Genomic DNA, 288,358 nt, shown 5'->3' on the forward strand with positions numbered 1-288,358 from the left:
TTGACTTTTTCACTTTTCACCGTAGATGGAAAACTGTCACTATTTGTTCTAAATGGAATATAACCAAAAATATAAATGCAATGAAACACTCAACATTTTTAAAAAGTATTTTTAATTAAGGTATGTACATTTTCAAAAGTTCTATTTATTTATTTCTTGGTTGTGCTGGTTCTTCCTTGCTTTTGTGCAGGCTTTCTCTAGGTGCAGAGAGTGGGAGTATTCTTTTTTGCCTTGTGTGGGCTTCTCATTGAGGTGGCTTCACTTGTTGTGGACCACAGGCTCTAGGCACATAATTGCAGTAGTTGTGGCATGTGGCTTCTAGACTGAGGGCTCAGTTGTTGTGGCAGGTGGCCCTAGTTGCTCCTTCAGCATGTGGAATCTTCCTGGACTGGGGATCAAACCCATGTCCCATGCATTAATAGGTGGATACTTGAGCCACCAGGGAAGTCCCGGGCCACGTGCATGCTAAATAACTTCAGTCCAGCTTTTTGCGAACCTCTGGTCTGTAGCCCACCAGGCTCCTCTGTTCATGGAATTCTCCAGGTAAGTATACTGGAGTGGGTTGCCATGCCCTCCTCCAGGGGATCTTCTCATCCCAGGGATTGAACCCTCATCTTACATCTCCTGCACTGGCAGCCTGGTTCATTACCACTAGCACCACATGGGAAGCCCAGAGAAGTCCCTCAGATTTTTAAAAATACACCTCTGTGTGTATGGCCACTTGTGGAAATCACAGATTTATTTGAAAGCAAAATTTCCCACCTGTAAATAACAAGGAAGTTGTAATAACAATACAACCAGCTATGAAGTCTACATACCAAAGAAGTAGAAATGTAAAATGTAAAAACCAAAATCATGCCACCCCAAACCCTGGCATTGGGAATAATTTCTTATGAGGGTCCCAGTCTGTAAAGTAAGTTTCCTTCCATTTCTCTGTCAGCAAAGGCATCAAGTCCACACGGAAAACAGTTTTGACTACAAAGATAATTACTTACAACTTGTACTTATGATGCAAAAAGTGCCCGTTTCCCAGATCAATGGCCCATTTTATGCGCTGCTGTGGGCCAAGGATGTCTTCATGTCAGTCCCTGAAAATATGCAGATGCACAAATCGGGTCTGTTCACTTCAGTTTTTCATGTGTCTGCCATTCTTTAAAAGCTCACAAAATGAAAGAAAAATTTGATTCCCGTCCTGATGAGGACATAAATCCAACATCCTCTTTGATGGGTACTGCTATTTGTCTTCATTTCAAACAACAAATCTGCAGATCTGGGAAGACAAGAAGGCCCTGTCTGGTTTATTTATCATGTTCAAGTTTATTTAGGTGAAGTTTGCACCTCTCCTAATGATCATTAGGATCGTTTGAAGACAGGGCTCTTAGCAAAGAGAAAACATAAGACTGGAGGGATCAGCTAGATGTATAAAAATCAATATTGTTATTATATAAAAATCTATCATATAGAACCCGTGCTTGATTAAGAATTGTATGCCTAAGACATGCAGAAAACAAGATGCTTTGCACACATACTTTCTGGTGCAGAGTCAAAATGTACCAGCTAAGAAAACAAAGTGATTAGGATTCTATAACAGCAAAAAGAACTCTATATCATGTATTGGAATCTATAACATTTGTGACATGTTTTTAAAACCAGTTGTAGAAAGTGAACCTCCATCAATAAACCTATCACTCCCTAAATTTCCCCCCAAATCTTCTAATAGTTGAAATATTCCTGCCACCATTCCTCTGGAATGAGGATGAAATGATCACACCAGATTCAGTGGTCTGATGCCAATTCTAATGCACCAGCTTAATCAGGAAAGTGCTGATATATTTGTTCTCTCATCACATTATCTGCTTGCAGCTCTCTTCAAGGCATCACTGACTCCGTAAAATATTATATCCTGCATTGCCCACAGACAGCTTTCTGCTATTTGGATCAAGGGAGAGATGAATTTCAGCAAATCAAATATAGTATCTGATACAGACAATGTCTGCACATGTCTGGCTACACCTGAACCAGGGATGAAGGTCTTCACTTGCGAAGGAAGCATCTGACACAAGCTCAACAATGAGAATCTAGCGAGGGTCAAAATTCACTTATTCACCCAAAATGTTTTGAGTGTCAATCTGTCACTCATGGGGTCATAAAGAGTCAGACAATGAGTGACTGAACAACTGAACAACTATGTCACTCACTACTAGTGAGGAGCAGAATATAATACCAATATTGGGGATGGAATGGATTGATGCTAAGGTCGAAGTCCAATATTTTTGTTACCTAATGTGAACAGCCAACTCATTGGAAAAGACCCTGATGCTAGGAAAGATTGAGGGTAGGAGAAGAGGGTGGCAGAGGGTGAGATGGTTGGATAGCATCATTGACTCAATGAACATGAGTTTGAGCAAGCTCCGGAGGATAGTGAAGGACAGGAAAGCTGGTGCACTGCAGTCCATGGGGTCACAGTTGGACATGACTTGGCAACTGAACAGCAACAAACAATAAGTATTATTATTAGATTAATATAAAGATTTACTGATAGCTATGTGCCGGCTGCTTTACTAAAAACTTTGCATGTGTCATTGAATCCTCAAAATAACCCCAGACAGCTGTACTGTTATTTTGCTCACTTATTGATGAGAAAACAAAGGCACAGAGAAATTAAGTAACTTACCCAAGACCTTAAACAATGAGTGACAGAATCAAAATGATGAGCCAGGCAGCCTGAACTCCAGAGCCACACTCAGTGCAGACATGTCCTGATGGGTAAGGGAAGGACTCTGTCTTCAAGCCACTTGCACCCTAGTGGGGACTGGTGGGGGGAGACAGATTCAAAGACTTTGGCAAAAGTCCTCATAGTGAGACCCTCACTTCTGATAGATAAAACAAAAGACAGGATTTAACTCTCTGGTGAAGCTGTTAACACAAATTGGACAATAGATGTAATACACTGCACTTCAGACAATGAAGGATTTTGGTCCCAGAGAAATGGGAAATGAACAAGGTGAGCCCTATGATTGTCTGAGTGCTACATGTGCTCTGGAGCCTGGCAGACTTCTTGGGTGAAGTGACAGGGCTGAGAATCCAGGGAGACAAACGCAGCCAGCATTTGCAACACAGAGTTCCAGATAGGAGAGAAATATAGAGGAATCTAGGGATTTGAAGAAGCCCTAGCATTCAGCCAAGTACTAATGAGTGCACAGGTAGGGGGAAACCACCCAGGGCCAGGGACTAAAATGACCCAAAACGATTAAAGCAAACAGCATGCTGTGCTCACACAAGGCCAGGTATAATGTCTGTTCCCACCAGCCAAGAATCTTTCAGACTCAAGAAGAATTGAGTAGACTACTTGAGAAGGATGTGCCCTCATGGTGGGGAATAATTAACACTAGTGTGAGGATTGCTTCTGTCCCTCCAAACAAATCTTAACAGTAAGATCCTAAATCATCACACTCTTTGAAAATAATTAATTGCAGGGACTTAACCTCATGATTCAGTGGTTAAGAATCTGCCTGCCAATGCAGGGCACACAGGTTTGATTCCTTGTCTGTAAAGATCCCACATGCCATGAAACAACTAAGCCTGTAAGCCACAACTACTGAGCTCACGCACAGTAACTACTGAAGCCCACACTCCCTAGAGCTCATGTTCCACAACAAGAAAATGCCATCATAATGAGAAGCCCATGAACCACAACTAGAGAGTAGGCCCCAGTAGTTGCAACTAGGGAAAACCAGAACACAGCAAAGAAGAGCCAGCACAGCCACACAAAAAAATAAAATTAAAAAATAATTAACTGCATCCCAGACCAAAGTTCAATAATGTTTGTAGGAAAATAACAATATCTCGTAACCAAGACTAAAGCCACAATGTCCAGCATTCAATCAAAGCAAACAAAAAGGAAAACACAACCATGATGACGATAACATTGATCAATTGATCACACTAACACTATCACAAATGTTCAAATTGGCAGATGTGGATGTTTAAAAAGCTACTATAACTCTGTAGGAGTGGCGACAGGGGGGAATAAAAAAATTATTTAAAGAAATGATGGTTGAAAATTTTCTAAATTCAGGGAAGACTATAGACCCAAAGATCCAAGAAGTTCAACAAAGCCCAAGCACATGTTAAAGAAATCTCATCTAGACATATCATAATCAAATTGCTGAAAACCAGAGATAAAGAGAAAATCTTAAAAACACAGCCAGAGAAAAAGGATACCTTATGCACAGAAAAATAAAGACTGAGATGACCACTGATTACTCACCAGAAATGATGCAAATGAGAAGACAGAGAAGCAACATCTCTAAAATACTGAGACCAAAAACCCTGACAACCTAGACTTCTACACCTAGCAAAAATGTCTTTCAAAAATTACAAAATAAAGATCTTCTCAGATGTACAAAATCTGAAAGAATCCATCACTAGCAGAACTGGAAATGTTTAAACTATAGGAAATGTTTAAGGATCTCCTTCAGGAAAAAGGAAAATGATTCCAGATGGAAATCTAGATCTGAAAAAAGGAATTAACAGTCCTGGAAATGGTAACTATATGGACAAATATATGAGATTATCTTATTATTATTTACATCTCCTTGTAATATATTTGACTATTTAAACAAAAATAATAATATATTGTGGGATTTATAACATATGTAAAAGTGAACTGTATAACAGCTACAGCATGAAGGGCAGAAATGGAGAAATGGAGATAGAGTAGTGTAAGGTCTTCATACTAAATAGAAAGAACTATTATAGGACTTGTAGGCAGCCTGTGATGTTAAATGTATACAGTATAAAGCCCAAAGTAACCATTAAAATAACAAACAAAAAGTTGAAGCTAGTAATCCAAGAAAGTAGATTAAAAGGAGTCATAATAAATATCTGATTAATTCATAGAAAGGCAGTTAAGGTAGGAAAAAAGAGAATAAAGAGGGAAATGACACAAATAGCAAAATAGCTTAAAATCTAATCATTAAAACAATCATTAAGCATAAATGATCTAAATATACCCAATTAAAATCAGAGATAGAGAGACTGAATTAAAAAGAAAGATTCAAATTTATGCTGTCTACAAGAAATGTATTTTAATATAAAGACAGACTAAAGGATGGAGAAAATGATATAACATGTTACCAGTAATGAAAATAAAGCAGGGATGGTTATGTTAATATTAGAAAACATTGATTTCAGCATAAAGAATATTAACAGGAATGAAGAAGGTCATTTCATCATGATAAAAGGGCAATTTACCAAGCTGACAAAACAATTCTAAATGCTTATATATCTAAAAACTAAGTTTCAAAATCCATTAAGCAAAATTCAAAGATTTGCAAGGAGAAATTCACAGATTTATAGTCAGAGATGTCAATGTCTCCATCTCAAAACAATTGTAGAAATTATATAAATAGAAAAACAGCAAGAATGTAGACTTTGAATGGCACTGTCACCCAACTTGACTTGACATTTATAAAATATTCTACCCAAAACAGCAGAAGCTCTTTCTTTGCAAGTATACAAGAGACATGTGGCAAGAGATAAGTAATTCTATGGGTTATAAAACAATACCAACGAATCTGAAATGATTAAAGATACACAATGTATGTCCTTTCTCCCAAATAGAATTAAATATAAATAAATTACAGATCTATCACATAAAATTCCAAAGTGCTTGCAAACTAAATAGCACATTCCTAAGTAACCCATTGGTAAAGTAAGGCATGAAAAAGAGGAATTAGAAAGTATTTGGAATGAAAGGAACACGAAAATATTATATGTAAAATTGTAGAGATTCTGCTAAATAGTACTTATGGGGAAATTGTAGCACTAAACACCTGTATGAGAAAAGAAGTCTCAAATTAATGACTTCAGCTTTCACCGATTTAAGAAATATATGGATGGTAGTGTCTGCAACTGAAATCGAGAACACAGAAAAAGGAGAGGGTTTATCAATGAGACACTCTGAGTTACTCATAGAGAATCTATGTGATTACTGGAATTTAATGGTATATGATTCTCAAATGAAGAATAACTGCAGACTGGATGTGTAGATTTGGAATCATTAGGATACAGAAGACAATTGAACCACAAGTGTAAGTTAAATTACCCATGGAGAATATGTAATGTGAAAAAAGTAAATAGATGAGGACTGAGCTCCAGGGGACTCAATATTTGAGAGTTGGAAGGAAAATCAGAAATATGATAAATTTAACAAAGAAGAAAGAATCAGAGAGCAGGGAAAACAGAAAGAGGGCATAGAGAGGTTTTCAGGAAAAACTGATAGTGTCAAATACAACAGGAAGATCCACGGAGGAAAAGATCACAAGATCCACTTCACCTGACTTTAAGAAGCACTTTGCAACTTCATCAAGTGTGCTTCAGTAGAGTACTGAGAACTCCAAGGCAACCAAAGTTGCTAATGGGAAGCCAGGAAGTTGAAATAGTCAATGGAGTGTTCTTTTGAGAAGCTTAGATAAATAAACAGGGGGGAGAGAAATTGTTAACTCAAATGGCAAATGTGAGCAGGAGAAGGTTTCCAAAATGGGAAATGCTTGAGCGTGTCTATAGGGAAAGTAGCAGAAGACACTCAAGTTACAGAGGTTGAGAATAAGGGAGGGTGAGTGAGGGACAGTAGCATTCCAAAAAAAAACATTGTACCTGCTATTCATTGAAGAGCATGGTCGAATCAGTGGACTTTGGCCAGGAAGAACAATATGTTGATCACTGAGATGGAAAATAGGAATGACTTGGGATTTCAGGCTAGGGAAAATTCTCTACCCTTAACACTAAATTTTGTTGGGTAAAAAACTGTGAAGGGGGAAAACTACAAAACTAAATTTTAAGTAATGTGCTATTAAAGGAAATTGAATACTATACCCCCCCCCACCTTATCTGTAGGGAATACATTCTAAGACCATGAATGGATACCTGAAACCGTGCAGAGCCAAACCGCGCACAGCCAAACCACATATTGTTGTTGAGTCACTCAGTCATGTCCAGCTCTTTGCCACCTCATGGACTGCAGCACGCCAGGCTTCCCGCTCCTTTACTATCTCCCAGAGTTTGTTCAAACTCATGTTTATTGAGTCCGTGATGGTATCCAACAATCTCACCCTCTGTCGCCCCTTTCTCTTCCTATTCATACACACTTATGATAAAATTTAATTTATAAATTAGGTGCAGTAAGAGATTAATAACAAATAGAACAATTATAACAATATGCTGTAAAAAAGGTATATAAATGTGGTGTCTCTCTCAAAATATCTTATATTGTACCTACTTTCTTCTTGTGATGAGGTGAAATTCACATCCTAGGTGGGACAGGAAGGGACATAACGAGATTTCCTCATGCTACTCAAAATGGCATGTGGTTCAAAACTTAGGAATTATCTATTTCTACAATTTCCCATTTAATATTCTCTGACCCTCAGTTGACCATATCCAGCCACTGATGCCACAGGAAGTGAAACTATAGATAAAAGGGAACAACTTATACAGAAAAAAGGTTCTCAGCTGTGACTTTGGATAATTTTACATTTCTAAAATATCTTTGGTAAACATGTTTGGATTAGTTCAACATGCCTTGCACATGGTAAGCCCCATTCTTTACTTAGTTCAATATAACAATTGATGGCTGCTTCCAGAGTGTACACGGTTTGGAAAGGTGGGGGCGGGTACCAAGGAATTGTGTCATTTGTTGGAGGTAAAGCAAGTTGGTGTTAATAGGTCGCTCAGAAGTCTGCAAAGAACAGATGAAAGGAATTTGTATGCTCACTAATAATCAAAAGAATAGAATTAAAACCCACAGTGAAACACTCTTCCCTTTTCTAATTGGCAGAGATTCAACAAAGATAGTTTATAGTAGAGCAGATAGGATCTGTTCATGGTGTCAGACTCCTTGGTCTTCTTCACTTCTTGAAATTGTGTACCTTCATTCTCCAAGTCTCAGTTTCCTTGTGTATCAAAGGAGAATATGAATAATATCTTCCTCATCCAGGGATGAGATAATGCTTGCAAGGCTCTTAGCACACAGTAAGCCTACAAAAGAATTCCACAAAAACATCTACTTCTTATTCATTGACTACTCTAAAGCCTTTGACTGTGTGGATCACAACAAACTGTGGAAACTTCTTAAAGAGATGGGAATACCAGACCATCTTACCTGCCTCCTGAGAAATCTGTGTGCAGGTCAAGAAGCAACATTTAGAACCAGACATGGAACAATGGACTGGTTGCAAATTGGGAAAGGAGTACATCAAGGCTGTATATTGTCACTGTGCTTGTTTAACGTCTATGCAGAGCACATCATGCGAAATGCCAGGCTGGATGAAGCACAATCTGGAATCAAGATTGCCCAGAGAAATATCAAAACCTCAGATATGGAGATGATATCACCCTTATGGTAGAAAGTGAAGAGTGACTAAAAAGCCTCTTGATCAAGGTGAAAGAGGAGAGTGAAAAAGCTGGCTTAAAACTCAACATTCAAAAAACAAAGATCATGGCATCTGGTCTCATCACTTCATGGCAAATAGATGGGGAAACAGTGGAAACAGTAACAAACTTTATTTTCCTGGGCTCCAAAATCATGGCAGATCATGACTGCAGCCATGAAATTAAAGGACACTTGCTCCTTGGAAGAAAAGCTATGACAAACCTAGGCAACATATTAAAAAGCAGAGACATTACTCTGCCTACTAAAGAACTGATGCTTTTGAACTGTGGTGTTGGGGAAGAAGACTCTTGAAAGTCCCTTGGACTGCAAGGAGATCAAACCAGTCAATCCTAAAGGAAATCAATCCTGAATATTCATCAGAGGGACTGATACTGAGGCTGAAGGTTCACCTGATATGAAGAGCTGACTCATTGGGGGAAAAAAAAAAAAAAAACCCTGGTGCTGGGAAAGATTGAAGGCAGGAGGAGAAGGGGATGACAGAGGACGAGATGGTTGGATGGCATCACTGACTGGAAGTTTGAACAAATTTGAATGAGTTTGAACAAGCTCCGGGAGATGGTGAAGGACAGGGAAGCCTGGTGTGCTGCAGTCCATGGGTTCACAAAGAGTCAGACATGACTGAGTGACTGAACAAAAATTCTACAATGAAAGTTAGCTATGTGTGCTATAGGGAATTATAAATTATGCACAACTTGTTTGGTGATAAGTTTTAAGGCAGTAGGTATTAAGAGGCTTTAAAAAGCAATTGAAACATGTATATTATCTAGGGTGAAACAGATCACCAGCCCAGGTTGGGTGCATGAGACAAGTGCTCCGGCCTGGTGCACTGGGAAGACCCAGAGGGATCGGGTGGAGAGGGAGGTGGGAGGGGGGACTGGGATGGGGAATACATGTAAATCCATGGCTAATTCATTTCAATGTATGACAAAAACTACTGTAATGATGTAAAGTAATTAGCCTCCAACTAATAAAAATAAATGGAAAAAAAAAAAAAAAGCAATTCCCCATATAGGTTTCTATCCTAATGGAGTGATGAAAAAATTACTCACCAAAGAAGTCATGTCTGCCATCTTATCTGCTATTTCTTTAGTGATTTTAATTACATTAATATATGTGCTCTGCTGCTGCAGCTGCTAAATTGCTTCAGTTGTGTCCGATTCTGTGCAATCCCATAGACTGCAGCCCACCAGGCTCCCCCATCCCTGGGATTCTCCAGGCAAGAACACTGGAGTGGGTTGCCATTTCCTTCTCCAATGCGTGAAGGTGAAAGGTGAAAGTGAAGTTGCTCAGTCGTGTCTGACTCTTCACAACCTCATAGACTGTAGCCTACCAGGCTCCTCCGTCCATGGGAGTTTCCAGGCAAGAGTATTAGAGTGCATTTCCATTTCCTTCCAACTCTTTGCAGCCCCATGGAATCTACCCTGCCAGGTTCCTCTGCCCATGGAATTTTCAGGCAAGAATACTGGAGCAGGGTGCCACTTCTTACTCCAGGGAATCTTCCTGATCCAGGGATCAAACCCACATCTCTTGCATTATTAGAAAGCAGATTCTTTACCGCTTGCACCTCCTGGGAAGCCCATACCACAGAACCAAGTTCAGAGTAAATATAGTCTAATGCATAAACAAAGATTTACGTTAAGGAGATGTTTATGGTAGTATTATTAACAAGGGGAACCTGAAGAATGGCTTCACAAATTAAGGAAATCTGCATGATGGAATATTATATAACTATTAAATGACTTTTTAAGCATATTTAATAAAAGTGCAAATCATTCATAGTACAATGTTAAGTTTAAAAAAAGCAATAACTAGAATGCAGTATTTTACATGAAGTGCCATCCAACTTTTGTGACACATATATATGTACATAGATACAGAAAGAAAGAAAACATCAGCTAGATTTAACTCTGAGTGGCTGGATATAGGGAACTTATTTTTGTCCTTTATGTGTGTGTCTGTCTCTAGATTTCCTACAACGAGCATACATTATATTTACAATCAGAGGAAAACTTAATTTAAAAAACATACAATTGGAAACAATTCATTATGGATGTTGAAAACAAATAGTATTCTGGATTTAATAAAGAGATACTTCTGAATTGTTAAACAATAACCCACAAATGACAAGTTTTAAATCCCTCAGGGTTTAAAAAATGAATGCAGATTTCAAGTACATCCATGGGATACGGCGTGAGGAGACAGCAACCCAAACACACTGCAGCAGCATCTCCAAATGTGAGTCGTCGGTTAATATAAAAATGTGTGAGACCGAAGGGTTCCTGTTCAAGATGGCGGCTTGCCCCATTCCCAGGATGCACTGGGTCTGCAGATACCTACGGAAGAGTTCCCTCTTTACAAACCTCAGAGCTGGCTGAGAGGTGACTGCACATGGCGGGAAAGAAGAGGAAATCAGGTTGAAGGAGAGGTTGGGCCACGACCTTATCATAAACCCCAACCTTTCATGGTGACCTGAAACCAGGAGAAAACTCAAAACCTGGAGCTTCTCTCTGAGGAGCAAAGGGTTCAAACCTTCATCGGACACTTCAGCTTTTAGGACCTGCAATAAAAAGACGTGTTCCCAAACATTCAGATTAGAAAACCAACGAACTTGCATGCTGAGACTTGTAAGACTGTGGTGATCTAGAGACAGCTCATAAAGGTCCATGTCCTGGGACCACCCCAGGGCCTGGTGCAGAGGCAGTTGATTGCACTCAGGCTTAAAATTAAAGAATCTTAAATTAAAGCATCTACAGAAGAGGCAGGTATCTAATTTAACACACACACCTAAGAACCTTCTGGACCACTCTCTGGGGACAGTGACTGGTAGGCACCGTCTTCACACTTTCACTTCCCAGAAGGCAAATTTATTATGAGTCTGGTGCCCTGATCTACTGACCATGGGATGATATTTTTTTAAATTATAGTTTATGTACAGTGTGTGTTAATTTCTGCTCTAAAGCAAAGTAAAGCAGGTATATTTGTATACAGTTATAGATTGCTGTTGTTTAGTCACTCAGTCATGTCTGACTCTTCGCAACCCCATGGACTGCAGCCTACCAGGCTCCTCTGTCCCTGGGATTTCCCAGGCAAGAATACTGGAGTGGGTTGTCATTTCCTTCTCCAGGAGATCTTCCCTACCCATGGATCGAACCTGCGTCTCCTGCATTGGCAGGCAGATTCTTTACCACTGAGCCCCCAGGGAAGCCTTATAGACAGGGATATATTCCTCTTTTTCATACTCTTTTCCATTATGGTTTATCACAGGATATTGAATATAGTTCCCTGGGTTATATTGCTGTAGCTATGCTGAGTAGCTGATAGTCTTTCTTCACAGAGAGACCATGTTCCTAGGTTGTTGCCTTTCTGTGCCCTGGGGTTAGAGTGAAGTGTTAGTCACTCAATCGTTTATTGCTTACCCATCCTGTATATGCTAGTTTGCATCTGCTGACCCCAATCTCCTACTCCGTTCCTCTCCCAAACCCCTCCTTCTTGGCAACCACGAGTCTCTTCTCTGTATCTGTGCATCTGTTTCTGTTTCGTCAACATGCTCATCTGTCTCGTAGTTTACCTGACAGAGGTTTAAAAGGAATAGTCATAAAGACATTCAGCAAACTGGGCAAAAGGGTGGATGAACACAGTGAGAACTTCAGCAAAGAGATGAAACATAGCATGGATGGACCTAAGTGAAGTAAGTTAGGCAGAGAAAGACAAATGTTATATGATATCACCTATATGTGGGATCTAAAAATAATTCAAATTAATTTATTAGCAAAACAGACTCAGGGAAATTGAAAAAAAACAACAGACTTATGGTTACCAAAGAGGAAAGGAGGGAAGGAGAGTGGATAAGTTCGGAGTATGCGAACCTATATACATACATACACACACACACACACATAACATAAATAAATATATATATATATACATATATATATACATACAATGCATGTATATATGTATATATGGGCTTCCCATGTGTGCTAATGGCAAAGAACCTGCCTGACAATGTAGGAGACATTAGAGATGCGGGTTTGATCCCTGGGTCAGGAAGATCCCCTGGAGGACGGCATGGCAACCCACTCCAGTATTTGTGCCTGGAAAATTCCATGGACAGAGGAGCCTGGCAGGCTACAGTTCATGGAGTCCCGCAGAATCAAACACCACTGAAATCACTTATCATGTATGCATCACACACACACATATATATATATAAAGCATTATAATATATTGGAAACATTATAACTAAAATGTCAAAAGTTAAAGACAAGTAGAGAATATTGATAGTGGCAAGAGAAAAACAACTTGTTACATACAAAGGAATTCTCATAGGACTATGAGCAGAAATTCAGCAGAAACTTTGCAGACCAGAAGGAAGTGCCTTTGAAATATTCAAAATTCCTAAAGAAAAAACTTCCAACCAAGAATATTCTACCTGGTGAACTTATAATTCAGAATTGAAAGAAGGAGAGATGAATTTTCTGGATAAGCAAGGGCTAAAGGATTTCATCACCACTAAACTGATTTTAAAATAAATGCTAAAGGAACATCCTTAACCTTAAAAAAAAAAAAAAAGGTGCAAATTAGTAACAAGAAAGCATGTGAAAGAATGAATCTCATTGGATAGGTAAATATAAAGTAAAGGAAACAGATATATCACTTGTAAAGCTCAAATAAAGGCTAAAGACAAGGTAATAACAATAACTTTTTTTAATTCAAGGTAAAGCATTGTATTTCCACCCTGTGATTCAGGAGACCCAGGTTTGATCCTTGGGTCATAAAGATCCCCTGGAGAAGAAAATGGCTACCCAAACCAGTATTCTGTATTCCAGTGTTGTCTCCAATGAAGGCGTCAGTCCTCAGCTATGTCAACCTCAGAAAACTCAGTGCTACTAAATGTTAAGTTAGTCTTGTTTGAAACTTCTTTAGTTGTTGCTTAGTCGCTAACTCTTTGCAACCCCATAGACTGTAGCCTGCCAGGCTCCTCTGTCCATGGGATTTATCAGGCAAGAATACTGGATGGGTTGCGAATTCCTTTTCCAAACAGTAACTTTCTTGCAATAGTAAGTTAAGGGGCACGAAGTATGGAGAAGTAGAATATACAGTAAATAAATTATTCTTCTTGTGTTCTGGTATCTTCTGAGATTGCATATCAAAAGGGAAATATATACTTGCACAATCACCTTATATGTGAATCTAAAATCTATTAAAATATGTACCAGGCAATAACAGATTAATATACTGAGGTGTCAGATAAATTGCTAAATATTGATGGATGTATCTTGCCTTTTGAAGTAAACTACTTTTATAAAAACAGAATATTTTTACAATTCTCAGAAAAAGGGACAACAGTTCATATTCTAATTCCATTTTTTCCAATAGAAGTATGTTTTGAATTTAGAAAAATTTTCCCTTAAAAGAGATAATAACAAAGAGACAAATTACACTTCTGCTATTGCCAATGCTTCTGCCATCAGTATGTGATGAGGACTCTGTGGCCCAGAATCCATGGGGGCAGTGGTCCATGGATCTGACCAGCTTGGTCTCAAGTACACATCTGTTCTTCTCTGAACCAAATACTAATTAGTTTGTACTGTTCTCACAGCAGTGACAAATTTTATTTTCTTGGGCTCCAAAATGACTATGGACAGTGACTGCAGTCATGAAATTAAAAGACACTTGCTCCTTGGAAGGAAAGCTCTAGACAGTGTGTTAAAAAGCAGAGATATCACATTGTTAACAAAGGTTCATATAATCAGAGCCATGGTTTTTCCAGTAGTCATGCACGGATATGAGAGTTGCACCATAAAGAAGGCTGAGCACCAAAGAATTGATGCTTTCAAACTGTGGTGCTGGAGAAGACTCTTGAGAGTCTCTTGGTCAGCAAGGAGATCAAACCAGTCAATCCTAAAGGAAATCAACCCTGAATATTCATTGGAAGGACTGAGGCTGAAGCTGAAGCTCCAAAACTTTGGCCACCTGATGTGAGCTGACTCGCTGGAAAAGAACCTGATGCTGGGAAAGATTGAAAGCAAAAGGTAATGGGGGTGGCAGAGGATGAGATGGTTGGATGCATCACCGACTCAATGGACATGAATCTGGGCAAACTCCTGGAGATATTAGAGAACAGAGGAGCATGAGGTTGCAGAGAGTTGGACACAACTTAGCAGTTGAACAACATAGATTTTATCAAACTCCTCCTTGTCTTATCTGAGGACTAGAATCTAAGCTTATGATGTTTCCCACCAATTCTATATTCCATTCATTTATCTAACAAATATATATCCAGTAGGTCTAGATTATGGTGTATAAGGTACAAGGTTGGAGCGCCAAGACTAAAATATCATTATTTTTTTTTTAAGAAGCAGCCAAGAAACTGGGTAAGATCAGCAAGGAGATGAGTTACTGAGGTCAAAAGTGGTCCAAGAACTACATTTTGGATCAAAACTAATGCTGAGAGGCTTGGGAGAAAAATAGAAATCAGTAATGGAGACAGAAAAGGAAAGACCAGTGAAGAAAAAACAAAATACATGAAACAACAAGCCATAAAATGATTAGAATTTACTGAACTGAAAGCTAAGCATTGGATGCATTTCAAGGAGGAGGGGCTGACTTTGTCAAATGTAGCCAACACAGTCAAGATTGCAGGCCCCCGTGCAGAGATGGATGGAATTGTTTTAAAGTGGAATCATGATGGTTACGAAACTCTGCACATTTACAGAAAAATCAAGGAATCGTATATTTAAATGAATGACTTTATGGCAGTAAATTATACCTCAAGAAAACCATTTCAAAATAAAGAAAGAATTGAGCATATATCTACCTAGCATTTCTACCCCCAGGTATTCTCTGCCCAGGGTAAATGAAAATACATGCTTCTAAGAAAGACAGGTGAGTTAATATTCACAATATCTTTATTCATAACACCTCACACTTGAACTAACCCAAATGTAGATTATTAAGTGAATGGAAAAGTGTTTTGTGATGTGTTCATACAAGGTTAAATTACTCAGCCTTAAAAAGAGAAAAACTGCTTATTCAAATCAAAATATGTGATCTCAAAAACATTAGTTTGAGCAAAAGAGACAGACATCAAAGTGTACAATGTGATTTATTTCATTTTTATGAAGCTCTGCCACTCTGAAAATCAGAGAAGTGAGATTTTATTCCGAAAAAAATTGCTCCTGTGAATCATTGATTGTATACTGGACTTCTTGCATGAATTAGGGAGTTTGCAACCTAATTTTAATTTCTCGTGTGCCTGGTGCTTATCCTCCGTTATTTTCTCTCTTTAAAACCCATCAGCATAGACGAAGGAATCAGCTTCTATTTTATGTACCTAGTTTTATATTATTTTTGTGCATCTATAACTGGCCTCTGGAGTTCAGTCTCCTTAATGATATAGCTGTGCAAGATGTTAGACCAGTTTATTACAAGGAAGATGGGAAACAGACTGTGCATATTAAATGTGAAGATTTTTCTACTGCCTGCTCAACAATCAGGAAGAAGCGTGACTCTTACCTTGAACCAGATGCTGCTCTCAGAAGGGATCTCCACTGGTTGGCATCTGGCTCATTAATTCCCAAACCAGACTGAGTCCTATAAGATCTTTGGACAGCCTGTGTCTGATAACTGATTCTTAACATTTATCTTTTTGAACAATGCGATTGAATTGGGACTGCCACAGAAGGCTCTACTGAGATACACAAGCACACTCAAGTCTCTCCAAGCTCCAAAATAGCACACTATTCATGAAGTCCTGAAACTTTGTACTCAGGTGGTGCTCAGTCGTTCAGTTGTGCCTGACTCTTTTTGGCCCCATAGACTGTAGTCCGACAGGCTCCTCTGTCCATGGGATTTTCCTGACAAGAATACTGGAGTGGGTTGCCATTATCTTCTCTAGAGGGTCTTCCTGACCCAGAGATTGAACTCGCGTTTCTTGCATCTTCTCCATTGGCAGGTGGATTCTTTACTAGAACCCCCTGGGAAGCCTTGGATTCAGGTGCTGTGTGCTGTGCTGAGTCATATCTGACTGTTTTGACCCCATAGACTGTAGCCCTCCACATTCCTCTGACCATGGGGATTCAGGTGAGGGCTCCACAAATCATTCCAATGCATTCAAAGCCCCTGTCTATTTAGTCAACAAGGCTCTTAAATGCCAGGAGCTTACTAGATGTGCTATTTTTTAGAAACCGGGGGTGAAGTGCCAAAGATACTAATTTTCCAGGTCTACCTCCCCCTAGACATTACCCGTCCCCTGCATGCCTTCCCCCACACTCTGACACATACACCAAGATGCTCACGTGGAGAGTACTCACATCAGACTGGCCTGGAAAGAGACCATGGATGTGGGAGCATCATTTCTCATCCATTTCTTTTGGTGCCTTTGGGAGACCTGTCGATCACAGAGCCCCATTCCTGCCTTCTGCATCAGAGAAGTGGGTGGGTAAATCAGGTCAGCCAATGAGAATATTCCATTCACTCAACCACAGTGATAGGGTCAAGGGTGGTCATGTGATGCCAGCAGATCCAATTAGAGACTCCAGTGTCATTGAAACTTGGAAGAGAGCTTTTCTTCTCCAGTGGTTGGGAGCTAGAGAGATACAGTCCAGGCAGGCAGGTTGGAGGTTGGGGCACAGGTGTTGTGGGCAGACCCCCTGGGTTCTGGTGGTGCTTCTGCTATTCCTTGGTTTCCTCACCTGTAAGATAGGGCAGATAACTGCACCCTCCCTCAGAGGAGCAACCTGAGGAAGAAATACATGATCTAGTGTGTAATGCTTAGTTAGCATCTGCTATGGGAAGGAACTGCCCTAGTCTTTGCTAATAATATTGTCTGGTTATCCTGCCTGCTACCTGCAGAGAGCTTCCAGGGAACCCCATTGACCAGAGACAAGCAGAGCTTGAGGGATGAAGGTGACATAAGTCACACACATCATCGGATCTCTGAATCCAGTGTACCTTGAGGTCTGTCTACCCCTACATCTCCCAAGTATGTGAGTTAAAATTCCTCCTTTACTTAAACCAGTGTGAGATGAGTGATTATTACTTGCAACACATTCTGATTATTATAAATTCATCCATAACCCAATCTTATGAAAACTAAAAATGTCTTTGTTTCATGTTATAAAATGCCTTTTTCTGCCTCAAAACATGGTCCCTTCTTGAAAAAATTCTGGGAGAAAAACACTAGAGTTTAATTTCCTTTGCAATTCAAGTCCCAAAACTCAACCACTCTGAGTCAACTGCAAGTTATGGAGCTGGTCATCTGGTGATTTTTCTCTCTTTCTGGAATATATTGTTCTTTTAACGGCAAGTACTATTTGTATTTGCTGCAAGTAGAATTTTCAATTACTCTTCTGACATCCAGATCGGTCATTGCTTTTTATTATGCTCTGGATTTAGGAAGAAATATGCTCCTGACAGCAACTTTATTTGAATTCTCCTGCTTAGGTTAATAGTAAATAAAGGCCAGGATCACCACCAGGCCCAAACCAACAGAACTGCTTCTGTTCTGAAAAAGGCAACCATTCAAGACACTCTTCTTTCACCTGTGCTGTGCTTGCAGTCTTTAAGGTTGCATATTATTAGCCTTTCAGAAGTTGCTTGCCTGGGTAAGCACCTAAAGTGGACTCTTTGAAAGGACTCCTTTATCCCATTTTAAACTAGGAACTGTTCTTTGAAGCAGACACTGGGCTAAGCCCTGCTCCTGCATCATTTTATTAATACTATTAGCACCTGGAGATGCAAGTAATGCCTCCCTATTTACACATGAGCAAACAACCACACCTGAGGCCGGGCGAACAGCAAAGTGGCAGACAGGGGATTCAGACCCACACTTGTTTGAGCCAGAAGGTACTTCAAGAGCCTCCAGTACCATTAAATTGCTCAGAGACATGAAAGTCCCCGTACAGGTGCATTTTACATGAAAACCTACTAATACACCATCTGCTAGCAGGCTATCACACCTCGGTTCTCAGCCCTGCTCCTGCATTTTGACTCAACGTCAGGCACAAAGTAGTGTGCACACAGAAAAGGTGGCTTGGAGAATCACTTGCAGGGCATCTGTAAGCCTGAGGGGTCTTTGTGTGGGGTGAAGGTGAAGTTGAAGGGCTTTACAGCTGATGAGAATGTAAACGTCCAGCGTCATGGCTCACTGGGTCTCTGGAGCTGTCACTGCCCCCTCCAGGTGCTCAGATGTGGCTGCATATAAACTGTTCTTTCCGAACAACAGATTCTCCTTTCTCTCCTCCTCCTCTTCCTCCACCTCCTGCACCTCCTCCTCATCCTCATCACATGTTTCTCTCTCCCTAGCTAACACAAGATTTTCACCATCTACTACACCCTAGAAAGTAGCATGACACATTTAAAGATTTATGTGGGTGTTTGGTATGCCCTTGGAACAAACCAAGAAAGGGATGGAAATAAAGCACATAGGCCAGCCCCTGCCCCCTGTGACCCAGGCCAACTCTCTCTCAGTAAAATTTGGATTTCCTCATTGAGGCTCTAGGAGAAATCCAGCAACAGCCCTGAGAAGTCCACAGGTATCATGACTCTTACAGAAGCATGGAGGTGAGTGTGTCCATCTCTGTTGCTGATGGCTCTATAGCATTCAGTTTGAGTCATTCTTTAAACTCAGCTATGCTCCGAGTTCTGAGCCATCACCTAAAACCCTGCAGGTGGTTGAACCAAGGTTTTCCTTAGATCAAAAAGGTGAACAACTGAAGCAAAGATAATTGCTATCTATAGCTCTTCATGGAAAAATAAATACCCAGCCACATCCAACACATGCTAAATAAGTCCAAATATCAAACAAGATAGCCAGAGAGGGTGCCAGGCCTCAGATATGGAGAATAGGAAATAGGACTTTGGAAAACACAGGTGATTGTCAGAGTTAGCCAAGCAGCAGACTTGGGCTCACAATCTTCCACAAGAACTCCCTGATTTCTGATGCCAACTGCACATCAGAGGGTCTTCAAACTACTCTCAGGCTTGATAATTCTCTAGAAAGACACAGAATTCAGTGAAAGTGGTTCCACTCATGAGTACTGTTTATTAAAAAAAAAAAAAAAGGCTATGAAATAAAATAAGCCGAAGGAAGAAGCATCTAAGGCAGAGCCTAGAAGGGTTCAGAGATGAAGTTTCCACTGTTTTTTCCCTCCAGAGTCTAGACATGTGTCTTTCGTACATCATTGTGATATGTGTGATGTATTACCAACCAGAGAAGCTCACTCTAGCTTCACTCTCCACAGTTTTTACTGGAGTCTCATTGCATAAATATTGGTTGCTTAGTTGGGTCCAACTCTTTGCGACCCCATGGACTATAGCCCACCAGGCTCCTCTATCCATGGGATTCCCCAGGCAAGAATACTTGAGTGGGTAGCCATTCCCTTCTCCAAGGGATCTTCCTGACCCAGGGGTAAAACACAGGTCTCCCACATTGCAGGCAGACTTTTGACCATCTGAGTCAGTGGGAAGCATGGTTGAGAGAGGGTTGCCCATGCCACTGGACTGTTTCCAGTCTGACCGACGCCAATGGCCAACCTGCCCCTCGGAAGCCAGAGTCTAGCCAAGCTAAACAAAGATGTCCCTTTCAGGTATGATTTTAGAAATTACTTCTCAGAACCTGAAGTCAAGGTCAAATCCCTCTTTGGGCAAAGTCCAAATTCTTTTACTCTGTAGGCATCCAGAAAAGAGACTGCTGACCTGATGTTGGGGTGGTGTCAGAAGGCTATAGTCAGCAAGGTCATGAGTGTATGAACCCAGGAGTTCCATTTAAGACAAATTATATTTGATTCCAAAAGCATATCAACAAAGGCAGCCACTCAAATTCAAGGACAAGTTTGATGGAGACCACAGGAAGTTGTCACAAGGCTGAGGTGTACTGCTATAGTAGAAGAGGACCATGGGGAAGACTTGGAATCTCGGGATGGAGCAGGTCAGCAGGCAGAAATTAGCCATTGTTATTCTGGGACTGTTAACTGCAGCCTCTTTTCCTCTTCTCTACCCCAGGTGAGCTCCCCACAAGTGAGGTCCACCCCTGCCCATGGTTCCCTCTTCCCTCCCTGCAATCTGAGCTAATGTGTTGTTATACACAGCCCTGCAAAGACCAACTAATTATAATGCAGTTTCTTGCCCTTATTTTATACTGTGTATTTCCCTGCTTGTTGAATTGAGGATTGTAACCCTATTATTAATTCATTAAGAAACATAATTTCATGCAAAGTAATGTGTTTACCCTCTTCTATTAAGTTAAGGTATGTGATTATGAGAGCCCTGTCAGGCAAAGAGGTTCTGCTCCCCAGGGCACGGAAGGAGCCGCCAATTTCTCTTCCACCAGATACAAGGAGCCGAGAAGAGTTAACCGTGATTCTGATTTTTCAGCACATCTACTCGGATCTAAGCCAGATAACTGGTGGAAGATATTAAATGGGAGTGAGATGCTTGGGAAAATATTGTTTAATCATATTTTTATCTGGTTGGTATGAGATGATCTTCATTTGCATCTGGGTTCAGTGTGGCCTGAAAGGTTCATTTATACCCCGTAAGCTTTTGGAGAGCCAACTCATTGGAAAAAGACCCTGATGCTGGGAAAGATGAGGGCAGGAGGAGAAGGGGATGACAGAGGATGAGATGGTTGGATGGCATAACTGACTCGAAGGACATGAGTTTGAGCAAACTCTGGGAGATGGTGAAGGACAGGGAAGCCTGGGGTGCTGCAGACCATGGGGTGGAAAAGAGTTGGACACGACTGAGCAACTGAACAATAACAACAAAGCTCTTGGGGAAAAGGAGAACCAGTGATGTAGTTTTTAGTTTAAAAAGCGGAGATTATGTCTCAGCTTCCCTCGTAGCTCAGTTGGTAAAGAATCTGCCTGCAATGCAGGAGACCCTGGATTGATTCCTGGATCAGGAAGATCCCCTGGAGAAGGAAATGGCAACCCACTCCAGTATTCTTGCCTGGAGAATCCCATGGACAGAGGAGCCTGGCAGGCTACAGTCCATGGGGTCGTTAAGAGTCGGACACAGCTTAGCGATTAAACCACCACTTGTCTCAGATAAATGAGTAGCTGGGAAGGGACCCAGTAAGGAAACAGGTCCAGGAAGAGTGTTCTGTGAGACCCTTAGTTTTCCAAATGGATGACCACAGATCCTCTCCGCCAAGCGCCTCATTGCCCCCTCACCAACGACATCTTGCTAAGACACCCTCCTACATCCTCCTGGTCCCCAAATGCTTGGAGGCAAATTAAGAACCTCAGGGCCTCCTACATACTAACCCTCTGGCAGCCCTGGCCATGTTGCCATTTCAGGACTTAAATTAAAATCTCGAGGCTGAGGACAGTAGGAGGCAAAATTTCATTTTGCAATTTTTCTTCTCAAAAACTTTCACTAGATCTTTGTGATTCTTGACCCCTGGAGCTGGATGTAAGTTCCCTTAAAGAAAAAGGAAGACTAATGGATGTGGGGAAGTAGCAGAAACACTCCCGAAAACCAAATGGGCAGCAAGAGAGGAATGGCTCTTCCTGTGCGTGAGCATAGACCGAATGAGTAACGGGGGCGGGGGAGGAGAGTGGGCAGGGGAAGGGGGATGGCAACTTTACAAATTGTACCAAAATGGAAAATATAGCAGTGCAGGCTGGCGGTTCAGGACTGTCCAGGGGAATTATTTTCTGTCCTCTATTAATGTTTTCTGTTCTTTCTCCCTCAAATGACTAATCTTGTTTTTCGCAAGGATGCTTCTCGCGATTCACTCTGCTTTTGTTTGCTTTCTCTGTACGTATCTGTAACTCCTCTGCTTTTCATGGGCTGCCTGTCCCAGGAGGGCCTGGGCTTTCCGGGTGGGATTCATGATGTGAATGTAGGCAGCTGCTAGACCTGCACCAAGGCACCAGCCCCTGGGCTCTGCATTTGGCTCCAAGCAAGCAGCCATGTGACCCTGATGGCTCAGCTGGTTAAGAATCCTCCTGCAAGGTGGGAGACCCCAGTTCAATTCCTAGGTTGGGAAGATCCCCTGGAGAAGGAAACAGCTACCCACTCCAGTATTCTGGCCTGGAGAATTCCATGGACTGTACAGTGCATGGAGTCACAAAGAGTCAGACAAGATTGAGTGACTTTTACTTTCACTTTCAGCCATGTGACCCTAGGGCATCTTTGCCCAGCTGTGCCCGACACTGTAGCCCCATGAACTACAGCCTGCCAGGCTCCTCTGTCCATGGGATTATCCCAGCAAGAATACTGGAGTTGGTTGCCATTTCTTTCTCCAGGGATCTTCCCAAGCCAGGGATCAAACCTGAGTCTCCAGCGTCTCCTGCATTGTAGGCGGAGTCTTCACCACTGAGTCACCTGGGAAGCCACGTGACCCTAGGGAGCAGCTCAGTTTGCCTCTGAGTCTGTTTACTTGGCGCAAAATGAGAGCAAGAAGGGCCCGGGAGCTGACCTATTTTGTAAGCTCATCTGGGAAATCTATTTGAAAAGCCAGCTTTGTTACCCAAATTGCAATAGTGTGCTTTTGTAAGTAAAATCTGTGTTTGTTTTTTCCTAAGAAGGCAACTTGGTCCTTCTATCTCGGGGGTTTAGAGGCACGCCCTAACTAGTACTTAGGGGTGAGTTTTGTTCCTTGAGGGATGCTGTGTGGAACAGACTGTGCTTGATGCCTGGCAGGACCTCTCAGAAATCCCGAGCTGTAGTTGTTTAGTCACATCAGCCTTGTCTGACTCTAAGACCCCATGGACTAGAGTCCACCAGGCTTCTCTGTCCATGGGATTCTCCAGGCAGGAATACAGGAGTGGGTTGCCATACTCTCCTCCAGGGGATCTTCCCAACTCAGGGATTGAACCTGTATCTCCTTTGTCTCCTGCATTGGCAGGCAGGTTCTTTATCACTAGCACCCCCTGCATACAAAGCTTTCTTCCTTCTCCCCTTAGACTCATGTCTATTTGAAGCCGCAAAGAATGTCTGTTCACTCCTAAATTCCCTAAGTTAGTGACCAATAAGAAGAGAATGTCAATCAAGCTGCCAGTCCTGAGCCAGTCAGACCGAACTGTCCATCCATTCATCAGTAAACACACTGGGACCCCCACCTACAAGTCCTGCTCCAGACCAACTAACTGTCAGGAGGCATGAGGGGTCAGGGAAAATAAAGCAGTGGGGCTGTAACTAAGACCCCAAGACACCATGGGCTGGAATGCCAGGGAGTCTTAGCATCCCCAAGAGAGAGCCAGAGGCAAAGGGTTTGGGGGCAGGGGGTTGATTTGTGGGCAGATTCCAGGGGGCAGGCAGAGTGAGAGCCTTCAGAGGAGGAGGAAAGCCTGGCTGAAGTGTGCCCTGGTGGTATGTCTGTGGGGGAGCAGTGCTGTTGACCACGAAGACCATCTGAAGGCCAGGAAGAGGGTCACCCATTGTCTTTACCACCTTCAGCATGACCTCAGGGCCCTGTAGGCCTTACCAGTGCTCCAGCTGAGAATCCCAGGGCAATGTGGAAATGCTGGAGGCAGGGCTGGGGCCAGGGGCTCAGGGAGACCCTAGGACAGAAGAAGTCAGCTGGGCAGGCTCACGGGGAAAAGCAGGTTGTTTGATGAGGGCAGAGGCCCAGGTGGATGGCGTGGATGCCCTCCTCGTGGCTCCTGACCATTCTTGCCCAGGGAATGGTCAGCAGCCAGGTCTCCAGCCCCAACCCGGCTCCCTAAATGCCAACATAAGTGGTGCCTGGCCCTCCTGCTCCGGCACGTGTGTCAGCAGGGCTGGCCTCTCTGCTGATCTCTGCTGCAGAGGCCAGAAGTGGTCCCTCCCAGGACCACCGGGTTTTCCCCGGAAGAAGACCAGCATATACCGCTTTAGGCTCAGACGGCCTTTCTTCATCCCTCCACACAGTCGTCACAGACTTTAATTATTCTCACCACGCAACTCTTCAGTTAACCCCCCTGGGCCTTCTGACGCTCTGCAACAGCCCCCCTCCCCAAGCTCCAGCCCACACCTCTTGATCGCTATTTCATGCAAACACAAATAACTCTGAAAATGAACAGAAAGGGAGAGGGTGCTGGTGTGAGTGGGTTGCTTCTGAGCCCGGGCAGAGCCGCTGGCGAGACGGTGATGAGCCGGTGGGTGGTGGAGACGCAGGGAACACAGAAACAAGGCCAAGGCAGCTCGGGAGAAGAAGGGAGAGAGAGAAATTGTTTCCATAGGGACAAGCAGGGCATCAGCAGGAAGCTAGGAGGAGCTGGCCAGCACGCAGGCCCAGCAGGGAGGCCCAAGAATGGCCAGCTCAGGAGCCAGGCCCCAGGCGTCTGCCCCAGAGGTAAAGGACCCTGGACTCGACTCCGCTCTCCCTGCATGTGAGATGCTCCTCCTGCCATTCAGGGTCTGTTATTTGTCTGACTCCCATCGTAAAGAGCAGACAGGAGCCATCCCTATGGAAAACCCCCAAGGTTCCCACACCCCATGGCAGCCATTCTGAGGCACAGAGATTCTCAACCCCAGCAGCCAGTGGGAAAACAGAAAGCAAGTCCTGGCCTCAGAGGCCCAAATCCCTTTTTGATCCTAACTCCAACTCTGTCCAGCTATGCAACCCAAGGCAACTCACACACCCTCTCTGGGCTGTGGATCAGCCTACATGAAGTCATATCCTAGCGCATCCCATCTCACAGGACTGTATCGAGGACCCAAGACCACAGGAGGGACTGGGTGACTGTCAGCCACTGTGAGAACCTTCTATTTCCCTCCACAGCTCACAACTGCTGCAACCACTGTGTCTCTCCGGGGCACCAGCAAGGTTACCAGATTCTACATGGCCCTACTTGGAACCCACATTCTGAGAGCATCCCAAAGTTGGAAAAATTTCTCCATGGAGCCAGTGTTCCTACCTCCCTATTTGCTGTCCAGGAATGTCTTGGTCAGACACTGGCCTGTCTTGAACTTGCTCCCAGTCACAGCAGGGACCCCACCAAGGGCAGCCTGGGTGGGGAGTCTCAGGGCCAGGCTGAGGTCCAATGGCTGGTGACTTAGTGGGCCCTGGGGCTGCCCCTCCCTTTATCTGGCCACTCAGACCACAGCTAGCCTCAGAATTCCAACTGCCCTGGACACCCTCCTGCTCTGTAAGGACACCCAAAGCTAAGATGCTCAGGCATGCTTTCAGCTGGACCCTGGCTCGTGCCTGCACCCATCAGCCTGGTCTTAACTCAGCACAACAGCTTCCTCAAGCAAAGGCAGGAGGTCACGATGCATTCTCCTGTGCCCTCTGAGACTACTCAGAGCTGCCTTCTCCACGAAGCAGTCCCATATGATTGATTTCCCCATATGGATGTAATCTCTCTCTGAACTCTCGCAGGACATTATATGTTTCTCTTTAATAGCATCAGTAACTTCCTACTGTCTGGCTACTTTGCAGTGCCCAGGACCAAGTTAAAGTGTTGGGTCTTTGTTCAAAAGCAGCAAGAAAGTGCTCTTAGAGTTTTTGTTTTGTTTAGTCACTAAGTTGTGTCTGACTTTTGTGACCCCATGGACTGTAGCCCACCAGGCTCTTCTGTCCATGGAATTCTCCAGGTAAGAATACTGGAGTGGGTTGCCATTTTCTTCTCCAGGGGATCTTCCTAATCCAGGGATCAAACCCACATCTACTGCATTGCAGGCAGATTCTTTACCACTGAGCCACCAAGGAAGACCCATATATGACATAGTGCTTATAATTTAATTTATTAATACTTTTCCTGTAAGTAACTATTTAGAAAAATTGGGGAATAGTTTCTCCACAATTCACAATAGCCTGGTATTTTTTGGTCAATAGCTACTGTGGAATGTGATCATTCACTGGTCCATAAAGCTTTACAAGAAGGTCTCTCATCAGTATAAAAACTAGAATCATATTGTAATATATAATCTTATGATATTAAATTGTACAAGGAGTTAGAAAATATTCAGTAGTTTTATAAACTACTTTGACCTTGGAATTCTCCTTCATATGAATATGGTTACTAACTGTTGAAGCTTCCAACCACTGCCATTAGACTTATTAAAACATAAAGTTTTCCCCTTTCTTCCACAATTTCTCTTGATTGTCACTTTTTAAGAAAATTTTTCCATTTGGTGTTTTTTTAAGTAAAGAAACATTAAAGTTTTAAATTATTAGTTTGCATTTTATCATTCCTCTTTATATGGCACAATGCCTGTTATAAAGGCAAAGCTAAACTTGTACGTGGATTCACCAGAACTATTGCTATTCAGTTGCTCAGTCATGTCCGACTCTGTGCAACGCCATGGATTGCAGCATGCCAGGCTTCCCTGTCCTTCACTGCCTCCTGAAGTTTGCTCAAACTCATGTCATTGAGTCAGTGACAGCATCCAACCATCTGAGCCTCTGTCACCTCCTTCTCCTGTCGTCAACCTTTCCCAGCATCAGGGTCTTCTCCAGTGAGTCAGTTGTTCATATCAGGTGGCCAAAGTATTGGAGCTTCAGCTTCAACATCGGTCCTTCCAATGAATATTTAGGACTGACTTCCTTTAGGATTGACTGTTGACCTCCTTGCTGTCCAAGGGACTTTCGGGAGTCTTCTAACAGCACCACAGTTTGAAAGTATCAATTCTTCGGCACTCATTCTTCTTTACGGTCCAACTCTCACATCTGTAAATGACTGCTGAAAAAACCATAGTTTTGACTATATGGACCTTTGTCAGGAAAGTGATGTCTCTGCTTTTTAATATGCTGCCATTCAAATTTTGTAGCTCATGCACACATGTGTCAGGAAGGCCAGCTTTGTGGAGGTGGGATCCACGTGGCCTTGAGAATACTAAATGCAAACAGGCAGCAGGAACTATGGTTGTTACACATTTGGCATGTATTAATACGTGTTTCCTCTGCTCTGCATGTGCTCCTCTATGCCAGCGACTTCACTTACAAAATGCAAGATCAAAGGGAAAATCATCAGTAATTTCAGATATGATGACAGCAGGGCATTAAAGCCACTCTGGCTCTTCTGAGCGCAAGCCTTGTGTGGCTGAGCAGGTCACCCGCCCGGGAAGCCGATTGGCTTCCTGCTTTGTTTTATTGTTGGTTGAAATGAGCCTCCCATCTGGCTCTGAAATAACCCAGAGCTCATTAAAGAAGGAACCTGGGCATGCTCCCATGCCCTGCACCTGGTGAATGAAAGAGTGAATGAATGACCAGTCAGTACATGTGTGTAAGGACAGGATTGACACTTCATCCTTGCTCCACGTCAAATGTCTGTGTTCCCTCAAATTCATGTGTTAAACCCTAACCCCCAGAGGGGAGGCTTTGGGGGAGGGATTAGGTCATGAGAATGGAGCCCTCAGGAATGGGACTAGTGCCCCAGTTAAGAAGACCCCAAAGAGACCCCTCACCCTCTTCCCACCCTGTCCCCACCATGTGAGGACACAGCAGAAGACAGCCATCTGCAAACTAGGAAGTGGACCCTCTTCAGACACCCAACTGGCCAGCGCCTTGACTCTGGACATCCAGCCCCTAGAACTACGAGAGATAACTGTCTGTTGTGTAAGCTGCCTGGGCTCTGGTGCTTTTATGACAGCACCACAAACTGACACAAGACGACACTCAAGCCCAACTTCAGCCCCCGCTTTGAACTGCTTAAAAAAAGCATAGGATGTCACTGATTCCACTTACATGTGGGATCTAAAAAAATGATACAAATGATACATTTCTGTTTCTGATACAAATCAGAAACAAACCTACAGACATAGGAAACAAATTTATGGTGATCAAAGGGGGAGGAGGGAGGGATAAATAAGGAGTTTGGGATTAAAATATACACACTATTATATATAAAATAAATAAATAACAAGGCCCTACTGTATAGTACAGAGAATTATATTCAATAACCTACATTGAAAAATAATCTGAAAATACATATATATTAATACATATATGAATCACTTTGCTGCACACATAAAACTAACACAACATGGTAAATTAATTATACTTTAAAAAATTGTAAAAAAAAAAAAAAAGTGCTTAAGTTACAATAGGCCACAATTCCCCTACAGGGAACATGAGAATCTATGCAAAAAGTCTTGATTTTTCAATTTGGTGCATGAAAGGAAAAGATCCCTCATCTCGGTAGAGATGAGCACTGCTCTCAGAACTGTGTTAGGAACAGAAATGAATGATCCAGACATAGCTGACCCAACATATCTGAATGTCTTTAGCTGTGATTCATTCATTTATCCATTTACTCAACAAATAGATATTTATAAAGTGACCGCTCTGTGGGATATATCAGTGAAGAAAACAGGCTTGCTGAAAATTTTTCCAGTGGAGAGATAAACATTAGACAAAACTCAAAAATAAGAAGATAATTACTGCCGTGAAGAAATCTGAAACAGAGAGGACCGCAGGGTTCAGGCTTGGCCGGGCTGTTCTTCTAGTCCGGTAGATGAACCTCGGTCTCTGTGCCCCTGGGCCAGATGGAAACATGAAGACAGAGTCTGGGGCGGAGTAGAAAAGGGGAGCTTTCTTGCTTTGCCAGGCAAATGGGGCCACAGAGGGCTAATGCCCTCAAAACTGTGTATCCCCACTGGAGTGGGGTGGTGAGGAGTTTTACTGTGTTCAAGGAGCAGGGCGTGGTCAGCTCATGGACACTCTTCTGATTGGTGGGTGGTGAGGTAATGGGGAGTCAGCATCATCAACCTACAGGTTCCAATCCTCTGGTGTCTATAGGCTTGTGAGCAGCATAGAGTTAACTTCTCCCACCTGATGGGGGATTCAGTGTGTGCAAAACAGCTCCAAGGGCATAGCTCCAACTATTATCTATAGTCCTTGAGGAGAAACTAAAAATACTTGACTTTGTTTAATGGCTAAAGTATTATTATTTTTCTTGCTTGACTATTTTCTTTTCTTTCTGTATTTTTCATTTCTCTGATTAAACTTATTCTTTGGCTAAAGGTTTTCTACAGACAAAAGGCAGGCAGAGGACATGGGTGGGGGTCTATTTTGGGAAGGCCTCAAAGAGTCCTGCTCGCTTACACTTGGAGAAGACCTCTCAGAAGAGGTGACCTTTGAGCAAGGATTTGAACCAGATGGGCTGAGCCATGTGGTAAACTCAAGGCTCATGTGGCATCCGGCAGGAATTACACACACTCCTGAGAAGGGAGGCCAGATGGGGTTCTGCCCACAGACGCTCTGCCAGCCCCCAGGCTTCCGGCTGCCTCTTGTCTGAACACCATCCATGCCCTCCCTGGCTCCACATGTTATAGGGTGGACACCTTCCATGCACAGAGCTGTAAGACTGCACTGCAGCTTTGGGATTTCTTTGGGATTTCTGGCTGTGACCCTACTTTCACGTGGCCTCCATAAATAAGTACCACAAACTGGCAGGTTCAGACCAGAGTAATTTATTCTCTCTCTCAGTTCTGGAGCCCAGAAGTCTGAAATCAAGAAGTCAGCAGGGTTGGGGTCTCTCCGAAGCCCCTTGAGAGGACCCCCACTCCACAACCACCTGCTTCTTTCATCTTCCAGTCACTCCAGGCATCCCTTGATCTGTAGCTACATCACTCCCATTTCTGCCTTCATCTTCACATCATCTTCTCCTTGTATCTCTGATTCTTCTTTGAAAAACACCAGTCATCGTGGATCAGGGTTATCCTAATGACCTCATCTTAACTTGATTGCATCTGCAAGATCCCATTTCCAAATAAGTTCACATTGACTGGCACCCGGGATTAGGACCTCAATATGTGCTTGTTGTTGTTCAGTCACTCAGCCGTGTCTGACTCTTTGCAACTGTATAGACTGCAGCATGCCAGGCTCCCCTGTCCTTCACTGTTTCCCAGAGTTTGCTCAAATTCAAGTCCATTGTGTCAGTGATGCCATCCAACCATCTCATCCTCCGTTACCCACTTCAGCATATATTTGGGAGAAACACAATTCAACAAGGCAGTAGTTCAATTCAGTTCAGATGCTCAGTCATGTCCGACTCTTTGTTACCCCATGGACTGCAGCAAGCCAGGCTTCCCTGTCCATCACCAACTCCCAGAGCTTGCTCAAACTCATGTCCGTCAAGTCGGTGATGCCATCCAACCATCTAGTCCTCTGTCATCCCTTTCTCCTCCTGCCATCAATCCTGCCCAACATCAGGGTCTTTTCCAATGAGTTAGTTCTTCACATCAGGTGGCCAAAGTATTGGAGCTTCATCTTCAGCATCAGTCCTTCCAATGAATATTCAGGAATGATTTCTTTTAGGATTGACTGGTTTGATCTCCTTGCAGTCCAAGGGACTCTCAAGAGTCTTCTCCAATACCACAGTTCAAAAGCATTAATTCTTCAGTGCTCAGCTTTCTTTATGGTTCAACTCTCACATCCATAACATGACTACTGGAAAAACCACAGCTTTGTCTAGATGGAACTTTGTCAGCAAAGTAATGTCTCTGCTTTCTAATATGCAGTCTATGTTAGTCATAGCTTTTCTTCCAAGGAGTAAGCGTCTTTTAATTTCATGGTTGCAGTCACCATCTGCAGTGATTTTGGAACCCATGAAAATAAAGTCTCTCACTGTTTCCATTGTTTCCCCATCAATCCGCCATGAAGTGATGGGACTGGCTACCATGATCTTAGTTTTTTGAATGCTGAGTTTTAAGCCAGCTTTTTCACTCTCCTCTTTCACTTTCATCAAGAGGCTCTTTAGTTCCTCTTCATTTTGTGCCATAAGGGTGATGTCTTCTGCGTATCTGAGGCTATTGATATTTCTCCTGACAATCTTGATTCTAGCTTGTGTTTTATCCAGACTGGCATTTCACATGATGTACTCTGCATAGAAGTTAAATAAGCATGGTGACAAGATACAGCCTTGATGTACTCCTTTCCCAGGAGGCAGGAGGCAGGTAAGGTTGTCTGGTATTCCATCGCTTTAAGAATGTTCCACAGTTTGTTGTGATCCACACAGTCAAAGGCTTTGGTGTAGTCAGCAAAGCAGAAGTAGATGTTTTTCAGGCAATAGAGGGAAGGCAATTATTTCATTGACCCCCTACAGATATTTCATTGTCCTGAGTGGCTCATTCGTCTGACTAAAGACAGGTTACTTCTCTGTGCCAGTGGAAGGTGAGACTTTCAAAGCATCTTTCCTCTCAATTCTGGGCTCTGTAGACATGGGTGTTCAGGTTGGGAGCAACATTGACGGTTCATTACCAGTTGCTGTTATTACTGTAGGGAGATAATCATGTGGTTTTGTTCACTCAAAACCAGGCAGAATGTGCTACTGTCCAAGCTGAGCACCTCCACCATCTCCTAGGTCACCCAACATGTCTCATGGCTTCTGGTCTCTCATTTCTGATTTCTGATTTTCTAATGCTTCTGGTCAGCCATTCCTTGTGATTGATCCCACCTGGCTGCGTCCTTAGCGAAGTCCTTAGATGTTGAATTTAATCTCATTTTGGTATTCATGGGAACATATTCAGAGTCTTGCTTGGTTTTGTTTTTCCAAAAGACTAAGAAAATTAACTCATGTGAACCAAGGTCCCATACTCTTTTCTCATTTTGAATTCCTTCTAAACCTGTGCACAGAAGCCTCTAGGTTTTGTGTTTTTGAAACAATAACCAAAGAACAATAACTCGTCACTTGGGGTTACCACCTTCGATAGCTGGCTCCACAATTTCTCATTATGTAGCAAAAGAACAATGAACATAGGATTTTTTTTTTTTTTTTTTTTTGCTACCAAAGCTTGCTGTCTCTATTTTTAATTAACTATTCTGCTTTTAGTCAGTAAATCAAGCAACAAATTCCCTGGTCCTTTAAGCTGAACACAAGGACCTGTAGGTAAAACTGTATGCTTCAAAGTTCTCTAAACTGTTAAGTGCAAATTTAGGTTTAATGAAAAGAACAAAGACCAGGAATCAGGAGGCCTGAGTTGTCATGCTGACTCTGCCATTTAATCGCTGAGTGACCTTGGGGGAGTCCGGTAACCTCTCTGGGCTCTCAGGTTTCTCCTGTAAATGTGAGATCTTGCTACCTGCTCTCTCCTTAATTCACAGGGATGTTGGAAGAAGGCAGTGAGGAAATTAATGTAAAGCCACTTTGGAACAGATAAGGAGCTCTCCCAGAATGAGTATTTTATTTTAGCCCTATACATCTCCACTGAACTCATTAGCTGTGAGTCAAGGGCACAAATGCCAAACCCGATCAGAAATTATTTGGTGACGACTAAAGAAGAACATGAAACACATATCTTTGTGTCTTTGGCATGACCTTCAAAAGTGTTCCCCTTAACTAAGGGCCATGGCAAGATGGTCTCAAGGCAGTTACTATGCTTTTATTTTATGTATATATATATATATATATATATATATATATATATATATATATATATATATACTTAATTGCTCAGTCATGTTTGACTCTTTTGTGTATGTGTGTATGTGTGTGTCTGACTCTTTGTGACCCTGTGGAGTGTAGCCCACCAGACTCCTCTGTCCATGGGAGTATCTCCAGGAAAGAATACTGGAGTGGGTTGCCATTCCCTTCTCCAGGATATGTATGCACGTATGTATCTGGCAGCGACAGTGTTAGCTGAAGCATCTGGGACCTTCAATGTGTCACATTGGCTTCTCTCAAGTTGTGGCACACGTGCTTAGTTGCCCCATGGCATGTGGGATCTTAGTTCCCTGACCAGGGATTGAACTCAAGTCCCTTGCATTGGAAGGTGAATTCTTAACCAGTGGAGCACCAGGGAAAGTCCCTACCATGCCTTTAAAAGACAATGCCTCCTGGTCAGAATGGAGTCTTCCAAATGTCAAGATTCTCAAGATGGAATGAATGCAAGCAGGGACTGGGTCAAAGATGCCAAGATGATAGGGGATCCTACGCCCAATGCTGTGAAGTAACTTGGATGAAATACATGTCTCTGGACTGTGTCTCTTCGTCTTCTCGACTGAGAAGCTGACCCACTTGTTCCCCATGGTAAGCACTGCATTTTCAGAAAACCCTGGGTTCGCCCTGTGCTGTTTTCATCTCATCTGACACGATGCCTGGGACCTTGGGGTCTGGAAGGCATGCGAACAATGGTTTTCCCTCACTGGAAGGGGACTGGAATATTTGCTATCAAGCCCAGCAGCTGGCTGCAGTGTTTACAGATCAGAGGGGAGAGCAAGGCATCCCGTCCCAGTATCCTAGAGGTTTGGAGCTGGATGGCACCTGAGGGGGTATCTGGGGGGGGGGGGGGGCGGTGGTTGCAGTATCATCTGCAGAGCTGAGCTACTCACAACTGTTTGCTTGTCCAGTGGGGCCCTGAGTTTCTGTTGGTCCTCTTTTCCCCTCAGATGAACTCATATGCAGAATCCTATGTGTGAGATCAAGTTCAGTGGTCCAGGTGGAGGACAGGAGGGCCGTCTCAATACCCAACACCACCCCCCCACCATGGCTGGACATGTCTCAGAATCTACTCTACACTCTCATTGTGTAGATGTGGGAGCAAAGGCTTGGGGTGGGATGCATCTTTCCCAGGCTCACAGGGCCAGCGGAAACTAGCCCCACCCAGGTACCTGCACCCTGCAGCCAGGGCTCTTTGAGTCCCCATGGCGGGTGTGTGCAATGCGCCTGGTGCACCCTAGAACCATCACCAGCTATGCCTCTCTTCTGAGCTCTGTGAGTGTGTAAATGTGAGTACAGAGCACCCAGGAGTGACAAGACAAATGTCCTTAAGCCAAGAAGGATAATCTGATGGCTTATGTACCTGATCTCTCCATCCCAGGGCCTCGAATGACTATCTCAGTCTCTCTCTTCCTCCTTCCTTTGTTCTTCACCTCTTTTTTTTTCTTCTTCATCTCCTCCTCTTGCCCCTCCCCCCATATCTCTCTCCATCTCTCTTCTCCACTCTCTTTTATTTTGCTCCCAGACAGATTCCCACCTCATGGTGACAGAATGGCTGCCAGCAACTCCAGGTTTCCGTCTTCATAGCTCCAGAAAAAGAGGTCTATCCTCCCAACTATTCCTATAGAAATCCTATCCCATGCCTGGGCACACATCAGGCCACTTGCCCATCCCTGAGCCGATCTCCATGGCCAAGGAGACTCGATCTTCTGGCTGGCTTAGCCCATTCACACCCCACCCCCAACTCTGGAATGAGTCTAACTCCAGTCAGAGCATGTGGAAGCCAAGTAGAAGGAGGACAGTCCCCGAGGACTGTGGCTTCACTGTTACAAGGAAATGCAAAGGGGAAGTCAAACAGGCAAACAAAAAGTCCTATATATTACAATCAATCTTCAGTTCCAAATTCTTAGGAAAATGTCAGGATGTTGGAGAGATCATTTACTTAAAGAAAGTGAAAATGCAATGTTTAATTTTAAATGTAATCTTTCAAAGAATTAAATAAGAATCAAAAAACCAAATTCCAGAGATGTTCATAATCACGCTATTTAAATAGTGAAACAACTGTTCTGCTACAGCTAGACATTTAGTTAAGTAAATCACGGGGCATCCTCCTAATGCAACATTATGCAGCTTTCAAAGTGATAATTTTGAAGGCTGTAGCAACACGGCAAATGCCTCTGAGAGGAAGTAAGTGAAGGCATAAAACAAACTGTGTCTGTGCTGTGTTTATACAACCACCAAAAAATTCAGTGCTTGGGGCAAAGATTGGAGGGGGATGTCGAGAAATGAGAGGACTTTCATTTATTGGCACGGCAAGCTGGTAGGTGATTTTGTGTGTGTTATAAGTAACTGAGAAAAGGAAAAAATCAGGAATATATTGGAATGAGTTCAGTCTCACGGAGCCCTGCCTTGGCTGTGAGCTCCTGGCAGCACTCTGCCAGGCTCCCTCCAGACTCCACATTCTGCAGCTCGCCTCTCACCACCGGAGAGACCAGTCACGACCCAGCGCCTCTCAGTTTTAATGTGTGAAGGCAGGTGGGATTAGAGGCTGGGAATAAAATAATGAGATGTTCTTATAAGTGCATGAGACACGACTGTGGGACATGTGCTGGATGAGATAGTGTCCCACCAAAATCCATTTCTTTCCCAGAACCTCATATTATGACTGTATTTGGGATTAGGGTCATTGCACATGGAATTGCAGTGAGATCACTTTGGAGTATGATGGACCTTTTGTTATAATTTAAAAACTTTTTATTTTATATTGGCATATAGCTTATTAACAATGCTGTGATAGTTTCACACAGACAACAAAGGGGTTCAGCCATGCATATACATGTACTCATTCTCCCCCAAACTCTCCTCCCATCCAGACTGTTATCTAACACTAAGCAGAGTTCCACGTGCTATACAGTAGGTTATATAGCAACATGTATACATGTCCATCCAAACTCCCTATCTCTTCCCACAATTCCTTTCCCCCTGGCAACCAGAAGTTTGTTCTCTAAGTCTGTGAGCATATTTCTGCTTTGTAATTAAGTTCATTTGTATCATTTCTTTTTAGATTGAGCATATAAAGGACATTATATGATATTTCTCTTTTTCTGACTTACTTCACTTTAGTATAACAATCTCTAGGTCAGTCCATCTTCCTGTAAATGGCGCTATTTCATTCTTTTTAATGTCTGACTGATTTAATCCTATTCTACTGGATCCTTATGAGAAAAGGAGACAAAGACACATGGGAAAGAAGTTCATATGACTATAGAGGCAGAGACTGGGATAATGCACTTATAAACCAAGGATGCTAGCAGCCACTGTACGCTAGGAGAGGAAAGGATGGATTCTACCCTGGAGCCTTGTTTTAAGACACTCCTCCCCACTTTGTGGTACTTTGTTGTGGCAGCTTCAGGGAGTTTATCCAGGATGCAATGCCCAAGGAATCCAGACAGAAGGGCTGGGGAGGGATTCCAGGTTGGACCATGGAAGGAAACTATGGTGGCAGAGCCTGGTTCAGGGGAAGCTAGGCCACTTGGCACCTGACCACATCAACAACCAAGCGGAGGGTGTGTTTTCAGACCACAGCGCTCTAGGTTGGCTCTTCCTGCAGGTCTCAGCCCAAATTCCCACCTTCAGAACTTTTCCTTCAGTAACGCCACAGTAACGCCAGTGGTGTTGTCAATTCAGCCCCTCCTGATCTTTACCAGCCACCAAAAGCCACTCCCTCAATACATACATCAGTCTCAATAAAAATTGCAAGCTGGTCCTGCAAATGTAGTTCAGGATGAGTTCCAGAGCTTTGCTTCAACCAGAAATCCAACCCAAAGCCTCTGTGCCAGAGTACCTGTTTTATCTCACCTCCACACTCCGCATCCTGCACCAGTCCATCCACCAAGGTGGCAAGGAGCCTGAAAGTTCAAAGTCCCCATCCCCATACCAGCCAACCCTCAGTTCAGTCCTCCAAGGAGGAGCCCTGGCGGGAGGTGGGAGGGAGGTGAGGAGGAACAAGGCTTTTTGGGTTTGGGGCTGCAGCAGGAGCAGGAGCTGGTGCAAGAATTGCTTTAGGTTTCAGCTCAAGAATCTCAGTCCCAGTAGCAGCCGAATGCATGGTGGAACAATTGTGTGTGGTTCTGAGGATCACTGCCTCATTTAACTCCTCCAGCCCTATAAGTAGAAGCAGCTTCTGAAAGCTAAGTCGCTCAGTCCTGTTGGACTCTGTGAGACCCCATAAACTGTAGCCCACAGGCTCCTCTGTCCACAGGATTCTCCAGGCAAGAATACTGGAGTGGGTTGCCATGCCCTCCTCCAGGGGATCTTCCTGACCCAGGATCAAACCTGAGGTTCTTATGTCTCCTGCATAGGCAGGTGGGTTCTTTACCACTAGTGCCACCTGGGAACCTAAATACCTGTAACCAATACCTTCCTCTGTTTGCACTACCGGCCCTTCCAATGCCTTTGCAGCCAATTCCTGTATTAAATCCTCTCTGTTCGATAACACACCAGTGACTCATTTTTCTCTTTGGACACTGGCCAACCCACAGTAATATGTAGACCTTCCAGAATCCTAATCATTCAGCCTTCTCACCCTTAGTGTGACTATAGTCATCTTATCTACTTCTGTACTTATTTATTTTGCATCTTCCCCATTGAAATGTAAAAAACCAAGGAACTCTTTGGCTTGTTCTCCGCCATATCCCCAGATTCATGCAGAGACTGCACAGATACTTCTTTGAATGGAGAAGCCCATTCACCAGAGAGAATAAGAGCAGTGTTATCAGAGGGACTAATCTGAGTCTCAGAGTGGAGGGTGGGTGGCCTTGAATTGCTTTGGTCTACTGTTGGAACAGATTCTCCCCAACGGATGGAGTTGAGGCAGGAGATGGCCTCTCTCTCTCTTCCCTGGGATGTTCCATCCTCTCCTTCACTCATCCACCCCATCATCTCTGCCTCCTGGCTCCCCAGGGGCCTGAGCACCCCTTCTGTGCCCCGTAGCACCTGGCTCCATGCAGGCAGGTATAGATGTGGCCCTTCCAGTGCTGCCTTCCTGTCCACATGCCCAGTTGGCCAGAGAGCTTCTTCATGGCCTGGCCCATGTCTCGTGAGAGTTGGGAATCCTTAGACCTCATAAGGGGCCCAACACAGCTACTGTCCTTGATGCGTGAAGGAACTGGATGGATTATCAGAGTGAGGAAGGAAAGACTGGGGGCAAGTGCCAAGGCAAGCTTCTATCAGCCCTCCCCAAATTAAGGAACCAACTCAATGAATAATAAGCATTTGCCACATTCCAGGCCATTCTCCTCCCTCCCCTCATTGTCTCCCCAGTGACACCTGGAGGTTGTTCTTGATATCTTCCCATCAGAAAGATGGTGAGGCTGGTTGCTTGTCTGCAGCCAAGCCTAGTGTCCTCAGACCCAGATGTGATGCCCACAGCACCAGCCTCCAGGTCTCCTCTTGTTCCTCTGCCTCTTGATGCTGGTCAGGTCGTCAGGATAGTTGGTCCTTCTCATCCTAGCTCTCACTGATGTGTTCAGCTGAGCCCGCAGGTGTGGAACCAGGCTGCCTGGACTCACGCCCTGCCTTGTCCACGCCCAGGACTCGGAGCACCGGACACTTTACTAGGCCTCTCCAAACTCACTTTCTTCATCCATAAGATGGGATTCGAATGGCATCTGCTTGTGGAATTGCATGAGGATTAAGTAACTCAACATAAGGAAGGTGCCTGGTGTGGGTACGTGATCAACTTCAGCTCTTACATCATTAAAGCAACATCACAAAGCACATTGCCCATCATCAGCACCCCCTACACCCTCCAAGATCTGGTTCAAGTGAGGATGGAGAAGCGAGGATAAAGCAGGTGCTGCAGCTTCTTTCCTTATGGTCCAGGACTTCCCTGAGTCTGTTCTAAGCACAGTTCTGGAAACCCTGAGCTTTTTCCCCAGCCACTCTGCTGCCCTTGAAGTATAACAGGAACTGCATGTGTAATTTTATATCTTATAGCAGCCAGGTTAAAAATTGTCAAAGAAAAGCAGATAAATTTATCTCTATGTTATTTTATATTACATTACACTATTTAACCCAATATATCAAAAATATGATCATTGCAGCACATAATCAATATAAAAATTATTCATGAAACACTTAAATCCTTGTTGTGTGTACTAAGTCTTTGAAACTCAGTGAGTATCTGATGAAGCCCATCTCAACAAGGGTGAGCCACATTCTAAATGTTCAGTAGCCACATGTGGCTCACAGCTACCATATTGGAAAACATCACTCTAGAGACATAATCAATATATTTTCAACTGAGCTGGAAAGAACTGGGATTCTGAGGGTTCCTGAGAACTAGAAGGTGGGTATCTCATTGTGTATAACAGGAAAATGGAACAGCATGGTCCATACAAACCAGTTCCAGCACTGCACACACAGCATCCTCTCCTCCAGGGGTGGAGGCTCTGAGAGGCTGACGACCAGCTGTGAATCCTTTCAGACAGTAGGGACAGCCTGCCTGTGATGTCACTTCTTTAAGGTTGAAGTGGAGCCAACTGCTCCATCTTTCACCATAGCTGCAGGCAACTGTGGAAGCATGAAACTTCTCAGAAGCTCAGTTCTGATCTTCCAGTCAGAAATAACTCCATGTCAAGCTCTGCTTTGATGGAGAAGACTTTGTCTGAAGCAAGAGTCCCTCAGAAAACTCCACAAAAGCCAGGAAAAGAAGGCTCTGGATTCAGACAGGTTTAGGTGGTAGGAGCCACATTCCTGAGAACAGGGGTGAGTTCTTGCCCCCTCAGGGTCCAGTCTGCTACATGCACACTATAGAACCATGGTCCCTGGGGACACAGGTTCCATGAGAGCTTGTGTGTGTGTATGTGTGTTTGTGTGCTTAGTCATGTCTGACTCTTTGCGATTCCATGGACTATAGTCTGCCAGGCTTCACTGTCCATGGGATTTTTCAGGCAAGAATACTGGAGTGGGCTCCTCCAGTATTTCCTCCTCTAGGGGATCTTCCTTACCCAGGGATCGAACCCATGTCTCCTGGGTCTCCTGCATTGCATGCAGATTCTTTACCTGCTTAGCCATGAGACTTTGGCTGGCTGATTCTCTAGGGCCCAGACTGGGCAGCTGAATGGGATAGCCACAGCAGGTCAACACCAGCCCAGACATAATTCTGCCTTCTGTGCTGATGGAGGGAGGTATAACACAGAAAAAAATCTCTTGGTTTACCACCAAGCAGCCCTGGATTTGAGTCCTGGGCCTCCCACTGGACGATGAAGCCTGGTGTTAAGATCATGCACCCCAAGATCAGACTAGGTGCAAATCCACATTGCACCACTCACAGCTGTGACCCTTGGGACAAATCACTTGTCCTCCCTGAGTCTCTGTGTCCCTGTCTGTGAAATAGGGATAACAGAGGCATGTTCCTTGAAGGGGATGAGTTACCATTTAGAATCATGCTCACAACTGCCAGCTGCCTAACAAGGATCCCATGTCAGATGCTGTTGCTGTGTCATCATTGCCGTGGTTATGACATAGACTGCAACTCATGGGGGCCTGGTCTCTATCCGGACAATAGGTACTAACATTTAGAGACATCAAGTGGTGTCACAGCTAGTTCGTGTGTGTCACAGCTAGTTCGTGTGTGTCACAGCTAGTCCAAATCTGGGTCCCATTTTGTGACGTTTGAATGAAGACCATCTTCATAGTGGCCAATGAACTCCAAGTCTCCGTGTGTTAGTGACAGCGTAAGGTGCCGGAACCTCTGTAGCCACAGACCCTGGGGATACATGCAGAGATCCTCAGCACCCTGGACAGGTCCCCCTCCACTCCTGTTAACTCCCCAGTCCCCTAATTAGCCTACACATAGTTCCCTTTCCCTCCTTGGAAGGATAGATTGTGATCATTTTATTGTAAGACAGAACTAAGCAAGGGCTTCCCAGGTGGCTCAGTGGGTAAAGAATCCATCTGCAGTGAGACAGATACAGGAGACATGGGTTTGATTCCTGGGTTGGGAAGATCCCCAGGAGGAGGGCATGGCAGTATTCTTGCCTGGAGAATCCCATGGACAGAGGAGCCTGGAAGGCTGCAGCCCATGGGGTCACAAAAGAGTCAGATTTGACTGAAACGACTGAGCATGCACACATGAATTAAGTAAAATTCCATTAAGATGTCAATTTCCTTTCCCCCATCAATGTTCTTCAACTATGCTGGGCTGGAGCTCCCTGGCCCAACCCTGAACTGTCACTTGGGTGCAAAAGTCTGATCCCCAGGCTTTTCTAGGCATTTTCAGGTACTCGATAGTCAGGGCCACCTGCTAGTATATACTGGCTTTAATGCAGAATTTTAAAAAGTCCCTTATGGGTAGATGAATTAGACAAAGGGTGTCTCTTCCTCTGAGTTTATGCCATGCCCTCACTGGAATGTAAAACTTGGCAAGTGTAGCTCAGCAGGGTTTAAACACCTACTGGTCCATTTGGATAGAAACCCTTGTGCAGTGCACAACTTGTACAACTGTACCTGATGACCCTAAGAGCAGTCTCACTCCAGGGAGTAAAACGTTCAACCCAATTTAACTCAAAACTGTGGTTTTTCTCATCCACTTTGATGCTATTTCTGCCCCTAGTTTTGAACCAGATCATGAATTCAGTGGATCACAATGAAGTACCGAGCATGGTCTGTGATTTTTCTCAATAGCTACTGCTCTGGCTCCTCTAGGGCTGGCTGGAGGGGGTTGAAGATAATATAGGATAAAGTCCTCTTTGATTGGGGCCTCTACAAGGTGGCCATGACTGGAGAGTTTCTGTGAGTATAACACAACCAGGGCTGGCCTGACTAATTCTGTCTCCTGATTGAATTCTTAATATCTCTGCTCCCAAGCTCCTCATAGTCACAGCCCTCCGGGGTTGGCTCAGCTAGGTGGGCAGCTCTTTTGAACTGATTCTTCTTGAGAGATTTCGAGTCTGGGTATTTACCACAAGCCCTAATAAACTCAGGAAGTAACTATATAACTTGACTCTTCCCTACACCCCGGAAGAAGTAGAGATGCATCACTGTGATGGGCACTCCAGTTAGTGTCTCCCCTCTATACTTCAAGGTGAGATTCATCTCCAATCCTGGGCTCTACAAAATCCAGGACTCAGGTCAGATCATCCCCAATACATCAGTATCTGTGACTGTACTGTGGGCAGCACAGGGTGCCATGAAGCTCTGAGGCATCAGTAATGGGATTCTTACAGACAGGCATGTAGTATTCCTGAAGCTTCCCATACCTGGGCGTGGTGGAACTTCACTCTAGTCCTGGCCCAGCAAGGGATGGAGTCTGGAGGACCCTTATCTCCGATCAATCCCCTTTGGCTTTCTCATCTTCTCTTATGTAGGCTGGAGGCAGGTGGCAAGGTCACAGAACCAGTCCCACTGTCTCTTAGAAAGTTCTGCATGTGCAGACTAGCCTGCTTGTCCTTTGAAACTGAGGACAGGCATTACCTATTGATCTCAGTTCTGGGGCTCCACTCTGACTCCGAGACCAAGGGGAAAATCCTGCCAGACCAGTGTCCTATGACCTATTACACCGCTGCTTGTACTCTCTGTGTTAGAATGTGAACTACTAATACCATGTTCTACACAGGAGGAACCAAGGCTTTTTCCCAATTTAATTTAGCCAGAGAGACAAGAAGTGATGTCACCTCCACTTAACTGATAATCACCGTTATTATGTGTACAACATGAACCTGACAGTATTTTCAAGAGTCGTGAGCTTCCACTTGTTAAAATAAAGGTGCCAGATGGAACCTGCTGCTTCGATCAAAGCCAAGATCAGGGTCTTGCTGCCTCAGGTCTCCATGTACTGACATCTATTCTGCTGTGTTTCTCCATCATTTTCCAAACACTCTCATGTATATACTTCTGACTCTTGGTACATCTCCTTGGTAAATCTATCTTCTTTCTTTGATCAGCTTTCCTTCACTGAATTTCTCTGCCCCTCTGTGTGTGTGTGTGTGTGTGTGTGTGTTTGTGTGCGCGCGCGCGCGCTCATGTATGTTGTAGCTATGCCTGGATTTTTTTCTTAGAAGGTGAAAAAAAGGAATGTTTCTAAAAATACTTAAATGTTTTTTAAAAAAACAACCTAAACCATGAGGTGATAATGAATAGGTGATGAAGTGATGATGATGGCAATGGTGATGGTGGTGATGATGAGGATGATAATGGGGTAATGATGGTGATGATGAGGATGGTGGGGATCACACAGATGAAGGTGATGGTGATGACAGTGGTGATGATGGTGGTAATGATGGTGGGTGGTGATGGTGGTGATTATGGTGATGAAGGTGATGGTGGAGATGATGATGGTGATGATCATGAAGATGAAGGTGACAGTGGTGGTGATGATGGTGATGATGATGGGATGATGGTGATGGTGGTAGAGACAATGAAGGTAGCTAACATCTGTGCAGGGCTTGCTATTTGTCTTGCTGCTGAACTCTTTCCAAGCATCATCTCCTCCACCCCATGATACAGACACCACAACTGGCCTCACTAAAGAGCTGAGGCACAGAGTGATTAGAAAACATTCCCAAGGGTCAGGTAGCAATGTTGAGAGTTGAAACATTCTAAAATGCTTTGGCTTTACGGAAGAAAGTAATAAAAAATCCTGAGTGCCCTTTAAGAATCCTTGGGACTTAGATAAGAACATCTGCCTGGGCTGTGTTGGGCAGCATTAGCAGGAAGTTTCTGCTGAGATCACAGGTGGGAAAAGACAAGCAGGGTGACAAGGGAACAGCAAGAGAGATAAGAACCACAAGACATTGGTGCAGAGGTGGAAGAGACGGAGGCCAGCTGCAGGGGGAGCAGAAGGAGGCTTTGACCTTTTTCAGACACTAACTGAAAACTTTTCCTGCTCAGGTACCATCCAGCTGGCAGGGTAGGCTACTAAAAGTGGCAGCAGCCTCACAGAGGGGTCCTCTGAGAAGTCATATGAGTAGTAACTTCATTCTATGCCATTAGCCCCCAGACTTCATTGGATCAAGAACACCCAGACTGGGATGGGGAATACATGTAAATCCATGGCTAATTCATTTCAATGTATGACAAAAACTACTGTAATGATGTAAAGTAATTAGCCTCCAACTAATAAAAATATATGGGAAGAAAAAAAAAAAAGAGAAAAAAAAAAAGAACACCCAGAATAGCCCATAACTTTACACTCTGGCTGGAAATTTTTTCATACCTAGAAGTAATAGACAAAAAGCTGTGACATGCACTCTGGTCAGAGTGGCTTTCCACACCCCTAGTTGAGGGGGGCCCAGTCCCCAGCATCCCTAAGTGGATTTAAGCACTTGACAATAGACTGTTGGCCCATCGCTAAAAGATCATACCCTTCACTGTCAGGAGTCACACTGCGATCCAATAAAACCACAGCCTCAAAATCAGCAAGATCGTAATTTGGGAACCATCCCCCTCCCCACATTCAGCCAGTTTCACAGGCTTCAAATTGACCTGTCTAATCTCTTATCTGTAGCTATGAAATTGTATTTCCCCCTTAATAGACCCACAAATGTTATAGATGACTAGTTGAGGAGCCGGCAGAGCAGAAGCAGCAGGCATACAAAAAGGGCCATCAGGTCCTCAAGCTCGCAGCCAGGGCTGCTAGGCCCACTCTGTGCTCAGAATCTCAATCAGCTCTGGCCCCCATCTGGCCAAAGGGCCAGAGACATGCAGCCCACCTACTCCAGAGACGGAGATATATGTGTGTGTGTGTGTGTGTGTGTGTGTCTTTGGGGAGGCAAGGGAGGTTCAAATAGGGAGGGAGGGGTATTGTCCCCCGGCTCCTTCCCATGGGGGCACACCCACCAGTGGTCAGCTCCCCCCTTTCCCTTTCTGCTCTAACACAACTGGGCTCATCTCCCTCTGCCTTACGTCTTCCCTGGCTCCCCACTAATGTTAACATAGCCCCAATTCCTGAATTCTGTATCGTATTCAAAGACTCATTATTTTTGTTCTGCTTCCCACCCCTAACCCACCTCCTTCTGTACCTCAAACTCCTTCACTGTGGCTCTCTGTCTCTGTCCTTCTATCTCCCACTGCTCGGAATAAACCTCTCTCTTCCTTTCTTTACCTAGATGACTCCTCTTTACTTGCAAGCCTTCCTCCAGGAAGTCTTCCAAAACTGCAGGCACCTGTGCCTCCTGTATTGGGTTGAGGGATATCACCCAAAATATACATCTAAGTCCTCATGTCCAGAACCTGTGAATGTGACCTTGTAAGGAAAAGGGGATTTTGGAGATGCAATTAAGAGTCTCAAAATGAGACCATCTTGAAGAAGGCCTCTAAATCCAATGACAGCTGTCCTAAGAAAAAGGTACTAGGAGATTCAAGATATAGAGATACATGGAATGGGCCATGTGAAGATGAGGCGGAGATTAGAGAGATGAGTCTTCAAGGCAAGGAGTGCCAAGGCTTGTCCTCACCACCGGAAGCTGGAGGAGGCTGAATGATCCTCCACCAGAGCATCAGAGGGCGGGTCCTCCTGCCAGTACCTTAGTTTATACCTTCTGGCCTCCAGAACTATGAGAGAATAAATATCTCTTATTCTAAGCCCCCTCCAGATTGTCCTAAATTGTTCCAGCTGCCCCAGGAAAGTCCTATATCTCCTAGATTGTACACCCAGCATCCTAGACCCAGTCTCACCTCTTCCATGCATCCGCATTGACATCATCCACCTCCATCCCTTCTTCATTGAACTGGGAGCCCCTAGCTGAGGATCCCTTGTCACTTCTGTCTGTCTTAACTCACCCTCTGTGCCTGGGGCTCACTGGGCACACAACATATGTCTACTGTGTCATAGTAGATTTTCCCAGGCAACGCAGTGGTAAAGGATCTGCCTGCAATGGAAGAGATGCGGGTCTGATCCCTGTGTTGAAAAGATCCCCTGGAGGAGGAAATGGCAACCACTCCAGTGTTCTTGTCTGGGAAATCCCATGGACAGAGAAGCCTGGTGGGCTAGAGTCCATGAGGCTGCGAAGAGTGGCCCATGACAGCACACACAACTCCGGCTCTGTGTCATGAAACAAAACAGAGGAGGCTGGAATCTCCTTCAGATTTTAGATGAAAGGGTACTCTTGCCTCCCTTGACCCCCTCCTCTCATGAGTCAGGAGCCCAAGTCTTCCAAGGTCACTGGGGAGGTCAGCTTCCTCTTTGACAAACCCTCAGCATGCAGCTCCCACCCCCAGACCCCTATTACTGGCAGCGACTTCACATCTATATTCCCAAACAAGAAGTCTCTGTCCCTGGCAGAATCTTTCCTTCATCATGACTTCCTAGGAGTGGTCCTCTCACTCCCCAGGCCTGCAGGGACATTCCAGGCTCCATTCTGGAAGCTAACAGACTTGCTGGCACAGGTAACAAACGGAAAGAATAACAAGAGTCCTAAAAATAGAGAAAACAAACACTTATCAAGCTTCTATTAATACCATATAGGAGGAGACATGAACCCCTCCCCCTTCTCGGGAGAGGCAGTGCAGCTTGTTGATGACCACAGGGCTTACTGGTGACACCTCGGCATCATTACAGAGGCACCTGCTGGCACTGAAATTGCTGGAGCCCCAGAGTCCTGACTGTCAAGTTGCCATCATTTACTGGCTGGTCGCCTTTCATCATGCTCTGCTCTGATTTGTCCCCAGTGGGCATCCCTGATGCTGGGAAGGTGTGACCTGCCAGCCAAGATGGCAGAGTGCTTCTGAGGTGCCTCCCTCTCCCCAGAGCTTGTAACTCACCCACTTAGGTCATGAGCTTCCAAGGTCATTATCCAGGGCCCAGGGCTCCTGCAGGCCCTTGGCATCATTGTCACCCACCTGCTCTGTGCCAGGCACTCTGCCAGGCCACGGGCAGCCAGCAGAGGCAACTGAGATGTTAGTCGAACCCTCAAGAGCTCACACACTGGTGAGAAAGTGAGAAAGACGCCAGAGCACAAACTCCCAAAACTGTGAAGAGAGAAATTGTATCGGAATCTACAGAGCTTGAAACTAATTGGTTAGCTGAGAGGAGAGAGGAAGATATAGGTGAGTCCAGCTTTTGTTCCTGAGAGATGGGAAACTGGGGCACTGTCAGGAGGAAGGAGAAAATGAGGCAGAGAACAAGGAAATCTAAGAATGAGGGGGGGCTTCCGGGGTAGCTCAAACTATAAAGAATCTACCTGCAATGCGGGAGACCTGGATTCAATCCCTGGGTCCAGAAGATCCCCTGGAGAAGGGCATGACAACCCACTCCAGTATTCTTGCCTGGAGAATGCCATGGACAGAGAAGCCCAGTGGGCTACAGTCCTTGGACTCGCGAAGAGTCAGACACGACTGAGTCACGAACACACACACCCAGGAATGAGGAAAGGTGGGAAGTTCAGTTTTTGACATGTTGAATTTGAACTTGGCAGGACATGTGCTTGGGCATCTTTCCAGAAAACTGGAGGACAGGAACTCGAGAAAGAGCCAGGATTGCAGACCCAGGTTTCAAAGTCACTCTCATCTAGCAGAGACATAGGAAGTTGAGTAATCCTCAGGATTCTTACTTAAAATGTGTGGAACAAAAATTATATGTCAGGAATATTTTTGGCTGCAAGTAGTGGAAAAATCAACCAGAAAATTAGGTGCTATTTTCTTACATAGAATGAGAAGTTGGAGGTGGAAGCTGCTGGTATTGATTGAGCAGCTCAGTGAGGGCAAGCTTGGTTTCTCGTGATGCTCTTGGTCTTTCTTTCCTGGTCCCAAGGTGAGTGCCACTGCTCCAGATCTGCACCCAGAACAAGAGACACATAGCAGTGCTTCTCTCTGCTCTATCAGAAAAGTCTCCAGAGAACATCATTTATGCTCACTGGTCAGCCCTCTGTCACCAGGCCACTATCTATAGAATTAAGGAAGCCTGGAGAATGAGATAATCTCTTCGTTACAAGGCCATGAACAAAAGAGCAAGGGGATGGTTAGTGCTGACTTAGTTATAGCCAATGTCACCTATAAGGAAAGTAAGCAAGAAGGGAGGCTGAAAATAGAGTGTTTTGGAAACCAAGGAAGGAAGATGTTTTGAAATAGGCAGAGAGATCATGTGTGCTAATGTCTTCACATACAAAAAATTTGGTGATTATGTGAAGACACACCTGTTCTCATGAAGTTCAAGGAAAGAAGAGGATCATGGATGGGGGAGAGGGTGGTGAAGACATTTGGGGAGAAAGAACATCCCCTTTTGCCTTCCATCTTTCCTCACATCAGGGTCTTTTCCAATGAGTTGGCTCTTCATATCAGATGGCCAAAATATTGGAGCTTTAGCTTCAGCCTCAGTCCTTTTAATAAATATTCAAGGTTGATTTCCTTTAGGATTGACAGGTTTAATCTCCTTGGTTGCTGAAGAGAAAGCAAAGTTCTCCTGCCAGAAGACCTTTTTACATCACAACCTGGAGTGGACCATATATCTGCACACAATTTAAAGAATATCTTTAACTTTAAAAATGTTTGAGTGAGTGAGTGATACCACTCAGTCATGTCCAACTCTTTGCAACCCTATGGACTATAGCCTGCCAGGCTCCTCCACCCATGGGATTTTCCAGGCAAGGATACTGGAGTGGATTGCCATTTCCTTCTCCAGGGTAGGATTTTGGAAAGCCCTGTAACTTTAAAAATGTTTGGAAAATATAAGCGTCATCCAACTCTCTTGGGTAACAGATGTGATATTTAGCAAGATCCAGACTAGAATTCAGCCCATTGTCAAGGAGTATATCTTTCTGATGATACTCTAACTGAAGCTCCAATACTTTGGCCACCTGATGTGAAGAGCCAACTCATTGGAAAAGACCCTGGTGCTGGGAAAGATTGAAGGCAGGAGGAGAAGCGGACAGCAGAGGATGAGGTGGTTGGATGGCATCATCAGCTCAATGCACATGAGTTTAAGCAAACTTCAGGAGACAGTGAAGGACAGGGGAGCCTGGTGTGCTGCCGTCCATGGGGTCACAAAGAGTCGGTCATGACTGAGTGACTGAACAAAAACAATACCTATATTACCTTCACCACCACCCTCACCCCTACTGCAACCAACACCACCATAATGACCACCCAACATAAGACCTACTTGTCAGGCACCCACAGTGGGAGAGGTATCTATCAGTTACTTGTGTGAATTGTCTCATACTAGTTTCACAACAGGTATTAGGGTTTAGGCATCTAACATCTAAATAAGTCACTCAGTCCTGTCCAACTCTTTGCAGCCCCTCAAACTGTTGCCCTCCAGGCTCCTCTGTCCATGGGATTCTCTAGGCAAAAACACTAGAGTGGGTTGCCATTCCTTTCTCCAGGGGAACTCCCTGACCAAGGGATCGAATCCAGGTCTCCCACATTGCAGGTAGATACTTTACCATTTGAGCTACCAGCGAAGTCCATTTTATTCATACCCATTTTTACAGATGAGGAAACCAAGCTTCAGAAGGCTTCCCTGGAGGCTCAGGCAGTAAAGAATTTGCTTGCAATGTGGAAGATCTGGGTTCAATCTGTGGACTGGGAAGATCCCCCGGAGAAAGGAATGGCAACCCACTTCAGCATTCATGCCTGGAGAATCCCATGGACAGAGGAACATTGTGGGGTACAGTCCATGAGGTTGCAAAAAGTCAGACATGACTGAGCGACTAACACACACACACAAACACAAACCAAGCTTCAGAGGATCTACCGAACCTTCTCAAAGAGTGAATGCAAGATCCTTGCATCCAGGACTATCTAGCCCTCTGGTGTGCACACTTGCTCTCTGTCTTACAGTCAGACTTGGTCTCCAGTGACACTTTACTGTTCACCTGCTTGGGGTCCCTGGGATGTTGCAGCTGAGCCACCATCCCTCCTGTCTGGATCCCTACCTTTGGTCAACTCATCTCTTCAGCTCTTGGTTTTGAAAAACGAATGGAAGCCAAGAGCGACCTCTGATATAAAAATATAAAATATCAACTTTTGGCAGCCATGACAGTATTGCCATACAGCGCGCTCAGGCTCCAGGGGACAGAGACATGGGTGACCCCAAGTGGAAGCAACTGGCCCTTGGGCTCACCTTGGCACACAGGGCTGGCAGGGATCCCTTCCAGAGGCCACAGGGCCATTGTGCAGAACAAGGCACTCAGGTAGGAATATGGAGATCCATCACTTTCAGGGGAAAATCGGAGAAACCCATTAGCATGCCACCCATGCTATCTGAATGTACAAAGCAGGAACACCAGAGAGATTAAAGATGCCAGCATGCCATAACGAGGACCAAGGCTGTCTCTATTTGTTTCCCTCTTATCTGCAGTTGGGGGAAAGGAGGAGAAATATCCCTAGAATTGCTCAGGGATGTGCATTATTTCAAAGACTTGGAGACAAAAGGATATCAGAGACTGAGTGAGTTGAACGTGCAGGGATCTGACAGCCCTTGTCGGATGCCTAATGAGGTTTGCACTTTATCTATGGTTCAATAGCCCAGTTTGCCAGAAAACATCAGCCCACTCGGGCAGACGGAAGTTTGCATTCAGTTCTGCCACTCACTCACCCTGTGGCCTCGAGTCAGTCCCTCCCCACCCTCTCTGGACTCCTTTGTCCTCATGTGCGATAAGCCTTTTGCAAAGGGCCATTGAGGACAAAGCCACAATGTGCCTACCGATGACTCTATAAACTGATCGTGTCATTGGTAACAACTGAAGGAAAGCCTTGGCCAGGTGATAGGGGGGAGGGTCTGCCTCCAGGAAGCCTGCAGTGGGCAAGATTCCAAACAAGAGGGGAGATGTCTTTAGGGCAGCTCATTTCTCTGTCTCCTGGGCATCTGGTCAAGAGTCTAGCCCAGAGTCATCACTGAGCCAGTCTCAGTTGAACCACAGGTCACACCCAACCTCACACCTGACAGAGACCATGCCAGGTGACCAAGCAAACATCATCCATCACTGCTCAGATCCTGTCGCCTCTGATCAAGGAGACGTGCGCCAATAGGGAACTCAGGCGGCTGTTTTCATTTCCATAATCAAATGTTTATGTACCATCTCCTCCTGCCCTTTCTGCTCCCTGTTCCCCTCTTATTTCTATTTGAGCAAAATGTGTTCAAACATCCCCTTTCACCCCATTGGGGACAAAAAGTGCCTGTCATGTTGGTGTAACATTTTGGAGAATGAATGCAACATTTGTGTCTATTTGCTAATCGGAATATCGATTTGTTCTTGAAATGAAATGTCATGTCCATGAAATTCACGGATATAGAGGAGGAAAAAAAACTCCAGCCTTGACTCATGCATCTTCAGGAAGCTCTTACAATGGCTTAGCCAGGCTGCCTCCCCTCCGGTGTGGGGGCCAATCTCAAACATTGGACTCAGGAAAAGATAGATCACCCAGGTATCCTGTCCCTGCTCTCACCCTCTGCTGGTTGTCCCGGGCCATTTGGATTTTCTAAAAGAACATACAACAGGAGTGTTTGTCATGCCTTATTTGGTGAGTCAAGTTGCAGTGGCTATGTGCCATTGTGACTGGATAAATGGTGTAGGCTACAAAACAGGATGAAACAAGACAGATGAAAGGCAACAGCCCCAGGTCATCTCAGAGATAAAAACCCTGTTCCTTTCACAGACAGGAGAATCTGTGACCATGAACTGACAGGTATCAAGTGGTCCATATTAAGATGCCACAGACTGCTTCAGAATGTGGGCTTCCCAGGTGGCGCTAGTGGTAAAGAACCCACCTGCCAGTGCAGGTAGATGTAAGAGATGCGGGTTAGATCCCTGAGTCAGGAAGATCTCCTGGAGGAGGGCATGGTAACCCACTCCAGTATTCTTGTCTGGAGAATCCCATGGACAGAGAAATCTGGCAGGCTGCAGTCCGTAAAGTCACACAGAGTCAGACACAACTGAAGCAACTTAGCACACAAGCATGCACACACACTTCAGAATGAAGCTGAACTTTGCTTTCTGGGCACAGGTGAGAAGGTCGATCAAAAGCAAATATAGAGCGGGTGTCTCTTCAACTAGGCTGCTTCTTAAGCAGTGACCAGAGTCATATGTTATGTTCCTGGCAAGCAGGACTCACAAAGATGTGGCAGTAAGTTTTCCCAAGCCCAGCCTGGTTCACCCAGGAACCCAGGTTCACAGTAATTAACCCTAACTCTTACCCTAGACAGAACACAGCCCTTCTCATGTGCAATGACCTGAGGATGCCCCATCCCTGCTTCTATCTCTCAAAGCAGCTGTGATCTGATGCAACATGTGTGCTAACTTTGCCAGCCTGTGGATGTCCATATGGCAAAGACTGCTAGGAAAAGACCCACTCAGTTTTTCATTCATCCACAGGCATTTCCTGAGCACCTATTGCATTGTAGTTGTTCAGTCTGTAACTCATGTCTGACTCTTTGTTACTCCATGGACTGTAGCACACCAGGCTTCCCTGTCCTTCACTATCTCCCAGAGTTTGCTCAAACTCATGTCCATTGAGTCAATGATGTTATCTAACCATCTCGTCCTCTGCTACCCCCTTCTCCTTTTGCCTTCAGTATTTCCTAGCATCAGGATATTTTCCAATGAGTCGGCTGTTTGCATCAGGTGGCCAAAGAATTGGAGCTTCAGCTTAAGCATCAGTCCTTCCAATGAATATTTGGGTTGATTTCCTTTACAATTGACTGGTTTGATCTCCTTGCTGTCCAAGGGACTCTCCAGAGTCTTCTCCAACACCACAGTTGAAAAGCATCAATTCTTTGGTGCTCAGCCTTCCTGATGGTCCAATTCTCATATCTGTACATGACTACTGGAAAAACCATAACTTCGACCATACAAAACTTTGTAAGCAAAGTGACCTCTGACTTTTAATATGCTGTCTAGGTTTGTCATGGCTTTTTTCCCCAAGAAACAATTGTCTTTCAATTTCAATATTCTAACTAAACACAGGCAATGTAAGAGTGAACTGAATTGAATAGTCCCTGCCCTTCTGGGGTGGGGGGTTGTGATGGAAGCCTCATCAAGCAACTAAAAAGACAAGATTATAAAATAACTGCCAGCTACTTATAACATCAAGTGTTATTAAGGAAATGAACACAGGACTGAGATGAGAAAGAAGCCTTGAACCAGAATCCCATTCCAAATAGGAATTAATGGAAGATTTATGGCCATAAACTGAGCCCTGGGATATTGGGAAATGAGAGAAAAACTGCAGAAGAAAAAAAAAAAAAATGAAGACTAGGATCTCTCAGGCCTGAGCTAAGTCACAGACGCTGACATCCACCTCCTGTCCCATTGGTTCCTTCTGTTACTAAGTGCAAGTTAACTCTGCTGACAGAGAAGATGGCAGACTAATGTCCCAAAATAACCTTCTTATCAGGGTCTGGATGCCAGGTTCTTTTATAGAACAGGGACTGGGGGGAGGTGAGGAAGTAGAGTAAAAAGGTCCAAAGTCTTACAAATATCTCTTGAAATGGTCAGCCTTGGGGAGGGGATGTGTTAATTTCTTCTTTCCTGTAGTGATCCACAGGTGGAGAGGATCCTGAACAAAGGCATTTTGGCTTAACATTCAGGCAGAGGGACAGGGTTCTCTGAGGTAGGCCTTTATGTATCATTATAATAACCAAAGCAATGAAAAGCAAAGGTTAAAATCAAAGATGTTGTTTTGTTGTTGTTTACTCACTAAGTCATGTCTGACTCTTTGCAACCCCATGGTCTGTAGCCCATCAGGCTCTCCTGTCCACGAGATTTCCCAGGCAGGAATACTGGAGTGGGTTTCCATTTCCTTCTCCAAGTGATCTTCCCAACCCAGGGATTGAACCCATGTCTCCTGCATTGCAAGTGCATTCTTTACCACCAAGTCACCAGGGAAGTCCCCCACAAAAAAGACAAAGAAACATGGAGTCAAAATTGACTTTTCCCTGTAACACTTCAGCCAAGGCCTCTCCTGGAGTGCTCCCATATCCCAACCTAGAGAGGTTCACTGTGGCTTGGCAACCACAATAGATAAGTTCCCAGCTCTTCATAGTCCTGTTCCTTTCTGCTAAGATTAGAGACCATGACAAGTGCTGGTCACCCCTTACACTCTGTGGAAACACCCTATCCAGGGTATTGTGTGTGTTCTAAACTGGAGGAGGTGCAGAGTGATGGGGATGCTCCTGAGTTACAGCTCTTCCTACGGCCCACCCTGGGAATTGTGAAGATTTACTCCTACTAAGCAATTTCAGGTTTTAAAGATGCCCCCTGAGAGCTTACTTAAAATACCAAAAGCAATAATAATATAATCCTAATAATAATAGTTATTTGTTCTTCAATCCTCTGTTTTTCTACTCTTACCCCAGACAACCTCTCGAAAAGCTTTCCATCAATTCCTGCTTGCTGTTTGTTCTGCTGTTTAAGAAAATGCAGGAAGGAATAAAAGCAGCCCTGGTGGGAAATAGGATTTGTGACTCTACAGAGAACCCTAAAGGTCTTCGGAGAGAAGGGGAAAGGAATTTCAAAATCAGCCTCCTCCCTCCCTTTTCAGTGGTTGGCATGAGACTTTTCTTGGTCACAAAGACCAGGTGCTAATTCCAATAAGCTCCAGAAAGAACAAGAGCTCCGGTGACCCATGTAACTACAAAGTCAGCAGCAGGGAGGTTCCTGCTTTAGCTGTGGATGGATCCAGGGTTGATACAGTTTCTGGTCTGTTCTCCTCTCTCAATTCTACTTGCTTTGTTCTCCAGAAGATCCATCCACAGGACATCCTGTAGGTCACCAGCAGGTTCTCGTTTGCTGCCCCAAATTCCAATACCAAACACCCTTGGGATTTCCTAGCCCAGCACATTGTCTCAGAGATGAATTTTACATTACACTTCGTAATACCTACAGAAGGCTAGTCTCTGTATGGAGAGCATTCATTAGAGGAATAGAGTATACACCTTACAGGACCCCAGGTTTTTCCTCCATGCTTATAGAGCTGCCCGGGAGAGTCCATTAGGTTTTTGTACTAAAATTTTGGGAGAAGCTTGATTTGTCAACAGTGCATTTCCAGGCAGATTGCCATTTGGGATGCACTGCTTCCTGAGATCCATCAGAAAGTCTCTGCCTCCAGCATCACAATGGGACGAGGCACGGTCATATATGAACTTCATTTAAACATTTCATGTTTCAACAGAATGGGGTAGAATGGAGCCATTTCTGGCTGCTGCTCTCTGCTTTGGTTTGAATTGGAAAGTCAGCCTGGGCTGCTCTGTTAATGTGGTCCTCTGCCCTAACTGGGGCCTCAGTCTTCCTCTCAGCACAGAGAAGGATGGAGAAGGAGATACAGGTGATTGCAAGATGCGCTATGACACCTCTGTCAGCAGGTTCCCGTGCAGAGCTCCAGAGCTGCCATTTATCATATTAGAGCCTCAAGGCTGATGAAGCCCTTCCTCTAGGGACTCCTGTTGGATGGGAGATTGGGCCCAGCTTCCCTTTCCCTCCAGCCTCAGTCAGGCTGTCAATCATCAACTTTGACAGCTGGGCCCCACACCAGACAACAGGGTTCATTGACTGAGGCTCAGAGCAAATAGGCACTGGTATTCTGTTAAGATCTGAAGTTGCCTTTCCAAGAGATGGTGTGATTATCTTTGAGAGACTGAACAGGTTAGTAGGCAATGGCAAGATGATAAAGAAAAAAATAAAACTCTGACCCACACCTTGCAGCAAGCAGCCCAGAAAACCAATACAGGTCAGGGAGGAAGAAAACTTTTCTCTGCCCTTCTAGGTTCTTCTGGCTGATCTAGAAATTAACTTGACATGAGGCAGATCAATAGGAGAAAATCAAATTTCATTCCATACCTACAGGGGGTTTCCCAGATGGTGCTAGTGATAAAGAACCCACCTGCCAATTCAGGAGACATAAGAGACATGGGTTTGATCCCTGGGTTGGGAAGATCCCCTGGAGGAGGGCATGACAACCCAATGAAGTATTCTTTCCTGGAGAATCCCATGGAGAGAGGAGCCTGGTGGGCTATGTCCACGGGGTAGCAAAGAATCAGACACTACTGAAGCAACTAAGCATAGCACAGCATAGCATAAAACATGAAGGATACAAAGGAAATCAATAATATTAAAACATAGTTATCAAGACTGAAGGCAGGAAGAGATGGGGGTGACAAAGGACGAGATGGTTGGATGGCATCACTGACTCAATGCACATGAGTTTGAGCAAGCTCTGGGAGATGGAGAAGGACAGGGAAGCCTGGCGTGCTGCAGTCCATGGGGTCACAAAGAGTCGGACACTACTGAATCAGGTTAGCACACGTGCACTTAAAGGAATTCACACACACGAGAGGGTCAGAGACCCCACAGACCTGAGACATTCGGAGACGGAAAGGTAAGATGAGACAAATGCTTCTTCCTGAGAGAAGGAATCGGGTGAGCCTGGAGGGTCATTCACAGGACAATAGGAGGAGAGTGGGTGCTTAGTAATTAGACGCTTGCCCTGCCACCTAGATAAAATTTATCTCTGGTAATAAGTGTTTTCCTGGAGGAAAATAAAATTTCCAATTTAAATTCCTTTCAGTGGTTAGCGGAAAGGCAGTTGTTTATCTTGAGCTGCAGGATCTCCACTGCCTTTAGCTCAAAATAATCCAAATGCCAAAGAAACACATGTGGAGGAGGCCTGTTCTAAACCTCTCTACCCTTATCTGCAGTAGGCAGCTGGCCAGGGAAACAGGCTGCTGCGAGTCAGACTTGTAGGAAGTCAGATTATTATCTCTGGTAACTGATTCCAAAAGCCAAACGATAACCCTTGTCAGCTGAAAAAAAATATGCACAATGTGAGAGATGAGAGTTAAGTTTTATTTCGGGGCAAAATAAGAACTATAGCCTGGGAGACAGTATTTCGATAGCTCTGAGAAACTGCTCCAAAAAAGCGGTGGCGGTGGGGAGAAGTCAGTCCTAAGTGGGGCGAGTGGTAAAGAATCACCTGCCAATGCAGAAGACATAAGAGATGCAGGTTCAATCCCCGGGTTGGAAAGATCCCCTGGAAGAGGGCATAGCAACCCACTCCAGTATTTTTGCCTGGAGAATCCCTTGGACAGAGGAACCTGGCAGGCTGTGGTCCATAGGGTTGCAGCGAGTCAGACATGACTGTGGTAGCATGCACACCTGCAAGGTCAGTGTTATATGTGATTTAGTGAAGGGGAGGTGGGTGCAGTCAAGTACACGTTTTGCAGAGGCTTATTGCTAGTCATGAGGAACAGATCTCACTGTTAATGATTTTAATGCTTTTCTAGATATAAAAAGATGCAAGAATTGGGCTCATAAAATCTCCTGAAAATACCTAACAGTTTGTTCCACCAGTTTTTCCCAGAGTACAGAGCACGCTATCCCTGATCTCCACCCTGAACTCCTTTTGAGGGGTGTTGAAGGCCAGCAGCTGTAGTGGCCAGTGATTTTATCCTTACAGAGGCAGATGGCAAGTTTTTGTTGACATTCCTGCAATAATCAGCCCCAAAGGCCAGGACCTGATTAAGAACTGCCAGCTTCTCTAGGTTTTGTCCCTATTTCCAATGCAGGACCAATCACAGAAACCCAAATGTGCCCCCTACCCCAACTAATCACATGTAGCACCTTGATCTAGTCACCACCCCCCAGCTTCTTGACCACCAGCCCCATCAGGGCACACCTGAAACTCCCCCTTTTCTTCTCTGATGCTCCCCATCTCCTCTGCCTGCCTTTGTGTTTCCACCAAAATACAGGTGTGTGGCTGACCCCCTGGGACAGACGCTGTGAATGAATGGTCTTTGCCTGCTCCCGCTCTCTTTGTTCTTCTCCACACCTTTAAACAGGGATTCACTGCTTTTCACAAATGGGGTAAAATGTGAATGGAACCCACTTAGGCACAACCACTCCAACATCCCTTCTGTTCTGTCTCCCACGCTTTTTGGCAGCATGTTACTGATTTTTTTTTCATGAGTTTCTTTTTTTATTGAAGTATAATTTATTTACAATATTGTGTTAGTTTCTGGTATACAGCACATTGACTCAGTTACATATGACTGATATATAGTGAACTGATATATATAACTTATTCAGTTTTATATATATATTCTTATATATATGCATATATATACATACACATATATATATATATATTTAGATTTTTTTCACTTTTAGGTTATTGCAAAATATTGAGAATAGTTCCCTGTGCTATACAGTAGGTCCTTGCTGCTTATCTATTATGCATATAGTAGTGTGTACATGTTAATCCCAACCTCCTAATTTATCCCTCCCCAGATTCCCCTTCTGTAGCCATGAATTTGTCCTTGAGATGAGCTCTGCAGATCACCAGCCACGAAGCCAGTCACTCTACCGCCTCTAAAGGGTGTAACACAAAGAACTGGGCATGAAATTAGTAAACCTCATAGCTGGGGTGAGCAAGGTGGCCAAGGCTTCTTGGCTGGCTTCCTCAAGAGGCAGTCAGTGTCATCAACCCATTTTGAAAACTGTTCCTGTCCTTGCTCTTTTTCTGTTGTCTTTCTAGGTAAGAGACCTGTATCCCAGGCTGCCTGGAGCATCCGTCTTCTAAGGAAGCTGCCAGGATTAGCTTCAAAGGATTGCATCAAAGAATGAGGTGTTACTCAGCTTTGGACATGCAAAGAGAACTGTAGGGCCAGAGGAAAGCAATTAGCACACGAAAAAGGAGCAAATTCCTTTATAGAGGCTGAGCCTGGGACTCCCCAGAGGTTTACCTGCCCTGGCCAAAGACGCTCTATAATTATTCCCACTTCAGGGAAGCAAGGAAGGCAAGAGGCAATGTCCAGGAAGTAAGTGAAAGGCGAGCAGGCAATCAATATGCTGGTGGTCCAGGAAAGGCCAAAAGGAGGGGGTGGATAAGATCCAGGTTGTTGGAAATCGTGTCCCATTCCTCTCCTCGTCCAGCCCAGAGAAAGTCAAGCAAATTGTAGGAGCAGGACTAATACCAAGAGTGGTGGGGCTCTGTCTCTGTTCGCCAGGTGAGACCCTGGAAAGGGCCCAAGTCTCAGCCTCCCCTCCAGCACCCCCTGGGTAGGCTGAAACCACTGGATGGCCAGGGTGGCCTGACAATGTCACCCTTGTTCTCAAGTGGTAGAGACAAATGGAGAATGTGGGAGTTTGTTCATCCCCCACAGCAAGCTGGAGGGCTAGGCACAGGACGTGAGAGGCAGAGAGGAGGGCAGGAGAGTGAGCCAAGGACCAGCCCAGATGCCACCAGACCACAGCCTCCCATAGACGGGTCTGCACTGGCACCTGGAGCCCAGATGAGGCCAAATAGCCAGAAGGGGCCAGCAGGAGAGACCCTGAGGTCCCCAGGCAGGCTCGAGCCCTGGGGTCAGCAGAGTGCCCATCAGCCAGGCAGATGGGGGCAGAAATGGATGCCCTGCCCATGCGGAGCATGGCACCATCTACCACGGGTCTTTGGAAGCCTCACTCTCCCCTGGACCACATGCCATGAGGGAAAGCAGGCAAGATGGGGGTGTGGCAGATGCCCAGTCACGCTAAAGGCTCTAAGCTCATGCAGACAGTCCCCACCTCCCTCACGCCCATGCATGCTGGGAGCCAGGGAGACGTCCCCCACCCAGGCTCTGCAAAGGAGCCGCCTGGTCCCTGTACTTCTCAGCTATGAGCTCCATCTCACCATGAGTGCCCTCGGGCCATCCTCCCAAGTAGAGGCTGGGCGTCGGGAAACACAGGTCATGGTTGTTCATTCAGCAAGACTTATGAGAGGCTGTGTTGCTCCAGCCCCGGGAACACGGCAGTGACCCCGCTTGCAGAGGGGCTGTGTTCTAGAGCAAGGGAGGGGAACAGCAGCTTATGCACGATTCCATGAACACAGCTGAGTGTAGAGGGCCAGACCCTTCCAAGCCACATGAAAGTGACTTCCCCAGGGGCCAGTGGCTAAGACTGCACTCTCAGTGCCAGGGGCCCAGGTTTGATCCTTGGTCAGGGAACTAAGATCCTGCACGCCACAACTAGGGATCCTGTGTGCCTCAACAAAGACAGAAGATCCTGCGTGCCACAAGTAAGACCTGTTGCAGTCCAATCAATCAATCAATCAATCAATCAATAAAAATATTTTTTAAAGAGCTAAAAGAGAAGAGTAGAAAAGCAATCATCAGAGCCTAATATTTATGAAGTTTTCACTACATGATCAGAAATGTCAGCCAATGGAATGTCCAGAGATGCATGAATTCGAACCACTTCCCTAAAAACCCTAGTAGTCTCAGGGGGAACTATGTTGTACATGTGCACCCACACATACATTCAGGCACACTCATATACACACAATGCACACATACATACAATATTCACACATGTAATACAATGTATGATGTATGTACACATTTGTATACACATGTATATGCAATGGGCTTCCCTGGTCATTACAGGCTTCCCCGGTGGCTCAGTGGTAAAGAACCCACCTGCAATGCATAAGACCTAGGTTTGACCCCTGGGTCAGGAAGATCCCTTGGAGGAGAGCATTGCAACCCACTACAGTATTCTTGCCTGAAGAATCTCCATGGACAGAGGATTCTGGTGAACTACAATCCATAGGGTTGCAAAGAGTTGGACATGACTGAAGTGACATGGTACACACACAAGCATGTATATGCAACTACATATTTACTTGTATGCATGTGTACACATATTATGCACATGCACTTGCATGCATGTATAGACACACCCAAGTCCATGTACATTTACACATGTAAGTATATACACACTCAGATGCATACAGACCTACTTGCACACACATACAAAAACGCAGATAGGCACACACAAACTCACTATACACACACACACATGCATATTCACATGCATGCACATGCATGCACATGTGTGAGCTGCACACACACTATACACACACATATTCACATGAATTCACATGCATGCACATGTGTGAGCTGCACACACATACATGCATGCACTCATATGCACAATACACACATACATATATGCCCACACATATATCATTTTAATTGCAAATAAAAGTGGGGAAAATGTATTTCTAGCTCATGTATTGTGGTGCTAGTGGTAAAGAATCCACCTGACAATGCAGGAGATGTGGGTTCAATCCTTGGGTCGGGAAGATCCCCTAGAGGAGGGCATGGCAACCCACTCTAGCAAGCTTGCCTAGAGAATCCCATGGGCAGAGGAGCCTGGTAGGCTACCCATGGGGTCACAAACAGTCGGATATGACTGAAGCGACTTAGCATGCACAGCTGATGAATAGTAGTCCATATGCTCCAATATCTCCTGCACCTCCACCCCCTTGGTTTTACCTCCCACCATCACCAAGCTCCTGTCTGGAAGAACGTCCTCTGGCTTTTCCCTGATGAGTTTTCCTGGCATCTGAGCATCAACTCCAAGCTGACATGGGCTGACAGCCACAGACAATGGGAGTTGGGCAGCCGGCATGTCTGGATGCCTTGTGGATCCCAAGTCAACCACCGATCAGAACTCATCAGAGAGAGAGAGAGAGACAGGTATGTTACATGGGACAGACTGGCCCCGGCCCCAATTCCAAGTGCACTTTATAAATCCCTGCTTCATAAACTGCCCTCTGACTGACAGCGTTGTACTGAGTAACTGTGTGGAGATAACTTGCCAAAATATTATCCTTGGCTCTGTCCCCCAGGGAGATGGATGCACCACGTGCCGGCCTGACTGCTGACACAGCGTTTGCTCCAGAGTGGAAGTTGCTTTTTATTTATTAATCTAAAAAATTGCATCTTGCATCAGGAGGTATCGAAGCGAGCCTGGCCAATTATAAGTGGGTGTCATTCATTTGTCCGTCCATCCACCCCTGAATTTATTCAGTGTTGGTGGTGAGATCGTAAATAAATGTCTACATACTTACAAAAGCACAGAAAGAAGGGAAGAGGTGTGCATGTGAAGTGTATTCAGGAGGTCCTTTGATAACCACCAAGCTAATGTACAGATTGCATCAGGTATGTGATGCTAAAAAGTGGGACATGACCATTGGAAACCCAGGTGGCATGGGGAGCAGTCCCTGAAGGCATATGCCTTCCCACGGGTCACGGCTCACCTCGCTCGAAGAACCATCCAATCAGAACTTCACAGAAGTTTGTCAAAACTTCAGGGACACCAGGAAGGCAAGATCCTACACAGCACATGAACACCAAGGTTCTTTAAAAAGTCCATTGAATGAGTGAATGAGGATGAATGAGAAAGTCCCACCACCACTGAATAGGAGTGAATAAGGAGAAATCTCCCTGGAGGAGAAAATGGCAACCCACTCCAGTATTCTTGACTGGAGGATTTCATGGACAGAGGAACCTAGCAGACTACAATCCATGGGGTCATCAAAGAGTCAGACGTGACTGAGCACACACACCCACTCGCCTTGCCTTCCCTCTCAAGGGCCTGCCCACCTCCACCACCTGGGACCCCACTCCAGGCCCCTCACATCCAATCAGCTATCCGTATCTGCAGGTTGCTCATCCTCAGATTCAACACACTTCTGATCCATCTGCACTTGGTTGACCCTGTGGGTTCAAATCCCTGACTGTAAGAGACTTGAGCATCCTCGGAGCTTGGTGTCCATGTGAGGGAGGGGCAGTCCTAGCACCAGTTCCCCCGAGTACTGAGGGGTGAGTGTCCTTTTGGCATCTGCTACCACTTGCTTCCTCTCCAGGACCTCCACTTCCTCCTTTCCTTTCTTGGCAGGTACCAAAAAAAGCTTTAGGCTTGAGGTTCAAGCTCAGGGCCCTCTCTTCCATGTCCTAGTGAAAGGAGCTGAACCAAAATTCACATTTTCTCAGCATTCTGGACAATGCAGTTTGGGTCATATTTCAGAGACACTGTGGATTATTCACCAATGAATTCAGTTCATCCAAAGGATGGACGAAGGTGGTCTTTATTTCTTATTTTGGGGACTCACCCTGTATTACTTGGCTTACACACTCTTCTTATTTACCAGTCTTAGCTCTGAAAACACTCTAACTTTTGAAAAGAGCAGAGGAAAAAGGTCACCTCCCTTAATTTATACAAAAACCCTCATCTAGTCGATATCCATTCATTCAACAAATATTTATTGAGTGAACGGTTCTTCCCTAAGAGGAGTTGCAAAGTGGCCTTAAGTAATGGAGCCCACAAGATTCCTCTGTCCATGGAATTTCCCAGGCAAGAATACTGGAGTGGGTTGCCATTTCCTTCTCCAGGAAATCTTCACAGCCCAGGGGTTGAACCCTCATCTCTTGCATTAGCAGAGAGATTCTAAACCACTGGTGCCACCTCGGAAGCCCAAGTAACAGCGCAGCATCTAATAACAAATGTCTCATCAACAGGTCAAATTGTTTAAAAGAAAGCATCTGTTTACTTTCACAGCTGCTGAAAAAGCTTGATAAACTCCAACACTCATTCCAGGTAAAACTCTTGGTAAACTAAAAATGGAAGAATCTTTATGCCCTTAAATGATCACAAATACACATCTCAAGCCAACCAGCCTTGTATTTAACGTTCAGTTTTTGAAAGTAATGTCTTCAATTAAATATGCAGAATCATCCAATCTTATGGAAGTGGATCTTATGAACATATACACATTAAAAATGGGTGGAGAAAACAGCATTCACTTGATTTCTGGGTTTGGTGATAATAAGCAATTTTGGTCTTGCTGTTGTTCAGTTGCTCAGTCATGTCTGACTGTTTGCAACCCCACAGACTGTAGCACGCCAGGCTTCCCTGCCCTTCACCATCTCCCAGAGCTTGCTCAAACTCATGTCCATAGAGTCAGTGATGCCATCCAATCATCTTGTCCTCTGTCATCCCCTTCTCCTCCTGCCTTCAGTCTTTCCCAGCATCAGGATCTTTTCCAGTGAGTCAGCTCTTTGCATCAGGTAGCCAGTGAACTGGAGCTTCAGCTTCAGAATCAGTCCCTTCAATGAATATTCAAGACTGATTTCCTTTAGGATTGACTGATTTGATCTCTTTGCAGTCCAAGGGACTCTCAAGAGTCTTTTTCAACACCACAATTCAAAAGCATCAATTCTTTGGTGCTCAATCTTCTTTTTCTTTGTGCTTGTGTCTATTTTCTATATTCTCTTCATTTGTCTTTTTAAACAGCTCTAGATTATTAAAGGGGCACTTAGAACAGGATGGGTTAACATTTTCACCATATGAGTCTGGAGCTAAGAACAGCCCAGCACCAAGGCCAGCCTGGCCAGGCAGGAGCCAGATGGCCCACTGCTGCTCCTGGACAGAATGGGGGCCAGGATCACACAGGTTGCTAAATATTTGGGTCCTTTTGCACTTCTGAGTGGCCTTGGGACACAACATTGTAAAGCAACAATACTCCATTAAAAATTCACTTTTAAAAAGCAAAACATTGAAGTTAATGTCCAAATGAACCTTTCCTGTGAAACAAGTATCCTCATCTGTTTCTGGAATCACAGGGGTGTGAGGAGGTTCTATGTGTGAGGAGTGACATGCATGAGAACCAGAGGCAACAGAGTTAATGTAGCTGGATTTTCATCTCCACGAAGTCTGCAGACACTCACTCAGACTGCTTTCACCATACATCTCAGCCACCCATCTTGTTACAATTACATGTCATCTGGGTACCAAGGTGAGCAAACCTGCCATACAACCATGCAGTTCCCTAGGACACTGTATCAGCAAGTCAGATAAGCAGAGAAATGCCAGGATGAGGTCCACACCTGTTTGTAAAACTGAAGGGCCCCTGCTGAAAACCTGTAGCCCACACACATCCATGACACCAAGGGGTAAGGAGGGACTGGAGTCCAGGGGTTGGGGGTCAGGAGCTACATGATGAAGCTTAAAGTGGGCAGCACTTCCTCTGAGACAGCACCCCAAGCTGTGGTCACAACCAGCACCATGTCACACTGGCAGATTTGCCAGAATTCTTTGCTTTTGGTCAGCTTGCCCTCCCCCAGAAGCTCAGAAACAGAAAATGTCTAAAATTACACCATTTTCTCTCTTCCTGCATAATAAGAAAATATTTCTCTTGAAGGCTAAGTGGGAAACTGAAAATTGAACAAATCCTTCAAGGAGTAGAGAGAGGAGGGAGAAACACCTGGACTTTATCTTCCTTCAACCCCGTGATCTCCCACCAGGGCCTCCATTGAACCGTCAGCAACCAGGTGACAAGGACATCTGGGAAGCAGTGTGCACGAGGCAGGTCCCTGGATACAGAGCAGGTGCAGGAAGGACAGAGGGGACCAGAGGACTTGTGACCTACACACAAAGCCCAGAAAGAGAACCACTGGATTATAAACAGCATTGTGCCAACTGCGGACATCCAGAGGAAGACAGAGAATGTTCTGCAATATTCTCCTGAAGAAGGAAAGGCTAGAAGGTCAAGTCCTGATGCCAACCAACAAGAAGAAAGAACAGGGAGGGGTATCCCCTGGCATATGTGTGCATGCTGCCTGTCCAGTCATGTTGGACTCTTCGCATACCTGTGGACTGTAGCCCGCCAGGCCTCTCTGTCCACAGAATTCTCCAGGCAGTAATACTGAAGTGAGTTGCCAAGCCCTGCACCAGGAGATCTTCCCAACCCAGGGATCGAACCTGCATCTCTTGCATCTCCTGCATTGGCAGGTAGATTCTTTACCACAGTACCAGCCCCTGTCAAGTGCCCCCTAAACCGGTCTATCCATTGCATCCCAGTCCCGGTCTGGCACCTACGGGCTCTTGGCCACTTTAGTTTTGGAATCACAAGTGCAAATTCTCCCCTTAGAGTCTGCACTGTGCACAAGATTTTGACATGTGTAAAACGAGGAAAGTAGCAGTGTTGTCAGAATGACTGCATACTTCCCCACAGCTCTAGGGGTTTCATTCCTGAGACTCTCCCCATGTCCTGAGGGGAGAGTCTCTGAGAAGACAGCCCAGCCCCCCACCAGAGCCTTGCAGCCCACTTTGCCCTGGGACAGACCTGGGAACCTGGCAGAGAGATGACCTCCCCCAAATACCACTACACGAGCCATCCCCAAATCACGACCTGGGATGGACCCAGAGTGCTTACTAACTAGAACCACAAGCTCAAGGCAGACAGACTGACCTGAAAGAGCTCAGAAGCCTGGACACCCATGTCTCACCTTCCTGCCCACCACCCCCCAACCAGAGCTCAAAGATCCACCAGGTGTGCTGGAAAAGGGCAACGGCTGTTTCCCCAATATTCTGGAAAATTTATGAAATGCAACTATTTTAGGAACCCAAAAGAAATACTGAGAAACGAGAGAACAGAATGGTCCCCTGGCATCCTCTTGGACACCTCCGGATGACCCAATGGCCATCTTCATTATTATCCACGCGAAGGGACATCTCCCTCCGGCATCACCCATGGCTCTGCTCACTTTACTCAGCTCATCTGACTCAGGAATTTTTCTCCCTGGAGTCCAACCCTGCTCAGATCCAAGAGGGAGATACATTGTGAAGACAGACAACTCAGACATTACTGTCTGCATGGAAAACAACTCCCAGTGGGGTTAAAATCCAATTACCGCCTGAATGTAACTCTGCTTCTCCATTCTGGATTAATTACCAAGCACTCCCATTTTGCACCTCTTCTTTCTTCCCCTCACATTTTTCTCAGAAGATGAAAATTGCTGTACAAATCATCTTAGTTGAGAAAATGAAGTGAGAGAACCTGGTCATTTTCAGGAGAGGGAGGCCAGATTCACAGCCCATTGGAGTGGGAGGGAGACGGTGTGATTCCACAGAGGACAAGGAGAGGATGGGAGGACAGGACAGCCCTGGAGGTGAACAGGCACAGATTCAGGTTTTCAAGTCTTTGTGTCAACGGACTTGGGACTTTGAGGACAAGCACAGAGAAGGGAGCAGCAGAGGATGAGCTAGTTGGATGGTATCACTGACTCAATGGACATGAATTTCAGCAAACTCTGGGAAATAGTAGAGGACAGAGAAGCTTGGCATGCTGCGGTCCATGGGGTCGCTAAGAGTTGCATACAACTTAGCAATTGAACAATATCAGCAACTGTTGTTCCAGAAAGCAGTGAAGTGTTGGTGTGAGGAAGTGAATTGTGGGCTCTGCCTGCCAAGTTCTCACTCGGTTTGGGCACAGCGTTCAGCCGTCCTCCTGCAGACTCACCTCCTAATTGCTCTTTGCTCAAACTAAGGTTCTGTTCCCTAGCCCACACTAGCTGGCATGTCCACGCAGGCCACCTAGTAGAAGACCATACCCAAGTTGAAGAGTGTGCCAAGGATAGCTTGTCAAGAGCAGGCATCTCTTAGAAGCTCAACAAGCCACGGGCCTCAATTGCCCTCTTGCTGAGTAGAGAGGAGAATGGAGAGTGAGGTCACACAGGACACAGAAAGGAGGGGGCTTGGGGCAGGTGAGGACACCATCCTGAGACAGCAAGCCTGCACCAGTGAAAACAGACGGTCCTGTAGGGGGGACTGATGCCCTGCACATCTTCATCATGCTGTCAGGCAGTCAGCAAATTCTCCCTTGATACCAGGTCTTTGTCACATTTCGGCATAGGAGCCACAGAGCACATGTATGCAGGGGGTGTAGATGGCTTATATTCTGAGCCAGTGTCTAAGGGCACAGCCCGGAGCTCCCACCCGCACCCTGAGCCTGCCTGCCGGGAGCTCTTGGCCCATTGATGGGATCCAGGGCAACTGCCCCACGGATGTCCAGGCCACCCTTGGTTTTTACCGCTATGTTCTCACCTGCAAACTTCAGACCAGAAGAGAGAAATATCTACTGAGTGTTTACTCTGTGTTCGGGCTTTATCCATTCTTTTGTTCAATCCTCCTGACAACACTATGGCATAAGTATTATATTCTTCTTAATTATTATTTTCTATTATATTTCTATTTTCATTTTACTTTTGAGGAAACTGAGACACAGAGGTATCAAACTAATAAATAATGGGGCAAGCTGTGAAATCCAGGTGTCTCTTATTTAAAATCCATGTCCCTGACCACATGGCCAAAATTAAGTACTATGCAAGTGCCTTAAATGTATATTTTAGATAACATATATATATATATATACACACACACATACACACATTTTGTGCACATATATATGTACATTTTGTATGTAAATCACATTAAAAATATATACATACAAAGAAATAAAATATACACATAGAAAAAATATATAATAAACAATTTTATATATACATATAATTTTTCATTTATTGACACACATCTGCATTATTTCTATTGACATTCAGTTTAGACTCCAGAATGATATCATGTTGTATAGGCAGCTTGAATAGCTTAACTCAAATTATTTTTATAATGAAGTTACTTAAATAAGCCTAAATAGAAAAATAGGTAGAAACTGCTTGTTGTTATAGCTCCCATGCAACTATAGAAACAAAATGAATTTACAATTCAAATTCAAACAAAACTAAAAAACCAATAAATTTCAGATTAACCTCACTGAGGTGACTGATGATGCTGTTTCCTGATACCACGTAGCCTGGATTGGGCAAGAAGGATGTATTTGCATGTTCTGGGCTTGATAAATCAACTCAGGTCTTCTGTTCTGGTGCATGATGAACCATGATTAATTCATCATCATCATTGTCTTTAACTTTCTTTTTTAACAATGAACTCATTTTTAACCAATGATCCATTATTTTAGTGGACCGATCCATTTAAACACAGTAACACAAAATGTATTACTAAAGAACAACTAGTGAGTACGGTCTAACTTGAAATTCTTCATGGAACATTGCCTTGCTTGGCTGCCTCAGGCAGGGCAGGGAAGAACTGATTTTAGTTTTAGTGTCTTGTCCTGAGTAAGGGGGCAGCTCTTTCCAGCACACAGGGCTCTGAGGTGTCTCAACCTCCCCAACCATCCTCTCTCTTCCTTGTTCTTTGAGTGACCTCCACTGGGCATCATCACCAGGGAAAATGAAGGCAAGTGCAGAGCAAACGTCCTTCAATGCAAGGCAGTCATCCCCACCAGACAAACACTATTCAACCCTGTTCTAGGTAGTGATTCACGGAAAACATATACTTTATGAAAGAAACTCCAGAGGCCCCTGGGAGCACATCACAGACCACCTCCTGCACCCTGGAGTCTGAGAAGCACTACTCTGTGATTCTCAGAGAAGCACATAATTCAAAACAAATTATGAATCCCCCAAAACCTTGCTCCACAACCTCAAACCAGTGCCCCTGGATGGAGAGCTATCTCACTGGAGCATTTGTCACCACTGTTTCACTTTTCAGCCATATGACTCCAGTTAAAAACAGAAGACATGCTTCAGCCATGCCCAATCCCAGTTGGCTATGGTCCTGCCATCTGCCATGGTGTCATGCCAGGACATCAGGTAGAAATCACACAGGTCTGGTGAAGGGACCCTGGGCTTCATTATCCAGTCCAAGGAAACAGTCAACCTCTGTCACCTCTCCAATCAGTCAGATAGTGGGTGTCCTAGTCAGCTCGGGTTGTTATTACAAGAACAACAGACAGAGAGTTTTAAACAACAGAAATGTATCCATCTCCCAGTTCTGAAGGCTGGAATCCAAGATCAAGATATCAGCAAGGCTGGTTCCTCCTGAGGTCTCTCTCCTTCACTATAGATGGCTATCTTCTCCCTATGTCTTTATGTGGTCATCCCCCCCATGTGTGTCTATGTGCTAATCTCTTCTTGTGAGGACACTGGTCAGATTGACTTACAGCCCACTTTAATGACCTCATTTTACCTTAAGTTTCTTTAAAGACTCAACCTCCAGATATAGTTGTTACCAAGTTGGGCTCATACTGCTCACTATACGACAGGCCAATAAATTGAGATATGAACTGTTGAGGCAAAGAATAGCAGCTTGATTCAGAAAGCCAACAGACCAAGAAGATGGTGGACTTGTGTCCCAAAGAACCATCTTTTGCAAGTCAGAATTCAGACTTATTTTATAAATATTAAAAGAAGAGGAAATGGGATTGGTTGTTGCAAACTTCTTAATGTCAGAATCCTTTGTTCTTACAGCTGAACACTCAGGTCTGGCCAAAATGTTCTATAAACCTCCAACAAGACAAATGTTATTTGTCCAAGACAAATGAAACTTTTTCAATTCATTTCTGTTCACTCGCTCAGTTGTGTCTGACTCCTTGCAACCCCAAGGACTGCAGCATTCCAGGCTTCTCTGTCCATCACCAACTACCAGAGCTTGCTCAAACTCATATCCATTGAGCCGATGATGCCATCCAACCATCTCATCGTTTGTCATCCCCTTCTCTTCCTGCCTTCAATCTTTCCCAGCATCAGGGTCTTTTCCAATGAGTCAGTTGTTCACATGAGGCAGCCAATGTATTGGAGCTTCAGCTTCAGCATCAGTCCTTCCAATGAATATTCAGGACTGATTTCCTTTACTATCTTTCCTGGTAACTCAGTTGGTAAAGAATTTGCCTGCAATGCAGGAGACCCTGGTTTGACTCCTGGGTCAGAATGATCTGATGGAAAGGGATAGGTTACCCACTCCAGTATTCTTGGGCTTTCCTATGGCTCGGCTGATAAAGAATCCACCTGCAATGCGGAAGACCTAGGTTCAATCCCTGGGTTGGGAAGATGCCCTGGAGAAGGAACAGCTACCCACTGCAGTATTCTGGCCTGGAGAATTCCCTGGACTATATAGTCCATGGGGTAGCCAAGAGTTGGATTTCCTTTAGGATTGACTGGTTTGATCTCCTTGCTGTCCAAGGGACTCTCAAGAGTCTTCTCCAGCACCACAGTTCAAATGCATCAGTTCTTTGGCACTCAGCTTTCTTCATGGTCCAACTCTCACATCCATACATGACTACTGGAAAACGTATAGCTCTAACTATAAGGACTCTGCTGGTAAAATAATGTCTCTGCTTTTTAATATGCTGTCTAGGTTGGTCATAGCTTCTTTCCCAAGGAGCAAGCATCTTTTAATTTCATGGCTGCAGTCACCATCTGCAGAGATTTTGGAGCCCAAGAAAATAAAGTCTGTCACTGTTCCCATTGTTTCCCCATCTTTTTACCAAGGAATGATGGGACTAGATGTCATGATTTTCCTTTTCTAAATGTTGAGTTTTAAGCCATCTTTTTCACTCTCCTCTTTCACCTTGATCAAGAGGCTCTTTTGTTCCTCTTCACTCTTTGCCATAAGGGTAGTGTCATCTGCATATCTGAGGTTATTGATATTTCTCCTGGCAATCCTTGTGCTTCATTCAGTCTGGCATTTCACATGATGTATTCTGCATATAAGTTAAATAAGCAGGGTGACAATATACAGCCTTGACCACTCCTTTCCTGATTTGGAACCAGTCTGTTGTTCCATGTTCAGTTCTAACTGTTGCTTCCTGACCTGCATACAGATTTCTCAGGAGGCAGGTAAGGAGGTCTGGTATTCCCATTTCTTGAAGAATTTTCCACAGTTTGTTGAGATCCATGCAACCAAAGGCTTTGGAATAGTCAATAAAACAGAAATAGATGTTTTTCTGGAATTCTCTTGCTTTTCTATGATCCAACAGATGTTGACAATTTGATCTCTGGTTCCTCTGCCTTTTCTAAATCCAGCTTGAACATCTGCAAGTTCTCAGTTTATGTACTTGAAGTCTGGCTTGGAGAATTTTGAGCATTACTTTGCTATTGTCTGAGATGAGTGCAACTGTGAGGTAGTTTGAACATTTTTGGCCTTGCCTTTCTTTGGGATTGGAATGAAAACTGGCCAGTCCTGTGGCCACTGCTGAGTTTTCCAAATTTGCTGGCATATTGAGTGCAGCACTTTCACAGCATCAACTCTTCAGATTTGAAATAGCTCAACTGGAATTCCATCACATCCACTAGCTTTGTTCATAGTGATGATTCCTCAGGCTCACTTGACTTCTCACTCCAGATGTCTGGCTCTAGGTGAGTGATCACACCATCATGGTTATCTGAGTCATGAAGATCTTTTTTGTATAATTCTTCTGTGTATTCTTGCCACCTCTTTTTATCCCTATATAAGGGAAAACCTGTTATATACCTTTAAGGGTCAGGGTCTTGAGAATGGGCTCTCCTGCATAGTTCAGGCTGTAGGCAACATTTTTTATAAAAGGTGCTGAACCAGCATGACTCAGCACAGTCAACAGAGCACAGGGTTAGAGCTAAAGGAATAGATTCCACATGAAGTCAGCTTTGTTCTTCTCTGTTACAACCACATTCTGAGGTCTTGAAGGTTAGGACCACAACAACTGAATGTGTGACGGGACACAATGACAGTGGGTGACCAGCCTCATGGCATATGCCTGACACCTGCTGGACAAATGCTCCCAAAGACCTGCAACATGGGTTCTCCCCTTGGAGAGGACAGTTGGTTATACCAAAGTGTGAATGAAATGTCTCTGAGTTTGAGGAGGAGTTAGGATATGCCTGAGAGGGTCAGAGTCGTCAGAGTGACTCAGAACATTTTTGCAGTGGCCATTAGCAGTTTCAGCATACCAAAAGGAAATCTAAACACATCTCTAATTACTGCAGGTTAATTAGTTCTCCTAGACATTTTAGGAAAGAAGAGTGCCTGGAGGATCATATAAATCAATGAAATCCACTCCCTGTCTGGCACAGACTGTGGAAAAAAGTCTCTGGAAAAGTCAGGCATGGCCGGTGTGACCTGTATGGCCAGCGTGACTGGGGCCCTTGGTCTTCTGCTGCTCACCTAAATGTTATGGGAAGTCCAGACTTTTAGCCTGGGCTCAGATGATACAGAAGATGACACCATGGAGGATGTCATCTCCTCCATGGATGGATGCAGCCATGACACCAGAGGATAGGGTGCAGGGTCTACACACATTTTCCAAAGCAGATTCCCAAAGCCAAGGTCAGGATTCCCAAGAACTCAGGCACAAGTTTATTGCTGTTTCTACTCACACTTTTTCCTCCTCTCACCCCAAAAATGAGGAGCAGGGCAGTCACCCCATCAGACCTGTCTCTATGTTCCTATTCATGAGGAAACACAATCTGATAATACCATCTCAGTCTATGGCTGGTTCCCAACACTGACTTACACGGGACCTGACTGATTTCATTGACCTGGAAGAATGTTGGGACTTTTTAGATGCCCTCCAAGTTGAAAGATACTGGCCTACAGGAAGCAACAGAAACATCCATGGTTTATTCGTCCGGTAGGACCACCATACCAAAGTTCTATACACAGGGGGCTTAAACAAGAGAAATTTATTTTCTCCCAGTCCTGAAGGCTTGAAGTCTGAGATCAAGGTGTGGGCAGGGCTGGTTTCTCCTGAGGCCTCTCTCCTCCACATGTAGATGTCTGTCTTCTCTCAGATGACCACATGTAGATGACCATATCCTAACATGTCATCCCTCTGCATGTGTCTGTGTCCTAATCCCTTCTTCTTATAAAGACACCAGTCCTATTTCATTAGGACACACCTTTAAGATCTCACTTTACCCTTATTACCTCTTTAAAGACCCTATCACCGAATGCAGTTGAGTCCTGGGGGTTAAGACTTCAACATAGGAATTTGGGGAAGGGGGCCTTAATTCAGCTCATAACACACGGCTTTGGAAATCTTATTAATCTTTATCCTGGGCTGCATGTTCTCGGGAGCAGCACTTTGATCTTTGGAGCCTGATGATTCTTTTTTATGGGTCTGTCCTGTGCATTGTAGGAGGTTTTCCAGCATCCCTGGCCTCCACCCTCTGCTTGCCAGCAGTACCTACACCTGAATCTAGACAACTGTGTCTCCAGACACAGTCAAGTGTCGCTAAGGGAAAGGACAGAGTCACCTGGTGAAGAACCACTGCTGGGACTTCTCTGATGGTCCAGGGGTTAAGGCTTCACCTTTCAATGCAAGGGTATGGGTTCAGTCCCTGGTTAAGGGGCTAACACCCCAAATGCCCTTGTGGCCCAAAATCCAGAGCATAAATAACAGAAGTAATATTATAGCAAATTCAATTAAGACTTTAAAAAAATGGTCTGCATCAAAAAAAAAAATCATTAAAAAAAAAAAAAAAAGTGCCACTTCTCTCTTCAAGTGCTTTCCAAGGGGCAGTGCATGCAACGTTGATCGCAGAGGAGTGAATCTGCAGAAGACTCAAGGAATACTTGTTCAACCTTCTCTGCGCTGGGAAGTATGGATGTGACAGGCATCATCACAGACAAAGCCTCTAACTCCAGGCAGCTTCCAGTCTAGACTCTAGACCAAAACAGGCAGACACAATGCAAGAAGTCCCTGTAGCAAAAATAGTCATCACAGGAAAAGCACAGACTCAGATTGTAATACCTTTGTAAAGGTAGATCACACCTTTTTAATAACAGCTTTGTAAAAATGTAATTCATATGTCTACAGTTCACTCATTTAAACTGTGCAATTCTATGATTTTTAGTACATTCATTGAGCTGGGAAACCATCACCATGATCAGTTTTAGAACATTTTCATCACCTCAAAAATCATGCCATACCCATTATCAGTGATCCCTCATTTTCCCCCAACCCACGCTTCAGCTCCAGGCAACTACTAGTCTTCTTCTGTCTCCAAAGATTTGCCTATCCTGAGCATTTTGTGCAAATGGAATCTTAGATGACTTTCTGTGACTGGCTTCTTTCACTTAGCATGTTTTCTAGATTTATTCATGTTATAGCATGTATTGATACTTAATTTGTTTTTATTGCTAAATAATATTCCATTGTGGGCTTCCTTGATGGCTCAGACAGTAAAGAATCTGCCTGTAATGTGAGAGACCCTGGTTCTATCCTTGGGTCAGAAAGATCCCCTAGAGAAGGGAATGATTACCCACTCCAGTATTTTTGCCTGGAGAATTCCATGGAGAGAGGAGCCTGGCAAAGATAGACATGACTAAGTGACTCACACACACACACACAATGTTCCATTATATGGATGTAGCAAGTTTTACATATCCTTTAATCAGTTGATGGGCGTCTTGGATGTTTCCACTTTTTGGTTATCATGAACACTGACACTATAAACATTCATGTTCAAGATTGCCTGTGGGCATGTTTTATTTCTCTTGGTTTTACACAGGAGTAGAATTGCTAGATCACATGGAAACTCTAAGAATTTGAGGAAATTACAGTTCTACACCATTTTAGCTGCTTTGTACATTCCCACCAGCAATGCATGAGGGTTATAATTTCTCCACTCCCTCCCTACTTGTTGCCTGACTTTTTGCTTCTATATACCCTAGTGGGTGTGATGAGTTTCTCATTATGGATTTGACTTGCATTTCCTTTATGGCTAATGATGTTGAGCATCTTCTCATGTGCTTATGGGCCATTTGTGTATCTTCTTTGGAGAAATGTCTATTCAGCTCTTTTAGCCATTTTAACTAGGTTGCCTTTTTATTACTGAATTATAAGAGTTCTTTATTAGAAACATAATTTACAAAAACTTTCTCCTACTCTGTTACCTTTTTCACTTTCTGGATGGTGCTCTTAAAGCACAAGTTTTCCATCCTGATGATTTACAACCTATCTATTTCTTCTTTTGTTGCTAGTGTTAGCCTCTGGTTTTCCAGGTTTGCCTCCCCAGACATAGATCCTCCACCCTATAAACAAGCTGAGTGTGGATGACCAAGTCCCCATCATTCTGAGCTGCCTCTGGAGTAGAGTCTCTGCACATGAGCAGAGGCTGATGGAAGAAGAAACTGCTGACCTCTCTGCGTCCCTCACTAGGAGCTTAGCTTCTCAAGATTGAGTTAAAAGGGATGAGAACTGCTGGCAGCCTGCTCCTTATGGTGAGATGCCTCATCCCATAACACTGAGGGCAGAGGGAGCCCCATCTTCCTGACTAACCCCCACACAGCAAGGAAGGAAGAGGAGGGAATGGTCATGGCCCAAGTGCTGCAGAATCACTGTTCTTACCAATTCTTAATATATATTCTTCAACAAAAGTTTCTTCCTTTGCTGTGTGCCCTTAGGACAATTTACAGAGACCTTAAATGGTTATTTCCTTTTTTTAGCTTTATTTGCTTATTTCATAGAAAATCAGGTACAAGGGACTCTTCACACTGCTATTCTGGATGCTGAACTCTTAACAGCCACCTTTTTGAAAGGGAAGGTCTGTGGGCTCCTCTATCAGTATCACAATCACGCTGAAGGATGGAAAAAAAGATAGACATGCAAAGAGTGAGGGTATGACCACCTGCAACTGGACCACAAAGTAGAACAGAATTTGTGCAACAAAAGACAGAAAGCCAGTGTGATGATCCCAGCTAAGTGTGATGGATTGAACATAACTATTTATCTCTGCTTCCTCTCAAAACCCCACCAAAATATCAATAAAGGAATAAAAGAAGCACAGACATGCAAGAACAATGAAATCCAGGGAGGATAAGAGAGAGAAATGAGTTGACAACATTTTGGAAGCAGAGCACCAGATGATCAAATAGCAATGGATTTAGCCGACTCAGAAAGCTGAAATCTAAGCCTGCAGGGGAAGAGGTTGAGGCAATTTGTATCAAAGACCATCAGAAAAGCTCCAGGCTTGCATGTACCAGGTGATTCTGAGGAAGACATGAAAATAAGAAGTAGACCGAAAATAGGGGGATGGGTTTTCACAGAAGCAGTTCAACCCCAAGACTCCCTTAATCCCAGTGCAGTCAAGGGTGAGCCCTTCTTCCAGCCCAGCTGAAATAGACATCAAGGTATGGAGAGTTTTGCACATCTGAGAATAAGGATAAAACACTGACCTAAAAAGTGTGCAGGCTGAATAGGAAAAGCCCACACCACACCACTCTCTTTTCCCTGAATGCTGGAGCTCAAGTTTCAATTCCAAACATGAGATACATTAGAGAAGCTGCAAGTCTCACCAATATTTTCTATTGATCAGTCCACTGATCAGTAGGGGCGGGATCTGGTGGGGTGGGATCAGTCCACCCCACCAGACATGGCCCCTCCATGCATGCAGATCTTCTAGGGACCTGTGGAGTCCCTTTACTTTTTTATTATTATTTTTGCACCTCACTCTGAAATATAAGCACACAACTATTTTGGAAAGCCTAAACCTTAAAAGTCAAGAGACCTAAACAAGAAAACACAAGTGAGGAACTCCAAGGAGTCAGAAATAATGCAAGAAACAAGAGAGAACTTCACATATACAAAATTCATGGCATTCCAGATATAAAAGAATATATCAAATCCTTGAAAAAAGAGCATAATGTTCCTTTTAAAACAGAACATATTCAGGGAACTAGGAAAAGCTTTCAGAAATTAAAAATATGCTTGTAGAAATTAAAATTTGAATATAAGGAGAGGAAAATGAAGTTGAGGAAATTTCCTAGAAAGTAGAACAGCAATACAAAGAGATGGAAAGTGACAGAGAGAAGAAAATTAAGGGATAAATTTGGGAGGCTTAATGTCTTATTGGTAGAAATTCCAGGAAGGGAACATCAAAAATAGAAGCAAAGAACATCTTCCAAAAAGGAAGAACTTGGGTTTCTAAGCCAAAGAGGCCTATTGAGTAGCCAGCAAAATGATGAACAAGACCTGCCCAAGACACATGATTGTAACATTTCAGGACCCTGGGGATTAAGAGATAATACAAAAAGCCTCCAGAAGACAAAAGACCAGGAATCAAAATGGCATTGTATTTTATGCAACAGTTTGGGAAGAACACCTTCCAAGTTCAGAAGGAAAATCTCCAGCCTAGACATTTATAACCAGCTAAACTATGAGTCACATGTGAGGGTGGAATTCAGATATTTCAGATTCGAGAGATCTCAAAAAATGTATCTCTCTTGCCACACTTTTCATGAACCTGTGAGAAGATAAGATCCATCAGAATTAGGAGTGAATGAAGAGAGAGAAGGGGTTATGAGGGTATTCACAGGGTGCTAGCAGGTCTGAGGGCAGGGTGCCCATTGTAGAGGGTGATGCCATGAGTGACATTGCCCAGAAAGGAGAAAGTGGAACTGGCAGACTATCTGGGATTGTGGGTCATCACGTGAATGGTCTTATAACTTTGGTTGACTGTATAGGGACACATGTGTGACAGGTGCACGCAGACCCAGAAAATGGAAACACTGGTAGTTATTCATTCTAGGGAAAACTGAGAGTCAATCAGGAAAGGAAATGCAGTCTTAAAACTACTCTGTGGCTCAGCTGTGAATAATAATTACATAATTATGTAAATGCTGAATATTGATCTAGCCACAAATTATGCTATTGGGAACATGGGGGCAGGAGCCGTGTGTGTATTTTCTGTTGTTCTTTGGCAGGGTGCAGTTTGCTTAGTAAAATCCTTATCCTCTCAGTGGGAAATAGATGGAGAAGCAACTTAAATAAAAAAGAAAAAGTCAGATAAGCATTTATTTACTAATATCAAGGTCAGGGTAGAAGCAAGAGTATAAATAAAGGGGTTGACACTGGGAAGTGGACAACAGAAAATCTCTTGCTAATTCTGTCCTAATCTGTGCAGAACTGTTAGGCTTTTAAAGATGGAATATGACAGCTGGGGTGGGCATAATGTGGTCAGTCACCAGGAGGAGGGAAGTTGGGAACCAAGAGCCACAGCACACTCTGATGAGAGACTGCATGCAAAGGGTGGGAGGGGAAGCTGGGAGCATGTGGGAATTTGCTCTTCAGGAGAGTGGTGCTGGGACTTGAACAAGATGCAGTAGAGATGGAGAGTTGGGGCAGCTTCTGCTGCATTTGGGGAGGGCCTCCAGGCCCTGCTGGTGAGCTGTAGGCTGGAGGGTGATGGGAAAGGAGAAATCATGTTGACTCTGAGATTTTGGAGCCAGATTCAACAGTGATCAGAAGACGGGGACAAATGAGTGTAGATGTAGAAAAGCAAAAATTCTGCTCTGTTCATTGTGTAAGATTCCTCAGGCCACCATAACAAAGTCACCATGATTTGGGTGCCTTAAAACCAGGGAAATGTATCCTCTCCCAGTCCAGGAGACTAAGAGTCTGAAAGTAATGTGTCAGCAGGGCCACGGTTCCTCCAGAGGCTCCAGGGGGAAACATTTCCTTCCTTCTTCCAGCTTCATGGGGTGACTGTCCATCTTTGATTTGTAGCTTCACCGCAGTCTCTGCCTCCACTGCTATCTGGGCTTTTCCTCATGTCACTTGTTTCAAAACTCCCCTCTTCCTATAAGGACTCTAGTCACAGTGGATGAGAGCCCACCCTAATGACCTCATCTTAACTTGATCATATCGACAAAGACCCTGTTTACAAAGAAGATCACATTCACAGGTGCCTGGTTTAGGACTTGAACACATACTTGTAGGGTACACAGTTCAACCATAACAAACACAAACCATGATGATGTGGGTTTGGTTCTTAAAAAGCTACAAATCTCACTGGGCTCTGAGGACCCCTGCAGTCATTTTCCACTTTTCTTGCTCCTGGGATCCCCAAGTGTATCTGATCATTGAGTTCGTCTTCCTATAATACTCCTTGCTAACTCCTGGGAGGAGGGGTCATGTCATGGTCTGTGCTTTGCTGTTAAACGGCTTCTGGAATTATGGAACACGAGGAAGAGGAGTTCTCCAGAGGATGCTGGGTGCATGGGGACAGTGGCAGACAAGTAATGTGGAAGCCAGCATGGCTAGAGAGACCACATAGGATCCACATCATGGCTCCCTCCTCAGCCATGAGCCTTGTACCTTTGTTTTACAGGCCACTCTCTTTTTTCCAGAGAAGATCTGTGGTTTAATGCAACAATATACATGGTCTTCATCCTTGGTTCTTGGCATGAAGCTCCTAAAACCTTTAGGATTTCCTGGATGATAAGAGGGTCTGCTCTTTTTATTTGTGCCTTTATTTATTTACTTTTTTTTTACTGAAGTATAGTTGATTTGCAATGTTGTGCTGATTTCTGCTGTATAGCGAAGTGATCCAGTTATGTGTGTTTATACATTCTTATGTTCATTTCCAACATGGTTTATTATAGTTCCCTGTGCTATACAGTAAGACCTTATTGTTTATCCATTCTACTGAGATATTCTATTGACATATATACTAGTTTGCAGCTACTAATCCCAAACTTCCTGTCTACCTCTCCCTCCCCTTTGGCAGCTAGAAAGTATTTTCTCTGTACCTCAATTTCTGCTTTGTAAATAAGTTCATTTGTGTCATATTTTTGATTCCACATGTAAGTGATATCAGATGGTATTTGTCTTTCTCTTTCTGACTTACATCAGTGAGTATGACCATCTCTAGTTCCATCCATGCTGCTGCAAATGGCATGATTTCTTTCTCATTTATGGCTGAGTAATATTCCATTGTATACGTGTACCACAGCTTTATTGATTCATCTGTGGATGGACATTTAGGTTACTTCCTGTCTTGCCTATTGTAAATAGTGTTGCTATAAACATAGGGGTTGCTGATATCTTTTTGAATTATGGTTTTGTCTGGATATATGCTGAATCATATAGTAGCTGTATTTTTAATTTCTTCAGGAACCGCCACATCATTCTCTAAAGGGGCTAATTCTGTCCTAACCTGTGTAGAACTGTTAGGCTTTTAAAGATGGAATATGACAGCTGGGGTGGGCAGAGTGTGGTAAGTCAGCAGGGGGGGTGAGGATGGGAACAAAGAGCCACAGTGCAGTCTAATGAGAGAGTGTGTGCAGAGGGCGGGAGGGGAAGCTGGGAGCAGAGCTCTCCTAAGGCACATGGATCACTAGAAGGACCAACACCTCCTGCAAAGGCCTTGACTCTGTGAAATTTACTGGAGGTTCCAGGGAAGAACCATCAGGCCAGGGAACCAGCCATTTAGCTAATGAGATGGCTTTTTAAAGTGAAGGGTCTGGTGCCTCATCCCTGAGTGCATCCCCTGCCATCACTGTAGAAAAGGACATGTTTCATAGGGATGTGACAGGTTCCCAGGCAGACACACCAAGGGGAGGGGAGCACGCTGCTCTCTTCTCCTGGTCCTCCATCCGCACAGCCCACTGGGACACCAGGTGTCCTTCTGCAGCCGCAGAGAGCCCAGAGAACAGGATGTAAAAGGCAGGGTGAGAGAAAGAACAACGCACTACACAGTCACTTAAATCACTCTGCAAGCCTCCCAAGGCAATTTTTTTTAAAAATGGTGTAAAATTTCAGTAGAGCAGCACCCCTCCCTGAATATCTGTCTCCCCAAATGTCTCCCAAGAACTTCCAAGATATTACCCGAGCTGATATATTTTAGCCTAGAGTCTCTCAGTAGAGCTGTTTCTTCACTACGTGCTATTTCAGATATTTTTACATTCTCTTTCCTTTGCTTCAATGACAGGAAATGTTTGGTTTTTTTACCCCTCTTTTCACAATGCAGCTTTCATCCATGACTCATAGCTTGTGCCCGAAAAGGTAGGTAAATGAACAAACAGTACTTCTTTTCAAAGAAAAGGAAATTAAAATAAGCTACAGACTGGAAGATCAGTGTGTCCCGTCCTGAGTGCCCAGCCCTAGAGGAGGAGGACATGATGGCATTTCCAGCTGGCATGAGCATGAAACCCTCACTGTGTTCTGACCACTGGGGACCAATGACTAAGAAGCTGGAAGAGATGGTTGCCCCCATCCCTGCCCCAACACACATACATGTTCACAGAAAGCTCTGTCTCTAACTGCCACCCAGTGGGCACACATCGTGTTTAACAGCGCCTGAACTTACTGCCAATTGAATAATGACCACTATTTTAGGAAATGTCAGTATTTCTCTTAAAAAATCCATTTATTGTGAGCAGCTCTGATTTCAGGCAATCTGCCCGGCAAACTGGAACTGGGGACACATGCAGCTTGTTCTGGTGATGGCCAAGTCAGGCTCACGGGACTTCTGAGTGTGGCTGGATGAGATGCTCTGGATGCAGCATAGACGCCAGACACCCCCTTCCTCTGGCAGTGCTCAGTGGGACAATCATAGACATTTGGTAGGACTCTGGGGGTTTTTTGCTAGAATTCTGAAAGTGAAAGTGTTTGTTGCTCAGTCATGTCCAACTCTGCGACTCCATAGACTATAGCCTGCCAAACTCCTCTGTCCATGGCATTCTCCAGGCAAGAATACTGGAGCAGGTTGCCATTCCCTTCTCCAGGGGATCTTCCCAACCCTGGGATCAAACCTAGGTCTCCTGCATTGCAGATAGATTCTTTAGTGTCTGAGCTACAATCCTGGTTCTCTCTAACTGATATAGTTACCTAGTCCAAGTTCGTTCTGCTTGCCACATGACAGGTCAGTAAAATTGGAGACAGGTGTTGAGGCAAGGAATACAACTTTGTTTGAAATGACCAACCTAGACAACATATTAAAAAGCAGAGACATTACTTTGCCAACAAAGGTCTGTCTAGTCAAAGCTATGGTTTTTCCAGTAGTCATGCATGGATGTGAAAGTTGGACTATAAAGAAAGCTGAGAACTGAATAATTGATGCTTTTGAGCTTTGGTGTTGGAGAAGACTCTTGAGAGTCCCTTGGATGCAAGGAGATCAAACTAGTCAATCCTAAAGGAAATCAACTCTGAATATTCAATGGAAGGAGTGTTGCTGAAGCTGAAACTCCAACCTTTCAGCCACCTGATGCAAGGAACTGACTCACTGGAAAAGATTCTTATGCTGGGAATGATTGAAGGCAGGAGGAGAAGGGAACGACAGAGGATGAGATGGTTGGATGTTATCACTGACTCGATGGACATGAGTTTGACCAAAATCTGGGAGCTGGTGATGAACATGGAAGCCTGGCGTGCTACAGTCCATGGGGTCACAAAGAGTCAGACACGACTGAGTGAACTGAACTGACTGAAAAGATGACAGACTAATGTCTCAACCCTCTTACTGGGATCTGGAAGCCAAGTTCTTTTATAGAACAGAGATGGGCAGGGGCTGAGGAAACAAAATAAAAATGCCATTAGTCTTGTAAATATCTCCAAGAGTGGCCAGCTTCAGGAAGGAGATGTATTAATTTCTTCCTTCCTGCCATATGCAAGTGGACGGGGTTCCGAAAAAAGACACTTCAGTTTAACAGTCAGGCAGAGGAGCAGGGTCTCTGAGGCAGGCCGTTATGTTTGATTTTAATAACAGAGGCAATGGAAAGCAAGTAAAAGAAATAGTTCCAGCATGGAGTCAGAATTGCTCTTCCCTGAAACAACATGAGTGTGGCCATGGGGGGATGGGTGGGTGCTTACACTGGCCTCAAGCGGGTAGGGGTTGCCCCAGCTCACTACCCAAGTTTACAATCCCCGATTTCTGTTGGGTGGAACCACTCAGGACTGGAGACCCAGCTGGAATTCTACACTCTGACACCCTTGCAATCCCTCCATGGGGTGCAGTGAGGCCTAGTTCCTGCACCCCCAGCTGTTGGGGGGCATTCTGTCCCTTACAGACTGATTCCCCCAAACCAAGCCACGCCTCCCTCACAGTGCTCCAGTCCCCCTTCCACTGTGAGCAAAGCAAACTCATTCTACTCCCAACTCTGACACCCTTTGGAGATGGTGGGATCAGCCAGACATCACTAAGCTTGCAGGGAAAGGCAATGGTCTGAAATCAGAAAAGAATCCCAGATTTCAGAGGTGAAAACCTTTGCCAACCAGAACTACTGTGTTTACAGAAGCTTGATTTGACCAATGTTCTGCTGCTGCTTCCCAAGTCCATCAGTGATTTGGGAAGATGGATTTTAGGTGCCCAGTGGTGGATCCCCAAGTATGTGCTGATGCCTGGTGGGGGGGGGGGGGTGGGGGAGGGACACAGCGGAAGGTGTCTTTAAAGTTGGCCTTGCCCCAGAGAACTCAGGGTCTGCAGTACCCAAGCTGTGGTGATCCCACCCACTGCCCACCCACTGGTCCCTGTGGCTCATGTCTGTTCAGGGGGTTTATCCTTCTCATGCCTCACCTGCTTACACCATGAATCTGCAAGACATAGACACAAGGGGGTGATTAACTTACCCCAGACCACAGCCTGCCCAGAGAGGCTGAGAGATGGGGAAAGAAAGCTACTTGGCCTCCTCCGGCCATGGGTAATTGCTGGGCTCAGGCTTCTGTAATCAGCTGGAAGGAAACATTTCTATACCTTGGGTAGGAAAGAATCTGGAAGCCTTCTTGCAGGAAACACTGTGGCTATTTGCTGGATCTGGGCTGAACAGGGGCGGGAAGGGGTCGGCTGGACTAAGGTCTGGGGCCATTCTCCTCCTTCAAGGCAGACAGATGTACAACTGTAGATCATCCTCCAGGCTGGGAAGGCTCCAATCCAGGGCAGAGGAGGGTGTGTTTCAGAGCCAAGACCCTGTAGAGGTGTGAGGGGAGGGGCTGTGCAGGAGGCGGGGTCAGGTTCACAAAGCGCCATTCGTCAGGACGCAGGTGAGCTGCACCTGCCTGGCCGCACACAGGAAGGGCTTGGTGGATCGGCCTGGACTGGCTTCAGCCACGATGGCCGTGTCCTGCCTCTTAGGAGGAAACACCTTGCTCTGAGCTTTATTTAGCAACAGGCCACCAACATGGGGACAAGGACACAGGTGGACACGTCAGATGGTCATTTCTCCTTCACTGATCACGGAGAACCGGCCCCAATAAGCTGGCGAGTGTCCTGATGGTGACTCCTACAGGGACACCCCTTCCCCTGAGGTCAGTCACGGGTTCTCATCTTTTCCCTCCACTGGGATGTGGGGGCATATCCTTAGCTCCCCTACTGGGGAGGGATGGATGGAGCAAGGAGAGCCAGGTACACTTGGCCTCTGGGTTTGGAGGCAGTCCAGGCACCATCATGATAGATGAGTCCTCCTCACCATCAGTGAGAGCTGTGACCAGAACCCCAGGACTTGGCAGGTATTCAGAGCCTGGGAGAGTGTGGGCAGGGGGAGATGACCCCTCCATGTCGGCAGAAGGCCAGTTTCATTCTCACCATGTACATGCTCACTTGTGTGGGCACACATACCTGCATACACATGCATGCACCCACATATGTATAGAGACACGTGTATATACATCCATGCATGCACACACACTCCCGCATGTGGGCATGCACACACACCTTGTGGCATTCCTGTGTTTGGGCTCCAGACTCCAGCTCTGAGTTGACCCCTGGTTCTGTCCTGGTGCGTCTCTGGCAAGTTCCTGCGCTTGCCTGTGCTTCCGTGTCCTCATCTATAAAGTGGCATCAATCGTCAGAGGTGCCTCAAAGGATGGACCTGAGGGACCTGGAGACCTTAACCAGTGCCTGGCACAGAGCAGGTGCTCCAGAAATGCCAGGTATCACAGCGTTCCCTCAGATCTGGCATCCTCATCCCCACACACACTCTCCCATCTTTGTGAATGTGGATGTGCACAGTGGCGATGCTGGTCCCTCTGCTGTCTTGCCTTCAGCCTCATGGACTAAACTCTCTGTCCCATGCAGGGGAAGGATGCTCCCCTGAGAGGCTGAGGACTGCTGCAGACCCCAGGTCCTCCAGAGTCTGGCTTCTCATATTGTCTGAGGGGAAGACTACCCAATCACAAACCAATGCTCTTATAAAGTATGTTTTAAGTGAATCAGATCTTAGGTGTTCTTGCTGCACACACACAAAATGGTAATTATGTTTGATTGTGGCAATCATTTCACAATGTATACATATATCAAAACATCACGTTGTGTATCTTAAATGCATACAATTTTCATTTGCCAATTACACCCCAGTAAAGCTGGGGGGAGGGAAGTAAATTGGTAGGTAAATGAAAACTAGACATACGAGACATCTGTAAACTAGACATATGAGAGACAACCTCCAATTTAAAAAAAATAGTATTGTTGGATTCAAAGGAAATAAAATGACTGCCAAATTGCTGAAGTTTCTAGATGCTTCCTTCCTCTTTATTTCTGCACTCGTCTCATCCGAGGCCAGAAGTCATCAGCTCAGGGAGGGACACCGGGCTCCAGACTTCAGCAGGCGGAGCACTGCCCCAGGCTTTGTTAGTTTTCATCAGTCATTCAGGACCGGACACTTCTAGGACCTGTCACATATAGGACACTGAACTTGGGTGAGGACTGGCAGGATGAGGGAATTAGAGTTCTGGGGAAGAAACTGCCACTGTCATAGTCAAGAGCAGATGAGGCAGGCAAGTCGCTGCTTATACTTTGGGGGCTGCAGCTGCCTCAGACATTAGGCTGTAAAGGAAAGAGAAATTCAAGGCAATGAGGAATGAACTGAGGCAAAAGGGCCACTGTAGGGAAGGGAGTATTCTAGTCAAGGGGTGTGACCATTCTAATTGGGGAGGGACTATTCTTTACTAAGGGCATGGCTGTTCTATTTGGGAGAGACTATTCTAATTAGGGACATGATTATTCTACCAGAGGTGGAGAAGACTCTTGAGAGTCCCTTGGACAGCAAGGAGATCAAACAAGTCAGTTCTAAAGAAAATCAACCCTGAATATTCACTGGAAGGACTGACACTGAAGCTGAAACTTCCATACTTTGTCCACCTGATATAAGGAACTGACTCATTGGAAAAGACCCTGATGCTGGGAAAGGTTGAAGGCAGGAGGAGAAGGAGGTGACAGAGGATGAGATGGATGGATGACATCATTGATTCAATGGACATGAGTTTGAGTAAACTCAGGGAGATAATGAAAGACAAGGAATCCTGGCAATCTGCAATCCATGGGGTCGCAAAGAGTCCAACAAAACAACAACAATTCTAATTAGGGGAAGTCCTATTCTAATTAGGAGTGTAGTAATTCTATTGGAGTGATGTTCTGGTTAGGGACGCAACTATTTTAATTAGGGGAAAGGCTAGTCTAGTCACTTCAGTTGTGTCTGACTCTTTGCAACCGTATGGACTGCAGCCCACCAGGCTCCTGTGTCCATGGGATTCTCCAGGCAAGAATACTGGAGTGGGTTGCTGTGCCCTTCTCCAGGGAATCTTCCTAACCCAGGGATTGAACCCATATCTCTTACGTCTCCTGCATTGGCAGAGGGGTTCTTTACCACTAGGGCCACCTGAACTTCCCAGGTCGCTATAATAAGTATCTAATAAAGAATACAACCATAGCAAGTTCCCTGTGACCACAGGGTCTCCAAGCATCTCAAGAGTTGGGCAAAAGCATGTTTCTTTTTTGGGCTAGAAGCACCAGGTATGGGGAAGTGTTCTGAAAGGAAGGAGAGATCAGATAATAAATCAGAGAACATTTACCTCAAGGCTGGCCTATTCTCAGGAGGGGTTGCCTACTGGTTCCAGCAGAGGGTGGGCCTGGGGTGGAAAGAAGAGGAAGCCAGGGTGGATTAATAAGCACTTTGTTCCCTTGGTGGTGGGAATGAACTGTCAGCTAATTATTGACAAGTCAAGGCATGGGCCTACGGAGGGCTGAGTCTGGTCTTTTCCCATGTAAGCAAGAGGGCACGGGGGTGTCATCTAAGTCACATAGCTGGGGGAGAGTTGCTGGAGTGATTCCCAGAGCACCAAGGGCCTGACTTCTTGACCTTGGCTGTGTTCTGTGGTCACAGGGCTGGACATTGTCACTCCAGATTCCTCACAGCTGGGTTCAAATCACAGTACCACTCCCTAGGGCAACTGATCTGGTCAGGAGACAGGGCTCTCTAGTCTTAGATTCCAGGCCTGTCTGAAGGCTGTAGGGAGAGTTCCATCAGTTGGAAAATGTAAACCTGAGCTGTCGAGACTCCTCCTTAAATACTGACTTTGCTATTGTACCTCCCACCAGATAATCCAAGCACCTCAGGTGAAAACTCTGGAATAAAGCAGAAGGTCTATTTGTGAAAGGAGTGTTTACCTCTGTATTTATTTCTCATTTCCATAAGTCTTCCAGGACTTTGGGGCTGTGATGAGGTGCCCCCCCAAGACCTCCCCATAAGGGAGGTGGGTAGACCCATGGTCTGCAGGTACAGCTCAGAAGGGGTGCCTCTGAGAACAGGACAGGGCAATGGTGGGTCATCAGAGAGAGGCTGATCAGCAGGGACTTCGAGAAAGGAGCCCCAGGCATCTGGGTGCTGACAGTCTAGCATCCACCAAGGGAGGGGAACTTGGCCAGAGGCCCTCATGTGCCATTTCAGAAGACAAAGTGGAGGCACAGCTTTCCTCCCCTACACCCAAAAAGCACCCACATCCTCTAGCTGCCCTTGTATCAATTCCAGCCTCCCATGTGAAGGAGGATGGGGCTCCCTGCAGCATGAAAGTGATCCTACTTTCCAGGACCCTGGGGGTGAAGATGTGTTGAGCTTTCCAACACAAACTGCACTAGACTGGGGCTCCGTGAAATGTTGCAGTTTTAATTGTACAGTTTGGGTTGACCTGAGTTATCTGTCTCTTGGGGATGATCAATCTTCAGGCCAAGAGAGAGAGAAAGAGAAGGGAGAAGGAGAGGGAGAGAGGGGAGGGAAAAAGGAGAAAGGAAAGAGAAGGAGGGAAATGTGGATGGAGGGAGGAAAGGAGGGCTGAATAGACTGAGGAAGCAAGGGAGGGATGCAGAGGTGGAGGGAAGAAGGGAGGCAGTTTCTGCCTGAGAACTGCCCATCCCACCTGCAGACATGTCTAATTTAGTCACTTCAGTCATGTCTGACTCTTTTGTGACCCTACAGAGTATAGCCCTCCAGACTCCTTTGTCCATGGGATTCTCCAGGTAAGAATACTGGAGTGGGTTGCCACTTCTTCCTCCAGGGGACCTTTCCTATCCAGGGACTGAACTTGCATCTCCTGCATTGGCAGGTGAATTCTTTACCAGTGAGCAACCAGGGAAGTCCTCATCCCACCTGAGTGCTCCCCAGAAAATACCCATAACCCCCTGCCTCCTCTGTTGCTGGCCATGCTATCATCTGCTCTTGGTGCTCATGGCCTTCAGTTAAGAGAAAGTTCCTTGCCAATAATGAAGCAACTTTGGTACTAATAAAGAAGTAAAACTTTAAGAAGAGATGACCATCCAAGACCTGACACACAATTTGCAATGTTCTACAGGTACCCAGAATGGACTGGGAGGTACTGGGGGAGGTGGATGCTCTTGTGGCCATGATTGTACTCCAACAGCATCTCATGGAGTAGGAGATGGTCTTCTCCTGCCCCAGCTCTGCTGAACACAATTATAATGACTTAATATGAATTAACATTGAGCCATTCCTTTTTTCAAGCTAATTGAAAACTGCATATTGTCCTCATGCAAATAGCTCTTTATGTCAATTACCGAATGTGGTATCCACCATTTTTTAATTAACCCCTCTCCGTAGCTTCCTTTGAAATCTAGTTGACTGGTTCATCTTGTCACAATTACAGTCAATAAAGACCAAGATCTCTCCAAAGAATATTTCACTTTGTATTCAAAGGATTGCAGAAGGGGACCAGTGCTTTTGCTTTTTCATCCAGCAGGAATGCTTCTACACACACACACACACACACACACACACACACCCCTATGTGAAAATCCTACCCCTTCTTTACTTTTCCTCCAAACTTGTCCCAGTTCTCTGACTTTCACTTAGGGGAGATATCACTTTCTCCCCTAGTGCTCCCCTGGTTTGCACATCAAATACTGTGATTACAGTTTTCCTTCTTATTATGCTCAGTTATATACACACTGGGTCCAGCACTAAATTACAATCTACCAGAGACCAGGACCTATGTTTCCTGATGAGGTCAGGATTGAGATTTAAGCCTTCAGTGGGCGTGCAGCCAAGGGATGTGTGTCCATCAGCTATGCTGCATAACAAACCACCCCAGAGGCTGCCAGCTTAAAACAAACATTTACTGGGTTCAAGGTCTGTATGTTAGCTGGGAAGTTCTGTCAATCTGGACAGGGCTTAGTTGAGCTCAGCGAGTCTCATGCACACACTGGTGGTCGGTTGATGGATCAACTAAAGGTTGGCTGATCAAGAACGGTCCCCCGGGCCTGGCTCTTGACTAAGCGGCCTTGTAAGTTGCAGCACACGAGCCTAGGCTTGCTCTGCTGGGGGCTGGTCTGCATTTTCTCAGTGCACCTTGCAAGAGTTTGCACTGACCACTCTCAGCTGCTCTGCGGTGCTCCTCACCTCCATCTCCATGGAAAGAGCCTTGAGGGACAGAACACAGAGCCACGTGCCGCATGGGCTTTGCCCTACACACAGAGCCCACTTCACCCCAAGCTCTGCTGGCCATGACCAGACTACCCTCAGGGCTCCAGGCTGTCTGAGGCTTCTGCTTCCCTTCTGGAAGCCTTGGATCACATGCACAACACCTCCTCATAGAGGACGTGGGAGAGAGAAAATATACCGTACGTCTACATGTGTATGTATGGGTGTTCAAAGGCCCACAGAGAGGTAAACACTAATTCCCACATACAGCCACTGTGTAAGTGAAAACAATAGATTTTCTAAATGTATAGGTTGCCTGTTTTAAGTGTACAGATAATTCAAATTACGAAAGGCAGGGGTAGGAAGGGGACTGGACTACATGTGAAGCTCCTGATATTTAGGACCCCCTGCACCTCCCAAGCACCTTGTGGCTTTTGTTAAGTCCCTCAACTTTTCTGTATCTTGGTTAAGCTTTTTATTTAAGCAGTTCTCAGGATAGTCTAGCAGGGTTGCTATAGTGACCAGAGAAGAACACAAATACAGATACAAATGAAAAGGACACAATGTTGTATAACTATGGGCCATTGTTATTATTATTAGTCCTGTTGGTGCTGTAAATCAACTGAAAACACTCTTAGTCCAAATTTCCAAGCAGACTCTGATATCCTTCCCCCGCCCTGTATAAACGCTTTCTGTGTCATCCTAGTGAGTGGGCCAGAGGGTGTATTTCTGTCCATTCACACACCTTCGTTCATTCAAATCATTTTCACTAGGTGCCTGCTATGTGCCCAGCACTGTTTTAGATGCTGAAGAGACAGGCACTTGCAGAAATGACAAGGTCTTTGTACACGTGGAATTTGCATTCTAGCGGGAAAGACAAAAACAAAGTTGTGGACAGTGATTTCTGATGCTGCACAGTGTTGTGAGAGAAGCGAACTGGTGGGGGTGGGGGGAAGTAGTACCATAGGGAAAAGTTGGATGAACCTCCACCCTCTTGTGGATAGGTGTCCCAGAAGCCCTCTCTAAGGAAATGGTATTTATGTTCAGTCCCGAAGGATGAGAAGAGAGTGAAACTAATGAAAGCTCAGAGAGGCAAAGCCACCTGCCCAGGTCACACAGCTGACCCGTGACAGATATCCATCAGGTTTTGATGTTCCAGATTCCCTTCCCCTACCCCACAGCTGCTCTGCTTTTTTCTTTTTTTTCCCCCAGATATAAAGGCCTTTATTCAACAAAGTTATCTCACTCAGTAACAAAAGAACAGGATTTAACAATTCCCCTCAAGGTCTGGAGCAGTATCCAGCGCTGGCAGCAGGAAGCATGACCCGCTGACATATCAGCTGCTGCTCAGAGCCTCAGGTGACCACATGGAGGTCACAGCTGGGGTTCTTCCAAAGGATGACAAAACCTTCTAGAAGAGGGGTGACAGGAAGAAACTCCTCAATGGCCAATTCTGCCTCCTCTCAGTAAGCCCACATCTCTGGGGTTGTGTGTGCCTGGAATCCCGTGATGGTCTTAGGTTTGCCGTCCTGGCCCAAGCGGACATTCACTGGCAATGCCAAAGCTCTTCATTGAATGTGACCAGCATCTGGGGCTGCATGGCAGCCACCAGCCCATAGAAGATGTAATGTGACTTGCCTAGGGCGATGTTGCAAACTAGGAAAGAGACAAGTAGTGAGCAGTCCAGCCGTGGCCCCTTGACTCACAGTGGATAACAGCTGTGCTCACGCTGACACAGACTAGAAAGATGAAAGCCTCTCCAGTGTCCAATCCCTCCAGCCTGGAAATGAAGCTCGGTCCATTTTGTTACATGCCAGCCATCAGCCCTGTTCCTTGAAAACCACTATGACAGCTCTACCAAAACTCTTTTCCACACCCACACACATCTATCTCTCCCGCCTGGTATGACCACACAGCCGAAGGCCTCTGGGAGAAAGAGAAACAAGGTGTCCTCCACATTGCCAAGCTGGTGCCACCCGAGGCTCTCTAAAGTGTGTTCAGTCATTGCTTCACAAACCTTCTTCTCTGATCAGAATCAACCCATTCATTGAGTTAGCCATTGTTGTTGTTTGGTTTGAAGTCGTGTCTGACTCTTTGTGACCCCCTGGTGGACTGCAGCACACCAGGCTTCCCTGTCCTCCACTAACTTTCAGAGTCTGCTCAAATTCATGTTCATTGAGTTGGTGATGCTATCTAACCATCTCATCTTCTGCTGCCCTCTTCTCCTCCTGCCTTCAATCTTTCCCAGCAGCAGGGTCGTTTCCAATGAGTCAGTTCTTCGCATCAGGTGGCCAAAGTACTGTAGCTTCAGTTTTAGTCCTTCTAATGAATATTCAGGGTTGATTATAAAAGCTGAGATGCCCCCTCCTTCCAAGTCCAAGGTTCTGCTTGGTAAGGGCCTGTGGATGGAATACAGACTCAGAACCCCTTTACAAGAAGCCTTGTGGCACTACCCAGGAGGACGGGTTTGGTCAAGCTCAGGACAACCTGAAATGAATATAAAATAATCTGTGTCTGATGAGAGTATTAGGCAAAACTTTAGGGTCAATTTAGCTTGATTTAAATGTTTCCCACTCATTAGCAATAATTTAGAATACATTTCCTTTTCTCCCCCCAAACTTGAAGTTTTATTTTAATAGCTCTGTGATTTTGGAACAGATCATTAAAATTAATGATATTCCAAACGTTCCAGTGTGCCTGGTGGAGTCTGATCAGTGTTTTTCCCTTTATAGATCATCAGTAATAGAACACTTTAATGGCCCTAGTATAACACCATTCTCTCTCTCTCTGTCTCTGTTAATGAATAATTGCCATAGCCAGATATGGAACCCCCCAAAAAAGGAGGAAGCATATTTCATTAGGTGTGTCAATGCTGGACCCTAAATAATTCAGTACCCCATATTAAAATATTCAGTGCTCTCAGTGTCCTAATGGGATATAATGAAATGTCCCCAAACGCTGCCGTCTTAAAATTAACATCCTTTGAAATTCTGAAATCAATCAGTGGCAATGACAAGAGCCAAATCTAATCCTTTATTGATTCGTGCAGCCAAAGAAAGGAAAAGGAGACTGGCTTAGTCCCACCCATCCAGCTGGCTGACTGCTGGCCAGCAGTGTTATTCATTCAGTCTGTGTCCTAGTGGCCTGAAAACACCAGCTGGTCAGCCCCCTGCTTGTATGTGACAGACAACCGTGCTGGATCTCCAAGACCCGGCCCTAGTTCCCACTTGAGGTGTAGGTTGTGACCAGGACTGTTCCATGCACCCATCAGAAGACACCTTTTGCTCTTGGGTGGAGCTGGACTGAGTTACCCAAGGTGCAGGATGTAGGTGGTTTGTTTATTGGGAGGACAGGTCACTTATCCCCACAACCAGCTCTGTACCATCACTCTGTTTTATTCTTCACATCAGTTGTCACCCTCCTACATTATCTTGGTTATTTTGGGGAGGCTTCTTTGGACTCCATCCTCTGTCCTCTTATAAATTAATCCATATTAATTAACCTTATAAATTAATCCCATCTGTGCATGGATGGATGAATGGATAGAGGATTGCATGGATGGTGGATGGATGGATGAGTAAATGGTTGAATAAATGGATGAAGTCATGGTAAGTCATGGATGGATGCATGTCACTCTCCTTGTGTTCTCTGCATAGAAAAACAATGCCTACTACATATTTGTTGGCTGAATGAATGACCCAGTTCCCATATCCAACAATGCTGAGAATTCCCCATCCCTATGAGCTTGCTACTACCTCTGTTCTTGCTAAGTGTCTTGCCTCACAGCTTACCATTGACCTGCTGGACCATGGTGTTTGCATCTGTATTAGACTAGGAGTGTTCTTTGCCTTACTGACAGTCAACTTCTCCCCTTCAGCTCATCTACATTCAACACACAGTAGGCCCTCACCCCTCCACACCTCTGGAAAGAAACCACATGGACCCACACAAAGCAAATCATAAAAGAGTACTTTGAATAATTCAACAAACAGCCACTGGAATCCAGGCACCTTTAACAGGCATTATGTGCCTATTGGCTGAAACTCAAAGGAAACACAGAAAATGGGAAACCACAAGAAGTCTCTGTATGAAGATTAAAATTGCCTGGTGACAAAGCAGCCTCATGTATCCAGTCAGACTCAAGAGGAAATAAGAAAATCCAGCACATAAATTGGAATTAGGTCAGAAGGGCTGGGACGGAATCACAGTGAAAACATCAGTTCACAAGAAGAAAATTGAAAGATGGCAGGAAGTTGGATGACTGACAACATGCTCCCTGGGAGAGGGGCTGTGGTTGTCCCGGCCTTGCCTCTGCGGAGTCACCCCTGGCTGGCGTGGGGCAGGATGCTTCTGGCATGGCCCAGAACCAGGAGAGCTCACTGGGGAGACCCAGGCAGCAAGAAGTTTACAAGTCCCAGGACACACATCTGAGTAGCTATTTGTTAACTCAATCTTCAGAGAGTTGGACCATAAAGAAGACTGAGTGCCCAAGAATTGATGCTTTCACATTGCAGTGCTGGAAAAGACTCTTGAGTGTCCTTTGGGCAGCAAGGAGATCAAACCAGTCAACCCTAAAGGAAATCAATCCAAAATATTCATTGAAAGGACTGATGCTGAAGCTGAACACTTTGGCCACCTGATGCAAAGAGCCAACTCATTGGAAAAGACTCTGATGCTGGGAAAGATTGAAGGCAAAAGGGGAAGAGGGTGGCGGAGGATGAGATGGCTAGATAGCATCACTGAATCAATGGACATGAATCTGAGCAAACTCTGGGGGATAGGGAAGGACAGGGAAGCCTGATGTGCTGCAGTCCATGGGGTCACAAAGAGTCGGACATGACTGAAAGACTGAACAGCAACCACCTGTCTTCCACACCTTCCTTCGAGGCCCAGGGATCCCAGGAATGCGTGAGAAAGGACAATATAACCAGGCATGTGCTTACTTCTGAGGTGTGGACACAGCATCCACCATCCAGGAGGATGCAGAGACCCCTACGTAGCTCCTCCACTTTATCTCCCAGTCATTCTCAGCACTGAGGACTTCAGTGTGGACCCTGGGGCAGTTGGTTTGAACAAGACAGACCTTGGAGCAGAACTGCTTGTAACACACAAGGACATTGTTCTGACACACTCTTTCTTTGCCAACTGCTTTGCCTAAATGCTGAAGGGCCCCAGGCTCAATCTCAACAGCCTTTCCTGGCTTGACCACATTCTTTCCATGTGGTCCTACCTGGCACTGATCCAAATAGCACATCTGGGGTCCCTGACACCACCCCCCCCCCCCCCACACACACACACTGTTATTGTTGTTTAGTTACTCAAACATGTCTGACTCCTTGCAAACTCCTGAACTGTAGCCCACCAGGCTTCTCTGTCCATGGGATTTCCCAGGCAAGAATCCTAGAGTGTGTTGCCATTTCTTTCTCCAGGGGATCTTCCCCACCCATGGATCAAACCTGTGTCTCCTGCATTGGCAAGCGGGCTCTTCACTACTGGGCCCCCTGGGAAGCCCTTACCCACACTGTTACTCCAGGCTTAATGTCTCTCCTGGGCCTCAGAGGTACATGAAGCTGCCTCCTTCTAATGCAACTCAGAGCCATTTATGAACTTTCAAACCTCCTTGGGGCAAAGCCGAAACCTGGTGTCCCCATCTGCCCATGGGTCCTGCCCCATCTCCTTCACGCACCTCACTGTGCATCCACTCACACATACTCAGAGGCTCAAGCTGAAACCCTGGGGGCTCTCCTGGAGGAATCTTTTCCCATCAGCAGCCCCCACAGCTGACAGGCCAGCAAGGCCTGTAGACAGGTCTTAGAGTCCATCTGGATCCCTCTGATTCCCTCCACACACACAGATGCTGTCCCCAGTCAGGACTCTGGCCATGGCTCCCAGCAGAGGCCTCCAGTCCATCCCACAGTGTTGACTGAGCCTTACCATGGGCTGGGACAAGTCTGGGACAGGGGGCAGCAGTAAACCAAACAGAAGCCCCCACCCTGGACCCTGACCCTGGAGCAGGGAGACCAGCAATAAACACATGCGCTGTGCCAGTAAGAGCCAGGAGGACACTGGGGAAAAGGCATGGTGGGAGTCAGGGTGATGTCCCCGGGGCACGTGGCGAACACAGGTCATGTCTGTCCTGGCATGACTGTGAGGACTTTGACTTTTCTCTGAACGAGACAGAAGCCCCCAAAGTATTTGAGATGAGGAGTGAGGGGTGTTATCTGGTGGTTGAGTAAAAACTAGACCCTAGGGAGGCGGGAGTGGAAGCAAAGACTCAGGTAGGAGGCTGGGGAGGGGTCAGGAGAGACTCCTGGAGAGACACCGCAGCCTGGACTGCCCAGTGGCAGGACGTGAAGAAGGATGGGCTCGGGGTCCACCTCCGCCCTTGGGCCCACCCTGCAGCAGCCCAGCAAGCCTTCAGAAATGTAAGTCAGCCCATCCCACCCTTGGGACTGAATCCATCCACAGATTCCTGCCATCCTGAACCTCTGAAAAGCCAGCCTTCAGGGCCCCCACCTCCCTCTTGGGCCCGTCTCCTCCTTCACTGCACTGGAGCCAAGCCAGCTTCCCTGGGCACCTCCAGCTCATTCCTGCCCCAGGGCCTTTGCATTAGCATCCCCTCTGCCTGGAGGGCTCTCCCTGGACACTCCCCTGCCTACTTCTTCTTTCTCAGTTCTCCTCTCTTTGGAGAGGCCTCCCTATCTTCCACTACACCCACCATCACAGCAACCCCTTTTATCTTCTTCAAAACAGCTGTCACCCCTGAAGGTTTTTCTCAGTGTTTATTTTCTGCACCCCTCTCCCAACCAAAACAGAAGTTAATGGGCACAGATGTTCTGTGGCTGATTTGCCGATATGTCCTGCATCTGGAGTAGGACCTGGGTACCTAGAGGGCATCGTAAATATTTGGTAATTAGGGACACAGGAAACAGAACAAGTGCCCATCCTCCAGAGCACACTACAGGCTCCAGGAACCTGCTCAGGCCCCATGGACTTTCCTGAGCAGCCAGGAGTCCAGATGGCAGGTGGAGTGACATCAGCATCATCCCGCAGGTGAGCCCTAAGGATCTCAGCTGTTCAGAGGGTGCTTGCAGAGCCTCTGAGCTCATGGCTATCTGTGGTCGATGGAGATGCCAAAAGCAAAATAAACTACCAAGGGAAATGAAAGCTGGCTGCCTGTGACCAGAGGACAGCCTAGGGTCCTATCCGTCTCCTCCCCCAGGCCTGCCTCTCACTACCTTTCAAGGCCACTCTGCAAAGTTGTCAGAGAGCAGAAGTGGCCTCCACCCATCCTGCCTGGCTCACCCCTGTGGGAGGGGCCCAGGCAAGGAGCTGCTGGCTTGTGCTCTATTGAAGCTGCTAAAAGAGCCTGAACAAAATCAGACAAGTTTCCATGGGCACAAGAGCAGAGCTCTAGGAGACTGTCACCTCCTCCAACTGGGGTGGAGAAATGAGCTCAGGCTGCTTTAACAGGGCCTGAGAGCTTGCAGTGAACGATGTCAGATTCATGATCTCCAAAGAGGAAGATTTAGCTTCAGGACCAGGGACCAGCCTTGATCACTCAAGAGCTTTTGTGTATTAGAGTTTTATTCAAGTATAAAAGGGGACAGAGAAAGCTTCTGACAAGACATCAGAAGGGGGACAGAGAGTGCTCCCTCTCACTAGTCTCATCAAGGACTTATATACTTTCACCATAGCCTTGACTAGACTATTGTTGGCAAAGTGATGTCTCTGCTTTTTAAAAGTAATGTCTCTGCTTTCCTTACTCCTTGGAAGGAAAGTTATGACCAACCTAGACAGCATATTAAAAAGCAGAGACATTACTTTGCCAACAAAGGTCTGTCTAGTCAAGGCTATGGTTTTTCCGGTAGTCATGTATGGATGTGAGAGTTTGACTATAAAGAAAGCTGAGTGCCAAAGAACTGATGCTTTTGAACTGTGTGGTGTTGGAGAAGACTCTTGAGAGTCACTTGGACTGCAAGGAGATTAAACCAGTCCATCCTAAGGGAGATCAGTCCTGAGTGTTCATTGGAGGGACTGATGGTGAAGCTGAAACTCCAATACTTTGGCTACCTGATGCGAAGAGCTGACTAATTTGAAAAGACCCTGATACTGGGAAAGATTGAAGGCAGGAGGAGAAGGGGAAGACAGAGAATGAGATGGTTGGATGGCATCACCGACTCAATGGAGATGAGTTTGAGTAAACTCTGGGAGTTGGTGATGGACGGGGAGGCCTGGAGTGCTGCAGTCCATGGGGTCACAAAGAGTCAGACACAACTGAGCAACTGAACTGAACTGATCTGAAGCAAGATACATTGTTAAATTGACTAAGACAAAGCAATGGAGAAAAAAAATATTGTCCTTTTCTCCTCCTTGAGAACCCCAGACCCCTATCTCCTCCTCGAGGGCTCTGGATCTCTTTCTCTTCCTCAGGGACCCTGGACTTCTTATCAACCTACCTAGGAATTGACTGAAGGGCTTAAACACAGACATTTATTCTCTCTCAGTTTCAGAGAAAAGGTCCAAGAAATCAGGGCACTGGTAGGGTCCGTTACTGGGGAGGCCTCTCTTCCTGGCTTGCAGACTGCCGCCTTCTGGCTGTGTCCTCACTTGGCCCCTTCTCTGGGCACCTGGAGAGAGAAAGAGGAAGAGAGAGAGAGCTCCGTGGTGTCTCTGTCCCTTTATCTAGGAACACCAGTCCTATTGGATTTGCACCCACCCTTATGACCTATTTAACCCTAGTTACTTCCCTACAGGAGGTCACACTGGGGGTTAGGGTTTCAACCAACAGATCACAGAGACACAGTTCAGTTCATAACGAGTGGCTACCTGTGTCACGACGCAATGGTTTTCTGATTCCCATTTATTTATCCTCTAACAGTGAGTTAAAACCCTCCCTGAGTATCCAAAAGAAAGCCCCTCCTCATATGAAGTAGAGGCCTCAGAAGATGATATGAATGCACAAGTCATAGGAATGATATGAAGGCACAAGTCACATTGATAGAATTTTCTGGAATGATTGATAGTGCAGGAGAAAGGAAGGGTCCCTGGATAGTGATGCAGTTCATGAACTGTGGCTACTCCGTGCCAGGAACTTGGTGAGACCCCGAGGCTGCAGCAATGACCAGGAGCTCCCTCAAGGAGCTCACAGCCCCTGAGGCAGACCATGCTGGTCAGGTATGTCCACCTCCTGGGCCGGTATCACAGGGAGGCACAGGTGATGCCCAGAGAGAGGTCCAAGCCCGTGAGAACCTTGTAGGTGTTTGGTTCTCTTCCACATCCATTCATCCAGGGGAGGGGCCAAGATGCCTCCAGCTCTGGTCTCTCTGACTCTGAGCCGTGCTTCTTGGCCCCAAACCATCCTCTTGGGGCCCCTGCTTCCTTGATCCCTGACAGGGTGGGAGAGGATGGAGATTGGGAAATAGAATACAGCCTCTATCAGAGGAGGCCATGGCCACACTGGGCTTGGAAAAAACACTGGTGGAGAAGCTGAGGGTGGCAGTGTCCAGAGGCATCCTTTCTCGCCCTCTGTCCACCTGGATTCGGCCTGACTTCATCACACTAGAGCACTCTCCCTTGCATGCTGCCCAAAGCATAGCCCACACAGCCTCCTGCAGGAGAGGGGTCTGTCAAGATGAGCTGGGAGATGGAGGTTGGAAGCCGAGGTATAGGGGCAGGGCAGGGGCGCCCGTATGTCAGCAGCAGGTATGTCATCCTGTAGCCGATGCAGCTCCCCTTTCTCAGCACAGACCATGCAGCCTCACAGCCCACAGCTATCCAGGCCTGGGTAGGCAGTGTCCTCTGGGTCCCCTGGATTAGGCTCGGTCCACAGGGCACACCTGCTTCCTGTCCTCGCAGACCCAGGGCTATCAGCTGTCACCACTGCCCGTCACATCTCCAGGCACCAAAGCCTCTGCTGTGACAGGTGACACCATCCCATTTGCTACAGCGAGCTCTGTCCTGCTGTCCACGAGTGTGGCAGAACTGGGTCCACAGCCAGAATACACTGGGGGCCTCGGCTCCACACTCTCCCCAGAGAGGAGTCAGTTCTTCCAGAGAAAGCCCCCCAGTCTGGTTTCCAAAATTCTGAGACCCACCTCTGTTCCACCCCGCAAGGTTCCTGGGAAGCTTAGAGGGTCCACAGTCATACCTCGATCACTTGCCCACCCCCAAAACTCCCCCACCCAGGTCATCCCCTATGGATTCCATCCCACCTCAGTCACACCCCCAGAGACCCAACCACGCTTTGGTCACCTCCCCAAAGACCTCCCTCCTCTACTGATTCCTCCAAGGACCCCACTCTGCCTCAATAACTCTCCCTTCAGGGACTCCCACCCCACCTCAAGCACCCCCTCCAAGGACCTCACACAGACTTTGAGCTGGGAGGACCCTCGTGGGGATGACAAATGTCTGCTCTCTGTCCACAATCTCCTCTCCCCTTCCCAGTTCCTTCATCCCCCTAGTTCTCACCTCTCCCACCTCAATGAGATGTCTAGACCTGGCACCCTCCTCTGACATTTGCTGTCCTCTGTCTTCATTTCCACTCAGCCCAACCTGAGTCCATGAATCTTCCACTTCTTGCCACCAAAACTCCACTCCCTTGAGCGTCTATCAGACCCCACCTGCAAACCTCTAACCTGAGTTCTACCTGCCTCTCCGCCCTCCCCGACCCCCGCCTGCCATCGGTGCACTGAGATTTGCACCCCAAGAGGGAGGCCTCCATGCCCCCACACTCCTGCTCTTCCATGGTTCCTGTCTCCTCCAGTCCTTCCTCAAATCTGAGCTTCCCAGGAACTTGAGAAACAATCTCAAAAAAACAAAGCATCCTAGAGGTGGCCTGCTCTCGGGAAATAAGAAGTCGCTAATGAGATAAAGGAAACTCTTCAAAGCGAGAAGAATTGGAATATAATTGATGTGCAGATGGTGGACCTCCCATAGGAAAACAATAGTGGGGTAATGATGCTGCCCAAGAGGAAGCAAATCCCGCTTTTCAGAGCCCTTCCTCTGTCCCAGCCACACATACACAACTCGCAGGCTGAACATGAGGACTCAGCGAAAATGTGCACCCTCAAGTGATGTCATTTCTGCTGGGAATTGTCTGGGCAAGGAAAGATGGTGTTCCAGGTTGGAAGGCTCTTAGGGGTCAGACTTTCCTTCTGCTTTGGGAGGAAGATGGATAAATATCACCTGGTGTTTACAAAGGGCTTCAGACTTTGCCGAGCTGTCTGTCATCTTCAGCAGCTCAGTTGTGCCTCCTAACAAGGTGTGGTACCCGGGGCATTTCCATCCTGACCCAGGAGAGGGGAACCTGCAGGGTTTGTATCATGATTCTACCGGGTCCCACATCTAGATCACAGCGAAGTCAAGGTTAGGATGGAGGCATCCTCTGACCGTCTAATGTGCTCCCTCCAGACAGCAGTAGTGATGACAACACCCCCAAGGATACCTAACAACTACCCCAGGCTTACCAAACACCCTTACCAAAAACCAACTTCTCCACCTCAGTGCTTACTGGCCTTCCAACCTGATGTCTCTTCATTGTAGGGGACTGTCCTGTGCCCTGGACAATGTTCACCAGCATCCTTGCTTCCACCCTCTAGATGCTGGTACTCCCTCCCACCCCCAGCAGCTGTGACAACCAAAAATGTCTCCAGATATAGGCAGACGTCCCTGGCTGTGGATTCCCCTGGTTGAGAACTGCTGTTCCACCCCACTATCAAATTGGACCATCGCCTTTACTTCTCTCTGTGAGAACACTCGCACCCTGAGATAAGAATTAGCTTGCTCAGAGATGCATCCATGATTCCCCTGGGTTGGCTTCCCTGAATTTGACAGCTAACATAACACAATGGAAAAGGAAGGGAAGGGATGAGCCCAAAACAATGACTCAGTGGTAGCAGTTCAGAAATGGCCACAAGATCGTCCTCACATGCGTCCCTGAAAGGTATACCAGCAGGTAATGCTGGGTTAACCTCTCAGCATCCCCAGGTCCTGAGGGAAGCAGTCTGGCTTGTGGGTCTTGGCTGAGGGGCTTTAGAGCTCCAAGCACCTCACCAGGAGCTGTTCTTCCTGCCTCGCCTCAGGAAAGTGGGGCCTGGACCGCAGCCTGAGTGGGATGGAGGCCATGGCCTCTGCTGGGCTCTAGGATGGAAGCCTCTGGTAGGATGGACCCAGTGAGGCCCCTGAAGCAGAAGCCAGGACATGCCCTCACATCATGGCCCCCTCTCAGGAAGCTGGAAAACCCTGCAGCAGCCTCCCAGGCAGGGGCAGCTTTGTGGTTCCAAAAATCACTCCCTCTTGCATTTGGCACAGGTTCTGTGCCCTGTGCCCAGAGGCTGGCAATGAGAACATAAACAGCGTGTGGCCCCACTCTCAGTGAGGGAGACACTGCAGAGGCAAAGTAAAGAATCATCTTGCCTGAGGAGGAGGGACCTGGTGGCGGGGTGTGGGGGGCAATGCACAGCATCCGGCTTCAGTCTGCTACAGCCCTCCAGACCAGTCTGGACTCCGCCTTGGGCCATCCTGTCTTTGTGCAGCTAACAGGCAGGAGGGATTCTCTTGCTTCAATTGCCTGACATTCACACCTGCAGGCATGGCCAATCAGCATCTAATCCATGTGAACCCCAGGAGAATGAAATGGTCACAGCAGTTCAAATGGATCCCAGGGCTCAGCATCCTTTTCCATCACCCTCAGGCCTCACCTCTGTCAGTGTGTCTGCAGAGGGTCTCTGCCAGGCCATGAGCATGGAGCCAGGAGAGAGGCACAGAGGTTCTGGGAACATCAAAGCCATCACAGATCAAAAGGGAGGAGTCTTGAGGGTGTGCTGGGCCCATCTACAGCAGGACACCCACAGTCCTTCACCTGGGCATCAGTCCTTGTACCCACCACATGTCAGGTTCCAAAATGGATGCGAGAGGGGGCTTCCCTGACCTTGCTACTGCTCCAGACAGTCCCCCAGGCTTCTGAGATGGTTGATGTACCTGTTCGCTTCAGTATCCCCCCACCGCGCCCCAGCCTGCCTGCCACCCCAACACCTGTCAGCAGAGGTGGAGTTCGGTCTCTGTTAATCCAGTGAATGAATGAATGATATATTGTTCTTTTTCCCACTGAGATATGGTCAGCCTATCAAGTCAAACAGACTTCTAAAATAATTGTTGAAAACCATCACAACTGGGGCTCTGCAGGGAAGAGCAGGACACCATGAAAGCTGTAACATGTGACCTGAAAACTGCCCAGGGTCAGGGAGACTTGTCTGACTTAATAGCCTTTCAATGGAGAAGGTGAAGGACCTCCCCAGAAGGAGCAGGAGGTAAGCATGAGGCAGAGAGCAGTCCCCATCAGGAGACAAGAATTAAGGAATCTGGATTCTAGCCAGGACCACGAGAAAGCTGCTGAGGTTCTGAGTGAGGGAGGGTCCTATAGATGGACCCTTTGGACCACTTGCCCAGAGGTGTCACCCTCTGCAATACTGCCTCCTCGCAACCCCCTCATACCTCCCCTGTGCTCCCAGGTGTCATTTCAAGCCAGCTGGATGGGAAATGTCCCAGGTGTGATCTCTACAGCAGTCAGGACAGTAAATCTGCTCTCTGCATCATGGCCCCCAGACGCTGAGAGGCTCCTCTGCTGACTGGCTCCTGGTATCCATCCTGTCACCCTCACCTGCCTCCCTTCCCTGAAAACACTTTTGAAAGAGAGAGTGTTAGTCACTCAGCCATGTCCAACTCTTTGCAACCTCATGCACTGTGGTCTCGCCACAAAGGACAATTTCTTTGTCCATGGAATTTTCCAGACAAGACTATAGGAGTAGGTAGGCATTCCCTTCTTCAGGGGATCTTCCCCACCCAAGGATCGAACCCAGGTCTTCCTCATTGAGGGCAGACTCTTTACCATGCCAAACCTCCAGGCTTAACCCATTCCAATATGGTAACGCACAATGCTCTGGGTATCACTTCCCGGTTTCACAAAGAACCTAGGTTGTATTTGGCATGTTTCACTTCCAAAGCTACGTGAGTCATCAACGGATGGATGTGGAAACTGACTCCAGCTGCAGGAAAAGGTAGATCAAGTGAGGACCATGATCAGCTCGTGTCTTCTCACACATGTGGATTCAACCTACTCTGGCCTCACAGTTATTTGAGAGGAGAGAGAGGTCAGGCTCACTCAGCGCTTAGGATCTTGGTCTGAATGAAACCAGCTTGATGTAGGAGAACACACACCAGGTCACAGCTCCCTAGTGAAGAAGCTGCTCAATTACGAGTCTTCAGGGACCACTCAAGGGAAGGCAAGGTGGCATCATCAGGTCAGCGGCTTCTGTTGCCTACACATGAGGGCTAAGCTTGAAGACATAATTTGTGTTATAACTTGTGGTGCTGGTTGTACTGGGAAAGGTCTCAGAGGGGCTGGAAATGGACCAGGTACCAAGTATTAATAGTACTGTATCAATACCACAAGAATTAATCCTACCATATGGAGTAGAGGGCAGTTGAAACTGAGCAAGTTCTCCTAGGTGTGTGCACAAAAATGGTTACTGATGTAGAAGAATAAAAATCACAACTAATTAAAAAGTTTTAAAACTTTTAAATACTTCCCTGACAGCATTGTAGGGATAACTTTTTAAAAATCAACTTTATGATTAAACCGTTTTTTAAACCATGCTAAGAACACAACATGAGATCTACCGTCTCAAAAAAATTTAAGAGCATAGTACAGTGGGCTTCCCAGGTGGCAGTAATGGCAAAGACCCCACCTGCCAAATCAGGAGACATAAGAGATGTGGGTTTGATAGACCCCTGTGTCAGGAAGATCCCCTGGAGGAGGGCATGGCAACCCACTCCAGGATTCTTGCCTGGAGAATCCCATGGACAGAGGAGCCTGGTGGGCCACAGTCCACGGGGTCACAAAGAGTCGGACACGATTGAAGCGATCCAGCACACACTCACAGTGTTGCTAACTGTAGGCATGAGTCATACATCAGGTCTCCAAAACCTATTCATCTTGTATAACTGAAACTTTATACCCTTCGGTTTGGTTTCTCCCTTTTTAAATTAATTCTTATTGGAGTATAGTTGCTTTACAATGTTATATTATGTTAGTCACTTCAGTCGTGTCCGACTCTTTGTGACCCCATGGACTGTAGCCCGCCAGGCTCCTCCATCCATGTAATTCTCCAGGCAAGCATACTGGAGTGGGTTGCCACGTTCTTTAGTTTCTTGTGATTGTTCAGTCACCAATTTGTGTCCGACTCTTTGAGACTCCATGCTGCAGCGTGCCAGGCTTACTGTGCAGCAAAGTGAATCAGCTATACGTATGCATATATCGCTTCATTTTTGGATTTGCTTCCCACTTAAGTCACCATAGAGCACTGAGTAAAGTTCCCTGTGCTACATAGTAGGTTCTCATTAGCTATGTGTTTTATACATAATATCAATAGTGTATATACGTCCTCTCAATCTCCCGGTTCATCCCACCACCATCCCCTATCCTCTCTTGGTGTCCATACCTTTGTTCTCTATGTCCGTGTCTCTATTTCAGTTTTGCAATAAGATCATCTATACCATTTTTCTAGATTCCACTTTTATGTGGTAGTATACCATATTTTTCTCTTTCTGACTTACTTCATTCTATATGACAGTCTCTAGGTCCATTCATGTCTCTACAAATGACCCAGTACTGCTCCTCTTTATGGCTGAGTAATATTCCATTATATATATGCACCACATGTTCTTCATCCATTCCTCTTTGAAAATCAACTCCCCATCTCCCCCTCCCACAGCCCCAGGCAACCACCGTTCTCCCTTCCACTGCTGTGACTCTACTTTAGGTGCCACATGTAAGAGGGATCCTGCAGTATGTGTCCTTTGGTGACGGACTGACTTCACTCAGCACAAAGTCCTCCCGGTTCATCTGTGTTGCTGCCAATGGCAGGATCCCCTTCCCCTTTTAAGGCTAAATAATATCCTATTGCGTGTGTATATCACATCCTCACCTGTTTACCCACTGATGGACACAGGTTGTTTCCATCCTTCGGCTATTGTAAACAATGCTGCAATGAACACAGCAGAGCAGATACCTCTCCAAGATTGTGCATTCAATTGGTTTAAAAGGAAATGATGTTCTCATGAGACATTTGTAGGGGATCTCTGTGCGCAAACCAAGGAGTGTGTGTGTGTGTGTGTGTGACCACATGAGGATGTGCTTTGCAGCTGCAGCCCAGCCCATGATCAGAGGCTCAGGCTTTGAGTCTGGCCTCAAAGACGGAGGCAAAACTACCCACAGGAGGAAGTAGATGCCAACAGCTCAGACACATGACCCACATTACTTGAGGGAGGCCAGACACTCTCCGGACCCAGTTCCAGCTCGGGCTCCCTGGCCTCTCTCGGCTCTGTTCTGCTGCTCTGCTGCCCCTCTCCATGGCGACCGGCTCTTGGGGGGACAGCGCAGGCCCCCTTTTTGTCCTCTCCCTCCTGTATTTCTGGCTTACACGGTGAACTTCTCTTCAGCACCAAAGGGGTACCACCAAGCTGCCCCAACAAATCTGTCCCTGCAGCCCAGCCTGGCTTCAAACACCCTCCCCCCGACACCCCATCTTCCCCCAAAGCTGACTGCCCGGGCACTCTGCAGGTGATCCAGGCTTTGAGGAGGGTCTAGCAGAGTTACGTAGGAGAGATGTGGAAAGGGAGGACGGTGATGAAGAGGCTGCCTCTATCTGCTACCTCCCATGACCCTGATCTCTCTCCAGGCTATAGTGGGAAGTATGGGCCAGCCCTGCTTGTGGACCTAGAACAGAGATGCCCTGGATTCTGGATGCTGAAGGTTCCAGATGCTAAGGCTTGACATGAGCTCAGGAAAATGTGTTTCCAATGATTGGGTATCCGCTGCAGGTGCAGAGCAGGCAGCGTCTGCCTCTCACACCCTCCTGGCCTTTGCACCTTCCAGGAGAATTCAGGTGTGGATGTGTCACAAGTGGCAGGAAGCCAGCAGGTTACAAAGATAGACTGGGAGGTGTGGGGAGCATCCTTACCTCTGATGGCTGGTGTCGGGGAGGATGGTCACTCTTTCATCATATAGTTTCAGTAAGAACTGATTCCCTGATGGACTCCCTTATCCTAAGGTCGGACCCACATTGCTATGACATCCCAGCTCACTAGTCCATCCCTTTCTGTGTCAACAAGATGGAGGGGCGAGGGATAGAACATTCTTCAAATTCACTCAAAAACAAAGATGAGCACTTTGGAATGGACGACCATGTCTCTGCTCTGCTTTCACAAAGAGCAGCCTCCAGGGTGAACGGCTTGTGCTCTCTGGGGACTAGGTAAGCACTCATCACTTCTGTCTTGCTTCATCCCCACGATGCTCTTTACAGGCAGCTACTGTGTCTGTCTATTCTCCATCTTATCAGAGAGGAAACTGAGGCTCAGAGTGGTCAAATTATTCAATTCAAATCAAACCACCCCAAAATGTAGAGGTTTAGAATAGCTGTCATTTATAAGCTCATGATTCTTGGCTTAGTCAGCCCAGCCTCTGTCAAGTTGCTATGACAAGAGTGGGGCAGAGCAGGGACTCGGATTATGAACCTACAGTCCCTACTTGCCCCCTCCACCTGCTGCCCCATCCTACTCCCCAGAGATGAAGGAGTCTTTCTCTCCAGAGGGGACCGGGGCCCAGACCTGATGACCTGATGCACAGAATGTTTGTGACTAAACCTGGGTGTGAAAGGGCACCTTCTGGCCTGGTGTCCTTCCCTTTGGGGGTATTTTACCCTACTGCCCTTTCCTGTTCTGCCATGGCCACCATCTCCACAACCTCAGGGAACCCAGAAAACCTCCGCAGGGTCCCTTAGAGGCCCTGGTGTGGGGACAGCTGCTCCTCCGACTGTGTGGTCCCCTCCTTGTCACCACACATCACCCCCATCTCCAGGGATGTGAGTCCTGGAATGGCGGGGTTTCCCAGGAGAAGTGAACAGGATTGGCTAGGAAGGGAGGAGGGAGAAATGGGCCTCAGGCCAGCGGTTGAGAGAGGGCAGAGCTTGAAGGAACGCAAGGACACGCAGCTAAGATTCCAGATGTAATATTTCATGGGCTGCCTGGTGAGAAGCAATCTTTCCTCCCTAGAGTCACCACAAGTGAGCTGCCTGCCAGGAAACTACCCCCCATCCCTGCCCACCAAGTTTCTGCTGCTCCACCTCCTCCTGAAAGCCAGGCCCAGGAGGGCTAAGAGGGCCCTCAGCTGCTGCACCCAGTCTGTGGAGGTCATGGCCAGCTCACTGAATTGTGGAGCCCGTGTCATCAGCCCAGGTCAGCACTATGAGTGAGGCTTCAGCATTCTGTTGACCTGACTTCCATTGTCAACCCCTGCCTCCACGGTGACCAGCTCCCCAGGCAACAGGCTCCCTTTTATTCAACTTTTTTACTATTTACACCAGCACCGTGACCCTCTCCTCAGCAAGGAAAGGCCCCCATTTTGGCACTTCAGCCTCTTTAGAACTTTCCACCACTCAGTGCATCACCCACATGTATGTTGCGTGTGCATCTCTCTCAAGGAAGCGCATGTGCCTCAAAGATGGCGTATAGTCAGATGGATGTCTGTCACATCTGCCCACACATCAAACTCTCCAAAGTCAGCTTCTGCCTCTGAAGTGGCTGCATCTTCAGAGATTAGTTATGGAGGACAGTTTGACATAAGCCCACTCTTTATCATGTTCTTTAAAAAACAAAAGCCAGCTGTGAAGTGACAAATGCTCTTGGGTACCCAGTCCCCGGAAGTCTTATCAGTTTTGTCCAGAAAGCAGGAGTGGACTGGAGAAGTTTCCCAGGCTGGTGAAGAGGTGCTATGACTCTATATGAAAACACAGAGGTTGGGTTCATGCAAAACTTTCTTTCTCCTGCCTTTGAGGGGTTTCTACAATCCAAAGCTGCTGCTTCATCAGTCAGCCCAGGGGCATCTCTGCTCTAGGTCCACAGGCAGTGCTGGCCCATACTTCCCACTATAGCCTGGAGAGGGGTCATGGTCTCTTCATCACCTTCCACCCCCTCCAGAACCTGGTCCCCCCAAGGTTGCTTATCACCTGCCACTCCAGCGAGGTGGTCTATACAGTGAACATGTATGTGTGTGTGCTAAATCGCTTCAGTCATGTCCGATTCTGTACAACTCCATGGACTGTAACCCGCCAGGCTCCTCTGTCCGTGGGATTCTCCAGGCAAGAATACTAGAGTGGGTTACCTTGCTCTTCTCCAGAGGACCTACCTCGCCCAGGGATTGAACCCATATTTCTTAAGTCTCCTGCCATGGCAGGCAGGTTCTTTATCACTAGTGCCACCAGGAAACTCCCATAAAGTAAGCAGTGAATGGGACTGATGACCCCAAAGCGATTCCAGCCACAGGGTCGGGAGAGGGGGGACGGGCCTGCTTGGAATTTATGCCAGGTCCTTAGCTATTTCATCAGTCTACATGGTCTCTGGCATAGACAGATCAGGCTGCCTCTGGGGCCTCGGACAACAGCTGCTGACTCCTGGAACCTCAGTCCATTCCTACACAAACTGCTGAGGCAGCAACTCACTGCACTCATTCCTGATGGGTTCACAGAGGCCTTCATCTTTGCTGGACATGAGCATCTGGCTGGAGTGGGGCTTTTCTTCAGTCCAGAACTGTATTCCAAAAACATGGAGGTCACATCTCTAAACAAGGGATCAGGCAACTCAAAGAGTGGAATGAGAAGAAGCAGGGGCCCTGAGTACCATGAGGCTTGAACACAACATGAAGCAGCAGGGGCTGTGTGGGGGGAGGTGGTTATCCCAGCCAGAGGGATGGGCTGGGGTGGCCATGGTCAGAGTCTGTGAATCTCCTCTCCAAGATGGTTGTAAAAAGTCCTGATCAGGAGGGCCAAATATAACCAGGATGTCCCCACCCCCTGGCTGTTATTCCATCCAATTTAATGTGAAACTAGCTTTCTACATGGGTGGAGCAGGGAGATCAGGAGACATGAATAAGTTTAAATAGGAGAAGCACTAAAAGCATGCAAGCATGTAATGAGTGCTCCTAACATCAACTTATTACAACACCAACATCCTCCTCACCCTGAAAGGCCAGCTTGAGCCCCACACCTTGCAAACCTTCCTGGACGCCTGTCTGGATTATCCTCACTTCCCCTGCACCCCTTACCCCCACCTTTGTTTGTCCTACAATTGCCCCTCCTCTAACAGGATGATGACAATAACAAGGATAATAATAATGATATTCTGTTCTTCAGGAAATAGAGCTGAGGACTTGAGTAGCACAAGGCTTCATTCTAAGCCCCAGGGTGTGACAGTGGACAGAACAGCCTGCTTCCTTCTCTCCCATAGCTGACATTCCAGTAACAGAAGTAATAATAATGGTTATTGTCATTCAGTCACTCAGTCGTGCCTGACTCTTTTTGACCGCTGGACTACAGCACACCAGGCTTTCCCTGTCCTTCACTATCTCCCAGAATTAGCTCAAACTCATGTCCATTGAGTCAGTGATACCATCCAACCATCTCACCCTCTGTCATCCCCTTCTCCTCTTGCCTTCAGTCTTTCCCAGCATCAGGGTCTTTTCCAATGAGTTGACTGTTTGCAACAGGTGGCCAAAGTATTGGAGCTTCATCTTCAGCATCAGTCCTTCCAATGAATATTCAGAGTTGATTTCCTTCAGGATTGACTGGTTTATATAATGATAATGGTAGCTGACATTCACAGAGTCCTTATTGTGTAATAGGTGTTGTATTTATAACTAAGTTTTATGTATTGTCTCAGTGAATTTTCAAAACCACCCTATGGTGATCAGAGGTGCTATTATCACTCTCATTCTACAAATGAGGGAGTTGATGCCCGTAAAGTTTAAGACATTTGCCATAGCCACACACTGGGGACAACTAGGAGGACAAGAAAGGCTGGGACCAATTGCCACCAACTAAGAATTGTTTAGAGCAGAGATCACATGTCCTTCTCCTGGTGGCCTCACTGGTCACAGAGAGGTCTTTTGGGCATTTTATGGAGTAAGCAGAAGACCTCATCCCTGCTGTGACTGGTGTCTGTGCCCAAGGCTGGCACAGGCCCTCCCAGATAAGACCCCCAGCAGCCCAGGAGCAGGAGGAATGTTGAGGCCAGGCTGCAGAACCATAGGTTCATGCTCCATTAACATTTGCACGTTTCCTCTGAGGAGTGTATACAGGCATTTGGGATGATAAACCTGAAAAATCTCTAGAAAGCATCTAATTAATGCATTTTCCCAAGTAGAATGTTTTAGTAATTGCTGTTCAAGCAACAGAAAAGTTGAGAAAGCTTTTATTGCAAACGCAGCAGGGACAGATAGCGATCCACACGGCTGCTTCTCCAAGGCACTGGCTCTCTTGTGTTCAACCTATTGACATCCATTAACATTCTTCCAGCTATAAAAAAAAACTGCATCTTATTCGAACACTCTCCATAGGCAGGAAGCCGGGCGTTGAATTACAAAGCCTGAGTAATTGCCCGTAGTCATTGTGATGGAAAATGGCAAAAATCACAATGAGTCATGGGGTGGTGGAAAGGCAACTGCTTAGTGACGATAATTCTGTAAGGATAATTTCATTAATGGAAGTGGGAGACGGCATCTGTGCCAGTGAATACTGTATACCTATATATAAATATCCACAGACAATGCCTCATGTTTAAAAACGGCCGCGTGCAAATGGGTAGGCATGTGTTCGCCTTTCTAATGAATGCCCAAGCCCTAAGAGCTGAATGGTAAAAGCATCATTCAGAGGTGATTTGTGATAATCACACAGGGATAAATCCTTTCGGTGAAAGGAGACAGGAACTAGGATGTTTTAGGTGTGGATGTAAAAAACTTCTATTTGATTTGGGGCCACAAAGGATTCAAAAACATCAAGGCATTGACAGATATAATGGCTTTCACCAAAGGGAGAACTTCCCTGTTTCAGAATTTAGCACATGAAACAAGCTGAGTTCAAATCTGTGCTCCTGGAAACTTTAGGTTCCGGAAGACAAAGCTGGATGCCGAGACCCTCAGAGAACCCCAGGTGCTGCTCAAGGTTGGATCCTTGTCTTCTGGACCAAAACAGGCTTCTGTTTTGTGAAATGAGCAGGGTCCTGCACTTTGAATGAAGGTGGCTGCTCTGTACTGCCACATACAAAGCCATGGGATTAAAAATCTGATTGTATATTTTAGGACTAAACCATGGTCTGCCTAGACAGCCTCTTACTGGCATAACAGCTGCACCCACCTCCCCCAATATGCCATCCACTCCTCCCAGACAGCTCCTTCCTCTATCCACCAAGAGTGCAACACGACCTCACCCTTTGCAGCAGAGCCTCCAGAATCAGTTTGGGCAGCATCTTTATCTGCATCCCTGGTGGAGGGGTTTTGCCTGTGAGCCAATCACAGAACTGGCCCAACTCAGAAGAAGAGACGCACTTTTCTCCCTGAACCCTAAGTGCTCATTTACTTTTTAAACAGAGTGGCAACCCTCTCCAGTATTCTTGCCTGGAAAATCCCATGGACAAGAGGAGCCTGGCAGGTTATAGTCCATGTGGTCGCAAATAGTCAAACACAACTGAGCACGCACGCACGCACACACACACACAAAGTTCACATAACATAAAATTAACAGTGAATCTCTTTGAAAGTTTCAATTCAGTGGTGTTTAGTACATTCCCAGTACAGTGCAGCCATCATCTTTTATCTCACGCTGAGATCTTGCCTTATCCCGAAAGAAAACACTCATTAAGTGGTCACTCCCCATCCCTTCGTCCCCCAGCCCCTGGTCACCACCAATCCACTCTCTGTCTCTAGAGTTTACCTATTCTGGATGATTTGTATAAATGGAATTATACAGTATGTGGTCTTTTCTGTCCTTGACCATAATGCTTTCGAGGTTCTTTCATGTGCCAGCTGCGTGGATCATTTCTTTTTGCAGCCAAATATTATCCTATCCTGTGGGCAAGCTGCCTTTTTCTTCATCCTTTCATCCACTGATATATACTTGGGTTGTTTGCACCTCCCAGTTATCATGGAGGATGCTGCTATGAACATTAGTGTACAGGCATCTTGAGTTACTGTTTTCCATTCTTTGAGGTCCATACCCAGCAATGGATGTGCTGGGCCATATGGTAACTCTATGTTTAACTTTCTGAGGAATTTTCACAGGCTTTTGATCCCTGCCTCCTGGGTTTGCTGGCGGTTTCTCTCTTTGTCCCGTCCGGGGTCTGGCATATTCTGCATGTGCATCCACAGCTACACTGAATTCAGGGAGCATACCAATGACTACGTGTGGTCCAGGTTCATCCCATGTGATGCACACGTGTCCTCCCAGTTCAGGTTCTTTTGCTGAGATCTTAGGTGGGTGCACGTAGAGGCAGGGCATCCACATGGACCTGCCTCTGGGTCTGCTGGGCCCACCTGTCCTCATACATCCCCTTCCCCAAGCAAGGACTGAGGGAGCCCCAGCTGGGGAGAAACTTCATACCTATTACCTTATTTTGAGGCCATTGCAAACAGTGATTCCATGCCTAGGTCTACCAGGTCATTCTGTCACAGCAGATTCCAGGAGAACCGGCTAGACCGTGGCCAAGGCCTGCAGGGAAGTCCCGAGCCCTAATCCTGTGAGTCCTGTGGCTTTCTCAATCCCAATCAGTAGGCCAGGATCCCTCGGTCCTGTTCCACCCCCAATTCCATGGTCTCTTGGGGTCCTAAGAAGCAGATCTACTCAGTACCTGAATAGCCTACACTTTCCAACCTTTTGTTGGGAAGGACTTGTTGATCTGGCATGTAGCAAAAAGGGGGCTAAAACCTTTATCCTCTTGAGGTCATCTATCTATAGAAAAGGGGAAGGAGGTGTGGACCTCTCATACTCATCACGCTGGCCCCAGATTTCATCACCTTAATGCCTGCTCTGGGCATGTCAGTGACTGTGAGACAGTTACTGCCATATTGTGATTTATGAGAAATGTGTATCTGGTTATTCAGATGGTCAAAATATTTTTCTCATATATATTTTGTCTTTGGTCATGTATATCTGGTCTCACATATATTTGGTTCCAAGCTCCTCAAACTCTTGGAATTTCCTGAACAGTAAGAGCAGTGGGTCTTTTGTTACAATACTGGGTGTCTTGTCCTCTGTTCCTGAAATCACTTCAGAGTCACTAAGGTGAAATGGGTGACTTGGTAGAAATAACAAGCCTCTCTCCACCACACTGGAGAATATGTTAGTGAGGTGACTTTTGAGGAGCATCTAAGGATGCAGGATGGTTGCCAGGGGAACCAACCAGGAATAGAGTTGGTTGCTCCAGTTTGTTCTTTCCAGTACTGAAATTTGCAGTCCTAGCTCCTGATTTCCAGGGAGAGGAGGAGATGGAGGTAAATCGGTCTCCAATGGCCTATAGTTTTACCAATCACACCTATGCAATGAAGGCTCCATAAAAAAGAGAGAGAGAGAGAGGGTTCAGAGAGCTTCAAGGCTGGGGAACCAGAATGCGCCTAGGTGCCACCATGCTGGACCCCAACTGCCAAGGATCAGAGCCCCTTTGCTCAAGACCTCAAATCCATGTATCTCATCAGACCATTGATCCATTCCCTTTAACATCCTCTGCAATAAACCCAAAATCCAGGGAGCAAATTGCTTTCCCAAGTGCTGTGATCCACTCTAGCAAATTCATCAAGCCCAGAGTGGGGATTGGGTGATGGGAACTTCTGGTTTATTGCCAGTTGAACTTGTGATTGGAATCTGAAGTGGGGAGCAATCTTGTGGGACCGAGTCCCCACCCTGTGAAATCGGACACTACCTGCAGGCAGACAGTGTCAGAATTGAGCTGTATTGCAGGACACCGGCTGGAGTCTGAGAAATGCTTGGTCACAAGGGTAAGCCCTTGGTCAATGCAGGCTAGAATCAGGACCGGAACCCTCGGCTACTGAGATAGGCTGGGACCTGGGACCCCTGGCCACAGTGCTTGCATCTGGACACAAGTCTCCTTGAGCAATAGAGTATAAAGATACTATAAGGGACTAAAAATAGCTATGTGCATGAGCAGTAGGGGCAAACTACCTACAAGATACAGATGATACAAAGAGACAAAAAAATCCAGCTGCTGCTTCTGAAGAGCCAAGAGCCAAAGCAGGGTACTTCAGGGTACACCACCAAGGGGGTGGGCAAACCATCTAAGCCACCCCTTCAGCCAGGCCCTACACACCTCTACCCTCACCCCATGTAAGGGACCAACCAGCTTGCCACCTGGAGGAAAACAAGAAGTAGCCACGTGTGCTGTAGAGGGGGCCGTGGGTAGTGTTACCCACCAGGGTTCTCGGCTTCCCTAATCGATAGAAATTGACGAGGGGTCTGATGAGAAATTCAGGCAAGGCTTTTACTGCGGCCCCTGCTGCAGCTTCCCAGGTGGCACCGTGGTAAAGAATCTGCTGCCAATGTAGGAGATTCAGGTTTGATCCCTGGGTTGGGAAGATCCCCTGGAAGAGGAAATGGCAACACACTCTAGTTTTCCTGCCTGGAGAATCCCAAGGACAGAGGAGCCTGGCGGGCTTGCAGTCCATACGGTCGCAAAGAGTCGGACAAGAGTGAGCAACTGAGCACTCACACACTGCTGCAGGAGGAGGGAGAGAGAACAAATAACAGGCTCCCTTGCCGGCTCCCTAGGGCAGAAGCTTGTTCCTTATATGAGGGGAGGGGAGGGGTACGTCAAGGATTGGGCCAGAGGTGTGGCGTAGGTGGTATTGGGTGCAGGGAGCATGCATAGTACCCTGCTTTTGCTCCTTGCTCTTCTAAAGTAGCAGTTGAGTTTTTGGTCTCTTTGTATTTTTTGTCCAGCATTTGCCCTAACTGCGCATGCACGCAGTTATTCTTAGTCCCTACAGTTTCTTTGCATTTTGTTGTTGGAGGAGAGGTGTGTCCAGGTGCAAGCACTGCAGCCAAGGTTCCTAGGTCCCGCCTGTCTCAGCACAGCCATTCCTAGGGACAACAGGAAAAGCAAAACTTAAGGGGAAGGGCTCATGGGAAATGAGAGATCATTAAAACAGATTCAGTTCAGTTAAGTTCAGTTGCTCAGTCCTGTCCAACTCTTTGCGACCCCATGGACTGCAGCACGCCAGGCTTCCCTGCCCATCACCAAGTCCTGGAGCTTGCTCAAACTCTTCATGCCCATCGAGTGGGTGAAACATTAAATATTTACAAATTATCCTAAAGAAAAATGTCCTATTAAGAAAAACTGATGAGCACATGCTATTGAAAAAGATACTGGCTGCAGAGAAGAATGGGATCCATCTCACTGAAATGACAGAATGGTCCCCCGCAAACTCATAGGCTCGGATCTTACAATACACAGAAGATATCGTTTATTAAACCCATTATGCTACTGGCCCGCAGTCAGTCACAGCTCAAACATCGCCACATTTATGAAAGACAGTTACAGTCATTTGCAAGATAATTACCATTTTAATCTCAAACCAGCCTGTAGGAGCAAATTGCTTTATAAGTAACCAGGTTTTCAGAATCTCATAATGGAATGCTGTGCGAGCTCAGAAACAACCAGGGGCTTATTTTGTGATTGGCTACAATTGTGGGGAGGTCTGCTCTGCAGTGGGCTGAGGAGAGATGGGGGAGCCCCCCACCCCGCTCTGTGCCTAAGGGTGGACACAGGGAGCTTCTCGCTTACATCTGTCTGATTCATAGCTCTCTGATTAACATGGAAGGAGGAGGGAGAAAGACAGACAGACAGACACAGGGAGGAAAGAGGGAGAGAAAGGAGAAGAGAGAGAGATGTTGTCATGAATGCAGAGAGGAGAGAGAGAGGAGGGGAGGGAGGAGGGAGGAGAGCAGACAGGACCCCTAGCTCAGAAGCTGGCCTGGACACGGAGCCAGGTGTGGGGAAGCTCTGAGATCCTGGGGCTCCAGCAAGAACACTGATAATAAAATAAGTTGCCAAGTTGATAACTTCATTTCCCAGTGCAGGACCATCCCTGAAAATCAGGAAGATCCAACTTCAGCGGATGTAGCCAGGACATTGCAGTGAGGATTCCATTTAAGAAAGAAAAAAGATGATCTGAACAAAAAGGGGAAAGGCAGGAGGTGGGGAGGCTAAGGAGGGGATTGTGCTGATCACGGGGCTTGTGGGAGCCCAGTGTGACTCTGAGGATCAAGGGGTAGAGCAGATGGGGCTGGAGGGTTTGGAAGCTGCTGGCCATGGGGGCACCTCCAGCAGCGCTTTACCTCGGGAGTCTGAGGCGTGACATTCACTGGCAGGAACACCTGTCACTGCAGGCATAGAAGGGTGTGCACAGAACTGAGTCACCACCTGGGGTCCTGGTGGAACATAAAGATGAGAAAGGGCATCCTGTCACTGCCTGATCTGGAGATGTTGAAACTGCTGGGAGCCAGCCACCCAACCGTCCCTTTAATTTCCTCTAAAACATTCCCATAAAACACGCCTCCAACCTTGGTTACCTTCACCTAACGGAGTCTGACATTATCTGACTGGGGACACAGATCAGATCCTAGGAAGGGAGGAGGGAGACACGGCGAGAGATGAGAGGAGGCATCAGGGAGGCAGAACCAAGAGAATAACTTTCTAGAAAGGGCCAGCAGAAGCCTCATCCAGGGAGCTGGGGACAGAAAAGCAGGCAGTAGGTGTGACCCCAAGGCTGCCGAGGGTGACTCCGACCATCACAACTGCAGAGGAGGGGTGGGCAGAGGTGGGAAGCCAGACCAGTCCATAGAGATTGAATACAGATGAGAAGGAGGAAACTGGATCCTATGAACACATTTCCAGAGGTCTTTGTGTCACTGGAATTGGGGAGTGGGGTAGAGAAAAGGGCCAAGAAACAGAAAGGTTGTGCTCTGAAAGCATCTTTCCTCCTTGAGATGGCAGTGGCTGGACCAGAGCGTATCTATGAGAGAAAGGGGTACAGTGACTCAGGAGGCAGAGGAGGGAACTGAAGCAAACTCAAGGTTGGGGTGGGGGGCAGACTAGCTCCAGGGCAGAAACAGGGAGCTGGCAGGCCTTTGCTGGCAAGAAGTTCCCCTGTTTCACTGTGAGGCTCACCAGTGTCCCCACCCTCCCCTCTTCTAGAGATGCTGGACCATAGCACAGGTCAGAACAGAGTACGGAAAAGCACAGGTAACCGCATTCCCAACGCTGCATCCAAACGAGACTTTGTTCTGGAATTTCCATGGATGTTCCCCTCCAGCCCTTTTCTTCTGCAACCCACACCTGCTCTGGAGATTGCTCTTCCTATTCAGGGTACCGGTTCGTCTCCATTCACACGAGCTGTATCTCATCCTCACCTTGGGCTCCCCCCACCACCACCCACAACCCCTTGGAGCCCCCCTCCCACAGCTCCAGATCATTCCATCTCTACTTGGCTTCAGCTCCCAGCATTGACCGTATTAGTTATCTGTGGCTGATGAACAAATCACCCCAAAACTTAGCTTAAACAACAGTCACTCATGATCTCACACTCTTCCTGAACCTCTGGAAGCCGAGAGGGGCTGAACTGGGTGTCTCTGGTTCGGGGCAGCAAGACTGCCACATGAAGCCCCAACTGAGGCCGGGGTTGGGGAGTCCTGCCTGTAGGTAGGTTTGCTTGCAGGGTTGGCTTTGGGGCTTCAGCTGTCCTTTCAGGCCGGGGGGCTCTTGCCCTCCAGTCTCCTTCACATGGCCTTTCCAAAGGATATCCTAGACCTTTCTGCAATAAAGAGAGCAAACAGGCAAGCAGGCAAGCAGGAGGTCACCCAAGACAGAAGCAGTGGTTCTCACAGGCCAGGCTCAGAAGGTTCTGCGTATGCGCTGTCACACCAACCTTAGAGCAGCGAGGAGGCGGATGTGCAGGGGCGTGAGTACCAGAGGTGAAGTCCTGGAGGCCCCACTTCCTGACTCACAGCGTACGTTTTGATGAAGTCAGCCTTGATCCTACTGGTCCATGGCTCTGCAGAAGCAGGAGCATCCTCATCTGATACCTCCCAAGGTACCTAGCATGGGGTCAGAGGTCAAGTGGGGATGCAGCAAACAGAGGTTGGAGTACGGAGCTTCAGGTCGTTGTGGGAAAGCATCGCAGAGGACATCCCATGCCTGATGCAGGTGCCAAGGTGACACACCGGCTGTGGACGCTGTCATGGGGTATTACACGCCCCAACTTCCGTCCTTCCCCAAAGCGTGTGCTGTACTCAACGTCACACAGATGCAGCGGAGGGCAGCCAAGCAGAGGCCTCGTTCGCACACCCAATGTCACTGACTGGATTCTCACTCAAGCATTGTTTCCCAACACAGAGAAAGTGGACACGGAGATAATGCTAGGATAATTTAGTGGTAATTCAGTGGCATGCCCCTTTTGCAAAATCTCAGTCACCCGCTGTCTTGTATGAAGGGAGACAAAAGTCTGGGGTCACTGGATGCATCGTCTTCCACTTTCTTCTCTGTGCAAACCCTGCCTCCCCATGGCCCACTGTCCCCCCACCCCCACGGTCCCCTACAGGTGAGGTTATTGTTAGCTGTTCAGTTTTAATACAAATATGAAAGAGAATCAATGAAAATGATCTTAGGAGACAATAGATTTCCCATCAGACAATTACAGGAAAATTTTTCATTCCGATTTCTACAATTCAAAATGAAGCTTGGAGATGATTTTTTTTTTTTTCCCAGCATCAAACCCTGAAACTCCAATCTCCCTGTCAGTAATGCAATTCTGGAGGCTGACTTTAGAGGACTCACCAGGGTGGACTTCTTGACATTAATATAGCAATATGTCAAATAAAAGCTCTGTCTAAATGAGTCCCGGCTCCTTTAATATACTGTGATCCCCTCTGAGAGTCAGGAGGGGCCTGGGGGGGCACTCTTCTGCTAGGGATGCCTCATGATTGACAGTCACACCTGCCGCTTCCCAGGAGTTTATTAACACAAAGCAGGAGGAGAGGCAAGTATTTTGAAAACAGAACAAGAGGTAGCTGTCCGGGGGAGACACTGATGGGGGCTGCTGATGGGCATTTGCCTACATTCTTGCAAATTGATGCAGGTTGTAAACTGCGGACCACTCGGTCTTGACCATGACATAGCTCTCATCTGACCAGAAAGTCCCCAAACCAGGCCACAAGCCCACAGCCTCACTGGGCCCAGCATTGCTTCTCCCAACTTGCCTAGGTCATGCCAACCTCCTGTTGAAGGGGGCGGTTCCTGTATTTCCCACACATCCATCTTGCCCCTGTAAGTTGTCCAGATGCACTAATCACCTAGGATCCAAGTCCATTGATGGAGAACCACATATGCTGCCAGCCACCCCGCTCCCGCTGATGCCTGAGCTTCCAAAATTTGCACCCTTTGCTGTTTTACTCCACCCACTCCCCCCCTTCTGAACTTTGGGCACAGCTTCCCCATCTCAACTAATGCCATAGGGTCCATGATCCCTGGGTATGGGGGATGGTGGGTGGCAGCTTGGGGCTGGGATCCAAGAAACCACTGATTTTGGATCAAAGTCTTCACATGTTTGTCTTTCTACCTAGGAGTGGAGTCTCAGGCTCCCATCAGGTTTCCAAAGGAGCCGTGGATCCCAGAAGGTAGAACCAGGCATCCACAGAGATCAGCCCAGCTCACTCCCTGGGACGTGTCTGTCCTGATTCTGGAGATATGAATCCAGACACGGCCTGCTCAGCCGGTGGACAGATGACCTGGCACAGGACCCAAGGAGCTCAGACTGCATAGATCTGCAGCTTCGTTTGAGCAAGACCCGCTCCTCTGAAGTGCTGTGCTCCAGCCAGTCTGTCCACACCAGGATCTGAGCTACATCCTGGCTTCTGCTTGTGGGACAGGCAGGGGGACAAGCAGGGTCACTGCTGGGAAAGCAAGCAACCTGCTTCTTTGGAGGAACCTCTCCTCCATTCTCTTCCCTCCCTAGCAGGGCTCAATGAGCCATTCCCCTGCTGGTCCGGGCAATGCCCACAGGGGATGGCCAGTATCTGCAACATCTCAGGACAGTAGTCGGGTCTCCGCAGGACACTCAGATAGAATATTCGTGCAGCAGGAGGTAATGGGTCTTCAGACCTGCTGTGTAGATACAGCAAGGGGACCAATGCTAATCTTCCTATCAAAGGTTCACCTCCAATGCATTCTCTCACACCAAAGAGCAGAAAACTGCTGTGAAGGAACCAACAACCCACCTGCTACATGCAGGGCCCCTGTTTGGACTCATGTCACAGCAAAGTGCAGGGGGCAAGAGCCTGCATCTGTGACACTCAGGACTCCTGTCCCCAATCAGGAGCAGGGCTGTCGACCACACAGATGAGTAAGCGGATTTCACAGTTGGCAGGGGCTTGCTCTGTGTGCTTAGATCGTCCTGTTCCCTCCCCAAACCTGCAGGTAAGCTCTGTTATCATCATCCCCCTCTTGAAAAGATGAGGAAACTGAAGTCCAGAAATGTTAAGAAACCTACCCAAGGTCACATGGCATTGGTAGATTTAACAGATTAAAATCAGGAAGCACAGTTAAATTGAAATTTGAGACATATACTGAATAATTTTTCTTTAATAAGTATATCCCCAAATAAGCCATGGGATATATTACACTAAAACATTCCTCATCATTTATCTGTGATTCCAATTTAGCTGGGTGATCTGTCTATTATCTGGTGACCCTACATGGTAACAAGGGACTTGAACTCAGGCCTGAATCCAGGCTGCAATGCTCTGAGCTCATGTTCTCTCCAAAAGCATCCAAGAAGCTGCAGGGAAGTGGTGAGTCCATGGTAAAAAGTACAGACCCTGATCCTTGGCTCTGACTTCAAGATCCCCTCTCCTCCACCACCCATGATAAGGGGTTAAGAGGGGAGAGAAAGAGCTGGATGGAGGGAGGTGGTCATGCACGGGGCTTGGGCTGTGGGAACACATCTCAAGATAAGACCAGAGAACTGACCTCACAGTCCCCTCTGGGTTCAGAGCTAGAGGAATGAATCTGGAGGGGGAGTTGGGCTTTTGTCTGTTTTGTGTTTTATGTTGCTATTTAGTTGCTAAATCGCCTCCCAGTCTTTGAGACCCCATGGACTGTAGCCCACAGGTTTCTCTGTCCATGGCATTTCCCAGGCAAGAATACTGGAGTGGGGTGCCATTTGCTTCTCCAAGGGATCTTCCTGACCTAGGGGTTGAACACATGTCTCCTGCATTGGCAGGTGGATTCTTGGATACTATCCAAGAAGCCCCGGGCTTTTGTCTGCATCACTTAATTTTGTGCCAAGAAAGCATTTGATGTGCATGCATGTGTGTGTGTGTGTGTGTGTGTGTGTGTGTGTGTGTATAAATGTGTGTCTGTAGACATGTGCAAGGAACACTTCTTAAAATGCTCTGGGAAGGCCACCTCTCAGGTGACAATGTCCTCTAGGAGAGGTGACTTGTGAGTGAGGCTTCTAGGGCTCTGTGTGCCTTGAGCTCCAGCAACTCCAGATGAAAACAAAAAACTGAGACCAGTCCCTATAGCTAAACAGTAACCACATCAGACCTCATTGGCTTCCAGCTCCAAAAACACATTTGTTAAATCGTCAGTTCACTCCTATGTAAAGCGTTCCACACTCCTCTGTGTTGAAGAAACAGGGCTCTTTATTAGCTGCAGTAATAAAAAATGACTTCCGCCTCCCCAGCTCTCCGGAAATGAAATGAGCCCAACCACATTTTCCTTTCCTGTTAAATTCTCAGTCTCCGCTATCTGCAGACCAGCAGAGACACGGTGTGGTTAAAAACGTCCAATTAATCAAGGGACTCTAAGAGTCGTTAGAAGGTTCAGAAGTTCCAGTTGTCTACAACCAGGCTAATTTTTAGAAAGAAGTTCTAAAAAATTGACCACTCTTTGGGAACATTCTGACCCTGAAGGAAGATTGGGGAGCCTTGGACTAGATATTTAGTGTGGCTGTCAGAAACAGAACTTCTGAAACAATGTGGTTTCTTTTTGCCCCAGTTTGGTGGCAGCCACCCACTCCCACAGCCTCAGACAAGGCTCAGTGCAATCCTGCAATGTTTGTTATAAGACATGTCCAGGAGTTAATGAGATAGACAACTGTCCAAATCTACTGGGCAGAGAGCAATGCCCAGCCTAGTGATTGTGCAGTGACCTTCAACTTGAATGAGCAGCTTATTTTCTCTTCCTCCAAGTTAAAACCCCACCTCTTCCAGACTGTTGTCTGTGCAGCTCTAATCATCTTCCGACCATCACTCCCTGATCTCTGACTGCTTCCTCTGATCTCTGAGTTTTCCCCTGCTTTATGAGCACTCCCACTGGTCTATGAGTGCGCCTTCCCTGAGATCTGAGTGCTCCCCCTATTCTATGTGTGCTCCCCTAACTCTATGAATGCAACCCTGCTCCCTAAGTGTTCCTCCTGCTCTATGAGTACTGCCTCTGCTCTCACAGTGCTCCCTCCCCTGATCTGTTGGTGCTCCCTGCTCTATGAGTGCTCCCTCCCTGATCTCCGAGTACTCCCTTCCCTAATCTGAGTGTTCCTCCTTGCTCTCTGAGTGCTCCCTCTGCTCTCACAGTGCTCCCTCCCCTGACTTCTGGGTGTGCTCCTGCTCTTAGTGCTCCCGTGCCCTATGAGTGCTACCCTGCTCTATGAGTGCTCCAGCACTGATTTCTGAGTGCTCTCCCTACTCTATGAGTCATCCCCCTGCCCTCACAATGCTCCTCCCCCCATCTCTGAGTGTTTCTCCCTGCACTCTGAGTGTTCGCCCTGAGTGCTCTGAGCCCTGTATTGGACTTCTTACCTCCACAACTTTAAGATAATAAATTCACATTGTTTTAAGGTGCTAAGTTTGTATGATTTGTTACAGCAGCCAATAGAAACTCCTACAGTGCCGAAGCTATGCATCAGACCACCCAGAAGGCCACTTGCAAACAAGGGACCCTGTTTGACTTGGAAAACACATCACTGTAAGTCCAGGGAAGCTGGAGTGAGGCAGCTTTAATTTTTGCTGAGGATCCCACCAGCAGCCTTTCAGCACATTTGGAGACAGACACACCGGGTTCTACACCCAGCTCAGCCACTTCCTGGCATTGTGATCTGGGCAGAGTCTCTTCACCTCTCTGACAGCTGATTTCTATAAACTGAGAACCCTGACAGCACACAGGCAGAGTTACTGGAGGTGTCTATATAATGTGTGTGTCAGTTGGTGTGTCTACTTGACTGGGCCTCAGGGTGCCCAGTCACCTGGCCACGCATAATTCTGAGTCATTTACGAGAGTGTTTCTGGGTGAGATTAACGTTTGAATCACAGACTGAGTAAAACAGATTGTCTTGGATGGCGGAGGAATAGGACCGGGAGACCACTTTCTCCCCTACAAATTCATCGAAAGAACATTTGAACGCTGAGCAAATTTCACAAAACAACTTCTGATCGCTAGCAGAGGACATCAGGTGCCCAGAAAAGCAGCCCATTGTCTTCAAAGGGAAGTAGGACAAAATATAAAAGATAAAAAGGGAGTCAAAAGAGCTACGGACGGAGACCCATCCCGGGAAGGGAGTCTTAACAGAGGAAGTTTACAATCACCAGGAAACCCTCGCACTGGCTGGACTGGGGGAAGTTTTCGGCAATCTAACTGGGAGGAAAAATTAAACAAGGCCCACAGATTACCTGCCTAAAAGCAACTCCCAGCAGAAAAGTACCCCAGACGCCCGTACCCGCCAGCAACAAGCGGGGGCGGAACGGAGAGGAGCGGGCGGCATTGCTTAGGGTAAGGACCGGCCCGAAGACCCTGAGAGCAATCGGAGGGAGCTTTTTTAAACTGTGGGATAGCAAGGGTCAAAATTAACCGGCCCGAACACACTGCCGGCGGTTCGCAAAACAAAGGGACTGAGAAACTCCAGAGGAGAGCGGGCCCATCCCCGCTGGAGGTAGGAGGCAGGGGGGAGGGGCAAAGGGCAAACTCAGCCCCTGAGAAGCCACCCCCTCCCACACTGCAAACAGGCCCCCGGTTCCTATCTAAAGACTTCCTGAGACCCGACTGGCGGTGCGCGCTGGGGCCGCGGAGGGAAAAAGCGCGCCGTACCCGGGGAGATTGCGCCCAAGAATCTGGCTGCCAGAGCCGCTCGCCGCGGAGGGAAAAGGCGCGCCGCATCCGGGGAGAGTGCGCCCAAGCCTCTGGCTGCCTGGGCCCCTCGATGCGGAGGGAAAAGGCGCGCCGCATCCGGGGAGATTGCGCCCAAGAATCTGGCTGCCTGAGCCGCTCGCCGCGGAGGGTAAAGGCGCGCCGCATCCGGGGAGATTGCGCCCAAGCCTCTGGCTGCCTGAGCCGCTCAGGCCAGGAAAGGCACAAAACACAGGCGCAACCAAATCCGCACTTTTGTGGAGTACCCGAAAACTGGAACCGCACTCAACGCAGGGCCCGCTCCATATAGAGCAGCTGGGAGCCTGAGCAGTGTAGACGGGGAAAGCACTGACTCCCGTGAGCGGGGCAAACCCAGTGTGGCCGGAACACGGTGAGTGCTATCCACACAGAGCGGTATCTGTCTGCAGCGCCCCGCCCTCCCCGTAGCAGGACTGAACTGAACTAGGGAACCTAAATAAGAGATCACCTCCGCCTGCCTGTGTCAGGGCGGAAATTAGACACCGAAGAGACGGCGAACAGAAGCCAAATAAACAAAGGGAACCGCTTCAGAAAGGACCGGTGCAACAGATTAAAATCCCTGAAGGTAACACCGACTACACCGGAAGGGGCCTATAGATATCGAGAAGTGTAAGCTGGAAAGAGGAGCTATCTGAAATTGAACTGAACCTACGCTGACCGCAACAACTCCAGAGAAATTCCTAGATATATATGTATATTTTTTTTAATTAAAAAAAATTTTTTTTCTTTCCTTTTTTTTATTTTTTATTTTTTCTCTTTTATTTTCTTTTAAAATTCCCTATTACTCCCCCATTACTCCTCAACTTTCATTTTCATATATTTTTATGATTTTTTTAATTAGGGGAAAAATTTTTTTTCTTTTTTTTTCTTTTTCCTGTTTTTCTCTCCTATTTCCTTTTAAAGTCCTCTAATACTCCTCTATTATTCCTTAATTTTCATTTTCATTTCACTATAACCTTGTCAAAAAAAAAAAAGAGAGAGAGAGAAACCCTATTTTTAAACCGAACTTCATATACATTTCTAAATTTTTTTTGTGTTTTTGTTTTTAAATATTGTATTTCAAAGAGTCTAACCTCTACACTAGATTTTTAATCTTTGTTTTTCAATATGTGATATAAATTTTGGACATTTAAGAATCCAATATTCAGTTCCCATTTCTATTCAGGAGTGTGGTGATTACTCTCCCACTTTTGACTCTCTATTTTCTACCTCAGAACACCTCTATTTCCTCCTTTCCCCTTCTCTTCCCAATCCAACTCTGTGAATCTTTGTGGGTGTCTGGGCTACGGAGAACACTTTGGGAACAGATAACTGTGTAGATCTGTCTCTCTCCTTTTGAGTCCCCTTTTTCTCCTCCTGCTCACCTCTATCTCCTTCCTCCCTCTCCTGTTCTTCATGTAACTCCGTGAACCTCTCTGGTTGTCTCTCACGGTGGAGAATCTTTTCACCATTAACCTAGAAGTTTTATTATCAGTGCTGTATAGTTGGAGAAGTCTTGAGACTATTGGAAGAATAAAACTGAAATCCAGAGTCAGGAGACTTAAGCCCAAAACCTGAGAAAACCAGAAAACTCCTGACTACACGGAACATTAAGGAATAAGAGACCATCCAAAAGCCTCCATACCTACACCAAAACCAACCACCACCCAAGAGCCAATAAGCTCCAGTACAAGACATACCACGCAAATTCTTTAGCAACGCAGGAACATAGACCTGAGTGTCAACATACAGGCTGTCCAAAGTCATACCTAACACATAGACCCATTGCAAAACTCATTACTGGACACTCCATTGCACTCCAGAGAGAAGAAATCCAATTCCACGCTCCAGAACGCTGACACAAGCTTCCCTAACCAGGAAACCTTAACAAACCAATCGTCCAACCCCACGCACTGGGTGAAACCTCCAGAATGAAAAGGAACCACAGACCACAAGAATACAGAAAGCCCACTCCAGACACAGCAATCTAAACAAGATGAAAAGGCAGAGAAATACCCAACAGGTAAAGGAACATGAAAAAAGCCCACCAAGTCAAACAAAAGAGGAGGAAATAGGGAATCTACCTGAAAAAGAATTTAGAATAATGATAATAAAAATGATCCAAAATCTTGAAAACAAAATGGAGTTACAAATAAATAGCCTGGAGACCAAGATTGAGAAGATGCAAGAAATGTTTAACAAGAACCTAGAAGAAATTTTAAAAAGTCAATTAAAAATTAATAATGAAATAAATGAGATCAAAAACACTCTGGAGGGAACCATGAGTAGAATAACGGAGATAGAAGATAGGATAAGTGAGTTAGAAGATAAAATGGTGGAAATAAATGAAGCAGAGAGGAAAAAAGAAAAAAGAATCAAAAGAAATGAGGACAACCTCAGGGACCTCTGGGACAATGTGAAACGCCCCAACATTCGAATCATAGGAGTCCCAGAAGAAGAAGACAGAAAGAAAGGCCATGAGAAGTTACTCGAGGAGATAATAGCTGAAAACTTCCCTAAAATGGGGAAGGAAATAGCCACCCAAGTCCAAGAAACCCAGAGAGTCCCAAACAGGATAAACCCAAGGTGAAACACCCCAAGACACATATTAATCAAGTTAACAAAGATCAAACACAAAGAACAAATATTAAAAGAAGCAAGGGAGAAACAACAAATAACACACAAAGGGATTCCCATAAGGATAACAGCTGATCTATCAATAGAAACCCTGCAGGCCAGAAGGGAATGGCAGGGCATACTTAAAGTAATGAAAGAGAATAACTTACAACCTAGATTACTCTACCCAGCAAGGATCTCATTCAGATATGAAGGAGAACTCAAAAGCTTTACAGACAAGCAAAAGCTGAGAGAATTCAGCACCAACAAACCAGCTCTTCAACAAATACTAAAGGATCTTCTCTAGACAGGAAACACAGAAAGGTGGTATAAATGCGAACCCCAAACAACAAAATAAATGGCAACGGGACCATACCTATCAATAATTACCTTAAATGTAAATGGGTTGAATGCCCCAGCCAAAAGACAAAGGCTGGCTGAATGGATACAAAAGCAAGACCCCTGTATATGCTGTCTACAAGAGACCCACCTCAAAACAAGGGACACATACAGACTAAAAGTGAAGGGCTGGAAAAAAATATTCCACGCAAACGGAGACCAAAAGAAAGCAGGAGTCGCAATACTCATATCAGATAAAATAGACTTTCAAATAAAGGCTGTGAAAAGAGACAAAGATGGACACTACATAATGATCAAAGGATCAATCCAAGAAGAAGATATAACAATTATAAATATATATGCACCCAACATAGGAGCACCGCAATATGTAAGGCAAACGCTAACGAGTATGAAAGAGGAAATTAATAGTAACAATAATAGTAGGAGACTTTAATACCCCACTCACAACTATGGATAGATCAACTAAACAGAAAATGAACAAGGAAACACAAACTTTAACGGACACAATGGACCAGCTAGACCTAATTGACATCTATAGAACGTTTCACCCCAAAACAATCAACTTCACCTTTTTCTCAAGTGCACACGGAACCTTCTCCAGAATAGATCACATCCTGGGCCATAAATCTAGTCTTGGTAAATTCAAAAAAACTGAAATCATTCCAGTCATCTTTTCTGACCACAGTGCAGTAAGATTAGATCTCAATTACAGGAAAAAAATTATTAAAAATTCAAACATATGGAGGCTAAACAACACACTTCTGAATAACCAACAAATCGTAGAAGAAATCAAAAAAGAAATCAAAATATGCATAGAAATGAATGAAAATGAAAACACAACAACCCAAAACCTATGGGACACTGTAAAAGCAGTGCTAAGGGGAAGATTCATAGAATTACAGGCCTACCTCAAGAAATAAGAAAAAAGTCAAATAAATAACCTAACTCTACACCTAAAGCAACTAGAGAAGGAAGAAATGAAGAACCCCAGGGTTAGTAGAAGGAAAGAAATCTTAAAAATTAGGGCAGAAATAAATGCAAAAGAAACTAAAGAGACCATAGCAAAAATCAACAAAGCTAAAAGCTGTTTTTTTGAAAAAATAAACAAAATTGACAAACCATTAGCAAGACTCATTAAGAAACAAAGGGAGAAGAACCAAATTAACAAAATTAGAAACGAAAATGGAGAGATCACAACAGACAACACTGAAATACAAAGGACCATAAGAGACTACTACCAGCAGCTCTATGCCAATAAAATGGACAACTTGGAAGAAATGGACAAGTTCTTAGAGAAGTATAACTTTCCAAAACTGAACCAGGAAGAAATAGAAGATCTTAACAAACCCATCACAAGCAAGGAAATCGAAACTGTAATCAGAAATCTTCCAGCAAACAAAAGCCCAGGACCAGATGGCTTCACAGCTGAATTCTACCAAAAATTTAGAGAAGACCTAACACCTATCTTACTCAAACTCTTCCAGAAAATTGCAGAAGAAGGTCAACTTCCAAACTCATTCTATGAGGCCACCATCACCCTAATTCCAAATCCAGACAAAGATGCCACAAAAAAAGAAAACTACAGGCCAATATCACTGATGAACATAGATGCAAAAATCCTTAACAAAATTCTAGCAAACAGAATCCAACAACATATTAAAAAAAAATCATACACCGTGACCAAGTGGGCTTTATCCCAGGAATGCAAGGATTCTTTAATATCCGCAAATCAATCAATGTAATACACCACATTAACAAATTGAAAGATAAAAACCATATGATTATCTCAATAGATGCAGAAAAAGCCTTTGACAAAATTCAACATCCATTTATGATTAAAACTCTCCAGAAAGCAGGAATAGAAGGAACATACCTCAACATAATAAAAGCTATATAAGACAAACCCACAGCAAGCATCACCCTCAATGGTGAAAAATTGAAAGCATTTCCCCTGAAATCAGGAACAAGACAAGGGTGCCCACTCTCACCACTACTATTCAACATAGTTTTGGAAGTGTTGGCCACAGCAATCAGGGCAGAAAAAGAAGTAAAAGGAATCCAGATAGGAAAAGAAGAAGTGAAACTCTCTCTGTTTGCAGATGACATGATCCTCTGCATAGAAAACCCTAAAGACTCTACCAGAAAATTACTAGAGCTAATCAACGAATACAGTAAAGTTGCAGGATATAAAATTAACACACAGAAATCTCTTGCATTCCCATACACTAACAATGAGAAAACAGAAAGAGAAATTAAGGAAACAATACCATTCACCATTGCAACAAAAAGGATAAAATACTTAGGAGTATATCTACCTAAAGAAACAAAAGACCTATACATAGAAAACTATAAAACACTGATGAAAGAAATCAAAGAGGACACAAACAGATGTAGAAATATATTGTGTTCATGGATTGGAAGAATCAATATTGTCAAAACGGCTATACTACCCAAAGCAATCTATAGATTCAATGCAATCCCTATCAAACTACCAACGGCATTTTTCACAGAACTAGAACAAATAATTTCACAATTTGTATGGAAATACAAAAAACCTCGAATAGCCAAAGTAACCTTGAGAAAGAAGAATGGAACTGGAGGAATCAACCTGCCTGACTTCAGACTATACTACAAAGCCACAGTCATCAAGACTGTATGGTACTGGCACAAAGACAGAAATATAGATCAATGGAACAGAATAGAAAGCCCAGAGATAAATCCACGAACCTGTGGTCATCTTATCTTCGACAAAGGAGGCAAGGATATACAATGGAAAAAAGACAACCTCTTTAACAAATGGTGCTGGGAAAACTGGTCAACCACCTGTAAAAGAATACAAAACACTCTAGTTAGAAACTAGAACACTTTCTAACACCATACACAAAAATAAACTCAAAATGGATTAAAGATCTCAATGTAAGACCAGAAACTATAAAACTCCTAGAGGAGAACATAGGCAAAACACTCTCCGACATAAATCACAGCAGGATCCTCTATGACCCACATCCCAGAATTTTAGAAACAAAAGCAAAAATAAATAAATGGGACCTAATGAAACTTAAAAGCTTTTGCAAAACAAAGGAAACTATAAGCAAGGTGAAAAGACAGCCCTCAGATTGGGAGAAAATAATAGCAAACGAAGCAACAGACAAAGGATTAATCTCAAAAATATACAAGTAACTCCTCCAGCTCAACTCCAGAAAAATAAATGACCCAATCAAAAAATGGGCCAAAGAACTAAACAGACATTTCTCCAAGGAAGACATACAGAAGGCAAAAAAACACATGAAAAGATGCTCAACATCACTCATTACCAGAGAAATGCAAATCAAAACCACAATAAGGTACCATTACACTCCAGTCAGGATGGCTGCTATCCAAAAGTCTACAAGCAATAAATGCTGGAGAGGGTGTGGAGAAAAGGGGACCCTCTTACATTGTTGGTGGGAATGCAAATTAGTACAGCCACTATGGGAAACTGTGTGGAGATTTCTTAAAAAGCTGGAAATAGAACTGCCATATGATCCAGCAATCCCACTTCTGGGCATACACACCAAGGAAACCAGATCTGAAAGAGACACGTGCACCCCAGTGTTCATCACAGCACTATTTATAATAGCCAGGACATGGAAGCAACCTAGATGCCCATCAGCAGACGAATGGATGAGGAAGCTGTGGTACATATACACCATGGAATATTACTCAGCCATTAAAAAGAATTCATTTGAATCAGTTCTAACGAGATGGATGAAACTGGAGCCCATTATACAGAGCGAAGTAAGCCAGAAAGATAAAGACCATTACAGTATACTAACACATATATATGGAATTTAGAAAGATAGTAACAATAACGCTATATGCAAAACAGAAAAAGAGACTCAGATGTATAGAACAGACTTGTGGACTCTGGGAGAAGGCAAGGGTGGGATGTTTCAAGAGAACAGCATCAAAACATGTATATTATCTAGGGTGAAACAGATCACCAGCCCAGGTTGGGTGCATGAGACAAGTGCTCGGGCCTGGTGCACTGGGAAGACCCAGAGGGATGGGGTGGAGAGGGAGGTGGGAGGGGGGACCGGGATGGGGAATACATGTAAATCCATGGCTAATTCATTTCAATGTATGACAAAAACCACTGCAATGATGTAAAGTAATTAGCCTCCAACTAATAAAAATAAATGAAAAAAAAAAAAAAAACAGATTGTCTTTTCTGCTAGGGGTGGGCCTTGTCTAATCAGTCAAAGGCCTGAGTAGTGCAAACTGGCTTATCCTCCTGGTAAGAGAGAACTCCCCACACCTTACTGCCTTGCCCTGGGATGTTGGCTTTCTCCTGCTTTCAGACTCAAACTGAAACCTCAGCTGTTCTGGGTCTAGGCCCTTGAACTTGGACTGGAACTACACTATTGATCCCCCTGGTATCCAACTGGCAGAATGGCAGCTCATGGGACTTCTCAGCCTCTATAATTGTGTGAGACAACTTCTTATAATAAATCCTCTCTCTCCCTCCACACACACATCTCCTATTGTTTCTATTTCCTGAGCATGCTGACTAATAAAATTAGTGATGTTTCTGGCTCCATGCCAGGAGCACAGACTTGCCCAGTGGTGGGGGAAGACAATGGGATCCTGACCCCTCACAGGATTCTGCGCTCCACCCACTACCAACCCAGCATCCATGTCCTGCAGGAAAATCCTGAGACAGGTGCCAAGCCAGAACATTCAGTGTCTGTCCAGCATGAAGGTCAGCATGCTCCCTCCCCCATCGCCACAAGAGGTCCAGCCCCCTGGACACCTGAGCGCAGAGGAGGTGCTCCCACGGCTGCCGCCTCAGTGGAGGAAGCTAGGCATGCAGGCAGGCCCCCTCCATGTTCTCCAGCCAGCCTCCCTCTGTCTTTCAATGCCTTCCCTGGTGTCCCTTCCACAGCGCTGACCCTTATGCTGGACAAGGGCACAGAAGCTTTGTCCCCAGCATTCCCCTGCCCTGGCTCTACATAAACACCCAGGCTAGACAGAGCATCCTGGCTACTAGCCCCTGCCCAGGCTGCTCTCTCCTCCAGAAACTTGCTCTTCTCCCATCCTCCCAGGATCTTCTTGAATCTCTGCTTTTGGTGGCATTTCAAACCTGCCAGGCCAGTGACTAAGGGAGTCCTTAAAAGAAAAAAAGAGAAAAGCAACAGAACAATTGTAGTTACCCTTCATGGCCATGGGGGACTGGAGGGCCATTCCACAGATGTGTATTAACATATTGGGAAAACAGCACCAAGCAAGAGCCCCGCCTGCCCACGCGAAGTGCTTGCCTTGAGCCATATTTTTTTTCTGCAACCTTCCATGTGTGCTACAGCTTCCCTAGCGGCTCAGATAGTAAAGAATCTGCCTGCAATGTGGGAGACCCGGGTTTGACCCTTGAGTTGAGAAGATCCTCTGGACAAGGAAATGGCAACCCACTCCAGTATTCTTGCCTGGAGGATTCCATGGACAGAGGAGCTTGTCCATGGGGTCTCAAAGAGTCAGACATGAGCTCCTCCTTCCATGTAGGAGGGCAAATTGCAAAGAAACACTGGTGGAGAGCACAGCTTAGAGATGAACATGGTGCAGACTGTCCCTTCAAGGGGGCTGCCAGCCTTCCTCACGCTCGCTCGCAGGCATCCTGTGCTTTGGCAATTTTCAAGGCCATCTGCTCCAGAAGGCCTGTTCAACTGCTCTGATGCTCGCCAGAGGCAAGATCCACACCTGCTGGCCGCCTGGGGTTGACTGGCTCATCTGGACAGGTTTTGTTTGGCTTGACACCACAGCCAGACAGCTATTGTGTTTGATTTGGATCTTGTTGAGTTTTTCTTTCTTCTGAGACCAGAGTGTCCCCATGGCGCATTCGTCTCAAGCCAATGAGCTCACCTATAGAAACTCTGTTTTGCTCTGCCGGTTTCATCCATCCAAAACTTTTATTGATGTTTGGCTGTGATTTCAACCCTGCAGAAAAGTCACAAGGATGGTACAAGGAACTCCCATGGACCCTTTACCCAGAGTCACCAACTGCTCACATTTTGCACCAGTTCCTTTGTCATTGCCTCTCCATTTTCCTAAGGGAAAAACATTATGATGCCACAGCCCAATTATCAAAATTAGGAGATTTAATCTTGATGCAAAACAGTCATCTAATCCACTGTCCATTTCATCATCGGCCACCTGTGTCCTTCTGTAGCATCCTGCTCCCCAGGACCGACCCCCACACATTGTTTCCCTGTCTCTTGAGCTTTTTCAATCTGAAACAGTTCCTTATATTTCTTTCTTCTCCTTGATCTTGACCTTTCTGGGGAGGAAAGGACAGTTACTTTTAGAATGTGCCTCTGTCCCTGTTTATTTGTGCTTTCTCAGGATCAGATCCAGACTGTGTGTTTTCTCAGCTTGCAGGGGGTGATGCTGTGTCCTGACCATCAGGCATGGGATGTCCCATCTTGGGACAGATCCTTGATCCCCTGGTTAAGGTAATGTCCTCCAGGTCTCTCCCCTGTAAAATTATCCTTTTTCCTTTTATAATTAAGAAATAATTTAATTATTTGATTCTATAAACACTCCATTCATTGTCAAACTTTCACCCACTGGTTTCAACACCCATGGATGACTTTCTAAATCCTTTCTTCTTTATTAGGTAGAATTCTAATATAAGGAGAACTTGCCCTTCTCCCCAGTTTACTTTTTCATTTAGTTATTTGTATCAGTATGGATTCATTTGCTGTTGTTCAGTTGCTAAGTCATGTCCAATTCTTTGCGACCCCATGGACTACAGCATGCCAGGCTTTACCATCCTTCACTATCTCCCAGAACTTGTTCAAACTCATGTCCATTGAGTTGGTGATGCCATCCAACCATCTCATACTCATCTCATCTCCTCCTCCTCCTGCCCTATATCTTTCCCATCATCAGGGTCTTTTCCAATGAATCGGCTCTTCACATCAGGTAGCCAAAGTACTGGGGCTTCAACATCAGTACTTCCAATGAATATTCAGGATTGATTGCCTTTAGTATTGACTGATTTTTTCTCCTTGCTGTCCAGGGGAATTTCAAGAGTTTTCCAGCACCGCAACTCAAAAGCATCACTTTTGCATTCAGCCTTCTTTATGGTCCAACTCTCACATCTAAACATGACCATTGGAAAAGCCATAACTTTGATTATACAGACCTTTATAGGTCATAATTTGTGTATCCATTCTCCATGACCATTTGGGCTATTTCCAGTTTTTATCTATTATAAGTAAAGCAGATATGAACATTCTTGTATATCTTTTTGGGGATACATGGCATCATTTCTCTTGGGTAAAACCTAGCTGTGTAACTGCTGAGTCATAAGTATAAAACTATCTCTATAAGAAAATACCTAACTCTTTTCCAAATGTTGACACTACTTTTCTTCCCTGCCAACATGATATATGAGTGCTCTGGTTGCACCATGTCCTCACCAACACTTGGTATCACCAGCCTTTTTTATTTTAGCTATTTTAGCAGGTAATTCTGGGATCTCTCTATTTTAAATTGCTAGACAGTTAGCCTTTCAAAACTATTTAATATTGCAAAGATGAATATCCTAATAACTATATTTTGCCTTTAAATTTTGCTATTTATCTGGGGTAAACTCCCAGGAGTAGAATTAATTGGTCAAAGGATGTAAACTTTCAGAATTTAAATTGCCAACTTATGCTCCCGTGAAGGATGCATCAGGGTTGCTGGCCACTCTGACTTTTATCAGCATTCCATATGATCATTAAGAAGAAGTGCGGCCAATTTTTTCACTGCTGTGTTGGAGTATCCTGTGCCCTCAAGAAAGTGTTCCCATCAAAGTGTCTGCTGATTAATTTGTCACTGAGTCACCACAACCAGGCCAAGTGATGGAGCAGAGCGACCACCTCCAGACATCCACACAAACCTCCCTGACCCTCTCCCACTAGAGGTGAGGGTAAGACTATGGCTGGGCCAGATCTAAGTGGGGTGACCCACGTGACCCTGACTCTCACCTGTGTCCTGCTGCCACTGGGGGAGGGTCCAGCAGGTGTGCATGGACTGTTATCCACAGTGGACATATAGGAACTTGGGTTTTCTGTGCAGACAACTCCCAGGAAAGAGCCCACGAATCCAGATGTACACTTCCTACGACATGCAATGCTGCCATCCTGCTGTGCCTTCGAGCCCCCATCATCTGGACAGGTCTGTGGTTCCCCTCACAAGTGGACAGTGAGGTGGGTATATGGAGGCAAACCAGAGGGATGGTCTGGGGTTGCCTGTCCCATCCCCACTGCATTGGCAAGCAAGAGGATTAAAGATAAAACACATATTCTGATTTACAATATTGTGTTGATTTCTCTGTACAGCAACACGACTCAGTTATACATTATATATATTCTTTTTCATACTCTTTCTATTATGTTTTATCACAGGATATTGAATACAGTTCACTATGCTATAAAGTGAGTGAGTGAAGTCACTTAGTCGTATCCGACTCTTTGCAACCCCATGGACTGTAGCCCACCAGGCTCCTCCTCTGTTCTTGGGATTTTCCAGGCAAGAATACTGGAGTGGGTTTCCCTTTTCTTCCCCAGAGGATCCTCCCGACCTAGGGATCGAACTCAGGTCTCCCACATTGTGGGCAGACTCTTTACCCTCTGAGCCACCAGGGAATCCCCCTATGCTTTAAAGTAGAACTAAAATTCAGAGATAAATGTACCCCTATGTTCACACCAGCACTATTTGCAGCAGCCAAGACATGGAAGCAACCTAAATGTCCATCAGCAGATCATTGGGTAAAGAGGATGTGGTCCATATATACAACAGAATATTACTCAGCCACTAAAAAAAAAAAAAAAAAAGAAGAATGAAATTATGCCATTTGCAGTAATGTGGATGGACCTAGAGATGATCAAACTAAGTGAGGTAAATAAGAAAGAGAAAGACATATATCATATGGTATCATTTATATCTTCCGAAGTGTCTCAGTGGTAAAGAATCTGCCTGCCAAGCAGAAGACTCAGGTTCAATCCCTGAATCGGAAAGATCCCCTGGAGAAGGAAATGGCAACCCATTCCAGTATTCTTGCCTTGGAAATCCCATGGACAGAAGGAGCCTGGAGGGCTACCATCCACGGGGTCATAAAAAGTCAGACACATAGTGGCTGTACTAATTTGCATTCCCACCAACAGTGTAAGAGGGTTCCCTTTTCTCCACACCCTCTCCAGCATTTATTGCTTGTAGACTTTTGGATAGCAGCCATCCTGACTGGCGTATAATGGAAAACAGTGTGGAGGTTTCTTAAAAAGCTGGAAATAGAACTGCCATATGACCCAGCAATCCCACTTCTGGGCATACACACCAAGGAAACCAGATCTGAAAGAGACACATGCACCCCAATGTTCATCGAAGCACTGTTTATAATAGCCAGGACATGGAAGCAACCCAGATGCCCATCAGCAGACGAATGGATGAGGAAGCTGTGGTACATATACACCATGGAATATTACTCAGCCATTAAAAAGAATTCATTTGAATCAGTTCTAATGAGATGGATGAAACTGGAGCCCATTATACAGAGCGAAGTAAGCCAGAAAGATAAAGACCATTACAGTATACTAACACATATATATGGACTTTAGAAAGATGGTAACGATAACCCTATATGCAAAACAGAAAAAGAGACTCTGATGTATAGAACAGACTTGTGGACTCTGGGAGAAGGCGAGGGTGGGATGTTTCAAGAGAACAGCATCAAAACATGTATATTATCTAGGGTGAAACAGATCACCAGCCCAGGTTGGGTGCATGAGACAAGTGCTCGGGCCTGGTGCACTGGGAAGACCCAGAGGGATCGGGTGGAGAGGGAGGTGGGAGGGGGGACTGGGATGGGGAATACATGTAAATCCATGGCTAATTCATCTCAATATATGACAAAAACTACTGTAATGATGTAATTAGCCTCCAACTAATAAAAATAAATGGAAAAAAAATTAAAAAAAAAAAAAAAAAGTCAGACACAACTGAGCTACTAAACAGCAGTGTAAACAGATAATTTATATGTGGAATCTAAAATACGATACAAATGACCCTATCTGTGAAACAGAGAGAACAGACTTATTGCCAAGAGAGTGGAGTGGTGGGGGAGGGAAGGGCTGGGAGCTTAAGAATAACAAATGCAAACAAGTATATATAGGATGGATTTAAAAGCACATTTTCTTTGAGTTTATCCATTTCCCATGTCCTTGGAGATTCCCAGCACAGGTACCCCCATCATCGCCAGGAACTGCTCTCTTGCTCCCCAGGGCCAATGTCGCTTCTTATCTGGAGCTCTTTTTCCTTTGGAACCAGGGACCCAGGGAAGCCTGTCTCACCCGGGAAAGCATCCATCTGACACCCCATTGTCTTTTCTTGGTGCAAATCAAACAGGTTTGGAGTCGACGTTAGCTGCCTCTGGCCATCTCCTCTGGGTAAATTTGGACCCATGTGGTTGGGGACAGCTCACTCACCCAGCTGACCATGCCCAGGGGAAGGAAGAAGACAAAGGACACAGACCACCCTTGCCAGGTCCCTCAGCAAGGTCCTGGCAGGGAGGACTCGCTGCTGTCCTACCCACCTCCTAGGCCTCCCAGCTCTGACACCACTCTTTGAGACAAGCTGGAACCTGTCAGCTCAGAACAATCTCTATGGACAGAAAGCTCCTTGCAGAAACCCAGGGCTTGGTGGGGAGCTTGAGAAAGTCGGGGTCCAGTTTGTGCTACTCCCATGGGCTACAGTGGGAAAAGGGTCTAGATGTCCTAGCATCTCTTATAAATGGGGAGGCAGAGGCCCAGAGGAGGGGATGATACATAGAGGTTCTTGCTCATCACTTTCTTCCTCCTTGAAGAGAAGGTTTGAATCCAGAGATCTCAGCTGGGAGGGGAGGGGGGAAGCCAGGCGGGCTCATTCTTTCCTCCTATCCCCCAATAAACATCAGCTGGCTGAGGGTCTCTGCAAATCCCAGGCTATTCTGAATGGGAAATGATTAGTTACATAATGCAATATTAAGGCTATAAATCTTCCCACTAGCAGAACCCATAAACCCTGGTTTTTATTATCCACTTACTGCACAGACCCTGGCTGTTCCTTCATTGCAGCACAATTATCCTACAATTACTGTTATATTGTTAAGTAAATAGTCTGCCGGAAGCAGCAATTCTGGGGCTCATAAATATATAAGCAAATACGAAGCGAGGCCCAGGAGCCAGGGGAAGGAGACAGGACAAGGGCACAGGTGCCCAGAGCCCCCAGGGCGGGAACATGACGCCCTGAGGATGCGCCTGTCCACCTGCAGAGGGGTGGCTGGCACCAGGGCCATTCTGGCATGAGGGCCTCCCCTTAGGGTGGCCACCAGGGTGCCATTCTGTTGGTAGTATCAGTCTTCCTTCATGAGTCAGGGAGCATGTGGGTAGAACACAGGGGACTGAGGAACGCGCCTGGATTTTCTTTTCTTTACAAGCACACTCATTGCATCTTTATACAGAACAACTCCAAACTGGGAAGAGTCCAGGAGTCCATCAGTTGGAGGATGGATAAACAAACTGTAGCACATTCATATGATGGAATAAACAGCAGCATAGAGGGATGAACTGTGGGTCCAGGCAACAACAGAGAAGAAACCCAGAGAATGGTGATGGAAGACAGAGGCCAGGAACAAGAGAACAGATTGCCTGGCTCCAGTGGCCTGAAGTTCTAGACTAGATGAATGGAATCCATGATTTAAAACATTCTGACCACCGGCTACCTAGGGAATTGACTAGGAGGGGCTGGAAGGAACCTTCCAGGGTCATGGTGATGCACTATTAGTTGCACAAGGGCATGCGTGTGCCAAAACTCATTAATGGCAAGGGATAATTAGGGAGTTTGGACATGTACACACTGCTATATTTAAAATGGATAAGCAACAAGGACCTACAGGGAACTCTGTTCAATGTCACATGGCAGCCTGGAAGGGAGGGGAGTTTGGCAGAGAATAGCTTAGATGGTAAAGAATCCGCCTGCAGTGTGGGAGACCTGGGTTCAATCCCTGGGTAAGGAGGATCCCCTGGAGAAGGAAATGGCAACCCACTCCAGTATTCTTGCCTGGAGAATCCCATGGACAGAGGAGGCTGGTGAACTACAGCCTATGGGGTCGGAGAGTTCGACATGAATGAGCAACTAACACACATTTGCATGGCTGAGTCCCTTCTCTGTTCACCAGAAACTATCACAACATTGTTAATTGGCTATGATCCAACACAAAATAAACAGTTTTTTAAAAATTCATCCAAATTTTTCATGGTTAAGTCTCAGATCTCTCTTGGTAAATGCCACATTGCACTTGAAAATATGTAGGTTATTTTCAAATATCTTTTGATATTGATTTTTAACGTAATTCCACAGTGATAAGAGAACAGACTCTGATTTTAATACCTGTAGACAATAAAATTTTTGCACCTTGTTTTACATCCCTGGATATGTTCCAGTGTCTCCTAGTTTATAGTCTATAGGAACTTGAACAGAATTTGTATCCTACTGCTGTGTGAAAATTGCATAAATCTTAATTATGTTGAATCAGTTCATAGTCCTTTTCAGGTCTCCTATATCTTTCTACTTTTCTGTATATTCATTCTATTAATTTTTGAGAGTTTGATATTGAAACTTCAACTAAAAATCTTTATTTATCTACTTAAAAATAATTGTCATATACAGTAGAACTATATATTGCTTGTAACTTTATATATATATATATATATATATATATATATATATATGGAACTAACTTCATTCTGTATTTTCCAAGTCTCCTGTAAATGAGTTATCATACTTTCATAATTTAAAAAATAAGAAAGGAGGAGAAAAGATCTCATCCAAGACATCTCCCAGATTTGAATTTCAAAGGCAAAACCACTAGAGTGATGGACAAAGTGGCGGCCTCCTCTGCAGAAAGCACCCCACATGGCCAGTGTCCATTGGTCAAAGGGCTAAAAGCCTGCACCAAGTCTTGCCATCCACTCCAGGGCCCAAGTGAGGGAAGGCCAGCTCTTTTCAAAAGGGTAACTCCTCTAGCCCCTCCTGTGCCTGCTGTGGGGTGGGATGGGCCTGGCAGGTGGAAAGAATGTCCCAGAGACCTGGGTCCACACTCCTGCTGACCCTGGCCTCTGGGGACAGTGAATGACGTTTATTTGATGCCAGAAGGGAGGGGTGCCTCTTAGTTGGTTTTACAGCACTGATACTTTCTGAAGTTTTGCCACATCTATTTCCTGTTTTGTTTTTCCCCGGAGTGACCCTGTGCAGCCATCAGGACAAGTGTCCCCATTCTTGTTGAAAGGACAGCACCCTGGCCCTCAGAAAGGCCAAGTGGACCACACCCAGGGTCCGACACGAAATTAGTGGTGTTTCCGTAACAAAATCTCCGAGTCCCCAGAGGCCAATAGCTTCTGTGCCTCTTTTCTCATAAAATAGATAAAATAGATCAATTAAAGCAAGCCAGTGATGTCCTAAGGCAAAATGTGGGAGGCAGAGTAGCAGTCCCCTAAAGATGGTGACGTCATAATCCCCAGGACAGGTGACTGGGTCTGTTTTCAGGGCAAAGGGGAATGAGGGAGGCAGTTGGCATTAAGGCTGCTCAGCAGCTGGCCTGGAGCTGAGGACGGTGTACTGCCTCGTCTGGGTGGACTCAATGTCATCACCAGGATCCTCAGTGGGAAAGGAAGATGCAGAAGCATCAGAACCAGAGGGAGGGCAGCGTGACAGACTCCACCATGCACCCCTGGCTTCAGAGAAGGAGGAAGGACCAAGGAATGGGAAGCCTCTAGAAGCTGGAAAATGCAGGTAAACCAACTGTCTCTGGAGCCTCCAGAATGAAGGCAGCCTGGCCAACACCACGATTTTGGACCAGTGAGGCCCACTTTGGACTTAACCACAAATAGTGCGTGTTGCTTTAAAGGACTAAGCCTGGGCTATTTGTTGCAGCAGCCTTGCAGAACTTCAATACTTGCTCTGAAACGTCAGGGAGAGCCCAGGACCTCTCTGCTCCCTCAGCTTCTCCCCACATAGAATGCTCTGTTCCAGAGATTCTGACATTTCAAACCATAACCAAGAACCCCCCACCCACCCCCTTCCCAGGGCCCTGCTTCTCCACAGGGCTCAGGGTATGCGGGACACCGTCGGCCTCTCCCTGGGAAGTTTGCTCCTTGGAGCATCTGCTCCCGAAAGGCTATCTTCTCTCTGACCCCATGCTCTGAGAGGTGGGAACTGGGCCCAGTCACTCCTGTTTACAATTAATGAGGTGATTACCAACACAGATTTTAGGAAGTGCAATATCACTTCTTAACAATAACACCTTCCAACAAGCTGCTTTACAAGGCGTCTCTTAGTCCCCACTCTTTAAACAGAACACATGCTTTTAAAAAATTCTATTGCATCACCTTATCAAGTGACCATTCCCTGGAACATCATAAAACAAACATTAATTAGGGCTTCAGTTGGCGCCATGTCGACTGCACTGCCAGGCCATTCCACCCTGGGGATGCTCACTTTAAGAACAGCAGGTAAGAGTCAGAGCCAATATCTCAGCCTTTGGTGGAGAAGGAATGAGATGGCAGGTACAAAGGGGTGGTGGGGAACAGCCAAGACATAAGCCAAGCCCGCCAGTGGCCAAGAGTGCAACCTGCATGTGGCTAGGTGACACTCACAGTCAGCTGTATCCTAGGTGCCCCAGCCCAGGGCACCCTGACCTCTGCCCAGTTCCAAGAGCACTACCCATCGTCCTGAGTGTTGCAGGGTGATGCTTGGTCCCCTGGCCAGGAGGCATTGCAGGAGGCACAGGCGTGGGAGTCAGGATAAGCTTGATGTGCTGGGACTTTCCTATTTTAGCCCCAAAGTGCCCCTGCTTCCTAGGAATTCCACACTGTAGAGGTCAGTCGCCCTTGTTTTCCATGTTTACTCTGTCAGTGCCATGGACACCAAATGCTGAACGGGGTGAGAAAGTGCTTTCTCTGCCATTTGGAGGCCTGCATGACTCTCAAATTCACCTTCCTCCACACTCACCTCCCACCAGGTGCCAGGCGGTCCCCAGACCCTTGAATCCATCAAGGTCCCTCACCCTGGGTGCCCTGGTCTGCTCATCCTCTCACCAAAGTCTACTGGGGTGTCTGAGGTCCCCATTCCTGCCCCAGCCCTCCCCTCCTGCTCTCTTCACAATCTCCACACCTGCCCCTTCGCCACTTCTCCCAGCAGGTCTCAGGCACAGGTGGGGGCTATGCCTGTAGCATCTGGGGGTCCCTGCTCCAACAGAGTTGCTTAGTAACGCTGCTGAGGAAATGAGACAAATACGATGGGGATTGTCTTCAGTCTGGGCTGTGGTGCGCAATTCTCAGCATCTAAGTCAGGGTGACGTGGGGTCATGTTTGAAGTGCTGATCTTGCATGCAGGTGGGTCTCCTGAAATGCTTATGATGATATTTGGTGGGGGTGGGAGAGAAGATGATGCCTGGTCCTACGTGGCCCCAGCGGTCAGACAGCTGTCCTGGGGCAAGGCTCTGGTTTCCAGAAAATGTGGAACTAGATTCAACAGCTCCAGTGATCATGCCTTCAGGGGCTGCTGCAAGTCTAAGGTCAGAGCCCATCTGGAAGTCTTCAATGAGCTCTTGGTGCTTAAATGCTCAGATTTGGACAACCCTACTCTTAAGTTTCTGCCATGCTCTCTTCATCCTAAATAACATGTGCTATTCTTAGTCACTCAGTTGTGTCCAACTGTTTGTGACCCTATGGACTGTTGCCCACCAAGCTCCTCTGACCATGGGATTCTCCAGGCAAGAATACTGGAGTGAGTTGTCATGCCCTCCTCCAGGGCAGCTTCCCAACCCAAGGATCAAACCCAAGTCTCCCACATTGCAAGCAGATTCTTTACCATCTGAGCCACCAGGAAAACCCAGGAATACTAGAGAGGGTAGTCTATCCCTTTTCCAGGGGATCTTCCTCACCCAGGAATTGAACTAGGGTCTCCTGCATTGCAGGTAGATTCTTTACCAGTTGAGCTACCAGGGAAGTACATCTTGAGTAGTATAGTCCTATAAAACCTTAAGTTCTTTAAAATTTGTGTTTACATTCTGAGGGGCTTGGCTCTTCCATCTTTGCAGATCAGATCAGGGGCAGGAGGCTGGGGGGTGCTTACCATGTCAGAGGGGGACCTGCATTTCATCCTCCCTCTCTGTCCTTCTCTGTATCTCAGGAACCAATCCGGGTCTCGGGGACTGAACTTGCCCTGCTTCTCCTGAGACTCAGGAGTTCCCTGGGGTGCAAACTTTAAGTTCTAAGGCCTGGATGACCCCCTCAAAAAGAGACAACTGGTCCCTCTCTGAGCTTCTTGAGAGAAATGGGCCTAGAGACCAACTTCAAACAGAAAACACATCCAAAGGACGTGGATCCTTTATCAAATACAAGTAATCTGAGAGCTGGTTTGCTCAATATTCTAGAAAAAGAATCATTCTAACAATATTTATTGGAATATTCATTGGAAGAACCAATGCTGAAGTTGAAGCTCCAATACTTTGACCAACTGATGTGAAGAACCTGGAAAAGACCCTGATACTGAGGAAGACCCAGGGTCTTGGAAAAGACCCTGATGCTGGGAAAGGTTGAAGGCAGGAGGAGAATGGGATGACAGAGGATGAGGTGGTTGGATGGCATCACCAACTCAATGGACATGAGTTTGAGTAAGCTCCGGGAGTTGGGGATGGACAGGGAAGCCTGGCGTGCTGCAGTCCTTGGGGTCGCAAAGAGTCGGACACGACCAAGTTACTGAACTGAATTGAACAATATTTATTTACATCACATGTCAACTTGAAGGTCTAATAAAAGGCCAGGCCAGAGTGGCTGAACCCCACCTAAGGGCATCTGGGGTGAGCCTAGAGGGGAGGGCAGTCGCAGAACAGGAGAGAAGTTATTCAGTACCCCCACCTTCTCCAGGAAGTACCTTAATTCCTATGAAGGAATCTCAGTTTAGGTCAGCTCTTGAAGGAAAACAAATTTAAAATAATCTCTTGCTAAATTAAATATTTCATCCTTTCATTCCACATCAACACTATTCATTTCTCTCTTTTACAAAATAATAATAATAACACAATCTTCTTAACCATGCCATCCCCCGGTAGCAGGATTTGCAAGCACCCCACTGTAACATCGCCACCTACTTCTCATCACATCTCCCGCATTGGCTGAGCTATTTTCATTCATTGTGTATATTTTACAGAGAGACACTGTAACCCAGAAGGGTAATTGTCCTTGCGCGTGGTCCTGTCTGGATGGTGCAGAGCAGCCCTCACTTCATTAAGTGCAAAGCCTCCACCTGAGAAAATCAATCGCAGCCTAAATCATAAAGACGAAAATCAATGGCCACTACACGCCCCAGGCCTCCTCTGCACAAGCCCATTAGAGGGACACTGGGGACTGACTCTAGATGGGCTGGCCCTGTCCCCATGACGGCCAAGAGTGTACAGGCTCCAGGCAGAGGGACAGGATGGGAGCTTTTAAAATCTAATCAACAGAAGCTGCATAAAGAGAAGGGGATCCATTTGGTACCCTGCAGGTAGAATGTGAAAAGTGCAAAATGACATCCATTTGTTCAAAAGATCACCGAGGATCTATTGTGAGCCAAACCCTAGGAGAGGCCTCCAGTTCAAGATAAACACCCAGTGTCTGTTCTCCAGGGGCTTTCCATGTGGTGAGGAGCACAGGTATATGGGCACTCATCTTGGCCTGAGTGGGGCTGGGAAACACGGAGAGCCTTGTGTATGGGGGTGGAGGGATGGAGTCATTTCAGTTGGGTCTTGAAGGATGAATAGGAGGTTGTCAGGATCATTTTTCTTCATAATAGTGTTGGGAGGGATTGAAGGATGCCATCTTCTGGCAAGTTTGGATTCCCCTAAATCAACACTTCAACCAAAATTCAATCACTATTTCTTAACAGTCTTTGAGGTCCCAGTGTGGCCCTGCATAGGAGAAGTGAATAGGTCAAACCAGAAAGAAACATGAAGATCTCTTAACACATCCCTCCTTTAAATTTTGAAACTGAGCTGTTATATGCTTCCTTTCTTCTGGGGGCTATTTGGTGAACCCCCAAAGCATCAGGTATTCTGGCTATATCCTTTTCTTCTCTTTTTTAACTCTCCTAGACTTGATTCCTTTACCATTCTTCATTTGGGGAGCATCTCTGAAATGTCAGAAGCTGAGCTTGGTGTAAGGATACAGATGCTCTTGAGAGGCCTGCAAGAGGCCAGATTCTGGGCAAGCGTGATAACAAACTACCGTTGGGCACAGAGGAAGGATTCATGATCCATTCTGGGGGAATCAGGGTGGGCTTCTGGGTGGAGGTGACTTCCAAAGTGACTCCTGAATCTGGAATTGCCTGGGTAAGGATAGGCAGTGGTTAGGGCACTCAAGGTAAATTGCTGATACATGAAGAGGAGATATCACACCCTCAGTCGCTTGCTTAGCACACTGTCTTTCCCATCCCCATGGCAACCCTCAGAGATGAGCAGTAGCATCTTAAAGATAAAGAAATCTGTTAGAAAAGTCAAGGAATTTTCCTGACCTGCTCTGCAAGGGAGGGACAGAGTCAGAACAAATGCTGAGCCTCTGGATGCTCCTGACCAGGGGACTTTGTCCTCAGAAACAGTATTCAAGCTGCCAGTCCCCATATCAAATAGCTACCTGCACATACATCCTGCCAACATTAATTGAGCATCTACTACGTGTGGCCCCAGGGTCACAGAGAAGAAGTATGCGACCCTCAACGGGCATGATATTTCCAACACTAGCCTCCCTAGGACCTTGCTGCTCAAAGTAAGGTCCTTAAACTAGGGCAGCATCAACCTGGAGCCTGTCAAAAAAAAATGTAGATTATCGAGCTCACCTCAGACCCACGGAATCAGAACCTGCATTTTGACAAGATCCCATGTGACTCCCAAGTACAGTAAAGTTGGAAAAGCTCTGCTCTCGGGAGAGAAGTGGATGTGGAGATGACCACCCATGGAGGTCTTCAGTGCTCCCTGTTCTGCAAACCACTCTGTATACTGAACCTCATTAAATAACCACAGAGCAAAACCCGGCCCTGCCAACATCCTATCCAGACAGGGTTACAGAGATAATTAGACAGGAGGAGAGAGGGCTGAAGTTGCTGGCAAGGTGGGTCGTGGGCAGAACTTACCAGGCTGTACATGCTAAGAAGTAGGCATGGCAGAAGTAGGTCCAGCCACACTCCTGAAGTCAGTAGCTCCCAGGGGCTGGAGCGAGATTCAAATGCCGGTCTACCTGTTTCTGAACCTGCACCCTTCACAGCAGTCATGACACTAAAGGGTGTGTTTGGTTCTGTGAGCACCTGCTCTCTTTCTGGCCCTGCACACAAGACCATCACCTCTGTGAAGGCAGGAACATGTTTGGCTGATGGTGCGTCCCCACCACCAACAACAGGCACTCATCAAATATCTGTCGAATAAGTAAATAGACAAAAATAACAGAGGTGATGTCATCAGCTGAGCAAAGTACAAAGCCCATTCACGGGCAGACCAGGGGCCACTGCGGGCGCCCCAGGAGCAGGCTGGGGAGGGTGACCAGCAGGGATACTCTGGGCTACCCAGTTGAACTTGGTTTCTGTGTCCTGCTCTTCTTGCCAAATGGGAAAACAAAATGCACTGCTCACTTGGCAGCAAAAGTCCTTATGGTGTGAATTGACTCATGCAATCAAGAGGCATAAATAGGTTAGGATGAATAATGACAGTCAATATCTGCACGCAAAGCTCAGAGCACATTGTCCAGCCAGAGTGACCTTGCAGTAAGGGTCTCCCTGGCTCTCTTCCCCAATCCCCAAGGAGCTCTGCTCCCCAAGGCTTCCGGGGCATGGGATCTGAATCCATAGAAAAGGGTAGAACCGAATGTCAAGCACAGGTCCTCACTGGGTTTGCTCAGCTCTGTGGCCTTGAACCAGTAACCACACACTCCTGAGCCTCTCTGTGTCTCTCGTTTAAACATTAGACCCATCCTCCCAGGATGGTGAGGACAGGAGGTGATTCTCCCCATGGCTCATTTTTTCTCCACGTGGAGGCACCCGATTAACGTGTCCTTCCTGAATGCTCTTCACCTCCCCTCCTCGCCAGGCAAGGGGGAGGGACTTAGCTGATGGGGAGTGATTTAACTGATGGAGAGCGGTTTAGCTGATGGGGGAATGACAGCTAGTAGGGGAGTCTTTGTTTTAATTTCTTATTGCTGCTGAAACAAATGACTACAAATAGTATGGCTTAAAACAGCAAAGATCATTATCTTACAATTCTGGAGTTCAGAAGACGAAAAGTGGATTTGATGGCTGGAGGCTCTAAGGAGAGAGTTTCTCTGCTTTTTCTGGCTTCTGGAAGCTTCATGCCTTCCTTGGCCCATGGCCTCATCACTCTCAGTTTCCATCATCACATCACCGTCCTTAAATCTGACCCTCCTTCCTCTCTCTTGTGAGGATGCTTGTGGTAACATGGACCCACCTGTCTACTCTAGGATCGTCTCCTGTCTCAAGTTCTTTAATTTAATCCCATCTGCAAAATCTCTTTGCATACACAGACATCTAGGGGAGCATTATTAGCCCAGCACAGGGGAAGGACGTGGACACAGGAGCCCCAGCCCCTCCCTGACGAGGTGGCACATCCTGCCCCTTGTCACAATGTGATAAACACTCAGGTGGCCAGACCTGGGTGTAGCCAGTGTCTATAGGTTCCAACAAGCATCTTGATCTTCCTCCCCAACAGCCTTGCCAAAAATGAAGACGATTTCCTTTCACTCTCTATGTGCTTGATTCTTGGGTCCTTCTCCAGAGCTGGGGGAGAGAACTAGGGGAGGGTGTGCCCTATGTCCAACCACTCAAATTCTACACCCTGTTACATTTTCAGGAGTGGACGAAAAACTAGGAAGAAAATCAGATAGAATGGAGATGGAGGTTTGAGAGCCATCTGAGCAGGCGGCCAGAGCCCTCACTTCTATTACCCCCTGGGGATCTTGACTTTGTGAAAACACCAAGGCTGATGTGGCCAGAATTTAAGGTATGATTGGTGTTCCTATGCAGCCTGCGTGGGCCACGTTGGGCCCTAGGTCTAAGGACATGAGCTCTGCAGGCTCTTGACCTTGGTGGGTCACTGAAGTTTATGGAGGCTTTAACCACAGGCCAGGGGCTATTTTTTTTTTTTTTTTTTTAAGCAGCTGTAGAGCTTAGCTGTTGCAGGTGCATACATACTAAGTGGCTTCAGTACTGACTCTTTGCAACCCTATGACTGTAGCCTGCCAGGCTCCTCTGTCCATGGGATTCTACAGGCAAGAATATTGGAGTGGGTTGCCATGCCCTCCTCCAGGGAATCCTCCTGACTCAGGGATGAAACCCATGCCTCCTGAAGCTCCTGCACTTCGGGCAGATTCTTTACCACTGAGCCACCTGAAAGCCCCAGCTGCTGCAGGCAGGATGGGACATTTTTAACAAGCCCAGTGCAGCCACAGCTTTGATGATGGAGAATCTTGGGGTATAAGGTCTTTAAGGCATCAGGTGATGAAACGACTTCTTTTTTGCTGCTTTTATAACTGTGTCTCTCAGCCAGGCTGGCAGGCCAGAGAACCAGGATCTGAAACTGCAGGAGCAGCTGTGTTCTGCCTGCAGAGTGTTAGCTGGCCAATGCCCCTGGAGGAGTGAACCAGGTCGAATCATCTGGCCAATTCCTTTCCCCTTGATTCATTATTTTTTTCTAATTGCTTCAAGGCTAAATGAGAGATAAAGGGGGACTAACCTTGAGTCTCTGGGGCTTTTACAAGTCATCGCTTACAGACACTCTCAAAAGACCAAAATTTATTAGTCATATATGTTCCAGGCATGGCTTTAGATTTCTGAGTCCCTGGATGTCTCCACATCTGCAGATGTAGGAGAACTTTAAGTGGGAAGGTGAGCATCCCTCCTGTGAAGAGTGGGATATAGGTTTGCCGCAAACCAAGGCTGGGGAAGATAATTAGGCAGAGGCTCACACCCGGCTGCGACTTCTTGCCTCTGCACCCAGATTTGCTCCATTCAGGGAGCCAAGGAGGGAGTGGGGGATTGAGAAGATGCCTCAGGATGACCCTCTCTCTCAAATCAGCAGCTAGGCAAGAAGGGAGACGTAACAGGGGGAGACATGCAAGTTCAGGTGCAGATGTGGGGGGAATCCCTGGAAGGAAGACTGAGCTCTTAGGACACATGCCAGGCCAATGGGAAGGTGGAATGAGAGTTTTCAGATCTAACTGCTCTTAATGGAGTGAGGAAAGTGAAGAAAGTTAGGCCAGGTTAGGTCAATATTAAAAGAAAAGTTGTATCCTGGAGGAGCAGCCCTTTAAGGGGTGAAAGGAGATGTTTGGATTCTTATCAGCTGGAAAAATCCAACCTCAGAGGTGAGAAGTAGAGACTCCCCCACAAAGAAGCACCACACCCTGGACAGGAATGAAACTGCAGGTGAACATTAAGGCAAGTGACCAGGCCCCTCCCATTTTAAGAACAGTGACAGCTACAGGAACGAACCCCTCAACAGCCTACAGGACAGAAAACAGGGGGAAAACTTCCAAGGAGTACCTCACTGCCAGGGCTGGTGCAGCCAGTGCCCTGATAGAGTAATTAAGCGATCAGAGCTCTAGAATGAAGCCCAGCAAAGGCAGCATCGTGGCAGGGAGGGTTCATACACACCTCTGTCACTGCCTGTGTTCCAATCCTGGCTCTGTCCCCTGCCACTGTGCGCCTGGGATTAAGTCACTCAACCTCTCGGTACCTCAGCATCTCCATCTGTAAAACGGGCTGGTGTGACCTCTACATTGTAAGACTGACTGAGGATTAAACAGATTCGTGTTTGCAAAGCATGCAGCAGTGCTCGGCATAGATGGGTACCATCGACCGACAGATGAATAGATAAAGAAGTTGTGGTACATATATAGAATGGAATATTACTCAGTCACAAAAAAGAATACATTTCAGTCAGTCCTAACGAAGGGGATGAACCTAGAGCCTATCACACAGCATAGTGTAAGCCAAAAAGATAAAAATATTGTATATTAACTCATACATATGGAATCTGGAAAGATGGTGCTGATGAACCTATTTTCAGGGCAGCAGTGGAGAGGCAGACATAGAGAACAGGCTTGTGGATACAGTAGGGGAAGGAGAGAGTTGAAGATTTGAGAGAGTAGCATGGAAACATATGTATTACCATATGTAAAATAGAGAGCCAGTGGGAATTTGCTGTATGATGCACGGATCTCAACCCAGTGCTTGATGACAACCTAAAAGGGACTTATATATACCTGTAGCTGATTCATATTGATGTTTGGCAGCAACACAAAATTGGAAAGCAATCATCCTCCAGTTAAAACTAAATAAACAGTCATGTATTGGGAGGAGGGGGCAGGGAGGGTGAGAGTCTATTCAGACCACACCTGACAGGATGCTGGCCCGGAGGGATTAGATACCAGAATGCCATCCTCTGAATCAGGAAGGTGATGAGGAAAAGGTTTGTTTAAACCATGGTTTTGGTAGATGTAGGACTTATTGATTTCATATTTCTTACAGCAGGAAAGAATCCAGAGAAAAATGTCAGAAAAACAAGTGTTTGGTTCAGCAAACAGGGAAACCGGAAGGAGGGAGGCACTGAGAGGGGGCAGACACAGCCAGCCAGCACATGTCAGGGGGATATAGGCCACACTAAAGCGCAGGTGGACCTGGAGAAATGAGCTCACTAGGTCTCCCCCAGAGTGAGGGGAGAGCCACAGAGAGACATTCATGTGATGTGCTGTCCAGGACCCCTCACTATCTCCACTCCCATGTACATCAATTGAAATGGGATAAAACACAGGCACACTGGCCACATTTTAAGTCCTGGGGCTTCCTGTGTTGGCCATGCAGAAGGAGGACATTTCGATCCTTCCAGAAGATTCTCTGGGAGAACACTGTTTTCACATATGCACTGCTCCACACCCTACCCTTGCAGAAACGATGTCATGGAGAGAAACCTGTTTGACCCTAAAATGCATGTCCATGGAGTCAGGGACTGTGTCCTTTTTTTGTTTGTGGCTGCACACCCCATGACCAGGAATAATGGACAGAATAATGACCCCCAAAGATGTCCACGTCCTCATCACCAGAACCCGTGGATATGTGACTTTAACTGGCTAAAGGACAGGGCAGGTATGATGATGGACTTTGAGATGCAGGGATTACCTTAGAGTGTCGGGGTGGACACAAGGTCATTGCAAGGGCCCTTATGGAAAGAGGGAGCAGTCAGAAACATGAGGCTAGGGTAATGCCAGTCCACAAGCCCAGGAATGCAAGCGACCTCTAGAAGTTGGAAAAGGCAAAGAAATGGAGTCTGCTGGTCTAGTCCCTAGTGTTTCGCTGATGGCTCAGATGGTAAAGAACCTGCCTGTAATGCAGGAGACCCAGGTTCAGTCCCTGGGTCAAGACAATCCCCTGGAAAAGGGAATGGCTACCACTCCAGTATTCTTGCCTGGAGAATTCCTTGGACAGAGGAGAATGTTGGGCTACAGGCCATGAGGTTGCAAAGAGTTGCGCACAACTGAGCAACTAGCACTTTTACTTCACTTCAAGCCCCAACTTCAGTCAATAATAAAGAGATGTTTACTTCACTTTCCTCTTGCCTGCATCTCACTGTCTCAGTTGGTTCCAAGCTTGCCTAGGGACAAGCAGGATGTTACATAAGGAGTAAATGGCAACCCACTCCAGTACTCTTGCCTAGAAAATTCCATGGCTGGAGGAGCCTGGTGGGCTACAGTCCATGGGGTCGCAAAGAGTCGGACATGACTGAGCAACTTTTCACTTTCATTTTTCACATCCAAAAGCCATAGAGGACCCGGGTCATCTGGGCAATGGCAGGTCCTAGGGATCCCCAGGAAGAGAGGGGTGCTATTGACTGAAAGTCTGCATACCCCCAAATTCATATTGAAACTTTCCCCACAGTGTACTGATATTAGAAGAAGGAGTCTTTGTGAGATAATTAGGTTTGAGGTCATGAGGATGGGGCCCTCGTGGCAGGATTAGTGCCCTTATAAGAAGAGACACCAGAGTCCCACCCCACCCCCATCTCTGTCTCCCTCTCTCCATTTATCTCTCCACCATATGAGGACACAGCAAGTGGGCAGCAGTCACCAAGCCCAGAAGTGGGTTTGCAAGCCAAGGAACCACATCTGTTGGCATCTTGATCTTGGACCTCCAGCCTACAGAACTGACAAATAAATATCTGTGGTTTAAGCACCCCCACCAGGCCCACCACAGCTTACAGTGTTTTTGTTACATCAGCTGGAGCAGACCAAGGCAAGAAGTCATCAGTGGATAAGGCAGGAGGTCAAGTCCAACATGCATGTCAGTTTAAACATGCTATGAGGGAGCTGCAGGCCAGAGAGTTTACTAATAGTGCTGGTGCAGTTCGCCCCTCCACCTTCCCCAGCTCATGCCCAAAGGTAAGGGGTGTATTGTTGTCCATCCACAGTAACCAGCAGAACCCCATGGGTCAGTGACCGCTACCATTCTCCCCACCCCTGGTGCTCACAGCTGTGTCTCCAGAGGCAGTCACAGCTTGCAGCAAAGGATATGATCCAGCTCCCAGATGGCTCACTTCCCTCCACCCCCCCCAGCACCTGGCTGGAGCTCTGGCCTCTCACTTCAAATGAAGCTGTTCACTAGTCGTGTAAGAACACCCTCAGTGGCTATTCCTGACATGCCTGCCTCATGAATTACTGAAACCCATTCATTTTCAGCAGCTGCTGAGCTGAACCCAGAGACATTTCATAATTTAACATTTGATTACATTATGGGCCAGTGGAGTTTGGTATTTCAATATTTCAGGCAGGAGCACAGGTGTCCCACCCCTTTCCCATGTAGTAGAACCCCAGCCTCATTCATCACAAGGAAGGGAGGAAGGGATGGGTGGGTAAGCAATGGGGTTTCAGCCTTCCTGGGACAGGTCCCATCCATTCCCATCAAACATGGTTGAAAGGGGCTGCTAGCCCCCACTCAGGCCATTAAGATGACAGGGAACTAAATTCAAGGCCACCACTGTCCCCTCTGTAGGCAGTGAGCTATCCCGACCAAGAGTCCATGCCTTTCCTGTGGAGATACACCGGCAGCTCTGTCAACTGAAAAGACTACACAACCCTAAAGTTGAGAATTGTGTTTTATATGGTGGACAAAACTGAGAACTTAAGTCTGAGACACAGCATCTCAGACAGCTCAGAGGGACTTCTCTGAAGAGGTAAGGGAGAAGCCAGGGTATATAGGGGTTTTTGAAACAAAGACCGGGTAATCAAAACACCAAAAAATTGCCATTAATTAAAGAAAACCAGACATCTCAAGTCAAAGAATGTAGTGCTTTTCTATGTATTCAAAGATGCAAAATCAAGGCCTGTTTAAATCATTCTTTGATATGTACCTCAGATACATGGGGCCAGCATCCTGTGCTTTCTCTTCTCTGGGGGAAGCTCTGGGCTAGGTAGGTTGGGATGTTTCTGTTCTCCATGAACACAGGAAGTGTGGTTGGACAAGGGGTCAGTGGTTCCTTGCAGAGCTGGGCCTGCTCCCCTTCCTCTGGTTCCATTTGCCTCCATCACCTGAGCTCCTCCCTCACCCAGGATCAGGGTGATGACTCTGCACCAGTATCAACTGCAAATTGTCAGTTGCATGGGCACTTGCCATCTACTTCTACGAGGATTAAATCAGGTGCTGCTGCAGCTGCTGATTCTCAACACCCCCTGAAAGGAGTTCAGGGTGGAGAGCAGGAATGAGGCCCTCCGTGCTGATGTTGGGGAGGAGGGGTAGAAACTAGCAGGACAGGTCTTCAGATAGTTAGGTATTTTCAGGAGCTGATTTTATGAGCCCAGTTCTTGTGTCTCCTTATATCTGAGGGTTTCCGTGGTAGCTCAGATGGTAAAATGTCTGCCCGCAATGCAGGAGACCCAGGTTCGATCCCTGGGTTAAGATCACCTGGAGAAGGAAATGGCAACCCACTCCAGTATGGAGTGGGTTGCCATTTCCTTCTCCTTATATCTAGAAAAGCACTAAAATCCTTCATACTGATGACTGCTTCTTGCGACTAGCAGAAAACTTCAGAAAAATCTGTGCTGATGCATGTATTCCACCTTCACCACGATCACTTATATTCTGACCTTCCCCTGCCTCTTTGGAGAATTTTCTCAGAGCTATCTGAATCATGTCTCCCAGGCTGCAGTCCTCATTTGCTCCAAATAAAATTTAACTCGGAACTCTCACATTGGCCATTTTTTTAAATCAGCATGAGGCAGCACTGATTGTCACATCAGCCCCTGTGTTTAAACATTCCTGTGCTTATCAAGCAAACATTCACCACATGCCCATTGTAAGGGAGCCTGGTGCTAGGGACGAAGACATGTGAGGCTACAAACTACAAACATGTCTGTCATGGACTGCCTTGAGTACCACCTCCCCTCAAAAAAATCATGTTGACATCCCAATGTTTCTGTATTTGGAGATGAGGGCTTTGCAAGCATGCTAAGCCACTTCAGTCATGTCCAATTCTTTGTGACCCTATGGAGAATAGCCCACCAGGCTCTTCTGTCCATGGGATTCTCCAGGCTAAAACACTGGAGTGGGTTGCCATGCCCTCCGACAGGGGATCTTCCCCACCCAGGGATCAAACCTGTGTCTGTTATGTACTGGCAGGCGGATTCTTTACCACCAGTACCACTGGGAAGCTGGAGGGTTTTACAGAGGTATTAAGGTTAAAAAGAGGCTGAATCCTAGCCTGTCTCATGTCCTTACACAAAGAGGGACATCAGGACACAGAGACAGACAGATAGAGAAAATAACACAGAGGCAGGCTGGGGAGAGCATCATACTGCTATCCCAGATGCAAAGCTCAAACCATGAATACTTCTTTTCTATAGGACCCTCTTTCTCAGAAGGCCTTGGGTAACCCTGATAAAACAGAGAAAAAGGATGTGCCGTCTTAAATTGTTATTGTCTGTTGTTGAGTCACTAAGTTGTGTCTGACTCTTTGTGCAAAATGACCTCATCCTTTGAACCAAGCCTCCGGAATCAGTCTTTCTTTGCATCCCTGGGGGAGGAGTTTATGTTTGACTGTGAGCCTGTCCCAGAACTGGCTCAACTCAGAAAAAGAGACACAACTTTCTCCCTAAATTGCAAGTGCATATTTCTTTATTTTTAAAATAGAGGTAAAATTCACACAACATAAAATTAACAGTAAATTACTTTGAAAGGTCCAATTCAGTGGCATTTGGTGCATTCCCAGTATAGTGCAGCCATCACCTTTATCTCATGCCAAGATCTTGCACTGTCCCAAAAGAAAACCCTTACTCATTAAGTGATCACTTCCTATCCCTTCTTCCCCCAGCCCCTGGTCACCACCAATCCACTCTCTGTCTCTACAGCTTACCTACTCTGGATGATTCATTGTTGTTAGTCACTAAGTTATGTCTGATTCTTTTACAAGCCCATCGACTGTAGCCTGCCAGGTTCTATGGTCCAGGGGGTTCTCTAGGCAAGAATGCCGGAGTGGGTTGCCATTTCTTTCTCCAGGGGATCTTCCTGACCCAGGAATGGAACCCATACCTCCTGCATTTGTAGGTAGAATCTTTACCGCTGAGTCACCAGGGCAATCCCACTGTCTTAAATAACGCCCCCCAAATTCAGGTCCACCTGTTACCTTTGAATGACCTTATTTATAAAAAGGGTCTCAGCAGATGTGATCAAGTTAAGATGAGGTCATCCTCAGTTAAGATGGCCCTAAATCCACCGTGACTGGTGTCTTATATAAGGAAGGTAATTTAGACCCAGAGACACACAGGGAAGAACAGATGGGGGCAGAGACTGAACTGATGCTGTCACAAGCCGAGGATTGTGGAGGACAGTGAGGACCTTGAGAGGTTGGGATGAGGCTGGAGCAGACCTGCCCTTGAGCCTTCTGGAGGGAACGTGGCCCTCCCTGCCAACACCATGATTTTGGATTTCTGGACACCTGTGAAAGAATAATCTTCTGTTACTTTAAGTCACTTCATTTGCAGGAATTCATTCAGCCACTCCAGGAAACTAGTACAAAGGGATCCATCAGCTCAACCATGGATGCCAGGGAACCAAAGCAGGGACCTGGCTTGCCTAAGATCCAGAGACTTGGGGAGATGGTTGCCCTCACATGGAGTAGGGAGGCTGGAAGCAATTTGGTTTTGAAGGGATGATATCGCTAAAAACATGCCCCAAGCTGGGCCTACAGAAGCCTGTGCTGGGGCTCCAGGCTTTCAAATCTGGAGAAGCAGCATGCAAAAGCTGTGCATTACCCACTCAGGAAACCACCACCCACACATATCACAGGACCTTGAAGGATACAGGGCAAAGAGGACCTCCCAGAGACAGTCTGGGCCAGGAGGTAGTAAACAGGGGGATGCTCCTGAGTGTGGTAACCAGGGAGCTCACCCTGATCCCAGGGTGGGGAGTCTTTGCGATGATTACTGCTCAGAGAGGTTTCAGAGCGAACCACTGGACACCTCTGTCTGCTGTGATATCATCCACCCCTTTCTGAATAGCAGCTGCTCTTGTAGATTTCCTCTGCTGCTTCTCAAGGGGTACGTGTCCAAGAAGATAAGATACTCGTCTTTGAGTTAACAGACCACCAGGTCCCAAACTGAACCTGAGAGAGGGCAGAGAGCAAAACACAAGGTCATGGACCAGAGCTGGATGCACAAAGGACCATGGGTCTCCCCTGTGGAGAAGTGATGGTGCGGAGACGGCCAGAGTCGGGAGACTGTCCCCAGGTTAACGCAAGTTCATGCACCTAACACGCAGGAGAGGCTAAACAATCTAAAATGTTCAAGTATGGAGCAGAGGAAGGTTTATTGCAGGGCCCTGCAAGGAGACAGGCAGCTCCTGCCCTGAAAAGCCAGAAGATCTCTGAAGGGTTTCAGCAAAGCACATTTAAAGGCCAGGTGAGGGAGGAGGTCCTCAGGTGTGTGATCAGCTCATGCACAATTCTCTGATTGGCTGATGCTGAGGTAACAGGGTGGCATCACAAACATTAACTTTATCAGTCCTTAGGCTCTGGGGGCCTGGGCTGAGTGCTCAGGGTCATTAAGTAGTTGATGTCTTCCGTTTGTTGGAGAAGGGGAGGTTTTATATATCTGCAACACATCTCAGGAACTATGCATCAAATACCATTATCTAGGTCCTTCAGAGAAGAACTAAATCAAAGGATGTGGGGGGAAAGGCCTGCCCCCACACCCGTCTAACTCCCACCAAGGCGCCATGGGGCCCCGCTCAGTTACACCTAGAGACCGGAAACAGAGGAAGGGGCTGAGAGCAGGGACTGCTAATAACCAGGGCTCATTCTCCTTTTGAACAAACCCCCGCAAATGATTTTCTACATACAGATCAACTCCCCAGGCCACATGTGTTATTTATAGAATGTCTAAGTCCCCCTACCTTTCACATGTTGGTGTTCTAACCCCCAAAGTGATGGGGTGAGGACATGGGGCCTTTGGGAGGTGATTAGGCTTAGATGAGTCTGTCGGGTAATGGGGTCCTGTGATGGGATTAGTGCCTGTATAAGAGGAAGAGACCAGACCTTGCTCTCTCTCTGCCATGCGAGAATGCAGGGAGAAGCCGTCCAGGAAGCAGGGTCTCAGGCTTCTCTAGTAGCTCAATAATAAAGAATCCACCCACCAGGCAGGAGACATGGGTTCAATCCCTGGGTCAGGAAGATCCTTTGGAGAAGGAAATGGCAACCCACTCCAGTATTCTTGCCTCGGAAAATCCCATGGACAGAGGAGTCTGGTGGGCTATGGTCCATGGGGTCGCAGAGAGTCAGACATGACGTAGTGACTGAACAACAATGACAAAGTAGGCTCTCACCGGACACCAAGTCTCCAGGCACCCTCATCTGGGACTTGAAGCCTCCAGAACCATGAAAACAAACGTGGCCAGTGGGCTGTGAGCAGACTTGGTACCTGCAGCACTGGGGTCATCTGCCCCAGACCTTCTTCTTGCTCTCCCACTCCCAGATGGCTTGGGAGCGACAACCGTGAAATCAAAGGTTTGGGAAAAGCACAGGCTGGCTCAGTCCCAGGCAGTGTGTGGGAGAGAAAGGAAAGGAAGTTCTGTTGTCTAGAAGCCACTTGATCAGAGTCCCCTTCCTGCAGCAGCTCAGCCTGAACCCCAAGAATGTGGTGACTCCAGGCAAACTATTAACGCTGAGTTTCCTGGCTGTAACACAGAGATAATAATTCACACCTGAGGGATGGAGTAAGGATTAAACTGCATTCTCTACAGAACGCCAAGCACCTTGTGTACATCCAATAGAAGTATAGCACAGGTCCTCACCGGCTCCCCACACTCAGACACACAAAGAAAATGATGCTTCTTTATTTTCCGGAACTAATCTTATCTTCCTAATAGACCTCCACCTGCTGGGTGGTGGGGTTGAAGGATGGGGTGAGACCTAATGGAATTAAACTTACCTGTCCGCAGGGTCTCAAGGAACACTACCCTCACAGCTTCTTCTCTAAGATGCTCTTTACAGATGCACACAAAGACTTTCAAGCTTAGCGGCTCCCCTGTCTTCTCCCCGAGATGGCATCTGAGGCCACAAGCAGCTGGCCATGACATTGGTGCGGCAGAGAGAGGAGGGGACTTACCTGTGTTCTGGTCCCTGGGGCCTCCTGGCCTCTTTGGCAATCACACTCCTGATCAAATTGACTGATCCCCCCCTTCCCCACTCACAGTCTCAGAATTCAGCCAGACGAGGGATCTAAAACCTGGAGGAATGTTTGCAGGATTTTCTGGAACCAGTGACCCTTCAGAAGGACTCTTCCCCAGCTGGCCCTCCCTAGAGATGATCCCCTGAGGTCCAGCTGCTAGAGGACCTCTGGGAAGGAAGTCTTCTTTGCAGGTATATCATGTGCCCTCCTTGGGTCTGTCTATTACAAGTTGGCACCTGCCAGGCTTCCCTGGTGGCTGAGATGGTAAAGAATCTGTTTGCAATGCAGGAGACCTGAGTTCGATCCCTGGGTCAGGAAGATCTCCTGGAGAAAGGAATGGCTACCTATTCCGGTATACTTGCCTGGAGAATCCCATGGACAGAGGAGCCTGACGCACTGTAGTCCATGGGGTTGCAAAGAATCGGACACAACTGAGTGACTGACACTTTCACTTTTTCATTGGCACTTGCCACCTACCTCTCCAAAGATTAAATCAGGTGCTGCTGTACCCGCTGACCTTCAACACCCCTTGAAAGGAGCTCAGAGTGGAGAAAAGAAATGAGACACTCTGTGCTCTGGGAAAAACTGGAAGAACAGGTCTTCAGATAGATATTTTCAGAAGCCAGTTTTATGAGCCCAATTCCTAAATCTCCTTATATCTAGAAAATCCCTAAAATCTTTCATGGTGATGACTGCTCCTTGTGAGTAGCAGAAACCTGCAAAAAAAAAAAAAAACAAAAACTCTGTACTTGGTTGCCTGAACTTCCCTTTCATTAAAAATCACACACATACTGACCTTCCTGCCTGCCTCTTAGGAGCTGTTTTCAGAGCTCTCTGAAATCCTATCTCCCAAGCTATAGTCCTCATTTAGGCCCAAATAAAACTTGACTCACAACTCTCACATTGTGCATTTTTTTTAGTTGACAGATTCTAACTAGCAGGTGAGATTCAGAATCACCTTCCTGGCCTTGTGGACTTTTTGGGAGACTGAGGAAGCATCACCCCCCCGCCCCGCCCCCATCAGGCTTCACTGTGCCTACTTAGACACAACCACTGTGTCCTATGCTGGCCCAGCTTTGTGTGTGTGTTTGGGGTCGGGGGACATGCAAGATGATCGAGTCCAGGACCCCAGTGGGAAACACTACACCTGCTTCTCTGCCCTCCATCCTCCTCCGACCTATCTTCCATCTCCCTCTGTGTTTCTCCCTCATCCCCACCCCCAGCTCCCAGGACTTGGAAGAGGCAGGTGCTCCACTCTCTTTTTGTCCTATGGCCCTGACCTTTCTCTTCACTTGACAACACTTCACACAGACTTCTTCTGGAGTCTAGACCCCTGACCTCCCTCTCCTTAGAGCTTTTCCTTTAGAAGAACTTGCAGCTGTTAAATCCTTTCTTGAGTCCCTTTGAGATGTAAATCTTCAGCTGCCCAGAAAAGCCTTTCTCAAGGACTTGGGAGTCATTCCTTTGAGATGTAATCAGATCTCCCGGTGTCCAGGAGGGACGGTGGGAGCCTAACTTCCCTAAGAGAAGCCACACTGAAGCCAAAATTATTAATAGCAAACCCCTGGAGAGGTAACAATCTTGACCAGCAGCCCCCTCTAGTGCCCAGCACTCTTCCCCCTCATCACCCAGGTTTAAAAATCCTGCAGCCTTTTCTTCTGCAGATTCAAGTTCACTCTCTCCCCTATTGCAATAGTCTTGAATAAAATTTTTGCTGCCATTTTTAGCAAGTGTCCAGTGCCATTTCCCACTGAGAATACTTCCTCTTTGTCACAATACCTCCAGCATCATTCCTTCCTGTTTCACTTCCCTGGTGTCATCATGGAAACGGGAGACAGGTCAGGGACCCAGCTCGTTCAGGAAGGTGGTAGTGATGGGAGACTAAACACTTAGGGTCCTTTTTTCAAAATGTCCATTCTTTTCTTGACTCCATTATGAACACCCTGCTTCCCGGACTGGATCCTGAGGGTGTCCATTCTTTAATCAACATTGTTAGACATGTAGCTTCTAGTACAAGAAACAATGACTGCTCAGTGGAGGAGCAGTTCTGGAAACATCACACACTCCACCCAGTTTCCATGGCCTTTTAATGGTCCCAACTTCACCTCTACCATCCTCTGCCTGACCTTGCCAGATTCTTCCACTTCAAGTCCAAGCTGCCCAAACTCGAGGGTCCTCCTAGAATCATGGCATCTCCAGGCCTCAACACAGGGCTGGTTATACTTAGTACTTGACTGGACTGTTCAGCTTTCCCCAATTTGCTGGACTTTCTTTCCTTTCAGAACCAAGCCTCATGCTTTCCTCCTACCATCCTAATTGATGACCAGCACCCACCACTGCCATGCTATCCTCATGCACACCCTCAGAGTTTATATATATCCAAAGAGAGGTGCCCTGGGGTCCTCTGAAATCCCTAAATTTGATTCAATGTGGAGAACAAACAGAAAAAGGAAATATTCAATGAGAAGGTATCAGTTTCAAGTGTCAAGCACAGTTCAACTGTTCTCCAAAATTATCTGAGCACCTACTATGTGCCAGGAACTGGAAGCCAGGAAAATGATCCTGTAACAGATTTTCTCAATGTAAGGATTGCAGATTCTTTCTTTTCTCTCTAGATCCCAGCCCTGGGACAGACCCTGCTGGTTGCCAATTTCAAATCCATTAAGCCCTGCTCTCTTATTAACAGAACCCACTGATCCCCTGAAGAAGGGAATGGCTACCTACTCCAGTATCTTTGCCTGGAGAATTCTAAGGACAGAGGAATCTGCAGCCTATAGTCCATGGGGTCACAAAGAGTCGGACACAACTGAATGAACAACACTTTCACCTTTCACACTTTTCTCATTAAAAATAGGCACTGGGTCAGCCAAAGGAATCAGCATTTCATAGCCTCCTTCGTACCTTTTACTCCTTGTCCTTCTTCTCTCTTCTGCCTAAACAAAGACACTGTACCTCAGCACCAGCCCTACCTGACTAGAAAGGATGTAGATCACTTGATACAGGTGCTGGGGGGACTCACACCTGCATCCTCAGTAGCATCTTAGAGTGGCAGCACACCTGAATCACCTACATCTAGGTTTCTTGTTATAGATATTTATTATAGTTAATGCAGGCAACACTTCTATGGAAAAATGCAAATACAAAGGATGAAATCACAGTATGTGCTCTATGCAGAGATAATTACTGTAATGTTGGTAAATGGTATGTAATGTATGTAATGGTATGTAATGTTGGTAATGTTGGTCAAATCCTTCTAGTTACATGCACATACACACGGACACACATGGACTCATGCAGAGTGGAAGTAAGCACGTACTAACATAATTTTTTCATCTACTTTCTTCTTAATATTAATTAACTGTTATTAATTATTCAGTCATTAATTAATTATGCTCTTCATTCCACATCATCACATACTCTTTTCAGCACAATTTTTATGGCTGGGTCACATTCAAGTTTACGGTTAGTAGAAGGCTGAGTGCCAAAGAATTGAGGCTTTCAAACTGTAGTGCTGGAGAAGACTCTTGAGAATACTCAATGGACATGAATTTGAGAAAACTCTAGGAGACAGTGAAGGACAGGGAAACCTAGTGTGCTGTAATCTATGGGGTCACAAAGTGTCAGGCATGACTTAGCTACTGAACAACAACCACCACCGTACTTTATATGTTTATTTGTTTAGAAACCATTTAGATCCACCCACACATTCCCCTTTATTTTTGGCCAAAGTAAACATTGCTGCATTCAAATCTTTGTATACGTCAATCTCTCTTTCCTGAGAAGAAATTTCTAGAAGCAAAAATGACAAGTGAATGGGTTTGTGGATTTTTTAAGAATTTGTACCTCTTATTACCTCCCAGAAAAGGATTTCTCAATCCACATCCTCAAGCACTCTCGGAAAAGGCTCATTTTTCTCTCTGATGGCAGCTAAGGTTTTTCTCTTTGAATCACAGTCACCTCACAGGAAGAGAAATGTGTCTATGTGGGGATTCGATTTCACTTATCCTGCCCAGAGACACTTTTTCCATCTGTCTCAAGCTTCTCATCAAAGAATTTCTGTACAATTCTCAGCCTTTTCCTGCCCCTGCGCAGATGCCTGATCTGCTCTTCTTGCTGGGTCTTGAGACCTCTCTATTCTGAAAGGTTTCCCTAAGTCCCTAACTCTGGTGGGCTATCAACATGTTCACTTTTTCTTGTTTAGTTTTCTCGGGTTTAATTTCTGAGGGTCTGCTTCTTCCTTTTTCAGACACACCTGCTGTAATTTTTTTCCCCCTAATGTCATGTTCTTGCTTTTGAGCGTCTTTTCTTCCCTTTATCTCTTAAAATACTTGAAACACACTTATTTTTACATTCCTTTGAAGTTGTCCCATTTTCTGTACTTCCCAGCATGTAATGCATCCCTTTCATTACTTCTGCTGTTTCTCACCCGGGGTCTGAGTCCCAGCTGTCCCCACGGCAAGAGCAGTAAGCCCAGCCAGACTCTTTCAGCCCAGAGATCCCGGGGCCATTGGGTCCTCCCTCCCCTCACCCTCTCCAGTCTCCTCTTGGCTTCTGGAGCCGTGGGTTCTACTGTCCTGCTTTTAGTCTTAGACATCAATGCACATCTTTGCATGTGTGCACGTGTGTGTCCACACTCTTCCTGTTCTTCTGCATTGGGTGAGGGGACTGCCCTGGGCCAGCTCAGTCTCCTCTCTTAAATGGAAGTCTCTTTACTGTAGATGCTCACCTAATAATTACCTATTGGTCAACTAATAATAATGGTAATAATACAAATAATTTAATATGTGTCTCTGAGCTTCCAAGATCCTTTAAGGCCATTTTAACAATTATTGCTAACTTAGATTTTTTTTAAGATTTTTTTTTTATTCATTTTTGGCTGTGCTGGGTCTTTGTTGCTGCACAAGTTTTTTTTCCCTAGCTGTGACAAGTGGGGGCTACTCTCTAGTTCTGGTGTTTGGGCTTCTCCTTGCAGTAGCTTCTCTTGCTTTGGAGCATGGGCTCTAGAGCATGAGGGCTTCAGCAGTGTGGCTTGCAAGCTCTAGAGCACAGACTCCAGAACCTGTAGCGCATGGACTTGGTTGCTCTGTGGCATATGGAATCTTCCCAGACCAGGGATTGAACTCATGTCCCCTGTACGGTAGGCAGATTCTTAACCACTAGACCACCAGGGAAGACCCTATTCTATTTACTTTTATTGAAGTATAGTTGATTTACAATGTTGTGTTAATTTCTGCTGTGCAGCGATGTGACACAATTACACGTCTGTGCATTCTTTTTTATGTTTCTTTCCGTGTTGGTTTACCACAAAGTACTGAATATAGTTCCCTGTACCATACAATAGGATCTTGCTGTCCATCCGTTCTATGTGTATTATTAATTAGCCTATATTATCTGATTTGATCTTCTGAAAAACCTTCTCGTTAACCTTGTCTTAAAAGACAAGAAAACTGAGGGAGAGATGGGTTCAGTAAATTGATGGTAAGGATGTGTAGCCAGCAGGTGTCAGGGCAGGTTTTAAAACGAGACCCTCTCTTTGTCTCAAGTGGATAGGAACTGTGGAGACCTGCTCTCCAGCTTTTACGACCCTGCAGGGCAGATAGCCCAGAGGCTAGGACAGCTGTGCCTTGAACAACGAGCTCACGTTAGTGAAGGGCAGAGGAAGGTGTGGACCCAGGGGTGCCTGGTTCCACTGCCCCACATTGCCCTATAAACAGAGGCCAAATGGACAGGCATGCCCAATGCCTCTGCACAAACCACACACATGCGTGTGCATGCACACACACACAGAGACATGCTGAGGAAGCCAAAGAGATCTCCAGCCTCCTGAGACTGCTGCTCATGGGCCTTTCTCAGCCGGGACTGCCTGAGGTATGGAACATGGATCATCCTCTACCCGTTAAAGACTCACAGGAAGGGATCATTTGGCAGTATTCTGTGCCCTTCTGCTGCCCCCAGGAGCTACGCTTTATTGTTATGGATTAAACTGGATCCCCTCCAAAGATGTGGTGATGTCCTAGTCCTTGGAATCTGTGAAGGTGAATTTTGGAAATACATAGGGTTCTTATAGACATCCTCAAACTGTTATAAGGCCATTCTGGATGCAGTGGACCCCAAATCCAGTATGACTGGTGTCCTTATAAGAGGAAAGACACAGGCACACACCTCCACAGAGAATCCCCTATTGCCATGGAGACAGAGGTTGCACCTATGAGTCCAGGACTCCAAGCATCACCAGCAGAGCCCCAGCAGTTGGGGGGAAGCCTGGACCAGATCTTCCCTCAGAAGCTCTGGAAGGAATCATCCCTGCCCACACCTTGATCTCAGATATCTGGCCTCTGGGGATGGGACTGAAGGTAAGTAAATAATAGTTGCTCAGTTGTGTCCAATTCTCTGCAACCCCATGGACTGTAGCCCTCCAGGCTCCTCTGTCTATGGGATTTCCCAGGCAGGAATACTGGAGTGGGTTGCCATTCCCTTCTCTAGGAGATCTTCCCAACTCAGGAGAACCTGAGTCTCTTGCATTGCAGGCAGATATTTTACCATCTGAGCCACCAGGGAAGCCCATGAAGATAAAACAGTAAATCATGTAAAGCCACCCAGTGCATGTCATTTTGTTACAGCAGCAGATAGAAACTGCAACCTTTATCTGAGACTACTGCATTGTCCCCAGGCCTGCTGACACTAGTTGCCTTTGTTATCCTGTAACCAGGTAATTCAGTTAAATATTATATAAGCCAATCTATATGAGTATGAAAGGAGAGCTTCTACTCTGAAAACTAGCTTTCCCTGGAAAGAATAGATAAAGGTGAGTTCTTCAATATATTGCTGTTGATTTAGGCTGGGCAAGCCAACCGTAAGAGATTGGAAAATAAGTCATATGAATCTAGAAGCATTCTAACCTCAGGTTGCTTTATATATGACTTCAAGTTCTCCATCCTACAGCAGAAATCAAAGACAGAGTGTGTAAGTGTGGTTTGTGAGAGGAAGCAGAGGGATTGGAATTCCCATTGGGGAGCTGACCTCAAAGAAACAGGCTTTATCTTACACAAAGTGATCAACAAAATGATATACATGTTAGATATTTTATGCAAAAATGAAAACGTTTATGGCACACATGTGGCATTTTCATGCTTTTCCACTTTATCCAAATTTCACTTCACTGTGTAACCCAATTACGTCTGTTATTTTTGCTCTACATCCAAGCTCTTTCCCGAAAGGCTAGTCGAGAACAATCAAGCCAGTGGAACAGCAAGAAAACAAAGAATGTAAGTTCTTCGTGTCTAAATACTTGGCTGGGCTTATGATCGCCCTGTGAGCAGCCTTCAGATTCTATCCTGAGTTGTTTTTGTATGATTTACTCCTTGATGACCTTGCCATTTGCCAGGCAGGGACATTTTCACCATGACTGTGGGTCCATGAAACACCCATCACAGGTCTTTTTCACATAAAAGACTGCTCATGTGCAGTGTTTGTGAGCGTAAGCTTGGGGGCACCTCCTCCAATTCCTTCTTTCTCTTGGCCAGCACCCCACAGCACAAAGATGTGCCACTCTGTCACCAAGCTGGATGAGATGCCATAATGTGGGGAGGAGAGTGGGGTCTGACTTCACCAATAACCTCTGGGGGGCTGATAACACAACCCAAAAACAGGGATACTAGCCTTCCAATGAGACCCAGGACCAAGGAGGGACAGACAAATCCCCATCCCTCCTACCCTTCATAGACAGCTCCCAGGCAGCATTTCTCTGCAAGCCTTCCACGGAGGCCCCCTCACTGCGTGAACATGACTGCCACCTTCTGTGTCTCTTCACTGCTCTTCACAGAGCAGCGAAGAGAAGGGTAACAGGTCCCATCACCTTCCTTGCATTTTCTTCTTGCCTTACCTCCCTTTCCTTCTCACTCTTGCCACTCTGAATATGTACCTTCCAAACACAGCATCAGCACTTAACCCTTGCTCCAGGCTCTGCTTTCTAAATGATGCAGGCTTTGATGAAGGAGTCTATAGATATTTCAGAAATAACCCCAGTGCTCACTGGACCCTCAACCCTGCCTTACATGGGGAGCAATCATCATTTCAGGACACTGCCAATCAAGGGCATCAATAGAGCAAATCCAGGTATCTGTCACTAGATGTGAGATGCTGTCTGGCCTGATGGAGCTACATTTCTGATCACTCTTCAAAAGGTCCCAGAACCCGCTGAGTCCCAGAATCTTTATGAAAAGTAGGATCTCACAAGGTCATGTTCTCCAGGTCTCATTTCACAGTAAGATTCCATTCAAGCCACCCCAGGAAATCCAGTGTTTGTCCTGATCAAAATCACCCCTGGAAACTCAGGCTTCTCTGCTGTAGAGCATCTTTCTTCCTGTTGTAATTTAAGTTCCTTCTGCCTTTTAAGCTCAGTTCAGCCTCTCCTTGTGTTAAAAACTATGATTGGCTCCCTGACCTCAGACGTTCTTCATGACCCAGGTGTCTTGTTTGGCTCGGCTGCTGTAACACACCAGAGACTGGGTAGCTCAACAGCAGACATTTACCTCTTTCCTTCCTGGAGGCTGGAGCTTCTAAGATCAAGGTGTCAGCAGACTCAGCACCTGGTGTCAGCCCATTTCCTGGCTGACAGACAGCCTTCTTCATTCCTGCCCTCACACAGCAGGAATGGGGGCAGCTATGGGCCACTAATCCCATCAATTAGGACCACTGTCAGAACTCATCTAAAGCCAATCACCTCCCAAAGCCCTCCCCCCATCCAAATACAGTCACACTGAGAATTGGGGCTTCAACATATAAATTTGGGGAGACACAAACATCCAGTTCACAGCACCAGACTTCACCTGGCAGAGCTATTTAGTGAGGCCTCAGGATGGGACAGTGCAGGCTCCTGGGACAATACAGTTCCTTGCCCTGCACAGGAGCCTGGCACACCTCTTCCTCACTTTGCTGTACCTACAGCTTTGACCTTCACTGTCCTCACTAACCAGAGCCCTTAGCCTGGCAAGTAAGGACCCAGCAAGAAGCAGCCAGCACTCCCTTGCCACGTCCAAGTTGCAAGTAAATAAGCCACTTGTTCCTGGCCGATTTTGATCAAAGCTTCTCTGTCTTCCAAATTAGGCCTGAGTCATTTATAAAGTGTGCAAGTGTTTGTATTTTAACAGCAAGCATCCATCCATTTTAGGACAGATGATTAAAAGGCACTAATTAAAGTCCTCTCATGACTGATGCCCAGGCCCCAAGAATGATTGGCCTGCCCACTTCTGGCAGCCCCCGGTGTTGCCAAAACTCAACCTCTGTTAACTGGTACTGAATAGAAACATGGAGACAGAGTTTGGGGTGGAGTAAAAAAAGGATACCTTTATTGCTTTGCCAGGCAAAGGGTACCACAGAGGGCTAATGCCCTCAAGACTGTGTATCCCACCCTGGAGGGTGGTAGTGAGGAGTCTTATAGTGTTCAAGGAGCAGGGTGTGGTCAGCTCATGGATATTTTTCTGATTTGTGGGTGGTGAGGTAGTGGGGAGTCAGCATCATCAACCTACTGGTTCCAACACTTCTGGAGTCTGCATGCTTGCAAGCAGCATAGAGTTAACTTCTCCCACCTGATGGGGGATTCAGTGTCTGCAAAACAGCTCCAAGGACATGTCTCAGAATATTACCTATAGTCCTTGGGGAGAAACTAAAGGTCCTTGACTTTGTTTAACAGCTAAAGTATTATTATTTTGTCTTGCTTGACTGTTCTCTTTTCCTTTCTGCATTTTCTCACTACTCTGATTAAATTTATTCTTTGACTAAAGTTTTTTCTACAGACAAAAGGCAGGTGGAGGATATGGGAGGGGTCTGTTCTGGGAAGGCCTTCTAGGGTCCTGGTCAGTTACATCAGCACATGGACTAAGGGGACAGACTCCGGAGGACAGCTGTTCATGGGGCCATGGGGTGGGCGGTAACAAGAAGGGCGGTACTCACGTTCATCCCAAATTCCCAACTCAGAGGCATTTTACCTTCAAGGTCATCTCACTTGGCAAGAGGTGGGCAACTGCTCCTCCCCCTGCATCTCAGGACCACGACAGCATTCTGTTAAAATGACATGGGATGTGTTTAAAGCAAAAGTCAAGGGAATAACTTGATCATTGATGCACAACAGTGTGCTGTAGCCCTAAAATGTGCCCAACCTCAGAGCAAGAGCACGCCAGACTCTCGTGGTCTGGGAGTGAGAGAGGATCAGACATAGTAAGGAGCTGAGTACAGAGCCGTGGGCCTCAGCCACAGCCTCTGCCCTTTCCCTGACCAGCAGGAGTGAACTCAGGACTTTCCTTCTCCTCCCCACTACCCTCCCCGCTCCGCCCAGCAAACATCCCCCCAGGGACCTGAACCTCTGCCACTCTCTCCTCTGACTCATTGACGCCCCTGGCCCCTAAGCGTGTTCCCTCCAGGATCCTGACCCCTCAGCCCCTTGGCTGCCTCCAACGGCCCTTCCTAAGCTTCAGGTTGGATTGTCCCACTTTTTGTTTGTGGTCTCTGAAGCTCCCTATGGCCTAAGGAAAAGCAAGACCTCACTGCAACATTCATGGGTAGCTCCATCCATAAAAAAATACCAAAAATAACATATTACAATGGCATTGGTGTACAGATTAATATCTTGATTTATGTATTGAAATGTTTTTCTTCAACCTAAAAGCTGTTTTTTTCCCCTCTGATTCTAAAAGCTGTGGAAACATTGCACGGCCCCTGAAATTTCTGTGGGCCGGGAGCACTGGGCCCACTGTGCCCATGGAGACATGGCCTGACTTTCCCGTCTTCTTCAGCCTGGCTCCCACCAGCTGGTGGCCTCAGCCTCTTTTCTGCCCTCTTGGCCTGTGGGTCTCCACTGAAGCTGTTCCTTTTACTTTCAGTGCCTCACACGCCCTTCCCTGCTCCCTAAGTCCTCCAAGTGTGCCTCCATCCTGGCCCAAGGGTGATGCTCTGGGCCCTGTGGATAGAATCTATGAATCTTCACTGCTCTCTGATGGTGACCAAATTGCAAGCCAGTCTTCCTGGCCAGTGGATAGGTCCCTTCCTTCATCCCACAAACACCCTCTGTGTGCCTGATTCTGGGAGACGCAGGAGGTATGTGTTGTATGTTACATCATTAAGCTGTGTTCAACTCTTTTGTGACTCCCATGAACTGAAGCCCACCAGGCTCGTCGGTCCATGAGAGGAAGCAGTTAATCAATGGATGACCTGCTCGAGACAACTGGTCAGCTCCAGCTGCTCTGACGCAGACAGTGTCAGGAAGACGAGAGAAGGAAGCTGAGGATGGAGGGGGCCCTCGAGAGTTTCCAAAACAGGAGCCTCCGGGTGGACACTGAGACCCCCCCCCCCCCGCCCCATGTCAGTGTGGATAAAAGTTAGAGCAAATCTGATCATGAGTGAGTGGCAGTCGGCTCAAAACGGTTGGCAAAGGTCAAAAGTCATAACCAGAACTTGCATGTCGGCATCTGGGCCTTTCCTTGTGTTTCTTACGCCTCTCCAACTCATTGAGAAACCCACTTAGGTGAAACCTACGTGTTTCCCCAATATTTGAACATAAAGACATTCTTGTAATAACAACCATGCAGAATGTACTATGTTTATGACACAAATTCTATAAATAACACTACTACTAAAAAATAGTAACAGAAACTAAGTTTATTGGGCACTTACTGTGTCCCAGGGCCATCTGAAGCCCTTTCCCCGTGTTACCTCAGCCCAAGCCCCACAGCCCACAACACACACTGAAGTCTCAAGATCGTCCGAGGATGGAAGCTCGTCCATCTAGGCGATGGGCCCGTGAGCCTCTGCGGGTGGTCTGGACCCAGAGATGGCCCTCCACCCTCCACTCTGTCCTAGATGCCCTCAAAGATGGGAATTACTGTTTCTATTTTAGACACTGGGCTTAGAAAGTGCTCCATCTGTTAGTATTAGAGCCAGATTCAAACCACTGGCAGGCCTCACAGCGGATTTGGCTCCACCACTGTTTGGTACCCACAAATGCCAAGTAAGCAGACATCATCAGACGGACCAACGCAATCAGGCCCGCCCTGTCTGGCTATGAGAGTGAGTCTGTCCATCTCCAGCGTGACACTAAGGGGACCCGACATCCCCACGACCCCCAGCCTCACAGGGAGGCTCTATTGGGTGCTCAACCTTCAGGGCTGAGAAAACAGCATCTTTCTGACTCTGCTCTGTGCACTTGAGGGAAGCGTCACTCTTACTGGTTCACCCTGTGCTGGCGGCCCCCAGATGGCAGGGGACAGGCAGCCAGCGGGGCAGGGGGACAGGGAGATGCCTGCGGAACCTCTTCAGTCACATCTGTTCACTTGTCCAGATTGCTTCCAGCAATTTCAGCCTGATTCTTTGAAATGAAACCATTGGCACGAGATTTACTTATAGTCTTGTCTGAAATTATTAAGGCTGATGCTGATGGAAGGGTTTTCACTGAACGCTGACAACAGGGTGGAGAGAGGGAGGCAAGAAAATATTGGCTAATCTGAGCAGGGCCCTGGGGTGAAGGAAGGCAGGGAAACTTCCCATGGGGTGTTCAGGGCATTCCTTGGGCTGCATCTCAGAGAGTGAGTGAGTGACTTCAGGGATCTGGACAGGACATAGCCAGTCGCCTACAGTATCTGCAGGGCATCTCTCCAGCTCTCGGGTCTCAGCACCTCTCTCAATCAGAAGGTTCAGGGCATACACATTCTTAAGGATTGAATGAGTGCTGTTCATGGTACACAGATTATGGTGCATGGATCCAAAACACACCCCCAGAAAGTAATCACTCTGTGTATTGTTGTTATGCTAAGTCCCTGTGTAATTTAAACTCAAGAGGCTTCCCAGGTGGCACTAGTGGTAAAGAACTCACCTGTCAATGCAGGAGACGTAAGAGATATGTGTTAGATCCCTGGGTGAGGAAGATCCCCTGGAGGAGAGCATGGCAATCCACTCCAGTATTCTTGCCTGGAGAATCCCATGGACAGAGGAGACTGGTGGGCTATAGTCCATAAGGTTGCAAGGAGTTAGACATGACTGAAGTGATTTAGCACAGCACTCTTAAAAGAGCCCTTTTGGTGTTTAGCGTAGCCTATTGACAGAAGGATTATGTGACTTATACGTGTGAAACAGAGCTGTGTGTCCCCAGAGCCCACCTGTGGGTGGTGGGTGCTCATCACTGCGGGTGCAGGGACTGAATATGCTGACTGTCCCTGAATCCCACTCTGCACCAGCGCTGTTATTCAGGAGGCTGCTGCTGTTATAAACATCCTGATTTTTACAAACAGGAAACCAAAACTCAAGGAATCATAACATTGTCCAGGTCTGCAGCATCAGTAGGGACTGGATCTGGGATTTGAAATTGGACAGATGGACCCTAGCAAGACTGCTCCTAACAGCTCTTTTCTACCCCAGGGTTCAGTGTGACCTCATCTTATCTAATGACACCTGCAAAGAACCCCATCCTCACTAAGGCCACATTCTGGAGTCCTCAGTGGGCATGAATTTGGAGGGACATCATTCAACCCAGTGCAAGGACCAATGGACCCAATATTCTCAAGCAGTTTTCACGCCATTTGCAGCACAAGGCATTATCAATTATCCTGTCTCCTAATTCAGCCCCAAACCTCCTGCCAGAGAAGGTCACAGCTTCCTTGTTAGTCCTGGACCAAGATGCAAGCCCGATGCAAGTCTGGGACATCACTGGATCTGGAGGAACAGCCCCTGGAGGGCATGGCTTGTCAAATTTGAGGTTGGAATGGAAGACGTGGGTGTTGGCAGCCAGCATGGCCAACGTGTGTAGGTTTCTTGACTCGGGATGGACTGGAGAACCTCTCCCCTCACAGCAGCAGACAGGCCCACAGGTTATTGCCAGAGAAACCATCCAAAGATGGGCGAGCACAACCATCCAAAGAGAAGCAGTGAGCCAGGCCCCAGAGCTCACTCACTGGTGATTTGTTGTTCAGCCGCTCAGATGTGTCTGACTCCCTAAGACTTCACGGACTGCAGCACACCAGGCTTTCCTGTCCCTCACCATCTCCCGGAGCTTGCTCAAACTCAAGTCCATTGAGTCAGTGACGCCATCCAACCATCTCATCCTCTGTCTGACGCTCTTCTGCTAAACAGTGGGCTTCCGTACCTGCTCACAGCTGTGGTCCTTATCCCTCTGAGCCTGTCTCTGAGGTGCTCAATGATTCAAGTCCAATGATTCAGGCTTTGTTTCTGGAAAGCCTGGGGAAGAAGTAATCATTAAAAACATGTAAATTAAATTACCCCAGGAGCTTAATAGATTAGTCATCGACTTTTCCCCTCCTATTGGATATTAACCTTCTGTGGAAATTAATCACCAAATGGCTAAAAGAAGCCACCAAAGGTTGACAGGCTCTGTTCACATAGAGCAGAGGACCCTTCCCCCCCGCCATCTTCATTTCGTCTCCCCCTCCCCAGAAGCCCACCGTTGACTCAGACGTGACTACCGTGGGGCCAGCCTGAAGGCCCTGACCACCTTCGTCCTCTTCGTCCTCTTCCACAGCTGTTGCCTGGGGCAGGTCCCACCCTATGGAACGGACACGTCAGCCTCACATGCTCCAAAAAGAAGGGCTTTGGCCTCAACAAGAGCGGGAAGAAAAGCAGGCTTCTGTGCCTTGTGAGTTCATGCAGTCATTAGTCACCGTGTGAACATTATTTGGGCACCTATGATATACTGGGGCTTCCCTTGTGGCTCAGCTGTAAAGAATCTGCCTGCAATGCAGGAGACCTGGGTTCAATCCCTGGGTCGATCCCTAGGTTGGGAAGATCCCCTGGAGGAGGAAATGGCAACCCACTCCAGTATTCTTGCCTAGAGAATCCCATGGACAGAGGAGCTTAGCAGGCTATAGTTTGCAGGGTCACAAAGAGTCAGACCTCAAAGCAGTGACCCCAACCACGGAACCACATGATCCCAACAGTGTGGCTGGAGGGAACACAGGGACCCTGGGAGCCCAAGAAAAGAGGTGCAAGAGGTTCCTGGGGAAGCCAGGGAGGCTTCATGGAGGAGAGGATGCTCTGAGCTTCATCTGAGCAGGGGCAGGCGTCTGCTGTGGGAGAGCTTCTCCAGGAAGGAGAGGCCTGAGTCAGGCCTGGAAGCAGCCAGACCCAGGTTCAGAGTGTGACACAGCCTCTGCCTCCAACAACCAGCTGTGTCATGAAGCTGTCATTCTGTAGTCATTTCCCCTCTGGAGCGCCAGTCTTCCAGCCTAGGAAGTCTTACTTGCAGGTAAGAAGCTACACATGTTGCTACTCGTTCAGTCATGCCCAACTCTTTGCAAACCCATGGACTCCAGACCACCAGGCTCCTATGCCCATGGGATTCTCCAGGCAATAATACTGGAATGGGTAGCCATTCCCTTCTCCAGGGGATCTTCCTGACCCAGGGATCGAACCCAGGTCTCCTGCAGTATAGCAGATTCTTTGCCATCTGAACCACCAGGGAAGCCCACACATAAAAATGGTTACTGTTATTACTACAGCTGCCGTGCCCCTATTATCACAGGTTCCAAGAGCTGGAGCTCTAGCGCTGTTGGAGCTCAGGCTGTGAGGCTGGAGAAACACAGAAGAAGGTAGAAGTCAGTAAAGAGTGGTAGGAAGAGAGATGAATGAGTGAATGCATGCATGCATGAACAAAAAGTGAATAAAAGGATCAAGAATGATTGTGATGCCACATTGAAGGGTTTTGTCCTAGGATCCTGGGAGGACCTGGAAGGGACCCCAGGTGGAGCAGCTGGCCCAGACACACAGACCTGGACAGGTGTGCTGCAGGAGGCACAATCCACAGAATCCTTTCCAGCCCTTCTCCTGGACCATCACTCTGACTTGACTCTCGAGGACCTGGCAGGCCCTCATTCAGTCTCTGCCAGGTCACCCCTCCAAACACCAACATCGGCCCAGTGGGGACTTCCACCCCTGTGTCATCCCACTCTTACTTCCCATCACAGTTTCCTGCTGTAACAAGTAACCACAATTGTGCCCCGCAGAGGACAAGCGGGGGCTGCCTCCAGAAGGAAGTATTGACGGCCCAATCCCAGGGGGTTCAGCGCATTCGGGAAGGGGTGTGGGGCATGTGGCTTCGTTTCAGATGTTAAAGAGAAGGGGAACTTGGTGAGAGGCAAGTTCCAGTCTCACATCAGTTTGTGAGCATCTCCCAGGACAAGACCAGAGCTGTGCCTGTCTGCCTGCCCACACCTGTCACCCAGCCTGTGGTCAGGGCCCAGCTCACCCCTGCTGACCTCCCAGGCTTCCCAGTCCAGAGCAGCAGGTGAAGGGAACAGCACCCCCATCTCCTCTCTCCTGGGAGCCTGAGCAGTGGTTACATCCAGGTCCGTGGACCAAGGGCAGCCAGAAACCAGCCCCCTGCCTCCTTCCTCAGCCAGGGGGCCTCTGTTGCTGAGATCCACACCCGGACTTTGCAGGAGATGCACACCCTGCAGCTGCTTCTGGTGAGCGAGCAGAGAGTCAGGGAGATGCCAATTTGCGGCAGACGTCTGAAGAAGCTATTTCTAAAACAGCAATTACCAGAAAGGAGAACAAATTACTACTTACTTCAGAGACTTTCACACATGGAGAATCAGGGCCCTACAAAGTAATCAGGGCAATGTGTTTGCAAAACTGCATTATTTATATTGAAATATTTCACGGAGAAAGGTCAGGGACCGAAATTGAAGGTTAGCGAGGAATAAAATACCAGGGTCACCATATCGCTGGGGAGTCTGCACAGGGCCTTGATTACCAACACATTAGGCACTTTTGAAAACTATTAAATAAATCCAGGCTGGTATCCAATGTTGGATTTCTAGGAAAATATGAGCTCCGTTGCCCAAGCCCAATGGCGGAACTACAGAGCAAGCGGAGAGGCCCAGCCCATGCCTGCAGCCCAGGGAGGGTGTGCCATGCCCAGGGAAGTGGCCATCGGACACCCAGCCCATCCATCAGACCTTGGTGAGTTGCCAGGCAACCACCCAGCCTCTCTAGGGGCCCACCCAGAGTCACAAGGACATTAATAGCTGGTCCAGGGCTGGGGAGAGAAGGAGGGAGGTGGCTTGGGAAAGGTCAGAGCAGACTGGTGGGAACTTTGACTTGGACCCTGCAAGAGGATGGCAGCAGGCAGCTCTTCTGGATTGGGGTCAAGGCCATGGGCCCCTCTTTACACTGTAGCCCTCACCCTCCACTTCCAACCCTCCCCACGGACTAAATGTGCTCCTGGGAGAGGACCACCAGGGACCATCAGTTCAGTAACACATAGGTATATTGTGCTTGCACTGCCCAGGTCTAATTTCATTCTGGAAACACCCCCACGAAGCTGAGAGAGGAGGAGGCTGTCCTCAGGGTGTCTATTCTGTTTTCCCAGGAAGCTCCAGGCCCCCATTTGGGATGTCCAGGCTGCTGCAGCTGCAGACAGTTACCTCTGCCTCCTGGCTCCAGGCACAATCCCCAGGTCTCTATTCCAGGGTCCAGCACTGAGCTCATTGAGTGAGGAGCAAAGCTTCCGGGGACTGTGATGGTGAGGGGAAGGCCAACACATGGAGTCCACTGGTGGACTTAGGTCACACCTGCCTGAATGCCTTCCTGCCTAAAGAAGGCAGGAAAGAGAAATGCCTCTGGGCTGGGTCTGCATTTCATTCAGTGCCTTGTCCTATTCATCCATCCATCTATACATCCATCCCTTCATCCACCGTCCATTTATCCATTCATCATCCATCCATTCCTCCATTCATCTGTACATCCAGCCAGCCAGCCACCAGCCACCCATCCATCATCCATCAATTCACCATCCTTCCATCCATCCACCCATCTGTACGTCCAACCATCTGTACGTCTATCCATCCATCCAACCCTCTGTGTATGCATACATACACATATGCACTGAAAATTACCCGAATGGCTCTTGGGCAGACCCTGTCAGAGGAGGGTGGGTCCACAGAAACAGAAATCCTTAGAAGGACCTTTGTTTTCAGTGCCTCAGAAGCTTCCATGTGGCACATGGTGCTTGGCCAAAGGCTGAACAAGGGCTCAGCATGTCCTTATTGACCCTGCACACAGAAAAACTGCGTGCTTGTGAGGGCAGGAGCCCAGAAGCAGGGGCCCAGGGAGGCCTGTCAGACTGTCACAGAAGACAGAAGGGCACAGGCAGGAAGGAGGGACCCTCCACAGTCTGTCCTCAGACAGCAAAGAAACACATCCACAAAGGTCAGAGGAAGGGGATCTCCAAGTCCCTAGGGGGGACTGATCATCTGAAACCCCAGCTAGAGAAGTTTGGATAGGAAGGTCTACCCATAGCCAGTCACGTAATTTTCAAGGCCCGGTGCAAAATGAAAATGTCGCACTCCTTGTTCAAAAGGCAGCAAAAAAAGGTCCTAAAGGTAAGAAACTATAAACCACTTTCTTTTCTTCCACTGTCCTTGTTTTGACTTGTCGTGGTGATTTATATTTGCTGTACAGTACCATTCTAAGTCAAGAAAAATTTAAATTTCAAATTATTAGCATGGATTTTTACCGTTCATCTTTATATTGTGCAATGCTAATTTTAAATGCAAACATAAGAGCATTTAACTCCTATGCAGAATAGCCAAAATTGTACAATTCATATTTTGTAGCTCGTATATGAAGATGTATTCTGTTCTTCCCAGAGCAGCAGAAAGTCTGCACAAAACCAACACAACTGTCCTTAATTCACTCTCAGATCAGGCACACTTTCCCAGTCCTCTTTGCCTTTGGCACGGATTAAGGAAGCTTTCAAAGGGAGCGGGGGCTGCATCATCCTTGATCCCCTTCACTTCTGCATCATTTTTTTCCCACAGAAGTGGTTGGTTGCTGACACAGAGCAGTGAAAGGAACAAGAAAGGATACAGGGCTCCTTGGTCATTCACATTTCCTAGGAAGCCAGAGCTCTCTTTCTGCTTTCAGAGCAGGTTCTGGTTCAAATGGGAGGGGTGGCCGCTCGGGATGGTCAGTGCTCCTCTTTGCCGTGGACCTGATTCACTTCCCCTGGACTAGGAAGATTCATGCTGGTTTCACCATGGGTCTCCCAGAGTTCTGTGCTTGTGGGGAACCATGAATGCCAAGTGCCAGTGGGGTTTCAAAGAAGAGTGGACACACATCTCTTGTGTCTGTTCCACTCACACACACGTCATTGCCATAGGAGCTCACACACATGTCATTGCCGTAGGACTTTGCTTAGAAAACCCAAGTTCAAAGTTAAGAAAGCATTAAGAATTTCAAGATGGAGACAGTACAGAATGAAACCAAGCTTGGACCACATTGACTGGGGAGTTCCACAGACACACAACTCTCATGCCCATCAAGTTCCCGCAGGGTAAGTCTGCTGGTGTGGGGACAGTTTCCCCAGGAAGCACCTGCCTCCTCTTCCAGGTGGTTCTGCCCGCTTCTATAGACCTGGACGAGGGTAATGGAGGGAGTCTCAGAGGATGAGCCCCATGCAGCCTCAGCTCACACAAAACCCTCATACACGTGCACATGGTGTCAGGCTGACCCGAGCCCTCCCAGGCCCCTCACTCTCTGTGTCCAGCAAGACAGCAAGCATGGTGACAGCTCAGCTCCACAGGCCCCCACCAAAGGCTCCCATTTCTGTGTACGAACCTGCACATATGACCCAGAGGACACACTTGGTTCAACAGGACCAAATGGTGTTTCCAGCATCTGGGTGGGCTGAAGGCATCAAATGCAGTGAAACTGCCTCTCCTGTCTTGTTTTCAACTCTTTGAGCTATTTTTAAAATCCTTTTAGGGCACTGGAAGGGTTCCATGACTACAGAAGCAAGTTCCCCCCCAAAGCCCACAAATAAGTGTGCAGGGAGACGCCCACTCATGCCCATGTGCGCAATCCTTCCAACCCCACATGAAATACATACTCTGTTCTCAAGACGCACTCAACCTTGCACCACCATGCACAACAACCTACACCATGCGGTCAGGGCCAGGAATGCCCTCCTTGACTCCTCTTCAGAAAGCATCCTCAGAGCCAAGACACATTATTCTCAAGATCCTCAAGAGTGGGCCATGTTCATCTGGACACTGAAGCTGGACACTGTTGACAGGGGATGAGATGGTTGGATGGAATCATTGACTCAATGGATGTGAGTTTGAGCAACTCCAGGAGATAGTGAAGGACAGAGGAGCCTGGCATGCTACAGTCCATGGGGTTGCAAAGGGTTGGATACATCTGAGCAACTGAACAACAGCAACAACTGTTTTCAGAAACTGCTTCAGGTTACATGGAATGAAGACTGAGATCTCAGGGGCATGGCTGGGGGACCCACAGTTTAGTGCCTCCAGGGTGATTAGTAGAGCTTACTTTGGCGGTTAAGTTCACGATCTCCGGTTTCAGACTGCCTCGGTTTTAATCCTGACCTCATCAATGTTATCTGCGTGACATTCGGCCAGTCACTCCACCTGTCTGTGCTTTGGAATCTCTGTCTGTGGAGATTGAATGTAAGAGTTCTTACTGCTGAGAATTCTTCTGAGGATTAAATTAGTATGTGATGTACTGATAACACTCTCTGATGCACGGTAAACACTTGTAATAATACATGTAAAATGAAAGAAAATGTTAGTGGCTCAATAGTATCTGACTGTGCGATCCCATGGACTGTAGACCACCAAGTTCATCTGTCCATGGGAGTCTCCAGACAAGAATACTGGAACTGGTTGCCATTCCTTTCTTCAGGGGATCTTCCCAACTCAGGGATCGAACCTGGGTCTCCTGCAGGTGGATTCTTATGAGCCAGCTGGGAAGCCTGATACATACGGGCTATTTTTTATCCTCACTATTCTGGAAAGACATTCACAAGAGGCACTCAGAGAGCAATGGCTCTCAGGACCAAGGAGCTCCCCTTGAGGTCTCTCTAAGCTATCTTCTCAATACCAATATCTCCCCAGACCAGTGCTGCCCAAGAGAACTTTCTGGAATGATTAGAAAGTCCTTTTCCACACTGTCCATCTCAGGATCCACCACCTAAAACATGATGACTGTGACCAAGGAAGTGAATTTTTAGTTTATGTGCATTTTAATAAATTTAAATTTACAAAGTAACTAGCAGCTGTCATATTCAATAGCTCCAATCACTTCCAGAATTTCTCAATTTGAAGGAAAAAAATAATTTATTCAAACATGAATAGGAAATCCTGATTTCTATATGCCCCTTACAGAAGGCTCCTGAGTTCTCAGGAGCTGATTAAAATTCCTGAAAGCCCTACAGCAATTTTATTTCGTTCATCCTATTGGTTGACAAATTTATTGGACCACACTGTCTCTTTTCTGTGTGGATGTATACAACACTCATCAATACCCCGCAGATGATTCCAGAAGTCTGTGTCCGCAAGACCAATGAATGTCATTCGGGCTTTGAAAAGCTACCAAGCAGGGGCTTTGTTTTAATACCTTTTTTCAGTGCTCCTGGTTCTAGAAATCAGGAGTCGATGCTAAGTCACTCGTGAAGTCATTCAACAGACACGTGACGTGCCCTCATCATGCCCCGCTCCGTGCTGCACCAGCAGACACATAACCGTCTCCTTTACAGGCCCTGGGGCTTCCCTGGTAGCTCAACTGGTAAAAAAGCCGCCTGCAATGCGGGCGACCTGGGTTCGCTCCCCGGGTTGGGAAGATCCCCTGGAGAAGGGCAAGACAACCCACTCCAGTATTCTTGCCTGGAAAATCCAATGGACAGAGGAGCCTGGAGGGCTACAGTCCATGGGGTCGCAAAGAGTCAGACACAACTTAACACACACACACACATACACACTCCTTCTCCCAGAGATGTGAGCATCCTCCCTGGAGGTGAAGGAGAGAATAAGACTAAGGACTCAGGGACCAGCTCTGCTTCCAAGGACGCAGAAACAGGGCGCTGGGCCCCTGACTCCCCCCAGCACAAAGCCTCTTAATGAATTTTAGATTAAAAAGCCCAGATACTGGCATATTCTTAAGATGCTTAATAAAGCAGTTGGCCCGTAAGTCAATCCGGCCCTCCAAATTAAGCCCCCAGTGTGGAAGCCAACCAGCCTTACCAGGCCTCCTTAATGCAAAATGGGTAATGTCATTTACAAGCCTCGAAGGCAAGCTTATGAATAAAAAACAATCCTAGACAACAAGACCCAGAAATTTCTATGCATTGCAAACAGCTCAGAGCACATCCTCGCTGTGCCCTCAGCCCAGCCATTCAGCCCAGCCCAGGGCTCTCCTGGAAGATGAGTTCCCCAATCAAGCAGGCAAGCTTGCTGGAAATGCAGGAAGCCTGACCTCTCAAGCGTCAGAGCCCACTCTTGCCCCACAACTCCTGGGGGCCCGTGGAGGCCAGAAGACACGCAGACCAATGACAGCGAAGCACATCTAGTGACCTCCATCAGGCCTCCTGTGCTGCTGGCCAAGGCTGCCTGGAACTACTGCCTCCATTCAAAAATCAGCCCTCTGCAGAAATTATGTCCATCCCGTAGGGACCCAGCTCTAGGACAGGGGTTCAGTGTGACAACCCCACATGCCAAAGAACCTGTGGAGGAACCCCTGCTCTGGGGCAGGACCCCAGCAAAGGTGCATTAAAGACAGAACAAAGCAGAGCGGAGGGGAAAACATCTCTCAGGATTCAAAACGAGAAGATGAAATGCTTGGGAAGGAAAGAGGCTTTTCAGAGAAGTTTTCATCTAGTGCCAGCACTGTTTGAGAGACTCAGAAGAGATGGAAATCTGGGCGTGTTGCTGGCCAAAACTCTGGCTTTCTCTGCCCACTGAAGTCAGATAAAAAATACGGAGACAGAGTTTGGAGGAAACAGAAAGGTGGTTTTAATTCTCAGCCAGCGGAGAGGGGAACACAGTAGGCTCGTGTCTCAAGAACAGTGCCCCTGCTCCATGAGGAGTCTAGGGGCTTATATAAGATGAGAGCTCACAGTCAGGAGTCAGTGACGAGAAATAAAGGTGTGGGATCTTGTCAAAAGCAGTCATAGGCTGGCGTCACTAACCCGGTAATTGAGTCTGGCAGTTCAGCCGCTCTATGGCCTTTCTCCTGATATGTAACTACAAGGCAAAGGGTGTTGTAAGGGTGAACACCATATTGTTGCTGGTTGTTCACTTGCTCAGTCACATCTTTGGGGCCCCATGGACTGCAGCACACCAGGTTTCCCTGTCCTTCATTATCTCCCGGAGCTTGCTCAAACTCATGTACACTGAGTCGATGATGCCACCCAATCATCACATCTTCTGTCATCCCTTTCTCATCCTACCCTCAATCTTTCCCAGCATTAGGGTGTTCTCCAATGAGTTGGCTCTTCAGGATGTATTTAGCATGGAGTCAGAGGGAAATAGGTGTGAAGTGTAGTTCCTGCAAAGTTAGGGGCAGAAAAGCATACTTAGTTACAGACATGCAGAGTTAGGAGCAGTTAAAGTTTAAAAAAAAAAAAAATTTAGGAATGTCCAGGCCTGCTCACTGTCCTCTTTATCTTCTTTGTTCTCGGAAAAGGGAAAGAAAAAAACTCATTCCTCTTTTTGTCCTTTTCATTGCAAAGGGCAGATGGAGTGGATGGCTCTGAAGGCTGCTGGTTTGGTAGGTGTCCTGGGGAGAGTCCTGGCCGGGCTACATGCTCCACAACCCTGAAGGGCAAGGGTACCAAGGAGGCTCTGAAAGGTTGCCTGCCTCTGTGGATTTCACCCCCGGAACACTTAGGAACACTGGTGCCCATTTACACAGGCTGAGAAGCAGGACAAACGGCCATTCACCTCCCTCCTGAGGTCCCAGGTCTCCTTGGTCAGAGTCATGCTGAACTGGCGGGAAGACCCTCTATTTCCTCTCTAAACAGGATGCCCAAGTGGATGAATCAGCAGGTTCTTTTGAGTTCCAGCTCTCCATTGAGAACCTTTCTTATCTGAAACACAAAAACGCATGTTAACAAATATTTATCATGCCTCTAGCCGAGCAGTTCGCACAAAGGAGAGAATTCATAGATGTTGGATCATTTATTAATTTATGTCACTCTTTCTCTTTTAATTTTTATTGGAGTATAGTTGCTTTATACTGCTGTGCTAGCTTCCGCTGCACAACAAAGTGAATCAGCTCTACATCTACATATATCCCTCTTTTCAGATTTCCCTCCCATTTAGGTCCCATAGAGCCCTGAGTAGAGTTCCCTGAGATATAAAGGGAATATCTAGTTATCTACATAGTAGTGTACAAATATGTGGGCTTCCCAGGTGGCACAGTGGTAAAGGATCTGCCTGCCAATGGAGAAGACCCAGGAGACCCGGGTTCAATCGCTGGGTTGGCAAGATCCCCTGGAGGAAGGCATGGCAATCCACTCCAATATTCTTGCCTGTAGAATCCCCAAGGACAGAGGACCGTGGTGGGCTACAGTGCATGGGGTTGAGAAGTGTCAGACATGCCTGAGCAGCTGAGGGCACACACAGTGTATATATGTCAATCCCAATCTCCCAATTCATTCCACCCCCACTTCCCTTCTTGGTGCCCACAACTTTGTTCTCTATGTTTGTGTCTCTGTCTCTATTTCTGTTTTGCAAATAAGATCATCTATACCAATTTTTTCAGATGTCACATACATATGCATTAATATATGATATTTGTTTTTCTCTTTCTGACTTACTTCACTCTGTTTGATAGTCTCTAGGTCCATCCATATCTCTGCAAATGATTTCATCCATTTTTTAAAAAAATGCTTTTGTTTATTTACTTATGCCTGTGCTGGGTCTTCATTGCTGCACAGGCTTTTCTCTAGTTGCGATGAGTGGGGGGTACCCTCCAGCTGCGATCTGCAGGCTTCTCTTGTTGCAGAGCATGGACTCTAGGAATGTGGGCTTCAGTAGTTGCAGCATTTAGATTCAGTTGTTGCAGCTCCTGGACTCTGGAGCACAGGCTCAATAGATGTGGCCTGAGGGCTTAGCTGCTCCGAGGCAAGTAGAATCTTCCCAGATCAGGGATAAAACCAGTGTCTCCTGCTTTGGCAAGTGAATTCTTTACCACTGAGCCATCTGGGAAGCCCCTTCATTCCTTTCAACAATGCCATTAATTCTGCCGTGATTGGCTCTAAGAGACCACCTGCTCTGTGGGATCCTATCCTCAACCTGCACCCAGTAACATTCTCTGAGGTTCTGTCAAGATGGGGCTTCCAAGGCAGATGTGGTCCACCAGATCAGCTCTTACTCATCCAACAAAACAACAAAGTGACGACACATTGTACCCCAGTACAGAATTACTCCCACTGACACTGGCCTGGCCTTCTTTCCAGAAACTTCACAGCTCTTCTAAGTTCTTTAAATGCTTCTCTGGGGGCCCAAGATATAGGGGAGGAAAAGTTCAAATAAAAGCCAAGAGTAGACTCACTGAAAGGCGTGTTGACAACTTCTAATAGCGTGAATCTGTCACAGTCCGCCAGAGGGGAAGCTGCATCTGTATTCCAACTGTAATAACTACATATTGAACAGCTGGGACGTGATTTATTAACAATGAGATTTTACAAGCAAGTCACTATTGATGAATGGCAGCAATTTTAGACACCCTAGATCAATACCCTTTAATCGAGTCAAATCTCAGCAAATTAGATTAAAGCAAGATTCCCAAATAGCCCCAAACGAAACAAACTAATGTGTGTAAAATTCCCCATGTGATTGCATGACATGGGAGGCACTGTTACGAGCTGACAACCACACTTTTGTTTATTTACTTGAAAATCAGGTGCTGTGGTTAAAAGGCTTGTGTCTGTGGCCCTTCAGAGCTTTGTGGTTGGACACTTGTGAGGTGAGAGGCATTCAGCACAGAGAACTCTGGGCTACTGTCAAGGAAAGACCACCTTGGAAAATATACTTCCATACCTGCTCACCAGCGCCCACCATGTTCCATCTGGCGAGGTGATGATCAGAGCTTAGAGCACAAGTAAACCTCAAACCCTGCTCTGTCCCAGGCAACCTGGTTGAGTGTGGATAAATCATGCACAACTCCTTTCATCCACAAAGCAGAAATGGCATTCATCATTGCCACCTCCAAAGTTGCTTTGACATTAAACATACTTGACATTAACATACTTGAGAGACCAGGGGGACTTCCCTGGTGGCTCAGTGGTAAAGAATCCACCTATCAATTCCAGAGACACCAGTTCAGTCCCTGGTCCAGGAAGATCCCACATGCTGTGGAGGAACCAAGCCCGTGTGCCACGACTACTGAGCCTGTGCTCTAGAGCCCAGGAGCTGCAACTACTGAAACCCATGTGCCCTAGAGCCCGTGCTCCACAACAAAAGAGAAGCCACCACAATGAGAAGCCTTCACACCACAACTCGAGAGTAGACCCTGCTTGCCACACCTAGAGAAAAGCCTGTGCATCACCAAAGACCCAGATCAGCCAAAAATTATTTTTTTAAAAAGAAAGACCAGGTATGGGTCTAGCACAAGCAGAGAGAGCACATGGTTATTAGGCAAAGGAGGTGACCAGCGGGACAACAGCTAATGGGGCCGCCTCCATCCCCAAAGCATGAGAGCCGCCAGGGCAGCAGCCACAGCCGGCCAGACCCCAGAGAGCCAGGGTCCCCGCAAAGCTGGAGGTTGACCATGTACATCCCATCACAGCCAGCATTCCCCATGATTCTGCAGGAAGCCCCAGAAAAGCCTCTCTCACTGGGCAGATTTCACTTGGGAAATTTTTTTATAGCTGGAATGTTCCAGGGTCAGACCAGGAGCCTTTGCTTCCTACATGTAAGTATGAATGCTGGCCCCATATGTGAAGGTTCAAGGGAGACCTCAGGAAGCCCGCTGCTCTTGGTCAGAGATACGGTGGAGTTACTGCCACTACAACCACTGGAGAGGGATGTGTCAGAGACTTGGAGACAGTCTAGTGATCTTCCAACCCTGGAGAGAGCCAGAATGATGGCCATTCAGACAGGGTCCTTACACACTGTCCCTGGGAGACCTGAAGGCAGAAGGTGAGCAGGACCCTCCTTTGCTGGTTCCAGGAGGGAATAGGTAGCAACATTTGAGGGAGAGCAAGGAAGCATGTTCCCCTTCTGTGTTCCATTTAGATGAAGATGACAGATGATTCAGATAGTGACTGGCTCGAAATGCTGATGTGGTTTGTGGGCTTTCTTGGCTGACCACAAAGTCTTCCCAAACATCTACCCCTCTTGTGCTGGTCACTGTGGCTCAGGACCCAACAGAAGGGACGGGCAGCCATTTCAAGGCACCCATTAAGTACTGGGCGATTGGATGAGGAAAAGCTTTGGCTTCAGCCTGGGCCTCCATCTCTAACCAGCTGTGTTTGTTCAGAGGCTTCCCAAGAGGCACCCGTGGTAAAGAACCTGCCTGCCAATGCAGGAGACGTAAGAGATACAGGTTCCATCCTTGGGTTAGGAAGATCCTCTGGAGGAGGAAATGGCAACCCCCTCCAGTATTCTTGCCTGGAGAATCCCATGGACAGGGTAGCCTGTTGGGCTATGGTCCATGGGGTTGCAAAGAGTCAGACACGACTGCAACTACTTAGCATGCATGCACATCTTGAAACTGACTGCTCACCCCTAACTAGACAAGGGGCTCCCTGGGCCCCCAGGCACCAGCAAGTCCACTGTCACCACCCTGATCCTACTTTATTATGATTCTACTTGTTTCTTGCAGCTGCTGTAACAAATTATCCCTAACTTAGTGGTTTGAATCAGCAGATATATATTATCTCTGAGTTCTGGAGCCCAGAACTCTGAAGTCAAAGTGTCAGGCAGGCTGTGCTCCCTCCAGAGACCCCAGGTAAGCATCCGCTTCTTTCCTCCCTCAGCTCCTGGGGTCCAGCTGCTCCTCGGCTTGGGGCTGCATCTCTGCCTCCATCTGCACAGGGCCCACTCCTCTTCTCTGTCTGCATCTCATTCTCTTACAAGGACATGTGTCATTGGAATTAGGACCCACCTGGACTATATGGGCAGCACCGAGGCTTAGTTGGTTAAAGCGCCTGTCTAATAAACAGGAGATCATGGGCTCAAATCCCATGTACCTCAACTAAGCATCCCGGCTCTTTTTGGGGTCTCCCTGGTGGCTCAGACGGTAAAGAATCTGCCTGCAATGCCGGAGACCCAGGTTCAGTCCCTGGGTTGGGATGATCCCCTGGAGAAGCAAATGGCAAACCACTCCAGTATTCTTGCCTGGAGAATCACATGGACAGAGGAGCCTAATGAGCTACAGTCCATGGGGTCGCAAAGAGTCAGACACGACTGAGCAATTAAAAAATTTTTTTGGACAATCTAGGGTGACCTCCTCAAGATCTTCAGTAACACCTTTAAAGATCCTGCTCAAATAAATTTTACTCACCATTTCCAGGGATATGGACATATTCCTTTGAGGGGCCTCCTATAAAGAGCCTTTTTTATCCCATCACATGCCCAGCACAAAAATAGATGCCTAATTCATTGGTAGAAAGAATGAATGAATAAGCAGTTGCTACCATGGACAGCAGTCCACAAGCTAAGGGAAGACTGGCTGAGGGCAGTTCCAGCGTGGATGCAGGTGGGGTCTAAGGCCTGGACGACCCAGCCAGGAAGGCACCATCTATCCAGCTCCAGGGTCAGGCTGCAGGGCCCAGCTGTCTCACATCACACAGCCACCTCAACGCGGGGCTCCTTCCTGTCGCCCCTGAGTCAACCCGCTGGAGCGCCCATCCTGAGGCCCCCCTGCCCCATCTCCAGGGAGGATGTTGCTCAACAAGCATGGGCAGTGCATGCATGTGTAGTTGTGTGTGTTCACATATGTCCAGGCAAATGCGTGTGTGCTGTGTGTGTGCAGGTATACGCATGTGTGTGTGGTGTGTGTAGGTATGCAGGTATATGCATGTATGTGCAGGCGTGTGTGTTGTGCGTGGGGGTTTGTTTGTATATTTAATTACATGGGCATAATTAGGAAACATCACCAGGAGACCTGTATTCTCTTTGGGCCTGTGATTTTCAGTCTTGTCAGAATATTAGTGCTAAAAATTATGAGACATAAATGGGGCTGGTTAACATAAAAGCCATAAAATATTTGTTTCTAATGGAGCCTGGATGCAAGCAAATCTGTCTTCCAGCTGTGGAGGGCCATTGTCTTAAAAAAGAAAACTGTCTTCTTAACATCAGCAGCAAGGAAGACCCTCTGGTTTGGGGTCGTGCCCACACTCCCTCCCCAACCCTGTTGGGGTCTCCTCGTGTCCAGGGCACTTGGGAAGGAGTGGCGAGGGAGACTGCAGTTTCTGGGCTTCAGTCAGGAGCCAGAAAAAGTGGTCAAGGCACTGAAGTCACACATATCCCTGCACCATCCAGAAGATTCCTCCATCCTTACAGCAGATGAGAATAGGAGGCTCAGCCAAGCGGAGGCACTGGCCCAGAGCCACACAGCTGGTCCCCAAGATGGAAGCCCAGGCCCCACGTGCTTTTCAGCACAGGTGTCTGGGGGACATACACTTCCCTTCCTGAGACCCAGGGCAGGAGCAGAGCATCCCTCTTGACACAGACTGGCGTTCTCCTTCTGCCAGGGAAGATCCAGGGCCTCTGGTCGAGTGTCTGGGGGACAAAGGATGCTTTTTCAGAATGATCAACAGACCCCAGTATTCAGGGAGTCAGGACTCATGGGCACGCTGGTTGGGCTGGTGTGGGCGGGGACAACACTGGGAACTTGTGCCTGACATGCAGTTCTATTCACTCATCTGTTCATTCAATGTTCACAGTTGCACCACTAAGAGCAGCCAAGATATGGAAGCAGCATAGGTGTCCACTGACAAAGGAATGGACAAAGAAAATGTGGTAGAGATGCATATGTGGTATATATATACATACATACAATGGAATATTGCTGCTGCTGCTGCTAAGTCACTTCAGTCATGTCTGACTCAGTGTGACCCCATAGACGGCAGCCCACCAGGCTCCCCCATCCCTGGGATTCTCCAGGCAAGAATACTGGAGTGGATTGCCATTTCCTTCTCCAGTGCATGAAAGTGAAAAATGAAAGTAAAGTCTCTCAGTCGTGTCCGACTCTTAGCGACCCCATGGACTGCAGCCTACCAGCCTCCTCCATCCACGGGATTTTCCAGGCAAGAGTAGTGGAGTGGGGTGCCATTGCCTTCTCCGAATGGAATATTACTCAGCCATAAAAAAGAATGAAAGAATGTCATTTGTGGCAATATGGATGAACCTAGAGACTATTATATTAAGTGAAGTAAATCAGACAAAGACAAATATCATATGATATCACTTCTATGGAATCTAAAAAAAAAAAAAGTGATACAGGGACTTCCCTGGTGGTCCAGTGCTTAAGAATCCACCTTGCAAACACAGGGGACATGAGTTCAATCCTTAGTTGGGAAACTAAGATTTCACGTGCTGTGGAGTAACTAAGCCCACACGCCACAACTACTGAGGCTGCAGGCTACGGAGCTACAAATAGAGAGCCCACGACCTGCAAAATGAGCTCCTGGGCTACAGCTAGGACCTGACACAGCCTAAATAAATAAGCAAACATGTCTAAAAAGGATAAAATAAAAGAATGATACAAATGAACATTCAAGACAGAAACAGATTCGCAGAAAAACAAACTTCTGGCCGCCCAAGGGAAAAGGGATGAGGGAGGGGCACACTGGGAGATAGGGATTGACATATACACGCTGCTATGGTCAGAGGAGCCTGATAGATGACAGTCCATGGGGTCGCAAAGAGTTGGACACGACTAAGCGACTTCACTTTCTATATATGAAGTAGATAAACAACAAGGACCTACTGTGTAACACCCAGAACAATACTCAGCACCTTGCAATAACCTATCATGGAAAAGAATCTGAAAAAGAATATGTATAGCTGGAACATTTTGCTATACATACACCTGAAACTAAAACAACTATACTTCAATTAAGAGTAATATATATATATAAACTAAAGCATTTAGGGAGCACCTCTCTTAGGTGCCACATGGGGCTGGGATGCAGCCATGAGCAAAAAAATCACCCTTCCTCCCCACCAAGAGCAGAGCCTGTGTAAGCTCACAGGAGAGCAGTGCGGCCAGGGAGGCCGAGGCGCTGCACGGGCCGGGGCGGGGGCATTCAGAAACAGCCCATGGGACCACCAGCCGAGGTCACTGTCGAGGTCACCTTGGGAGAAGAGGTAGGCTGTAAAGACCATTGACTTCTACCCAGAAGAAAGAGTCCTAGAAAACTGGGTTACCCACTGGGCTACACAGAGAAACTTCACCCCGGCTCCCAGGTGGTGGAAAAGCTTTAGATGGAAAAACTTTTCTCTCTGTTTTGGTTTCTATGTCTGTCTATCTGCCTGCCTGTTCATCCATGTATTTATCTATTTGTCTAATATCTATTCAGCTATGAATTTTTACATTATATATCTATCTAGGGCTTCCTCACTGGCACTATTGGTAAAGAATCCACCTGCCAATGCAGGAGACATAAGAGACCTGGGTTTGATTCCTGGGTCAGTAACATGCCCTGGAGGAGGGCATGGCAACCCACTCCAGTATTCTTGCCTGAAGAATCCCAAGAACAGAGGATCCTGGCAAGCTGCAGTCCACATGGTCGCAGAGAGTCAGACATGACTGAAGTGACTTAGCACAGCACATCTAAGTATGTATGTATCTATCCATCTATCCATCCATCATTCATCGATCTCTTACTATCATATGTCGATCTCTCATCCGTGTATGTATGTATGTATCTATGGTTCTATCATCTAGCTAGCTAGCTAATTATCCATCCATTATCTATTATCTACCTACCTATGCATCTATGCATGCATTTATTCATCCACCCATCCATCTAGCTATGCACCCAAGCATATATCTATGCACCTATTTAAATCATAACATACATATACATGCATGCATGAGTGCTCAGTCACTTTAGTCGTGTCTGATTCTGTGCGACCCTAGATATATGTGTGCATATATATAAATATTAGATAAATGTAGATAGGAGTATAAAATATGGAAACAGAAGCTGTGATTAGGCTCTTGGTCACATTTGGATTCTTGTAGACATTTATCCAGAGCCAAAAATATTTTGCTCAATTTTGTTCTTATGAAATCATAATAAATAAGTAAATAATTGCAGATGATTCCTCCAGAACAAGCATGTTTTCCTCAAAATGATTGTGCCAGGATTATCCTGATTAAATGAATATTCTGGACAAAAAATAAAAGATGTTACTCTGGAAATGATACTATGGATAATTTCAAATTTTTCCAAAAATTGGAACAGCAACCGTTTAAAATGCTCCTCCATCAGAATGCCGTGAACCAGGGTGGTCTTCCTCTGAGGCCCAGCATCTCCAAGGCCCTGCATAGACCCCAGCTGTTCCCTTGCAGCCCTCTTCCTGCAAAGAGAGGAGAAATTGGCTTCAACAGTGAGCCTGCTCTTGCTTGGGTGGCATTAACTAGGATTTACTATAAAAGGCTGACGTAAAGAGCTAAGAACATGGACAGTTTGAGTCTTAATTCCCCCTTTCTTCAGCAGCATCTTTCATGAAGAATTTCCATGACTTACTTGTCCCTGGTCCACCAGCTCGATCTCTTCTTAATGGCATTGCTGACGGTGCACAGCCCCCTGGCTAACATCCAAGGTTTTCATTTTTATGGTGTGCCAGCTCCCTCCAGCCACACCCTGCCCCCACCTTCACTCGGGGGCCCTTGATAGTCCCCTTTCCGAGGCTGGCTCTTCATTCCCAGTTCTTCCAACAAGCCCAGGCCCTGCCTTCAGGATGAGCCCATCTCCTTCCTGGAAGCCATCCACCAACTTTTTGAGGTTAGTTCATTGAGGGAATTGCTCTGATGCAGACGGGGACATGGTAGCATGTCAATCTTGTAGCGACTGTACACACATATCTAGGAACTGAAATCCAGCCTACGTGCCTCGGGGATGACCCTAGAAAGCGCTGGGAGGCATCGAGCATCAGCTCTGGCTTCGTCCTGGGCTCTGAAAGTCTCCCCTTTGGTTTGACAAGTTAAATATGTGGCATTGGGGGCTAGAACATGTGCTTGGGGGCCCAAAGACAGAGGTTCAAATCCCAAACCCTCAAGCAGGTGACCTTGGACAGTTGACCATTTCCCCATCTTATGGGCGTCAGTGTAAAATGGGAATATTATACTCATGGCCAGGCATTCCAGTGAGGATAAACTGATATCTTCTAGCTGTACCCCCTGGAGACAGAGTGAATGCACAGCACATGGAGGCCAGGGAGTCAAGGGTGTTATAGATGAGAAGAAAAAGAGCAAACCTGTCACATGCACTGAGGAGGCCAAAGAAGACTGCAGAATCCAATGAGGCATCTCTGACCAGGTCTATCTCCTTCCATTCAGCCATTTGTGAAATATGAATGTGGCCACTGCCAGCAAGCCCACGTCCACTGCGCTCCTGCCGCAGAGTATTTATGGAGGCATCCAACCAGTCAAGGGAGACTTACGAGCTACATAAATACAAAGGATAATCCAGCAAATTTCAAGTTGTACTAAGGGGCTGCAAATCAGTGCTTGGGCTGGGTCCCAGATACAAAGAGTAAGTGTGATTAAGTGTGACTTTTTTAAAGTTTTGTTTGGATTTATTCCTAAAAGCTCCTTCGCCCAGAGACTCAGATTTCTTGTTGGCACAGATGGCTGCCCTGTCATAAATCAGAGGCGGAGAATTTGAGCAGTGTCCAGAAAGAGCCAAGGAATAAAGGAAGCACAAAAGCAGGATGACTCGGAACTTTGGTGCAAAATTAAGAGATTTATCAAGACCAATCCCAGGCCTGGGGGTGAAGTGCTGTGAGGCATGAACACCTCCTGGTACTTTCCAGCTTCCTGCACAGTACCCCTGACTGGGCAGAGGCTTTTGTGGGCATCCCCGGGGCTGTGCAGGTGGCCACAGGCAGCACACCTAGCCATGGAGGGGTATCTCAGAGATGCCACAAGCCCTAGCCGGAACGTGCATGGAATGAACAAAAGGACAAATGATCAAGTGACATCAGAAGACACACAGGCCCACAAGCTTGTACGCTCAGCCAGGACGACACTGGCAGTCAGGCTGGAGTCCATTCCAGGGAGGAAACCCCCTCTTCTCTGCCCAGTGTCTAGGGAATGTTTGTCCCTGGGACGAGGGTTCCACCCACTGCAGCATCCTCCCTGCAGGCGCAGGGACAGAAACGTTGCAGTAAAATCTCCCAAATGACAGAGTCCTCAGCAGAGACTCTTGGCCGATGCTTCCTGAGGTTACTCACCTGTGAAATGGGAATAACAGCCTTCCTTGCTGGGTGACCATGCAGGTTACATAAGGGGCCAGTGAGCAAACCCAGACTTGGAAGCGATTCCTCCTAATAGTAGCAGGTAAAGAGGGTCCAGACCCCAGCTCTGCTGTATGGATTAGTGTAGTCTCTACATCTAAGGAGAGACACAGGACCATGTTTGGGGGACAACCATGTCTTCCTTGAGGAAGGGGTGACTGAGAGGTCCATCTGCCCTGCTCCCTGATGAGCACTATGGCTCTCTCTGCCCTGGGCTTGCTCCGGTAAGTATTGAGGACAGGTGTTCACCATGCCTTCATTTTCTGAATTTCTGATGCATTGACATCTGGGGCCTCACCGGTCCTGGAGAGGCCACCCCTTGCTGGGCCAGCTGGTTCCTAGAGTTGGTAGAAGACCAGGCTGTAAACACACTTTTCTTACATAAACCAACCCCTGCAGAGCTGCCCCCCTCCTTCCTCTACTGGGTTGTCACCCTTCAGCCACTGTTCCCCTGATCTAAGCAGCCACACAGCCAGGGACACCCCCAGTGCCCTAGAGTCCGCTATAATTAATCCGACTACCCAGTCCTGAGACTGAACCTGCTTTATCCATTCTTTCCTGCAGGAAACACAATGTAGGCGCTTGCCCATGCTTTCCCCTCATCCCTCTCCCTCCTGGCTGACCCCGGTGCTTCCCGGTGCAGCCCTATGTGGCGTGGCTCATCCCCTCCACTTGGGAACTGTGAGTCACAATGACCTTTTCATTGCCAATAATCTCCTGACTTGTTGACCTCAACACATCTGAATAAGAATAAGATCTACACTGAAAACAGGAAGAACCAGGTGTGCTTGGTATATCTCCACCTTCTTCCTCCTCTTGTGGACAGGCTGGCCCAGAGTGGTCACTCTCTACCTAAGGAAGACTGTGACAGGCTGCCCAGACAGGCCTGGCACTGGGGATGTGAGCAGGTTTGGTCAGATCTGGGGGTCAGATAAGCCAGCACACTTGACCAGTACACCTAAGCCACATCCCCACCTAGCCTCCTTGTGCAGGAAACTGGCACCTCTGTTATATTTCCCAGCATCTCCAGAACTTGTGGAGCAAGAGGGGTGCTTTTACTCAGAGGCTTCCAAGACTCTCCATTCAGTGGAGACCACCTCTCCCCTGGGGGAGGGACCCCCAAGACAGCATGTGACTCCCCAGTTCTCCCTCTCCTCCTCCTTCCAGGAACGTGGGGATGGTTCTTGCCCACTCTGTGATGTAAGGAATGAATGGTCGAGTGACTTTCTTCAGCTTCCAGGCAGAGGCATCAAACTGCTGATGTGAGAATATACAGAACTTTCTTCTCCAGACAGAGATTCAGGAAGAGTCCTTGACAGGAAGTTTCATCTCTGAGCCGTGCCATGAGAGATGGTCATTCTGGACAGTTCTCAGCCCTGGAGCGCCCTCGTGTGAGGGAGAAACAGTACAGAACTGTTGGGTAGGGTAGTCCTGCATAGGGGCTGTTTGTTACCGCCTCACAACCCAGTCCATTCTGACTGATGCAGGGCAGACAGGACCAAGATAGCACTTGGAGACTCCTGGAGGGTGGCCTCCAATAAGGCTGGGCAACAGCAGACCAAACCACAAAGTTCCAGCTGAAGAAGAAAGAGTGACAGAGATCATTCATGTCACTGCATCAGAGAGAAGCATCTTCTCAGCATCTGTCATGTAAATTGCTGGCAGAGAGAACATTTATTAAAAGTTTTCCATAAGCATTCCCCAGCTCTTTCATCACACAGCGTTACTTTCCTTTCTTTCCCGTAAGATCTTAGGCACATTTACTGCCTTCGCATAAAGGACTTTTGCTTCTAATCATATCGATTTTACTATAATTAATTTTTAATGTATTTTCCAGAGTGTTGTGTATATACAGAGAGATATTTTATCATATATTAGCATAGCCATTTCCACTTTTAAGGTCGGTTATTAAATGAGCGCTAATTTATTATTGTTTTAGAGGATACAGTGTTAACCCAATTATCATTTGCATTTTGTCGTGTACACTCTGGAATGTGATAGGGCATTGGTAATAGATGCAATAGGATTAAATGCACCAAATTGAATCTTTGGGACTCACGCTGAATTCTAATAATCTCTTGATGAGCCAGCAGGAAAGACTTCTTAGGGAAGGTAAGGGCTTGCCCCCTGGCTCCATCTGATGTCAGGAACTGGGTCACTGCAGCCACACCAAATCCACCTCGGCCTCTTCCCAGCTCTAGCACGTCTGCTGAGATGCCTGGTCCCTCTGAGACTCTGTTTTCTGATCTAGTAAATGATGGGCTTCCCTGGTGACTCAGACGGTAAAGAATTTGCCTGCAATGCAGGAGACCTGGGCTCAACCCCTGGGTCAGGAAGATCCCCTGGAGAAGGAAATGGCAACTCACTCCAGTATTCTTGCCTGGAGAATCCCATGGACAGAGGAGCCTGGTGGGCTACAGTCCATGGGGTCACAAAGAGTCACACACGGTTGAGCAACTAACACAAATGAGGGGGACAATAACCCTTCCTTCTTTGGGCCATTCGTGGTTGAAGGAGGAAGTGCAGATGGGCTTGCAGGACCCCAACATTATCATCCTTCATCCCACGGGGACCCCTCCAACACAAACCTGTTGCATGAACTAGTTTGAGTGTCTCCACCTCCAACTCAATGCTTTCAGGAAATAACCTCCTCTGCCAAGCATGTGTTTTTGCATCTATATGTGAAAGAGGCATCCCCCAAGTGGGAGTGTTGCCTCTTGTGTAGAGTAGTCCAGGGAAGCGGGGCCATCTCTCTGATCTTTGTCCACGTGTGATTGGCTCCTTGAGGCCCAGGACCACACCCAGCCTGCAGGAAGTCACAGAAACGACAGAGAGAATACAGCAGCACTGCTAGACCCAGAGATATTGGCCACATGTTCAGACTCAAGCCACGGCTCTGGGCAGGAGTCCCTGTGTCCTCGCTCTGGGAGCTGAACCTTTGACCATCCTCACCCCCGTGGGATGCCCATCACCGTCATCAGGGCGGCACTAAGCTGTGATCTTGTAAGATCTGGGCACGGGGTCAGCTTAGGTCATTGGTGAAGACCTTTCCAGCATCTGGGACCCGTGGCAGTATCCATGCCCTGATCTGCTGGTTTCCAATTCAGCCCCCCTGTCCTCCTTGCCAGGGAACAGGTAACGACCTATTGTGAGTTAGGCCAAAGACACTAGTCTACTCACACACCCACCTGTATTAGTGGAGACTTCAAGGGAGATCAGTGTGGTGGAGAGAGCCACAGGAGAGCCTGGACATGAACCCATCTCTTGATCACCAGGCCACAATGGACCGTGCGTCCCCCACAGCTGGCGCAGAATGAAGTCCAAGGCTGGGGGTGCGATTGCCAGCTGCTGATCCCCAGCGGGCTAGAGACTGACCATCACCCTAGGGTCATCAGCACGGCTTCATAGAGCCTGCAGCGCTGTGCCTGTTCCTGCTGGGGGTACAAGAAGGAAGAGGCCTAGCCAGAGAAACTGGACAATGACTGAGCAAGTGAGAGAATGCCAGTGGCATTCTTCACCCCCTGAAGACCTGGCCAGGCGCTGCTTACCTCTAGCAGGGGTAGCAGAGAGAGCACTCAGGGGACCTGAACTGAGAAAGACAGGACTTTGAGGGGGAGGGGAAAACCCTTCCCTAGGGACACATCTCCCCTTCCTGAGAGCGCAGATGCGGAGAGAGATGGATGCACGGCCGTAATGTAAGGATTCTCCACCATCCTGAGAGTCTGGTTTCATCCTCCCCTCTTTATGATGCTGCCTTGTCCCATGATATCACTAAGAATGCCCAACCTCATCTCAGAGCCCAACAGCGGGGACCAGCAGACAGACAGCAGATGAAAAACCCGGCTGGCACAGGTGCCCGTAGAATCCTTGTGTTGTCAGCAACCATCTCATTCATTATTCACACCCCCACCCCATAAAAAGAATTTGACTTTTCCCCTGACAAGCACTGCACTCCTGACCTCATTTAAGGTGGGGGAGAAACAGTGATGTCACTCTTTGCTTGGGACTCCTTCTAGAGATGTACTCGGGTTGGGGAAAAACCCTCATTGTCACCCATCTCGCTTCCTTAGACTCGCTGCTTCCAATGTCAAGGTCAACGAAAAGGTTGCTAGCTTCCTTTGCAAGCCCAGGGTCAGGGAAGAGGGAGCTGGGCAGTGAGCGGCTGCAAGAGTCCCCCCAGGAGTGCAGACACTAGGTTAATTCGCCTCGGTTGACAGATGGACCGCTGGAGATGCTTATTTATAATATTTACATTTATGCTGAGAGGAACATTCCGGCGCTGGGCCACTTATCTCATTCTTTTTGGAAGCCCTTCCTCTTTTTAACTAATGAGGAGATGGCTCACTAGAGAATTTATAGCCCTGCTTTACCGACACACCACATTTCCATGGAGAATATTCAAGTGAGCCAACTAAGGAAGTGGCTAATTGGCTCAGAGCAGGTGGCAGGAATGGCCTGTGGTCAGGTGCTCAGAGCAGGTGGCAGCTGGGGCCTTGACATCAGGTATAACTGCCCCTGAGACCCCACAGAGTTGATACAGGACGTGTGTGATCCCGCGTCCACCCAGTTCAGGCGGGAGAGTGTGTACAGACTGTAGTAATTCCTGACATCAGGGTAGCACTGTCTCTCCATCACAGAGTCCATGGGGTCCAGCGCTGTCATGGTAACAGTGGGGCATCTGAGGCTCCTGCAGAGGAACTTGGCCAAGGCGGTAGAGGAAGTCAAGGTCAACTTGAGACCACACAGTGGTCCACCCTGGCCCCAGTATGGGCTGACTCAATCCTGATTCCTTCTCTCCTCCACCCCACCAGTGCTACCAACCCCAGGCCGTCTTGCTCTGCTGCTCAGCCCGTCTGCATCCAACAAGCTGCCTGCCCATGCCCCTCTCCGGGCAGCTCTGATTTCCCACCTGGCATCTAACCAGGGGATGTGGTCTGGAGCTCTGCATTATGTACGTTCCTGGGCTGGGTCTGGGTGAGGCAGAGTCGGAGGACACAGTACGACACAGCTTTGCCCTTCAAGCTGTGCCCCCCGCCAACTGACTCCTACTCCTGAGCCCAGCTCTCTGCTCACTTAGGATCCCTGTGCGGCTGGGCACAGAGATGTACTCCCACCAAAAGCCAGGTGCAGCAACACCAACTGAAGACCCTGCCCCAGAAGGACTGACTGGCCCTATGACCCAGGGGTAAATCTCTTCCACTCTTGGGGCCTCCATTTCCCCTGAATGAAGGGGGAGCTACATCCTCGGTTGTTAATCTTGGTTGTACATTAGACTCTTCCAAGGGGCCCTTAAACTCTGCAGGGCCTGAGGTCAGCCCTGCTTGATCACAGGGCAACTCTGGTGGGGAACTCAGGCATCTGCCTGTTTTATAATTGCAGCCAAAGGTGAGAACCACTGGCCTGTATCCGTGGTTCTCAAAGTGGGATCCTTGGGACAGCAGCCACAAGGGAACTTCCTAGAAATGCATATTCTCAGGCTCCCACCCGAAACCACAAATCAGAAACTCTGGGTTGGGGCCCTCCCTGGATTCCCACACTACCTAGAGTTTGTGAGGCTCCATCATCTAAGTCCTGGGAGTCTCCCCCAGCTCATGACAGACCAGACGGGGTGGCAGGGCATCCAGTCCGGGAGTCCTCCAGCCTTGGCTTCTCCGCTCAGTGCATGCCTGTGTGTGAGGCCTGTATCAGCAGGAGATAGCCAGCAGCCAAGATTCGGAACCTGCTCTGTTTTGCTTCTGGAGCAGGACGGGGGAAGGGGAGGGGTTTTACACAGGAATCAGGGAGAGGGCAGTTCCCCAGGTCTCAGAGACCTCAGCCCTTGCTCTTGCCCATGAATCAGGGACTGACTCCTGAGAGGACCCCCAGCCTGGGAGGATCTGCCTGGAGGAGGCATGTGGAGAAGGGAGGGTCTGCACCAGCCTGGGCATCCTGGGTGGAAGGACCCTGCCAAACGCAGCTCGCTGGCGGTGCATGCATTCATGGAAAGGGACCCATTCCCCATCTAAGGCGATGCGTGCCCCTAAAAGTGCCGTGCCAGGCCGGGTTCCTGCCAGGCGGGGTCCGCGTTGGAGTCCTGGACCCCGAGTGGGCCAGGCGCAGGCAACCTGCAGTGCGCAGGGCCGGCCACCAGGTGGCAGCACGACTGCCACGTGGCCCGGATGCTTTGCGGCAACTTTCTGGAGGTGGAGGTGAACGGGTGGGAAAGACGGAGCCCCTCACCGCGAGAGCTCGCGGAGCAGAATGCGCCCCATGAGCCAAGTCAGGGCACAACGGGGAATCCCGGCGCCCTAAACCAGACAAGGGTGCTCAGCACCTGGAGGAAATGGCAACCCACTCCAGTATTCTTGCCTGAGAAACCCCATAAACAGCGGAGCCTGGCGGGCTGCAGTCCATGGAGTCACGAAGAGAAACGACTGAGCACGCACTCACATTTTTATTTCAGTGAGTCTAAAATATCCCTTCCGGCTCAAAAGACAAAACTTTTACCAGGGAGAGTCATTTTCTTACATTTCAGTCATAATGACTAAGAAAAGGTAAAATGTGAGAAAATGACTCTCCCTGGTAAAAGTTTCATCTTTTGAGCTGGAAGGAATATTTTAGACTCACTGAAATAAAAATATGAGTGCGTGCTCAATTGTTCCGACTCTTCGTGACCCCATGGACTGCAGCCCTCTCACCTCCTAACCTTGGGACCGTATACCATTCCCTCTGGCTTCTCAAAACCGCTATTCATGCCTTCCCCGTGTTTCCCCTTTACTTCCCTCCAACTGGAACTGGGGTGAGGGGGCTCTCTGATCCTACAGAATTGCTTGTGGAGAGGGTCACAGGACCTAATTTAAGCTAGAGTGTTAGTGACTGCTATGGCTTCAAAGGGGGGTTTAGGGGATGAAATTTCCGTGGGGAGCTGACCGGAGATGTTATTCAGTGACCACAGCTAAGGGTGATGTTTACCCTGAACTTCTGGAAAATAGAGCAAGCCCACCAGCAAAGGCTGGTCCTGCTAGCTCCCAAAGAACTATCCAGAGAGCCATGCTGCAGGCTAGCATAGTGCCAGGAACTCAGAGCATTTGAGAAGCACCCAGACGCAGAAGGGGTGGGGAGAGGGTCCAGAGGGCAGCAGGCTGTGCCCCCAGGCCCGACATCTGTCTGCTGCCCAAGGCTTGTTTTCTGGGCAGGACTGCTCCTTTGTGCCTCGGGCAGCCTTCAAGGCCCCATAAATCTGCCTATGTGGAGACTGGGACGTAATTGAGTCTCTTAGGCAAACAGGGAGAGCTGAGAGGCAGGAAACACTGAACTGATGGGCCACCGAAGGGACATTAAAGGAGTGAGTCTACCGAGCTTCAAACAAAAAACGCATTCCAGAGATCGAGTCAGCATCTCAGCGTGAGGCCTCACGCCCCCGCAGAGCTCCAACCTGACATCACCCTCCTTCACACGTGGCCCAGGCAAGGAGGCGGCGGCCCTGCATGTGAGACAGAGCTGAGCCAGGCTCTTAAGAAAGAGCTTTGAGATATTCCGCAAGAGGCTTACTGGTCTGCACATCCTCAGATCTTGGGATAGAGGCGGAAGGGGAACAGAATTAAAATCGGCAGTGGGCCAGGGGTGCCTCATTCTAGATGGAATTTCTGCATGCCTCAGAGCAGGCTTTCCAAGATAAATTGGACTTCCAGTGCCAGCCTGGCTTAAAAGTCATAGCCTGAAGTCATCAGCACTCACCGTGTAGGGAGAAGCACTGACTAGGTATCCTGATTGCTATTGGCTGAATGAACTCTGAAGATGCTCTTCTCAGGCGTCAATTTCCCTTCGTTTTCAAGCTGAGTTCTGAGGGGTGTGGGGTTCTGCCCAGGAGACGCATGAGCTTTGGCAAACAGGGTCTTCCTCCCCTCTTCCTTTCCCCACCTTGTCTGTGACCCCACCTTGAACCAAAGCTCTTCTCTCTCTTCCTCTCTTTTTTTAAAATCCACTTTATATCTCCTGAAGGAGATTTCTTCTGAAAGCACTGAGAATTTGAAGAATCTCTAAAGCATCTTCTGGCTCTGATGTCAGGCAAAAGTGGCTGAAGGCATGTGAAGTCTGTGAAAACGCCCTTGGGCGACACAGCAGGTCCTGAACATTCCACCATTCAGCCACAGGGTGATTTGATCCCCACCTTTATCACTGGTCCCTACCTACTCCCTGCAGGTGCCTGCTCGGCCACGCCATGGGCGCTTCAGCTGGCATGCCCACCTGCAAAGCACTTCTCCGTCCCCTCCCTCACCACCTTGGTGCTGGGCTGAGCAGGACAGGAAGAGAGGTTGGCCTTTCCAGTGTGGTGTGAACTCAGAACATAGTAGGTGCTCAGGAAACGTTCACACAATGAATGAATAAATGCTGCCTCAGATTTTGCTATAAACTGATTGTGTCCCCTCCAGAGATGTTCACATCCTCCAGGTCTGTGAATATGGTACAAGACATGGCAAAGTGGGGCTTCCCAGGTGGGGTGAAGAAGCCACCTGCCAATTCAGGAGATGTGGGTTCCATCCCTGGATCAGGAAGATCCCCTGCAGTAGGAAATGGCAACCCACTCCAGTATTCAAGCCTGGAGAATCCCATGGACAGAGATGCTGGTGAACTACAGTCCATGGGGTCACAAGGAGTAGGACATGACAGACACTGAACACTTAGCCCATACTATTCTGCTCCACCCAGATGTCAGAGTCATGTTTTTTGTTTTTGTTTTTGGGTTTTTTTTGGTCTGGAACAATCTCCATCTCCACACACATTACTTACCAGTTGAATGCATTTCCTCTCTCATTTACATCTCAAGAGCTCTTTTTTTTTTTTTTTTTTTGCAAAGCCTATTCATTTTAGAAGTTTTAAGAAAGAAAACTAGGAAAACAAGTCAACTTAAATCTCCAAGTCTGAATACAGTCAAATCTCATTAATTCAGGCTTACTGTAGGAAAATATTCTAGGCTACCAAAGGCTTTCAACGGAAGACGACTTCTGAAGTTTCCTTGTAACTAATTGCTTTATCCTTGTCGAGCTGAGGAAACCTGTTTTCATAAACAGATAAGAATCATTTGCAATTAATAGTACATTCGACTGCAGAGAGCTTGCTCGTGTTCTGGACTAATTATTCCCCTGGTCCGATTACCCATCCGGCTGCTGCTTCTCGCCTGCATTCCTCCTCATGCTGGTTTTACTGCACCTGGTGGGATAAAGTTAACCCTCAGTCCAATCTGCAGTCAGAAGGAGGCCAGGGTGGGTAGACACCTGAACACTGCACTTTGATTTTCTCTCGCTTGCACGTGGTCTAATCGTCTTCCAGAGAGACTCGGAGAGCAAACCGGCTCCAGATAACGCATCACGTGAAAGTCTGGATTAGAAAACAGATTGTGTGATAATTAATTCATCACATCCCTTTGAGGTAAAATAAAGGGAAGAACAATCAGGCAACAGTAACTCAGAAAATATTTTCTTCTTTTAAGTTAATGGGCCCCATGGCTTTTAATGGAGCTGCAGCCAATTCTCCCAGGTTTTTGCTTGCTTTTAAACGAGGTTATCAACTCCCCGTGCAGCAATTAAATGTGCCAGCAAAGCTCCTACTTAGTGCTACTGAAGCACTTAATTTTCATTAAAAAGATGACATTGTAAGCGATTATCAAGGACAGTCCACATTCGAGGGTATTTGTATTCATAAGGATGGAGTGTGACACAGAGATGCATAAATTACCTCCGTTGGCTTCTGGACTTCCTCCTAAGCACGGCTGCAGGCTGGTCAGCTCTAATTACTTGCTTCCAGTTTCTGCATTTGCAGCGATGTCCCGGCTCTGTTCTCTGAGTGTTCATCCCCCTCCCCCTCCACACACACCTGCCAGGCCAATGCCAAGCGCTTTTCATTATGAACTTATTTCTTCCACATATAACCCTTTTAAGATGTGTGCTATAATAGAAAGACACAACCCGATTCAGCCTTCTGTTACCCTGCCACCCCTCATGTCCACAGCGCTGGTGAAGTTCAGGGCCACCGGTAACAACAGCCAGGCGCCCCACAAAGAGGGCACCAGCTCTGACCCTCACAACAATCTGGAGCTGTTGCCCCCATGGCTAAGCCCAGGGTCAGAGGAGGTAAAAATGTGTTGCAAGGTGTCTCAGCTAGAAAGTGGCAAGTCACGTTTCAAACTATGGTGTTGGAGAAGACTCTGGAGAGTCCCTTGGACAGCAGGAAGATCAAACCAGTCAATCCTAAGGGATATTAATCCTGAATACTCATTGAAAGGACTGATGCTGAAGCTGAAACTCCAATACTTTGACCACCTGATGCGAAGAGCATGCTCGTTGGAAAAGACCCTGATGCTGGGTAAGATTGAAGTCAGGAGGAAAAGAGGATAACAGTGGATCAGATGGTTGGATGGCATCACCGACTGCATGGATGTGAATCTGAGCAAACTCTGGGAGATGGTAAAGGACTGGGAGGCCTGGCCTGTCGCAGTCCATGGTGTCACAAAGAATCAACCACAACTGAGCAACCGAGCTACCAAGCAACAACATCTCTGTGCAAAGCTCATCATTCCTCTGCTGTGCCAGGTGGGGCTTCCCTCCTGATCCTGCAAATGTGAATGTGCATGCAGGGCAGGCCACATCTATGCAGGGTCCTGAGGATGGGGTGAGCACCCGTCTCCCCAGGTTCTGAGTTGGAGTGGTTTGACTGGAAAGGGGAGCAGGATGGAGGTATCTGAATCAGGTGGGGCTTCCCTCCTAATCCTGCAAATGTGAACGTGCATGCAGTTCAGGCCACATCTATGCAGGGTCCTGAGGATGGGGTGAGCACCCATCTCCCCAGGTTCTGAGTTGGAGTGGTTTGACTGGAAAGGGGAGCAGGATGGAGGCATCTGAATCAGGTGGGGCTTCCCTCCTGATCCTGCAAATGTGAATGTGCATGCAGGGCAGGTCGCGTCCATGCAGGGTCCTGAGGATGGGGTGAGCACCCGTCTCCCCATGTTCTGAGTTGGAGTGGTTTGACTGGAAAGGGGAGCAGGATGGAGGTATCTGAATCAGGTGGGGCTTCCCTCCTAATCCTGCAAATGTGAACGTGCATGCAGTTCAGGCCACATCTATGCAGGGTCCTGAGGATGGGGTGAGCACCCGTCTCCCCAGGTTCTGAGTTGGAGTGGTTTGACTGGAAAGGGGAGCAGGATGGAGGTATCTGAATCAAGTGGGGCTTCCCTCCTAATCCTGCAAATGTGAACGCACATGCAGTTCAGGCCACATCTATGCAGGCTCCTGAGGATGGGGTGAGCACCCATCTCCCCAGGTTCTGAGTTGGAGCAGTTTGACCTGAAAGGGGAGCAACAGGAGGTATCTGGATCAGTGCTGCTGAGACAGTCAGCCTCTGAGACAGATCGAGCACTCAGCTCCCACCTTAATAATCTTGGCTCTGAATACAGAGCAATGATGGATAAAATGTAAGATAAAAATAGAAATAAGATTAGAGTGAGAATAGGAATAAGAATAGAAAGTAAAGAGAGATGTAGTTGGGCTAGAACAAACAGTGAATAAATAAGCCCAGGGACCAGAAAAGGAACTGACTTGCAGACACAGCCCAGCCAAGCTCTAAGCCTGTGGACTCCAGGAACTAGCAGTGGGGGAAGTCCAGCCCTGGGGGGAAAAGGACTCAAAGCTCCCTGCAGAACACAGGACATGGGAGCCAGGCCACGACTTTGCCCCACAGCATCAATGAACAGTGAATCAAAGGATACAGGAAGCCACAATACAGCCTAGCAACCAGGAGCCAAGGATCTGCAGCACCTCGCCAGACACTGGGTGATGGGAGCCCTGGACTCTGCCCAAGACTGAGCATGGAGCCCCTGTCCCCTGGGGTCAACCAGATGTCCAGTTGACAGGGTAGGGGTGCTCAGGGCATCAGGAGCCAGGGAAAATCAAAGACCTCTGATCTGGAATGGACTTGAAAACCAAAATCTTAACATACGTAGCAATCAAATGCTAAAAGGCCAACAAACAAAATTGAACATCCAACAATAACACACATTCACAATAGATCAAATTAACTTTATGGGGCTGTCTGCAAAGGTTTGCAAACAAATTAACTTATGAGGGGCAAAGAGAAAAATTAAGGAATGGCTTCAACTCACAAAGAAAAATGAAGCTATAAAAATTTAAATGACCCCTTGGGGACAGGGGTGAAATTGCCAGGGTCGCTCACAAGCCACTCTGGGTAGTGCTGCCAGGTGTCAGGCTGAGGTGGACATGCCCACCCTTGGGGGCTGTGCATTCCAAGGAAGGGTCAGTTAGATGGTGTCATTGGAGCAAAACCCGGGTGGCAGGGGAACGAGTCATACAGATCCCAGGAGAAAGTTCCAGCAGAGGGGACAGCGTGAGAGAGGTATGGCTGGGGGAGGAGGGGTGTCCCCTGATCAGGGGATAATGGGGTCAGATCCAGTAGGGGCTTATAAGCCCCTGTTATGACTTTGACCTTTACTGGGCACAAAATGAGGCCCTGGAGGTTCCCAGTAGGGGAGGTGTGTTAACAGCATCATAAAATTCCAGGCACTGAAACCAAATATTAAAAGCAGGGTGACCCAAGAGGCTCTGAATGCAGGAGACACCACCGCGGAGATAGTGGGAAGGGTGTCGGGGGATGCAGGCTGGGAGCTGGAGGACTGAGTGCCTTGTGAGAAGGCAAGGAGCCCAGGGGACCTGGGGCAACGGCCCGAGGAGCTGGACAGACTGAGTTGCCATTGACTGAATGAGTTCAGTTACATCCGTATATGTTAGGAGCCGCAAGGAGCGTGTACTGTTGACCTAATAATTCCACTTAAAGGAATTTATTGTAAGAGAATTATCATAAACTTAGGAAAATATTACAAATATGGCTCATTAAACTGCTACTTACAATAAAGGATTGGAAGCAGCCTACTTATCCAGCAGTAGGAGAAGTCAGATCACAGACCGGAGTATCTGTGGTGAGTCAGCCAGCCTGCAGCTGTTCCCAACCGTTCCTGCCTGCTCACCTCCCACTTCAAAGGCACTCACTTCCCCAGCGTCCCTTTAGCTAAGGGTAACCAAGTGACCTGGGCTTCCCAGCTGGCACTAATGGTAAAGAATCTGCCTGCCAATGCAGGAGACATCAGAGACACAGGTTGGATCCCTGGGTTGGCAAGATCCCCTGGAGGAGGGCATGACAACCCACTCCACTGTTCTTGCCTGATGGACAGAGGAGCCTGGAGGGCTACAGTCCATAGGGTCACGGAGTCAGACACGACTGAAGTGACTTAGCATGCACCCACAGCCAGGTGACCTGTTCATGACAGAGGAATCATGAGTGAATGCAGAGTCTCGAGTGTTGGGGAACCTACCCTCCCTGTTTTAAGGCCAAACATAAAGGGTGCACTCACAGGTTCTATTCCTTTGCCATTTTTTTCCCCATGGACACCAATGCACTGCCTGGAGCCGTGGCAGTTATTTTGGGACCATGAGGGAACAAACATAGGGGGCTGGGGGCAAGGGAACAACATTCTAAGAAAACGGAGAAGAGAGCCAGGCAGATCCCGGGTCTTTGGCAGAAGCTTTGGGCATTAGAACGGATTCCAGCTGTTTCCAGCCTCCAAACTCTTCTTCAGGAGAACATGAGTCCCTATTATCAGACCATCAGGGGTTAGGATCTGCTTTTCATTTGTGTGTTACCACCTGTCCTGGGCTGGCTCCCCTCCTGGGTCTCTTGTGGCCTGTGTGAGGGAGAGAATTAACTCCCCTCAGGACAATCTGGACACTGTAGCCAAGCCTCTGCCATCGGGAGGGAGCTGGCCTGGCCCTGCCCACGCTGCCCAGTGCAGGAGCTCAGGGAAAAGCTGAATGCGCTGCCGCCACAGCCAACTCACACTGAATCCCCAGAGCGACCAAGGGATGCGGGCATTGCTGTTCTCCCATTTCACAGAGGGGAAGACCAAGGTTAGAAGACTGACTGTCCTGATCAGAGACAACGGTGGAGAAGTGGGGCTGGGGTTGAACCCAGGGGTGTCTGGCCCCAGGGCCATCCCAGGCTCCTCTTACTCCCCTAAAACCTCTTTCCCTGAAAGGCACATGGAGTCACGTGTGGTCTTTCTGCACCCTGATGGGGCAAGGCAGGGGGCACCTGGACCCTCTCCATGGATGCCAGAAAGCAGGAGCTGGCAGCACCTGGCATTGTGCTCAGCAGAGGACGTGGCTGGGCTCCCTTGGGAGGGCAGATGGGCAGGTGGGCTGTTACCTGAAGACCATCTTCCAGGAATGCAAGGGGTCCTGGTGGGGGGAGGGGAGCAAACCAGGACAGAACTCACTAGACTGCAGGCTCCACGTTCAAAGCCTGGCACAAAGTAGGTGCCCCATGAGGAATGATAAATGGTTATTACTATTCAGGTGGCCCCAAGGACTCTCACAGGCAGTTCAAGATGTGAAAATTATATGTAATTTATGGCATGCTTGTAAATTAGAATTATTATCTAGCTAGAGAAATATTATTTCAAAGAATATTTTAAAACACAGGAAAATGTTTATTCCATAGTTGTTAGGTTACAGCACAATTCAGGATGCAAGTCTAAGAATCCAATATCATTTCGATTTTGTGATATTTAGAGTTAATAACCCACTTGCCAGTGCAGCAGATGTAAGAGGTAAGAGGATCCCTGGGTTGGGAAGATCCCCTTGAGGAGGGCATGGCAACCTACTCCAGTATTCTTGCCTGGAGAGTCCCATGGACAGGAGGAGCCTGGCTGGCTACAGTCCATAGGGTCACAGAGTCAGACACGACTGAAATGACTTAGCACATAGCGTGCAGAATTAACATGTGTAGAATGCAACGCAGCAGATAAGAAACAACAGCCGTCCCTGGAGACCCCTTGGATTGAGGGCTAGTTGTGATGCTGTGTTTACACTCCTCTGCAGTTTCCAAGTCTCCGTAACGAACTCCGAAGCCTTTACAGTTAGGAGGGAGTTATTGTCGACGACTGCCAGGGGCAGGTGGGCAGGCCGGGATGGCCAGTGCTGCCTCTTTCCTGGTCACCTCTTCTCCATCCTCTGGACAGCCTATAAAAGTGACAGCTGATGACATTTCAAGCCTGCATCCTGACCCTCAACCCTTTGCCGATTGTGTTAATAACTGACACCACTGCCACAAGAAACCCGCTGTCTGGTCAGCCTCTGCTTCCTCCCAGGACAGACGGACAGACCCTTCCAGCACAGGACTCTGAGGGGAGAGGCTTGCATCAAGACCTGGAATTCATAGCCACACCTTGAGACCTGCCGCTTCAAAGAACAATTTTAATTGAAATGGTGATGTTGAAGTTTCTTGCCCTCAAAGACGATGTGGGCGTTGTAAACACCCCGTGCCCTTGCCTGGAAGCTGGCCCACAAGAGGCTGCAGGACATAAACCCCTACTAATGAGGGCTGGCCCTGACTGGGACCCTCTGTGCCCGCCCCGAGCAGACCCCCAGCTTGCTGGCAGAATGAAGGCCACCTCGCTACAGGGTATGTCACGGTGGCTGCGGGAGTGACAGGAGTGAGATCTAACACAGGTGAGGAATCCCACTCTCCATGGCAACCTGGCACGTGGGCCAGCCTCCCAGACTCTCAGCCATGGAAGTCTTTATGGTGGGAGAGGGAGCCTTTGCATTTGGACCCTGTGGGAAATCTGTGGTCTGCACCGCCTCTTGAGATGGGCTAGAGGTCAGGGGGCAAGGGGAGCCGGGGAAACCCCAGCCCCATCCCCTGCCTGCAGGGCCATCAAGGCCCAAGGCCAGCAGGAGTCCCTCACAGGAGGCCCCATCCCGACCATGCAGGACAAGAAGCAGAAGGAGAGAGATGCTAAGGCAAGAACCACATCCCCCCAGGCACATCCCAACAGAGGCTAGGAATCTGCACTTGGAAGCATCTTGCCGCTCTTCTGAGATGTGTGAACCCTCAGTCCCCAGGAGACAGCAGCCCTCGGTGAGGCAGGTGGGCACTCTGAGTGGGCACTGTGGGCAGGGGTGGGGTCGTCTCCTGTGGTCCTGTCCTGACCCCTGCCAGCAGGACCGCCGGTGAGGGCAGGACTCCCTCCCAGGAGTTCAAGGAGAAACAGAAGCCAGATGCCCAGACTATGGCTGAGATTTATTCCCTAGGCAGAATTCCTTTTAATTCCTCTATGAAGATGAGTGGGTCTCTGCATCCTGGGCTCTGCTGGTCGGTCCCATCCATCAGCCAGGCGGCACTGCGCGGGTGAGGCTGGCACTAATTCACAGGAGGAGAATGTGAATGGATGGATGCTGAGGCTCCCTAAAGGGCATCCATCACTCGCTGTTGAGTGCCTCACCCGCGGCCTGCCTAGCAATGCCCGTGGCCTGCCCTCCATTGGGCTCGGGTGCCCAATGATGAACAGCTCACAGATGTGCCTCCATAGCACACGAGGAGGCTGGGCACAGAGCTGCACCATCAGGGGCCCTTGGAGCTGGACGTGACACCTGGACCCTGCTTCTCTGGGGTGGCCTGTCTCACCTTGGGCTCTCTAGCTGTCCCCGACACTGAGGCAGTGTCCCTTGGGGGCAGGGCTGTGGACTCTGGGTCCAGCTCGCTGAGCATAGGTGGATGCACAGCAGCACATCCTTGGGGCAGCCAGGAGCAGGCGGGGCTGGAGCTGAGGGCACAGAGGAGAAAGCCTGATGGAGTGGCAGGGCTAGAGCTGAGGAAGGGACCACAGGGGCCAGTGAGGCTGTGAGAAGGACTGGCTTCTGCTCCTAAGGACGTGGGAAGCCACTGGAAGCTTTCAAGGAGTGCCACTATCTGATGTGTGTTTTAAAGGATCCTCTGAGTGCTCTCAGAACAGACCTTTGATGGGAGCCGTGGAGGAGGCTGAGCACTGAAGAATTGATGCATTTGAACTGTGATGTTGGAGAAGACTCTTGAGAGTCCCTTGGACAGCAAAGAGATCAAACCAGTCCATCCTAAAGGAGATCAGTCCTGAATATTCATTGGAAGGACTGATGCTGAAGCTGAAGCTCCAATACTTTGGCCACCTGATGAGAAGAGCTGACTCATTAGAAAAGACCCTGATGCTGGGAAAGGTTGAGGGCAGGAAGAGAAGGGGGCGACAGAGGATAAGATGGTTGGCTGGCATCACTGACTCAATGGACATGAGTTTGAGCAAACTCTGAGAGATGGTGAAGGACAGGGAAGCCTGGAGTGCTGCAGTCCATGGGGTCGCAGAGTCAGACATGGTTTAGCAACTGAACAACAACACAGGAGGAGTTGGTACAGAGTCCTCCTGCGGGGGCAGGTGGGGGGACCTAGGAGGCAGGACTATCTTTGGGAGGTGATACTCCCCGGATTTGCTGAATGGCCGGCCACAGGCTATATGAAAAAGGAGCAGAGGCGAGGATGGTCCCAGGTGCAGCCTAATAAGAAAGTAGTCATTTGCTGCGATGGATAAGCTGTGAGGACAGCAGGTGTGAAAGGAATGTCAAGAGTGCTTTTGCAAACACATCAAGTTCAGAAAAACAGGCAGCAGGAAGCACAAGCCCTGTGGTCAGCGAGGAGGCCTTGAGCTCTGACCGTGTCTCAAATGCTGCCACTTGGCAATAACAGCAAGCAGACTGGCTTTTCTCCACGTTATTATTATTTTACAATTTCCGCTCATGCAAATACAATGCATCCACCTTGCCCCCACCCCCGTGGGATTGCTCCCACCCTCTGACTCCACAGAGAGGGGCACTGCTTTGAGGCATCCAGTGGACACCAAGTGGACATGTGGAGCAGGTGGTCAAGGGGCGATGACCAAGTTCAAGAGCGAGTCTGAGCAGGACCGTGCGCTTGAGTGTTATTGCGTGTAGGTGTCACTTGGAGTCATTAATCTGAATATCTTAGCGAAGAGTAGTCAGAGAAGAGACCCAAAGAGTGAACCCTGAGCTCCGACATCAGGATTCTGCCAAGGTGAAGGGGACGGAGGAGGGAATAACATGGGAGGTAGAAAGGCAGGAAAGTGTGGCATCCAAGAGACGTCCACACTGTGCATAGTCAGGTAAGATGATCAGAAAGCCTGTCCCCCTGCCCTCCCCACCTTGACCTCTGGGTCAGAGCGTCAAGGGACAGTGTCCTCCACACTCTCAGAAGCCACCTTAGGGTCTGCAAGGAGCCCTCCAGCAGCCCTGAGGCATCAACAGGGGACCACACTCTTGAACAACTCCGAGGCCATCTCTTACTTTGAGAATCTCACCCCGAGAGTCTTACTGCTCAGGAGGGTGTTTGTTTCTCTGTATTCACACCTTATCATTTGTAGCAACAGTCAACCAGTCTGTGCTTTCAACATTTTGTCCGGAATGTCTGGAGCCAGGCCCACCAGTTCATGAGGCATATTTTCTATTTTCAAGGTGGCACTGTTGTCAAACTCTCTCCAGTTTCTGAAAACAGCACTTCCTCATCCGTCCTCCAAGTCCCTTGGTCCCAAAGGTGGTACCACCTGTTTTTGATTTTTGTGGTGGCCACTCTCCTCTTCCAGCTTCCAAATTTGTTCTGTTGTCTACAACTGAATATCTACCACGTCAAAATGTAGTGGCTTAAAACAGGATTTATTATTAGCGTTCACCTTCCTGTGGGCTGAGTGGATCTGGCTTGGGGGTTTCACTGGGGGTCTCACTGGGGTCTCTGCCAGCTTTGGACAGCCCCAGGATTGGTGTCATTGGGAGGCTTGGGCTTTGCACACAGAGATGACTCACTTACAGACAGGCAGCTAGGACAGAAGTGGCCTCAGAGTGGAGGCTGGTTCTGAGGAGAAGTAGCCCGCCTCCCACTGGTCCTCAAATCCCCAGGGCCAACCCAGAGCAAGAGGGAGTACCCACCTCTTGCTGAGAAGCGGCACGCCCCCCTGGGAGCAAAGGCCTAAGGAACGGTCACCTGTGGGGACCACGGACATGATCCTCAGAGAATAGAGACCAAGGGGCTGGGACACTGGGGTGTTGGGAGGAATGTCTCCATGGATATGACATACAAAAAAAATGATGACACATGTGGACAGCAGGGAGCTGGTCCTTAGAGATGCTGGCAACAAAGAGTGGGAGGTGGAAGATGAGTGTCAGAGCTGAAGTCCTAGGAGGTAGGAGGAGGGATGGTCAGGATGGGCCAAAAGAAGCAAGGGGTCCTGTGCCAAAAGAAAGAACCCCATCAGGGGAGCTGAGTAAGCATGGAGAGCTAGATTTTGGTTAGTAAATAGAATTATGAGAGCATCATAAGCCCCATTGGGAAAACAAGGTATTTTAGAGACGATTGGCCATGAGTTCTTGATGACACTATGGAAGGAGGTCAGGTTTGTGGGAAGAGGGGGGAGATGGCATCAGAATAGGGGGACCAGGGCTGCATAGGAGGAGGGGTGGCCTGAGAGTCCTGCACATCCTTTGGTCACAGACACAATGAGGGACAAGGAACAGAGATTAGATCTTGGCTCCAGGAAAGATGACAGTGGAGAGATGGTGAGTGTTGGGAGGGAGAGAGGAAGGGAGCCACTGATGGTGGCATGGAGCCAGGGGAAGAGACACTTGGAAAAGCTGTCATATCGCCCATTGTGTCCTCAGGGTCACAGGTCTCAGCCTCCCAGAGAACTTTAGACCTGTCTTGGACATGAACCTGTCACCACATGGCCAGCCCAGTGCCCTGCACGAAGCAATGCTGCAGAGACACTTGACACAGCGGGGTGGGTTCCTTGGATGTCCTGTGTGTCCTGCTGGGATGCAGACCTCCTTGTAAATTGCAAGATATTTCTGGGACGGGGAGCCTGCGCTGGTGTTGAAAGATGGAATCCATATGAAAGAGACATGTGTTAGTCACTCAGTCATGTCAGACTCTTTATAGCCCCAGGGACTGTAGCCCACAAGGTTCCTCTGTCCGTGGAATTCTCCAGGCAAGAATACTGGATGGTTGCCATTCCCTTCTTCAGGAGACCTTCCCAACCCAGGAATCAAAACCAGGTCCCCTGCATTGCAGGCAGATTCTTAACTGCCTGAGCCACCAGGGGAGCCTGAAAGATACATGACCTGATCTTATTCTCACTGGTCCCAATCAGAAACAAATATTCCACAAGTCTCTTGGTGTCTGATTCCAAAGTTTGTGGGATCTGGAGGGAATAAAATTCTGTCTCCTAGTTAACAGAGGAGGCAGGCACAATGGAAGCCTGACAAAGCTCGAGACAGTTTCTGGAAGTTTCCAGCCTCAGGATGACGTCTATGGACCACTAGGTCCTCCCTAAACTCCCATCACCTCTTGATGCTGAGTGGATGGTCTCTGTGGACCACCAGGTTCTCTCTAAACCCCCATCACTAGAGGGTGACTCATGGATGAGGGCACCTTCTGGACCACAGGTGAAAGTGTACTCACAGTGTCAGCGGCACAGACACTAAACCCTAGCTGTCCTGGCCAAAGCCAGCCCTGCCATCGCACACACGTGACCCAGGACAGGAACCTTCACGCGACTCAGTTTCTCTACTTGCCAGATGGGGACGATGAAAGCAGTACCGGCCCCTAGGTTGTCATGAGTTGGCAAGTGCAAGAGCATTACGGGCTGAACATGTCCCCCCCAAATCCGTTTGTTGTAGCCCTAACTCCCAGTATAATAGCCTTTGGAAGATGATTAGAATTAGATGGGGTCATGAAGGAGGCCTCAGGATGTGACCGTCCTTCATCATTCACCATCACCTCTCTAGCCCCGCCCTCTGACAGACCTGGACCCCAAGGAGACCAAGGGTCCCTCACCAATGAAGGAACAAGACAGTCACCTGCACCTGAGCATTTGCACACGAATCAGGCATTGCAGTGACCTGGAATTGTTCCAAGAACCACGGTGAGTGACACAGAATAAAACACAGACATAAGTCTTCACACCAGCCTGCCATTCACATAGATCATGGAAGGAGGGTGGAGCTGCAGGGAGGGGTAAATCTGCCTCCCCCAGGACGGCCTGCTTTTTCGTTGACCTTCTGTGAGCTGGAGGTGTGAGAGCCAAGATTGCAGAGGAGGTGGACAAGCATCAGAACAGATGAGCCTGGGATCTATGGGGAGCTTGACAGTTTCCAAGGCACTTTCACCTGCATGTTCTCCTTAAGCCTGAATGCAAGTGGAAGAGATAGGCAGGATTATGTCCCCATTTCACAAAAGGGGAAACTGAGGCCCAGGGGAGGTAGGTGTCCCATCCAGTAACTCAGAGACCACCAGGCAGCCGGCCCCGGGGTCTCTCCAGACTCGAGATAGTTCTGGTGGGCACCAGTCTTTCTGTATGCCCTCTAACTGGGCTGTATGGCTGCAACTTTGCTCTCTGCTCAGAGAGGCACCCTGGTATGGTCTCTGCGGGCCAGAAACTTGGCCAAGAAATGGGTGTCAGGGGCATTGCAGGGAGTGGGCGTGGGGACAGATCTGGACAGAATTCTGCTTTGGGAACCTCCTTACCACATCCCAGGATACTGTCCAAATGTGCTGAGCTTTCTGGGCTCAAGAGCAGAAGGCAGGGGTGGACTGGTTTCTGCCCTGCATCCCAAGCCCCTGCCCTCTGTGAGCCATCTGGCCCAGGATGTGTTACCTTTGCCCAGCCAGGAAGCCAGCCAGGCCTTCAGGCAGTGTCCAAAGGCTCTGAGTCTCCCTGGAGGTTCTGACAAAGCCCCTCAGAGACCCCAGGAAGAGGGATGTCTTCCCATGAGTAGGAGAAGGCTCTGTGAGCTTCAGGGAAGTGGGGTGGAGCAGGGAGCACAGGAAGGGGGCCAGCCCAGCAGGACCCAACCTCCCTCCAGCAATCCTACCAGGAAGATTAGAGGAGTGGAAATTATACATCCAGAGGCCACTCAGCTGGAGGCGAGGGAGTGGGGGGGGAGGGGGGGAGTACCCTTCCAGACATTTCCAGGGCCAGGTGCTCTTGAGCCCAGAGAACCAGGTAAAGACAGGCACACAGATCAAACGAGGAGTGTGATCTTAAAGCCAGCCGGGGATCTGAAGGCTGGACAAGGGCTGCCAGGGGATCTGCAGCAGCCAAGAGCCGGCTCCCTCTCCAGCCCCTCTGCTAACTGGGTGGTCCTTGCAGTCACCTGCACCTGAGACTTTGCACATGAATCAGGCATTTCGGTGACCTGGAACTGTTCCAGCCCTAACAGTTGGTTAGGGTTCTCTGACCTGGAAAGCAGGAAATCTGTCTGACTCTGGCAAGTCAGCACATTCCAGTGTAGAGAAGGAAGCACCCAGCCCCTCTCATCCTGGGAGACTGTGACCAAGGATTAAACAGACGCTGGAGTCCTCACCCCAGTCCAACCACTTCCTCTCCACCTCCTGCTTTCTCTAAACCAGACCTGAACCCACAATATATGTGAGTCCCCAGATCTACCCATCTATATGTCAACTTAAAAAATGCACAGTGTGAGTTTCTAGTTAAGGCTTATTTGGGGCAAAATGAAGACTATAGTGCAGGAGACCGCACCTCAGGTAGCTCTGAGAAACTGCTCCGAAGAGGCAGGGGGAATGGTCAATATATATGTGATTTTGGTGAAGGGAGAGTACATGCAATCAAGCACACATTTGTCCTAGAAGGCTCCTACTAGTCTCATGAAGTCTCTGTTAGGCATGAAGAGCAGGTATCACCATGAAGGATTTTACTGCTTTTCTAAATATGAGGAGATAAAATAATTGGGCTCATAAAATCAACTCCTGAAAATATCTAACTACCTGAAGACTGTCCTGCCAGTTTTTCCTCAGAGCAAAAAGTGACTCATTCCTGAACTCCTTTCAAGGGATGTTGAAAATCAGCAGCTACAGCAGCACTTGATTTAATCCTTATAGAGATAGATGGCAATTTGTAGTTGGCATATTCCTCTAGTAATTCATTCTATAGATCTCACCAGATGCTTTCTCCATGCAAGATAGTAAGCCTGGTAGATACAGTGCAGGCACTGGCTAAAGGGGGAAAGGGCCACAATGGGAAAGAAGATTTTTAAAAAAGAATATATAGGGCTTCCCTGATAGGGCTCAAATGATAAAGAAGCTGCCTGCAATGCAGGAGACCCAGGTTTGATCCCTGGGTCAGGAAGATTCCCTGGAGATGGAAATGGCTATCCACTCCAGTATTCTGGCCTGGAGAATCCTATAGATAGAGGAGCCTGGTGGGCTACAGCTCATGAAGTCACAAGGCATGAGACACAACTGAGTGACTAACACTGTTATATATATGCATGTGTGTGTATATATATATATATATATATATATATATATATATATATATATGTATAACTGAGTCATTTTGTTATATTGCAGAAATCAACTATCCTTCAATTTTAAAATTTTTCTTTAATATTTGTTTCTGGCTCAAGAAGCAGCATACTACGCTGAATTTTGTCATCCAACCATGGACTGACTAAGAACGAAATCAGAGCATCTGCCTGTAACCAAACTGAACAGATCTTTAACCTCTGACCCTTTTGAGTCTCCAGGTCTCGGCTACAAATTCAGACTGTGTCCCCTTAGCTCACCACTCCAGGCCGGGCTCCCGCGTCCAGGGTTATGGCAGGCAGCAGCACACACTTTGAGGCAGAGACATCTTTTTCTCTTATTTTTTAAACTAGAATCAGCAATGATACCCACATGCTGCTGTTTAGGATGGAGACCTGGCCTTGCCCTCCAGGTGCTCATCATCCGAGAGGCAGGGCACAGAGGCAGTGATCGGCAGCAGCGGGGTGACTAGCAGGAACACCTCCTCTCCACTCTGAGGGCAGATGCATCCCTGTGGGCAGCAGAAGGCAGGGGGGCTTCCTTGGGAGGAACTTCAAGCCCCCCGTTGGAGCGTGAAGATTAATAAGGAAAACTAGTCAGTGGGCTAGGCTATTGCATTTGTTTTCTATTGTTGATGTGACAAATAGTTGGTGATTTGAAACAAAACAAGTCTATGACTGACAATTCCAGAGGTCAGAGGTCCAACATGGGTCTCTCTGGGCAAAAACCAATGTGTGGGCAGGGCTGCCTTCCTGCTGGGGCTCCACAGGAGAATCTGCTTCCTCACCCTTTCCAGTTTCTACAGGTGTCCACTTTCCTTGGCTCATGGCCCCGTCCTCCACCTTCAAAGCCAGTAAAAGGTGAGTTGAGTCCTTGCACAGCATCACTCTGACTTCCTTTCCTGCCCTTTGATGACACAGGACTCACCTGTATCACACAGTCTCCCCATCTCAAGGTCGGATGATTGGCAACCTTAATCCCATCTGAAACCTTCAGCCCCTTTTGCATGTAAGGTCACATATTCACATGCTCCAGGGATGAAGTTCCAGACACTTTGTGGGAGGAGGGAATTGCCACAGGTGTGTGACAGGTATAGAGGTGTGTGGGTAAAAGAGGACCACATCCAGCAGCAGGAAGATGGGAGAACTTGTGCAAGCTGGTCCTACCTGGTGCCTTGTGAACTCCTTATGAACTGGCCATGTCTTCTGGGTCTTAGGAATTTCCACAAGCCAAGAGAATAATATCATAAAAAGCATGAAGATAATAATCTAGCATCCAGTTCTCAATGACATTCAAAATATATAACTTTACATGTGTATAAGAAAAGGTAAGTTTAATAATAACAACAATCATAAGGGTTCACCCTGGGTCAGGCATTGTCCTCAGCACTTTTGCCAGGTCGCCCATCAGTGATATCTTCACCCTGAGAAGATATCAGAGTGGCCAGACTGCAGGGGAGAGGCCCATAGCACCGCCAGGTAGGACAAGTAAATGAGAATTTGCCCTAAAAACAAATTTAGCTGGGGGCTTGAGCCAGAGGGAGGTTGATGGAGTGAGACACTTGTGTTCAACTGCAGCAATCCTATTAAATCCAACCTTTCCATGTAGGGGTTAATGGAGTGTCAAACAGCCGTACTTGGGCCCCGATTATTGCGTTTCATCAAAGTTGGCAAGCCATAAGAGGCACTGTGTGTATTGAATTTCAGTGCCATAAAAAGATCTAAAACTGATACTTACCTTTGCTGGCATCCAAGATGAAGTGCTTATTGTTGTTCAGTCACTAAGTAGTGTCTGACTCTTTGTGACTCCATGGCTCTGTGACAACAGGCTCCTCTGTCCTCCAATATCTCCTGGAGTTTGCTCGAATTAACGTCCATTGAGTTGGTGATGCTATCTAACCATCAAATCCTCTGCTGTCCCCTTCTCCATTTGCCCTTTGTTGCTCAGTCACTAAGTTGTGTCCGACTTTTTGCAACCCCATGGACTGCAACACATCAAGCTTCCCTGTCCTTCACTATCTCCTGGAATCTGCTCAAACTCATGTCCATTGAGCCAGTGATGCCACCCAGTCATCTCATCCTCTGTTACCTCCTTTTCCTCCCACCCTCAATCTTTCCCAGCAGCAGGGTCTTTTTCAATGAGTTGGCCCTCTGCACCAGGTGGCCAAAATTTTGGAGCTTCAGCTTCAGCATCAGCCCTTCCAATGAATATTCAGGGTTGATTGCCTTTAAAATTGACTGGTTTGATTTCCTTGCAGTCCAAGAGACTCTCAAGCATCTTCTCCAGTATACAGTTCAAAAGCATCAATTCTTCGGCACTCAACCTTCTTTATTGTCCAACTCATATACACACATGACTACTGGAAAAACCATAACTTTGACTATATGGACTTTGTGGCAAAGTGATGTCTCTGCTTTTTAATATGCTCTCTAGGTTTGTCATAGCTTTTCTTCCAAGAAGCAAACATCTTTTAATTTCATGGCTGTGGTCACTGTCCACAGTGATTTTGGAGCTGAAGAAAATAAAATCTGCCACTGTTTCCATTTTTCCCTATCTATTTGCCATGAAGTGATAAGACTGGATGCCATGATCTTGGTTTTTTGAATGTTGAGTTTTAAGCCAGCTTTTTCACTCTCTTCTTTCACCTTCACCAAAAGGTTCTTTAGTTCCTCTTCACTTTCTGCCATTAGGGTGGTATCATCTACATATCTGAGGTTGTGGATATTTCTCCCAGCAATTTTGATTCCAGCTTGTGATTCATCCAGTCCAGCTTTTTACATGATCTACTTTGCACAGAAGTTAAATAAGCAGGGTGACAGTATACAGTCTTGAGGTGGTACTCCTTCCCCAATTTTGAACCAGTCTATTGTTCTGTGTCTGGTTCTAACTGTTGCCTCTTGACCTGCATACAGGTTTCTCAGGAGACAGCTAAGGTGGTCTGCCATTCCCATCTTTTGAAGAATTTGCCCTTATGCTTTAATTTTGTTCCCTTGGGATTGCAGACTGTTGCTATAGTCTGATCCAGCTTCCTCTTTGAATTCAGAACTAGCCATGGGTTCCTTCATATGCTGAGCGCAGCTGAGCAGGGAGCTAGGACCAGCCTGCCCAGGAATGACAGGGGACACAGCCCACAGATTTCTCCCAGGGCTTGTCCTGCATCCAGGGAGGGGTCTCCTGTGCAGAAAGGTCAGGGGTCATGGATCCATGAAATGATGTCCAAAGCTGGTCCTCCTGTTGCCCAGCCCCCGAGTAATAACAGCTGATCTTCACTTAGCATCTACCAGGTGAGCACTTCTATGTGAGATGGTTTCAGCTAATTCTGCCAGCAACTGAGGATCATAGGACTGTGACTATCACCATCTTCATTTCACCTGTTAACATCCGTGTGTCCTGAAGTTTTTCTGGGGTTAAATGTAAGAATATGATTGTTGGTTTGTAAGATAAGTGCATCTTCAAATGCAGTGAAGGGCAAACTGTATCCCATGGGGCAGGTGCCATCTGCATCCTCACCAGCAATGAATAAAGACCACTATTTTTTTCATGGCTTCCCAGCTTCTGGCATTCTTGTATGTCTTGGTCAGAGTCCTAGAAAAAAAGCAGATTGCTCCAAGAAGAGGTGATAATGAACAGACTACTTCAGAAAGAGTGGGCAGGGATAAATGAAGGAAGGGAGGTGGTGAGGCACCTGGGGACTGGAAGAGCAGGAAGCTGGCACCACCCCTAGGGATGAAGGGACAAGGCATGGCCAGAGTCCAGCAACATGAGAGCGGGGAGAAAGTCTAGCTATAGGAGCTGTGGGTGTGGAGAGGGGCAGCTACAGCAAGGAGGAGTCAGAGAAAGACCCTGCGCTCTCTCTCCCACCTCCCAGCCTGGGCCAGTCAGAAGCCAGCCGTGATGGGGCCCACAGGGGCCCATCAGAAAGGCACAGGAAGATAGCCGGTCCATCATACTCTTATATCTGTACCTATCTGTTGGGGGTGATATGATTTCTAATTTTGACTTCAATTTATTTCCAAGATTACTAATAAGAGTGGGCACCTTTTCATTAATCTTCTCGGAAATTTATAAATATTTTTCTATGAAATGCCCATTTGTGACATTTTCCTACTTTCCCTATTGATTTGCAGGATTTCTTTGCATCTTGAAGGTACTAATCCTTTATCAGTGAAGAAGTAGTAAATATCTTCTCCAGTTGGCTGTGAGCTTTTTGCCCTCTTCCTGGTATCTTTGGATAAAGAGAAAGATTTAGATTTTAATATGGTCAGTGGCACTGACCTTTTCCTTGATGATTCATTTAGTGATGTGTATGCGGCTTTGTTTAGTGGGTTTGTATTCATTCTCCCATATGCTCTTCTAAAAGTCTTACCGTTTTGTTTTTCACTTTCAAGTGCTCAATCTAGCACATACTCATTATTCCTGTGAGTGTCTTGAAGGTGTGAGCACATGATATCATTTTTTCACAAGAAATAGCCATTGTTTCAGCATTATTCACTGACTGATTGATAGATTAACCCTTCCGTTCTCCACTGATCAACAAGGCTGCCTCTTCAATATTTCCTTCTGTTGCTTTGAAAAGACCATAATGTCTTGCTTTCTGTGGCTTTATAATAAATCTTTGTATCAGAATGGGAAACTTCTCACAGTCTATATTTCTTCTTCAAGGGCATTTTGGCTATTTTGGACCTTTATTCTTTCATATAAATTTTGAAATCACAAGTCAAGTTCCACGAGGCACCTACTGGGATTTTGGTTGAAATTTTACTGCATAGGTCAATTTGGATAGAATAAACATCTTTATAATATTGTCTTGAATTATCCATAGCTATGCAATATATGTTAATTTCTTTAAGTAATTTAAGAATGTCTTCAACAAAGTTTTTAAAATTTTAGTACAAAGATCTTACATCACTTCCATCAGTTTTATTCTTAATTTCCCTTTATTGACATTGCTATTTGTAAATTATATTTATTTAGTTTAAATGTTTAATTCATTGATGCTAGTGGGTAAAAGTGTAGTTAACTTGTATATTTATAATATATCCTGTAATCTTAATAAACTGTCTAATCAATTCATAAGATTTTTCTCTACATTATTTTGGATTTTTCTAAAACAGGCATATCATTCTGGACACACTGAGAGTTCTACTTATTCTTTCTGATCTGTATATTTTTATTCCTTTTTCTTGCTCTGCTGCACTGTTCAGTTCCTCCAATACTGTACTGAATAGCAGAAAGACAGTGAGCATTTGTGGCTTGAAGAAATGCTTCAAGTATTTTGTTATTGTATATATGCTTGCTAAAGTTTTCTAGAATATACATTGGTGTCCTGGAGTTTGAGTAAAATGAGCTTCTATCATAAAAGAGCATTGAATTTAAGTAAATGCTTTCTATATATGTATTAAACTGAACATATCCTTTTTTCTTCCCTTAAGCTGTTAAAGTGGAAGAAATAAATTAATACATTTTCTATTTTTGCTTTTTTGGAATAAAATCAGCTTAGCCACATAGGTTATCTGTGTTATACTATGCTTCTGCATTTGGTTAGCATATTTTTAGGACTTTTGCATCCATGTTCATGTTTGAGATTAGCCTATAATTTTTCTTTCTCAAACTATCCTTCTTTTGAAATCAAGATTATATACATCTTACGTTAACTCTATAAAACTATTCATGAAAAATAGTTGTGTAAGAATAACAGTATTTATTTTTTAATGTAAAATTGTCTGTGTCTTATGTGTTTTTTATAGGAAGATAAAGAACTAAATTTATTTTCCTTAGTGGTTATAGGAATATTTAGATTTTTCATTTTTCATCAGTTTGGGGAATTCATATTTTCTAAGGATTTTGTCCATTTTGTATGTTTTCAAATTTACTGGCTTAAAGCTTTTCATGTTATTCTCTCATGAATATCTATCCTAATATATGATATATTAGGATAATCTATGATATATTAGGGAGTAAAGTGGTCAAAAAGTAGCCTATAGAATATATCAAATTACATACCAAAAATATAGGAGTATTAATTGCTGAGTAATTACTCCTGATTTATTAATGATTTGACTTCTGATTTATTAATGATTTTTGTTTCTCCCTTTATCAATTTTTATATTTTCCAATTTTCCATAATAAACATGTATTGCTTTTAAAACCAGAGAAAAAACACACAAATGATTTGTTCTCAATAAAAAAGATAAGATTATTGCAGAAAAGTAAAGCTGGATTATTATTAGACAACATTTGTTCAGCCTTCCTCTCTGTCTGGACTTGACTCTCAACCAAAGGCCACACCCCACCCTCTGGCTCCTCCCCTTCTTTCTCCCGTCAGCACCCTCCTGTTGGCTGTCCCATTGCCCTGGCCTCGCTTATTGACTGAGGACACTTTACCTTGAGCAGAGGTACTCCTCCACTCTCCCTCCCCCTCATCACAGACCTGCCTGTGGGGCAAATTTCTTCCCTGATCTTGCTTTGAATCTCATGAGAGCTCTAGATCTAGCCTGTTTATTCTCAGATAATAAAAAGGCTCCCAGCCACTTTTGGTCACAAAAACCTGTCACTTTAATAATGAAAGTGTCCAATATGATTTAACAGTCAAAACTCCAAGCATCATGTAAGGCGAAAGGCCCACATTTTCAGCCAAGATCCACTCGATGGCCCAGACTCTTCTGTGACACTCCTCTCCCCAGATCCTATCCATGCCTTCAGACAACCCTCTGGCTGGAGCAGGGAGGCAGGTGGGGGGTAGAAAGCCTCTCACACATCTAGGACCAATGTCATCAGGCACTGGTCTCTTCCAGCCACGGACCACCTCATTTGATCAAAGCAGCACCCACCACTGGGACTCGTGGCAGGTCCTTCCAACGCCCCCAAGGGAACAAGTACTGATGTAATTCACATAATTTACATGGTTCAGGAGATGTATTTCCCTCCATTTGGCCATTTCTGTTTGACTCTCATCCCCAAAAACTTGGACTCTCATTGTGTCTCAGGGAGACATTCTGGACCAGTTTTTAAATGTCTCTGTAGTGTCTATGTCTGATCTGGGAGAAACACTGAGGCATCTTTTCCCTCATTATTGGTGGTCATCCACCTGCCCCGTGGTCACGGGGTACATATGAAACTCTCTAAGTGACCAACTTGAAGGCCCCTCACTACAATCAAAGTGAAGGTAGCTGAAGGTCCCTCACCTCCCCTCAGGGGGTGGGACTCACCACTGACTCCTCTTGGATATCTTTAGGCATTTAAAACTCAGTATGTCCAAAACTGAACTCCTTTCTTTGCTGCCAGATGTTGGCTCCATCCACGTTCCTCCCCATCTCAGCTGAAGGTGACTCCTTCTCGGGTGAAGTTTGGGGGTTGTCCCAAACTCTTCTGTGCCCCTCCCAATCTCATGTAAGAGGAAATCCAACCTTCAAACCATGTCCTGAATCACCCTGGCTCACCATCCCTGGTCCAGACCACCAGCCTCTCACCTGATCCTCCTGCTTCTGCTTTTCCTACATTCTGTTCATACCTGATGCTTGGAGATCCTTGACAAAAGCCCCCCATGGCAGCAGCCATTGCAGACCTGACATGTTTCCTGCTGCCATCAGGGTAAAAACCACATCTTAAATTACACCTCCAAGCTCTCCTGTGTGACCTCATCACCTGTCTGACCTCACCTTCCCATCCCCCATCCCCACAGGACCCACTGGCTCCCCTGCTCTCCCAGCTTCACCAAAGCTGCTCCCCACTGGGGGATTAGCATGTGATGTTCCTTGAGCCCGACAGAGGCTGCCGAGCTAGTTCTCTCACCTCCTCCTCCTTCTCCTTCAATTATCACCTTCTCAGTAAAGTCTGCTGCTCTGACCACTGCATTTGACACTGCCTCCTTGTCCCTTCCCCCACACATATACACACACTCATACCACAGGTATACCCCCCACACACACCCCCATAGGCACGCCTATATACACACTACGGGCATGCATACACACACACACAAGTTTGCCTATACACACACACCGCACATGTATACACACACACACCACAGGCAGGCACACACAGGTATACACCCCACAGGTACGCCTATGCACACATACTGTAGGCGCGCGCGCACACACACACCCCACAGGCATGCAGGTGCCAGCCCTCCCCACCTCCTCAACCACAGCGTTTACCTCATCCTGACTCTCCAGACACTCTAACTCCTTGTTACGGTCACTAGCAATTAACGACCTCTCCCCCCGTGAGGTGTGGGCTCCAAGAGGCAGGACCTTGGTCTCTTTTGTTCACATGTGAATCCCCAGGGCCCAGTGCCTGCCCCATGGCAGACTTTCAATTCCTGTTAGAATCAACGAGGACTTCCCTAGTAGCTCAGCTGTAAAGAATCTGCCTGCAATGCAGGAGACCCCGGTTCAATTCTTGGGTCAGGAAGACCCACTAAAGAAGGGATAGGCTACTCACTCCAGAACTCTTGGTTTTCCTAGTGGATCAGCTGGGAAAGAATCTGCTGCAATGCAGGAGACCTGGGTTCGATTCCTGGGTTGGGAAGATTCCCTGGAGAAGGGAACTGCAACTCACTCCACTATTCTGGCCTGGAGAATTCCATGGACTGTATAGTCCATGGGGTTGCAAAGAGTTGGACAGGACTGAGTGACTTTTACTTTCACTTTTAGAATCAATGAACTCTCCCCAGAGAAAGCCTTGGACCTCCCAATCAGCTGAGGCTGAAAGCAGGTCCTTGAAGCCTCCACCCCACATCCAGAGCCTCACTTTGGGATGCAGCCACCACCAAAACTCAACAGGAAAGACTTCGTAGGATGCCAGGTGCAGACACAGCTTCTGCAAGCCGACCCCAGCCGGCTACTGAGGGTGGGAAATATCAGCCCCCGGGGAGGCAGACGATAGAGGAAGGCCCTTTGTTGGTTGGCCCTGAAGCCCTTTCCAAGGTGATTGACCCTTCTCGCAGCTCTTGTCTACTCACAGCATTGTATCCCACACAGTGCCAGGGAGAGTCCCACATTCCAGCTTCAGAATATCCCAGGCGGGAAGTCTTAGCCCCTAAGAGAGAGAGGATCATTCAACTTCCCTCTGCCCCAAGCACAGAGGTTTCCCCACACTGACCGTCAACCCCAGGGCCCTATCTCAGGCATCTCCTGCCCAGATTGGAAAAAGATGCATTTTTTCCCTCCCTGACCCAACAGTCTCAAGAAACTTGTTGATGGAAAGCTGACTTGCCATAGATTCTTTGGGAGCTGTCTGGATAAGTGGCTCTAACATTCTCAACTTCCTGGTGATAAAATTCAGTGATGGGAGCTACAACATGGATGGATGTACCATCTTGAAAAACATCGTTCAGATGTAATCCATCCAAGTCTCCTGAATGGCCAGCCCCATCCTGCCTCCCATCCCAACCCCCTAACTCGTGCAGAGTCATCAACTCCATCATCCAGCGGAGGTACCAACACCAAGGCTCCGTGATGGAAGACAAGTTCTTGGACCCTCCAGGTGTTGCAGGTCATTTGTGCTTCAGGAACTGGCCAATCTCTCCAGAGGGTGATCAGAAACCTCATCCTGCCTTTGTTGGAATAATCAGGGGAGACAGTCCCTCCTCAGGCTATCCCACAATTTTCTGGGGTATGTAGGTGGAGCACTCACCTCAAAAGAGGCTGGCTGAGCTGGGAGGTGGGAAGGGGCTCGCTGTCCATCTGGATTATAGCTACTAGAAGGAGAGCAGAGCTGTGAGGAGCAGAGCTGCATCACGCACCTGCTGGGTGACTTCATCTGCAATCTTCAGTTTTCTCATCTATCAGATGGGACAGTGCAATGTCTAGCTCCTAAGGCTATCATGTGAAATAATTAAGATACTCCATCTGTACCAGTTATGGTCCTTTGGATACAAAATATGGAGTCTGACTCTGGGCAATTTAAGCACTTATTGAGAGAAAACAGAGACACTTGTTTTGTTAAAATGAGAGGGAAAAGTAAAGCACCAGATATTATGAAGAACAGGAACCAGATCTCTTCTTGTCACCTGGGCAGCAGGAGCAGGTTCCCTAGGGTGACTGCAACCAGCTTCCATTTTGGAAAGAATCAGAATTCTTCGAGAGAGTCCAATTGACTGAGCCTGGGTCCTGTCCCCACCCTTTGGCCAGGGGAGGGAGGGGCTTCTTGATTGACAAGGCTGTGTGCAAGTAGTGTCAGCTCATTCTACAAAGCAGAGTTGAGCTTACTGGAAGTTGTGGGCATGGATGCTGAGTTGGTGGTTGGCAGCAGGTGTTACTTGCCCTCCACAGGTGAAGGTCTTTCTTTGATGTCCAGAGCTTGGTGACCAGATCTTTTTGTACACTCCTAACTTTCAAACCAGACTTTGGGAAAATGAGTTAGATTGGGTGGAGTGAGGGGAACATCCTTGTGTTTAGCCAACCCACCAAGATACTTGGGAAATCTTGCCTGCATCACCCATGAGAGGCAGGACAAGTATCCTGATTCTATCTTCAGGCTGTGGGGGTTTGACCATCTCATTCGCTTTGATTTCTATCATGTCTTCCTCACCATTGCCCATAAGCCAAGACAGGACAGAAAATTCTACCTTCATACACCTAAAGCCTTATGCCTGGCACATAGAAAACACTAAATAAATAGTTCTTGCTTCTGTTCCCCAAACAGTAAGTGACTTGCATCAGAAAGCAAAGCAAGACAATGGATTGAGTAGCATTAAAATCCATTTTCCACTGGGAAAAGTAGGGGTCTTAAATCCTGACCTGCTAGAAACTCAGTTCCCTGTTACTCTAGACTTTGGCCCCTAGCTTTTCTAGCCAGCCTGGTGGGCTGGTGGATTGAGAATTGTGTTGGGTTGCCACCTGGGGCCATTTGCTGCCTGGAGCTGGTTCTCCCTCCTTCTTCCCTCCCCTTTTCCTCTCCTCTCTTCCTCTCTCTCTTCCTCCCATCTCTCTCTATCCACCTCTCCCTCTCTCCACAACTCTCCCTAGCTCATCAACATCTACCTCATGTACCAGCCCAAATTTGTGCTGGGGTTCAGTGAAAAGGAAATCGTTAGAAGAAGCAAACTAAGTTCTCCCAAGTAGAACCTGACCCATTTAGGTGACACATATATTCCCAGGAGCACAGAATATAACAAAGAGAACATCCATGGACCTGGGAGGGTGAGCCTCGGCATCAAGTCGGATTTGCTCTCGAGGGAAAAGAAATCCAGTGGAGTGCCAAGCTGGGGTTAGATTGCTTTTGGGTAGAGCTGAGGTCTCAGAACAAAAGCCCCTGTTCCCATTTCAGGTCTTAGAGGCTGCTGAAGTATCCCCCAGGGTTTTACCTAAGCAGGAGGGTGAGATGAACAACTCTTGGAAATACATTCATTTCTTCATTTCAGAGGTGGGTAGGATTGGGGCACTGAAGTCACACCACTGGGTTCAGATCCCAACTTTTCCAGCTCTTAGAACTTGGGCTCTTTCTGAAACACCCTAAGCCTTGATTTTCCCATCTGTAAAGTAGGAATGATAAAAATGATAATATACTGCCCTCGGAGGATTTAATGCAATGGTGAAGTATCCACTCTCCCCACCCGGTCCTTGAGTGCTGGTGGAGGTGCTTAGGTAGACATGATGAGGATCACCAAGGCAGCCTCTTCCTGGTCTCCAGTGGCCACACCCACCTCCCCAGCCTCCAGGAAGTGGAGACTTATTACCTGGATGCAAAGAGGGAGGTTGAAGTCCTCTCACTCAGCCGCCCCTCCATTACAGCTCTAGTTCTGCAGCTGCCCTGGGTCCACAGGCTCACTCTGGGCCCATGACTTCCCCTTGATCCCATCAGTCGTCCCAAGTTCCCCGGGCTTTTCTGGGTCCATGAGTTCTCCCCAGCTCCCTGAGTCTTCCCTGATTCCACGGGTCAATGAACTGTAAATAGATCTTACCTCTTGACAAGGATACCAAGTGTTCTCCCTGGAACTGGGCAATGATCAATAAATGGTCCCAGCATGGGGCCCACAAGAAAGCTAACAGGTCTCATTTGGAACCCCCCCACAATGTGAGGGCCCCCATCCAACCAATCCCCTCTAACCAGTGGACCAAGACTAGGTGTCAGATCAGAGCCAGTGCCCAGGAGACCAGACCTTGGCTACTTCTTTTACCTTGTACATAAAAAGCCTGTGAACAGGGAGGGTCCCCTGGGTAAAGCTAGGAGGAAGGTCCATGTCATGCACTTGTGACACCATTAGTTTCTTCCTAAGCCCCCTCCTCCACCCAACGACTTTGAGTCATAAATTGACTCAGGTGTGGGAACGCTCAACCATGGAATTCAAGTCACGATTCAGACCTAGACCTTTACTACTCACTTACATATTTATGTCAGTTTACAAGTCAAATAGGCCTCAGTGGACTGCCATCTGATTTTCATTTCAAGAACCCCATGATCAATTAACCACAGCAAAGACCTCTGATGAGCAAACTGACCCTTCTGCTTTCTGTGTCCACTCCTCCTCCTCCTCTGACAACTGTGTATGGCCACCAGCCTCTGATCTCCAGGGACATTTCCCACTGCCACTCTGGTTAGCAGTTTTACAAATTAATCAGTGTGCTTTCAGTGATAGGGGACATCCCTTTGCATTCTGAGCCCAGGCTAGTGTCAACCAACAAGAAAAAGATTAGATTCCTTCTCAGCTGTTCAGGCTGGTATGTTACATTACATCTATATTGTGTTAAATGATGTCTTCCCAAAAGATGTCTCCCCAGTACTGATGAATGAAGCTTATTTGGAAATTGAATGCTACAGATGTAACCAAGTTCAGGTGAGGTCATCCTGGATTGGAGCAGATCCCGATGCAATGACCGCTGTCCTTACAGAAGGGGGTCTTTAAGGGAGAGTTAAGGATGGAGCAGGAACACACAGGAAGATCTGAACAAGAGAGGCAAGGATTGGAGGGATGTGTCTACAAGCCAAGGACTATCTGCAACCACCAAAAGCTAGGAAGAAGCAAGGATGCCTCCTTCTCTAGAATATCCAGAGAGAGCACAGCCCTGCCAGCACCCTCGTTTTGGACATCTAAGCCTCCAGATTTTGAGAGAATATTTCTGTTATTCTAAGTCAACTGGTTTGTGATACTTTTTTTGCAGCATTTCTGGGAAACTAACACCACGGTTTCCCTGCTGGCTCAGACTGTAAATCTGCCTGCAATGCAGATCTGGGTCCAGTCCCTGGGTTGGGACAATCCCCTGGAGAAGGGAATGGCAACCAACTCCAGTAGTTTTGCCTGAAGAAGTCCAGGGACAGAGAAGCCTGGAAGGCTACAGTCCATGGGATCACAAAGAGTCAGACATGACTGAATGACTAACACTTTCATTTTTACCTTCAAACCTCACCATACCTGCATCTACAGTTATCAGATGAACCTGACATTAATCATGTGCTTCCTTCTTGGGTTAGTATCCTAAACATCCATTCTCACAGATGTGCCTCCAGACTTTTTATGATAGAAATTATCAAACTCCTACAGTTCTTTTGCAGTACCTGCCTTCCACTACCATTTTATTTTGCAGTTGATCCCCTGGGATATGCCAAGGTCTAGTAATCTGAGGACCATGCAGAGAATTAAGTGTGATCCCTTTCTTTCCCAGGAAGGCTCTCTCTGTGTAAGGAGGGATGGTATTCTCCGGTAAGAACAGAATAACTTCATCAGACAAGGAGTGAGTCTGCATTCTCAGGATAGCTCCAAGGAAGGGATGAACTTCATGCTAATCAAAGGATTGCAAATCCTTCCACATATTTGTAGTCTAGTTTCTAGGTTTCCATTCTTTCTGATCAGTATCCTGTGTTTTATATACAAGACTTAGAAAAACTGGAACATCAAAGCTATGGTTTTTCCAGTAGTCATGTATGGATGTGAGAGTTGGACCATAAAGAAGGTTAAGCACCCGAAGAATTGATGCTTTCAAATTGTGACACTGGAGAAGACTCTTGACAGCAAGGAGATCAAACCAGTCAATCCTAAAGGAAATCAACCCTGAATATTCATTAGAAGGACTGATGCTGAAGCTGAAGCTCCAATACTTTGGCCACTTGATGCAAAGAGCTGGCTCACTGGAAAAGACCTGATGCTTGGAAAGATTGATGGCAAAATGATAAGGGAGCAGCAAAAGATGAGATGGATAGGTAGCACCACTGACTCAACGGCCATGAATCTGAGCAAACTCAGGAGATAGTGGAGGCCAGAGGAGCCTGGCATGTTGCAGTCTGTGGGGTGGCAGATTCAGACATGACTTAGTGACTCAACAACGACAACAACAACAAAGAGAAACAAACTGTGAATTCAACTGACGGTGTAATTCAGAATTCTGCAGAACAGTCTGAGAGAGTTTTGTTGTTATTTCTTGTTTGTTCATTTGTTTTGCTATTTCTGCCAGCTGAAAGATAGATCCTGACAGCACAGTCATAGAATGTCCTTGAGCTTTGTACTATGCCTGGGGCTGAATATTTGGAGTTTCAACATTCTTTTGCCTTTAATAATTCCATACCATAGAAATTGGCCAGGCCACTCCCACAGTCAGATTGTTCACACATTACACAGTTTTATGATGATACCAGTGTGATCCTTCCATCTCCATATCTCTTCTCTACTGAGCATTGGGTTCTGGTTCACCGTATAAGCAACAATTTCGTTAGCTTCATACCATGGGCTGCTAAGCTGGGAAAGACTGAAGGCAAAAGAAGGGTGTGGCAGAGGACGAGATGGTTAGATAACATCACCAACACAATGGACATGAATTTGAGAAAATTCTTGGAGATAGTGGAGGACAGGGGAGCCTGGTGTGCTGCAGTTCATGGGGTTGCATAGAGTCAGACACAACAACAATGGGCATCTGTATTTGCATCCCAGAATATAAATCGGACTTTGCCTGCTTCCCATCCCATCCTGCAACCTTGATTTCTAATGGCTCCAAATGTTCAGTCTCCCTCGTAGACTTAGAGTGCTCCTACCACATGGTAGAAAAGCTTAGGGCTTGCCATCTGGAGATTAGCTTTCCAGTCACCTCTACAGATGGATGTGGCAATGTGGTTAAGCCCATGAGAGTCAGCAGACTTGATGTGTGCACTTTCTAGATCATATTCCCCAGGAAGAAAGATGATGGCCCTCCAGTTTCTCCTTCTTTCTTTGGCATCACTTGGAAATGATGTCATCTTTAACCAAGAAGCCACATGTTGGAAGTATCAAAGCCTTCCCAGCACTCACACTGTTACATGTCTTGCTTCAGCCACTCTGCCTTGGGATCCCCGGCATAACATCTCAGAGACCATCTTTTAACTGATATAAACCCCAAACTCCATCCCCATCCTCAAGCATCTGTTGTGTCCACTTCATTCTTGGCCTCAATTTATACATCAGATTTCTTAGCTGTGAGCAAAGAAATGATACCAGGTAAAGTTGGTACATGCAAACACATATATAAGAAAGATATCAAATCCTCTCAAAATCCACAGGAAAATGAAGTATTAGGCTTTAAATAGCGAACAAGCCCAAGGAGTTATGGAAGTCCAGGCAACAAAGTCATGAAGGAAAACTACCTCATCCCCATGCCCACTGTTGCCACTGCTGAGAAGACCAATACCTGCATTCTTCCCATGAGTGAGAATCATTCAATGTAGATTCAACAGTCTGTGAGTAAGCATCTGATTGGCTGAGAGTAGGTCATGAATGCATCATCTGGCACCTGATTGGCTGAGAGTAGGTCATGCATGCACCAGCTGACTGTGTGAGGGCAGGAAGAGTACTGCTTCCAATCAGGTCACATTCAGTATGGGACTCTCTAAAAAAGAAAGTCTGGACCCTACAAGGAGGTCCATATCTATTGTGATACAGTTTAGAGAAGTGCCCATCTCAGCACCCAGGGTCTCACTCCACATCTGAGGACTTTGGGAACCAGGATGCCCTTGCTTTAGGAAAATGTAGTAAACACTGGAACCTCACCAATTTGAACCCCACACACTAAAAAGTTCAAACCAAGAAAGGCTTGAGGTCCCAGCAAAGCAACCATTCTGATGGGGGCTCTCCTGCCAGAAGAAAGCCTGCAGCTTGTTTCCCAAGAACTTCTCAAGAAAACCATCACTTTAGACAATGTTCCAGGACCATAGTCTCACTCTCAGTCTGCAAGCTAAGAAACCAAGAGCACCGCCACCTTGTAGATGTGTATCCTAGTAGAACAAAGCCGATGGGTGTTTGTTTATGACCTAAACACCAGTGTGATAGTTTACAGGGATAAACATGCAGATGCAGGAGACAGAATACTGATGTCTGCAAGGTGAGCCCTTCCTCTCCCTAATGGAACACAGACCAGGAAAGCCGTTCACAATCAGACCATCCTTTGCTGAGTATGGAGTCAGAACAAGGACAAACACGTAGCTGGGGACAGCCTGAGGCATCCATCTCATTGTAGAGATGGGCTCTCCAAGGCCCTGCTGCTGCTGCTACTGCTGCTAAGTCGCTTCAGTCGTGTCCGACTCTGTGCAACCCCATAGACGGAAGCCCACCAGGCTCTGCTGTCCCTGGGATTCTCTAGGCAAGAACACTGGAGCGGGTTGCCATTTCCTTCAATGCATGAAAGAGAAAAGTGAAAGGGAAGTCGCTCAGTCGTGTCCACCTCTTAGCGACCCCATGGACTGCAGCCCACCAGCCTCCTCCATCCATGGGATTTTCCAGATAAAAGTACTGGAGTGGGGTGCCATTGCCTTCTCTGAGGCCCTAGAACATTCCAAATCCACCATTTGAGACCCTTCCCCCCTGGACAGCACATAAAACAATTCAGGTGTTTGGAAAAGACTTCTTGAAGGCATATCATGTGCTACAGTAGGCCAGTCTTGGGGATAAAATGGCATGTTCAGGGGACAGAAAGGAGCCCCTATGGCTGGGACGCACAGAGGTGGAAGAAGAGGGTGGGGGAAGGATAGATAGGCAGGAGGAGGCAGCGCATGCGTGGCCCTGAGCCCCAAGGAAGTGGGTTTGAAATTTATCCTAAAGGAAAGGGGGGCCCACTGAACTTGATTTATATTTCAGCGCTTTGAAGAGAAAGCCAACAGTTCCATTGGACACTATTACAGCAACTCAAAAATGCTGGCTCAGCCTGGGGAGGAGGCTGTAGACACGCTTGTGATCCGTCTGAGGGAAGAGCTGGCAGGGCTCACTGAGAGATCGGGTGTGGGGTGAGAAGCAGATGGAAAAGGAAGGAGTTGGGTCTCTGGCTTGAACCACAGGTAGAAGGTAATGCTGTTACTCAAGATGAGAAATGTGCGGTCTCTGGGATGCCTCCCCAACCTGCATTCTCAGCTAATTGAGAAATGAAACTAAGTGGCCAAGGGGAGTCCAAAGGTCACCTTCCACGGGAGACAGTCGGAGAACTGGGCCCGCAGGGGTGGAGGGCGTCTGAGAGAAGGGGGAGGATGAGTGCCACTCCTGAGCTCCTGAGCGGGCATCACCCCGAGCTCCTCCCCAGTAAGGGAGCCTCCTCCCCGGAGGGATTGACAAAACAGAAAGTGCCTTATCAGTGGAGCCCCGCCACCCATACGGTGGCTCCAGAAGTGGGTGCCCACCCCACCCACTCCCAACAACGAAGTGCAGTGAAACCTCTAGAACCACAGGATAATCTGGGTTTTCTGAAGCAGACTCTCACACAGAACATGGCACGGAGCCTGGCACACACCGCACACACCAAGCAGCCAACCCAAAGTCCTTCTGTAGGTTCTGGGGCCGCCTGAGCACAAAGCAGGTGTGTGGACCCCGGAGCAGCCAGCACCACAGCCGCCTGGACAGCTGGACAGAGCAGCTTATGGAAGGACCTGAACTTTCAAGAAGATGAATGAAACCTAGTTGGTATGCAGCAGAAGGCTCGTGCCCACTCAACAGTCTCCAAACCCCTTGCCATGGGTCGCCTGAGAACAGATCTCATCTGTGCAGCTGTGGCAGCAATTTAAGTTCAGTTCTGGGATCTGGGTCATCAGCCATGAGCACGGCACAGGTGCTCCCCCACCCATTTCGGGGGTGGGACGATTTCCGTATTAGCAGTACAGTTTACTGCATTAGCGAGCGCCCACTTGGGTTTCAGTCTGTACACAGGAATTCTCTCTCTGTCTCTGTCTCTCTTTTTCTCTGTCTCTGTCTGTCCCCACAGCCAATTCTTCTCCTCACCTCCCACCTTATCCTGCTGCAAAGACCCCGCCCCATGGGCCATGATCCTGCTCTGTGTCAGTCTCAGGGCTCATCTGCTCATAAATAAGAACATCACGTGCATGTAAACATTCATTTCTAAACTTTAGCTGGTCTCACTGACATGAGATCATATTTGTGCGTTTCTCTGTGTGGGATGGGGGAGTCAGCAAGCCAGGGCTGTTATATGTGAGGGACAGGGACTGTCACTCTGGTTCTGGGGAGGGCTTAGAGTGCCCCTGGCAGTAGGATGACACTCTTAAGTGTGAATAACACTCCCAAGGGGGCAGTGTGGGGGGCACATTTGGAAGATCTTTGTTCAGTGTAGGAAGGAGGAAGAAAAAGGTGGGAGGGAGGAAGGAAAAATAGAAACTGAGCCAAAATTGCCCATCACTATGATGAATCAGTGCTGTTTGCAGTGGCAGAGACAGAAATGTTCATGGCTCATGAAGGGGAACCAGGAGAGGAAAAAAGAACCATGTAATTTACTCCAACAAGACAGACCCCAGTAGTCACGCACGAATGTGAGAGTTGGACCATATTTGGCTGAACACCAAAGAATTGATGCTTTCAAACTGCGGTGCTGGAGAAGATTCTTGAGAGTCCCTTGAACAGCAAGGAGATCAAACCAGTCCATCCTAAGGGAAATTAACCCTGAATATTCATTGGCAAGACTGATGCTGAAGCTGAAGCTACAATGAGGCAAACAGCCAACTCTCTGGAAACGACCCTGATGCTGGGAAAGATTGAGGACTAGAGGACAAGGGGATGACAGAGGATAAGAAGGTTGAATGGCATCACAGATTCAGTGGACATGAGTTTGAGCAAAGTCTGGTAGATAGTGAAGAACAGGGAAGCCTGGTGTGCTACAGTTCATGGGGTTACAGAGATTCAGACAAAACTTAGCGACTGAACAACAACAAGACAGATTCAACCCACAAAGCCCAGCCCAGAGCCCTTTGGAACTGCCATCAGCGAGTTGCGTGCCTGGAAAGGACGTTTTCACTGACACTTCTTGCTCCATTCACACTTTCGCTTTGTAAGCACGACTCTCACGCAGGGAAAGACAAACATCATATGGCATCACTGTTATGTGAAATCGAAAAAATGATATGCATGAACTGATTTTCAAAACAGAATTAGGCTCACACACATAGAAACCAATCATAATTACCAAAAGGGAAAGGGGTAGGGGGAAACAAGGATGAGTCAGAATTTAGGATAAATAGATACACACTTCTATATATAATATAAACAAGGACCTACTGTATAGCACAGGGAACTATATTCAATATCTTGCCATAAACCATAATGGAAAAGAATGAGAAAATATGTATATAAATGTATGTATGCATGCATGCTAAGTTGCTTCAGTCATGTCCAACTCTTGTGACTCTATTAACTTTAGCCTGCCAGTCTCCTCTGGCTGAGATTCTTCAGGCAAGAATACTGGGGTGGGTTGCCATACCCTCCTCCAGGGGATCTCCCCACCCGAGGATTGAACCTGCATCTCTTATGTCTCACACATTGGCAGACAAGTTCTTTACAACTAGCACCACCTGAGAAGCCCGCGCATTTGTATACATACAGGTGGTGTTAACAGTAAAGGACCCATCTGGGTTGTAAGAGAGGTGGGTTCAATCCCTGGGTCAGAAAGACCTCCTGGAGAAGGGAATGGCTGCCCACTCCCTGGAGAATGGGGGATTCCATAGACAGAGGAGCATGGTGGGCTACAGTCCATGAGGTCACAAAGAGTCGAACATGGCTGAGCAAGTAACACTTTCAGTTTCACTTTCTCATATATGTATGTATGTATATATGTGTGTGTATATATATATATCTGAATCACTTTGCTATACAGTTGAAATTAACACAATGCTATAAATCAACTATCTGTTATGGTTGTGGCTCAGTCACTAAGTCAGGTCTGACTCTGTGACCCCATGGACTGCAGCACCCCAGGCTCCCCTATCTTCCACGATCCCCTGGAGCTTGCTCAAATTCATGTCCATTGGATCAGTAATGCCATCCAACTGTCTCATCCTCTGCCGCCCCCTTTTCCTTTGCCCTCCTTCTTTCCCAGCATTTATTTTTTATTTATTTGGCTATGTCAGGTTTTAGTTGGCAGCACATGAGCTTAGTTCCCCATGGCATGTGGGATCTTAGTTCCCTGACCAGGGATGGAACCTGCATCCCCTGCACGGCAAGGATTCTTAACCACTTAGCCACCAGTGAAGCCCCTACATTCAGTTTAAAAACAGAAAAGAAAGGACATGCATAGGAGGGGAGAATGTCAAGTTGGGGGATAATCAATTGCTGTTACACCATAGACAGTTCTTTTTCCAGTGAATTTCACTGGCAGAATTTTGAACCTGTTTACTTTATCCCTTAAAAAACTAGTAGAGACGCGTTTCCCGGCCTGGCCAAATGTCCTTCCCTGTTAGTTAAGAAAACAGAACAGTTTGCCTGGGCCAAGCCCAGCCAGTCCAGGAGCTGGTCTCCAAAACCAGTGCCCAGGTTTGATCTAAATGGGATCTTCTTTCGATTAATTACACATCTCTCACTTGAGGCCAGTTGGTGGAATTACCAGCATTTGTAGAACAGGAAATTGCAGACGGCAGCTCTCCGGGACCATGGCTCTCCAGTGGGGTCCCATTAGTGGAGATAAACTAGCTGTCGCCCCACAGACCCTGAACTCAGCATTACATCTGGGCCGGCTGCCCGAGGCTTTGGCAGGGCTGCTGCATGACATCCCCCCAGGAGCAGGTGGGATGGAGGAAGGGCAGCCCCAGTGGGTGCCGGCTGCCAATGGAGCAGACTCTGCCCCGATCCCAGAGAATCCCTGCTGGGGGCACCCCATGGCACCCTGCTGAGCCTGTGCCTATGTTCATCTGCTCTGGCCACCAAAACCAAGCGCCATGGACCAGGGGCCTGAAACAGCAGAGATCTCTTTTTTCCTAGCTCTGGAGGCTGCAAGTCCAAGATGAGGGAGTTGGCAAGGTTGTCCTGGTTGTCCTCAGAGGGCTCCCCCTTTGGCTTGTAGGCAATACTCTTCTCGCTGTGACCTCGCATGACCTTTCCCTGTTCCAGTGTCACTGGTGTCCCTCTTATAAGGACACCAGTCAGACTGGATTGGGGCCCACAGGCTTCATTATAACTTAATCACCTCTTTAAAGACCCACACCTCCAATTCAGGCATAAGAGATGCGTGTTTGATTCCTGGGTCAGGAAGATTCCCTGGAGAAGGGAATGGCAACCAACTCCAGTATTCTTTCCTGGAGCATTTTGTGGACAGAGGAGCCTGGCAGACTTCAGTCCATGGGATCACAAACAGTCTGACGTGACTGACCACGCACATCTCCAAATGCAGTCACATTCCAAAGCCCTAGGGCTTGGGACTTCAACATACATACTTAGAGGGCAGAACTCAGTCCACAACAGGCCCCACCAGGATGCCCCAGCTTTGCTCCCTGCGTGGGATCCCATCAGCTTTCTTCCCCTAACCTCCTACCAGTAGCCATGCTTGATATGCTTTCTCTCCCCTTTGTCATCATTCTGAAGAAACAGGAAGAAAAAGGAACAGACAGGAAAATCTAGCAAATCTTCCATCACCTGGGAAACCGGGAGCAGCATTGTTGAGTTACCCAGAATGGTTTACCACATCCTGCTTTGGAGAAAACAGACACTGCATGGAGAAAAAAAGCTGACTCCAGCCAGAGGGCTTATTTGAAAGTGAAATGTTCAGAGGGTGTGTCCTGGGGGCCAGAAAAGAAAGAGCCCACATTCCCAAGACCTTCCACAGGACCCCTCAAGAAAGAGACACTGCTTCCAGAATGGGGACCTGACCACCTCGGCCACCCAGTCTCCATCAATATCCTATCTTCCTCCCAAGGCAAGGAGGGGGAAGCACGACTCAGTGATTTTCCACCACAAAACCACCCTGAGGAAGTATGCCTGTCCCCCAGTGAACCCCATGGTGACCAGAAAATTAATAAGACAGAATCCCCAGTTGCCTGGAATTCCAGGGTCCAGAGGCCAAACTCCCTGTGATGACGGCTTGTCAGAGGCCCAGGGATTAGCTGTGCATTGATTCAACTCCCTGGAGAACCTTTGATTTTCGCATGCATTCTCTTCCTGACTCGGGCCCTAGCCTTTGTCTAACTCTCCACATCTCTCCCAGAGCGAAGCCAAGGATTAGCTAATATTTGCTGATGGAAAGGGCTCCCTCCAGAATAAACATGAACATCATTACGCCTGGGTCTTTGGCCAGCCTGAGATCCGATTGCAAAGTCTCCTCGCCCTTTTGGACAGACGTGGAATAAGGAGGAGGAGGTACTGCATGGGGACTCAGGCTCCAACTAAAGAGCTTCCTCTGCCTGGAGGGAGAAAGGGAATCTGTCCTGGAGTCAATGACCCCATAGATAAAGGACACATCAGCCTTGCAAACTGGCTTCAAAGCTCCACCTTGCAAAGGTAAGACCACTGGGGAAAATGTCACCATTAGCATGATCCTGCCTGAGAAGGCAATGGCAACCCACTCCAGTATTCTTGCCTAGAAAATCCCATGGACGGAGGAGCCTGGTAGGCTGCAGTCCATGGTATCGCTAAGAGTCAGACACGACTGAGCAACTTCACTTTCACTTTTCACTTTCATGCATTGGAGAAGGAAATGGCAACCCACTCCAGTATTCTTGCCTGGAGAATCCCAGGGACAGAGGAGCCTATTGTTGGGCTGCCATCTATGGGGTTGCACAGAGTCGGACACGACTGATGCGACCTAGTAGCAGCAGCATGATCCTGCCAGAACGGGGACCCTGGTGGGCAGCCCAGAGAGGAAGGGGAGACTCTGGGCTTGGGCCAGGCAGGCTCCTGCCTGGTGCACTGATGCCCTGATGCCTAGACTTGTGCTGCCAGCTCCAAGCCACAGAGCCCACGGAAAAGCAGAAAATGTGCTGCGAGCAAATGCATCTCATTAGTTCATTTACCCCATAAATATGAAGCCCATGCCTAACATCAGCAAGCCCAGGGCAAGAGAGCCAAGAAGGCCTATACAGAAATCAGGCTAGCCAGTGTGAAGGAAGCGGGTTCTGGCCTTCTGCCATGACGTCCCGTTGACCACAAAGGCCAGGCTCCAATTAAGAACCCCCACTTCTTGTGGTTAAGCTTTAGAGCACACACAGCAACAAAGAGCTGGTCCTACCCTGGCTCACGGCTTTCAATTCAGAAATTATGGGACCTTGAGTACCAGAGGGTGAGCTAAATTGGGGAGGGTATGGGGAGGACCCACAGATGCCTCACTTGGCCGGAGAAGGTCAGAGGGTCAGAAGGGCCTTCCCAGGCTGGACACACCTCTGGACCCGGCAGGCACAAGGGCATCCCTGGGCCACCTCGGCTGATGGCCTCTTAGCCAACACGTGGCTGAGGGATGTGAAAGCTGCCATCCCAACTCCCAGCAGCAAACCCTCTGGGTACAGAGTGAGATGTAAACAGAGTAATAATGAGAACAGTGAGAATAACACCACCACGTTTCTTTAATTCTAAGACACATTTTCCCCCTCTCTTATTATCACATCTGGAATTGAGAGAGATTTTATAATCAGAATGAATGTTGATTCTAATGGGGTTTCATGCCCTCTTCGTGATGCTGTTGTTAACTCAGGGGAGCCCCCTACAGTCAGAGGCAAATTAGAATCAGGGCTTTCTGGGATCCTGATGGAGCTGTTTTAGGGCCCAGGGTCTGTAGGGTGGAGACCCTCCTTGGGAATATGGGGGCCAGAGGTGTCAGGTGGGGGCCACTCCGGGGCTGCAAAGGAACTGAGAAAATAGGGGATGGGTTGGAAGGTCAGGCTAGGGTCCCTCTTGTCACTTGGGTCCAGAGGATGTCTTACCTGAATCAGCAGCACCACTAAGAGATGGAGAACCTGGAAACCTGGGTTTCCATAACAACCTTGCCTTCCCTGGGTGTGCAATGGAGCCACCCAGGTCCCCAAGGCTGCGAGTTTAGTTCTGTTTCACCTACATAAATACACCAGATGTGGGAGGTCAGGGAGAAGGACCCAAGCCCACTCTGCGTTTCTTCTTCCCCTGTAACTGATCAGCTTTCTCACTCAGGAAAGCCATCTCTGCTTCGCTGCAACCAGTAAATATTCCAGAAAGAAGAGTTCATTTCCTCAGAAGCAGCCAGGAGCCACGGCTCACTCTTCCAAATCAATAACTGATTATCTTGCTTGCAAATTCAATTCACTGCCTGAAAGCAGCCCTCTTTGATGGATCCTGACAAGTCGGACCATCTTGGCAGAACCTGTCAGAAGGAAAGGCCTCCCAGAGCTGGTGGATGCCAGGCAGACCAGTCGTGGGTGATGAATAGGGAAGAGCCACCACCTGCTCCATGCCCTTCCTGGACCCACCAACATGAGCCCCTGACCTGGGGACTCCCATCTCAGAAAAGCAGTGGATCCTGAAATTCCTTCCCTGGTGGCTCAGACAGTAAAGAATCTGCCCACAATGCAGAAGACCTGGGTTTGATCCCTAAGTTAGGAAGGTCCCCTGGAGAAGGAAATAGCAACCCACTCTAGTACTCTTGCCTGGAGAATCCCATGGACAGAGGAGCCTGGTGGACTGCAGTTCATGGGGCTGCAAAGAGTCGGACATGACTGAGTGACTAACACTTTCAAGATCTGCCCAATGGCCTGGACTGCATGTGGAAGCATCACTGGGGGCCCAGCAGGTGAGGGATGGGCCAGGGAACTTCTGAATCAGGTGGCTTCTCCTGGTGGGCAGTGAAGGCTGCAGTCTGGACTGCGGTATGGACATGATGGGTCACTGTGGCAAGTCTTGTAAAGCCAAGGACCAGACGACGTGGATACCAGGGATGCATGTTGTGAGGGTGCCACTGGGCAAGGACTCTATCCATTCATAAATTCATTCCCTGACTCACAACCATCTCCCTGGTCCTATGCCAGGTCCCCTGGACACCAGAAGAATGAACATTCCTTGTCCGTGAGATGGGGGCGGGGTGCGTTTCACACATTAATTCATTTATTTATTTCCCAGGTATTTATTAAGCCTGCAACAATAGCCTTAGAACTTAGTTCAATTCTAGTTTAGGACTAGGAATCAGTCCCCACCTCTTGAAAAATTTCCAACTCAAGCCCACAGTCCAAGGCAGAGTGAGAGACGGTCCCAGAAAGGATATAAAAGGTGGGTTTTCAAACTGTGTATTCCAGGACCCCTCAGAATTTGCTCAAGGATTCCAAAAATGATTACACAAAAATTTCACTGTAATTATACTTGAACTATTTTTAGACGTATTAAAAAATCAGCACGTTCAACAAGGTGTTAAATGGAAAGTTTCATACTTCAAGGACCAGCAACCCATTTCCGGGCTGACAGGTCACCTCCTTCCGGGGGAGGGCTTGGAACAAAGCCTCAACCGCCCTCCCTGTGGCTGCATCACTCATTAGGAAGGATGCAGGTGTGCTGTATGTGGGTAACTAGTCCACGCTGGCCGCATCCACCTGCAGGGCTCTGTTAATGGGGGGCAGGGGTCAGGCTCAGAGCGCCAGGCTCATCCTCTGTCACCAGGTAGCGTGGGATGAAGGGGACTCTGCCCCTGTGGGGATGGTCAAATGCTTCCAAAAAACCTGAAGGCTTCCTCTGCAATTTTATTCTTGAAAACAACTATGTACATCTGTCTTTTTAGACTTCCGCGCTAGTTTAATCAAAGAGAATCTTGAGATTGTAAGGTGGGCTTCTAAAAAGTGTCATTGTTTATGACTCTATTCCTACTTTCTGTGTTAAAAAGCAGAGGCATCACTTTTCAGTCAAAGGTCCATATAGTCAAAGCTATGCTTTTTCCAAATCATGTACTGATGTGAAAGTTGGACTGTAAAGAAGGCTGAGCACTGAAGAAGTGATGATTTTGAATTGTGGTGCTTGAGAAGACTTTTCTCAAGACTCTTCAGAGGTCTTTGGACTGCAAGAAGATCAAACCAGTCAATCCTAAAGGAAATCAACCCTGAATATTCATTGGAAGAACTGATGCTGAAGCTGAACCTCCAATACTTTGGCCACCTGATGCGAAGTCAACTCATTGGGAAAGACCTTGATGCTGGGAAAGATTGAGGGCAGGAGAAGGGGGTGACAGAGGATGAGGTTAAATAACATCACCAACTCAATGGACATAAATCTCAGCAAATGCCTGGAGGCAGTGAAGGACAGGGAAGCCTGATGTGCTGCAGTTCATGGGGTTGCAAGAATTGGACACAGCTTAGTGACTGAACAACATTCCTGGGAAGTGCAACTAAGAAGCCTCTGAAATAAGGTGGATTCTGTACCATCTCCCATAATTTCAAATGTCACAGGCAGCAATATATAATAGCTCTGTTGTTCTGATTTGATAAATAAATGTGATGAATTTGAACTATTAAGATCAATGGATGCTAAGAATAAACTAACCTCATCTTATATTTACTTTTTCTTATTTTTGTGATGAAAACATTCAAATGTGCAATGTACAGAGAAGACTGATGGATGCTCACATATCCACACACCTGTATTTAACCCCTGGGGTATTTCATCAGCATGACAGCAGAAGCTCTGTGATCTGTGCACTGGTGGATCCCGAGGAGTTTAAGTGCACAATGAGTTTGTTGAATGAGTGAATAATTGGAACCACTATAACTGTTTTATGAAGGAAAACAATGTCATGTTTACAACCACAGCTGCTAGTACCAGGAATTCAGATCCCACCTCTGCCATGCATGTGCTATGTGACGAGTCCCCAGCACTTCTGGCTCCATCATTGCCCGTGTTTGCCTGAATGGATTATCCCACTAGGGATTGAATAATGGTCCTCTTCCAATTCCAACAATCCTTCCACGTTTATTAGCTAAGATTCTTAAGAACTGTCACCAACCTGAGTTAAATAATGCTTACAGAGAAGGAAGGACACATGTTTATTTCCTTTTAATTGCCAGTTTTCAGAGCAAGAATTTTATGCTTCCAATGGCTTCCCTGGTGACCCAGATGGCAAAGAATATGCCTGCAATTTAGGAGACAAAGGTTTGATCCCTGGGTCAGGAAGATCTTTTGGAGAAGGAAATGTCGACCCACTCCAGTATTCTTGCCTGGAGAATCCCATGGACAGAAGAGCCTGGTGGGCTACAGTCCATGGGGTCACTAAGAGTCGGACACAACTGAGCAATTAACACTACTACTGCACTTATGGCTGCCAATGAATTGTCATTTCCTCTCTCTTTCTGTCTCTACCTCTGTCTCTCCTCTGTCTCTATCCCTTCCTCTGACACTCTGGTTTGGTTTGGTTTCACTCTCTCTTTTTGAAGTAGCATTATAAATTTATGGATTTTTTTGCAAACACATTCCATGTGCGATGGGCAGTATTTTTATGCTCAGGTTGTCCTGTCTTTGAACACTGGGAGTCCTGTCCTGCTGGGCCTTCTGTTCTTTGACAGAACTCAACAGTTTTTAATAGGTGGTTGGCTTTGGGCCACAAGCAGCTGTTCTGGGGCAGCCTCATTTGTGTATTTCCTGCCCTACACCTGGAATCAGAAACTTTTTTCCAGAGCCCTGGCTCTTATTCATGGGGGATGGAGTATAGAGACCATAATCTGGGTGCTGATGATGCTTTTTACTTCTGAGCTTTTATAGTGGACAGCAACCGCACTTGCATTTTTTTAAAAAAGAAAAAATATCATAAGATAACCCTGATATTTCCAACTCAGACTTATCGTTATATGGATTTTATTTAATCTCTTGATTTCGTAATAGTATCTCTCTTCTTTTACATTGAAAAATCTTGGACCTTAAAATATAAACATAACATATTAACTTGTTTTATTTTCCTATATAGTACTTTTAAAATGCCAATATTATTAAAAATAGTAAAACTTTCAAAATGTATTTTAATTTTTTGTGTAGCCCTACTGTGCCTTGAGTATATCAGTATAGCAACTAAGGGTGTACAATCATAAGACTATATTCTAAAGCAACACAAAATAAGTTTTTTCACTATGTACTTTTTCCCCAGCTTCATTGAAATATAATTGACACATAGCATTGTTATGCTATGTGTCATGTTAAACTTAAACATAAGTTTAAGGTGTACACGTTGATGTGATAAACTTTAATGCTGTAAAATAGCATTAGCTCACACCTCCATCACATCACGCAACTACCGTTTCTTTTTGGTAAGAATATTTAAGATCTACTCACTTAGCAACTTTCAACTAAACAATTTTTTGTTCAGTTACTAAGTTGTGTCTGACCCTTTGCAATTCCATGGACTGTAGCACACCAGGCTCTTCTGTCCTCCACTCTCTCCTGGAGTTTGCTCAAATTCATGTCCATTGAGGTGGTGATGCTACCTAATCATCTCATCCTCCATTGCCCCCTTCTCTTTTTGCCTTCAATCTTTCCCAGCCTCAGGGTCTTTTCCAATGAGTTGGCTCTTCTCATCAGGTGGTCAAAGTATTGGAGCTTCAGCATCAATCCTTCTAATGAATAATCAGGGTTGATTTCCTTTAGGATTAACTGGTTTGACCTCCTTGCAGTCCAAGGGACTCTCAAGAGTCTTCTCCAGCACCACAGTTCCAAGGCCTCACTTTCTGGGTGCTCAGCCTTCTTTCTAGTCCAACTCTCATATCCGTACCTGACTAATGGAAAAACCAGAGCTTTGACTATATGCACCTTTCTTGGTAAAGTGATATCTCTGCTTTTTATACTGTCTAGGTTTGTCATAACTTTGCTTCCAAGGAACAAGAGTCTTTTAATTTCATGGCTGCAGTCACTATCCACAGTGATTTTGTAGCCCAAGAAAATAAAGTCTGTCACAGTTTCCCCTTCTATTTGACACAAAGTGATAAGACCAGATGCCATGATATTGGTTTTTTTAATATTGACTTTCAAGACAGCTTTTTCACTCTCCTCTTTCATTCTCAAGAGGCTCTTTAGCTCTTCTTCACTTTTTTCCATTAGAGTGATAGTTACTGTTAATTATTGATAGTTAATTATACTGTATCAAGTATATAAGCATATAATATACAAGTATATAATACGGTATAATTAACTATGTGTTAATAATTACTAACTAATAATATATGCTATGCTATATAGCTCTTTTACTTTTTTCAATTTTTATTTCTCTCGGGATTTTAAACTTTATTTCTTTATAAATTTAATTTTATAAATTATATCAAAGTAGAAACCTAAGCCAAGATAAATTCAGAAAAGTATCACTTCCATCTTGTCACTTCCTCTATCTTCCATCTCTTCTTTGAGAGGTAACCATTTGTATTAGGTTTATTCAAAAGGTATCAAACTGAAAAAAAAAAGTATTAAACTGTTACATAGATTTACACCTTGATTTTTTCCATTTATCCTGGACATCATTTCATATCTGCAAATAGATACCCCTCTCATTTACTTTAATTGAAAAAAAAGTAAATTCAGTATTTTGCACAGATCTTAATCATTAAGTTCAATGAATTCTGACAAATATATATGCCAATGTCATCATCTCAATCAAGTTATACATTTTATGAAATATATCAATCAAGATTAATATTTACATAGATCATTGTAGGAAGTTCTCTTGTGCCTCCTTCAAGTCAACCCCTACCATCATCCCAACAGGCAAACACAGGTGAACTTTCTATCACCAGATTATTTTTTCCAGTTGTTAAATTTCACACAAAAATAAAATCAGCATGGGGTCTTGATCAGTGTAATATTTTTGAGATTCACATATGCTTTTATATGTATCTGTGTATTTTTAATTGCTTAAATGTATTTCAGTGTATGGATACATCACAGTTAGCCCATTTACCTCTTGATGGATAATTGAGCTGTTTCTAATTTGAAGCTAGTGTAAGTGAAACTGGTACTGACATTCTTATCTGCCTCTTTCGTGACCTTATGTTTTCATTTCTCTTGAGTCATACAGCAAGATTTTATTTAACTGTATGATAAACTACCAAAATATTTTCCAAAGTATCTGTGTACTTTGGTTGCATTCCTACCAGTAATGCTTGAAAGTTCCAGTTCTACATCCCTGCCAACACTTGGGATTGACAGATTTTCTTTTTCTTTTTTTAACTATTCTTAAAGGTATGTAGTGTTGTCTCACTGCAGTTTTAAATGACATTTCTAATCATAAATGATGACATTGACTCGTTTTAATGTGCTTGTTTTCTTTCCACATATATTTTTTGATGTATCTATTCAGATTGCTTCCCCATTTTTATTGAGTTGTTTGGTTTGTTTCCATTCTATTCTGAATACAACCCATTCATCAGATATGTGATTTGCAAATATTGTCTCCCACTCTGTGGCTTATCTTTTCTTTCGCTTGAAAGTCTTTCTTGGAGCAGAAATTTTTAATTTTGAAGAAGCCCAAGTTATCCATTTTTTCATGTAGTGATCATATTTTGTGTCATATTTAAGAAAATTTTGCTGAATTCATGTCACAAAACTTTCTCCTGTGTTTGTTTCTCAAACTTCATTTTCTAATTTGAGTATGATAGCAACAAACTTCATGTGACTATATTGTTGTTCAGTCACTAAGTCATGTCATGCAAGTCAAGAAGCAGCAGTTAGAACTGGACATGGAACAACAGGCTGGTTCCAAATCAGGAAGGGAGTTTATCAAGGCTGTATATTGTCACCCTGCTTATTTAACTTATATGCAGGGTACATCATGTGAAATGCTGGGCTGGATGAAGCACAAGCTGGAATCAAGATTGCAGGGGAAAATATCAATAACCTCAGATATGCAGATGACACCACCCTTATGGCAGAAAGGGAAGAACTTAAAGAGCCCCTTGATGAAAGTGAAAGAGGAGAGTGAAAAAGTTGGCTTAAAACTCAACATTCAGAAAAATAAGATCAGGGCATCCAGTCCCATCACTTCATGGCAAATAGATGGGGAGACTGTGGAAACAGTGTCAGACTTTATTTTGAGGGGCTCCAAGATCACTGCAGATGGTGATTGCAGCCATGAAATTAAAGGACGCTTGCTTCTTGGAGGAAAAGTTGTGACCAACCTAGACAGCATATTAAAATGCAGAGACATTACTTTGCCAACAAAGGTCCATCTAGTCAAAGCTATGGTTTTTCCAGTAGTCGTGTATGGATGTGAAAGTTGGACTATAAAGAAAACTGAGAGCCAAAGAATTGATGCTTTTGAACTGTATTGTTGGAGAAGACTCTTGAGCGTCCCTTGGACTGCAAGGAGGTCAAACCATTCAGGAAAAGACCCTGATGCTGAGAAAGATTGAAGGCAGGAGAAGGGAACAGCGGAGGATGAGATGGTTGGATGGCATCACTGACTCGATGGACATGACTTTGAGCAAGTCTCGGGAGTAATGGACAGGGAAGCCTGGCTTGCTGCAGTCCATAGGGCTGCTAAGAGTTGGACTTGACTGAGTGACTGAACTCAACTGAGTTCAAGTTATCCATGAGTTCAAGTTATCAAAAAAGTCGTATTAGACTTTTTTCAACCCCATGAACTGCAGCATACCAGACTTCTCTGCTCTTCACTGTCACCCAGAGTTTGCTCAAATTCATGTCCATTGTGTCAGTGATGCCATCCAACCATCTTATCCTCTGTCACCCCCTTCTCCCCTTGCCCTCAGTATTTCCCAGCATCAGGATCTTTTCTAATGAGTCAGCTCTTCGCATCAGATGGCCAAAATATTGGAGCTTCAGCTTCAGCGTCAGTCTTTCCAGTGAATATTCAGGGTTGATTTTCTTTAGGATTAACCAGCTTGATCTCCTTGCTGTCCAAGGGACTCTCAAGAGTCTTTTCCTCAGGTGCACTGGGATGACCCAGAAGGATGGGATGGGTAAGGAGGTGGGAGGGGGGTTCAGGATGGGGAACACATGTAAATCCATGGCTGATTCATGTCAATGTATGGCAAAAACCACTACAATATTGTAAAGTAATTAGCCTCCAACTAATAAAAATAAATGAAAAAAATAAAAGAAAGAAAGCAGCATACACAAAAAAATAATTATTGAGCTTCTATTATTTGCTGTGCTCTGGGCTTTTGACGATATTGCAGTCTATGAGGCAAGCACAGTGTCTGCCATTATGGATCTGTACATGCTGTTGTGGAGGCTATAAGATGTCCCCTACATAGGAACCCTCATGTTGCGGACTTTCAAAGACGAGAACGTGCCCCTGTGTGCTAGCTGTTGTACAATACTACAGTACTTTTCAAGGTATTATACTGTCAGATTAAAAGTGTTTTCTTTAAAAAAAAAAGTCTTTTCCAGCACCACAATTTGAAAGCAACAATTTTTTGGCACTCAGCGTTCTTTATGGTCCAAGTTTCACATCTGTACATGACTACTGAAAAACATGTAGCTATGACTATATGGATCTTTGTCAGCAAACTGATGTCTCTGCTTTTTATTAGGCTGTCTCGGTTTGTCAAAGCATTTCTTCCAAGGAGCAAGCTGCTTTTAATTTAATGACTGCAGTCACTGTCCACAGTGATCTTGGAGGCCCAAAAAATAAAATCCGTCACTGTTTCTACTTTTTCCCCATCTGTTTGCCATCCATGTGGTTATTTAAATTTAAATTAATTAGAATTAAATAAAATTTAAAATTCTTTGGAAAGCACAGATATAGAATGGATACCTATCATAGATGGTATCTTTTATCGAATAGCATTATTCTATAAATTTTTAAATTTTAGGTTTTACATTTAGGGATCTTAAGGTGAAAAGTATGTTTTCAGATGGGTTTTGTTTATTTGTTTTGTTTGTTTGTTGAACGTAGATATCCAATTGTTCTAGCATCATTTACTGAAAAGACTATCCTTTTTTTGTATTGGATTGTCTTTGCACCTTTGTCAAAATCAATTGCCATGCACATGTGACTTATGTCTGTGCTTGCAAGTCTATGCTATCCTCTAGCACCACACTATTTGGACTATTGTAGCTTTAGATGTCTTGAAACCAAATACTATGAGTCTAAGTTGAGAAATGCTCTCTCCTCTTCTATTTTCTGAAAGAGCTTATATAGAATTAGAATTAATTTTTGTTTAAATATATGATAGAATTCACTTATCTAGCTGATCGAGCCTGAAGTATTATAGCAAGACATTTAATTACAAATTCAACTTCTTTAATAGACATACAACTACTAGCTCTTTCTTTCTGAGTGAACTAAAGTAATGCATGGCCTTCAGGAATTTCCATTTTTATCCAAATTTTCAAATTTATAGGCATAAAATTGTCTTTAACACTTCCTTATTATCTTTCAACATTTGGGTATCTATAATAATTCCTCTTTCACATTCATAATAAGGGCAATTTGTGTCTTTTCTATTCTTTCTTAGTTTGACTTTTAATTTTAGCAGTTTTCTTGATCTTTTAAGTAAAAACATCTTTTGGGATTTTTTGCTTCTCTCTACTACTTTCTCTATTTTTAGTTTTGTCATTTTATGTCTATATTGTTTTCTTTCACCTATTATTTTCTATTTCGTTCTACTCTTTTTTTCTATCTTTTTAAGTTTGGATGTGAGGTCTTTCAGTTTTTTAACATAATTAATTAAATGTTTAATTAATAAACACTTAATATTTCATTAATTAATTTTAATGCTTGAAATTTCCCTCTAAACTCTGCTTTAGCCACATCCTACAAATTTTATTATGTTATGATCTTATTTTTACTCAATTCAAAATTTTTTCTGATTTCCCTTGGTTTTCTCTTTGCCCCAAAGTTTTAAAATGTGGTATTTAGTTTCTGTTATTGATTTCTAGCTTAAATCTTTTATGATCTGAGAATGTTTCAGTTCTTTGAAACTTTTGAAACCTAGAAATTTTTCATAGAATAGGGTTTATTTTGATGAATGACCCAGATGCACTTAAGAAGAATGTGAATTCTGCTGTTTTTGAGTAGAATGATCTATAAATGTCAATTAGATCACCTTGGTTGAAAATGGTGCTAGGTCTTTTATATCCTTAATGATTTTCTGTCTGTTTGTTCTATTGATTACTGAGAGATGAGCACTGAAGTCCCCAAGCATGACTGTGGACTTGTTTATTTCTGCATCAGTTCTGTTTCTATTTCAAGTATTGTGAAGTTCTATTGTGATATGAATAGTCACTCAAGATTATTAGGTCTACTTGGTGAACACACGCCCTTATAACCTTATAATTATGCACTGCCTCTCTTTATTCCTGGAAGGAGTCCCTGTTTTGAAATTTCCTTGGTCAGATCTTAGTATAGCCATGACAAGCTCTCTTTTTATTGGTTTCTACTTGAAATACATGTTTCCATCCTTGTTTTTAATCTATTTATAGCATTATATTCAAAGAGGATTTATTGTGCATAATATATAGTTGGGTATTATATTTTTATCTGATCTGACAATCTCTGCCTTTCACTTGGAATACTTAATCATTTACTTTTAATGTGATTATTGATATGGCTAAATTTAGGTCAATGATGGTATTATTTGTTTTTTGTTTGTCTTCTCTATTTCTTATTCACTTTTCATGTCCTGTCTTCTTTTGGACTATTTTAAGACTTTGTAATATCTCATTTTAGCTTCTCTACCAGATTTTTGGCTATATCACTTTGTATTATTTTTTAACATTTGACCTATGGATTGTAGTATATAAGTTACTACCTAACTTATCATGGTCTACTTAGACTTGATATTTTTGTGTCAGAGTTACTCCTCATTCTTGCTGAACCTTGGTATGGAGAGTCTTTTTTAAGTTTAGCCAGTGTGGTGGGTGTGTAGTGACATTTCTTTGTAATTTCATTTTCATTTTCTAATGATGTTGAGCATCTTCTCATGTACTTATTTGTCATTGTTATGTCAACTTTGGTAAAGTATCAGTTTGAATCTTTTGGCCATTTTTTCCTTATTACTATTGAGTTGTGTGGATTCACTATATATTTGGGATAGAAGAGCTTAGCAGATATGTATTCATAATTCCTGATTATCCATGTAATGTTTGTAAAACCTGGAGGGTTCTTCCCTTTCCTCTTCTCACTCCTCATATTGGTAATATATTTTCTCTTTGTTATTCTTGGTCAGTTTTAGTAGAAGCTCACAGGTTTCATTTATCTTCTAAAATAACCTACCCTTGACTTTATTGGTTTTTTTTCTATTGTAGATTTGCTTTGTATTACACTTATTTATGCTTTTGTCTTTCTATTACCTTCTATTTTCTTTGGCTTAACTTACTTTTCCTTGCTTCTTGAAATGAAAGCTTAAGTTATTGATTTTTCCACATATATATAATCTATAAGTGTGATGATATATCTTAATTATCATTTAGTTTAAAATATTTTCTAATTTCCATTGTGATTTCTTTTATGAATCCTGGGTCACATAAAAATGTGTGGCTTAATTACTAAGCAGTTGGAGATTTTCTAGTTATCATTTTGTCATTGATTTCTAGCTTATTTGCACTGTGGTCAGAGAACATACTGGAGAAGGCAATGGCACCCCACTCCAATACTCTTGCCTAAAAAATCCCATGGACGGAGGAGCCTGGTGGGCTGCAGTCCATGGGGGTCGCTACAAGTTGGACATGATTGAGCAACTTCACTTTCACTTTTCACTTTCACACATTGGAGAAGGAAATGGCAGCCCACTCCAGTGTTCTTGCCTGGAGAATCCCAGGGACGGCAGAGCCTGGTGGGCTGCCATCTATGGGGTCGCACAGAGCCGGACATAACTGAAGCAACTTAGCAGCAGAGAACATACCCAAAATTTTTTCAATCCTTTGAAAATTGTTAAGCCTGGCTGTATGAGCTACTGTATGGTCAGTTTTGGCAAATGCCCCATGTTCATTTACTCAAATGGAAAGAAAGCACATTCTGTCTTTCTTGAGTGTCATGTTTTGTAAATGTTAGTTAGGTTATTTTAATTGTATGGTTCAGACCCTCTGTCCTGACAGATTATTTTGTCTGCTTGTCCTATGAACTCCCGAGAAATACATCTTAACATCCCTCACTAGGATGGACATGCCTTTATAACTTTTCCATTTTTATATTTTTCTCAGTTTTGAGTCTGCCTTTGAAGTATAAACTTACAGAAGCCTCCTGGCCAGAAGTTCACTCTAATCTGCTTTATATACTGGAGTTTGTGAATTTTTCCTTTGAAAAAAAAAAAGCTGACTTTAAAAAGTGTTTGAAAATTGGCAGAGAGGATTTCTAGAGAGGAAACACTTATAATGGAAACTCTCCAGTTGAATAGCCAAGAATAATGTAAAGCACTCAGTGTAAAGTACTCGGTGTCCTAACTACCTCTGCGTTGCTGCCTAAAATCCCATCTCTGGGGAAACATTCCTAGAACTTTGAGCTAGAACACTTCCCCTAGCTTCTGGAACTGGGAATTAAAATGCAAATGAGTCACACACACTAAGTCAGTCTTCACTTTTCTATGTCAATTGAAATCCAGGGAGATCAGTTTGCCGTCTGGAAAGAGATAAAAGGTTCCAGGGACTCAGAACAGGGAAGGAAAAGCTGACAGAGCCAAAGGAATGTGACAAAGTTACTCCCTGACCATGGGCTTTCAAAGAACTGGCCATGCAGGGTGGGGGTTATGTACGGGGTTCTCCTACACCTGGAATGAGCTCCCCTGAGCCAGACCAGACCTCAGGATATTGGTTTCTGGTTCTTCATATAGCTAGGATCTCTTTCCAAAAGTGAAAGACTTCTCTGAGCAAGAGTGACCCTGACTCAGTGACTAGGGGCAGGTGATACCATGGCTCAGTTACTCATAATAAGCGGGCCAGTTGAATGTTCTCTTGTGTAGACCTGGCCCCCTGGGACAGGAATGGGAGCCAGGTTTGTCTTCTCTTCACTCTGATAGTAAGTCTAATTATCAATGATGGGCAGAACACCAATTACATGCCCAGCTCTCAGCCAGGCACCCAGGGTCTAGTAGGAAGGGGTCCCATAGCCCTCGCTCCGAAGGAACACACAACCCAGTTGGGAAGGCAATGGACTCATGAACAATCAGAGAATAAGACAAACAGACCTATGGAGACTCAAGCATCAAAGGATGTCCTGTAGATATTCATGGAGGAGGGGCTTCCAGAACACTGAAGTCATCAGAAAAGGCTTCACAAGGCGGGCAGCTTGACCGGACCCTTGGAAGATGGTCAGGACAAAGAAAGGACAAGAAAACACCATCCTAAGAAATGCAGACAATGTGATCAGGGCAGCAAGGGAGGCTGAAACAGGCTTTGACCTGTTTTTGACCAGTGTGGTCACTGGTCAAAGCAGCAAGTAGGAAAATCTGCCAGATAGAAATCTACAAAAAATAACTTCTATTCTTGGATGTTCAAGGATCTCTTTTAAAGCTTTATTGAGTTACAATTCATACATGATACAATTCATTCATCTAAATGGTACAGCTCAATGGTTTTTAGTTCAATGAGTTGTGTGACCATCATCACAATTTATTTTAGAACATTTTCATCACCCTCAAAAGAAACCCTATACCCATATCAGGAGTCACTCCCCATTTCCCACCAACCTCCTCAGCTCCACATTAGCACTAATCTGCTTTCTGTCTCTTTGTGGATTTACATATTCTGAACAATTTCGTATAAATGGAAACTTTTATGGGATGAATGGTGCCCTACTTCCAAATCCATATATTGAAGTAATAACCCCCAGTATCTCCGAATGTGATCTTACTTGGAAATAGGGCCACTGCACATGTAATTACCTAAAACAAAGCCACTACACAGGTAACAAGTTAATACATTGCACATATGATTAGTTAAGACCCCACCCTATTGGTTAAGGTGAGTTCCTCGTCCAATATGACTCCCACCCTTATGAAAAGGGAACATTTAGACAGAGGAACAGACATGCACAGGGGGGAGATAATGTGAAGACACAGGGAGGATGCCAGCCACAAGTTAAGAAATGCCGAAGATCACCAGCCAAACCCCCCAGAAGACAGAGGAGAAACGGACCAGAAGGAACCAGCCCTGCTGACAAGATGATTTTGGACTTCTGGTCTCCAGAACTGAGAAAGATTAAATTTCTGTTGTTTAAGGCATCTACTTTGTGGTGCTTTCTTATGCAACCCTAGAAAACTAGTTTAACACATGGTCTTTTGTGGCTCTCTTCTTTCATTAAGCATAATATTTCCAGGGTTCATCTATGTAGTAGCAAGTGTCAGAACTTCATTCTTTTTTATGGCTGAGTAATATTCCATCATATGGATATACCATGTTTTCCTTATCTATTCATCTTGGGATGAATATTTGAGTTGTTTCTACTTTGGGGACACAGGAATAATGCTTCATATATGAGTGTTTGTATGGACAACTGTTTTTATTCCTCTTGGGTTGCTGTTGTTTTTCAGTTGCTAAGTCATGTCCAACTCTTTGGGACTCCATGGACTGCAGCATGCCAGGCTTCCTGGTCCTTCACTATCTCCCTGAGTTTGCTCAAACTCATGGTCATTGAGTTGGTGATTCTATCTAACCTTTTCATCCTCTGTTTTCCCCTTCTCCTCCTGCATTCATTCTTTGCCAGCATCAGGGTCTTTTCAAATGAGTTGCTCTTGGCATCAGGTGGCCAAAGTATTGGAGCTTCAGCATCAGTCTTTCCAAAAAATATTCAGGGTTGATTTCATGTAGTATTGACTGGTTTGATCTCTTTGCTTTTATTTGATCTCCTTGCTTTTATTCATCTTGGTTGCTTATGTAGAAATAGAATTCTTGGATCATATAGTGGTTTCTGTTGAACTTTTTGAGAAACTGCCACACAGTTTTCCAAAGAGGATGCACCATTTAACATCCCCACCAGCAAAGCATGTGTGTTCTAATACCTCCACATCCTCACCAACACTTGCTACTATCTGTCTTTTATACTGTGGCCATTCTCCTGGATGTGAAATGCTTTTTAGAAATTTGTCCTTTGCTTTCTTCAGAGCCAGGCTGCACACAGACCTCCATAATTTTGAGAGGTATCATGCTATGGACATGTATCATGCTAAGACCTATGTCCTTTCTGACCAAATGCTACTTTTACCAAATTCAACCAAGGGGACAACAGCACCAAGTGACCTTGCCAGCCCCATTGTCCACAGTTCCGCAACTTGCAATTACAGAGTGGGGGCAGGGAATGGAGCAGACACTGCCAGCTGTGCCTCACATCCTCTCTCGCAGTTGCTATAGAAACCGTTGTAGCCACAAGCTCTCCCTTCTAGATGTTAATAAACAGCCTCATTATTTTGCAGAAAGCACTTTGGAAAATCAGCAGCCCCACCGTTTCATCCTGGTCCAAATTAATGAGGAAAGATTGTGGGGCTTTTTTTCTTTATCGACCATGAAAAGGGGAAGAGTTATGGTCCATTTGTGGACTTTTGCTGTATTTATGTTTTATGTATTAGAAAGTGATTTCCACCTCCATTACACATCGCTAATGCCCTCGTTACATTAAAGGTATGGACCAGGAATATTTTTGCCCATCAAATCACCAAATAAATTGTGGTGAAAGATATGAGGAAGGATGATGCTTAATGGTCAGCTGGGCTGTGCTGCCCGGGGAAAGAGAAAGCGTTTTCTGGGTCAAATGTCACTGAGAAGAGGAGGGCTAGTGGTTTCTTTGTAAGGAATGGATTGGTCAGGGGTGGGAAACCTCACAGGTTGAGTTTTCAGTCTGGGGTTCCCCATCAGAGAGCTGAGAATCATGGTAGAAGTGAATCTGCGCTAAATAGGAGTGAGATCTTCTATATGCCAGGGCATAACAGATGAGGGAGAGAGGGGAGACTCTGCTTTCGGGGCTTGCATCCTGCTGCCCCTCCACGGGGTCACCATGGGGACTGCATAGCACACACAGAAAGCTCCCAGTGCATAGTGGGGGCCAAGCAAGCCATCAGTGCCCTCCAGAAACCAGGATGTCGCAAGCCCAGAGAGTGGTCCCAGGGAGAACAGTTACAGGCAGAAGCTGACAAGGTCTTACCTCTCTCCACAAAAGGTGGAGGAAGAAGAAAGGATGGGGACAGCCGAGGGCTGGCACAGCATGAAACCATCAGCAGAAACACAGCATTGCCAAGGCCAGGGGTGCAGGCTCTGGGACCTGGACTCTGGTTCTAATCACGGCTCCACCACAGGCTGCCTCTGTCCCCTAACCTGGCTTCATCTCTGTGTCAGCATCTAAAAAGTGAAGGTTGTCATGAGAACTAAAGGGGAAAGTGTATGTGGAGGGCTGGCTCACAATAAATGCTTAGACGTTTAATAAATGTTAAGTGACAGTGTTGGCAGTAAGCGCAGCAGCAGTGGGACAAAGGTGGCTTTCAAGGCCAGAGAAAAACGGGCCAGAAACCAAGAGCCCTCCGCAGCTTCTGGAAGGATGCCGTGAAAATGTGACTGTTGGCCCTTCTGCAGCCCTGGGGACACCGGGCGTGGTGGCAGGCTCTGCTCCCTCTGTGGGGATTGGTTCCAGAGATGAAGGCATCTTGCATGAGAAAGCCTTCCTTCACATTTTCTCCAGTTTACCCGTCACAAGCTCTCATGTTCCTAAGCCTAGATCCTAAGATTTGGAGAACAAATTACTTACCTGCCCTGCCAGCCCAGTGTGTGTCTTGCCTGAAAATTCTCCTGTGTTTTATGGGACTTTAACCAGGTGCTTCCATGGACATTCCCTCCTGGAGGCTCGCAGAGATGGATGGGTCTGCACACATAGACAGAGTCTGGGAGGCCAGTCCAAATGTATTGGATACAATCCGAGTAAAATGATGACCACATGGAATCAAAGGAAGTAGGGGTTGACAAAAGGAGGAGGCTGATTCCAGGGGAAACAAAGGCTAGAAGAGCCAGGGCTTGGGAAGCTGTTGGACGTGCACGTGGGCGTGCTAAGTCACTTCAGTCATGTCCAATTCTGTGCAACCCTATGGACTGTAGCCCTCCAGGCTCCTCTGTCCATGTGAAGGAAGTAAAAGAGAAGATTCCAGAAAGATCCCAAGTTCCAGCCCAGGACCCATTCACCAAGGCAGAGGAAGGAGTGAAGGGAAGGGAGAAGACGGGCTCTGAGCAGACACAAATGGAGGAGTTGGTGGAAAATTGCAGGAGTAAAGACAACTGGATGGATTCTGTGGCGTCAGCTCTCTGGACAAGCCACAAGGATGATCTGGGGTGGACTCTTGGAGGGCGTGGCTGGCCCTCTGTGCTTAAGTCAGGGAGTCTGTAGGAGAGACAGACCATCTAGAGAGAGCTGGTGTCACAGGCGGGGAGAGTTGAACTTTGTAGGTGACGGGGATCCCAGAACATCCAATTTGAGGGGAGGAAGCATTTTTCCACTGAATTTTGCAGCACGAGGGTAATTTGTGTCTCCACCTAAGAGTGAGCAGTGAGGATGTGACCAGTTTGACCACACGGGGCAGGAGAGGAAGGAGTGGGGACTGCATGTGCTGATGATGTAACCAGAAGTCCAGGGCATGTGGCCACAACTTGACCTACAGAACAGAAAGATACTAGAGCCTTGGGGGAGGGGGTGAAGATGCTGCAGGGAGAGCTGTGAAGTGTGGGGAGGCTCAACCAAGACCCTTGCCTGGCTCCAGCCAACTTTAGATCTCCAAGAAGAGGCCCTCAGAGAAGAATGATTGAGGGCATGATCGAGGTTCCAGGGATCCATGGTCCATGTCCACAGGGTGCTGGGAGTCTGTCCACAGGTGGCCTGACTCAGGTCAGGGCAAGGTCACTAGGATGGGGACTGAGGCCGTGCACATGGGCCCACAGCTCCGACTCCCAAGACATCCTCTTGCAGAAACAGCAGGGCCATAGCTCCGACTGCACCACTGCAGACTAAGTAACACAAGAGAGGGAACAAATGATCACAGGACACAGTCAGAGCCTCCAGCCTCTCCTTGTAGCCACACTGGAGAGCAGTGAAACAATGAAGATTCCCGCAGAAGAGGGCGAGCAGTCTGGCGCCCACAGGCTAGAGACCCACCTCAAAGCTGTGGCCTCTCCTTCTACAAGAATCTAAAAACCAGGACTTCCCTGGTAGTCCAGCAGCTAAGAATCTGCAGTCCCAGTGGGGAGGGCCTGAGTTCAGTCCCTGTCAGAGAACCAGATCCCACAGGTCATAACCAAGACTCTAGCCAAAAAAAAAAAAAAAAGAATCTTAAAACCAGCCAGCCCATGGCAGATTTCCCCCTCTTTTCTTTTTTTTTTTTTTTTCTTTTCTGAACCTTTCCTTAACCCAGAGGTCACAGCTCCAAGGGCAGGGGTTCTGGGCACTGGTATGAGGCTGGACTGGCCCCGTGCAGTAGGCGGAGGGGGTATGAAGAGGCCCCAGAAGGAGCACAGGCTGCAAACCTGCTCGTTCAGGAAATAACTCCTAACACATTCCATTGTAAACATCCACGGTGCCAGCTGCCCTGGTGTCATAGAAGCAGAGAGTGAGGCTGAGAGGGGAGAGGTATTAAAATGGGCAAATCATGACCCATAACAGAACAAACCTCAAGACTCAGGAAACAGTCAACCACCCTCTTTCTTCTGGGGTCAAGAGTCCCATCTTTTCATCCGTGTGTCTTGTGTGTATAGATGCTGTATACTGCGTGATAAGTTGCTTCCATCATGTCCATCTCTTTGCAAGCCCATAGACTGTACCCCACCAGGTTCCTCTTCCATGGGATTCTCCAGGCAAGAATATTGGAGAGGGTTGCCTTGCCCTCCTCCAGGGAATCTTCTCAACTCAGGGATTGAACCTACATCTCTTATGTCTTCTGCATTGGCAGGGGGGTTCTTTACCACTAGCACCACCTGGGAAGCCCTATATAGATGTTAATATAATGCATTTCATAATCTCACTCTATACACAAACTATGCATATACAAAATGTAGACAACAGGCAGCATTACTACTGCTCCCAAAATGCTTGTATCATCGCTGCATTGGGAGGCTGCCCATCCGCCTCCAGGTAGGAACTGTTGTGACCTCAGCAGGTGGGCAGAGCTGGACTCGGATTGAGCGTGGGGTTGATGCTGCTCTCAGGGCCTGGCATGGGCTTGGGAGCTCGTGGAGCCAGCAATCCTCAGCGTTCCTGGTCTGACCCACGCACGTCTTTCCAGACTCTGCTTCATCTTCGTACAAAGCTCCTTCTTTGTGATTCCACCTTGTCCTCTCCTCTTAAGGACCAGTCATTGGACTTAAGGAGCCATCCTAATCCAGTATGATTGCACCTCAACCCTGAACTAATGACGTCTGTGAAGACCCTACTTCCAAATAAGGCCACATTCTGAGGTGGCAGGTAGATGTGAAGGTTTGGACACTATTCAACCCACTACAGGAAACTGCTGGAGGGTTTTGGGAAGAGGCATGACCTGCCTTCAGTTTTTTTAAGATAATTACTCTTCTAGCACTTTTTTTAAATTGATTTATTTATTTTGGCTGCACTGGGTCTTTGTTGCTCTGCATGGGCTTTCTCTAGTTGTTGCGAGTGGGAACTACACTCTAGTAGCTTCTCTCTAGCTTCTTATTGTGGTGTCTTCTCTTGTTGTAGAGCACAGGCTCTTGGGCACGTGGACTCAGTAATTGTGGCTCAAGGGCTTCAGAGAACAGGTTCAGTAGTTGTGATGCATGGGATTAGTTCCCCCTCTGCATATTGGATCTTCCTGGACCAGGAATCAAACTAACTGATGTCCTCTGCATTGCAAGGTGGATTCTTAACCACTGGACCACCAGGGAGGTCCCTGCCTTAGGTTTTTAAGAGTCCTTTTGGCTGTGTGGAGCAGAGTTGGAAGCAGGGAGGCAAGTTAGGAACCTGCTGCAATGATCTAGAGAGGCTATGGGGTGACTGGGCAAGGTGGTCACTGTGGAACTGAGGAAAGTAGCTGGATTCTGGTTCAGTCTTTGAAGACAGAACCGAGAGGGCTGCTGATAGATTGGATTCCTTCACCTGCTAGCCCAGGCTCCCCACAAACTAATTTCTGCACTGTGGACTCAAGTCATTCCCTCCTGCTACTCAGCGCCCCTCGAGGCTGCCTATCGCATGCCATTAGCTCTCCATCCATCAGCAGGCTGCCGCGGTGGCTCACTGCACTGCAGGGGTCATTTCTCACCCATCGTGGCGTGCAGCTCACATGGCTCAGTCCCCTCACCCTCTCTGGGCCGGAAGCCAGCAACCTGGATCACTCTGGTCAAGGTGAGATGGCAAATGTTCCTTGGGTCCCGGATTGGGTCCTGGAGGCCAGCCCACCTGTTGCCTTATGTGGTGATGAAATAGTAACCCCCCAGTAGGGGACAGTGGTCTCTTAGCATCCTCATGGCCCCCAGGGTTGCTGAAGTCCTGATACCCAGTGTCAACTGGAGAGTCATGCTTCATGGGGTGAGAAAAAGTATATTAAAACAACAGCTTACTCTCAATACTGTAAAAGCAAACAAACAAAAAGCAGTTGCCATGCAGCCCCTTTGAATGCACCTAACCCTGGTGCATCCAGGGGCTCCATGGAAGACATGTTCACCAAGGACCAAAAGGAGCCCTGCTGCACTGAAAGGGGTTCTTCCCATCCAGGTTTGGAGGCTTCTGCAAGAGGTTGCATCCAGTAAGGAGTGGATGCTGTCTTGAGAAGAACACTGCGCTTCTTTCAAGGGAAAGAAATTGCTCAGGACTTCGCTGGTGACACAGTGGGCAAGAATCCACCACCAGCACAGGGGACATGGGTTCCATCCCTGGTCTGGGAAGAGCCCACATGCTGCAGAGAAACTAAGCCTGAGCACCACAACTGCTAAAGCCCACGCACTAGAGCCCACGCTCCACGGCAAGAGAAGCCATGGCAGTGAGAAGCCTGAGCACTGCAGTGAAGAGCAGCCCCCACTCACCCCCTGCACGGAGCAACAAAGACTGAGTGCAGCCAATAAATAAATAAATAAAATCAATTATAAAAAAAGAAACAGCAGTCATTAGATACTGTGCTGCTCAGAGGCAGGTATAGAGGGGGAAACATGAGGGGCCAGAGCCCACAAGAAAGGTGATGTTCTAAATAAGAAACCCCAAGTGCAGCTGAGGTCCCAGGAGAGTCTGTTTCATTCTTTCTCATGTGCAAACCTCTTTGGAAGCCGATCAGGGGCTGGTAGTCAGCTCTAAACCGTATTAATTACATCTGAGCCATGAGGAGCTGTGCTCCCTGCCAGGCTATGAGGGAATTCAGTAAGGGCCCTCCCACCCTCAGATCACCCCAAAGCAAACAATCCTGAGTGATTTCAACACTCTCAGTTAGGACTGGATTTTCCACTCCTGGCTGGAGAGCTGAGTTCCTCCGAATATCTAGAAAGTAGGTGTTTGACTTCCCTGGTGGTCCAGTGGCTAAGAATCCGCCCGCCCCTGCAGGGGACACAGGTTCGATCCCTGGTCCGGGAAGATCACACATGCCACAGAGCAGCTAAGCTCCTGCACCACAAGTACACAAGCCCACATGCCCTAGAGCCTGTTCTCCGCAACAAGAGAAGTACCCACAATGAGAAGACCACACACCGAAACTGAAGAGTAGCCTCTGCTTACAACTAGAGAAAGCCTGCACACAGCAAGAAAGACCTAGTGCAGCCAGAAATAAATAATTTTTAAAAGTTTTAAAAAGACATTTGATAAAATTAAATAAAAAGTAGGTTTTCAAGCATTGTCACCCACAGGCACAGCAGGAGGCAGCTCCCGTGATCCAAGTAGCAGGCCGAGGACCCCACCGCCTGCAGCACTAAGGGAAGTGGGGCCATGCCTGCCCGCATTCAGCTCAGCCAAGAATCCAATGCCAGAGCCTAACCCACAAGGCATCAGGTGTGTTCAGCCTTCTCTCCACTGGAGCATCCGTGGACATCACCAGGCAGGGTGAGGATGAGAGAGAGACTCTCAGAGACCTCATGTGGCCACAGAGGCTGCTCACCACAGGGGCCCAGAGTCGAAAGGCTTTGTTTTGTCTTCCAGGCAAACAATGGGTTTCCAAACCTGTTTGCTATACAGACCACTCAAGGAGGGACAGGACCCCCAAATCATCTCATCTCTGTGGAAGCAAGGATCTTGCCACAAAGAATGATGTTCTTTTTCCCAGATGCCACTCAGTATGGAAGGGGACAAACCATTTTCTGAACTAATATTTTTCCAGACGTGTGTAACTACAGAAATATTTGCACGGATTGTCTTAAATTCTTTTGGAGACAACTTCAGGTTTAAATAAATAACAAAATAATAACATATCTGTATAGTTAGAATCATAGGTTGCCTGTGTTTTAATCCAACCTTTTCAATTCAAGATAAGGCACCAGGATTTCACCTATATTATTATAGATTCACAAGGCTAATTTTTAATCACCGTTATGTTTCTTCGAGCACTATCATTTACCCGAGTCTTTTTGTGTAGTTGGTCATTTATTTCCAGGGCTCTTGTGTTGTAAATGTTTCAGTGAACATATGGAACAAATTATTAATTATCAAGGCATCCATGTTTTTCTTTGCTAGGTCTCATGCCACAGGGCTCCAGGAATGAGGAACTGGTATGATTGCTATCCTCTAAGAGTCTGCAATTTATTGAGGGCAATGGAGGGGAGAATATATACCCAGCAATGATGGAAGAGCACAAAAACACATATAAATAGGAGGAAAGATGGTGGTGTGAAAAACAAAAAAGACATGAATAAAAATATTTAAAAGGTAGTGCCAACCATAAATAAAAGTGTGGAGGGGGGAGTGTGTGCACCACACACTAACTCCAGAGAAATCTAATTCTTGAGAAAGACAGAGATATTGGCCTGGTACAAAAACATCCATCACAGATGTCTCCAGTGGTGCAGTGGATAAGAATCCACCTGCAAGAGCAGGAGACACAGGTTCAATCCCTAGTTCAGGAAGATTCCCCCATGCTGCGGAGCAACTAAGCTAATGTGCCACAACTATGGAGTCTGTGTTCTAGAGCCCAGGAGCCACAGCTAGTGAGCCCGTGTGCCACAGTTACTGAAGCCTGGTACCCTAGAGCCCAAGCTCCACAACAAGAGTGGTTATGGCAATGAGAAGCCCAAACACCACAACAGAGAGTAGCTCCTGCTCTCTGCAACTTGGGAAAGCCCTCATAATACAACAAAGACACAGGGCAGTCAAAAATAATAAATTAATTAATTTAATTTTTTAAAAAAGTACATTAGTCACAACAGAGCCACTGCAAAGACTCCCTGGCCATACTTCATATGTTGCAAGAGAATGGTGTCCAGTCTGTAGCTGGTACTGAAATTCCTAGAAGCCAGGGGGAGCCTGGAAGGAATGGAGGACGATCAGGCTGTGAGTCTCAAGGGGCCGGAATGCCAGGTGGACCAAGGCTCTCGCTGCAACTGTGTCTGATCTCTATGAAGTCACCTGGCCCAGAGAGGAGGCTGGAGGTGGTTACTGACCCCACATGGACCCTCCGCTGCAGGATCAAGGCCACACCTGGCAGCTTGTGCTCCCCTGGTGCTGAGTGGGTTAATGTTCACTGTGCTGGGCAGGTTGCCCTCCTGGCTGTTAAAATTCACAGCTGTATACGGAACACAACAGACTGTGAAATGTAATAAATCTGGAGTTGCCTCTCAATTTCACCAATAATAATTAGCAAATTAAAATGGAAATGTCACCACAAACCCATAAAAAATTCTTAAGTGCAGGATGAAAAGCCCTCTCAGGAACAGAAATGGCTTTTGTCCGTGCAATACTCAGGGCAGACATGCCAACAAATGTGACGCGGGACAGTCATTGTGTCCAGAGAGCCAGCTTGGAGCTGATTAATCCCAGGGTCTGCTGTCTTTACGTGTCAGCGAGCTAACATAACTGTGTAATCAAGCCTGCTTTATGGAGCCTGTAATATGTGGATGGGGGGCTGAAGCCATTGCTCCAACAAGGCAGAGGGGATCAGAAAGCGTGCCAGCCACACCTCAGCTTCTCCGTGGCCAGCACCCTGGCCGCCATGCATCCATTTGGTCAATAAGGGGAGGATTGGGAAATTAGGAGCAAATTGTGTACCATCTGGGTTGCTTTTTTGAGAACTGGAGCCACAGAATGTGCACCACGCAGAGCAGAGTTCCACCATGGAGGTGATCTCCTCCCGGCACTGACCCTGACTCTGAGTGCCAGCCATGTGCCCTCATGGTGGCCATGATTTCTCATGAGGAAACACAACTGGAAACAGACCCAAACTTTCCCCAAATTAACAAAAGATGGGGAAACTGTCCCCATCACACAACATCATTCTTCGGGTCAAAAATCACAATATTTAGCACACTTGACCAAAATAGAATAACAAAGACTGTACTTACCCTCCTGCTTGAAACAAACAAACATCTGTGTGAGTCAGGGTTCTCCAGATAAACAGGACAAGTGGAATGTTTATATAAATATGCGTTGTTGTTATTTTGTTGTTGTTGCTGTTTAGTCGCTAAGTCATGTTCAACTCTTTTTGCAACACCATAGACCGTCCATGGGATTTCTCAGGCAAGAATACTGGAGTGGATTGCCTTTTCCTTCTTCAGGGGATCTTCCCAACCCAGAGATCAAACCTGCATCTCCTGCATTGAAATCAGATTCTTTACCGCTGAACCACTGGGGAAGTCCATATAAATATGCAGGTATATAGAAAAAGAGTTATTATAAGGAACTGACTCATGTGATTAGATAAGCTGACCAGTATCAAAATCTGGAGGCTACATAAGCAGATGGAGACCCAGGATAGTCAATGTGTAGTTCAAATTTTAAAATGACCAAGAATATGCACGACTTTGGATATGAGCAATGATGCCACCCTGAGAGATGGGAAGGGGAAAGTCCTAAAATTGCCTCCCTGTCTGCCTTGTGTCTCCAGATGAAGGCACAGACAGAAAGTGCTGAGTGCTGGTCAGCACATGTGAATGAGGAAACTAGTCAAGTCCATAGAAAGACTCACCAAGGATTAAAGGAAACAGAATTCTGTGCTCACGTGAGGCAGGGCTGCTGCTAATGACCCCAACTTGACCAAAAAACCTTATAATTCATAAGGCCTTGGGTAGAATACACAGAATACACACAAGGGTCTTGCTTCAGTCATGGGGAATTATTATCCCTAGACTGAGCACAAATCAATGACCTCAACTTCTATTTCAAGAAACTAGAAAAAGAAGAGGAAATTAAACCCAAAGTAAGTACAGTAAAGGAAGTAATAACAATTAGGACAAAAGTGAATGATAGATTGGCCAAAAAGTTTGAGATTTTCTGTAACATCTTATGGAAAAGCCCTAGTGAATGCTTTGGTGAACCCAATAGAAGAAAAGTGGAGAAAATCAATGAAAGAAAACATTGGCCTTTGAGAAAGTGAAAGTGTTAGTCCCTCAGTTAAGTTTGACTCTTTGTGACCTATGGACTGTAGCCCAGCAGGCTCTTCTGCCCATGGGGTTCTCTGGGCAAGAATACCAGAGTGGGTTGCCATTTCCTTCTCCAGGGGATTTTCCAGACCCAGCAATCAAACCTGGGTCTTCTTCATTGCAGGCAGATTCTTTACTGTCTGAACCACCAGGGAAGTCCTATAGAAAACCAGTAAAATTGGTCGGCCTCTAGCCAGACTGATCAGAATAAACAAGAGGGGAGACAAGAGTTACCAATACCAGGAATGAAAAAGGTGACATCACCACAGATCCTACAGATGAATAAGTGAGTTTAGCAAGGCTCCAAGACCCAAAATCGGCATATGAAAGTTAATTATACTACTATATATTGACATTAAACAATCAGACATTGAAATTTTAAAGAATAATATTATTAGCATAATATCAAAATGAAATAGGAATAAATCTGATAAAAATGTGAAAAATATGTACCCTGGAAACTGTAACACATTGCTGTGAGAAATTAAAGAAGATCTAAACAAATGGAAAAATATGTGGAGCTCATGGGTCATAATACTCATTATAGTTAAGCTGACAGTTTTTCCAACTGAATCTATAGGTTTAATGTGACCTCATTATAAAAGACAAAATTTTTGTTACAAATTGATGAACTGATTTTAAAATTCATATAGAAAAGTATACAAAGGCCCTCAGTTCAGTTGCTCAGTCTTATCCAATTCTCTGCAACTTCATGGACTGCAGCACACCAGGTTTCCCTGTCATGGAAACTCTCTCCTGGAGTCTGCTCAAGCTCATGTCCATTGAGTTGATGATGCTATCCAACCAACTCCTTCACTGTCGCCCCCTTCTCCTCCTGCCCTCAATCTTTCCGAACATTGGGGTCTTTTCCAGTGAGTCGGCTCTTTGCATCAGGTGGCCAAGTATTGGAGCTTCAGCTTCAGCATCAGTCCTTCCAATGAATATTCAGGGTTGATTTCCTTTAGGATTGACTTTGAGCTCCTTGCAGTCCAAGGGACTCTCAAGAGTCTTCTCCAACACCACATTTCAAAAGCATCAATTCTTGTGGCACTCAGCTTTCTTTATAGTACAACTCTCACATCCATACAACACTAGTGGAAAAACCATAGCTTTGACTAGACGGATCTTTGTTGGCAATGTCTCTGCTTTTTAATATACTGTCTAGGTTGGTCATAGCTTTTCTTCCAAGGAGCAAGTGTCTTTTAATTTCATGGCTACAGTCCCACAGTGATTTCAGAGCCTAAAAAAGTCTCTCACTATTTCCATTGTTTCCCCATCTATTTGCCATCAAGTGATGGGACCGAATGCCATGATCTTAGTTTTCTTAATGTTGAGTTTTAAGCCAACTTTTTCACTCTTCTCTTTCACTTTCATCAAGAGGCTGTTTAGTTCCTCTTCACTTTCTGCCATAAAGGTGGTGTCATCTGTGTATCTGAGGTTATTGATATTTCTCCCAGCAATCTTGATTCCAGCTTGTGCTTTATCCAGCCTGGCATCTCGCATGATGTACCCTGCATATAAGTTAAATAAGCAGGGTGACAATATACAACCTTGATGTACTCCTTTCCTGATTTGGAACCAGTCTGTTGTTCCATGTCCAGTTCCAACTGTTGCTTCTTGACCTGCTTACAGATTTCTCAGGAGGCAGGTCAGGTGATCTGGTATTCCCATCACTTAAGAATTTTCCACAGTTTGTTGTGATCCACACAGTCAAAGGCTTTGGCATAGTCAATAAAGCAAAAGCAGATGTTTATCTGGAACTCTCTTGTTTTTTGAGACAGAATACCTGAAGAACTATGGACGGAGGTTCATGACATTGTACAGGAGGCAGTGATCAAGACCATCCCCAAGAAAAAAGAAATGCAAAAAGGCAAAATGATTGTCTGAGGAGGCCTTACAAATAGCTGAGAAAAGAAGATAACAAACAGATGTAACTAGGACTCTTCCTTCCTTCCTTTTTTGCAGGATAACACAGAGTAGCAGTTAGTAGATCAGCTCACAGATGACTTGAGACCAAATCACAATTCAGCTGCTCACTGGTTCTATGTGTGTTTGTCACTCAGTTGTGTCAGACTCTTTGTGACCCCACAGACTGAGGCCCGCCAGGCTTCCCTTGTCCAGGCAAGAATACTGGAGTGGATTACCATTGCCTTCTCCAGACGAACTTCCCAACCCAGGGGTTGAACCTTGGTCTCCTGCCTCACAGGCAGATTCTTTACCATTTGAGCTACAGGGAAGTTTAAGCTAAAGGCAAAGGAGTAAAGGAAAGATATACCCATCTGAATGCAGAGTTCCAAAAAATAGCAAGGGGAGATAAGAAAGCCTTCCCTGCAGATCAATGCAAAGAAATAGAAGAAACCAATAGAATGGGAAAGACTAGAGATTTCTTCAAGAAAATTAGAGATACCAAGAGAACATTTCATGCAACGATGAGCACAATAAGGAACAGAAATGGTTTGAACCTAACAGAAGCAGAAGATATTAAGAAGAGGAGGCAGGAATACACAGAAGAACTATACAAAAAAGATCTTCGTGACCCAGATAACCACAATGGCATGATCACTCACCTAGAGTCAGACATCCTGGAATGTAAAGTCAAGTGGGCCTTAGGAAGCATCTCTATGAACAAAGCTAGTGGAGGTGATGGAAATCCAGTGGAGCTATTTCAAATCCTGAAAGATGATTCTGTGAAAGTGCTGAACTCAATACGCTATAACAGTTACTGATATGCAAAAAAAAAAAAAAAAAAATATTGATTCACACCTGCACCACATGTAAAGATTGATTCAAAATGAATCAGCATTCTAACCATAGCACCTAAAAGTATAAAACTACAAAACTTCTAGCATAAAACTTTTGTGACCTTGGGGCGGACAAAGCATTTTAGTATGAAACCAAAATCATGATCTCACTCATTAGTAAACTAATAAATAGGAGCTCATCAAAATGTACAACTTCTGCTCTTTGAAAGACACTATTAATGAAATGCAGAGAGAGCTACAGATTGAGAAAACAGTAACTGCAAACTATATCTGATAAAGACCTTGTATCCAGAATATATAGAGAATGTAGTTTTTAAATGACCCAATTTTTTTTAAATGGCAAAATATTTGAATAAATACTTCACTGAAGATGATGTCCAGATGGCAAATGATTATGTAAAGATGCTCAATATCACAAGTCATTAGGGAAATGTAGATTAAAATCACAATAAGATCCCACTACACATCTATCAGAATGTTTAAAATTAAAAAGGCTTACCACAGCAAGTATTCATGAGTATATGGAGGAACTGGGATCTCTCATGCACTGCTAATGGGAATGTAAAATTATACAATTATTTTGAAAAGCATTATGGAATTTCTTTAAAAAGTTAGGGCTTCCCTTGTGGTTCAGCTGGTAAAGACTCTGCCTGCAATGTGGGAGACCTGGGTTTGATCCCTAGTTTGAGAAGATCCCCTGGAGAAGGGAAAGACTACCCACTCCAGTATTCTGGCCTGGAGAATTCCATGGACTGTATAATTCACAGGGTTGCAAAGAGTTGGACATGACTGAGCAACTTTCTTTCACTTTCAGGGCTCCCCTGATAGCTCAATTGGTAAAGAATGCACCTGCAAGGCAGGAGACCCCAGTTCGATTCCTGGGTCAGGAAGAATGGCTGGAGAAGGGATAGGCTACCCACTCCAGTATTCTTGGGCTTCCCTTGTGGTTCAGCTCGTGAAGAACTGCCTGAAATGCAGGAGACCTGGATTCGATTCCTGGGTTGGGAAGATCTCCTGCAGAAGGGAAAGGCTACCCACTCCAGTATTCTTGCCCGAAGAATTCCATGGACTATAGTCCATGAAGTAGCACAGAGTCAGACACAACTGGGTGACTTTCACTTCACTTAAAAAGTTAAGCCATGTGATTTAGACATTCCACATCTAGGGATTTTCATTTACCTAAGAGGAAAGAAAGCATATGTTCATACAAAGATCTGTATACAAATATTCTTAGGAGCTTTATTTATGTTCAAAAAACCAGAAACAGCCCAACAGTCCAGCGGCTGAATGGATAAACGCTCCGTGGAACACTACTTAGCAATTTAAAAAAGGAATAATGACACTCAGATTGCTTCCATGTCCTGGATATTGTAAACAGTGCTGTATGAACATTGGGGTACATGTGTCTTTTGGAATTATGATTTTTTTTTCTCAAGGCATATGCCCAGTGGTGGAATTGCTCAGTCACATAGTAGCCCTATTTTTAGTTTTTTAAGGAATTGCCATACTTTTCTCCATATTGTATCAATTTACATTCCCAGCAACAGTACAAGAAGGTTCCCTTTTCTCCACACTTTCTTTATAAGATAAACGCTAGTGGGAACCTGCAGCACAGCACAGGAGCTCAGCTGGGTGCTCTGTGATGAACTAGATGGGTGGGACGGGGCAGTGAGAGGGAGGCCCAAGGTGGGGGGGATATGTGTATCAGTTCAGTTCAGTTCAGTCCCTCAGTCGTGTCCGACTCTTTGTGACCCCACGAATCTCAGCACGCCAGGCCTCCCTGTCCATCACAAACTCCCGGAGTTCACTCAAACTCATGCCCATCAAGTCAGTGATGCCATCCAGTCATCTCATCTTCTGTCGTCCCCTTCTCCTCCTGCCCCCAATCCCTCCCAGCACCAGGGTCGTTTCCAATGAGTCAACTCTTCGCATGAGGTGGCCAAAGTATTGGATTTTCAGCTTCAGCATCAGTCCTTCCAGTGAACACCCAGGACTGATCTCCTTTAGGATGGACTGGTTGGATCTCCTTGCAGTCCAAGGGACGCTCAAGAGTTTTCCCCAACACCACAGTTCAAAAGCATCAGTTTTTCGGCACTCAGCTTTCTTCACAGTCCAACTCTCACATCCATACATGACCACTGGAAAAACCATAGCCTTGACCGGATGGACCTTTGTTGGCAAAGTAATGTCTCTGCTTTTTAATATGCTATCTAGGTTGGTCATAACTTTCCTTCCAAAGAGTAAGTCTTTTAATTTCATGGCTGCAGTCACCATCCACAGTGATTTTGGAGCCCCAAAAATAAAGTCTGACACTGTTTCCACTGTCTCCCCATCTATTTCCCATGAGGTGATGGGACCAGATGCCATGATCTTAGTTTTCTGAATGCTGAGCTGTAAGCCAACTTTTTTACTCTCCTCTTTGACTTTCATCAAGAGGCTTTTTAGTTCCTCTTCACTTTCTGCCATAAAGGTGGTGTCATCTGCATATCTGATGTTATTGATATTTCTCCCGGCAATCTTAATTCCAGCTTGTGCTTCTTCCAGCCCAGCATTTCTCATGATGTACTCTGCGTATAAGTTAAATAAGCAGGGTGACAATATACAGCCTTGACGTACTCCTTTTCCTATTTGGAACCAGTCTGTTGTTCCATGTCCAATTCTAACTGTTGCTTCCTGACTTGCATACAGGTTTCTTAAGAGGCAGGTCAGGTGGTCTGGTATTCCCATCTCCTTCAGAATTTTCCACAGTTTACTGTGATCCACACAGTCGAAGGCTTTGGCATAGTCAATATGTGTATACATAGAGCTGATTCACTTCATTGTACAGCAGAAAGTAACACAACATTGTAAGGCAATTATCCTCCAACAAAGGACTGAACTGTTGCTATATGTGACAACGTGAATGAATCTCAAAATAATTATACTGAATAAAAGAATCTAGACCACCACTGGCCCTGAAAACAGAGAGTGGGTACACTATGATTCCACTTCTGTAAAACGCAAACTGATCTATAGTAACAGAAAGCAGACCAGTGGTGACTAGGAAAAGTTAAGGGAGGGGAATATGGGAGGGGCAAAAGGAAAGGTTTTCAAATCACCACAAGGAAATGTTTAGGGTCATAGGCATGTTCACTGTCTTTATTGTTTTGGTGGTATATTAGTTTGCTCAGGTCACTGTAACAAAGTACCAAGACTGAGTGGCTTTAAAAAATTACTATTTTCTATAGGGGCTGGACGGAGAAGGCAATGGCACCCCACTCCAGTACTCTTGCCTGGAAAATCCCATGGACAGAGGAGCCTGGTGGGCTTCAATCCATAGGGTAGAAATGAGTCAGGCATGACTGAGGTGACTTGGCATCCACGCATGAAACAGCTTCATATAATAAGACCTACTGGTGTGTTTCTTTTCCCCTTTTCTTGTAACTTTCCCTTCTTCACTGCATTAGCTTCACCCTGGAGACAGACAACCCTGTAGTCCACATAGAGGACAAGCAGAGGTTGTGGTGCTGAACAGTTGAGGGAAAGGAGCCCCTTCCTTTCCAGTTGAAAGGAGCCTTTTCCAGGCTCAGCTTGGACTGGCAGGGCCTTTCTTGCTAACTTGTCACCTCCATTTATCAGAGGCTCTGATAGCTAAACAATCTCTCTGCGAGTCTTCCTGGACACAAATTAAGGGTATATTGCTTCCATGTAAGCAATTGACAATTTCTGGAGAGAAGAGATAAGTTTGTCATCACACTCAATCTGTCCACAAATGTTCACACATGTATGACATTTTAGTCATCTTCAAGGAAAAAAAATGATGCTTTACAGATGTCTCTTCTATCCATCCTCCCTGGAAGAGGTCTCTGCCCCTCTAATTTGCTTCAGGACAATCTCTGCCCAGGACTTGCTAGACAGAAGCTCCTTGGGGGCCTCTTTCAGGCAGTCCTTGGGATGCTTTAGTTCTAAAGCCATGACACCATGGCTTAGAAAAACAAGCAAGCCTGGAAGAGAAGGGCCACATCCAATTCAACCATAGGGAGCAGGCCTTCCCATGGAGAATAGGGCTTCCTAAAGCAGCCTCCACTCTGTTCTCTATCTCATTAATCTGCTTATTTCCTGCACAGCATTTAACACAATATGCCGGTGTCACTCACTGGGATCCAAGCCCTATAAAGTATGGGTCTTGTTTTTCTCATCCATTGCAGTATCCCAAATACCTAACAAAACCTGACATATGGTGGATGCTCAATAAATGTTTGTTAAATGAATAAATTGGGCTATAAACTCTTATGGGAAGTCCTGAGTCAATGAAGGCTCCTGTCTGGAGCAAATTCCACGCACAGCTTCCCCTGTATTTAGAGCAATGGGCTAATATTTTGCTTTGTACCAAGTTGCCAAAAGTATTGGAGCTTCAGTTTCAGCCACAGACCTTCCAGTGAGCATTCAGGGTTGAATATTCCAAGAGCTGACTAACTGGAAAAGACCCTGATGCTGGGAAAGATTGAAGGCAAAAGGAGAAGGGGTCAGCAGAGGATGAGATGGTTAGATAATATCACCAATTCAATGGACATGAGTTTAAGCAAACTCCGGGAGAGAGCAAAGGACAGGGGAGCCTGGCATGCTGCATTCCATAGGGTTGAAAAGAGTTGGACATGACTTAGTGACTGAACAACAATATTTTGCTCACAAGCTGCCTTGATGTCTGCTTGGGGTTGGGGGCAGGTACCTATTCCTGTCCCCTATCTCAATCAGAGCAATTCATTTTTGCCAGCTTTGTGTATTATAATTCCATGAAAAATTTTGTTCAGAAATTAAAGAATATAATTATTTTTAAGTGTCTACAAATCACTGATCTAGACTTATACTGAGAAAGAAATCATGCCATTTTAATTAGATGTTTTTGTAAAGCAAAAGCAATGACACCTTTCAAGAGGATATTCCCTTTAAGATATCACAAGCAGAATTCTGCAAATATTCTCAACATCACCGCATGTTAAGAAAACTTTACAAACCAACAAATTTGTTGATTCCAAAGTCAGGTTGGACCAGAGAATGTCTATCTTGTGTAATTGGTGCCTCTCTCTCCTCCTCTGCTTTCATCAAAGGCTGTGTAAGACAGGCAAAATGCTGCCCAGATAGAAAGCAAAAGAAATTAAAGGAACAAAAGAAGCGGCAGAGGCAGCTGAGAGGAAATTTGGCTGCCTGCAGGATGGGTTGGAAGGTGGCAGTGATGACAAAGTAGGTTCAGGATGCCGGGAAGCCAGGAATCAGGCTCTGATGCTGAGAATGTAGAGAAGAGAGCTGGATTCTTCCTCCGAACAAGAGTGCTCCTGGTTTCCCATCATCTCACTCTCCACCATGAGCAATCTGAACCTCTCCAGAGGGATCATTCCAGCCTGCAACAGCTCTAGTAAGGTTCACTTTCTGAATGATGAAGGGGATGGCTAGAATGGGATGTGCCATCTTGCACAAGTTGTTGCTGTTGTTGTTCAGTCGCTCAGTCGTGTCTGACTCTTTGCAACCCCTGGGCTGCAGCACGCCAGGTTTCCCTGTCTTGCACAGGGCACACCACCAACTCACCATCTGGATGGTGATGGGTGATTCTTGACCACTCCTCTTTCTCTCTAATCCTGTCCTCCTAGTGGACAGTGGCACTTACGTGTGGGACACAATGCCCCAAGCACAAGACACAGGAAAGATTCTAAGACTGACTCCTGGGTTTGCTAAAAATTACAAAGTGGGGTTTCCCTAGCGGCTCAGTGGTAAAGAATCTGCCTTCCAATGCAGGAGACACAGGTTCAACCTCTGAGCCGGGAAGATCCCACATGCTGCAGAACAGCCAAGACAGTGGGCTGCAACTATTGAGCCTGTGCTCTAGAGCCTGAGGGCCACAGCTACTGAAGTCCGTGCACCCTAGAGCTCATGCTCCTCAGTAAAAGAAGCTGCCACAATGAGAAGCTTGCACACCACAACTAGAAAGTAGCTCTTGCTCACCACAATTAGAGAAAAGCCCATGTAGCAATGAAGACCTAGCACAGCCAAAAATAAATAAATAAATAAAATTATTTTTTAAGATTACAAAGTGGTGAACTCAGTGCTGAAAACAGTGTAGGAGCAGCCCTGCTGAGATGGCCTTCCCCCCACACATAAGAAGGCAGACTTGTGTCCAAATGGGGGCTTGTTTCTGCAAAGATCAGAACCTAGTCTTCTGATAGAAAGTGTCTGGCTAAATGCTGAGTTTTATCACCACATGAACATCATCCTTTGCAGCCCCAATAAAATGAAACAAGACAGTAATGGCCATCAGCAGAGAAGCACGTACCAGAGTCACACACTGGATTCCTATTGGGAAGATGCTAAATGCCTGCCCTTTAAACTCTCAAAAGAGAATTTCCTGTGCCAATACTCTGAGACTTCAGAAATTTCTATGTAACCTTGTGTACCATTTAATCCATTCCCCATACCCCATGAAGCATCCATCTGAGTGAGTCTTACCCACGTCAAGCCAACCTCTACTGGGACAGCCCCAGGGGCAAGGCTGTTCATTGCCTGGCTAGGTGGTCTGTTCCAACTTTAAGCAGCTCAGACTTTGAGAAGCTTCTTTCTTTTATCAGATGAAAACCTATTTCTCTGAAACCTCAGTTCTGTCCTCTGAGGTCACAGGGAGAAATGAGTTATTCCCCATCTACAGAAATATCCATCCAACATTCAAAGGCAGCCACCATGCCAAACATGCAGCCTTTCTATTCCAGGATAAACATTGCTAGTTGCCTCAACCCCTTCAGAATTGTTTAGACTTATAAATAATACCATCCAACACTAAAGGCATCACAGGTAGGTCTAGCCAATACAGAATACAATGAGACCATGACCTCTCAGCTTCTGGACACAGATTCAAATGCCTTCTGGCCTGCAAAGTTTCTAGAATCTGCCACTCTCCTCATATTGAAATTGGAACATTTTCTTTCCTCTAATTTTCTGGAAGCTATTCCGTTCTCTATGATTGCCAATTGCTGTCTATAATTAAACCTGCAGCCTCCGTGCTAGGAAGGAATTGAATAAAAGCTGGAGACATGAATGTGCCCCAGCAAAGCTCTAGACAGTTCTTTTCCCTGCTTAATTCAAAACATCACGCACAAGTTCATCTTTCTTCCAGATCACTCCCCACAGTGACAAATGCTTTCACCCATTTTACTGACAATAAAAGCAAGGCACAGAGTCATAAGTGATTCCCAAGGGCCCAAGGACAGTCAGTGGTAAATTCTTGATTCTACCCCAAACCTTCAAGTTCCCAGCTCTGAGCCTCATTGTTAGGAAGAGCAATTCTGGAACGCCCCGCCCACAGGGGCAGCTGCAGAGACTCCAAAGGCTGTTGTCAGTCATGTCTCCATCTTTGACCAAGGACAGTAAAAGACGTGGGATCACCAAGGGAACTTTTGGAGGTTGCAGATAAGGACTGAGCCTGAGGGCTAAGGACTGGCTTCTGATTTCTGAATTCTTCCATGCCTCACTGCCCTTTTACCGCTCACAAGAGCCAGGAAATTTCACTCCTCATGACACAGGGGAAATATTCGCTTCCTCTTAGTAATAGAATCCTAAAGGCTGTCCCAGCCTGTCCCATTCTGTGTCAGCACAGAGGCAGGATGTCTGATGACAAATGCGTCCCGCCATGGAGTCTGAAATGGGGCCCGAAGGTGGCAGAAACCGAGACTTTCCAGTGACTTTTATGTCCCCGATCAGAATGGCTGTAAAGAACACAAGACATAAAGTACCTCCCTGTATAATTTGCGGGTTTATAGGTAGTTTCATCACTTTTTTTTTTAATGGCTATCCAAAGTGATTTTTAAGTTTCCCTTATGACTGGAACCAAATGCTCTGAAAAAGTCAGGAGAGCTGAGGAAATAGGGAGACCCTAGAGGACAGTGCCCACTCCCCTTCCCAGTCCGTGGCCAGGAGGCTGGGGGTGGCAGGGAGGGACGGGGGGTGATGCTCAGGACACACAGCTCTGCCGGCTCAGAAATTTCCTGCAGGAACATCCATGGGCAGAAGCTTGATGGTTCTTCCACCTCCAAACCTCCAAAGGGGAGGCCAGGGGTTTCCCTTGGACTTGAATTTAGAGCTGAAAAGACTATACACACCCCTGAGGACAGGATACAAATAAGGTGAAGGTGGCACTGGGATTATCCTGTCTCACCTTGACCACGTGGTAGTAAAATAGCTTCCTTTCTCGCATCTATCCCAGAACCCGTGAGCCGCTTCTTAGCACTTGTGGGAAGTTGCTGTCATTTCGCTGATTTTGTGCTTCCTTGGTTAGTGTGTGTGTGTGTAATTAGGGATGGAAATCATCTAAAAACTTTGCCAGTACATGATTTAAATATCTAAACCACCTACAAGCATTTGCTTATTGCTATTTGTATTAATTTATTATATTAAATTTAATTTATTTTTCATATCAATTAAATTGAATTAAGACAAATACACTAAATGTTCAGAAATGTATTAAATGTTAAATTGTGATATTATATTTATACTTGACATAATTACAGGCTCACAGAAGTTGCAAAAACAGCACAGAGTCCCCGATGTACTCTGGCCTCAGGAGAACATCTTACACAATTGGAGAAGAAAATACCAAGCAGGAAACGAACACTGTGCATTCTACAGGCAGTTGCGCTGATGTCTGTGTGTGCGTGTGTATGGATGTGCTTGTGTGCATGTATGTGTGCTGGGTATCTGGCGGCACGTGCCTGCCTGGGTCTGTGCGTGTGTGTGTGTGTGTGTGTGTGTGTGTGTGTGTGTGATTCTACACAATTTCATCACATGTATCAACTCCCATAACCACCACAGTGCAAATACAGAATGGTCCTGTCCCCACAAAGACCCCCGCCAGCAGCACCTGGTTACACTTTGTGTATCCTTGTACTCCAAGCCCGAGAGGACCACTCCCCTCCCATCCAACATGCATGTTCAGCTTGCAGGGCACCCACCATGTTCTGAAGTCCCCACCAGGACCTCCTCTCCAGCTGTGGGCGTGGAGGACTCTGAAGGTAACCCAGGGATGGGGAATCTGGTTCTCAGCATGAGACCAGGTGAGGGTGATGGAGGCTGCAGCCTCCCTTCTGGAGCTGACAGTGGACTCCTCTGACCCCAGAGTGGTCCCCAGAGGCCATACACTCCACCCGCTCCCCTCCCCAGCCTCCTCCTCCGCCACCCTCCCACCTGCCCCTCCAGTGATACAGGACCACTGGAGGGATGATTGGGGGATGCTTTCCAGGGCCAACTTTCAGGTACAGGAGATTATGAAGGCCACCCAGTGACCCAGCCCCACGGGGGCCTCAGGCTTTTGAAGAGGGATTGAGAAGAAGGCAGGCAGAGACTGAGGACACAGCAACACTGCCCACAGCTAGCACTGCTTTCCCGTGAGTCCCCCGCTGCCAATGTCAGTGATTGCGGGCCCGCCCCCGCCCCCCACTCTGCCATTAGGCAGCCCTGGGGCCCCTCGCCCTCCGCCCTTCGCAGGATCTCTGGGAGTTCACACCAAAGCAGCACCCCCTGGACTACAGAGTGGAGGATGCCCTTGGTCTCCACGGGGCACGACAGGACCAGAGCCTGTTCTCCATGCGTCTGGGCCAGAACCCAGGGTCCTCCTGCAGGCCTAGAATGGTCTGGATGCCTTGGTTCTTCTTGCCACCTTCTGGAAACTGCCAGGACCCCAGCTCACATTCACCCTCTCCCAGGTTCCCCAGGGCACCCACGAGCAGGGAGGCCACAGCTTCTCTCTGGGGCTCGGATGCAAAGTGATGGCTCTCAGTTCCCCGTAACCATCCTTGTCCATGGAAACAGCAGTGCTCAGCCCTCCCTGCCTCGATGGTCCGCTCTCATCCCAATTTCCGAAAGGAACAAGGTGCTCTGGGCTCCCCTGAGACCACCACTGAGTAAAGGAAGCAGAGGCCTCCAGCAGAGCAGCCAGCAAGGCTCAGAAGGCTGCTGGCAGGACATCAGGTCTCAAAGGCACACAGACGGTGCCAGCAAGGAGTCTGGTCTCCCAGGTGGGAGGAGGGGAAGAGACGTGTGCGTTTTTTAAATGACTAAAGTAATGCAGCAGAGGTTCCATCTGTGGGTGGGGGCGGCCATTCGGGACCTCACCATCCCCAACCAGGCAGAACAAATCTGGGCTCTGATGGCCATTAATACATGAACCTTTCACTCCATCTGCAGGAGCTTAAACAGGGCAAGACCCACAGTCCTTAAAGCCTCACTGGATGGGAGAAGGGTACTGTACCAGTGATGCTGACCTCATGCTTGAGAGCTACTGCCTCCCTGAGAGTTATGGAGGCTGGGCCTCTAGACAAGGTCATGGTCAGAGGTACCCTCATCTGCAGTCCCCAGTTCCCTATCCCCCTTGCCAGTCATGGCACCTACAATTCCAGAAGCTTCTTGAGAGCCCAGACCATGATTCATTTTGCTCACCACTGATCTTCATCATCAAGCCCCATGCTTGATAGAACATAAAGCTATAATCAACAATATATAATGTATATACTGTATTGGATGATTTTAAATATGTTAACAATGTAGATCTCATGTTGTGTTCTTACCACACACACACACATAAACGTAAGGACACTTTTGGAGGTGATAGATATGGTTAGTACCTTGACGGTATCATGACTATTTTGCATATGCCCAAACGCATCAAAATGTATACACTAAAGGAACTACAGTCAATGTTTTGTAATAATCTATAAAGGAAAAGAGTTTTGAAAGTATATTTTATATATATATATATGTATATAAATCACTTTGCTGTACATCTGAAACTAACACAACTTTGTGAATGAACCATGCTGTTGTTAGTCACTCAGTTGTTGTGTCTAACTCTTTTCAACCCCATGGACCCACCAGGCTCCTCTGTCCATGGAATTCTCAGGCAAGAATACTGGAGTGGGTAGCCATTCCCTTCTCCAGAGGATCTTCCCAGCCCAGGAATCAAACCTGCATCTCCTACATTGGCAGGAGGATTCTTTATCACTGAACCAGTACTATACTTCAATTTTTTTTAATAAAATGTATACACTAAAAGTGTGCAATATTTTTGTATATTAATGGTATTTCAGTAAAGCTAAAAAAATGTTCTGAAAATGTACTTGTTGAATGAATGAAAGAGTTAGTGAGTCAACCAGTTAGGGAACTCATTTGCTGAATACCCATAAGCACTCGTGGATGTTTAGTGGATGTTCAGCTGATTGTTTGTATCCCCCACACACTGAGTAACCTTCAGAATAATATGAAGGAACTGGTCTCTGTCAGGTAGGAATCTCCAGCCTCTGCAGGGGGGTAGGCACCGAGTTTTCAGAACACCCATGGTGTTTGGAGACACTGATCATTATAAAGCTGTCCTTTATGTCAAGCCACATCCAATGTGTTGAGACTCAAAGCCGCTAAAGTTCACGGGAGACAAAACTGTGTCATTCCATTTGTTTACCAAAGAGCAGGTCAGATGGAAAGGTTACCGTCCTCTTAAAAATATTCCAACAACTTTTTTTTTTTAATTTTAATGTTACCATTTTGCCTTTTCAGAGAAAGGGTTTCTATTTATCAGCAATGAGTAAATGCTCCCAAAATCGGGGATTACGGACTCTGACCTTCTCTTTATCGGCAGGTAATAAAATGAATGGGCAGGTGACAGCAATGTGATTTGAGGATTACAAAATTTATGAGGAGGCAGCACGCTGAGGAGGAAAGTGATGACGACATGAACGAGAGAGGGAGAAGCAGGTGGAGGACGGGAAACCCAACAGAAATGCTTTCCCCTGGACTCTTGGCTTCAGAAATGAAGATGTTTGCCTCCACAACCTGTCCACTGCCTGGCACAGGGGAAGAAACTCTAAGTGTGTTTTGAATCAGGACATCGGCAGGTGAACGGCTCCACTGTGGGGCCATCGTGGGAATTAAATGAGACGATCCTCAGAAAATGTTTAGTTCAGAGCCGTACACCGGGCAGCACTCAGTGAAGATCAACTTCATCATCACTGTCAGCCTCCTCACCTAATGACACTGTGTATTTGAGCAGAAAGCCCCGAGTCAGCCATGTCCTCACTCACCATTAACTCCTTGCATTCAAAGTACAGGGACACATGTACAGCCATGGCTGATTCCTGTCAGTGTATGGCAAAACCACTACAATATTGTAAAGTAATTAGCCTCCAATTAAAATAAATTTTTAAAAAAAAAGAATCTAGTTGAGCTTTAAAAAAAAAAGTACAGCAGCGGCCTGGCTACAAAGTCAGGTTTCTCTCTCATTGTCATGTTTGTGCCCATCAGTGCTGTGGGTTGAATTGTGTCCCCAGAAAGATCTATTGGAGTGCTAACCTCTGGGATCTGTACACACGGCTTTACTTAGACGAGGGTCTTTGCAGATGTAATTGAGTGAAGATGAGGTCATACTAGCTCTTGTTGAGCCCTAATGCAGTGACTTGTCGCCTTATAAGAAGGAAATCTGGACACACACATAGAGAGGCATATAGAGGGAGGTGGCCAAAGGAAGATGGAGCAGAGACTGGAGTGGTGCCTCTACAAGCCAAGGAACACCAAGGATGCCAACAGACAGCAGAAGCTGGGAGGGGAAAGCGAGGGCCCTCCCCCAGGGAGCACGGCCAGCCAACACCTTGATCTCAGACTTCTGGCCTCCTCATTAGTGAGGGAATGCATTTTTGTTGTTCTGAGCACCCAGTTCATAGTTCCTTGTTATGACAGGCACACAAAATAAACACAATAGGCGCCTTCAGCTGATCTGTTGGCATCTACTGTGCACCTACAGGGCATCACGACGGAGCAGGAGAGAAACATGATAGTCCCTGCCCCCACACCTGGGCGCTCTCTGCCGTGGGCTCTGGGTACCACAAACAAGGACCAGACCTCAGCCATAGTGGACCGCACAGTGGGAACAGAAAACAAAAGAGTAAATTTATCCATGTAACTTGAGACCAGTCTTCTGAGGCAAACACGGGTGAGGAGAGGTGCTAGGGGAGGGAAACCCATTTTCTGATTGGATGGGACAGCTGTCACTCACTGTGTGCTGGGCTCCTCTGAGCTGGGCTGTGGTCCTCAGGGCTCCTCTGGGGACACAGCTGTCCCTGGTTTCTCTAACAACAAAGGACAGCAGTCACCACAGCACCTTGCTGGGTTGCCGGGGTCTCAGGTAGGCTCATGCTTTGTTACATTGAGAGCCTGCCCCTATACAAGTCAAACCCCTTTCCTTAGTAGATGATCTTTCTCAAAGTTCTTTAAACTCAGGACACTTTTGGCAAACACAAACATCTCACAGACTAGATGAGGCACAACTGGAATCAAGATTGCTGGGAGAAATATCAATAACCTCAGATATGCAGATGATACCACCCTTAGGGCAGAAAGCAAAGAGGAACTAAAGAGCCTCTTGATGAAAGTGAAAGAGGAGAGTGAAAAAGCCAGCTTAAAACTCAACATTCAGAAAACTAAGAACAAGGCATCCAGTCCCATCACTTCATAGAAAATAGATGGGGAAACAGTGGAAACGGTGACAGACTTTATTTTCTTGGGCTCCAAAATCACTGCAGTTGGTGACTGCAGCCATGAAATTAAAAGACGCTTGCTCCTTGCAAGAAAAGCTATGACCAACCTAGACAGCATATTAAAAAGCAGAGACATTACTTTGCCAACCAAGGCCCATCTAGTCAAAGATATGGTTTTTCCAGTGGTCATGTATGAATGTGAGAGTTGGACCATAAGGAAAGCTAAGATTGAAGAATTGATGTTTTTGAACTATGGTGTTGGAGAAGACTCGAGAGAGTTCCTTGGACTGCAAGGAGATCCAACTAGTCAATCCTAAAGGAAATCAGTCCTGAATATTCATTAGAAGGACTGATGCTGAACCTGAAGCTCCGATATTTTGGCCGCCTGGTGCAAGAGCTGACTCATTGGAAAAGACCCTGATGCTGGAAAAGACTGAGGGCAAGAGGAGAAGGGGACAACAGAGGATGAAATGGCTGGATGGCATCACTGACTCAATGGACATGAGTTTGAACAAGCTCTGGGAGTTGGTGATGGATGGGGAAGCCAGGCGTGCTACAGTCCATGGGGTCACCAAGAGTCAGACACAGCTAAGAGACTGAACTGAACTGAAACATCTCATGGTCTGTCCCACAGCCCCCTTTGGGTCAGACCCCTAGCAGGGCCTGCCCCCGGCCCCACCCCAGATTCTCTGTTACTTTGCAGCTAAGAGGACTTTGTAGAGTAATTTTCACAGGCTTGGTCACTTCGTCCGTGCAGCTCCTCCAGAGCTTAAACACACACATGCTTCAGCAGGGCAGCCCCAGTCTAGCAGGCTCTGCACCGCCCAATCCCATCTGCTGCAGCTTCCTGTGTCACTGTTGTAACAGGATTAAAGAAGCAAATAGCTCAAAGGTTTCCAATATGAAATACAATTCCTCAAGGCTCATTTTAACATTTCAAATCAAAAGAGGGAAAAGGCTGCTGGCTTTCAACTCCCAAATTTTTATTAAAATGTGGTCAAGGACTTCCCTGGGAGTCCAGTGGCTAGGACTCTGAGCTCCCAATGCAGGGGATCTGGCTTCGATTCCTTGTCAGTGAACTAGATTCCACATGCTGCAACTAAGAGTTCACATGCTCAACTAAAGATCCCACGTGCTGTAACTAAGACCCAACACAGCCAAATGAATAAATGAATACTTAAAAAAAAAAGTAAGAAGATCATGTAGTTGTTGTTTAGTTGCTAAGTCATATCCAACTCTTTGTGACCCCATGGATTGCAGCACGCCAGGCTTCTCTGTCCTTCACTGTCTCTGGGAGCTTGCTTAAACTCATGTCCTTTGGTCAGTGGCGCTATCCAACCATCTCATCCTCTGTCACTCCCTTCTCCTCCTGCCTTCAGTCTTTCCCAGCATCAGGACCATGTGCTTCTATGGCTATTGTCTCTCTTTTCATTGAAATTTCCCTTATTCTCAACAAGGACCTCAGTTGACGTCTCATCAGTTCAGTTGGTTCCATTCCAAAGGCCAAGACAAGGTCTCAGATCATGGAGGGACATGTTCCACCCTCAACTGGGTAAGACACACTGTGGGTGGAGTACCTGATGGAGTCAAAAAATATTCATTGAGCGCCATGCTTCTGGGGCTGCAGGTACAGTGGTTAGCCAAGAAAACGGCAGTCCTGTCCTCATGAAGCTTACACTGGTACTTCTGGGGAGGGAAGGACAGAGCCCCATGCTACATATGGAAGCCCTTTAAAATAAAGGTAAAGGAAAGAAATCCAGTTATTTGCATTTTGCAAACCACAGGGGAAAACTTTATGTGACAGCTTCCTGGTTCCTGAGACTAATGAGGAAGAGTGATCTTCCTCCTGGAAGGCATTGCAGAGTATCTGGGGTGCAGGAGTGGTAATTAGATCTCTCTGTTTGTCACAAAGAAGCATGGATGGGTTAGCTGGCTCTGTTATCAATTTCGAACAGATGACACATGCACAAGGGAAAGCGTTCTGACAGAACAAAAGGGTAAACACGAGAAGGAAGTTTCCTGTGTATTCTAGATGAGCTGTGCATCCATAAGCATGTCTGCAGGTACACGTCTCCCTCTGCAACACGAGAGCATGCCATGGTGTCTGTGTGTTACCATCTTAAGGCTCTCTCCTGAAGACTGTCCCGGACCCAGATGCTTAGCTCTGCCTCTTTCTCTGAAGGGTGAGGGTTAGGGTTCAAATGGTTCCACTGTAAGGATACTCCACAGTGCATGGATCCAGTCCTTTCTTGGTAGATGTATGTATCTTTCCTTTTTTCCTCCCATGTTTATTCTTGTGCATACATCTTTATGCACCTGTGCAAACATACCTGTAAGATGAAATCCTACATGAACTTGCTGAAATGAAGGGCATTTGTATCTTGCCTCTTGATACTGTACCTCTTTATGTTCAGTTGTGTGTGACTCTGCAACCCCAGGGACTGTAGACTGCCAGGCTTCTCTGTCCATGGGACCTCCCAGGCAAGAACATTGGAACATGTTGCCATTTCCTCCTCCAGGGGATCTTCCCGATCCAAGGATCGAAACTGTATCTCTTGCGTTTTTACCACCTGGGAAGCCCTACATCTTGATAGATGTCAGCGAATTGCCCACCCCTCAAAGAAAGGTCATTCCAATTGACATTCCCACCATAAGGACAACTGTTTCCTTATCCTTATTGTCAATCAGATAGATTTAAAAACACCATTTCAGGGAAGTTTCAACACTAAGAGTGAAGTTTATCATCTTTCGTACATCTAAGAGCCATTCTCTTTTCTCTTTGTGAAATGTGTCCTTGAATGATGGCTTGAGGAATTGAGAGCCCTGATCCATCTACCTTGCCTCTGCCACAACCACACTTCTCACTGCAGACCCAGGTGAGTTACTGCCTCCTCTCCTGCATCCAGAAAACGCAGGGCACATTTAGAAAGTATTAATAAATCGTAACCAGCTCGGTTGTGATGGTTTGCTGCCCTCCTCAAGACAGCTGAGAGCCTGCTGGCATCTTTCAAGATGAGGATTTGAGCCAAAAGGTCTGGGGATGTCATAGGAGCCAGCTGGCAGAGGAGGGTCGAGAGCAGAGGGTGAGGAGAGGGGAGAGACTGTGCCCCCAGACGGCTGCTCACCCAGCTCTCGGCTGGTTCCTGGGCCACATGTCCTGGGACCCAGAGCTGCGCCCTGACGGCAGAGCACCTGGGCATCTGCCACTCAGGTGGAGTAGCGACATACTGATGCCTACAGCAGCCATGCATCCCTGCAGAGTCCACACCACTGAGGCCACTTCCTGGGCGGGTGCTGTGCCCGTCTGGTGCTGACAGCTCTGAACTCTGCTTCTGGGTGGACATGGAGAAGCGTCTCTGGGTATCTGGCCAGGCTCTGCCTCCCCCAACCCAGCACCCCCGGCAGCCCACAGCTCTGAGCTTATGATTTCATTGTGGGGCCTGTCTTGCTCCTGGGATGAGGACAAAATGAAGACTCAGCAAACCACATCAGGAAGACTAAACCATTGCTTGTAAAAATGCATCAGTATGGTTCATCAGTTGTAACAAAGTTCCACGCCAGAACCAGATGTTACTCACAGAAGGAAATGTGGTGGAAGAGTGGGCGGAGACATGGGAACTCCTCACACTCTGTGTAATTCTGCTATCAACCTAAGACTGCACCCCCAAAAATAAAGTCTAAAAAAAAGGAATCAGATAAGGTTTTGATCCAAGACATGCTGTGCTTTCCTCTGTTCTCTGGTATTCATGGCATCTTCCTGGGGTACTTGTCCCCACTTGGGGCAATTAGCAGGTTTCACTGGGGGTGGAGCTGAGGCTGGGATACTCAACACCTAAATTCTTTTTTTTAAGGGCTTCCCAGATGGAGCTAGTGGTAAAGAACCCACCTGCCAATGCAGGAAACAAGAGACACGGATTCCATCCCTGAGTCAGGGAGATCCCCTGGAAAAGGGAATAGTAACCAATTCCAGTATTCTTGCTTGGAGAATCCAATGGACAGAGGAGCCTGGTGGGCGACAGTCCATGGGTCACAAAGAGTTGAGCACAACTGAAGCGACTTAGTATGCATGCACATTGAGGGTGGGCCTAAGGTTGGGATGTTTATCACCTAAATTGTTTTTTAACATATTTATTTGTTTGTTTTGGCTGTCAGGTCTTAGGCGCAGCGCCCAGGATCTTTGTGGCCTCATGTGGGGTCTTTCATTGCAGCCCAAGGACTACCTAGTTGCAGTGCTCAGGCTTGGTTGCCCCACAACATGGGGGATCTTAGTTCCTCGACTAGGGATCGAATCCATGTCCCCTGCATTGCAATATGAATTCTTAACTGCTGAACCACAAGGAAAGTTCCTTAACACCTAAATTCTAAAGCCCACATAGCAAGAAGGAGCAGAATGAAGGGTGGGAGGTATAAATCAAACAAAAGACAGAAATGAGAAGGTGAGAACAGAAGGCAGATGAGATGAGACTGATCTCAGAAGTGACGCAGGTGATGCAGGCAGAGATGTGCTCTGAGTGGTGGGGGAGCTCTGGGAAGTGATACCGGGGCTCCTGGAGCCCCTTCCCTGCATCTGATCAGTCACCCCCAGAAGGGACAAAGGCCAGCTCCCCTTCCAGTGTCTGCCTTCCATCCTCCCCATTCCATTACCCCACCCCCGTGCTCAGAGTCTGGACCTCACTGTGAATATGGAAGGAAGGGGCTATGGCAGCAGGGGCATCACCCCCAACCCCTGCCCTTTTCTTTGTCCATGAGCAACAATTTTCAGGTTCCTAGGATGTGCCCAGCCCAGGGCTGAGTCCCCAGCCCTGTGGCTCTGAGAGCCTGTGGTTTTTTGTTTTTTGTTTTTTGAGTCTGTGGTTTTGAGTGAGGGACCTGTCAAGCCAACTCAATCTGATGACGAAGGTAGGTGGGGAGGGAGCCTCCTGGGGATTTGAACAGGACAGACTAAATGCCAATCCAGGGTCCTGGCCCTGCCAGGAGGCCTTAAGACCCTGCCATCAGAGAGCCTGCAAGGTGGGCAGGAAAAGAGCTGCTGGGACCCGAGCCAGAGACAAGGGAAGCAGCCTCATGACCTTGCCCAAGGACATGTAGTCAGGGATGCAGGGGAACCTAGGAGAAAGGCCTTTGCACCCAAGTGGCATTTGCTAGCACCCTGTTGGAACTAGGGTTTCTTTAGGCCTAAAGGTAGGGAGCGGGGACGCCTCCTCACTCAAGAACATCACAATCCAACTTTCTAGTTGCTGCAGAAAAATGCCCCTTTTCCAAACCCACACATTCCCCACTCTGCTTGGCCCCAAATTTGGGAGGAGCAAGCAGCAAGATCAGTGACCAAAACTGAGAGATACACAGACAAGCCTCCTGGGCAGCCAGCCTTTCCAGGAGCACCCGCTGAGCCCCGTCTAGCTGCTCTGTGTGGGGGAACACCGGGGCCAGACTGTGATGACACCGTGATGTGCACCAAACAGGATACACCTGGGCGTGGCCAGGCGCGCACACACCACAACGCCAGG

General features: G+C 46.6%; 1 non-coding gene across 1 annotated transcript; it reads left to right on the forward strand.

The window, feature by feature from the left end:
* The first annotated feature begins 136,654 nt into the window (after window positions 1-136,654).
* TRNAG-GCC (transfer RNA glycine (anticodon GCC)) lies at window positions 136,655-136,726 on the forward strand. The gene has a single exon. It is a non-coding gene; the product is annotated as a tRNA-Gly (tRNA).
* The last annotated feature ends 151,632 nt before the right edge of the window (window positions 136,727-288,358 follow it).

This window comes from Odocoileus virginianus, chromosome 11 (genome assembly GCF_023699985.2).
Source record: "Odocoileus virginianus isolate 20LAN1187 ecotype Illinois chromosome 11, Ovbor_1.2, whole genome shotgun sequence".
In the NCBI taxonomy this organism is placed as follows: domain Eukaryota; kingdom Metazoa; phylum Chordata; class Mammalia; order Artiodactyla; family Cervidae; genus Odocoileus; species Odocoileus virginianus.